Source organism: Musca autumnalis, unplaced genomic scaffold, assembly GCF_047663935.1.
Source record: "Musca autumnalis isolate F117 unplaced genomic scaffold, ASM4766393v1 scaffold_3, whole genome shotgun sequence".
NCBI classification, from domain to species: domain Eukaryota; kingdom Metazoa; phylum Arthropoda; class Insecta; order Diptera; family Muscidae; genus Musca; species Musca autumnalis.
The window spans coordinates 48,012,390-48,256,182 of NW_027411866.1; the positions used below are offsets into that span (position 1 = coordinate 48,012,390).

The 243,793-nt window shown below is 36.8% G+C and overlaps 2 protein-coding genes and 1 long non-coding RNA gene across 6 annotated transcripts; all 3 read right to left on the minus strand.

The window, feature by feature from the left end:
* Window positions 1–56,188: 56,188 nt before the first annotated feature.
* LOC141398165 (uncharacterized) lies at window positions 56,189–63,686 on the minus strand. Its single transcript, XM_073975398.1, has 3 exons — window positions 63,594–63,686; window positions 60,612–60,945; window positions 56,189–56,200 (listed from the first exon to the last, which is right to left on the minus strand). The coding sequence occupies exons 1-3, from the start codon at window positions 63,684–63,686 to the stop codon at window positions 56,196–56,198; spliced, it is 432 nt and encodes a 143-aa protein (XP_073831499.1). The 3' UTR covers window positions 56,189–56,195.
* A 48,408-nt stretch (window positions 63,687–112,094) lies between these two features.
* On the minus strand, window positions 112,095–243,377 carry LOC141397934 (uncharacterized). Of its 4 annotated transcripts, none has more exons than XM_073974916.1 (8): window positions 242,796–243,377; window positions 153,477–153,839; window positions 152,626–152,745; window positions 121,586–121,718; window positions 121,368–121,462; window positions 120,827–121,296; window positions 119,681–119,877; window positions 112,095–113,169 (listed from the first exon to the last, which is right to left on the minus strand). In XM_073974916.1, the coding sequence occupies exons 1-8, from the start codon at window positions 242,832–242,834 to the stop codon at window positions 112,766–112,768; spliced, it is 1,821 nt and encodes a 606-aa protein (XP_073831017.1). In that variant the 5' UTR covers window positions 242,835–243,377; the 3' UTR covers window positions 112,095–112,765. The 4 variants fall into 4 exon arrangements, with proteins under 4 accessions (XP_073831017.1, XP_073831016.1, XP_073831019.1 ...); XM_073974915.1 differs by having other exon boundaries at window positions 112,252–113,169; window positions 152,626–152,748; window positions 242,796–243,366; XM_073974918.1 differs by having other exon boundaries at window positions 112,252–113,169; window positions 152,326–152,748; window positions 242,796–243,340.
* LOC141396619 (uncharacterized) lies at window positions 134,190–137,149 on the minus strand. The gene is made up of 3 exons (XR_012411204.1): window positions 136,000–137,149; window positions 135,812–135,919; window positions 134,190–135,670 (listed from the first exon to the last, which is right to left on the minus strand). It is a non-coding gene; the product is annotated as an uncharacterized lncRNA (long non-coding RNA).
* Window positions 243,378–243,793: the final 416 nt, after the last annotated feature.

Below are 243,793 nucleotides of genomic sequence, written 5' to 3' on the forward strand. Positions count from 1 at the left end.
TTGTGGTTATTTTAAGCGTGCGCTTTACTCCCCTAGCCGAGACAGAAAGCAAAATGAATGAAAGAACCACAAAAAAAAACAAAACCGGTGGCTCTGAACAAACGCTTGTGACTTAAAAGGGCGTGTGATTGACTTAATTGACGTTGAAAATGAGAAATTACCCAAAGTCTGGAAGCACACAATGAAAATTGCTGATTTTTGTTTCTTGTATAAAACCGCGAACAATGTTAAGTACAACAACAACGAGAAAACAGAAAAATGCAACTGCCAGGACAACAGTCAACAACATTAAACAAATAATAAACACCTCAATTTTGGTAAGAAAAAAAAACAACAACTAAAATACAAAGGATATTACAGGAGAGCGTGGATGATACAGTCAACCAAAAAAGTCTACATACATCCTATAAATCTCGAGTTTTAAGGGTAAGGAAACATTTTTATGAAAATCCAAGTACATAGTAATATTTCATATCCCTAATAAACAAAATTAAATAGAACAAAAATATATTCCATAATTCGAATAACGGTAAATTCTATAAAAATTAAAAAATTGATAGGGAAAAAGTGTACATACACCCAATGAGATATTGAGATTACCGTAAAATTTATGGAATAAGCAATACACATTTTACATTTTAGTACTTTATCGAACGTCTTTGGTTGTCCATGATAACTTTTTGACAAAATGGGAACATTTTGTGGGTTAATTACCGTTATTTCAGGTCAGATTTCGCGTATTGCTCGTTAAAGTAGACCTTTGCAGATTTCTTTGAGTTTTTGAGTTTGTTACTTTATAAAACCCCAGAAAATACAGTGGGACTAATAATTTTGAGATCCTAGAGCGCTTTGAAGTGTTCTTGTGGACATTATATGCTCCTGAACTTCGCGAAATGTACGAATTCCTGGGTTTTCTCATAAAGTTTTTAGGTTTCACAGCATTCCAAGGCTCAAATTTCATGCAGAAGGCTTGGAATTACCTTGTAATAAGGTCTGATACAATGTTTGGACATTAACTCAATCAGAAATGTACAACATTATTCCACAAACCCGCTGCTAAAGTTTCCAAAGCATCAAAATAAAAGCACCACCAAAGAATGCATGAAATTTGTATGAAATTTATACTGTTAACTACTATGCTCTCGTATTATGATCGTTAGGGTCACTTAAAGCGCTAAAAATGTCGGATAATTTTACATTGTTGATTCAAGGGATGCTCGAGGATTGTACCAGACCTTATTACAAGGTAATTCCAAGGCTTCTGCATGTAATTTTCCCTTTGGAATGCTGTGAAAACTATAAAATTTAGGAAAATAACTCAGGAATTCGTCTATATAGCGAAGCTCAGGAGCATACATTATCCATAAGAACAATTTCAAAGCGCTCTAGGAGCTCAAAATTATTAGCCCCACTGTATTTTCTGGGGTTTCATAAACTACCTGACTGAAAAACTCAAAGAAAACTGCAAGGGTCTACTTTAACGAGCAATACGCGAAATATGTTCTGAAATAACGGTAATTACCCCACAAATATGTTGCTATTTTGGCAAAAATTTATCATGGACAACCAAAGACGTTCGATAAAGCAATAAAATGTAAAATTGGTATTGCTTATTCCATAAATTTTACGGTAATCTCAATATCTCATTGGGTGTATGTACACTTTTTCCCTATCAATTTTTTAATTTTTATACAATTTACCGTTATTCGAATTATGGAATATATTTTTGTTCTATTTAATTTTGTTTATTAGGGATATGAAATATTACTATGTACTTGGATTTTCATAAAAATATTTCCTTACCCCTAAAACTCGAGATTTATGGGGTGTATGTAGACTTTTTTGGTTGACTGTATGTGTGGGGCACTTCTTTACATTGTTTCATTCTTCCCTTTTTTGCCAACAATGAAAATGCCAAACAACACGGGAATCCTTCGTCTCCCACTCAATCTATTTTTGTATTAAAACAACAAGGGTAGATAGAGAACAGCCAAAAAGGCAACTTGACACAATGTCTGCTGTGTTCATACAGGCGAACGACGAATGTACATCCAGAGAGTAGGAAGTGTGCCGTTTGGTCGACGGACTATTGCCGCCGCTGCTGCCACATTTAATGAAAATGTAAAACAACAATTTTAAAGCCCATTAATGTTGTGTTGCTCATTTAATTTGATTTGCTTCCCACTCCCCTCACCCACATTACAAAATTCTTGTTGCTCCGCATTATCCTTTGGGTAATGGCCTAAATATGTGTATGTTTGTGCGTGTGAATATTTTTAGCCTGTAAATTGCCTATGTTGTTTGTAATTCCTGCGGGTTTCATAACACTGCTTTTAAAATTGATTGCGGCTAAACGCAAACTAATTAACTTGAAAGTTGGGTGAAATGAGCCAAAATAAGGCCAGCGAAATCTGTGTTAAATACATTTTTATACTATGGGGTAAATGGTCAGCGGGGAAGCAGTGTTACGTACATGGGGAGATTTGGGAAAATGTTTGCAAATTGTCATTGAATTTAGCTAAAATGCAAGTCTGACAAAACAGAATAAGTAGACGTCATAGTGTAGACACCGACTTCAAAAATGGTATTTTGAGAAAAGCCCGTTTAGATTAGAAACGCAAAACTTAGGCCGTTGTGTTATATCGAAATTTTTACCAAATATTCTCTGCAACTTACATTTCAAAATAAGCAAAAAAAAAATCGAAGTAGATAAGTGCAGGCAACCCCTTAAATTAATGTAAGTCAAACCTATAATAATGGTGAATAATGTATTTATTTTCTCATATAACTGTTTCATTTAAAGCCCTGAATTTGCAACTCCACAGTAAGACTTCACATAAGGGACGTGGAACACAATTGATAAAAAGTGGTTTTGTTTAAATGTGACAAAACGTGCTCCATGTGACATAAACTGCCAAAAACATGAAAAAAGATCCTAGGGAACAATTCAGCAACTTTTTGCTATTATTAAAATTGGCCTAGAGGTTATGGCTACATCAGATATATGATTAAAATTAACTCCTGCAGGCCTATTCTGTAACTTTTAACAACTATCGATATTGTTTAAATGTCTTTTGTTTTTGTAACAACTCCAAAACAAACAAAGGAAATTGTTGTAAAATAAACAATAAGTAAAGTTGTTAAAAATTACTGAATAGGGGGGAGCTGATATATTCATTGTGTTTAGTTACGTATATTTGTGCTTTAAAAGTATTGGATTTTTGAATCACTTTTAGCTTACATGGGCTCAAACATTAAATTGACTTTTTCTTGAATTAGGCACATGGAGTACACAGAAAAAAGTTTAGCCATTTGATAAAAAAATTCAAAGATTCAATCAAAAATTTATCGATTTTCCGGCGATAAAAAAATGGTCATATTGACAAAATTGGATAAAATTATTTGATCACAAAGTAAAAATACAACTGATAAAGTATTTCACATATTGACAAAAATATTTATCAAAATATTCCACATATTCCATTTTATCAGTTCAATATAAAAAATCGATAAATATTTTAGTCAATATGTGAAATATTTTATCTGTTGTATTTTTACTTTGTGATTAAATAATTTAATCGAATTTCGTCAATATGATAATTTTTTTTATCGCCGGATTTTTTTCTTTGTATGGAACACTTAAGCATGACAGCGACGATTTGACTTACTGCGAATGTTAAATATGAATATTAAATACATTATTACTTTAAAGATAAAGTTGTAAAATATCTCCATTAAATCTAAGCGCTTATTTTGCTAAAGGTTTTTTGTTTTGTCATAGACTCTTACTGAATTCCATTAAGAATCTCGTGAGTTACAACAAAATATTTGAAAATATATTTTGTAACATTTTTATTTTAGAACACAATGTTGATTAATTTTTGGAACGAAATAACCACTGTTTGTAGGAATCTACAAACTGGATTCAATCAGGATACTGTTAAAATGAAACGAACAGAGTGTCATTTTCACGGCTTCGTTTGTAATGCATCAAAATTAACTTTATCCATTAGGCTAAATAAATATTGATTCGATATCTATTAAGCAACAATATGCGTTTAGTCAAAAATCATTTAACGTCTTTTTTTTTTTTGGCTGGAAATAGGAAGTTCTTTCACGAAAGCGATTCTTCAATGGAGTTCGGCAGCTTATGTAGTATGACACTTTTAACTATGTCTTTGGCGGTGTATACACTCTAAACTTTTTCCGTTGAATTTCATGACATAAATACGTTATTTTCAACAGGTATGTTGTTGTAAGATTTTGCACAAAATGTGTTTGAAAACAAAGCTTATATCATTTATGTAATTAAAAATACTAATAAAAGTATATATTTAATTAAATATAAAATCTGGTTGCAGACTTCTTAACTTTAATTAAAATTATTTATGACATTAAAAATATTTTGCACTTTATTGCACAACTTTTTTGGCTTTAAGCACTTTGTTGGAATGTTTTAATTGACTTTTTATTTACTTCTGATTTTAATTGTGATTTATTAAAACCAATATCTTCGCTATCATTCGCCTGCTTCGAACAAAAAACCGCGAGCAACTAACACGAGTTTTTGAGTTTTGTTGTTCTTCTGCTTGAATAATAAGTTAGGTTTTCTCGAGTTGATTTTATTAAAAAAGTTGTATTCTTTTTTATTGGTGAGAACTCCGTCTTTATTAATCAACTTCAAAAATAGAACTGATCTTAAAAATTATTACAATTTTATAAGTGCTTAAAAACTATGCACTTGCCAATGATCTCCTCATCTAATTCCGGGAATCCGTTGGAGCTAACTTGTGATGTTTTATGGGAACGGAAGTTCCACACGCTTAATACGGCAGACATATCGTCAGCATTAAATTTCTTTTATTTTCGATTCTGTTTTACATTGTTGTTTTGCAACACCTTTGGCAACTAAATAGTGTCCGGTGTTAACTAATACACATTTTTTGTTGTGCGAAAATGAATTTGCTACTGTTGGTGTTGTTAATTTCAAGCGCTTTCTGTTGAAATTACAAGTTTTGCAAAACTGTATGTTTGAAATTAAGCAGTTTATGTTTAATTTAAAGCATATTCTGTTGAAACTATAGTTTTTGCAATAATTTGTGCTTGAAATTACGCATTTTTATAAACTGCAATATAATTTGTTAATTATTACGCACCTCCTAAAAAAATCAACAAAAAAAACACAGCTATTTTCATTGCAATTTTCAACAAATAATTTAGAGTGTAGCTCGAACACTTCGCGCTAATATGAGTTGAAAAGTTTCCTGTCTGCGCAAATTAATTCATTTGCACTGGCCCGGAGATTGTCAATCCAGCGACATCAGTATCAACCGGGAGTTTTTTTATTTTTCTCAGGTGAACAAAAACCCCGGCATTGAACAAAATACCGCTCTTAGTATCTGAATTTGTTCAGTGTTTAATATACTTATTGCGGCGAGTTCCGTCTCAGTTTTATGCAATGTTAGCAATAACTCGTGTGACCTGAGGAGGTGCTCAGGTCACACATAACATTTCATATACATCTGCCAGCTGCCTACAAGATCAAGCACATATCTCCTGCACCTCAGAGCAGTTCTATCCGCTTGTGGCAAACTACTCAACCCGTCCAACAGTTCTGTTCATTTCAAATATAACATCCTTTCAGTGCAATGGCTGCAAAAATTGATGTCAGGTCCCAGGTTCCGCATGCTGCTCCAACACCCGTGCTGCAGTTACTAGACTTCTTCCAGCACTGCGACTTTTACTACTGAAAGAAATCTAGTCCTTGTAAATTAAATGAGAACTGAAAATATCAGTTAATGAACGTCATTCCGAAGTAATGCGAGAGCGGTCCCGGGATGGAGGTTCCTGTGTAGGACCTCTATTGATAGTGCGATATCATTACGTCCATAAAAGAGTAACTCTACTAGTGTCCAGACAGCAGCAAAACAATGACAATTCCATCCAGCAGTCTCAACATACACACCGGCAACAGAAATTCGTGCAGTTTGGTGATCCGAGCAATTCCTTCCAAATGACACAATTCTGTCGCACAATCCTTGCAGTATAAGTGCAGCTCGACTGGAATACATATTCATGGGTCAAATGTCTGGGATCTTTCAATTATCCAATTGGGAATTCGGTACACTTGGAAGGAGGCTCATATAAAACGACCATCTGGAAGGTAAAAACTTAAAATGCCGTGGAGTATGAAATCAACAATCCCTCATTGACATGTGTTGAGAATTTTTTTCTGTGCCCCATTCTAGGGAGGTTCACCATCATTTCCGCTTGATCAAAGGAATTAATCGAACAGTATTTAGCTAAGTTTAGCGATGATAATGTCGTCATCCTGAACGTAATAAACGATTTGGTCAAAAATATTCGCAAATGGGGTAATTTCTCAGATGGTTTTACAATATGTACTACAAGCAGTCATTTTGGTCACACTTCCTGAGAACACTACCTATATTTTTTTATAACCCAACACAAAATTTATTATAAACTTACTATGAAATGAGCTAATTCGTTAACTTCCTTAAAAATGTTGGCTTGTAAGCAGTTTGAGTCTGTCCGTGCATCGTTTTGAAATTTTTACAGCAAGTAGTCAAGCAGCTTGTAACCATCAACATACCTTCTGTAACACACACAGACGGTAGAGCTGGCAAAAAATTGATGGCACCATCGATAGTATCAATTATTTTCTAAAAATTCAATATCAGTAGATAGTTTTGTCTATCGATATTATCGGATTAAAAACTCAAAGTCTATTGAAAGTTTTTCGGTTTTGTAGATGTGAGAATGTAAGTTCGTAGTCACACACTTTTTTCGGAAAAGTAAATTGTATTTTTGTGTCTTTATACCCTACACCACTATGTGGGGAGGGTATTATAAGTTGGTTTTGGTCAAAAAGTTTGTAACGCATCGAAATAATGGTCCTAGACCCATACTTATGTATATCAAAATGAATGTCTCGACGAGCTGAGTCGATCGGGTTATGTGTGTCCGTCCGTCAGTCCGTCCGTCTGTCCATCTAAACCTAGTAATCACGCTACAGGTCGCAATTTTGATCGGATCGTCACGAAATTTTGGATATTGATGGGGTTCCCGGAGGGGAAGAAGCCTATTGATTTTGGTGATGTTCGGATAATGTTTAGGGGTTGAAAAGGCAAAAAACTTAGGTGGATAAAAAGTCAACGTTTTTTTCCAAAGCGAATATCTCAGCTTCTATATGGGGTATACCAAAATCACGCTACAGGTCCCAATTTTGATCGAATTTTGAGGGTTAATGGGGGTCTCACAGAGGAAGCCTATTGATTTTGGTGATGATCGGATAATATTTAGGGGACGGAATGGGCAAAAAACTTATTTGGAGAAAAGTCAACATTTTATTTCAAAGCCAATAGCTCTGTTTCTTTAAGAGGTATATCAAAAGCAAATCTAGCTAATGAAAGTAGAAAATATCACCTTTACAACGATGTACAGTAGGCTGTCGTGGGTGGTCAAACAACAGAGATATCACAATAGTCGGTAAAGCATCCCATTTTACGATTTCCTTGTAATCACGCTACAGGTCACAATTTTGATCGGATCGTCACGAATTTTTTGGGAGTTGATGCGAGTCCCGCAGAGGAAGAAGCCTATTCAGTTTGTTGATGGTCGGATAATATTCAGGAGTCGGAATAAGCAAAAAGCTTATGTGGAGAAAAGTCAAAGTTTTTTTCTTATGCGAATATCTCCGCTTCGGGTAGGAGCATTCCAAAAAGAAAACCCAATGGTAGAAGAAAAGGTCTCCTTTATATTGATGCAAAGTATGCTGGCGTAAGTGAGCAAACAACCGAGATATTGCAAAAGTCAGTAATATATCCTTTTTTTAATTTTTTGTAATCACGCTACCGGTTGGAATTTTGATCGGATAGTCACTAGATTTTGGGGGTAGATGCGGGCCCCACAGAGGAAGAAGCCTATTGATTGTAGTGATAGTCGGATAATATTTAGGGGTCGGAATGGGGAAAAACTCATGTGACGACAAATTCAAAGTTTTATTCTTTGTGAATATATCGGCTTCTAGTAGGGGTTTCCAACGGCAAAGCCTGTCAATTGAAGAAGACAATATTACCTTTAAATTGGTGTAAAGTAGGTTGGCGAAGGTGGCCAAACACGGGAGATACCACAATGCATCCAATTTTTCCATTTTTTGCAATCACGCAATTTGATCGGATGGTCACGAAATTTTGGTTGCTTATGGGGGTCCCGAGAGAAAGAGGCATATTATGTTTGATGGTATTCGGATTATATTCCCTAAAAGAAATATTTACCAGTGAAAAGCTTATGCACAGGGGTAGTGGTGCAGGGTAACACATGGTTGGCCCCGTCCCGACTATAGCCTTTGCTTACTTGTTTTTTTTTTTTTTTTTTTTTTTTTGATTGTTCTCATCTATGAACATTGTGGTTTCAAAATCCGCAAAAACTTCCCATTTGTAAGCACCTTTCATTTAAAGTTAGTTTATTTGTTCCATAAGGGAATTTTGATTTGTGGAACGCTAATTCCCAGGGGTAGTGGTGTAGGGTATCACATGGTCGGCCCCGTCCGACTATAGCCATGGATTACTTGTTTGACCTAACTTTTTGTTTTTTTCGTAGTTTCAATATAATTACTATAGTTTCCGAGAAACAACAATTTGTAAAAATTAGGCATTTTCCAAAATTGGAGAAAATTGTCGCCTTTCGGAGCACGCCACGCCCACACTTTTCTATATTTCAATATAGTTACTATCGAGGCCCATATAAAAATTAACAAGCGGTGACGACAAAAAATTGGGGTTTTGGCCAGGAAAATCGATTTTTGAGCCATTGTGCGCCATTCGGACTCAGTGATATACATTGAGCTAATATGAATCAGGGTGCACTCATTTATATGAGGGAAGTCTTCATGTCCCTTCTGGGATATTTGCCTACTCAGAGAAAAATTGCAAAACATATGCAAATTTCGTTGATTTCTTCTTCTATAGAAGTTTTGTCTTTACATCTCAAGAGCATTTGGTCTATACAAGAATTTTGGAATCTCGTTCCTATACATCGCAGAAAGTTCCATCATAAGTTGTTCATTTGGAAACAGCTCTTTCCATTTTTCTTCTGAAGTGCACATTCCACATATGTAAGTTGTTAAATAAATTGAAATTAATAAGATTATCACGGTGTACCACGGGTGCCACCGTGGTGCAATGGTATGCACACCCGCCTTACACGCTGAAGGTTGTGGGTTCGATTTCCCGGCCAGCAACATCAAAAAATGTTCAACGGTGGAAAAATACCCCTCAGTAATGTTGGCGACACTTCCTGAGTATTTCAGTCATGTAAATCTTCTCTGCAAGTGGTGTCTTAGGACACGCCGTTCGGACTCGGCGATAAACTGTAGGTCCCATATCATTGAGCTAATATTAATCAGGGTGCACTCATTGATATGAGAAAAGTCTTCCTTGTCCCTTCCGGGATGTTTGTGGAACAATTAACCAACCAGCCTCAACCAACTTTAAATGAAAGGAGCTTACACCTGGGAAGTTTTTGTGGAGTCTGAAACTACATTGTTCATAGATGAGAAAAATAAAAAAAAAACTAAACTCGGCGGAGGCCTTTTCATATAAATCAGGATCAATGTTCACATTTTTCAGGTTTTTAGGTTTTTACGATTTTGCTTAGAAAGCGCAAGACCTTAGGTTTTACCGTTTCTGAGATATGGAAGTTGAAATTGGGACAATGCACAGAATGTATCTCCTCCTTATAAAACAATGTCATGACTGCAATTTCCCAATTTAAACTTATATATCTCAAAAATGGTACAACCTAGGAAAAAATTACAAAAACCAATCTTGTAGAAAATTTTCAGAGCTATAAGATTTTCTTTAGCCGCATTTCGATGGATCCTGTGGTTTTCAAGAAAAATGGGGAAACCTAACAAAAAAAACTAAAAGTGTGACCTGAACTTCTATGTCTCAAAAATGGTAAAACTCACTGTTGTAAGCGGTTTCCATTTAAAGTTAAGGCGCGCCGTACATGACATTTTTTTTATAAAGAGGCGATACAGTCAGTAAATTGTCCAAATTTGAAATTCTACTTCTCAAAAACGGTAAAGCCCACGAAAATATCATAAAGGCCAATCTTATAGATTATTTTCACTGCTACAACATTTTCTTTAACACCATTTCCATAGAACTTGCGATTTCCAAGCAAAATCGTGACAACCAAAAAAAAAAACACCTACAAATGTGAACTTTGACCGCGACTTTTTTAGTTTTTATACCCTCAGCCTTTAGGCTAAGGAGGGTATATACACTTTGATACGATGAAAATGTGCCTCATCGAAATAATGGTTTTAGACCCCAAGTATGTTTGGACGAAATGTGTTTCAGACAATTTGGAGTCGATCTAGCCATGTCCGTCCGTCTGTCTGTCTGTCTGTCCTGCTGGCTGGAGCGCACGATAACTCTCGAACGGATGAATCGATTCGGTTCAAATTTTGGCTTTCGTAATATTTTGCCCAAACTTAGTTTAAGTTCGAAGATGAGCTACATCGGTCCACTCCTTCCGGTACCTCCCCCACAAAAGTTCGAAAATGTTCGGAAAGTTTGTGCGCACGATAACTCTTGAAGGGAGTGAGAGATTTGGTCCATACTTTGTATAGCGTAAACTTTCTACCAGAGTAATATGAGGTTCCAATATGGTCTCAATAGGTCCACTCCTTCGGGTATCTGCCACACAAAATTTCGGAAAAGTTCAGTTTAGGGTCATCTCTCGAATCGCTTTGATTTTTGTTTTAGCAACTTATATTCACTGCCCTCCATACGACGGTACAAGTTTCATCAGGGGCAAGTCCACACTTCCTCAGAAAATAGCCAGAAAGTTGCAAAAAACCCCTATGACACCGTGTGGAGCGCAAGATAACTCTGGAACGGATCTGCCGATTCGGTCCAAAATTTGGCCTTAGTAATATTTTGTTCAAACATAGTTTAAGTTTGAAGATAAGCCATATCGGTCCACTCCTTCAGGTACCTCCCCCACAAAAGTTCAAAAATGTTCGGAAAAATTTTTCGTACGGTAACTCTTGAAGGGAGTGGCCGAATTGGTCTATACTTTACACATCGTAATATATCTACCAGATATAGATCAGGTTCAAATATGGAGTATATTAGTCCACTCCATCCGGTACATCCCACACAAAATTTCGGATAAGTTCACTTTAAGACCTATAATGAAATCACTTTGGTTTTTTGAAGCAGCTTGCATTCGCTGCCTCAATTACGATGGTAAAATTTTTTTCAGGGGCAAGTCCATACTTTTTAAGCGAACAGCCATATGTAGTGGCTGGAGATCCACTTCCATAATGGTCAATGTCGATCCATTCCTTTAAGTATCTCCTTCGCAAAACTTTTGATATTTAATCCTAATCAACATTTTTGTCGGTTCATACATACAAAATTTTTAAAACCCTCATACGTTTTTGGTAAAAATTTTTTTCAATATAAACAGGCTGAGGGTATATCTCTGTCAGCAAAGCAAAAACGCAAAAACTTCTCAGATGTTAGCACCTTTCATTTAAATTTAGTTCAGGCGCACCGCGTTGTGTTTTTGTAAGACCTCCTCTGTACATTAATAATTTTGTCGTTAACTTGGAGGGCACAAAAAAGATACCACATATTCTAGTTTTGATCTACTACAACAGGTTCCTAAAAAGAGTTTAACAACGAAAACGCACAATGTTTATGCATCTTAGAGCCAACAACGAGGATTTAATAGCAAAATAAATGTCCGTCCATCTTACTTCCAACAATTTCACATTGGTGGATCCCTAACATTTTGGCATAATTTGTTACATAAACTCTCATTGAATATTTCATTCTTTCCGCTCTTAGTTAAAAGTTTGTCTTTTTTAAATAAAAATATTATACTAAGAATCCTTCAAGGCACCCTTCTATAAAAAAAACATTAATTAAAACATCCTAAAATATACCCTAAATGTCCTTCCCTAATACGACTCTCATTAAAGAAACAATGTTAAACGCAAACAAAGTACATAAAACACGAAATTTTTTAATAACCATCCTAACTGTCACTTTTAATATTTTTCAACGTGATGAATCGTGATGACTTAATTATCATAATTTCACTAAATCAACCACCACCAAATGATGTAAAGATTTTTCCTTTTCAACACTAAACCACACATCAATCAAAAAGCATTTTTTAAATTGAAAAGAAGAAAAGGAATTTGTAATTAAAACCCCGAGTAGAGAGATTTTTGCAAAAAAAAGGGAATCATGCCACAAAGCCACTTATTTTATGCCTCAACATAATCCCCGACGAAGCAGATCAGTTAAGCACTGTTTTTTATTAAAAAGGTATTTCACTTGGAGATGGATGGCTTTCATGTCGGTGGTCACAACTGATGGAAAAAGGATAGCTCATTAAATCTGTGTGTTGAACACTTGTTTTTAGTGTAAAGTCATGAAAGATATTAAAATGACCTGTCACGGCTTTGTCGACTTGATGGACTAGCAACAGACAATGGAAATTAGCTACTTAAAATCACATTCATTTTCAGCCAGAAACAGAGCTTCTATTAAAGTGTTAATCTGCAAAACACTTAATTATTGTTTCTATTAATTTTATCTACTTCTTTGTATCCCTTTCGAAACTATGCTACACTTAATTGAAGAGACTGGAAGTATACTTTGTATTTTTTTCGAAACAAAAAACTGCTTAGTCATTGGGTCATTTTCATGCTGTAGCATTGGAAAAACTATTAATATTTCCACATTTCATGGTGATATTTTGTGCTGACCTCAGCATTGCAAAAGGAGTATGACCAGTGGTCAATTTCTTTGCCGGTCATAAATCTCAACGAGACAAACGAATAGTGGAAATAGGGATAAGCTGATTAGAAACGACATTTTGATGACCTACAATACTATAAGTAACAATGGATATTGGTATGGTATAACGGAACTACTAAATAACCCATGCAACACATTGCGGAATTTGACAAGTCCTTGCAGAGATTTTCTTAGGGTTCCACGGAATTATTATTTTTGCTCCTAAGTTCGGCTGAAGCAAAAGCACTGCTTTTAAGCATAGACTTTTTCCTACTGTTCCACGTATGTATGTATGTTTCGGTCTACCTCTTCACAAAACTTAAATCCGCAAAATAAAACACATTCAAAATACAAAAACATCCGATCATTTTTGTGAATGAACAAACATGCATAACCCTGTGTGTAGTGCTTAGAAATTAGCTACCACAGGATAGCTAAGTTTATTATCTATAGTTCACACACGAATAGAATCGTTCGACTGTAACAAAAACTAAAAGAAATGGTCCAAAGTAGCCAATAGAAATTTTCACTACTCCTCTTCCCTTTCAAAACAACAATCTCTTAATACAAATCCACACACACAGAATGTATCGACAACAACTACAAAAGACAACCATAGACTAAAATCAATAGACCAACACTGTATGACGCGTGCCACATGCTTTTGATATCGACCATCATCATCACCGTCATCAGCATTGCTTGGACGAGACAAGAGACAACAATAGCATTTTTGTGGATAAATCATAAACAAAAATATTAATCGCTACCAGGCAATCAACACCCACCCCACTCACATCAACGAAGTATAGGAAACACTTTGTGACACCCAAAAATAGAAACAAAGTTTATGAATTATAAGTGTTAAAGGTCGCCAGCCATATCTAGTTGCCATCGTGCTAAGGATCATTACAACATTGCCATTCTATTCTTGTCGATATGAATGAATATTAGTTTAGATAATCGAACTATTGATTTGTGTAAATGTGAGCGTGTGGGTTTCCCCACCGTCCACACATGCATTTACAAATTAATGGCCATATGAAAATAATTTGATGTTATCCACCTAACAATAGACACTACTTTTCGTTTAAGCCTAATAGTATGCTAAGTTTCAAAGAGTAGTAAATGAATGACAATATATATTTAGTTTTTTTTCTGGAAAGATGTAAAGAGCTTTTATCCCCTCCACCACTAAGATTGTCATTCAGTTAGTTACTTCTCATAATAATCAAAATTCACATTAGTGGACGACATAACTCTTATCTGTATCCACGTCCCTGTCGAAAATATTTATAATAAATATACTTAGTCCGTCATGATGAGGCATCGACAAGAACATGTTAATTATCAACAACAGCTTTCAAAACATCGAAATCTATAGGGCTGTATTATTGTCACCTGATCACTTGATTCACATATTCGCCGTACGAACGATTCAGGCGAAAGATAGTTTATTTCAATTACAACTTTTCCAAACGAGCATCAATTGAATAAGGGCCCGTTTTACTACCTACTTACTTACTTAGTTGGCCATACGACGTCGATATTCACCGTCAACGCAAATCGGCCCGTAGATCTTTCGAAGAATTTTCCTCTCAACCACACCAAGCACTGCCTTATCTGCTTGCGCAAGTACCCATGCTTCGGAGCCATACATTAGCACGAATAGTATCAGCGTTTTGTATAGTGTTATTTTTGTTTGACGAGATGTGGCTTTGTTTTTAAATTGCTTACTTAAACCATAGTAGCATCTGTTGGCCAATACAATTCTTCTTCTTATTTCACAACTGAAGTTGTTTGTTGTGTTTATGGCAGTGCCGAGGTAGACGAAGTTTAAGTTTAAGTTTATATTTATTGAGTCTTTTTTTAAACATTGTAAATATATGAATTAGATACATAATATGAGGAACTTATGACTATAATGTAATATCGTAATGCCATGTCAGAAATTGCAGCACCTAGCTTTTACATGAAAGGGGACATAAAATGTGGGTATACATCATTTAAAGTTACATACGTCTTTGCTCCCGAGACTAATACAATAAGAAGGGATAATTTATCCAGGGTTTATGAACTTAAAACTAATGATACAAAACAAAAAGGAAACAAAACAAAACAATGAACAGACAAAAAAGTAGGTAAATCAATAACTACCGACGATTTGTACCGGCCAGTGCCTTCTCATAAAACTCGGTAATACCCGCTTCAGACTCGTATTTATACCCTATGGGAGATAGATAATTTGTGTTATACCAACCAATGTTCGCTTGACTATTACGTGCTTCATTCATATGCACATTTTCATGAAACTCTAATCTTGTATTAAACTTATCTAGGATCGTACAGATATAGATACCCATGCGTTGCAATTTTGAATTTGCATAAATAAAATTATTCGAATACCTCTTATTGATGCACATAAAATTTTTTCCGATGCAAAGTCTCAAAATTTTTCTCTCAAAAACCTCTAGCTCTTTCACAACAGTAGGTGATATGCTAAACCAGATAGGAAAGGCGTACAAAATAACAGGCCTTATACATGTCTTGTACAACATTAATTTTGTACTTGCTGGCAAAGCTTTGTTGTTTAGAATTTTCAAAAACAAAATAAAAACTCCACGGGCCTTATTTAATGCCTTTCTAGCATGTGAATTAAATTTAAAAAGTTTGTTGAACTCTACACCCAGGTACGTAATTTTGTCTTTAAAGGGAATTTCAATGCCATTTAAAACTAGTTTTAAATCCTTACTCTCAGGAACTACAGAACGCTTACATTTTCCAGATGCATTTCTAATGCAAATTGCTTCGCTCTTGGAAGTGTTAATTTTTATTCCCCACTCATCGTAAAATTGTTTAACGTTATGTAGGTATTGTGAGATATTGTCAGTAGCACACATTGGTGACTCGTGGTGCGAGTACAAAAGGGAGTCGTCAGCGTACAAAATACCCGAAGCGTTTTCCTGGTTATGAGGGAAATCGTACATTAAGATGTTGTATAAGTGCGGCGCTAACACAGATCCCTGCGGGACGCCAGAGCTTATATTTGACAGCTCGGACACCTGGTTTTTATATAGAACGCAAAATTTTCTGTTTGTTAAAAAGCTCTTAAATAGTTTAATAACCTCAGGGCTGAATCCAATCCTTATCATTTTGGTCAATATTCCATAGTGGGAGGCATGATCAAAGGCCTTTTCTACATCTAGGGAAACTGCAACGGTACATTTCTTTTCTCTTAGGTTCAGAACGATATCATTAGTGAATTTTGTCATTGCATCAACTGTGGAATGTCCTTTTTGAAACCTTTTTGAAATCCGACATCCATTTTAATACGTACAATCATTTCAAAAAGTTTACCAACATTAGATAACAAGGATATAGGTCTCAAATTAGATATGTCATCATTATTGGTTTTTTTCTTTATTGGAACAATTTTAGAGACTTTCCAAGATTCTGGGAAATAACCGTTTGAAATACAGTTATTAAAGATAATGGTTAGAAATTCAAAGGCCTTTGTTGGAAGTTTAAGAATTATGAAATTAGAAAGTGTGTCAAGCCCGGATGATTTCTTATTTTTAATAGTGGTAGCAACGGCTAGAATTTCATTTAAATTTGTTAGATTTGCACACCCTCTTTGATTTCTAGCATCTGAATCAGTGGAAAATACGTGGCAGTTTTGTGGAACGTTTGCAAAAAATCCCTTTTACAAAATCTTCACTTACGGAAGGAAGGCTAGCAGCGTCATTATAAATATTATAAAAAAATGATTTTAAACGCGTGAGGCATTCAGAATCATTACTTATTACAGTACCATCAACGGCAAGTTTATCTATCGGACGGGTTCTCCGATGACCAATAATATTAAAAACTTCCTTATGTGCCTTTGGTCCTGGCTTAATTTTCTTAAGTTTATCTTGGAAAGTCGAAATTTGCTCAAGTTCTACCTGTCTTTTTATCATTATACTTAATAATTGGATCTGTTTCGATAATCTCAGATATTCCGGACTGCGCCTGTTATTAGAGATACGGTAAATCCGTTTAAGCTCCTTTTGCCAATTATATTTAATTTTGAATAGCTGTTTTATTCTGTCTGATACTGTAAATTGTCTTTTTCGCAAGTCAATTTTTTCAGAATGAAATTCAGAGACCGAATTAACCACGGAAGTGAAGTCATCTACATATTGATCGATTTCATCGTTAGTCAAATTTCTATCAGTAATCGGATAATGGTCCAAAATACCTTGGGTTACATCATATTTGAAATCATTCCAATTCGTATTTTCGTAACTTATGAAACTAGGTAGGGGCTTTAAAATAATTTCGATACTTGGAAGAATGACGCTAAGCTTGAGAGGATAGTGGTCTGAAAAACTTGGTAAGCACGAAGTAGAATAAATTGGATTGGGCAAGTCTGTGGCATTAGAACTGATAAGAAAATGATCCAAATATGATGAACCATTAGGAAAAGTAGGACAAGATGAAGATATTCTGGTAAAGAAATGTGGATGTTGTTGGAGGTGATCATAAAAACAATTCCCATTTATGTTATTCATGAAATCCCCCCATGAAACATGTCTGGCATTAAAGTCGCCACCAACAAAGGTAAAATCAAAATCCCTGGAATAGTGACCTAAACAAATCAGAGAACGTGAAATCTGCGACTGATCAGAATTTCCCGGGTAAATCGAGCCAAGCAAAACTTTTCTACGAGCGCCATTAATATAAACTTCAATCGAGATAAATAAACTAGGGAAACTAAACCCCGAAATAACCTCTTTTTTGAACTTGTAATTTTTCCTTAGCAGAATAGCTACCCCTTGTGAGCTATTGTCTCTGAGAAATTGACAGCCCTCAAAATTAATATTTGCACCAGATCGCAAGTGCGTTTCTTGAATGAATGCAACGTCAATATCATGGGTGTTGACTAACTTGTACAATTCGTATTTACGGCCATATTCAATTAATGACCTAACATTAAATGTGATGAGATTTAACATATTACGGACCATAAGTTTGATTAACTTCGCGCAAGAGACTAACACATTGTTGTATCGCCTCATCCTTTGACATTGATTTATAATCTCTTAAGAAATTTGAAATTTTATCTTCTAATGAAATTGTCTTAGGGGGACAAATTTCTTTAGCTCGTCTCGGCCTCGGAGAAGAGGCTGGAGTTAGGATAGTGGTACACTTACGGGATGCATCTGAATAAGAGATATTCGGCTGTATAACAGAGGATAAAGCATTAAAAACATTGTTATTCACTTTCGACTTTCTTTCCAAAGCAACTGTTTTAGCTCTTTTCTTCAGTTCAACATACTTTTTATATTCAGGACAACCCCTAAAACTTGCGGGATGACCACGATTCCCACAGTTGATACAGTAGGGTAGGTTCCCATCACCCTGTACGATTTTACATTCGCCTTTGGCATGGTTTTCACCACATTTGACACAAACAGGCTCCCTATTGCAATTTTGCGACATATGGCCCCATTTCTGGCATCTCCAGCATTGGACATTTCCCATGTTTCCTCTCGGCAATTCCCAATAGACTCTTTGCTTCAATACATACCTCAGTGACTTCAATTCTGATACCGATTTGCCCGACTGTAGAGTTACAAGATAAAGCCCTGTATCAATATCGTTTTTTCTAGAGTAAGAAGTGGTGAATTTAGAGACGTCTTGCACCGTATCCGGAACTAACATATCTAGATCTGACTTAATATCTTCAATTTGAGTTTCATGTAGAAGTCCGCGCAGAACTATGGTTTGTCGTTTCAACTCTTTTGGAGTATAAGAATACGAGTCCAACTTTTTTTCTCGTAGAAGGCTCATTAATTCGGTGTGTACATTTGGATCTTGTAGATAAAGTTTACTTTTGTGTCTGCTTTTATTAATAATTCTAAATTCGATGTTCCTGGCCTTTAAATCATTTAACAAACTATGCAAGTCTACGCCACAAAGAAAAATAGGGGGACAGAAAGATTTTCTATTCCTATCAGGTTTATCTACTACTTCTTTCAAAGGAGCAGGCCTATTATACGCTTTGTCAGATTTAATATCCAAATCACCTAATATCGCAAATCTGTTGCTTGACGGCACCCACTGATCGGATGCATTTTTTGGAACATGACGTCCAAAATTGGACATATCTACCTTAGCTTTTCTGGAACTAGTTGCAATTTTTCTTTTCTTTTGCACAAGTTGGAAATCTTGGTCTTCAGTCGGGAGATATTCCTCTTGATCCATATTGCTCACCGCTTCTGCTGATGTAGGTATTGCATGGATTTGCTCCGAATTAGCATTCATTAGATTGGTGACATCAATGGAAGGCAATTCTTCAATATTGGTTACAAGGGTAGTGGGTTTTGCATCGTTGCTTTTTGAAGCCATAGGTGATGAGTCTGGCCGAACAATGTCTTCGACGCGATATCCCGGAATCCGATCATCCGATTCATTATCATTAAAACAAGCATCGTGCAAGAGCTTGCCAATAGTTGACTTCGATTTCGCCTTTTGGCTAGCTTTATCGGGAGGAATATTCTCTGCAAGAACGCGAGCGTCCTTGCCCAAAGGGTAAATATTCATTTCCCAATGCCAATGAAAATTTGCTCAGAACAAAAATTCAATGAAAAAAATTTAATTTTTATATTTTATTTTTTGACAAAAAACACGTCCTTCTCGTTCAAAAGTTTGAAACCTTTTCGAGGTAGACGAAGTCTTTAACTACCTCAAAATTGTAAGTACCAACTTCCACAGTTGGTCCGACTCTATGGACGCTTTGCGCGTCGACACCATTAATTTGGTCTTTTCGCCGTTTACCGCCAGACCCACCTCCGCAGATTCTGCTTCGACCTTCATAAAGGTATCAGTTACTTCCTTTACTGATCGTCCCATGATGTCTATGTCATCAGCATAAGCAAGTAACATGTGGCTATTGCTGTAAATTGTGTCATTTTTTTGACATTTGCAACTCGTATTACCTTTTCCAGCAAAATGTTGAATAGGTCACACTCCTTGTCTGAAACCTCTTTTGGTACAAAATTCTTCGGAGAGGTTCTTTCCAATATTCCAATATTAACTGAGGACCTAGTATCAGTTAAAGTCATCTTTCAAAGCCGGATGAGCTTTGCGGGATACCAAATTCAGACATTGCATGGAATACCTTTGATCGGAGGGGACTGTCGAATGCTGCTTTATAATCGACAATAAGGTGATATGTGTCGATCTGAATCTCTTGGGTCTTCTCTAGGATTTGCCGCAGGGTAAATATGTGGTCAATGGTGGACTTGCCAGGTCTAAAGCCACATTGGTATGGTCCAATTATTTCGTTGACCATTGGCTTTAGTCGTTCGCACAATATCCCTGACACTATCTTATAGGCAATAGGGAGAAGACTTATGCCCCTATTGTTGGAGCATACAGTCTTATCTCCTTTCTTGTGGACGGGACATAGGATGCTCAGTTTCCAATCGTCGGGTACGCGTTCTTCCTGCCAGATGGTGCTAACTAGCTGATGCATACACCTTATCAGCGCGTCGCCTCCGGTTTTAAACAGCTCGGCTGGTAAGCCATCGGCTCCTGCTGCTTTATTATTCTTCAGCCGGTTGATTGCTGTTTTTACCTCATCTTGGCCGGGCGGTATACATTCTATACCATCTTCTGGGATTGGATCTGTGGTATCATCGACTTCGCTACTATTGGATACCAGCAGATTGGAGAAATATTTCTTCCATATCCTGAGCACGCTATCTATATCAGTTACCAGATTACCTTGCTGGTCTCTACAGGAGGATGTGCCTGTACCAAAGTCATCTGTTTGATGTTTCACTCTTTGGTAGAATTTTCGGACTTCATTCTGGCTCCTGTACATCTCGATTTTTTCACACTCCCGCTTTTCCATTTCTCTCTTTTTCTTGCGGAAAAAACGTTTCTCTTCTCTCCTTTTCTCCCGATATCTCCCTCGTGCGCTACGTGTTGCTACTGATTGTAAAGTAGCTCTATATGCCGCATTTTTTTCTCTTCGGTAGCAGCACGACACTCCTGGCCATACCATGTATTCCTTTGTGGAGGTCTCTGGAATCCAAGTATGGATTTTGCGGCTGTTTGCATGGAGTGGGCAATATTTTGCCATTGTGTTGTTATGTTATCGGGACAAGGAGTGCTCGCGTTAAGCAATTGGGATAGTTGAGTCGAATATGCTCTGGCTATCTGTTGTGTTTGCAGCCTATCGATGTCCAACTTCCGCGTTGTGTCTGTTCGTGCTTTATATGCAACGTTTAGACGGGTACATACCTTTGCTGCAACAAGGTAGTGGTCCGAATCAATGTTTGCGCCTCGGAACGATCGTACATCCAACACGCTGGATGAATGTCTTCCATCTATCACAACATGATCAATTTGATTACTTGTTCTTTGATCTGGAGACAGCCAGGTGCCCATATGAATATCGAGATGATTAAATCTGGTACTGCTAACTACCATGTTTTTTGCAGCTGCAAAGTCTATCAGCCTCATACCATTGTCAGATGTTTCACTGTGGAGACTGAATTTCCCGACTGTTGGGCCAAAGATATTCTCCTTTCCAATTTTGGCATTAAAATCGCCTAGAATGATTTTAATGTCATGGGCAGGGCAACGGTCATATGTTTGTTCTAAGCGCTCGTAAAATATATCTTTGGTCTGTTCGTCCTTTTCTTCAGTTGGAGCATGAGCGCAAATAAAGCTGATGTTGAAGAATTTGGCTTTTATTCGAATTGCAGCAAGTCTTTCATTCACTGGGGTGAAGCTGGATACCAGATGTTTTAGTCTCCGACTAACTACGAATCCGCAACCAAACTCATGCTTTACGTCATGGCAGCTATAATACAGTGCGTCACATTTAGGTGTTGTTGTGACGCCTTTCCCAATCCATCGTATTTCCTGTATGGCAGTAATATCGGCCTTGTACTTTTCACGTACGTCTGCCAATGCGAAGACTGCACCTTCTCTATAAAGAGTGCGAACATTCCAGGTACAGATTCACAGATCATGTTCCTTAAAACGTTTGCGGGGTTCGTCAACTTTAGAGGGGTTTGTTTTTCCTTTCTTTCGTTTTTTCATAGTAGGCTGTTTTTTCTAGGGGAGGGTTACTAGCCCGACGCCCTAACCCAAGTTTTTAACACCACGGGGAGGTCAGTGTCCACTTGAGAGGAAAGAGGGACCAAGATAAATCCTGGGCTTTGCCATGTTAAAACCGGTCGGGACCGTTCCTTGGTATCTTCCATCCCCTACGTCACCCTAAACTACCTAAACTTTGGTTTTCATGGCAATATTGACTTTGTGTTTGCTTTAAAACAACTCCAAAATTTATAAGTCATACACGAGTTTAGTTGCTTTTCTTTCGTTTTCGTTCGACATAGTGAAACAGACTGTACGTTTTTTGAACCAAATTCTTTTCGATCAGTAGATACTGATGTAAATTGGCTGCCAAAAATGAACTGGGTTTCCAGCAATAGAAAGTGCAAATCACACGGCAGCTGGATCCACTAACGGATTGGCTCGAAGACTTCTTCAACCAAAGATCGCCACCTCAATAATTACATGTCTGTTCTCGAGAATTTTGGGAGCTCCAGTATATCCCGGAATGCCTTCACTTTTGATCAGTGCCAAGAAAAGAAGAATCACAGGCTATGGATCTATTCGGTGTGCCAGATCTGCGTCAATCACATGCCAACATCTGTGAGATGTAATAGATGTAGAGAGCGGGTGCACTTTCGAGGTTGTTTGGGCCTTAGCCACCTCCAGCACTACTGTGCTAGGAATTATGTTGTTGCCCACAACTCTAGAAGATGTCCCAACATGTATCCAACTTTGTTGTCGGAAAAAGGAGCACCACCGCAGTCTCCTAAACAGCAACAAGCGCAGCATCTCATACCCAAGTTAAATGTCAACAGTCTCATGGTAGCGGCAGTTCAACAACAACTTCATCTTACAGTGCTGTGATGGTTACAACGTACTACTGTGGAAGGATCGCACCAGAAGAGTCCATACAGACCTATCGAGCCTGGCTCTAATGACCCGTACATGGAATGTTTGGAGATAGCAGTCAGGTGTGGAACTGCCGACGTAGAGTTGCGTAACGTATACATCCTAACATTAGCCCGCTTTTAGAAGATCATAACCGTCTGTCTGGTCTTAGGAGACTTTAATCATCATCAAGAGTTGTGACATTCTGTCCTCGGCAATGACCAGATGGGTTTATTGCTGGGTAAGCAGATTGATAGCTCTACGCGTTGAATGGTCATGAGGAGGCCCCACAGTGTTGCCGCTTCCATACAAAAGTGGACAAAAATAGAAGGAGTTGACCTAGGTTGATGAATTTTTGCACAAATACTTGTAAGGGCATAGGAATGAAAAATTTCAAATTTGGTCCATATCGGTTCAGATTTGGATATAGCCCCCATATATATCTTTCCCCGATTTTGCTATAACTCGGTCAATTTTGATGGAATAGCCTTCAAATTTAATATGTAATATTTTCTTAGGCCCCTGAGTAGCTCTACCGATTTCCATATATAATTTCGCCCGATGTTACTCAATTACGTATAATTACGTCATATTTTCCTAATTTAATCAATATTTCACATACATTGCGTGTTTAGTGCATCGAATACATAAAATCGGGCGAAAATATATATGAGAGCTATATCCAAATCTAACCCGATTTTTGTCAAAATCGGTGAAACTTAAAAAGGGCTTAAGAAAACATCCCATGTTAAATTTAAAGTCTACATATGGAGGCTATATCCAAATCTGTACCAATTTTGCGAAATCAAATCAAAATCTGTAAAACTGAACAGGAGCCTGAGGAACCTCCCATGTTAAATTTGAAGGATATTCATCAAAAATTGAGCGAATTGTAGCAAAATCGGGGAAAGATATACATGGGGGCTATACCCAAATCTAAACCGATTTTTGTGAAAATCGGTAGAGCTACTCAGGGCCTTAAGAAAATATTACATATTAAATCTGAAGGCTATTCTATCAAAATTGACCGAGTTATAGCAAAATCGGGGAAAGATATATATGAGGGCTATATCCAAATCTGAACCGATTTGTGTGAAAATCGGTGTAGCTGTTAAGGGACCTAAGAAAATAACACATATTAAATTTCAAGTCTATTCGATCAAAATTGAACAAGGTGTAGCAAAATCGGGAAAAGATATATATGGGGGATATATAAAATCTGAACCGATATATCTCAGAAGGTTGTAGGGATGGGCAGAATGTTTTTACACATTTCGCTTCGGAAGAGATGTCCAATTAACGGAAATCAAGACCCAAGGTGGCAATAGGTGGCAATCAAAAGATATACTCTACGCAATACTTAAAATTTATACTTTTATTTTATCAAATTAAAATTTTTAGTTCTTGGTAACGGTACTTTGCCCATGTGCAGTTGATGTCAACTTTTGTACTAAAATTTTTAATTTATAGCCCACCCATTAAATCCCCATCCAAAACTTTTACTTTTCAGAAAATGTTATTTTAAATGTCATCTAATTTTCATATGATTATCGCTTTAGATTATCTGGGAAATATTTGTCATATTTAAAGAGCTATAACTTCATTATGGATGAACATATCGACAAAATTCTTTCAGATTCGTTGTATCGGATGTGTTTACTGTAAAAAAAAAAACATAAACATATGTAAAAGTTAACATCACATTTTTTTGATTTTTGTCCACGCGGCAACACTGTGCGCCCCTACCATAATTAGGGAAGAGTGGCATAGTTCGCCAGACATAACCATCGTGTCACCTGGTCTAAAAAATGGCGTCACCTGGCAACCGTTCGTTTCTCTTGGGTCAGACCGTCTCCCCATAATTGTCTCCATCAACAGATCGAACGATTTCATTAGTGAATTGTAAGCAACGATTAAGTCATTCTCGAACCCTGGGAACAAGGATGAAGGACCTCAGTGACGTTTGGAGACGTTACGCTGACTGATCCGAAGAGGTGCGCAAGTTATTTCAATCGGCAGTTTGTCGACCACCCCGGGAGTAACAGGGCGAAGAGTACTACGTCGCATCGGATCTCTTCCTGCCTTTATAATGGACGATATTGTGAATGTCATCAGGAACGCTAAATCGTCCAAAGCCTTGAGCCCTGATGGAAGCTCTGTAGTAATGCTGAAACAGATGGATGAGCCAGGAGTCGAATATCTCATTAAAGTTCTCAAGCTGTCGCTATTCGCCATTCACATCGTTCCCAAAGTGTGGAAAATGGGCAGCGTGGTCCTAATACTGAAGCCAGGCAAGAATGCCAGCAAAGGCAAAGGTGAATCGTACATGCACTAGCAAAGACTATTGACGCTTTAAGGTAGAATTTGACGTGACATAGCCATAACGCCATAACCCCAATTGGTTTCTTATGGTTATGGCGATGGCATTATGTTATGTTCATACTAATCGAATTCATTGATTTCAATTCCACCCCCTTCTGCATTCCGCCCCCTTTCAGACAGCACTGAGTTGAAACTATTTGCGGATGATTGTACGATATCAGCGTCAGGTACCTTTCCTGATGTCATTTGTAAAAAGCTGAACATCTATTTGACGTGTTTCCACTCGAAGAATATGGAAATATCCGCCACTAAATCTACGGCCACTATGTTCACCACATGGACTGCAGAGGTGGGCACTGAATTGAATGCCATGGTCGATATTAGCAGAATTCCGACCACCAAGATCCTAGGCATCACATTCGGCAGCATATTAATGTCGTCCTCGCATGCCACAGCTATCTGCGACAAGCTGAAATGTAGGAACAAGGTCCTCAACTCAATATCCGGCAGCACTTGGGATGCAGAAAAAGAAACCTTGATCAGCGAATATGAAAGTGAAACGAGATGAAAAAAAATTCAAACCTGTCAGAATGCCGCCCTGAGAATGCAACAGGGTGCCTCCTTATGTCTTCAGTGGACCATAATATATCACAATATACATTTCTGTTCAGACTATTACATGGCCTCGCCGAACTTTACGCTTTTTATACCCTCAGCATGTATCCTCTTTCATACGGGCAAAATGTGCCTCATCAAAATAATGGTTTTAGTCCCCAAGTATGTTTGGACGAAATGTGTTTCAGACTATTTGGAGTCGATTTAGCAATGTCCGTCCGTCTGTCTGTCTGGCTGGTGCGCACGATAACTCTCGAACAGATGAACCGATTTGTTCCAAAATTTGGTTTTCGTAATATTTGGTCCAAACTTAGTTTAAGTTAGAAGATGGTTTATATCGGTTCATTCCTTCCGGTACCTCCCCCACAAAAGTTCGGAAATGTTCGGAAAATTTGTGCGCACTATAGCTCTTGAAGGGAGTTGCCGATTTGGTCCATACTTAGATGAGGTTCTAGTATGGACTCAATTCAATGGTTACCTCCTACACAAAATTTCGGAAAAGTTCAGTTTAGGACCTGTTTTCGAATCTCTTTGATTTTGTTGTCCACTCCACTCCTTCAGGTACCTCCCCCACAAATGTTCGGAAAATTTGTGCGCACTATAGCTCTTGAAGGGAGAAACCAATTTGGTCCATACTTTACACATCCTAATATATCTACCAGACATAGATCAGGTTCGAATATGGACTATGTTTGTCCACTCCTTCGAGTACCTATCACATAAAATTACGGAAAAGTTCACTTTAAGACTTGCTCTCAAATCACTTTGATTTTTTTTGAAGAGACTTGCATTCGCTAGCTCAATTACGACGGTAAAAGTTTTTTTAGGGGCAAGTCCATACTTCTTGAGAAAACAGCCCGAAAGGTGTAAAAAACCCTATGGCACCATATGTAGTGGCTGGAGAGCACGATAACTCTCGAACTAACCGCTTTGGTCCAAAATTTGGCCTTCCTCATATTTTGTCATACTTTCAGTTCGAAGAGAGGTAATACCGGTCCACAACTTCAGGAACTTCCCCCAAATATTTAAAAAATGATATGCACGATATCTCTTGAACAAATTTGGTCCAAACTTTGGATCTTCTAATATTTTGTCCAAATTTAGTTTAACTTCTAAAATGGAGGTCCCTTTAGGTTACCTCCTCCACAAAAGTTCAACATTTGTGTCTAAGTGCAGTTTAAGGTCTGTTCGAATATCCTTTGGAAATGTATACCGATGCTGTTCGTTGTTGTCCTGCTTACAGCGGTATTATGTTTTCTGTGGACAAGTTCATGCTTCCTGGCATACTGGTCAATAAGTTATACGATGACCCACTGGGCGCGATATCTATTGTTTTTTATACCCCTTATGTACATATTGCGTTCTAAGTGGTCGTGAAGAATTTCCTTATGCTGCACCGAGACACCAACTCATGTATTTGTGTAAGTCACGGTACACTTAATCGGGTTATGTGGCTGCAGGGAAATCCCAGTGTCTTAACCTCCCCCAGAGGTATGTATGTACAAAGTTATTTGTATACCAACATTCGCTGGTTGGACGATCAAATCGTTGAGTTTTAAATATCTTAAATTCTATAAAATTCCGCGAAATTTGTGCAAGAGCATATTCACTACTTAGTAAGTCAAATATATCTTGTATCGAAATTATTCGGGGCATACGTACATATTGTTATTCTGTCCAAAATTACCTCGAAGAACGGAAGGAAAAACGATGCTGTTTTAATTATATTGGGTTTTGATCCTATTTATATTGCGGGCAGTATTTGCTGTTTATTTATGGAATGCGGCAACGAGAAATTTGTTTTTCAGTGTTAGTAAGTAGAGTTCCCTCTTTTAATTTGATGGGGTGGACATATGGAAAGCAACATGTCCTCTGGAATTATATAATACTATCAAATTATTTATTTATTATTTATAATTTATTATTATTTTCAGTGTCTACAAATGCAGTACGTTTAGTGGCAGGTGATCGTTTCAATTAGCATTGAATAACTTTTAACTGATGAATCATTCTCAAATTCTTTGTATATCCAAATTTAACTTTGCCTTAAACTTTAATATTTCACAAATACAAAAATTACCAATCTATTAATTTAACCAAAGTATACTGAAAGTCTTTCTACACTAAACCATTACGTTGAAATTTTAGTCTGTGCTCAGGCATGCAAGCAATTTTCATACAACAAATTGTGTGGAGAGAACAAAGCAGCACAAAAAGGATTCAGACCATTAAATACCGGATGCTAGACAAGAGCAACAATAACGGGTAGAAACTAACATTTCCAAAACAAACAAACGAAGGCGAAGCGAAAACTAACTAAACGTAACGAAAACCTGAAAATTTGCATGCAAACTTTAAGAGTATTTGTTGGCCAGGACCATAAGCAACAACAAAGTAGAAGATGAATATTTTTTAGCACGAAAAGAGCTCAACGCATAAACAAAATTATAATTTATATATTTTTTCAACTCCACACAAAGATGGGGTATAAATAACAGAAAAATTAAACAACCCTTCCGGTTCAAATAAATCATCAAAGGGAATATCTGCGGATAAAATGGTTATGATAGTTAAATGGCCATAACATAAAACATTATTTGGGACACATGAACATGAAAAACAAACCACCACCCTCCCACTCACTTAGCTTAACCCTTCTTCTCTTCTTTTTATCCATTTAAGGAAATTGTAAAATTGTCACAAACATATCTCTGCGTTGTTATCACTCTCCTCACACTTCATTACAAAACCACAAAGATGTTTTTTAAAAATAAATTTAAAATCTAATCTTTAAAATGATTTTAACACACTCACACACGCTCACTCACTCGCCACTTTGCCAGAAGTATTGTCCTTTTATGTCCTTATCACATAGACAAAATACAAAAAAAAAACTGTTACACATTACAAACTTGTTATGGCTACGGCGGCGGCAGTACTTCGTCGTACTGCTACTTCTTCTACAGTAGCTATTCGTACATTTCCGTTTCCTGTTCTCATTTGTATTGTTTGGCCAAAAACCAACAAAAAAACAACAACTATTGAAAAAATAACAATCTAGCAAAGGAACAATGTTTCGTTACGTTCCGTTCCGTTGAAAAGTTGAAACTTTTTTCTAACATCCTTGTTCAGAACTTCTTTAGAATCGCTGCCGCTGTTGATGATGCCCGATGATGGCGTTATTTGTTTACAAACCATTTAGCAAATAATTTTGTAGGATTTTCAGAGCATAAAAAAGAGCGACACAGATTGAATTGCTTTGAAATGCAAGCAAAAGCGGATTTAAAAGTACACTGAGAAAATGTGTTCACTTCGGGCCAAAATCAATTGTTCAATCAACCAAAGCGACTTTTCTAATTTCGATATCAATGTCTAGACAGAGTAGGTATTTTGTGTGCTCTAGATTATTTTACTATTTAAGGTCATTAAGAGTAGTTGGCCTCGAGTTAGTTCTAAGCCAGTTAATATAATCTGTACTAGCACGGACTTTCTCATGAAGGATCGTATTATTTTCCGACAGTCGGAGAGAGATTTTTATTCCAGTTCGTCAATAAAAGATCCCAGTCTCCCTAGCATCGATCCATTTGTATAACAACAGTTTCTAGAAGATATTTATGCTAGCGTACCATTGATCCACATGTCTCTGTCTGGTATCAGTTCTTCGCATAAGATAACTACTTCCGATGTCCAGTCTGACACAATATTATATATCGTATCAGTTCTTCGCATAAGATAACTACTTCCGATGTCCAGTCTGACACAATATTATATATCGTACCTCCCCCGCTTGTGTGGGAGTCGGTTGAGCCTCCGGACTTGGAGCGTAATGAAGTTGCGGAAAGTATCTGCCGGATTAGGAGTAGAAAATCGCCAGGTATCGATGGCATTACCGGAAGGATGTATAAAGCCATCTGGAAGATCATGCCTGAGGGGTACGAGGGGTACTTCCCGCGTGCGTGGAAGGAAGCTCGCGTCGTGGTGCTCCTCAAGTCGCCTGATCGGGTAAGGAGTAATCCTCGCTCGTAACGGGGCATAAGCCTTCTCCCAGTGCTTGGACAAATGCTGGAGAGGATTATGATGGCAAGGCTTGGGGAGTGCCGCGGCGTGAGGCCTTTACCTCATCAGTTCGGCTTTGTCTAGGGTAGAGGTACAGTGGACTCGTGGATGCATGTGCAGAACAGTCTGAGCGGGTCAAATGCCAAATATGTCCTAGGCATATTTGTTGACTTCAAGGGTGCATTTGACTTCCTTTCGTGGGATAGCGTGCTCGCTAAGCTGTCTGAGATCAGGTGCCGGGAGTTTGTTCTCTGGTCGAGTTATTTCAGTGGACGAAAGGCTTGTGTCGTGGGAGCCAATGAGACGGTCTGGACAGATGTGGAGCGAGGCTGCCCTCAGGGGTCTATCTGTGGTCCATTTATTTGGAACCTCATGATGGATTCTCTGCTGCGGGAGTTAGCTACCACTTTCAAGATTTGTGCGTATGCTGATGATCTTCTCAGCATGATTGAAGGTGAGACTCGTGTCGAACTGGAATGTCGTGCTGAGGAGGCCATGGGAATAGTACATATCTGGAGTAACCGAGTAACCAATGCTGCTGAAAGACAGATTACCGCACAGTCGACCTCCCCACGTTCGATTTGGTGACCACGGCATACGGTATGTCAAGCAGGTCAAGTACCTTGAAATAACGATGGCCGAGAGAATGAATTTTCTGCCGCATTTTGATCGCTTGAAGGACAAGTTGACTGTTGTAGCTGGTATGGTAAGAAGGGTCTTGCGGACCGACTGGGGTTTGAGCAGACGTTCCGTGCGCACCATATATGGCGGACTCTCTGTTGCCTGTGCAACATATGGTGCGCCTGTATGGTGTGCCGCAGCAGCATCTGCTGTCGGGCGTAGAAAGCTCCTGTCGTGTCAACGAGTGGTCATGTTAGCATGTCTGCCAGTGTGTCGCACTGTGTCTACGGACGCAATGCAGGTGCTACTTGGCGCCCTGCCCTTTGACCTGGAAGCGAGATGTAGGACGGTTCAGTACAAGCTGAAGCGTGGTTTGCAGCTGTCTGAGGATGACTGGCTCGGGCCTTCTGATCTGGTGGATGGGGATGTTAGGCGGCGCAGTGCAATCCTTCGGGAGCGTTGTGCTGTTAGGTGACGGACTAGGTGGACGGACAGTGACAAAGGGTGGGTGACGTACGAATTTATTCGTGACGCAACGTTCGTACTGGACCGCCCAGACTTCTGCTTTAGCATGAGTCTAGGATTCTTACTGACGGGGCATGGCTCTCTAAATGCATTTTTATATTCAAGAGGCCTGTCCGGGACAGATTTATGTGGGTGTGGGATGACTGAAGACTGGCGGCATATACTGACGGAATGCCGGTACTATGATGACATTGGAGATTTAGTCAATATGGGTATCACGTAAGGAGGGGCGGGTGGGATTTCAGTAGGGCACTTGAAGACAGGCGGACCTTTAGTTGTTTAAGTAGGTTTGCACGTGAAGTGTTTGTTAGGAGAAGGACTAGACTTAGTGGAGGTGATCCCTCCACATAGTCGTCTCTACACTTGGGTGTTGTTGGAAGAGGAGAGTTGGTGGCGGTGCGGCGTCGTGTTTCCCTGGTGTGGATGTCGTGCCGGTCATCCGTGAGGGTGACTTCGTCTACTGTTTGTGTTGTGTTGTCCGTTGCCGCGGTCCCTGTGGGCCCATTGTGCAGTCCGTGAGGGCAGCATGTTAATTGTTTTGTGGTCTGTCTTGTATGTTTGTTCCGCTGGTTATATGGAGGAGGTTACCAGTCCGGGGCTGTTTGGAGTCCAACTGGTAGTGGTCATTGGCCACGAAGCCTGACCGGAGGCTATATTCTGATACCGCGGGTGCCAGGTGCCCCCAGATCCTCGGATCTGGCCTGGCAGTTGGTGTTGGCCCCCTTGGGGGAGCATCACGTTGGCTGTGGTTTGGACCCAAATCGCGGGTAGAGCTTCGGCTCGAATGTGGAGTTGCATATCAACCGGGTGCCTGACCCATAGAAAGGCAGGAGTTTAGATAGGCTCCGCTCCTAACCAAGATGGCGATCACGTCAAAATACGTGTGAGCGAATTGGTACTCGCACATTGTGCGGAGGCGTTGGTAGACGCATTGTATTCACCCGGTGTTAAGAGCACTGTGAGGTAGACCACAAGGTAGGTACTCACATAAAGCACCACGACGTATATCGTACCGGTATGATATATGACATGTTTGTAGGTTCGTTTTCCTGCTTAATCTTACTCTTGTTCTATCTCCAGTTCAAGGAATGTGGCTGTTTCGATAGGTTGTAGCCACAAAGCTACTGGAGTTAGTTTAGTATGTTTGGCAGGGCAGTTGATGGGCAGATGTTCTTCAAGGAGTCATCGATCCTTGCGTTATAGGAATTTAAACGACTGCAACATCCCGAGCGTAGTTTAACCGAAACTACTCTGACTGCATTCCGAGGACCGCATTCACACCATAATTGTTTATGGCATCTGCGACTGCATTTGCGTAAATGCTACTCAAACCTGCTTAATAGGCTTGCTGATCTAAGGGTTCTCTCCGGTAACATTGGACCTCCCTTTCTAGATCATGAAGATTCCTCCTGACTTGTCTTTTCCACCATACGGAGATTAGCATATCTCTCATGGCAACACTCGAGCAAGTACTGCATCGAAAGCATGTCACTGTGATGCTGTACTGGAAGAATCGTTGTCTCCACATGTAGGTGGTGCACTGAAGACATGAAGAGGCACCCTATTGCAATTCTTAGAACGGCATTCTAACAGTTTGGAATATTTTCCATCGCGTTGCATTCGCGGACCACTCTGGTGCCACATAGCTTGCCACACACCGACATATGTGGTAAACAAGATTTCTTTATCAGCACCCCAAGTGCTGCCGGCTAGGGACTTGTCGCAGATAGCTATAGCATGCACAGACGACGTAAACATTCTGACGAATGTGACCCTTAGAATCTTGGAGTAGTTAGTGGTACAAATTCTGCTAACATCGATCATAACATTCAGCTCAGTGCTCGTCCCGCAGTCTATGTGGTGAACAGAGTGACCGTAGATTTAGTTGCGGATATTTGCATATTCTTGGTGCGGAAAAATGTGGTATGATTAATCAACTAGGAGTTAAGGCTTTCACAAATGCCTTCAGGGAAGTTCCTGACGTAAAGACCGTACAATCAACCGCATTCGTTACGAACTCAACGCAGTCTGGAAGGGGTGAAATATAAGAGAGGAGAGGTAGAGTTTAAACACCTCCGGAGATTACACTCCACTTTGGGGAACCAGATATATGGCCAGGATTGCTTTAAAAAGTCAATATTTAACGATGTTTAGAGGGGGCATAAAATCCAAGCTGGATCCAACGCAACAAAACCCAACTAGGGTTTTCGTCGCTTGGGTTTGTACTTTCAAAAAATCCTCAGCTCAAATTGTTTGCACAAGATTACCTTAAAAATGTTGCACAGTGTTATTTAACGTTCCTAACTTGCCGCAGGGTAGTCTACTCAATGACCTCAAACAGCGTAGAGTGCTTAAGAGTATCAAAGGCTTTTGATACAGTCCAATTGCACGGCTTGTTCTGGTTGAGTCCTCGACTAATATGTGAGGAGATGGGTTCCAGCGCTGTTGTCGTGTTGTGCTGCTTAGGGAATCCATGCTGAAGATCGCAACTGGATAACTATTTCAGAGTATCTCATCAAAGTTCTGTAGAAATTGGGCAGGGTGGTCCAACTATTGAAGCCACACAAGGATGCCAGCAAAGGTGAATCGTCCAGACCGATTACGCTTCTGTCGCCCGCTGCAAAGACTCTTTAGGTTTTACTCTTCCACAGCCGCAGAAATAGCTTTACAGTTGCGATCTTCAGTATGGGTTCCCTAGCAGAACAACACGACAACAGCACTGGACGCCATCTCAGCTGCTACAACACTACCATGGAGATTTCATCAGGACATAACGATTTGGATGATTTAACGTTCCCAATTTCATTTACAACATCATCCACAGCCTTGTCTATTTTCCAAACTTCGGTTACGTTGTGGGTGTCTAGCGACACGTTGAGAATTTTAGTGAGATACTCAACTTCCAGCTCATCCAGCTATTTCAGCATTAACACGGAGATTCAGGGTCCAACGCTTTGAATAATTTAGCGCGCCTAATGGCATTCATCATCCATTCAAAATTGTGGTAGTTCCTCCTCGGCAGGAACAGATCTAATGCTTCCCTTCGCCCTGTCACTCCCAGGACAAACTACCGATTAATATAACTAGCGAACAGCTTCAGATTAGTCAGCGTAACGTTACCAAACGTGATTGAGGTCCTTTTCACTTCCGCCCCCAATGTTGCAACTCTTCAGGTAATTTAGTCACTTGTACAGCTTATGCTCACCGACCTATCTGTTAGCTTCCAGTGTCAGCTCCCTGACCCTGGGGTCACTGAGGTTGGCTTAACGAAGCACATCATGAACATTTGCAAATACCGCCACCTCTACTAGGAAATTTGGCTTCACTTCGTGTATTCGACCAGCAGGTACATATGTATATAGCGAGTGGCTGCAGCAGCCATGATGTCTCGGAACGTCCGTTCTATTACCCTGTTGGGTTGGGCTGATCTCTGAAGCAGTGATTAGTAAACTCTCAGAAACTAGGCCAATTAGCTTTCTCATGATTGATAATGAAATCAGGTGGTCTGCTGATGGAGACAACAATGGGGAGATTGTCTGACCAAAAAAACAACAGGTTGTCAGGTGACGTCATTTGTCAAACCAGGTGACACGATGGTTATCTGGCGAACTCCGCTAATTCTGGTAGAGGCATCTTCATTGACTGTGTAAAATGTAGAGCTATCACTCAGATCCGCCAGCGCTATACCCTTCTGTTCATTACCGAGTACCAAATGCCACAACATTAAATTCCCGTAAGGCCAGTCGATTATGACCTTCCAAAAGCGGGCTATAACCTATAACCTGGGCCTATAACCTGGAGAACAGCTATTTTTCGGTGGGATGTATATCTTAAGCATCTCTACCTCGGCAATTCCACACCTGACTGCTACTACCATACATTCTATGTACGGGTTATTAGAGCAAGGCTCAAGTGAGATAGGTCTGTAGTGAACATACTGGTGCAATAGGAAAGCTAATAACCCACCTCCATTTCTGGTGCGATCCTTCCTCAGTATGTTGTAACCATCACAACGCTGTAAGTTGCAGTTGTTGTTGACCTTGGTTTCCTGCACCGCCGCTACCATGATATTCTTCCGACTCATAAAATCCACAGTGTTCCATTTCTGACAGAACATCTCCGATTAGAACCAAAAATATTTTGCTTCTCTTTTAAAACTACGTCTCATTTTTCTGATTTCAAAACTGGAATGACATTTCTCTCGGTGCATCAAACCTTTCATCTTCGCAATCGTTTCACAAGCATTGAAATTTGTTTTTGCCAATTTAATCTGTGTTCCATTTGCAACCAATATTTTGGCTATTGGATTTGCAAATCACTTTTTATGGCTCTCCACAGCCAAGATGCTTGCTACTATCCATTACCATTACAACGGACAAAATCAACAAGGATGAAGGAGGGTTAAACGAACTAGGCTAAATAACAAAGAGGGTGGCAATTTTGGGTGGCGTACAAAATCACTTGCCAAACAGCATACATATGTGTGATGTTTGTGTCCTTCCTATTCTGTATCGAAACGAGGGGTTGGGTTCACTTTTTTATCGAGTTTGTTTTTCCGCTTAAAGTATTTCCTTTTTATTGGATTTTCCTTTTCGGCTTCTCGGGTACAACTTGACAACTTCATTGTGATTTTTTATGGCCTTTTAACAATATTAAGTGCCATTGTTGCGTCTCTAGTTTTCAGCATTTCGTCCGTTGTTTGGTCGTTTGTTCGTTCTGCTCCATAGGCCACGACAAAGAAGGAGAAGCTTTGACATTCTTGTCGATGTCGTTGTCGACAATATCAACATCATCATTATTGCTAATCTAAACAAATTTTTTATCATTGAACCGAAAGTCAAGCAGTGAGACAGATAAAAGAACAAACGAAAAAAGTGTGCAGGAAAACTGGACAGGGACATTAGCTAACCATAAAGGAAGAATTACAACAAACATACACCCCCAACCACCAAAACGTAAGTAAATCTTGGTATTTTTTGTGACAATTTTCCTTTTTTGTTGTTGTCATTATTATTGGCAAGTATCTCTTTTTCGCCTGCTATGAAGGGTCAGGAAAACAAGACAAGTGGGTTTGGGTTAAGTAAAATATTGTCAATCAATTCAATTAGAACAAGTTCAAGGGGAAGGGGGTGGTTGTATGTCTTTAACTTTTATGGGTCCATGAATAACCAAGACATCTACAATGTCCAGAATACAACCTTGGTTATTTATGGCTTGTTTCCCCCTAAGAACTTGAAATAAATTATTCATGATTGTCCTTGTTGAAATGAGTTTTTTTATTTCGCCCTTAAATTGGCCATTATCTCAGAGGGAGTGATTTCATCGATGTTTTTCGATGGAAATTTAATTAATTTATTGGCGAACAAGTCATTGACCATTCAAACTAATTGAGAGGTTAATGAGAGATTATCATTTGGGAGAGACTATTTTGAAAAACAACTTATCTTGTTGTATTGCCTTATATTATTCCAAATTATATGCATACCAAATACCGCACCACATAATTTTCAAATATTCAAATATAGGCCACAACAGAACTTGTGTTCTACAAGGTGTCAGATTATGCTTTAAGGATTTCTCTTTTTAGTGATGTGGATTGCAAGCAAAGGGAAGTGAAGGATATTGTGGAAGACTACTCCAACGATCTCTCGATTTTGAACGTTGGTTATATACAGGCCTTCGACCACAATGTTGACCTCTAAATTGACTTCTCTCGAAAGAAAATTGTGATGGTAAATAACACTGTGAATACAAATTTTGGGGCAGAGATAATTCCTTTTGGAGATGAAAGCCCTTGGTGAGTATATTAAGAACCCCGAAGGACTTATCCCCCGTGAGTCGAACTTCCGCGTTATGGCGTGATGAAGTTTTTGCTAGAGACCCTGTAAGGCATCAGGAATTAGCATTATATCTTTGTTCACTGTTGTTTTAGCTTATTTTTGACATGACATATCTGCAGTCAAATCGAATGAGGATTATTTTCGTAGAGCACTTCGACCTTCTAACTCGCTTCCTTTCATGTCCTTTTCGTCCTTTATTTTAGGAGCCGCTATAAAAGTACCACAAGATGACGTTTTTCAGCTTTGAAATGTTCTGTGGCGTTTTCTTAGTCATTTTTGACATAATATGGATGTACTCAGTTTGTAACATCCGCATCCACCCCACTCAAACTTCGCGGAGATGCATTAAATGCGGGGAGTGGGTGCATTTCAGGGCTTGTTCTGTATTCGCCCATGTGAGGGACTACGACAGGAACTATGTTGCTGCATACTGCGTGTACACAGCCCCCAGTAAGTCGTGGTCATCATAATATGTGACAGCAGCCGCACTCGCAGATAGAGGATATAGAGGAAATATTGTCGGAAGAAATCAAGCTAAACAATAAGTGCAGCTTACAGCGTTGTGATGGTTAGAACGTACTGAGGAAGGATAGCGCCAGATTAGCTTTCCTCTTGCACCAGTCTGTTTAATACAGACCTATTTCGCTTCAACCTGGCTCTAATGACCCGTACATGAAATGTAGCAGCCAGGTGTGAAACTGCCGAGGTATAGTAGCTTAACGTATACATCCCGCCGATATATAGTTGTACTCCAGATTATAGGTTCAATATTAACCCGCTTTTGGAAGGTCATAACCGTCAGGTCTTGGTGGGACTTTAATGAGTTCTGGCATTCGACCCTAGATAATGAACATAGGGGTATAGTGCTGGCTGAGCATGTTGATTGCTTTGAGGATGCCCCCACGCAGTGTCAACTAGTCTGAAAAATGACGTCACCTGCCAACACTTCGTTTCTCTTGGATCAGACCATCTCCCCATAATTGTCTCCATCAGCGGACCGCCCGATTTCATTACCTCTGAACGCCGCACTTTCATAAATCATGGAAAAACTAATTGGACTAGTTTTAGTGAGTTCACTAATAACAGCTCCAGAGATCCAAACATAACAGCAGAGGCAAAGGGATTAGCAAATGACCGTGAAGAGCATGACCCCAGAGTAAGCTGACACTGGAAGTTAGCAGGTAGTTCGATGAGCATAAGTGGATCAATCATCTGAAGAGTTGTAACATTGGAGCCGGAATAAGTGCATTATCTATAATGGTTATTTCAACCTCGAACCATGGAACTTGGCATGATTGAATGGCATCTTTGGCATCGAACATTTTGCTGGGTTATTAATTTTTTATTTATTTATTTATTTATTTATTTATTTATTTATTTATTTATTTATTTATTTATTTATTTTTTATTTATTTATTCATTTATTTATTTATTTATTTATTTATTTATTTATTTATTTATTTATTTATTTATTTATTTATTTATTTATTTATTTATTTATTTATTTATTTATTTATTTATTTATTTATTTATTTATTTATTTATTTATTTATTTATTTATTTATTTATTTATTTATTTATTTATTTATTTATTTATTTATTTATTTATTTATTTATTTATTTATTTATTTATTTATTTATTTATTTATTTATTTATTTATTTATTTATTTATTTATTTATTTATTTATTTATTTATTTATTTATTTATTTATTTATTTATTTATTTATTTATTTATTTATTTATTTATTTATTTATTTATTTATTTATTTATTTATTTAAAGTATTTATTTATTTATATATTACATTTTTTTTACTTATAACTAAATTATTAGCATAAGAAGTGAAGCCATGACTACTGAGGTCCAGAGAGGTCTTAAACTGTATTTCCATCTTCGAAGTTTATCAAAATTTGGACAAACATCACAAAGGCCAAATTGGACCAATTGGACCGAATCGATTGACGGACGGACATAGCTAAGTCGACTCCAAGTTTTCTTTTCCATGAGGCACATTTTGGCTAAAGGCTGAGACTATAAAAAATTTAGATAGAGAAAAATTGTGTTTATAGATTTTTGCTGAAAGAATGTACATATATATATATATATATATATATATATATATATATATATATATATATATATACATATATATATATATATACCACATTTTCACCTATTTGTAAATCACAAAAAAAACATGTTCCAAAAACGCAGATAGTATATTATCTGTTCATCTTTTAAATTCTACTCCTACTTACATACATACATATTTAGACATATTCACTTACTCAGCAGAAGCATTTTTCCCACCAACACAAGCTCTACTCGAGCAAATATTAAGAAACTGCCACAAGATAAATGAACGAAACGAAAAGAACATTCCCATTATGCCCGTCTGGACGATGAAACGGAGTGTAATATTAATTTTACGAAAAATCTCAGCATTTGAGGGGTAATTTATGACATACCTATCCCCCTTGGAATGCCACTAATAAACGTCATCAATGCCACCCACTGTGTGTAACAATATCATTAACCAGATTTCAATTTGTGCTACAAAGTGTTTATGGCTCTTTTCCTTTGGCACCCTCACCCTAGCTTAGCCACGGTTATTAAACTGCGCATTCAAGCGATTTGTGTGCGAGGAAGGAGTTGGAGGTTGGGGGGAAAAGTTATCATTGTTTCTCTCTTTTTTGTTTTGTATTACAAATAAAAACAGACGTTTATTGTTTCACTGATTACACCATGTATAATGGTTGTTTGTTTTAACCCTGCAGAACTCCACCCCCAGTGGAGAAATAAAATAGTAAAAATTGTGTTTGCTCTCACAGCCATCATGGTACGTCCCCATTTATTTCTCTCTATACGGGGAAAATAGAAAGGTGTGAGAAAAAATATCCCAGATTTTTGTTGTTCATGAGAACAAATATCCCTTCTCCCACACCACCCTCCCAATTGGAATGACAATCTCTACACAAATCGGAGAGTATTTGATATGACATTTATAGTCAATTTGGTTGTTGATTCCACCTAGGGAGGTCATTTGTTAAGAGGATAGCTAAAGAAAATATATTTTTAATGAAAGTCTGGATAAACAAAAGAAAACATCTGTAATCAGAGTATGTAGTACTCCTCTGCGATGTGTCCACAATGAAATAACCAAGCAAACACAAGTGATTGATAGCTTTGGAATGGCTGCTAATGAGACAATGATGTCATCATTAAATTGCCAATTGTGTCAATGAGAATTTTTATGTAGTTTAAGTGAAATTTAATCCAAAGGTAAAAGTGTTTTGGCAAAAAGGAGACAGTGAATTAGAATGTGAATTGTAATATATTGACGAAGATGAATGCAAACACCTTGAGGAAGGGAAAATCTGTAATTGTCAATGGTACCAGACATTTGATTAACTTCATGCTTACAATACGGAAATATGGGGCCTATAGAGTGGGCCAATTTACATAATTTTTTACAAGATTGGAAAATACCTACCAAGAAACCAAAGTTTGAAATTGCAACAAAAGTCGTTCTTAAAATATCTCAATACGGATGGTACTGATATATGAATACTAGGGTTATGACTTCTTTACAACATCATATCCCTGTATCATAGCGTGATGAGTTTCTACATAAGAGATTCGGTGAATACAACAACCCACGCCAAAATGATCTTAAAATTTGAATTTATCAGAATTATGGGCAATTTTTTGAAAATAAACTTTAGAGGCATATGAGAACCAAAATGACACAAAATTTGTTTCTTACTAATTTTCTTTAATTCTGAGAATCATAAAACGCTTTTTTCAAAGATATAATTTTTTAATAACAAAAATATCAACATATTTTCAAAGTGGGTTGCGCCTTCTTCAATATTTGAATGGAATAAACATTACTTTAGTTATTAGTAGGCATAAGTTTATTCATTCGTGTAACAAGATATAATTTTTGAGATTTTTTTTTCATATCATACATTTTTTCAAAAAAATATTTTGTTTTAAATCGATTTGAACTTGTCATAGCCCCTAATGAGGACTATTCCTCCCCCAATGTTAAAATTTGGGATTTAATGTTGAAAATTCTCCAAATCGAGGGCATGGTTATATTGGGGATATACCTAAAGGTGGGCCAATCTCCATAAATTTTGTTAAAATTTTTTAAATCACCTTTATATTAACCTTTGCTCAAAACATCTGGATAATCGGTTTCAAATAGAAATAGTTTTGTATTGCCTTCCCATAAAAACACACTGGGACCACAAAAATCGAAAAATCGATATCAACAAATTTCAATGACAATTCAGCAAATTGTCTCTAAACATATCATATTTTAATACTCGAGAACTATTTTTGTAATTTATAACGGTACTTAACAAAGCAAAACAGAAGAAGTTGACATTTAAGTTTGTTATCTTGAAGATTTAAAAAACGTCAGTAAGGTACTGACTTCTTACACGACAAATAACAGAAAATTTAAACGATAAAATAATATTTTTTGAAATCGAAGTTTTATTTAAAGGTATTCTAATTATTATACCCTATACCACAATGTGGAAAAGGGTATTATAAGTTTGTTTTGGTAAAAATTCATGTAACACCGCGAAATATTCGTCGGAGACCCCCAATGTGGTATACCAATCTTCATATCTCGACGAGATAAAGCGATTTTGAGATGTGTGTCCGTCCGTCAGTCCGTCCGTCCATTATAAATTGTAAACACGCTCCAGGCCGCAATTATGGACCGATCGTCACGAAATTTTGTATGGAGGTCGGGTTCAGATCAGAATAGATCCCTATTCTTATTAGTGATGATCGTCAAATATTTAGCGGGTGAAATGGACCAAAAACATAATATTTATCCAATTTTCTAGCGGCTCTGTAGGTCTGAATAATAGTCCGATCAACCCGTAATTTTAAATAAGGTAAGAGTATATCACAAAGGAGAAAATTTTTAATATACAGCTTATATCGTAATTCCGCTTGACCTTTCAATTGATGCCAATTATGTTGGTGTGCATGATCAGATAACAGAGTTACAGCCTAATATATTCCGTTATTTGTTTGTAGTGTAATAATAAACTCGCTAGAAGTCGCCATTATACATCAATAGTCACGAAATTTTGCACCGGGTAAGAGTATAGGTCGAAAAAGATGCCTACAATTTTGAATGATGATCTGATATTCTTTAGCGGGTGAAATGGACCATTACTTTTGTATGAAAAATATAAAAATTTTATTTTTGGTCGATATTTTAATTCCTTGAGGACATATACATATATTTCGCAAAGTAGCCTACATGAAAAAAAAAACTACTGACCTTTCCTCTGATGTGAATTGCAATAAAGTGTTTGCTAGATAACGGGCCTACTACCTAATATATAATGGGTTCTGTGTAGAGAACCACATTTTTATCCCATGCTACATATTGTCCTCCAAAAGTTTATGTAACACCACGAAATATTCGTCCAGACCCCTTATTTGGTATGCCAAAATTCATATCTCGACGAGATAAAGCGATTGAGCGATGTGTGTCCGTCCATTAAAAATTGTAAACAATTATGGACCGATTGTAACGAATTTTTTAAGGAGGTTGGGTTCGGGCCAGAATATAAATGATTAGTTTTTGCTGATGATCGTGAAATGTTCAGGGAATGAAATGGACCAAAAACAAAATTTTAACCAATTTTGTAGCGGCTCTGTAGGTCAAAATAATAACCCGCAAAATTTTAAACAAAGTTTGAGTTTATGATGAAGAATAAGCGTACAAACTAACGTGAAGATCAGATAATACTTAGCGGGATAAATGGACTGAAACTTTTGTGTGAAATTGGTAAAAATTTCAATAACGTAGCGGTTAAACAACGGAAGTAGTAGTACTACGTAAATGGGTTTCATTACATTTTAGTTTGTGTGAACTAGATTTTCCTTTCCTGCTACAAAAATGTCTTTGTCATGCTAGATAACTTTTTGGGTTTGGTATTATACATCTCTGATATTTGATAATTAAATTTTCACAATCATTGAAAAGAAGTTCCGTGGAGAGCGATTGTCCAGGCTATAGGATTTTCTTACTTGTTTTTACATAAAAATGTGTACACATTATTTGCATACAATGTGCTGGAAATTACATTTTGTTCAAAACTTTTTTGTGGTTTTTTTTTGCAAGTCCTCAAAATTGAAATTAAGTTTTGCTGTATTCCCAGCAAACCAAATGTCTGATGTCCGACACGTCTGAACAATTTCGGACAAGTTAGTATTAAAAGAAAAATAAATCCATGGATGACAGATGCATTAGAAAGTTTAATTGAATATAAAAAGAAGCTTTTACGACAGAGAAAGAAAAATAGGGGAAATAAGATCATTTGTGATACACTTAAAATGTTAGGTAATATGATAAAGAAGTGCAGCACGGATTTAATGAATAACTACTACAAAAATAGCCTAGAAAAGTGAAATGGTGATGTTAAAAAAACATGGAGATTTCTAAATAAACAATTCGGGAAACAGAAATCAAGTCTTCCAATAATTTTGGCAGAAAATGGCATTCCTCTGACTTCTTGTCAAGAAAAAGCTAACTATTTCATCAAACACTTTTCTGATTCAGTAGTAAATTTACGTGCCAAAATACCTTCATTTCCTACAGACAATGTAAATAAGCTAAGGACACTGGTCACAACAAGTAAGATTTTTCGATTTGAGCCGATTACTTCGGATGAAATAGAGGATATATTGGGAACAATGAATAACTATAAAGCCCCAGGATTCGATAAAATTACGTCTAAATTGCTTTTAACGCGAAAAGAAGCTATGTGTCAAATTTTTACATTGATTTTAAATTTTATTATAAATGAATCAGTCTTTCCTGATATTTTAAAGATACAAAAATAACGCCTATACCAAAATATCCGAATACACATTTAATACAGAACTTCAGACCTATTGCTACACTCTCTACGGTCAGCAAGGTAATTGAGAAAGTTATGTTTTTACAACTTTCGGATTATTTGGAGAGCAATAAATTCATGTTTGAGCGTCAATATGGGTTCACAAAAGGTTCTGGGACAAGTGAATGCGTAGTGAGTCTTATTGATTGTATATGTGGTGGTTTAGATAGAGGTCACAAGGGTGTAGCGGGTGTGTTTTTCGATCTTACTAAAGCATTTGACTTAGTGGATTACGACATACTCCTACAAAAACTTAAATTCATTGGGCTATGCTCTAAATCCATTTTGCTGCTTAAATGTTACTTGAGCAATAGGAGGCAATATGTGCAAGTAGAAGATAGTATGAGCGACGTGCTACCGGTAACATGCGGAGTACCGCAGGGAAGTGTACTCGGACCCTTACTGTTCAAGATATATGTTAATGACTTAAAAAATATTAATTTTTTTGGCAAGCTATTTATGTTTGCTGATGATATCTGTCTTCTTTATGACTACAACTATGGAAGGGTATTGCAAACTCAAATCGAATACGATGCTTCAATTTTGTGTGAGTATTTAAGGCTTAATAAACTCTCACTGAATCCAAGTAAAACGAAGTTTGTAAAATTTAGACCTTATGCTTCGAAGAATGATGAAGTAGTTAGCGTACATATAGATGGTCATGTAATTACAGAATCGAAAGGTGTGAAATACCTTGGTGTGTACATGAATCGCAACTTGTTGTGGGAGGATCACATCTGTAAATTAAAGTCAAAAATTGCATCTGGCATAGGTATTTTACAAAAATTCAAGAACAATCTTAGTACTGATTTGAAAATGGTTCTTTATAAATCGCTGATTCATTCACACTTGACATATTTACCCATGGTATACGCATCAAGGAACACAACATATCTAAAGTCACTGCAGTCAGCTCAAAACAGAGCATTAAGAATTGTTTTCAATCTACCGCAAAGACACTCTACTTTGGAGCTTTTTCAAAATTTCGCTTCTACCGTTCTACCAATCAAAGGTTTATACAAACAACAAATAATTACGTATGTATTTAAATGTATTAAAGGAGTAGGATCGCATACTATAAATTTTGACTCAAACATCTCGATTACACACAGGAGAACACGACAAGCGAGGAATTTATGTATTGCCCGTTGTCGTTTAGAATTAACTAAACAACGAGTTGCTTATAGTGGTCCCACCGAATATAATTGCCTTCCTATATGTTTAAGGGAAATCAATGAAATTTCCCGTTTCAAGCAAGAACTTAAGAAACACTTAATTGGAAATATTGAAATACTTCTGTCATTTTAGGACATTGTCTTAAAATTTTAATCCTTTTATTATTTTATTTTTCATTTACATTCCTTAAATATTGTATGGAATAATTTAAACGATTGTATATTTGCCAGCTAGCCTCTAAAAAGCCATTTGGCGCAGAGGCATTATTATAATGTAAATATTTTTAATAGCTAATAAAGAAAAAAAAAAAGTCGTTCAGATTTCGTTCCGATTTCTAAATGATTTTTCGGATAGGAAATAGTTCAGATTTTGTACCGATTTCGTTCCGATTTCGGAACGAATGTCGGAAAGAAATTTCCTTTCCGAATTTCCCAAGGATTATGCTCCATATAAAATGACAAACAAGTAAAAATGTTAAGTTTGGCCTTTAATATACCCCCACCATGAAATATTCTGACCTAATATGGAATAATTAGTTTCCTTTCCTGTCCACATTAACAAGTAAAGACGTTTTATCACCACTGAAACCCCCATAACCAAATTACAGCGGATTTAGCTGCCATGACGTAAAGCATGAGTTTGGTTGCGGATTCGTAGTTAGTCGGAGACTAAAACATCTGGTATTTAGCTTCACCCCAGTGAATGAAAGACTTGCTGCAATTCGAATAAAAGCTAAATTCTTCAACATCAGCTTTATTTGCGCTCATGCTCCCACTGAAGAAAAGGACGAACAGACCAAAGATATATTTTACGAGCGCTTAGAAGAAACATATGACCGTTGCCCTGCCCATGACATTAAAATCATTCTAGGCGATTTTAATGCCAAAATTGGAAAGGAGAATATCTTTGGCCCAACTGTCGGGAAATTCAGTCTCCACAGTGAAACATCTGACAATGGTATGAGGCTGATAGACTTTGCAGCTGCAAAAAACATGGTAGTTAGCAGTACCAGATTTAATCATCTCGATATTCATAAGGGCACTTGGCTGTCTCCAGATCAAAGAACAAGTAATCAAATTGATCATGTTGTGATAGATGGAAGACATTCATCCAGCGTGTTGGATGTACGATCGTTCCGAGGCGCAAACATTGATTCGGACCACTACCTCGTTGCAGCAAAGGTACATACCCGTCTAAACGTTGCAAATAAAGCACGAACAGACACATCGCGGAAGTTGGACATCGATAGGTTGCAAACACAACAGATAGCCACAGCATATTCCACTCAACTAGCCCAATTGCTTAACGCGAGCACTCCTTGTCCCGATAACATAACAACACAATGGCAACATATTGCCCACTCCATGCAAATAGCCGCAAAATCCATACATGGATTCCAGAGACCTCCACAAAGGAATTCATGGTATGACCAGGAGTGTCGTGCTGCTACCGAAGAGAAAAATGCTGCATATAGAGCTACTTTACAATCAGTAGCAACGCGTAGCGCACGAGAGAGATATCGGGAGAAAAGGAGAGAAGAGAAACGTCTTTTCCGCATGAAAAAGAGAGAAATGGAAGAACGGGAGTGTGAAAAAATCGAGATGTACAGGAGCCAGAATGAAGTCCGAAAATTCTACCAAAGAGTGAAACATCAAACATATGGCTTTGGTACAGGCATATCCTCCTGTAGAGACCAGCAAGGTAATCTGGTAACAGATACATATAGCGTGCTCAGGATATGGAAGGAACATTTCTCCAATCTGCTAGTATCCAATAGTAGCGAAGACGATGATACCACAGATCCAATCCCAGAAGATGGTATAGATGTATACCGCCCGGCCAAGATGAGGTAAAAACAGCAATCAACTGGCTGAAGAATAATAAAGCAGCAGGAGCCGATGGCTTACCAGCCGAGCTGTTTAAAACCGGAGGCGACGAGCTGATAAGGTGTATGCATCAGCTAGTTAGCACCATCTGGCAGGAAGATCGCGTACCCGACGATTGGAACCTGAGCATCCTGTATGCTCCAACTATAGGGGCATAAGTCTTCTCCCGATTGCCTACAAGATAGTGTCAGGGATATTGTGTGAACGACTAAAGCCAATGGTCAACGAAATAATTGGACCATACCAATGTGGCTTTAGACCTGGCAAGTCCACCATTGACCAGATATTTACCCTGCGGCAAATCCTAGAGAAGACCCAAGAGATGCAGATCGACACATTTCACTTTTTTGTCGATTATAAAGCAGCATTCGACAGTCCCCTCCGATCAAAGGTATTCCACGCAATGTCTGAATTTGGTATCCCCGCAAAGCTCATCCGGCTTTGTAAGATGACTTTAACTGATACTAGGTCCTCAGTTAAAATTGGAAAGAACCTCTCCGAAGAATTTTGTACCAAAAGAGGTTTCAGACAAGGAGACAGCCTTTCGTGTGACCTATTCAACATTTTGCTGGAAAAGGTAATACGAGATGCAAATGTCAAAAACATGGCACAATTTACACCAATAGCCACATGTTACTTGCCTATGCTGATGACATAGACATCATGGGACGATCAGTAAAGGAAGTAACTGATACCTTTAGGAAGGTCGAAGCAGAATCTGCGAAAGTGGGTCTGGCGGTAAACGGCGAAAAGACCAAATTGATGGTGTCGACGCGCAAAGCTTCCATAGAGCTCGGACCAACTGTGGAAGTTGGTACCTACAATTTTGAGGTAGTTAAAGACATCGTCTACCTCGGCACTGCCATAAACACAAAAAACAACATCAGTTGTGAAATAAGAAGAAGAATTGTATTGGCCAACAGATGCTACTACGGTCTAAGTAAGCAATTTAAAAACAAAGCCACTTCTCGTCAAACAAAAATAACACTATACAAAACGCTGATACTACCCGTGCTAATGTATGGCTCCGAAGCATGGGTACTTGCGCAAGCAGATAAAGCAGTGCTTGGTGTGTTTGAGAGGAAAATTCTTCGAAAGATCTACGGGCCGATTTGCGTTGACGGTGAATATCGACGTCGTATGAACCACGAGCTATATAAGCTATACAAAGACATGCATATAGTTAAACGTATCGAGATGCAACGATTGCGTTGGCTAGGCCATATCATGAGAATGAGCGATGATGAACCCGCTAAAAAGGCGTATGAATACATGCCACATGGTGGTGCACGCAGAATCGGCAGGCCTAAGCTTCGATGGAGCATACAAGTGGATGAAGAAATGAAAAGGCGCGGTATTCCAAAAAATCAAGCGAAAAACAGAGAGGAATGGAGATCTTTTCTTAGTTCGGTCTATGGAACAAATGTTCTGTAATGGGCCAACTAAGTAAGTTAGGTCGAAAAAGTAGAAAAAACTTCAAAGAACCTTAAATCAGACGGAACCGTTATATATGGGGCTCTACCAAAGACTGGACCTATGCCCACAATTTTTGGTGCATCTGGTTACAGATAACCCCAAATATCAAATTACAGGCAACTCGGGACGAAAATGTAGATAAAAACTTCATAATATCTTAAATCGGGTGGTACTGCTATAAGGAGGATATACGAAAAACTAGACACATATTGATGATTTGTTGGATAAAGCAGTTTTTACTTATTTTAAGCATTTCCCGAAAAAATCAGATCAATCCGTCAATTAGAAAAATTTTTGAAAATTTTGCTGAATGTTTTTTTTTTCAGTCATTGTATGGCTTTTATGACAAAAGCTTAGCGTAGTCTTTGAAAGTTATGAAAAACACAAGGAAAAAGTGTTGTCAAGGCGTGTTAGTGTTCAGAACCAAACTCATAACTTTCAAAGACTACGCTAAGCGTTTGTCATGAAAGCCATACAATGACTGAAAAAACATTCAGCACTGCATTTGAAAGAGTAAAAGTTAGATGATAGCGAAGCCGTCCCACTTACGATATGTCTGAGGAGCCTTCTTTACCAAAGGCGAAACATGTCATGTCACATAGTGGTGGGTGTGTGGATTCCAGACGTCGGCTTTTCTTTTTCAGATGCCTTATTGATCTTTAAGCTCGATTTACAACGAAAAATTAATTAAACATTTTAGTCGAACCTTCCCATACAAGTTGGACCACTGTGCAGTAGTCCCGCGCACTCGTAATATTGTCTCAGAATATGTTTGAAACGTTATAATACTTCTGAGGGTTGAGAATCCAAACAAGCTTTGCAAAAGGGCAGAAAAATATATCTAAAAATAGCTTATAACTGGGCCAGACCAAGAGGTCTAAATGTATATTCATTAGTAAAACTAAAGTGAGACCCTTCGAAGAACCAACTCAACTCAAATGGAAAGAACATATCCAAGAAAAGGCTAGTAAAGCTCACAGATTTTGGTCAACTTGTAGCAGAGCTACAAGGTCAAAATGGGGACTTAATTCTGGAAAGACACACTGGCTATGCAATATCATAATTAGACCGATCCTAACGCACGCAGAGGCAGTATGGTGGACAGATATAGAGATATAGACCGATTCCACTGCGGTAGTTTCTTCGATGCCGAATGACCCGGAACCACACTATATCAGGGTTCCGGCTGCCACCTCAGTGTTCACATGTTTGTATTGTTATCGTTTTTCTGTGTTAGGAGCAGCATATCTCGAAATGCCTGCTCCGGATTCTTTGGTCCGCCCCTGAGCGGAGTAAAACCCAGGACCAATATGGATGTGCTCAGTTTGTCACATCCGCATTCACCACACTCAAACTTCGGCGAGATGCAATAGATGCCGGATGTTGGTGCATCTCATAGGTTGCTCGGGATTCGTTCATGGGAGGGACTACGACATGTACTATGTTGCTGCATGAGCACCACCCTAGTGAATCGTCATCAGAATACGCGACTCCCCCGCAGCCCTCCAACAGCTGCTGCCGTCGCACTTAACACCAGCGGTTGCTGTTCCAATTCCTGAGGATGCATTCTATTTGCAATTGAATTCAAATGGACTGCCGAGGTAGAGTTGGTTAATGTATACATCCCGACGATAAATAGCTGTTCTCCAGGTTATAGGCCCAACATTACCCCGCATTTGGAAGGTCCTGCCGAGAAGGAACCACCACAATATGCAATGTATGATGTAACGAGTGTTATCAGGAATGCTAAATCTTCCAAAGTGTTGGGCCCTGATGGAATGTCCATGGTAATGCTGAAACGGACGAGCCGGGAGTCGACTATTTCACTAAAGTTCTCAACCTGTCGCTAGCCACCCACATCGTTGGAAAATGGGGAGGGTGGTCTCGCTACTGAAGGCATGTAAGGATGTCAGTAAAGGTGAATAGTACAGACCGATTTCGCTTTTGTCATTCGTAGCAAAGACTTTCGAGGGATTATACCTCTCCAGTGTAAAAATAGCTATCCAGTTGTCGATCATCAGCATAGGTTCCGTAAGCAGCACAACACGACAACAGCTCTGCATGCCTCGACATGCACATATTAGTCGAGGACTCAACTAGACCAAGCCGTTCACAGTTTGAAACTTTGGATAATCAATTATATGTGTGGGCGCCAGTCTTTTGTGGAAATCAGGAACAAGAAGTGCAAGCCTCGTACAGTGAAACAGGGAGGTCCCTGAAGTGAGCTGATATCTCGGAACTGTTTAACCTCTACCTCTCCTGTATTCCACCCCCTCCACTCGACATTGAGATCATAACATATGTGGATGATAGTACGATCTTGGCGTCAGATACCTTTATTGATGTCATTTGTGAAAGGCTAAACTCCTATTTGACTGATCTTGCCACATTTTTGAGCAAGATTAATATGCTAATATCTGTTCACCACATGGTGAGCAAAGGTGAGCACTGAATAGAATGTCATGGTCAGAGTAACATACGACAGCATATATGTAGGTGCAACACGATGGAGGAATATTCAGAAACGCAATGGCATGCTTTCATTGCAGTACTTGCTCAGGTGTTACCGTGAGCGTGATAGGAGTGGATAGGACAATGACGACAACACTACCTATGACTTTAGAGATAATTTTCTTTGTCCTCCCCATAGAAATTAAGGTAAGGAATGAAGCAGCCATCGCAGCTACAAGACTTAAGGCGATGGGCGAGTAGACGAAAATGTCCACCAAACATGCCACTAAAAATTCTACAGGTCACAAACCAATCCCACGACGGTCGGTTCTATGACTCGGAGGATCTTCGAACAGGGGCCGTAACGTCGACAAGGATGTGTTTGTGTTCGTACGTGCCGGGATAGAGAAGAACCCCAGGCATCGGATCTAATCCGTTTGCCTGATCCGCATCCACCTCATGTAATGTATGTAGGAAATATGTGTGCCTTCGAGGCTGTTCTAATATTAGCCGCCTCCAGGACTATGGCGATATGAGTCATGTATCTGCTTGCTGCGCCAGAACATCTCCCAGTGTGTTTCCAACTTCGCCGAAGGAATACGAAACAAGCCCACAGTATTCCGAATAACAACAAACGCAGCACCTTACACCACCCGGCATAGTTAATGCAATTCAATCGCAACGGTCTCCCCAGCAAAGTCAGCGAAATTGTAGACTTTATGAGTTTGAGAAAAATCATGATCGCCGCGATCCAGGAAACAAAGATCACCGGCACCTGTAGCTTGCAACGTTGCGATGGTGACAAAGGAAGGAGGAGGTCTTGCCTTCCTAATACACCAGTATGCCCAGCACTGTAGCAGTAAAATGTGTGACTGCCGAGGTAGATTGGCTTAATGTGTACATTAGGGTTATAACCACAAAAAATACTACACGAGTACCATGTGGGGAATATTGTCTTGACAACGAAAACGCGTTTTAAAGCCGATTCGGTGCAAAAAGTTACCACACCGAAAGCGATTTCTAAAGGCTTCTTGAGAACTTTTTCTTTATAATTTTTTATGTTCGACAGATAACGCTTTCAGCTTTCCGATGCATCAAAAAGGACCAAATTCGGTCTTGTAGTTGTAGAGGAATTCAAAGGAGGTCAACGTAAAAAATTTTGAATTTTTGTATATTTTGCATCAAAATATGATTGTTTTTGAGTTATTCAAATGTTCCAATCTTTTATAGAAGGTCAAACAGCAATAAACAAACCGTGGATACAAAAGTATGTATATATGAGTACTCCCAGGCTGTTCCCTAAAAGTTCTAGTCCACCAAAGTTGGAATTTCTTGTAAACTTTACCGTAATTTATAAAATGAACAGAATATCTGTTATAGCTTCCGAGATATAACTATTTCCAGAAATTTGAAAAAATAACGTATTTTCCAAAATTGGGAAAAATTGTGGCCACCTTCCAATATTTTGACCTAATTTGTTTGGTTTCCTTAGTTTCAATATGTTTACCATCAAATTTCATTGGCTGCCGTAGAGAATTTACCAATCAGCGCCTATTCCCTCAGATCCTTGGGAAGCTGAGAGAATTTTCCGGACAACATCACAGCGGCAGCAACTCACTACCTACCAGCTGTTCGAATATTAAATTAGAATCAGACCAAATAGACGACCATAAGCGGATAGATCACCTGAAGCTATGCAACATTGGTACAGGAATCACTCTCGAATCCAGGAAGAAGGAAGGAGGAAAGCATCTCAGTGGTAATGCTTCTGCAACTGGATGCACCCGAAGTTGAGTATTTCACAAATGTTCTCAATTTATCGATAGCCACCCATATTGTATCAGATGCCTGGAAAGTTAGCAGGGTGGTGCCGCTTCTGAAACCAGACAAGGATACCAGTAGAGAAGAATCGTACATCGCATCGATTTACCACCTGTCGCCAGTAGAGAAGGTTATAGAGGCACAACTCCTCCCCATGATTAGAAGCTATTCCCAATTGCTCAACATCAGTATGAATTCCTGCAAATACACAGTACCACAACAGCATTGCACGCCATATCCACTCATACCAGTCGAGGACAGAAACAGAACAGGGCTTGCGCCCGAACAGTCATGGTGGCTCTTGACTTCGACACCATCGACCATGCCAAGCTGTTCGAGTATGCAGAGTAGGCGACTTCCTACCAGCAGTGTTGGATAATCAACTATATTTATGTGTGGACGACGTTTGTGAAATTGAAAAATATGAAGTCTAAGACCCGTAGGGTAAAACAGGTAGTTCCCCAAGACGAGGTGATATATCCGCAACTGTTTAACCTCAATCTTTCTGAAATTCAACAACCTCCAGACGGATGACGGATAACTCTACGACCTTGGCGTCGGATCCCATTGTCGATGACATATGTGATAGGTTCAAAGCCTACGTGGGTTACTTCGTTCAGCTCTTCCATCGGAGGAACATGAAAATATCCACCGCTAAATCCACTGCCTAACTGTTCACACCTGGATGAGATAAATGAGGCTCCTCCTGAACATATTCGTCAATGGTGTCCTGATTTTGACCACTAAATACCCCAAAATATTGGGTATCACATTCGATATCATGTTTAAATCGTCCGTCACTGGCCGACAGCACTTGGCGATGCTGTCAAAGAAACCTTTTGCTATCATGAAACCATTTTGAGCATAGGCCGGTCTGTGGTAAGCTATGCGGCGGCAGTGTGGTATACAAATGTTAGTGCTACGCAGTGGAAGAATATTCAAACCTGAAAAAATGCCGCCCTGAGGATCGCAACAGGGTGCCTCCTCATGACACCAATGGACCATATTGATGAGAAGACGAAAATTTTTCCGGTGCAACAGCACAACAATATGTTGTCGATGCATATATTTTCTGCAAAACAATCTACCATTTTTAACCCAAGGACTAATATCCTACTAATATCATCATCACTACCTCATCTCCTACTTCATCTTTGACTCATCAAGCAATAACTATTAAAAACCTGTAATTATCTTTACCCCATCATCAACTTTAACCTACCCAGGGTGAACACCATAGGCAAATGGTCTCCGAGTGAAGCAGTCACCTATACTATTAGATACCTGTGCATCTTTAAACCTAACCACCAAATTTAGTTACATAGCTTATCTGTTGCTGTAGGTAGTGGCTTCTCTTGGCAATGCTTCGAATCTTGTACTTATACTGAAGTTATTGTAATATTGTAACTGCGAATATTGTAACGAGGTTTTTCCCGTTTCTATCTGAATGACCTCCAAGAGTTTTGTGTTGTCATTGCTAAATAGTATTCATTGATCAGCTTTCGGAATTATCGGTAAACCTGACTTATATTGTGGAATGCAGAAGCAAACCAACACCATCAATTTGGTCTTTTCGCCGTTTACCGCCAGACGCACGTTCGCAGATTCTCCTTCGTCCTTCCTAAAGGTATTAGTTACTTCCTTTACTGATCGTCCTATGATGTCTAAGTCATCAGCATAAGCAAGTAACATGTGACTATTGGTGTAAATTGTGCCATTTCTTTTGACATTTGCATCTCGAATTACCATTTCCAGCAAAATGTTGAATAGGACACACGAAAGGCTGTCCCCTTGTCTGAAACCTCTTTTGGTACTGAACTGTTCGGAGAGGTTCTTTCCAATTTTAACTGATGACCTAGTGTCAGTTAAAGTCATCTTACAAAACCGGATGAGCTTTACGGGGATACCAAATTCAGACATTGCATGGGATACCTTTTATCGGAGGGGACTGTCGAAAGCTGCTTTATAATCGACAAAAAGGTGATATGTGTCGATCTGCATCTCTTGGGTCTTCTCAAGGATTTTCCGCAGGGTAAATATCTGGTCAATGGTGGACTTGCCAGGTCTAAAGCGACATTGGTATGGTCCAATTATTTCGTTGACCATTGGCTTTAGTCGTTCGAACAATATCCCCGACACTATCTTATAGGCAATAGGGAGAAGACTTATGCCCCTATAGTTGGAGCATACAGTCTTAACTCCTTTCTTGTGGACGGGACATAGGATGCTCAGGTTCCAATCGTCGGGTACGCGTTCTTCCTGCCAGATGGTGCTAATTAGCTAATGCATACACCTTATCAGCGCGTCGCCTCCGGTTTTAAACAGCTCGGCTGGTAAGACATCGGCTACTGCTGCTTTATTATACTTCAGCCGGTTGATTGCTGTTTTTACCTCATCTTGGCCGGGTGGCATACATTCTATACCATCTTCTGGGATTGGATCTGTGGTATCATCGTATTCGCTACTATTGGATACCAGCAAATTGGAAAAATGTTCCTTCCATATCCTGAGCACGCTATCTGTATCTGTTACCAGATAACCTTGCTGGTCTCTACAGGAGGATGTGCCTGTACCAAAGCCATCTGTTTGATGTTTCACTCTTTGGTAGAATTTTCGGACTTCATTCTGGCTCCTGTACATCTCGATTTTTTCACACTCCCGCTTTTCCATTTCTCTTTTTTTCTTGCAGAAAATACGTTTCTCTTCTCTCCTTTTCTCCCGATATCTCTCTCGTGCGCTACGCGTTGCTACTAATTGTAAAGTAGCTCTATGTGCCACATTTTTCTTTTCGGTAGCAGCACGACACTCCTGGTCATACCATGAATTCCTTTGTGGAGGTCTCTGGAATCCAAGTATGGATTTTGCGGCTGTTTGCATGGAGTGGGCAATATTTTGCCATTGTGTTGTTATGTTATCGGGACAAGGAGTGCTCTCATTAAGCAATTGGGCTAGTTGAGTGGAATATGCTGTGGCTATCTGTTGTGTTTGCAGCCTTTCGATGTCCAACTTCCGCGTTGTACCTTTGCTGCAACAAGGTAGTGGTCCGAATCAATGTTTGCGCCTTGGAACGATCGTACATCCAACACGCTCGATGAATGCCTTCCATCTATCACAACATGATCAATTTGATTACTTGTTCTTTGATCTGGAGACAGCCAGGTGCCCTTATGAATATCGAGATGATGAAATCTGGTACTGCTAACTACCATGTTTTTTGCAGCTGCAAAGTATATCAGCCTCATACCATTGTCAGATGCTTCACTGTGGAGACTGAATTTCCCGAATGTTGGGCCAAAGATATTCTCCTTTCCAATTTTGGCATTAAAGTCGCCTAGTATAATTTTAATGTCATGGGCAGGGCAACGGTCACACGTTTTTCTAAGCGCTCGTAAAATATATCTTTGGTCTGTTCGTCCTTGTCATCAGTGAGGGCATGAGCGCAAATAAAGCTGATGTTGAAGAATTTTGCTTTTAATCGTTATGGTCCTTAAAACGTTTGCGGGGTTCGTCAACTTTAGAGGGGTTAGGTTAGTTTAGGTTAGGTTAAAGGACACGCAGCTGTCGTGTTGGACAGCCACTCCACTCGGAGACCTTATGGTCCATTGTGTTCATCCTATAGTAAGGGTAGGAGAAAAGAAAAGATATAATAGCATATCGAGTTTAGAAATAGGAAAAAGGAATAATTAAGTAAGTTAGAGGATAGTTGAGAATGATTAAGTAAATGCTACGGATTGAGAGATTATTTGTAAGGAGAGAGAGAGAGAGCGAGTAAGGAGGTTAGCCGTATTAAGATGCTGTAGTTTGTTCGTGTTGAAGCCACTTCAGACCCTTGGCGAGAAGAAGCAGTGTTGTCGGCTCGGCTTGGCAGAATGTTGTCAGAGATGATAACGTATGTTCACTAGGGCTATAACCAAAAAAATACCACCACATAGCCGTGTAGAGCATGGAAAACTATTATGAAATACGGCGTCAATTTTTCTCTATCGCGAAAAAAGTTTCCGCACCAAATGCATTGAAGTTCAGTAATGCATTTTTTAATTTTTGCTGTTATGACAACATATTTGCTTTTAATTAAAATTTTTATTTTTTTGTAATCTAATTTAAAATCATTATCAAAGCGTTCTGGACCAATTTGTTCTCAAATCGCGCCATTTCGGAGCATTTTAGGAATTTTTGACACTATTGCAATTTTTGCTTTTTCTTTATAAACTCGTGAATTTTATGTTTATATTTTTTGTACCTACCGGACAAAAGAATATGGGGTCATTTGCAACGAAGTCGCGAAAGTTACAGGCTGTTTTTGTTGACTTTGCCTGTGAGAATCGTATATGTTTTTTACAAAAATACAACACCAGTACCACGTGGGGAATTTTGTCCTAATAATGAAAACGCGTTTCTAAGATCGATTCGGTGAAAAAAGTTTCCGCGCCGACTGTAATTACTAAAACTCTTTTGGTATTTTTTCTACTTATAATTTTAAATTTGCTTTGTTTGAATAAATATTTATAGACAAAAATACATTTCTCACAGGCAAAGTCATTAAAAACTGTCTGTAACTTTCGCGAATTTGTTGCAAATGACACCATATTCTCTTGTCCAATAGGTACAATAAATATAAACTTAAAATTCGCGAGTTTATAAAGAAAAAACAAAATTTGCAATAGTGTCAAAAATTCCTAAAATGCTCCGAAACCGCGCGATTTGAGAACAAATTGGTCCAGAACGCTTTGGTAATGATTTTAAATTAGATTACAAAAAAATAAAAATTTTAATTAAAAGCAAATATGTTGTCATAACAGCAAAAATTAAAAAATGCATTATTGAACTTCAATGCATTTGGTGCGGAAACTTTTTTCGCGATAGAGAAAAATTGACGCCGTATTTCATAATAGTTTTCCATGTTCTACACGGCTATGTGGTGGTATTTTTGATATTTGCAAAAAAGTGCAAAAAGTTATATCCCTAATGTTCACCCATTGTTTGAACTCTCCTGGTCCTGAGCATTGGACAACGGCATAATAAGTGCTCAATCGTCTCTGTTTCTTCTTCGTCTTCGCATAATCTGCAGTAGTCCGTGGGGTCATCTCTATCCCATTTGCAGGTCATTGATCTTATCCTGCAGTGTCCCGTGATAACTCCAATCATTAGTTTTAGATCGGGTTTTCTCATAGAGAGTAGGGAAGTGGTCTTCCTTTTGGAGAGGTTGGGCCAGATTGCCTTTGATACCTTGCAGCCAGGTTCGTTATTCCAGATCTGACCAGCCTTCTCCCTGTATGTTTGTTCTAGGAGCCGCATGAAGTGACACAGGGGTGGCCTGATTGAGTTATCGATTTCGATGTCGTTTGACTCAGATCCGCGACGTGCCAGTTCATCCGCCTTTTCATTTCCCTCGATGTCGCAATGCCCCGGGACCCAGCACAAGGTAACGATTGATCGTAGGGCCTCCAAAGCTTTCCTGCAGTGCAAGACCGCAGCAGATTTGATTGAATGGGATCTAAGTGATTTTAGGGCCGCTTGGCTATCCACATAGATAGTCACCGGTCCGGCTATATCCCCTTCCATGTTTTTAATCAATTCTGCTGCTTTCGTGACCGCAAAGATTTCGGCTTGGAAGACGCTACAATTTTCGCTTAGCTTGTACGAGATCCGTAAGTTGAGGGTATCGCTGTAGACGCCCGCTCCTGTTCCCTTTTCCATCTTGGATCCGTCGGTATAAATCTCTATACCGGGTAGAGGTAGGGAGTTGTGGGTCCAGGCTTCTCTGTCAGGTATCCGAACTTCAATGTCGTCGAAGTGTAATTGTGGTGATATATAGTCACTGATTACCTCCAAACCCACCGATAGTCCAGATTGTCGTAAGATAGCAGCATGGCCGTAGTCGAAGTTACGCCATGAATTTAACTCCTTGAGTCGGAGAGCACTCTTTGCTGCCAACTCCTGTACCACGAGATTCATCGGATGAAGATCCAGTAATACATTGAGAGCAGCCTGTGGAGTGCTTTTCATGGCACCGGTAATTAGGAGAGATGCCGCTCTTTGAACGACATTAATCTTACGGAGAAGGGATGTCTTACTCAAAGCATTCCACCATACCAATGAACCATAAGTTAGAATGGGGCGAACTATGGCCGTAAAAATCCAGTGTATGACCTGTGGTTTCAAACCCCAACTCTTACCAATAGAGTTCTTACAAGAATAAAGGGCTATAAGTCCTCTCTTGGCACGTTCCTCGACATTCCTTTTCCACGTTAGTTGGTGGTCCAGGATAATGCCAAGGTACGTGGCCTCTAGGGAGAGCTTTAGGGCCACTCCATCCAGCGTTGGTAGGGTGAATGGTTTGACTTTTCTCTTGTTCGTAAATAGAACCAGCTCTGTCTTAGATGGGTTCACCCCAAGTCCATTGTTGTGTGCCCATCTTGATAATTTGTCCAGAGCTCCTTGCATGAGTTCCGATAGCGTTTGTGGGAACTTCCCGGTGATCATTATGACCACGTCATCAGCATAAGCTACAGTCTTTATACGTAGTTGGTCAAATTCCTTAAGTATTTCGTTAATCACCAGGAGCCACAGCAGTGGTGATAATACACCTCCTTGTGGTGTGCCCCTGGTGACAGACTTCCGAATGGAGGTCTCACCGATATTTGAATTGATTATCCTGCCGCTAAGCATTCCATCGATCCAATTGATCAGTGTAGTGGAAACACCTAAGTTCAAGAGTGAATTGTGGATGGATTCGAGTTTGACGTTATTAAAGGCGCCTTCTATATCTAGAAACGCTGCTAACGTATAGTTTGAGCCCATCATATTCCTCTCGATTAAACCAACGACTTCATTAAGTGCAGTCTCCACCGATCTGCCTTTGATGTAGGCGTGTTGGGCAGGACTAATAACACTGTTTCCAAGTTTGGACCTTATTCCTAGGTCAAGCAATCTTTCTAACGTTTTCAATAGAAAGGAAGATAGGCTGATTGGTCTGTAGTCTTTGGGAAGCGTGTGACTTGACTTCCCCGCTTTGGGGATGTATGTCACCGTGACCTCCCTCCACAGAACCGGTGTGAACGATAGACGTAGACAGGCCCTATAAATATGATCCAGGTGTGGTATCAACACCTCCAATGCATTTTGTAGCATAGCAGGGAAGATACTATCTGGACCAGGTGATTTAAAGGGCTTAAAAGTGTTTATCGCCCAAGCTATCTTTGTGTGACTTATGATCTCCTCGATGACACTCACTTCCCCTGTGGCTTGGTTACACATTGGTGGATCGGCTGAGCGATCTGGTGCATCCATGCAGTTGGGAAAGTGGGTTTTGGTCAGGAGATCCAGAGTTTCTAGACCGGAGTTAGTCCATGTGCCATCATCCCGCTTGATACTGCCGATGGATTTAGGGTCCTTCGACAGTACTCTACGAAACCTGGCTACATCCTTTACTCCCTCTATAGACTCGCTAAAGCAGACCCAAGATCTGCGTTTAGCCTTCTTTATTTCGCTGTTGTACTTATTGAAAGATACCTTGTAGTTCTCCCAATCTGTGGACAACTTCGTTTTGTTGGCTTTATTGTAGAGCCTTCTGCTAATCTTCCTGAGATTAGCCAGATCTTTCGACTACCAGACCGGTTGACATCTTCTGCCTGGGTAAGTGAGTGGGCAGGCGGTCTCATAGCTGTCCACCAAAACCTCTGTCACGTGATTCACTGCACTATTAACCTCTGTGGCTGTTTGGGGGTATCGTGACACTCCCAACTTGGAGCTTACTAGTTCATTGAATTTGTTCCAGTCGGTTTTCCGTGGATTTCTAAATGGTGGCTGTCGAATGCCATTAACAGAGACTTGGAAGAATATCTTCCGATGATCCGAAAAGGAGCATTCTTCCGATACCCTCCAGTCACTGATAATAGATTCGTCTTTATTAGTGAGGGTTATGTCTATAACCTCCCCCCTGATTCTATTTTGAAAAGTGTATTCATTTCCCCTGTTGCATATTCTGAGATTATATTTTAAGATAAAATCGAATACGGACTCACCTCTGGCATTTGTGTCTCTGCTGCCCCAGTGGAAATGGTGAGCATTGGCATCACATCCTAGGATGATGAGGCAAGTGCTACCCATCTCCTTGACAAGCTTCTCCACGTCATTACCCGGTGGGTCAGGGCTCTCGAATGGCATGTAAATGGACGAGAATATGGTGGCTCCATGGGAGCTGCATTCCATCCTTACAGCCGTAATATCACCTCCGCTGAAATTAGAGAGGAATATTAGTTTAAGACTCTTCTTAGCAACTACACAGGTTCTTACCTTGTCCCCGTTGGATGTGGCGAAGGTGGTGTAGTTGCTATCGTTTAACCCAGCAACCTTATTCTTGTATAAATAAGGCTCCTGGATTAAGACGATGTCAACTTCAGACTTCTTGAGGGCTAGAAGAAGTTCAGCGGCAGCCGCTTTGCAGTGATGCAGATTAATCTGCATTATGCGAAGCGGCTGCTGCCTCCGTTCCTCCACTACTTTCGTCCTAGGCGGAATCTGATCCATCCTAGACCAAAGTGTAGTTTGCCCTCACGAGTCCTTAAGTACTCTTGCCCCTGAGTGTCTATTGACACCCTGATGGCAACACCTCCATTTTCCGGATTGTGGCTGACCAGATTCCATGTGCTGGTCCGGAGATTGGGGTTTTGTCTGCCGAGTATGGTCAGTATGCGCGCGGGATCCACAGGTGGAGGTGGCACCCAAGCTGACAACACTCTTCTGAAAGGGACCTCGTTGACCCCAACGACTGCCAATTGACATCCCTCCCAGAGTTCGCCAAGACCCTCTATCGTGGAAGTGAGGAAATCCAGAGATTCCCTATTTTCACAACAGATGACCCTAACGCCTCTGTATGGAGCGGCACTGCCAAATTGGGTGTGTTTAGGAGGTTCCCCTTCTCCTGCGAACACGATGTCACGCAGACGAGTTTCGATAAGTAGCCATCGATCCTCTCTGATTATCCAATCAGGGTCAGATTTATCGTTAGAGGGGTTTGTTTTTTTAATAGTAGGCTGTTTTTTCTAGGGGAGGGTTACTAATCCGACGCCCAAACCCAAGTTTTTAACACACATCTTAGCTCACTACTTTTAACGGGTGTTAAAGGCAGATCCCCAGGTGACATCACTTGGAGGCCACTTGAGATGAAAGAGGAACCAAGATAAATCCTGGGCTTTGCCAGTTAAAACCGGTCAGGACCGTTCCTTGGTATCTTCCATCCCCTACGTCAATTTTATCTATCACCGTTGGATTATTAAACATTGGAACTATGTGGAGAAGGCTTGTATTAATAGGAAAAATAAGTTAACCCCTCCATTTCCTTTCTTTAAAACATTAAAAAGACTTCTGAAACCCACAAACAATCCCACAATAAACATTGGCCTCCGACCCTCCTAAACCATTTATCATAACTTCTTTTTCGACATTGTATTTTGCCAACCATGTCATAAAGTCCTGGGAATTTCCTTTGTATGTGGTAACACTTAGTCATAACACACGTAAGATTTGTGTTAAAATCTGACCTATTGTTCTCCATAGTATTCTTTCAAATGTTATTTGTCTGCCCACGAAATCAACAACAACAGCAAATGGAATCACAACCCTTTCCCTATTCTTTCCGTTATTGGTGGGGTATTGTGTCAAGGAAAGGCTTTTTACGGCCAGCCCACACAATCATTTGATGGCAATTAACGAACGTTAAAATTCTGACAACAATTACGCCACCAACTGAACAACCACCATCGAGCGACAACAATTGTCACACAACAATTATCATTGAAAGTTCTAAGTGGGGAGGGGGGCGAAATATATTTCTCTTAAAACCGCCAACCAACCAACCAAGTTACAACAAATTGAAACGGAAAAACAATTAGCAACGGAAATGCACTGCAAAATAAAGGGAAGGGTTAGATAGCAATGCCAAATAGTTTGACGGCGTTGGGTGGCCGTCGAATGACAAAAAATGAATATGAGGATTTACCCGTAGGTGTTGTTCGATATAAGCCTTCTTGAAACATAATGTACTTTTGGGGGAAATATTACGAAATATTACAATGTGGAAAGTTAAGACCAATGTCAGTCACTTCTTCCGATTATCGTGGCTACCAGCCATTTATGTTGGTAACCGTAGGATTTTTTATAGCTTTTGGACCATTATGTCTGGAAGCATGGACTTGGACACGATATTAGGGATACACAGTGAAATGCTATAATCAGTTTTTCGATCATTCGGTTTTTGTGAAAAAAACTAAAACTTGATTTTCGGTCAGTCGATTGTTCGAGAATGTTGAAAAAGTCGACTTTTGCTTAATCGTTAACCCGCGAAAACCGATTATAATCGAATATAATCGACCATTTTCGTTGATGCGATCCATGGTGGTTATATGTATAAAAAATGTTCCGTTGATTACGCGGTTTTAGCACACCCAATAGTCAACCACGACTAATAGTCGAATTCATTTAATAGTAGACTACGAATAATACGACTGATGGTTGACTACGAATAATAGTTGACTCCGTCTTCCGAAAGTCGACTTAGAATAATCGATTATCCGGTTATCGCAAATTCAATAGCCGACTACGACTTTTAGAAATTTTACGGCTAATAACCGATTAACCGAAAACGATTTTAAGTATCCCTACACGATATATACTATATCGCTGTAAACAGGACAACAAGGAATACCTTCGGTAAACATTTCAAAACTATCCTCAAACATGGAGGAACTTGGGGTACGTTTGGAAGAAATTTTATGATGTGCTGTTCAGTTGTCGTTGTTGTATGATCGCTTTCCAGCATAATCCGGCTATGGCTCTATCTCCAGTTCAATGAATGTGACTGCTTGGATGGGTTGTAGCCACAAAGCTACTGCAGTTAGTTGACTAGGTTTGACAGAGCAGTTGAAGAGATGCAGTCGGTCGGGCGGGCCTGTGTGCATGCTGGGCAGATGTTTTGCACGGAGTCATCGATCGAGGACTGCACTCACATGATAGTTGTTTATGGCATCTACGACAATACCTGTGTGAACCAGCTTGATAATCTTGTAGTTCAAGGAATTCTCTCTTATAACGTTGTACATCTCTTTCTAGATCAGCGTCGCCCAAGAGATTTTCATCAAACTAAGAGAATTCCATCACGTATACTGTGAATGAGAGAGAAAGGCAAATGCAAAACAACTCAGTGGGCGCCCGCAATATACAGATGGATGACCCTGTTCTAGATGATGAAGATCCATCCTGACATGCCTGGGTGGGGGTCCTATCCACCATATGGTGATCAGGATGGCTCTCACTGTAACGCCCGAACAAGTACTGCAATGAAAGCATGTCATAGTGTTGCTGTGCTGGAAGAATCTTGTCCACTGAAGACATGAGGAGGCTCCCCGTTGCAGTTCTCAGGACTGCATTCTGACAGGTTTGAATATTTTGCCATCGCGTTGCATTTATATTCGCGGACCACACTGGTACCGTATAGTTTACCACAGACCGACCTATTGCGTTATGCATATGTGGTCAACAAGGTTTCTTTATCTGCAGTGCAAGTGCAGCCGCCTAGGAACTTTAGGGCCAAGTTCCCAAAACTGACATGAACGACATAAACATACTGTCAAATGTGACCCCTAAAATCTTGGCATAGTTAGTGGTTGAAATTCTGCTACCATCAACCATGACATTCAACTCAGCTCTTACCTCTGCCGTCCATGTGGTGAAGAGAGAGGGCGTAGATTTGATGTTCCTCGTGCAGAAAAATGTGGTACGATCGAACAAGTATCAGTTCAGCCTTTCACATATGACATAATGGAAGGTACCTGAGAACCGTACAATCAACCGCATACGTAGCGAGCTCAATGCTGTCTGGAGTGGGTGTGGAATACAGTTCCGGAGATATCACCCCACCTTGGAAAACTTCTTGTTTCACTCTGCGGGGCTTGGACTTACTGTTCCATGAACGACAGGCGTCCATAGATATAATTATCCAATGGGGTCGTAGAGTGCTTGACAGTATCGAAGGATTTTGATAAGGCAAGCGCCATCAATACTGTCCTATCGCACGGCTTGTTCTGGTTAAGTTCTCGACATGTAACACTGTTGAAGTGCTGTACTGCTTACAAAACCACGCTGATGATCGAAAATTGGATAGCTATTCCTGACGCTGAGGAGGAGTAAGGCCTTAAGAGTCTGCGATACGGGCCAGAACAGCGAAATTGGTCTTTACGATTCACCTTTGTCGACATCCTTGCCTAGCTTCAGTAGCGGGACCATCCTGTCCATTTTGCAGACATCGATGACGATGTGGGTGGTTAGCGACATGTTGATAACTTTAGTGAGATACTCGACTCCAGGCTCATCCAGCTGTTTCAGCATTACTATGGAGATTCCATTAGCGTCCAACGCTTTGGGTGATTTAGCGTTCTAAGTGCATTTGCAACACCATCCATTAAAAATTTCGAAGGTTCCTTTTCCGCAGGAAAGAATCTAATGCGACGTAGTAATCTTCTCTTCGCCCTGTCACGCCCTGCATGCTCTACACTGTCGATTAAAATAACTTGCGCACCTCTTCGAGTCAGTCAACGTAACATCTCCAAACGTGACTGAGGTCCTATCTTCCTCTTCGAGAGTGACTTAACCGTTGCCCACAATTCACCCAAAACGGGCACCAATGTTGCAACTCTTCAGATGATTTAACCACTTGTTCCGCTTATGATCTCCGACCTGCCTGTTAAATTCCAATGTCAGCTCCCTGACTGTGGGGTCACTGGGATTGGCTCGATGAAGTTCAACACGCACATTTGCCACCTCTGCTGGGAAATGTGGTTTCGCTTTGGATATGCGACCAGTAGGTATATAGTAGCGGCTGCAGCAACTATGATGTCTCGGAACGTTCTTTCTGCCACCCGAACATCAGTTTGGGTAGCTTTCCCATGATTGATGAATGTGAGGCGTTTAGAAGTCATGATATCGGGTGGTCTGCTGATGGTGACAATTATGAGGAGATAGTCTGACCCAAGAGAAACTACGGGTTGTCAGGACGTCATTTGTCAGACAAGCTGACACGATAGATATATCTGGCGAACTGTGAACTCTCCGCTAATTCTGGCAAGGGCGCCCTCGTTGACCGTGCAAAACGTAGAGCTTTCAATCTGCTCAGGCAATAGCAGAGGACCGAATGCCCCAACACACGATGAGCATGAAAGTTTCCCAAGACCAGAGGGTTATGATCTTCCAAAATTGGGCTAATGTTGGTCCTATAACATGAGTCCCCGATTTGGCAATTATTCTTCAAAACTAAGTCTCAAACAAAAAACCACCACTTTTCGAAAGCACAAGAGGAGAGGAACGATACAAAATATTTCAAATTTGGCTTGGTCGTTCTTTATTGTTTTATATGAAACTAGCAAAATACCCGCTACTTCGTATGCGGAAAGGATATAAAAAACAAATAAACAAAATATAATATGGAAATGACAAACACTGAAAATTTTGTTGCACTAATACCAATTTTAATCAATATTTATTTTTATTATCAGCCGTATCTCACTCTTACACATTAGAAGCGAGATTAACGTTGCACACCAATACTCACCCTAACTCCAAAAAATACAGATTCCAACACTGTCCCTATACCCAAAAACAAAGTGAGTAGCATTAAGTACTTTTCGTATACTTATGGTACGTATTTCGACGACATATTTCAACTATACACTGACATTAATACAAAATAATTACAGTAATCGTAATTTCAAATCTCAGGATTCCAGCTGTATCATTTCGTACTCTTCGTACCCATAAGTAATATTTTCCAAAACTACCTTAATCCTTCACTTTAACAGCAATTTTAATTAAAAATTTCAGGATTCCAGCTCTATCTAACGGATAGAACTAACTCCAAATTGTATCAAATTTAGAACAATTTAGAACTTTCGTACCCGTAAATACGAATTTTGAAAACTTCCTTAATGCAACAGGGCTATAATAATCATAATTTCATATTGCAGGATTCCACCGCAATCCGTTCACCTAGATCCAAATTGTATTAAATTTAGTATCATTTAGTACTTTTCGTACCTATAAGTATGATTTTTCAAAACTACCGGAATCCTACTCTTCGACAGGATTCCAGCTCCAGCAATTCATCCAAATCCAAATTGCACAAAATTTAGTACCATTCAGTACTTTTCGTACCCATAGGTACGAATTTCCGATACTACCTGAATCCTACACTTATACAGTAATATTAATTCCAAATTTCAGGATTCCAGCTCTATCCGTTCACCCAAATCCATATTGTACCATATTTAGGAACATTTAGAACTTCTCGTATCCATACGTACGACTTTTCCTCAATCCTTCACTACAACAGTAATCTTAATTCCTAATTCCAACTCTACCCGTTTACTAAAATCCAAATTGTACCAAATTTAGCGCTTTCCGTACCCATAAGCACGAATTTCCAAATCTACCTCAATTCTACAGTAGTAGTACTGCTCGTACTCAAAAATACGAACTTCCAAAACCATTTCCTTATTTCAACGCCACTTCCCAACCTTGATTCCCATCAGAGATCAGATTGAGATGATTCGTCTTTTGTATGCATTCATTCTTTCGTTGCTATTGACATGCATTCATTCGCAAATATCAACTGATGTTATTGCTTAACGTGCATTCATTATTTTTGATGATTGCCTTCTTTCGACACTATTTTTCTAGTGCCGTTACATGTCAAGCAACAAAATTGCAGTACATATAACAAATCATTCACCGTATTCGCTATACTTTCGTTGCCTTTTTATTGCACTATAATGCAATGTGCGTATCTACACTAAGACCTCGCTTTGCGTCGCAGATACGTTCCAAAAAAACACGACTCAAAGTGAAACGACGCAAAGCGAATTAAGATTTTCTATGGAAAGCCATGTAAAGTTCAGAGATAGGTTCCAGAGTAAAAAAAACACAATTTTTTCGTATGCACACAATTTTAGGTGGATAAATACATGAACAAATAGGAACTCTAAATGCTAAATTACAGCATTTTTGGTCTAATTCGGCCAGAAAATGTAGGTAAATTCTGGCGGTACCGTTATATGAGGGCTATAACAAAACGTTTACCTATGTTCTTCATTTTTGGTGGAGAAGTTTCTATACCGCTGGGAACACTAAATACCAATTCGGTCTGAAAATGTAGTCAAAAAGGTCAAAATACCTGGAATCGGGCGGTACCGTTACATGAGGACTGTACTGAAACGTGTACTGATGCAGCCCATCTTCGAACTTGATCTAAGCACAGACCAAATTTACATGTTACAAAATGTCAGCCCTCTATTTCAAATCATTCGGAAGATAGCATGATTACAACAAAGCGACGGGCGGGAAGACGGACATGGCTAAATCAGCTTATAGGGTCGCAAATTCGTTTCAAACGAAAAAAAAGCAAGCTTAATACACCCTTCATACTATGGTGGAGTGTATAAAAAATTAGATACTCAAACTTAAAACAACGCAACATCGAAAATCGAACGACTCATAGTGAAAATAGGTATTAACTAAGCAACGACGCAACTTCGAAAACAACGCAAAATGAAACGACGCAAAGCGGGGTCTTGGTGTAATTAATAGACTGGTCAACACAAATTGTCTTTCATGTGATTTTATAGTGTTTCTAACACATATTGGCGAGTAATTTTATACCCTCCTCTATACTATATACTCCTCGAAATAATCATTTTGGTTCCAACAAAGTATATATATTTTTGATCAGCGAACAATTCTACGTCCGCCCATCTGTGTTAATCACTTTAGATGGATACAATTTTTATTGAAATCTATTGTAGGTATGTCTGCAGAACTTTTTGTAATGAAACAGGGCTATAAAGATCAACGTTTTCGTATAGCTCCCTTACAAAGACACGCGTCGACGCTTTAATGAAATTTGAAGGTATTAGCCCCATATGCCCCGAAATTTATTTGAAATTTGGTATTTTGTGTTTATTAAGAGCTAAGAAAACATTCTCATAAAAAATCGGTGTATATAGGTCCACGTTTGTGTATAGCCCCCATATAACAGTACCAGCAGATTTCATTTATTTTAAAGTTTTTGTTTACATTTTCGATCTAAATTGGCTGTAATAAGGTTATGGGGTTCCGTTGAAGTTGAAAAGGGCAAGTTGATAGGAGGAAGTTCGGAAGAGGATGTTAGGAAATTCGGAAATTGTTTTTCGGAGGTTCGGTGGATGTTGTTCGGAAATTTGATGGAGGATGTTCTGAAGTTCGGGGTAGGTTGTTCGGAAGTTCGGAGGGGTTGTTCAAATGTTCGGAGAAGGTTGTTCGAAATAGCAAGATCTATTTACTAACTGAGGCTATTGGAATTTAAATTCGTTCGAATTACTACCAAATTTCTGGTTTTTGAAAAATATATGAATCATTTCATCAAAAGGAAAAAATTGAAATATCCTTGCTCACAACTGTATTTAAGAGAAATCTATATTTTCGTCTTTCATGAGTTTACGTTAGATATTTTATATTTTTTGTTTGTAAATAATAGTAATTCTAAAAATTTTCTAAGATAAATGAATTCAAAGATTACAACAAACTTCGGTGTGTAGCTGTATTAACAACACTTAAAATAATCTTGCATTTACGGCAGCGTAAAGACGCGAGCAACAATGTCTTAGATAAACTGGTCATTAAATCGTAAATTTTTGTCTTATACTATATCTAAAAAAAGCTATACCCTAGTTACTTCAGTTATTTTTTTTGTAACATGTTAAGTAAATACTTTCTATTAAACAGAATATCGTTCATTTACTCAAAAAGTGACACATCTCAAAAATGGAGTTTCGAAAAAAACGCATTTTAAGTTACCGATTGAAATTTGGCTTCCCAATTTAGGAAGACTATTACACAAAAAATAAAAAAACTACTTGCACCATATTTTGCAAGCATCTAGCCAGATATCATATCTAAACTTCAGTGCAAGATCGACCATGATTTGAAGTCTTTTAGTGCTTCATAAACTCAAAACAATGTTTGTTGAATTATGCCAAACTCGTAGTAAATGAGCTGTATCTCGTTGAGTTTTAGAGATATAGGCATGGAAATTTGTAAAGTAAAGTCTTACAAAAAATAGAAATTGTTAACTCAGAAACCGCATTTTTTAGTTATGTCACTTTTTGAGTAAATGAGCGATATGGTTTAACGTTTTTATTATATGCATTAATACTATTTTTTCTTAAATAATCTTGAATTACATATCAGTCCCTATATTATGCAATACAAGAAAAACCTGTAATAAAATAATCGATAAGAAAGTCTCCTATGTTTCTTTCAATCAACAATGTTGACCATTCACACCATTCGCTGCCTTTTAGGTGTGTTAGGTGTGATTGAGAGAAGGCAAGCAATGCAGTGCATTGTTTTCGTCTTACACTCTTGTGATGAATGGTGTAGTGTGCTGTTGTTTTAAAGTGATGTGAACTGTCGACAATAGGCAATGGTTTCTGTGAATGCATTCAAAGGCAATGAAATCGCCATTCAAACCGTACTCTGGTACGTATTTCGACAACTACATATATCAAACCTACACTGACATTAATACCAAATAATAACAGTAATATCAATTTCCGTTCGTCCAATAAAAAAATTTACCAAACTTAGTACCATTAGGTATTCTTCGTACCCTTCACTTCAACAGTAACCGTAATTCCAAATAACAGGAATCCAGCGCTGTCCGTGCACTCAAATCCAAATTGTACCATTACCATTTGGTACATATCGTACCCATAAGTACGAATTTCAAAAACTACCTCATCTCCAAATTGTACCAAAGGTAGTACCACTTAGTACTTTTCGTACACATAACTACGAATTTCCAAAACTAATTCAGTCCTACACTCCAACAGTAATCCTAATTTCAAATTTCAGGACTCAAGCGCTATCCGTCGCCCAAATCCAATATGTATCACATTTAGTATCATTTAGTACTTTTCATATCCATAAGTATGAAATTCCAAAACTATCTTAGTCTTACACTCCAATAGTAATATCAATTTCCAATTTCAGGATTCCAGCTCTATCCGTCCACCCAAATCCAAATTGTACTAAATTTAGTATAATTTAGTACTTTCGTACTATGATTTTCCAAAACCCCTTTGTTATATTTTTCTTACTCTTCATCCGTGACCCTCAGTCCAAATTTGAGGAATCAAGCTCTGTCCGTTCACCCAAATCCAAACTGTACTAAATTTAGTACTATTTAGTACTTTTGGTACCCATAAGTATGAATTTCCACAACTTCCACAATCCTAAACTCCACCAGTAATTTCAATTCCACATTTCGAGATTCCAGCTCTATCCGTTCACCCAAATCCCCATTGTACAAAATTTAGTACTTTTCATACACATAAGTACGAAATTCCAAAACTTTCCCAATCCTATACTCCAACAGTAATCTCAATTCCAAATTTCAGGATTCCAGCTCTGTCCGTTCACCGAAATCCCTTTTGTACCAAATTTAGTACCATTTAGTACTTTTCGTACAAATAAGTACGAATTTCCAAAACCTCCCCCATATCTCAATCCTACATTTCAACAGTAATCTTAATTCCAAATTTCAGGTTTCCAGCTCTGTACGTTTACCCAAATTCAAACTGTACTAAATTTAGTAGCATTTAGTACTTTTCGTACCCATAAGTATGAACTTTCAAAACTACCTCAATCCTACACTCCACCAGTAATCTTAATTCTAAATTTCGAGATTCCAGCTCTATACGTTCACCCAAATCCCTATCGTACCAAATTTAGTACTTTTCGTACAAATAAGTACGAATTTCCAAAACCTCCCCCATATCTCAATCCTACATTTAAACAGTAATCTTAATTCCAAATTACAGGTTTCCAGGTCTGTACGTTCACCCAAATCCAAATTGTACTAAATTTAGTACCATTTTGTACTTTTCTTACACATGATTACGAATTTTCCAAACCATTTCCTTTTAGAAGCACCACTTCCCAACCTTGATTTCCATACCAAATTCCATGATTCTAGCTATATCCGTTCAAAATATATAATTGGTACTAAATTTTGTAAATTTTAGTACTTTTCGTACACTTAGAGCTCGAATTTCCAAAAACCCTTTAGTACATCTTTCTAACTCTCCATCAGTTACCCTCATTCCAGATTTCAGAGTTCTAGCTCTTCCCGTTTGCCTAATACAAAGGGTACCATATTTAGTACCTTTTAGTACTTTTCGTACCCTTCTAGGTCGAATTTCCAAAAACCCAGCCTTATCTCACCCCTACACACCAACAGCAACCTACAGTAAAAATTTCAACTTTCTAGCTTCAGCCGTTTCGTCTGGGCGATGATATGTCAGTCACTCACTCACTCACTCACTCACTCACTCACTCACTCACTCACTCACTCATCACTAAGCTCTTTTATATATATAGATGACTGAAGCAGGAATGTCATGTGTCCTATGTACCGAGGCATTTAGGCGTCATTTCTGGTAAAAGAATAAAAGACGAAAAACAACGAAATTCAAATTACTCAAACATTTAAACCGAAAACACAATAAACGTTTAAATAAAGTTTTGCATAATTTCTGGTAGAAGAATAAAAGACCGAGGGCAAAAAAGATTGAATTTTTCTTTATTCCTTTTACGGGAATAACGCAAAACATTACACAAACATTGTGTTTTCGGCTTTATTGTGTCTTCGACTTAACCCTGAAAATCGAAGAGTTTTCAATACCACGAACTTGTTTATCTTTCTAGAGGGAAACCTATAACAACGCCGTTGCCAAACTTTCTGAGACTAAGAACTGTTCGAGTGCGAAACGGAAGTCATTAGTGAGAGAGTGACGAATAGGAAACTGTGCAACAAAGGGTTGAAGATTTGTTCTTTCGCTCACTTCAAAACCGTTTGCCATGCCTAATTTCTCTCGACGATTTCCACCTACTCCTTTAAAAAAAAAAAAAAACTCACACGACACTTGGTCAACATCTTTGGAAAAAAGGGGTTTGACAACAAATTTCTTGGTGGAAATGTGATATGCGAGGAAATAATTTGTTTACAATTTTTATTTGTGTGTTGGTGTTGATGTTGTTGTTTTACACCTACTCATGTAAGGTTTTCCTGGGTTGCTGTTGTTGTTTGTTCGATACGGTGGGAACTTATTGTGGCCTAGCGAACACAAAACAGGATACAAGCTGACCTTATTGGCATGCGAGCGTGTGACTGAGGTGCGCTGCTATATTTAAAGCTAATGGATTTTGACTTTAATTTACATATTCATTCCCCTTAAGCAGAGCGAGTGTCGTCGAGCTGGGGGCGGGTAAATATATAGTTGTAATCATTAGAACTAAAAGCCTGTCGACGACGAAAGCCTCGTGATTTTTTAACATCAAAATGTATATTTAAATTGTTCATAAACAAATTATATGCATATAACCACTTATATAATAAATACGACAATAGTGAGGGGTGAGTGAGGAAGGAGGGTTTCCATTGTTTGATATGGAAATGAACCCAAAAAACCAACGAGTCAACCAAACAAATGGCAAACAAAGACCCACTCATTGTTATTCATATTTCATTTCGTTTTTTTTTTTTCATTTATTAATAAAAGCATATCCTTCCAGCTAATGGATGTCGATTTGGATAGCTGATCTGAAAGTGTGTCGCAGTAAAGTTATTACACATGTTTGTTGTAGTGATTTCAGGGGATTTGAGAGTCAACGTTGAATGAAGATAGTTGGTTGTCTGGTTGGCTAATGATGACATGACAATAAATATAGTCAGCTGGGGTGACTATTCACAAGGATGTTTTTCAATGATTTGTTATCACATTTGTTCATCAGTAGCGTGGGAAGTGTTGTAATTACACAAACACTAATGCAGACATGCACCAAAACGATATCGATGTCAATTTTTGGTGTCACACATCCTTTCTGCCACTTTATTTGTTTTTTTTTTTTGTTCAGCCATCAAGGAAATCAGGTCATGTGAACAATTGCTACTTTAAATTGAAATTATGAATGGAGCTGAAATTTCGTTTAACATGCAAACGTTGATGGCGATTTTAAATTAAACATGAAATGGAATTAAATTGATGCAATTAAAAGAAGTAAGAACAGAGGGTCTCTTACCATTCCTTGCTTCATAATAAATATTTTGTCCACAAAACTGAATTATTGTCAGTGCCTAGCTCTGAAAATGAATATAATGTAGGAGTGTGAGCATTGTATTGTGACGTAGGGGATGAATGATACCAAGCAACGGTCTTGACCAGCTTTAACATGGCAAAGCCCAGGATTTATCTTGGTCCCTCTTTCATCTCAAGTGGACACTGACCTCCCCGTGGTGTCACCTGGGGAACTGCCTTTAACACCCGTTAAAGGTAGTGAGCTAACATGTGCTGCGCGTTCACCCATAAGAACGTTAAAAACTTGGGTTTGGGCGTCGAGTTAGTAACCCTCCCCTAGAAAAAACATCCTACTATGAAAAATGAAAGAAAAGAAAAACAAACCCCTCTATAGTTGACGAACCCCGCAAACGTTTTAAGGACCATGATCTGCGAATCTGCACCTGGAATGTTCGCACTCTTTATAGAGAATGTGCAGTCTTTGCTTTGGCAGACGTACTTGAAAAGTACAAGGCCGATATTACTGCCATACAGGAAATACGATGGATTGGGAAAGGCGTCACAACAACACCTAAAGGTGACGCACTGTATTATAGCTGCCATGACGTAAAGCATGAGTTTGGTTGCGGATTCGTAGTTAGTCGGAGGCTAAAACATCTGGTATCCAGCTTCACCCCAGTGAATGAAAAACTTGCTGCAATTCGAATAAAAGCTAAATTCTTCAACATCAGCTTTATTTGTGCTCATGCTCCCACTGAAGAAAAGGACGAACAGACCAAAGATATATTTTACGAGCGTTTAGAAGAAACATATGACCGTTGCCCTGCCCATGACATTAAAATCATTCTAGGCGATTTTAATGCCAAAATTGGAAAGGAGAATATCTTTGGCCCAACAGTCGGGAAATTAAGTCTCCACAGTGAAACATCTGACAATGGTATGAGGCTGATAGACTTTGCAGCTGCAAAAAACATGGTAGTTAGCAGTACCAGATTTAATCATCTCGATATTCATAAGGGCACCTGGCTGTCTCCAGATCAAAGAACAAGTAATCAAATTGATCATGTTGTAATAGATAGAAGACATTCATCCAGCGTGTTGGATGTACGATCGTTCCGAGGCGCAAACATTGATTCGGACCACTACCTTGTTGCAGCAAAGGTACGTACCCGTCTAAACGTTGCAAATAAAGCACGAACAGACTCAACGCGGAAGTTGGACATCGATAGGCTGCAAACACAACAGATAGCCACAGCAAATTCCACTCAACTAGCCCAATTGCTTAAAGCGAGCACTCCTTGTCCCGATAACATAACAACACAATGGCAACATATTGCCCACTCCATGCAAACAGCCGCAAAATCCATACTTGGATTCCAGAGACCTCCACAAAGGAGTTCATGGTATGACCAGGAGTGTCGTGCTGCTACCGAAGAGAAAAATGCGGCATATAGGGCTACTTTACAATCAGTAGCAACGCGTAGCGCACGAGAGAGATATCGGGAGAAAAGGAGAGAAGAGAAACGGCTTTTCCGCAAGAAAAAGAGAGAAATGGAAAAGCGGGAGTGTGAAAAAATCGAGATGTACAGGAGACAGAATGAAGTTCGAAAATTCCACCAAAGAGTGAAACATCAAACAGATGGCTTTGGTACAGGCACATCCTCCTGTAGAGACCAGCAAGGTAATCTGGTAACAGATACAGATAGCGTGCTCAGGATATGGAAGGAACATTTCTCCAATCTGCTGGTATCCAATAGTAGCGAAGACGATGATACCACAGATCCAATCCCAGAAGATGGTATAGAATGTATACCGCCCGGCCAAGATGAGGTAAAAACAGCAATCAACCGGCTGAAGAATAATAAAGCAGCAGGAGCCGATGGCTTACCAGCCGAGCTGTTTAAAACCGGAGGCGACGCGCTGATAAGGTGTATGCATCAGCTAGTTAGCACCATCTGGCAGGAAGAACGCGTACCCGACGATTGGAACCTGAGCATCCTATGTCCCGTCCACAAGAAAGGAGATAAGACTGTATGCTCAAACTATAGGGGCATAAGTCTTCTCCCTATTGCCTATAAGATAGTGTCAGGGATATTGTGCGAACGACTAAAGCCAATGGTCAACGAAATAATTGGACCATACCAATGTGGCTTTAGACCTGGCAAGTCCACCATTGACCAGATATTTACCCTGCGGCAAATCCTAGAGAAGACCCAAGAGATGCAGATCGACATATTTCACCTTTTTGTCGATTATAAAGCAGCATTCGACAGTCCCCTCCGATCAAAGGTATTCCACGCAATGTCTGAATTTGGTATCCCCGCAAAGCTCATCCGGCTTTGTAAGATGACTTTAACTGATACTAGGTCCTCAGTTAAAATTGGAAAGAACCTCTCCGAAGAATTTTGTACCAAAAAAGAGTTTCAGACAAGGAGACAGCCTTTCGTGTGACCTATTCAACATTTTGCTGGAAATGGTAATACGAGATGCAAATGTCAAAAGAAATGGCACAATTTACACCAATAGCCACATGTTACTTGCCTATGCTGATGACATAGACATCATGGGACGATCAGTTAAGGAAGTAACTGATACCTTTAGGAAGGTCGAAGCAGAATCTGCGAAAGTGGGTCTGGCGGTAAACGACGAAAAGACCAAATTGATGGTGTCGACGCGCAAAGCGTCCATAGAGCTCGGACCAACTGTAGAAGTTGGTACCTACAATTTTGAGGTAGTTAAAGACTTCGTCTACCTCGGCACTGCCATAAACACTACGAACAACATCAGTTGTGAAATAAGAAGAAGAATTGTATTGGCCAACAGATGCTACTATGGTCTAAGTAAGCAATTTAAAAACAAAGCCACATCTCGTCAAACAAAAATAACACTATACAAAACACTGATACTACCCGTGCTAATGTATGGCTCCAAAGCATGGGTACTTGCGCAAACAGATAAGGCAGTGCTTGGTGTGTTTGAGAGGAAAGTTCTTCGAAAGATCTACGGGCCGATTTGCGTTGACGGTGAATATCGACGTCGTATGAACCACGAGCTATATCAGCTATACAAAGACATGAATATAGTTAAACTTATCGAGAAGCAACGATTGCGTTGGCTAGGCCATATCATAAGAATGAGCGGTGATGAACCCGCTAAAAAGGCGTATGAATACATGCCACATGGCGGTGCACGCAGAATCGTCAGGCCTAAGCTTCGATGGAGCAAACAAGTGGATGAAGAAATGGAAAGGCGCGGTATTCCAAAAAGTCAAGCGAAAAACAGAGAGGAATGGAGATCTTTTCTTAGTTCGGTCTATGGAACAAATGTCCTGTAATGGGCCAACTAAGTAAGTAAGTGAGCATTGTATAAGGAAGATCTCCAAAAAAAAACAACAACAGTCCAAGTACATGACATCTTTTATTAAAAATAAATTGAAATAACAAATAAGATGATACGTAATTTTGGGCACATAAAAACAGTTTTTAGTTGGTACAACCAGGGTTTCGGAGTCGGAGTCGAGCAATTTTGCTGGTGTCTGAGTCGAAAAAAATAACTCCGGGCAATTTTTGTACATTATAGAAATATAACATTAAATTCTGGACACCAATTTTTTGTTAAATCATTATTTATTTTAAAATAAAACACTGTAAAAAAGTATCAGTCGACTTTGCTGACAGAGATATACCCTCAGCCTATGTGAATTTAAGCTTTCATCTACGGACAGATAGAATGTATTTAGGGTCTTTTCAGAATTTCGTGGTCCTTTTTGGACATTTGAACTTGCGACAAAAATGTTGATTAGGATTCAAGTTCAAAAGTGTTGCGGAGGAGGCACCTAACGGAATAGACCGACTTGGTCCATTATGAAAGTGGATCTTATTTTGGGAGTCATATATTTTCGATATATCGAGCCCACTAGTTATTTCAGTGGGACAAGTATGCCATGAATAATGGACTTGTCCACGGAAAACATAATATCGTTGTAAACAGGACCACAAAGAACAGCATCGGTATACACTTCCAAAGGATCTTCGAACAGACCCTAAACTGCACTTAGACACAAATGTTGAACTGTTGTGGGGGGAGGAACCCTTAGGAGAGGATCGATATGGGCCATTTTAGACGTTAAATTAATTTGGACAAAATATTAGGAGATGCAAATTTGGACCAAATTGGTTGCCCCGGTCAAGACCATTTTAGTGACATTTTTTAAATATTCCGGGGAAGTACCGGAAGTTGTGGACCGGTATTGCTAAAAATTGACTCAGAAACACAGTTTGGACAAAATAAGAGGAAGGCCAAATTTTGGACCAAATCGGTTGATCAGTTCAAGAGTTATCGTGCTCTCCAGCAACTTCCATAGGGGTTTTTACATCTTTTAAGGTGTTTTCTCCAGAAGTATGGACATGCCACTGAAAAAACTTTTACCGTCGTAATTGTGGCAGCAACTTGCAATCGCTTCAAAAAATTAAAGTGATTCGAGAGCAGGCCTTAAAGTGAACTTATCCGAAAATCTGTGTGGGAGGTACACGAAGGAGCGGACAAATATAGTCCATAACCTGATCTATATCCGGTAGATATATTGGAATATGTAAAGTATGGACCAAATCGGTCACTCCCATCAAGAGTTATCGTGTGCACAATTTTTCCGAACATTTTCGATCTTTTGTGAGGGAGGTGCCGGAAAGAGTGGACCGATATAACCCATCTTCGAACTTAAACTAAGTTTGGACAAAATATTACGAAGGCAAAATTTTAACCCCAATCGGCAGATCCGTTCGAGAGTTATCTTGCCCTCCAACCACTACACGGTGTCATAGGGGTTTTTTTTTTGCAAATTACAGGCTATTTTCTCAGGAAGTATGGTATAGGGGACAGTAAATACAAGTTGTTGCAATAAAAATCAAAGCGATTCGAGAGCAGGTCCTAAACTGAAATTTTCAGAAATTTTGTGTGGGAGGTACCCGAAGGTGCGGACCGATATGGTCCATCTTAATCCATCTTAATTTTGCGCAAAATCATACGACTGCCAAGTTTTGGACCGAAACGGTTTATCCGTTCAAGAGTTATCGTGCGCTCCATTCACCACACATGGTGTAATAGCCGGTTTTTACAGCTTTCGAAGCATTTTCTTAGGAAGTATGGGCTTGCCTATAAAAAACTTTTTAACTTGTATTTTGTTCCTCGGAGTCGAGCCAAATATACCTCGACTCCGAAACTCTGTAACCAGGGTAAATTGTCAGAGTCTCGAAAAAACAGCCCTATATCGCAATGAGTGTACCACATACCTCCCTCCCTACTCATGAACAATTAAAATATGGCAAATTGGTTTTGATTGGTGGGCTTATGTGATTTGCTCCTCTGGTTATCAGTTCTGATTTTATTCAAACCAATGACTGAATAAAGTTACGCCCACTGGGAGGTCTTTCAAACAAAATTGCAGACATTAGAAATTAATTGATAAGAAAACAAAAAATGATAAGAAATTAGTCCAGTAATAGTAATGGGGTTATCATTTCACAAGTAGTAGCTAAATACTGATAACAGAACTTTTTGGAATATAAAGTTAATAAACAAACACATAGATACTCGGTTGTAACTGTGAGACTACACAAGCCGAGACAAGGGGGACATCAATTAGTTTTAGCACTCCACCCCTTTGCGAGTTTCTTTTTAGATGACTATAAGATAACGTCCGTTCCCAGCAAAACATCTCATTATCAGTTTCTAGAGTTAATAGTGAGACTACAATTCACACTTTACAAACCAACCTAGGCGTACATCTCTCATATCAATGAGTCCATCCCGATTTATAGTGGCTCATTGATTCTTTTGGTCCGTGTCCCAGGGCCAATTCGGATGTGATTGGTTTGTCACATCTGCATCCACCACATTCAAACTTCGGTTAGATGCAATAGATTAACTGCATCTTAGGGGTTGGTCTGGATTCGTCTAAGTAAGGGACTACGTTGCTGCATCTTACGCGAACACAGACGCAGTGAGTCGTCGTCACCAAAATACGAGACGCCATCACAGTTCCCCTACAGCAACCACGCACGCAGTACTTAACTACAGGTGTTGCTGTTCGAATCCCTGAAAATGCATCCCTTTTTCAATTTAATTGCAATGGACTCCGAGTAAAGATCTAGGAAATAGTGGATTTAATGACATGTTGGGGAAAGGGGATCGTGCTTACTGTGCAGCACGTGACGCAAGCTGTTAACTCGTGTGAATTCAATCGGGACCTAACACATCATCCTACAGCGGATGCGGGCATCGACGTTTCCTACCCAGATCAACCAGAACCATCCTGACGCAATTGGAATCTGGTTGGTCTATAATACCCAATGCGTACCAAGCCAGAATTAATCCAGGCGGTAACGATATCTGCCGCAGTGCAGCAGGGACCACATGATACGGCGCACATTTTCTCCTATCCAGAACAACCCACAGACTTACGCCCAATTGATCTGTGGCTATCTTTCTGCAGTTCCACACCCAAAATTCACAATCCCACAAAATACCTACCACAACCCAACCACATCCACATCTGATTCTCTAATTAATTTATTTCTCCACATTTCATCTTTTGGAACCCGGGATATCACGGACGAATCAACCGAACAGTTCCAGCAGCAGGAAGTATCGCACCAAAAATGAAGGTTGGTGATTAGTTTTCCTATTGCACCAGTCTTTTAAATACAGAACTAATGGCTCTAATGACCCGTACATGTAATGTATGGGGTGTGGAACTCCCTAGGTGGAGTTGTTTATCGTTTATATCCCTCTCAAGAATATCTGTACTTCACGTTATAGGCCTAACATTAATCCGCTCTTAGAAGGTCATACCAGAATTAGAGTTAAGTTTCACGGTTCATAAGATATAATCATTGGGACACCTGGTCCGACAAATTGGCCTAAATTCAGAGAGTTCGCTAATCATCGCTTCAGTGATCTGCCCAACCCTTCCATAGTTCGGGTAGCAGAGAGGTTCCGACACATCATAGCTGCTACAGCTGCTACATACCTGCTGGTCGAATACACGAAGAAAGACCAAATTTCCCAGCAGAGGCATCGGAATTAGCAAATGAGCGCGATGAGGTTCGACGTGCCAACCACAGTGACCAGAGAGTAAGGGGACTGACACTGGAAGTTAACAGGATGGTCGATAAGCATAAGCGAGACAACATAGTGGATTGTGGGCAACTGTTAAGTCGCTCTCGAACCCTGGAAAGAATGAAGGACCTCAGTCACGTTTGGCGAGGTTACGCTGACCGAAGTGGTGCTCAAGTTATTTCAGTCGACAGTTTTCGAGCACCACTGGCATTAGATCTTTTCCCGCCAAGGGGAACAACCACAATTTTCAAAGGATGAAGTTGCAACTATGATATAAACTATTTTGTGAACGCGGTCTTCGGAGTACATCCCTGATCTATCGCAGATGAGGAATAACAGGTGTCATGATAAACCAGAGTAGTTTTGTACATGGTGTAATATGTTTTTGCTGACCATCTCCTTTATCATGTTGTCCAGATACTCTAAAGTGGACACTGACCTCCCTGTGGTGTCACCTGGGGAGCTGCCGCGCATGTGCCGCGCGTTTACCCGTAAGAACGATAAATGCTTGGGTTTGGGGGTGGGGTTAGTGACCTACCCCAGAAAAACAAAGAAAAAGAAGAAAAACAAACCCCTCTAAAGTTGACGACCCCCGCAAACGTTTTAAGCACCATGATCTGCGAATCTGCACCTGGAATGTCAGGACTCTTTACAGAGTAGGTACAGTTTGCGCACTGGCGGATGTACCTGGTAACTATAAAGCTCATACTACCGTCTTACAGGAAGTGCGATGGAATCGGACAGACGTAAAGACCACAAATGAGTACGCAATATATTATAGTTGTCATGAAAAGAAGTATGAGCTAGGTTTCGGATTTATGGTAAATCGCAGGCTTAAAAATCTCGTCTCCAGTTTCACTCCGGTTGATGAGAAAATTGCCACAATCCGTATAAAAGCAAAGTTTTTTAACATCAGTCTCATCTGCGCCCAGGCCCCGACCGAAGAGAAAGATTAACAGACCAAGGATATATTCTACGAGCGCCTAGAGAGAGCATATGACCTCTACCTTGGTCATGACATTGGATTGTTCTACACGCAGAAAAATATATGTTAGAAATATAGAAATATATTTGTTTGGGACTGATTGCAAACAAATATACGTTTGGATCCAAACATAATTTGTTTGTGTCCAAACAAATATGTATATGTTTGCAACATTTTGTAACATATCTCAATTTAATATGTTTGGGTACCAACATATTGTTTATGTTAGAACATATTTTTTATGGGTGGAGAGGACTTTGGTCAAAGAGAGTAACAACAGGGCTCTCGCATCTGCGGAATGCTGGTTTATAATAATGAGCTGTGTGCATGTGCATTGTTCCGATTTCGTTACTATTGGTTTGCTGGGCTGTTATTCCCTACATTTTCATCGTCTCACCATCACGTTGACAATGTATCAACAAACCACAGGCTTTATCAACAAACTACCGCTGTCGCAACAATTGTTGTTAGTTAACTGACAAACCAAACAACTACAGTGCGTTTAGTGTCGAAAAAACAATGTTCGTATAGTCAAATACTTCGCAACTACAAATTTGTAATTTCTTTAATATAAAGGCAACATCTAATATCTCAACCTAGCGCTGATAGACTCAACATGTATGTACATATGATTCATATTGTTCTGCTATGCTTACAACACGATAACAACTACAGTGAAAATCTTTAGAAGAAACGGTACGTTACAATATTACAAAACAAAAGAATTAATAAATAAAAAGCAGCAAAATTTGTCTCTGCTTTGTTTGGTGGTGTGTGGTGGTTGTTAGTCAATAAAAACAAAAAGTCGCCAAAATTTTTTTTTAATTTAATTTTTTTTTTAATTTCTCAGAAAAACCTTTATAAAAGGCGTTGTTATGTTTGGGACTGCTTGCAAACAAATATATGTTTGCTGCAAAATATGTTTGGGACATATGTTAGAGAGGCCATTTTTTTCTAAAAGAAAGTATCTTGAAGAACAAAAGACTTATTTTTATACTTACACTCCTCAAGAACAAAAACCAAATACTTTGTAATAATAAATTAATAGAGGATAGAAATTTTAAATCGCAAAAACCTAAAGTAATTAAATTACAGGGTGATAGATGGCTAATTCAGCTAAATGATGAGTCAGATGTAAAAGCCATTTCCAAATTAAAACTTCTTATTAACAATGAAGTTAAAATAGGGAAATATAAACCACAAGGGGTAGTTCAATGTAGAAATTGCCAAAGATTTGGACATATTTCCACAAATTGCCGTCTTGAATATAGATGTGTAAAATGTGGTGGATCTCATGGTCCAAAAAATAACCATAAAAAGATACTCCGCATTGTTGTCAGTAATATTGCCAAAGACACTTTATATCTAAAATTCAAGATTTCCGAAGAATCTGATGTCGAATATTTCAAAACCTGTAGAAAAGGGCGAAACTTCCCGCGCCTATTTAGGTTACTTCCCGACGTAAACTTTCAAAACGCCGATACACGTGTCTTCCTTTTTTCGGCCCACTTTCATAATCTGTGCGGGGATTCTTGCAATTTTAAAAAAGTTCAATTTTGTTGTACAGTGTAATTTTCAAAAATATTCAAAAATCAGATGTCTAATGATAAGAAATTATAAGGATCGACTTAATTTTTCCGAACTTCCACCCTCCGAACTACCACATTCCGAACTTCCACCCTCCAAACTTCCACCCTTCGAACTTCGACCCTGCGAGCTACCCCAAAACTAATTCGATTATACAGGATGACCTGCAAAACTAATTCGATTATACAGGATGACATTGGCTGACACAAGATCAGCCGTTAAAATAGGAAAAAACATCCCCGAGCCTTTTAATACAGAACGAGGTTTGAGACAAAGTGACAGTCTATGGTGTGACCTATTTAACATCTTACTGGAAAAGGTGTTTGAGAGAAAAATTCTTCGACAGATTTATGGACCAATATGCGTTAACGGTGAATACCAACGTCGTATGAACTACGAGTTATACCAGCCGACCGACATCGATATAGTAAAACGTATCGAACGACAACGATTGCGTTGGCTTGGCCATGTCAGCAGGATGGATAAAGATGCCCCGCCAGAAAGGCATTTGAATACGAGCCACTCGACGGTATACACCCCAAGGGAAGGCCAAAACTCCGATGGAAAGACCAAGTTGAAGAAGATATCACGAAACATGGCATCCAAAATTGGAGAAGTAAAGCAAAAGATCGGTGCGTTTGGAAATCTATTCTTAGTTCGGCTTATGGAACAATACGTTCTGTTTAGTATAAAAGCCATCTAAGGCCGTCATCAGACCATCTGCTTTTTCACATGTATGACATCAGCTGTTCTGTATATTAGTATACCCAAAGTGACAACATACATGTGAAAAAGCAGATGGTCTGATGGCAGCTTATGTAAGTAAGTAAGTGCAGAAAATACGTGAAATCGGCCGAAGATATTTATAGGAGCTATATTCAAATCTGAACCTATTTCCATATAATTTGGAACTTTTCTTTCTAGTCAGAATTCAGTCACATATACCAAATTTCATCGAAATCGGACAAATGCATCGTGTTTGGTGCAGCAAATAAGTGAAATCGGCAGAATATATACATATATGGGAGCCATATCCAAATCTGAACCGATTTTCACCAAAAACAATAGCGTTCTTCCTATGGCTAAAAAATGGTATTCCCCAATTTTCAGCTGAATCGGACAATAATTGCAACCTGTGGGCTGCGAACGGACGGACGGACATGCATAAATCAACTCAGAAAGTGATTCTATGTATAGCATCAAAAACAACTATGGGTCTATCTCGATTCCTTGTACATGTTACATACAAATGCACAAAGACACGGGACGGGTACAAAAGTATATATGGGCTGAAAGAAGAAAAAATACTGTCTGGAGCGTACTAACGTTGTGGATTGTTGTAAAGTTGGAGAGTGGATTCCTCCGGCACATCATCTCACAGAATATTTTGCGTTACCAGCGGTGAGTGTTCCATTAAGTTAATATTTATTTTGCATAACTTATTAAAAAAAGCAAAATAAAAAAAATTTCACTCGAAAGAGGCAAACATCACTTGAACTTGCTGAATAAATTGTTTACAAAACAAAAACCATCAGCTGGTCTGTTCTCTCAAAAAATAGTGGTTAAGGGTTGTATTTCTCAACATCATCTAACACAGTGCTGCTCTTGTTGGTCAAATACGGGTTTTGTGTAGGGTTGGCAATGCCGTGCGTAAATGGTAAAGTAAAGTGTGCACTCTGTGATGGCAACCATCCAGCTATAGTTAGTTTGTAAATAGTACAGCCCTTAAGGCCTGCGTACATAAGCTGCTTTGCCTGATTGCCTTGCTTACCTGCTTCATTTCTGACGTAATAAAAATAATAGAATAAAGACGAAATTTCGAACTGGGTTGCCATCAGTTGGAAATTGGGTCGGCCTTCTTTGTTCTTTTATTTTTTATTGAAGCAGCAAAGCAAGGCAATCAGGCAAAGCAGCTTACTCTTATGTTACACGCTAAAACTTTCATACGAAACTTTCCCATTATTTTGGCGTTCATAGATCGAGTTCCATACAAAAGTAATTTTATGAAATTACTGTAATGGGGAACTCGACCTAAGAACGCCAAAATAATGGGAAAGTTTCGTATGAAAGTTTCAGCGTGTAACATAAGAGTTATGTACGCAGGCCTTAAGGGCTGTACTATTTACAAACAAATATACACCAAAACTTTTCCTTTCAATAACAGGCCTAGAGAAAATCCCCCGTCGCAATCACAACCTACTTTAAACTCTGCACATCACAGAGACAATGTAACATATTCAAACGTAACAAAAACCATAACCCAAAATAGTCAACAATTAAATGAAATTCAGTCTCAAAACCAACAAAACAAGCCATCAAACAAGACACCAGAGGTGAACGAAATGCTAAATAGTCTCAACATATTAATGCAACAGATGACAAATCTTCTCATGAATATTACTCAAAAACTGACTCAATTATAAACATGGATTTTTTAAAAATTGTATTTTGGAATGCAAATGGTCTATCACAACATAACTTAGAAGTGAAAACATTCCTCCAAACCAAATGCATTGACATTCTCCTTATATCAGAGACTCACTTTACTGATAAACATCACTTTACAATTCCCAAATATAAGTTCTACCATGTTATGCATCCGAGTGGGAAGGCACGAGGTGGACCAGGAATTCTAGTAAAAGATTCCATAAAACAGCATCAAGGCACTCACTACTGTACTGATGAAATACAAGCCACGAACATTATTGTACAAAGCATTCATGGTCCAATAACAGTGTCATCAGTGTATAGTCCACCAATGCATAACATAAAAAAGGACCAATACATAGGTTTCTTCAAAACTTTAGGGAACAAATCCATAGCATGTTGTGATTTCAACGCTAAGCATATCCAATGGGGATCTCGTCTCAATACACCAAAGGGTAAACAACTTTATATAGCTATAAAAAGAGCTAAACTTGCGCACAATATCGCCGTATTCACCAACGTTCTGGCCCACTGACTTAAATAAGGCACCCGACCTTATTGATTTCTGTGTCTGCAGAGGCATCCCTGCTGCTTCTGAAACTTGTTTTACCAGCCATGATTTATCTTCAGATCACTCGCCAGTTTTCCTAACTTTGCACGCCCAATATATTAAAGAAGACCAGCGATGTAAATTGCATAACAAGAAAACTAATTGGCACTACTTTAGATATCAAGTATCCAGCACGATAAATTTGAACCAATCACTTAAGACAGAAGATGAAATCACTGAAAGCATTGAACACCTGGTTCGTACTATTCAAACTGCAGCTTGGAATTCTACCACAAGAAGAGATTTTAAAAGTCCGCAATTAACTTCCAATACAATTCTGAAAAAAATTTCAGAGAAAAGAAAAACAAGTAAGCGATGGCAGCAAACTAAATTGCCTGAAGATAAGCGTAAGCTTAAGAAAATTACATCCGACCTACAAAAACTCCTCAAAAATATAAATAACAGACAAATTGAGCAACAAATTCAAAATCTGGGTAACACTAAGTCTTCGGACTACTCTCTGTGGAAAATAACTAAGAAAGTTAAACACCAATCTAAAACTAACTATCCTATTCGAAAGAGTGACAATAGTTGGACTAGAAGTAATACGGAAAAAGCCCTTACATTTGCAGATTACTTACATGATGTTTTTACTCCCAACAGTAGTGAAACAACGCCACATTACATTGAGACCAATCTAGGTCAAACTTACCAGCTTGACTTACCAATAATGAAATTTACAAAGGCAGAAGTTCTTCAAGCGATTAAGTGTCTAAAACCTGCTAAAGCTCCTGGTTATGACTTAATTACACCGAAAATTTTAAAAGAGTTGCCAAAAGAAGGCGTTCATCTTATAACATGTATCTTTAACGCTTGTTTAACATTTAATTTTGTTCCACCTCAATGGAAAGTCGCCCAAATTTCCATGATTCAAAAGCCTGGAAAACCTGCTGATCAAGTTAAATCGTACCGACCAATAAGTCTCCTACCTGTTCTTTCTAAAGTTCTTGAATCATTATTCCTAAAAAGACTAATGCCTGTCATAGAGGAAAGGAATTTAATACCGCACCACCAATTTGGTTTCAGAAAAAAACAAGGAACTGTGGAGCAGATCCATCGGCTAGTAGAATCAATTAATTCTGCATTCGAATCAAAACAATATTGCACTTCTGCTTTTCTGGATATTTCCCAAGCTTTTGCTAAAGTATGGCATGAAGGCCTACTTTATAAAGTTAGAAAACTTCTGCCTATAAATTACTATTTGTTCATCAGATCGTACATACGAAATAGATATTTCTACTTCCATGAGACAAATGAAATCAGCGCTCTAAAAGAAATAAGAGCTGAAGTTCCTCAGGGCAGTGTTATGGGTCCAATATTGTACTTATTATACACATCTGATCTTCCACAAACTGAATCTACGGTTGTTGGAACATTCGCTGACGACACTGCAATTCTGGTCGCTGACAAAAATCCGATAATGGCTAGTAACCTACTTCAAAATTACCTTAATACCCTTTGTAAATGGTTAAAGACTTGGCGTATAAAAGCCAACGAAACCAAGTCTTCTCATGTTACATTCACACTCAACCATGGAAGTTGTCCTCCAGTTAAAATGAACCAAATTGAGCTTCCAACTAGTACTGAAGTCAAATACCTTGGCATGCATCTGGATGCAAAACTTAATTGGAACACTCACATTAAAACCAAAAGAAAAGGATTGGATATTCAAGCCCACAAAATGAAATTTCTAATTGGACAATCCTCTAAACTGTCTCTAGAAAACAAACTACTTGTTTACAAATGCATTATAAAACCAATATGGACATATGGCATCCAGCTATGGGGAACCGCCTCCAACACAACAATAAAAACGTTAGAACAATTCCAATCAAAAATATTAAGAAAAATTACTGGCGCACCCTACTATATAACTAACCGAAGATTTCACGAAGAGCTAAACATGAGAAGTGTCAAGGATGAAATAACATATCAATTGCAAAACTACTAAATCAGAATAGAATCACATCCAAACCCCCTGGCAGCGAACTTGATGTCCTACCGAGAAACTTTCAATAGATTGAGGAGAAGAGCCCCACAAGATCTTTTGTAAAAAATTTAAGTAAATCAAGTCACTCGAAATACAAATTATATACTCAGATTTATGTATAAGTAAACCACTGGGAAAGCTTATATAATCAATGTAAAATTCGAACTATAATAAGAATAATGTAAATATCAAAGTAAAGAGATTGATAGAAGACATTAATAAAAATGAATTAAAAAAAAATAGTTTCAATATGTTTGCTATCGAATCCCATATAGAAATTAAATAACGTTGGCATTTTGAACAAGAAAATAAATTTGTGAACTATTGTGCGGCGGCGGGTTCTTCGATACCGGATTGAATCGGAACCACATAACACCCGTGTTCCAGGCAGCGGCTGCCACCTCAGTTTACATATGTTTGTATTCGTATAGTTTTTCTGAGTTGGCAGCAGCATATCCCGGAATGCCTGTTCCGGATTCTTTTGGTTCGGGATGGAGGAAAACCCAGGACCAATATGTTTGTGTTCGGATTGTCACATTTACATTGACCCGGAACCTCACTACATTAGAGTCGGCTGTCACATCATGTACACATGTTTGTATTTGTATCGGTTTTCTGTGTTGGAAGCAGCATATCCTGGAATGCCTGCTCCGTATTCTTTTACCAATTTGTATGTGTTTGGTTTGTCACATTCGCATCCACCACACTCAAACATCGGTGAGATGTAATAGATGTCGGGAATATGTCACACACGCAGCACTTGCTGTTCCAATCCATGGAAATGCATGATTTTTGCCATTTAACTGCAATTGATTCCGAGGTAAAATCGAGGAAATAGTGGAAATAATCGACAGGAAAGCAAGCTAAAGAATAACTGCAGCTATCCAAGGTTTTGGAGTCTCTACTGCGACATCTGGGTGTCGAGGACCACTGGAGTGACGGGACGAAGAGAAGAGTACAACGTCGCATTAGATCTTTTCCCGCCGAGATAACCACCACCATTTTCAAAGGATGAAGTTGCAACTTCACCTTTGATACTGTCAAGAACCGATCTATCGCAGATGAGGAATGTCAGGTGTCATGATAAACCAGAGTAGTTTTGGCTCAACTACGCTCCTGTTGGTGCAACCGTCTAAATTCCTAACTTGTTGGTTACAGTCCATCGAAGCAACACATTCCTAGAACTGGACATAAACCAGATTATGCAGAAAAATGAATATACAAACATCCATACCTGATTGGATCAGCAATACCAAAGAGGTCATCTAAGAAATATTGTTGCAGGGGAAGCTATCATACTTTTTTCGCTATCCTCTTCAATCACTATCGTAAAATTTGCTACTTTCCAAGCAAGATAGGTTGCACTGGTGCTTTCAATCCCGAAACATAGGTCAAATACTAGTCGAGGTGGAAGTTATCCCAGCAAATAACTCCCATTGCCATATATTTCCACGATACTTGTATTTGTGTTGCGGTTAATATCGGATTCGGATTCTAAGTCGCTACCTTTTTCTAAAGGCTTGATCGAACATAAACATCCCCTGAGATACCCACTTCTGTGGTAGAATTTTCGTCTCGAACGCTGGATGACGACGTGATATGACTCACAGGCAGATCAATAACACCCATCCGTTATGCGTTATTTAGGGTTTGCAGGTTTTTTACCAATACAAGATTCCCTATTCAAGATCACCTTTTTCTGATGCAATCAGGTAGTCATAAGTGACTAAGTGACATAAGTGACTTGTTCAGTATTAAGACATCAGGAGCTAAGGGTGTTACAGATAAAACTTTACAAGAAAGCATCTGTTTGATGCTTTACTCTTTAAATTTTGTTCAGATTGCCGTACATTTCTTTCTTTTTCCTATAAAAAAAACGGAGAGAACAGGGTAATATTTTGGCTTTTCCATTTTTTATAAAACTTGTAACTTACAATATTTGAATTTTTTATATATTTTTTATTAATATTCTAAACATTACCTCTGACATAATCGCATCATTAACACAAGATTAGGTGGGACTTATGACAGCATTTACAATATTTTTTCTAACCCCCTTTTCAATGGCACCTCCCTTCACTCCAAAACAACATTTGCTGATGAGTATCATTTCAATTGATATGTGAAATGCTATCAAATAAAACCCCCACAAAATATAGCATTACAACTTCCGCTCGACTGGAGGTTGAAAGAAACCGGATGAAATCTCAAATTCGTAAAAAAAGAAAACTCAAATACAATACACAAATTGAAGAACAAAAAAAAAAGAAACTAGAAAGAAAACTGTAAATAAAGTAAAAAAAGAAATAATTTCCTTGGCCCGTAACACCCCTAGAAATGACCAAACAAATTGAAGAAGTCTATCTAAGAGACAAGAGTCGTTTTTTTACTCATTCATAAAAAAGGAACTGCATACATACATACATCAAAAAGAAAAAATCTCAAACAACTAAACAAACTACAAGAAATGAAAACACAAAAGATTGACTCTTCCGGTCAATACAAATCAATATAGAGGACAATAAGTTGACAGTAAGTCAGATGATGACAGACAAAATGTATAACCAGACAATTGTTAAGTGTTATAAGAAGATTTATTTTTCAATGTGAGTTATATTTGTAAAGGAAAGAAAGAAATGCAATAACAGCAAAATCATCATAAATTATGGAAAAGCCTTGAGAATTTATTGTGGAAGATAGGTATATATTATTTTAACCAAATTCAATGTTGAGCTATTTCCACTATGATGAGGTCCTTATTAAGATATTCACAATGAACAAAATTTCAACTCTTATTAAATATGTATGCAAATTTACTCATATGGGTACCACCCGTAGCTCCTGATTTCTAAATACCTAAGAAGGGATGCCACTTATGACGACCTGTAGAGGAATTCTAGAACTCTTTTTAATCCCCTTAGCATTTATGCTAACTTTTTCGAAATGAGGTTTTTGATTTCCTTATTTTTTTTTTTTGATGTGGTGATGGATGCTGCTCATCAGCAAAACATTTCAGTATATTTTCAAATTTTTTTGACTAATACTATGTTTACATTTACGAAATCCACTCGATTTCATCTGTTAATTCCATTGTGTATACGTCAAATGAAAACTCATCTAAAATCGATTGGATTTCATTTGACGTTTGAGCAATAGAATTGACAGTTGAAATCAAGTGGATTTCGTAAATATAAACATAGTATAACGGTTCCAAATATATCACACCTTGAAAAAGTCGAATACTGTAAAAACAATATGCAAAGAAATATTCATAGCTTCTTTAATATTGGTCCAATTTGAAAAAAAATAGTTTTGTTGTTGTTGTTTTATTAGCTATTTAATAAAAAATAATAAAAAAATGCACAGTGGGCTTGGATGCAACTTTAGCGATTTAATATTTAAAATCAATTTTTAACAGTGATAGTACTCTTCGATAACTACGATCAATTACAAAATTTGTAAGTCCTGTTTGGTAGTGGGATTCGAATGATTACCAATAATTTAAAATTTGTCAATACAATTTTTCTTTTATAGCAGCGTGAAACATTCCCAGCAAAATTTAAAGGAAGGGGTTCCATGCGATGACGTGATTTTATGGCATCTTTTGCATTGGTTCAAACGAAGTCGTGAAAGATCCGATCTTTTCATCAGCATTTGAACCCATGCAAAGGAAGTAGTAAGAGATCCGATCTTTTCATCAGCATTTGAACCCATGCGAAGGAAGTCGTAAAAGATCCGATCTTTTCATCAGCATCCATTGATCCAATAGAGATGAATTTTGTGTTTTTATTTATACACATTTTTCTAAATATATAAGATTAATTATTTACAATAGGCTAGATGTTGTCGGAGACTCAAAATCACGACCAACGTTGTTAAAACTCTCGTAATGATAATGTCATTGCAAAGGGTTGGTGAAAATGACATGCCAAAGCATTGGTGGAAATGACATGCCAAAGCATTGGTGTAAATGACAATTTTTGGATCCAAAAATGAATAGCATCTTTTGGGGCCCACGCTCATATATAATTCATGGATGAAGATGTAAAAAGATGACATGCCAGATCACCTGCACCCATGATTGAATGGCATCTTTGGCATCTAACATTTTGCTGGGTTTGTTATTGCAAAAAAAATAATTTTTTTTAATATTTGTTTTGTTGTTTTATTTAGGAATTTATCTTAAACATCTTAAAAACTTCTTCATTTTGCGATTTTAGGAATGGTTTAGCAATTGGTGCATATTTCATTAGAAAATGTCCCGAAAGCTGTAAAACTCCGCTATGACACCACGTGTAGTGGATGGAGCGTACAATATTTCTCGAACGAAATTTGACAGTCGTAATATTTTGCGCAAACTTAAATCAAGTTCTAAGATGGACCATATTGATGCACTTGTTTGGGTACCTCCTCCACAAAAGTTCAAAACTTTTCGATTTTTATCGATGCTTCGCACATCGCAATATTTCTAACAGACAAAGATCAAGTTCGAATATGGACTTTAACGGTCAACTCCTTTGGAAACCTCCCACACAAAATGTTGAAAAAGTGCAGTTTAAGATCTTCACTCGAATCGTTTTAATTTTTCTTGCAATAGATTGCACTCTACGTTCACCCATAAGAACGTTAAAAACTTGGGTTTGGGCGTCGGGCTAGTAACCCTCCCCTAGAAAAAACAGCTACTATGAAAAAACGAAAGGAAAGAAAAACAAACCCCTCTAAAGTTGACGAACCCCGCAAACGTTTTAAGGACCATGATCTGCGAATCTGCACCTGGAATGTTCGCACTCTTTATAGAGAAGGTGCAGTCTTCGCATTGGCAGACGTACTTGAAAAGTACAAGGCCGATATTACTGCCATACAGGAAATACGATGGATTGGTAAAGGCGTCACAACAACACCTAAAGGTGACGCACTGTATTATAGCTGCATAACGTAAAGCATGAGTTTGGTTGCGGATTCGTAGTAAGTCGGAGACTAAAACATCTGTTATCCAGCTTCACCCCAGTGAATGAAAGACTTGCTGCAATTCGAATAAAAGCTAAATTCTTCAACATCAGCATTATTTGCGCTCATGCTCCCACTGAAGAAAAGGACGAACAGACCAAAGATATATTTTACGAGCGCTTAGAAGAAACATATGACTGTTGCCGTACCCATGACATTGAGAACGAACGAACGAAATAAGAAATGTTTGAAGAACGAAGCGACTTTAAGCCTACAAGGACTTCTTCTTCAGACAATACAATATGAGGTAGATGATTCAGCTTGACAATACTACAGTTATATTGTTCATTTAGAATTTTAGAAGAGTAGGAAGTCTGAAAGATGTCAGAAACATATTAGAGATTTCGGATTCATCCGAAGATTCTCTGCTACCAAAATTTCATACAGCTTGGGAAATTATTAGCCTTTCTTTTAGAATTAACAAATTTAAAGAAGCTTTTCGGGTTATTTTTGAAATTCCTACTCATTTTATCAAGATAATGCCGATAAAAATAAGAATTGGCAGAATTATATTTATTTCGGGATACAATATAGCTAAAGTAATTCACTGTGAAGTTAATTTTTTTAAATTTTTTGAAGCATCTACTTTTTATGTTACGCAACCTCCTTAACGTCGATGTGAACCAAGGAGGGCCATGATCAGAAACTTTTGTTATTTATGGAGTTGTTTTAGCGAAAGCAGAGTTAAGGTGATTATAGAAATTAGAAACGCTTAAATCTATCGTATCATTAATAACAAATCTTGTACTTAATAAAATTGATTTTAGCCGATTAATATCTGTTTTTCCAAAATTAAATTTAGGATTAATATATTTCTTAGACCTAGGGATTGGTCTAGAAATTTGTAGTTGAAGGTTAACTGAAAGTGTAGGATGGTAAACATCTTCTGGCATTACAATAGGTAGGCATCTATTCAATGCAACATTGAGTGTAGATGAAAAGACTAGATCTTAAGCCCGATCCTTTATGTTAAAAACATTGTTAACTTGGTAAATACATTGACTAAAAATTAAATCCCAAAAATCGTCAATTCCAGTGCTAGTTGCAGGTATAAAATCTATTCCCCAGGGACCAATGAGATATGAGGAAGATTAAAATCACACATACAAATTAATTCGGAGGTAGACATTAAAGAAGAAACACTTTGAATTAAATTGGCATGTCTTAGATAATGTCATTGCCCGAGTTTGGTGCAATATAAGAAACAGTTACAAAGATTATATTCCCAAGGTAATTCAGTTTTACACAAAGAAACTCATCAAAAGTTGTTTTTGCTGCTGCAAAAAACATGGTAGTTAGCAGTACCAGATTTTATCATCTCGATATTCATAAGGGCACCTGGCTGTCTCCAGATCAAAGAACAAGTAATCAAATTGATCATGTTGTGATAGATGGAAGGCATTCATCCAGCGTGTTGGATGTACGATCGTTCCGAGGCGAAAACATTGATTCGGACCACTACCTTATTGCACACGGTGTGCCTTAACCAAATTTAAATGAAAGGTGCTTACACCTGGGAAGTTTTTGCAGATTCTGAAACTACAATGCTCATAGATGAGAAATATCAAGAAACTAAAAAAATCGCCGGAGGGATTTTCAAATGAATCGCGATTTAAATTCACATTTTAGGGGTTCTTTAGGTTTTCACGATTTTGCTTGGAAATCGCGAGTCCTATGTAAATGGGTCTAAAGAAAATGTTGTAGCTGTGAAAATCCTCCACAAGATTTACCTTCCTGATATTTTCGTAGGTTTTACCGTTTTTGAGATATGGAAGTTCAAATTGAAAAAAATGCACTGACTGTATCGCCCCTTTATAAAACAATATCATGAAGGGTGCGCCTTATCTAACTTTTAATGAAAAACGCTTACACAGGGGACGTTTTTGTGAATTCTGAAACAGCAATGTTCATAGATGAGAAAAATCCCAAAACTAGAAAAAATTGCTTTAGGGATTTTTAAATAAATCGCGGTCAAAATTCACATTTTTAGGTGTTTTTTATGGTTTTACGATTTTGCTTGGAAACCGCAAGTCCTATCGGAATGGGACTAAAGAAAATGTTGTAGCTGTGAAAATTCTCTACAAGATTGGCCTTCAGGTTTTTTTCGTAGGTTTTTTCATTTTTGAGATATAGAGCTTCAGTTCAAATTTTTAGGTTTTTATCTTAAGTCTTCAAGATTTTGCTTGAAAACCGCAAGTCATAATAAAATGGGACTAAAGGAAATTTTGTAGCTGTGAAGATTCTCTACAAGATTGGCTGATTTATTTTTTCTTAGGCTGTACCATATTTTTGAGATATATACGTTTGAGTTGGGAAATTGCAGTCATAACATTGTTTTATAAGGAGACTTGTCCCAATTTGAATTGTCTCAATTTGAAGTTCTATATCTCAAAAACGGTAAAACCTACGAAAATATCATAAAGCTCAATCTTGTGGAGAATTTTCGCAGCTACAATATTTTCGTTGGCCCAATTTACATAGGACTCGCGGTTTCCAAGCAAAATCGTGAAAACCTAAAGAACCCCTAAAAATGTGAACTTAAACCGCGATTTATTTGAAAATCCCTCCGGCGATATTATTGTTTCTTGGTATTTCCGATCTATGAGCATTGTAGTTTCAGAATCTGCAAAAACTTCCCAGGTGTAAGCACCTTCCATTTAAAATTAGTTAAGGCGCACCGTGTGCAGCAAAGGTACGTACCCGTCTAAACGTTGCAAATAAAGCACGAACAGACACAACGAGGAACTAGCCCAATTGCTTACCGCGAGCACTCCTTGTCTCGATAACATAACAACACAACTACTACTTTACAATCAGTAGCAACGCGTAGTGCACGAGAGAGATATCGGGAGAAAAAGAGAGAAGAGAAACGTCTTTTCCGCAAGAAAAAGAGAGAAATGGAAAAGCGGGAGTGTGAAAAAATCGAGATGTACAGGAGCCAGAATGAAGTCCGAAAATTCTACCAAAGAGTAAAACATCAAACAGATGGCTTTGGTACAGGCACATCCTCCTGTAGAGACCAGCAAGGTAATCTGGTAACAGATACAGATAGCGTGCTCAGGATATGGAAGGAACATTTCTCTAATCTGCTGGTATCCAATATTAGCGAAGACGATGATATCACAGATCCAATCCCAGAAGATGGTATAGAATGTATACCGCCCGGCCAAGATGAGGTAAAAACAGCAATCAACCGGCTGAAGAATAATAAAGCAGCAGGAGCCGATGGCTTACCAGCCGAGCTGTTTAAAACCGGAGGCGACGCGCTGATAAGGTGTATGCATCAGCTAGTTAGCACCATCTGACAGACGCGTACCCGACGATCTGAACCTGAGCATCCTATATCCCGTCCACAAGAAAGGAGATAAGACTGTATGCTCCAACTATAGGAACATAAGTATTCTCCCTATTGCCTATAAGATAGTGTCAGGGATATTGTGCGAACGACTAAAGCCAATGGTCAACGAAATAATTGGACCATACCAATGTGGCTTTAGACCTGGCAAGATATTTACCCTGCGGCAAATCCTAGAGAAGACCCAAGAGATGCAGATCAATACATATCACCTTTTTGTCGATTATAAAGCAGCATTCGACAGTCCCCTCCGATCAATGGTATTCCATGCAATGTCTGAATTTGGTATCCCCGCAAAGCTCATCCGGCTTTGTAAGATGACTTTAACTGATAATAGGCCCTCAGTTAAAATTGGAAAGAACCTCTCCGAAGAACCAAAAGAGGTTTCAGACAAGGAGGAGGTCGTGTGACCTATTCAACATTTTGCTGGAAAAGGTAATACGAGATGCAAATGTCAAAAGAAATGGCACAATTGACACCAATAGCCACATGTTACTTGCTTATGCTGATGACATAGACATCATGGGACGATCAGTAAAGGAAGTAACTGATACCTTTAGGAAGGTCGAAGCAGAATCTGCGAAAGTGGGTCTGGTGGTAAACGGCGAAAAGACCAAATTGATGGTGTCGACGCGCAAAGCGTCCATAGAGCTCGGACCAACTGTGGAAGTTGGTACCTACAATTTTGAGGTAGTTAAAGACTTCGTCTATTTCGGCACTGCCATAAACACAACAAACAACATCAGTTGTGAAATAAGAAGAAGAATTGTACTGGCCAACAGATGCTACTATGGTTTAAGTAAGCAATTTAAAAACAAAGCCAACAAAAATAACACTATACAAAACGCTGATACTACCCGTGCTAATGTATGGCTCCGAAGCATGGGTACTTGCGCAAGCAGATAAGGCAGTGCATGGTGTGTTTGAGAGGAAAATTCTTCGAAAGATCTACGGGCCGATTTGCGTTGACGGTGAATATCGACGTCGTATGAACCACGAGCTATATCAGCTATACAATGACATGAATATAGTTAAACGTATCGAGATGCAACGATTGCGTTGGCTAGGCCATATCATAAGAATGAGCGATGATGAACCCTCTAAAAAGGCGTATGAATACATGCCACATGGCGGTGCACGCAGAATCGGCAGGCCTAAGCTTCGATGGAGCATACAAGTGGATGAAGAAATGAAAAGGCGCGGTATTCCAAAAAGTCAAGCGGAAAACAGAGAGGAATGGAGATCTTTTCTTAGTTCGGTCTATGGAACAAATGTTCTGTAATGGGCCAACTAAGTAAGTAAGTAAGATTGCACTCTAGGCCCTTATTATGATGCTAAAAGTTTTTTCAGTAGCAAGTCCATACTTCTTGAGAAAATTACCCGAAAGCTGCAAAAAAAACCCCAACTTCTGGTGGCTGGTGTACATGACTACTTGCGAACCGAATACTGTGTTGGTCCACACTTTGCATATCGTATTATTTCTCTGAATATTAGATGAAAGTCGAAGTTGGTGCTTATAGGTCCACTCCTTTTATGACTCACTCGAGGGTTAATTTTTTTAAGAAAAATGTTCCTCGCATTCTTGTTGTCAACGACACCATATACCTAAAGTACAAGGATTCCAAGTACTCTTAACTCAAATATTAAAAAACTGCAGAAGTGGTAGAAGCTTGCACCCCTATTTAAGTTTCTTAATTTTTTGTCCAAATTGATATCGATATTTCCCTGGTATGTAATGCAAATAGGGATTTCATTTCTTTGGTGACTAACAGTGAAATTTAGCGGAGAATATTTTTGTTTTTGATGCTATTCTTCTAAAATGATCTTTTGTATGACAATTTTGCCAAAATTCACATGAGGTGCGACTTTAACCCTAAAATGTGTTTTTAATTTGCATATTTCTGGAGTTTAGGTTAGATATAGAGTTTTGGCTTATTCTAGGACCTAAAGAAAAAATTTATGGTGAACAAATTTTAGAATATTTTGATATGATACGATCACATTTTATAGGAGAAGGGACCAAAAAGACCCCTTTAATAACCACCTGAGTGTTAAATAATATGAAAAATGAAACCAGCGCCCCGAAAACCCTAAGAACCCAAGGTTAGGTCAAAATCCATCCATTTTTAGAGTAATGGGAAAACGCAATTTGGTTTCAGGGAAGGTATGGGAACTCGCGAGGCCCTACTTAGTTTGAATGTACTCATACAAAACAAAAGGATGTCTACGTATGCTTTGTCGACTACGAGAAGTCATTTGACACGGTCAACCATGACAAATTGATGGAAATTTTGATTTCGATTGGACTAGAGGAAGGCGACATAAAACGCATCAGGAACCTGTACTGGCAACAGATAGCCAACATTCAAATAGATGGCGCGCTTACCGACGTTATTCCAATTTCAAGAGGCGTACGACAGGGTTGTACACTATCCCCCTTTCTATTTAATGTGTATTTCCAAACAAATATTTGAGGAGTCAATATGTTTGCAACATATTGGAATAAGAAGAAGACATCGGAATAAGAATAAATAATACAATCATAAACAATATACGTTATGCCGATGACACCACACTACTTGCAAGCAGCCTCGCAGGACTACAAAAGCTGGTAGATGCTCTTGAACTTGCTAGTACATATCGACGCCTCCAAACAATAGTATGCTAAGTCGACTTAGCATGTTTTCAAGTTCTTTACATTTTTATATTTAACGTCCTTTAACTTAAATTCTGTCAAATTTTGGTAATAATCGGACAATCCGAACAGAAGTTATAAACAAATATTTACTTAGCATAGTACTGAAGGTCAAAGAAATTTCCAAACTTTTAGAGCTTGTCCTGCAAAACTCACTGTTCAGAATAAGCAAACTATTATTTGGAGGTGTCGAACGTCCTTTAACTTAAATTCTGTCAAATTTTGGTAATGATCGGTCAATCCGAACAGAAGTTGTAAACAAATATTGACTTTGCATAGTACTGAAGTTTTCCACACTTTGAGAGCTTCTTCTGCAAAACTCACTTTTTAGACTTAGCATACTATTATTTGGAGGTGTCGATAGATGCCTTAAAAATTAATATAAACAAGTAAAAAAGTATAAGTCGGCTTTGCCGATAAAGATATACTCTCAGCCAATGTGAATTAAAACTTTCATCTTCGGACAGATCGAATGTATTTAGAATCTTTTCAGCAGTTTGTGGTCCTTTTTGGACATTTGCACTTGCCGACAAAAATGTGGATTAGGATTTTAGTTCAAAAGTGTTGAGGAGGAGGTACTTGAAGGAATGGACCGACATAGTACATTATGGAAATCGATCTTATTTTGGGAGTCAAATTTTGAACAAAATCGGTTGATCAGTTCGAAAGTTATCGTGCTCTCCATCCACAACATATGGTGCCATACAGGTTTTTTATACATTTCGGGCTGTTTTCTCAAGAAATATGTACTTGCGCCTGAAAAAACTTTTACAGTCGTAATGGATGCAGGGAATGCAAGTTGATTCAACAAAAATCAAAGTGATTCGAAAGCAGGTCTTAAAGTGAACGTATCCGAAATTTTGTGTGGGAGGTACCCGAAGATGTGGACAAATGTAGTACACATTCGAACCTGATCTATATCTGTAGTCCAATTCTCTAACACATTTTTTGAGTTACTGACAAAAATCGGTAAAATTATAAAATTATAAATTATAAATTCGGCAATTAAGGATATTTTTCGGTAAGTTAGCGACCAAAGGAAAGTAGTCGTTAAGTTCTACCGATTGTAAGAGTGTCGTCAACTTTTATTTTAACTTTTCATTCATAATTTTGCGTTTACATTTTACCGACATTTGTCGGCAACTCAAAAAATGAGTTAGAGAATCGCCGTACTGGTGAATATATTAAGATGTGTAAAGTATAGACCGAATCGGTCGCTATCTTCAAGAGATATCGGGCGCACAATTTTTCCGAACATTTTTTAACTTTTGTGGGGGAGGTACCTGAAAGATTGGACCGATATGGCTTATCTTCGAACTTAAACTAAGTTTGGACAAAATATTGCGAAGACAGAATTTTGGACCGAATCGGCAGATCCGTTCGACAGTTATCTTGCGCTCCAACCACTACATACGGTGTCATAGGGTTTTTTTTGCAACTTTCAGGCTGTTTTCTCAGGAAGTATGGACTTGCCCCTGATGAAATTTGTACTATCGTATGGGGGGGCAGTGAATACAAAATATTACAACAAAAATCAAAGCGATTCGAGAGGAGGTCCTAAACTGAACTTTTCCAAAATTTTGTGTGGGAGGTACCCGAAGGAGTGGACCGACTGAGTCCATATTGGAACCTCGTCTAAGGCTGGTAGAAATTTCAAGAGTCATCGTGCGCACAAATTTTCCGAACATTTTCGAACTCTTGTGGGGAGGTACCGGAAGGAGTGGACCGATATGGCCCATCTTCGAACTTAAACTAAGTTTGGGTAAAATATTACGAAAGCCAATATTTGAACCGAATCGGTTAATCCGTTCGAGAGATATCGTGCGCTCCAGCCAGCCAGACATACAGACGGACGGACATTGCTCAATCGACTCCAAATTGTCTGAAACACATTTCGTCCAAACATACTTGGGGTCTAAAACCATTATTTCGATGAGGAAGATTTTAGCCAAGGCGAATTTAACAAGGTGATATAATAGTTGACGTTAGGTTGTAGTCTTCATTTGCTGTCAAATTTTTTTTGCGCGAAATATCCACAAAAGTTAGAAGAAAGCGTTAAAATATTATTCGCGAAGCTTAAACAAAGATGTTGTACATCGTTTATAAAGTCGAATCATATACTACGTTTACATTTACGAAATCCACTCGATTTCAACTGTCAATTCCTTTGCGCATACGTCAAATGAAAACTCATCTGAAATCCATTGGATTTCATTTGACGTTTAACCAAGTCGAAGGTCACACTAGAGTGGTTTCATTGAAACTTTTAGGGATTCTTAAATCGAGTTCCTCACTACAGCAACTTCATGATTTTACTGTAGTATGGAAATCGACCTAGGAACCCTGGATTTCATGAAATTGTTTCAATGAAACCATCTAGTGTGACCAAGGACCAATGGAATTGACAGTTGAAATCGAGAGGATTTCGTAAATGTAAACCTAGCAATACGAAAAAAAAAAATTTCGCTCAAACTCAAACAACAAAAATACCAAACTTATGCACAACATGTTCGAAGATGGCGGTTTTAAGTCAATTAAGCTTGAATTTTTGCCACCCAATGTCACATCTGTTTTACAACCCATGAACCTCATTGCCGGATCGGCAAATATCCACTATCCTGGCTAGAATAAAAAAGGATAAAAGTACGAAATTAAATGTGTTGGATGCCGTATTATTGTTAGATGAATCATGGGAAAATGTAACGTCTTCTGTCATTGGTAATTGTTTTCATCATGCAGGATTGTTAATGGTCCTTTGAACAATTCTGATTTATCTTCATTACAATTTCTCCTAACACTTGGAAGATATTGATTAATTAGTTGCCATCGATGACAACGTTTTTACTTCTGTCATATATAATGACTACGATATAATGTTGGAAGTTCTAGATGGAGGCAATTCTAACGAAGAAATCGCGGATACTACAGAAACACAATTTTAAATGCCGTCAGTATCAGAGGCGTTTCTAGCTGTAGAAACTCTTGAAAAATTTATTTACTCAACATATGTTACAAACAAAAATGTGTTTTGGAAACCCTTTCAAACTCAGATCTGAGATATTTAAGCACCACAAAGGTCACAATTTGCATCCGATCGCTTTGATAAATCCTGTTCGATTAAGAATCACGTCCGGAAAATTGGGTTCTGATCGGTTTAAGTATATGTATCTACATTAGGGTGGGGCGATTTGTGTGGAAGGAAAAAAACCTTAATGAGCCCTTCGCGTTTCTGATTCCTGGGATTGAACTGAGCAAAAAAGTCCACTGGACCATATATCTACCGTGAAAATCGAGCCTCCCGATTTTGACTTTAAGTTTTTTATTGACGTTTTTTGGATATTTTGGCATATAACAGGCAAACCATTGAGATTTTCGATCCAACACAAAGACAAACATTGTAGCCAAGACAGTAATTGAAAACTCTCTAATACATCGCAAAAGCATTGGAACGCTCCTTCAGACAGTTTTGGCCTTAAGAATGTGCAAACTTTTTGTAAAATGTCGATAAATGACATTGTGCTACAAAATTTGACCCGAAAAATATTCAAGTGTTCTGATGCAAAATTATATCGTGTTGGGATCCATGGACAACGACAATGCCTTTATTTCGTTTGGGTCACTTCGTTTTATTTTTTTATAACGGTAAAAGTAGTGAAAATCTGGGTTTCTCACATTTTCAAATTTAAACGGGAATATCTTATTTTTTCCACAACGGATTTCTTTTGATCCTTCTTCCTTTTAAAGGGGTGAATAATGTCTTTTTAATAAGTTATAGTGGTTTATGTCACGAATATTGTCAATTATTTCATATTCCATTTCAGAAAAAAAAGATAATTTTTTTTGCGCTACATTAACGATTTTTGATATGTAGGTTAAGAAAAAAATTCCCAGTACGAATCTGCTCGCGAGCCAATTTTTGGTTGTTGCGGACAAAACTTATGGCGCGTTTATTTCGCTTTTTAAGAAAAAAAATATTATAAAAACGCTAATTGTTTTTATGAGCACCATTGTTACAAAAAAGTTCTCATGAAGTGACTTCAGCGAGTAAATTGCATAATAACTGTAAAATATTACACAGATTTCGCGGAATGTACATAAAATTGAAAAATTATTGAATATAAGTTAACTTTTTTCAAAATTGAGGCCCATTTAGTGGTCATAAAATTAACTAAAAATTTGTTGTGGATCAAAACTTCACGGCGAATCAAATGAGACTACCATCGTACAGATTGGTGTTATAGTTTTGATGTTACAGCCAAAATAAGCACATATTTTGGTAAAAAAAAGAAATTTTTATTTGATAAAATATTTTTTCACATGCATTATGTATTAGAAAATATTGGAAAAATCTATAGGAATACTTCCTTCATTTTGCTTAAATCTCCCAATAAAATAGACGGATTTTGCTTTATTGACATTCATATTAAAGCTTTCCCATTAGGGAATGTAATTGGGTTGATGAGGATATATCTCAAAGCTTCTGAAATGGAAACAGAGGTCAAATAACCCATTTTAATTTATATGAATTTTAAAGTACGTATAAATCGCGTAATTATCAAAATCATTTTGTCCGCATGTGATTTTCATGTACAGCAAGGCTATATCTTTTAATTTATATATATTTTTCGAAATTTACACTGGAGGCTAAGATGTAGCATCGGCTGCATCCTAGCATTAACCCTCTCATCCCCAAAATTTTTTCCTTGTGCCAATAAGTATTCTGAAAACATATGATAAAAGTATATGTCAAAACAAAGTTATAACATAAATTTCGGAGCGTTGCTCCCCCTGTTTCGGAAGATACAGTACATTATTCCTGAAATTTATTTGGTCATTATTTTGTGGACTTGTGTAAATAAAAATGTTTTAATCGTTCAGGAGGGTTCTTTTGGTCTTACTTTTTAAGTATCAAAACTAAAATTTAACATAAAGTTCATATATTTTGATTTAGAAAAGATTAGAATAATTTGGACTGTACACAACGATTTTTAATTTTCACTGAAGTTCTAGACTTCACACTGAATAATGCACCGTAGCTATGTTGATCGAGACACATCCGATATTTTTTTGTTGTAACAAGATTAAACAGCCTCCTGATTATACTTTTGAGAAGAATTCAGAGCAGAATATGTAAAATAGCGGTACTTCGACGCTCATAAAGACAGTGTTGCATATATGCAACACCGGGGATGAGAGGGTTAAAAAACCTATAAAATATCGCTAATTTGCGCAAAGTGCATACAATTTTTGTCCGCATCCGATTTCAGTGTTCACCATGAACATCTATATCGATATATTGCTTAAAATCGCTAAAGTTCCTTTCAAATTGAAACTATTTTTTTATTAATTAGCCTTTAAAGTATTTCTTTAGTATTTTTTATAATTTTTAGCTAAAAGTAATCGATAAAAATCAATGTTTATAACCCCATGCCGACTTCAGGCAAATTTTATATTTTTTTGTCCCTAAAGTCGGCATCAGCAAAAATTGCACAATTATAAATATTTTGTAAAAATTTCTTTTTCTGAAGTGTTCTATTAACTGTTCTCTACCTATATAACAAAAATGTTGTGGAAAATTTCTTCATTTTAAAATAATTACAGAGCTTATAAGGTTAACATCTCCACAATTTTTTTCTTAAGAAACATGCATTTTCGGTTGTGGTGAAAAACACTCACTGACAAAAACTTAAATTTCGATATAATAATTGGTCCTAGCTCAATGAAATTTTATATAAAGTTAGCTGACAATATTGTTGAAGAATTTTTAAGATTATTTTTCTATTTTGTTTTCTTAATTTTTAGTTATTTGAGTTCAAATTCAAAAGGTGCCGACTACTGGTACATGCCGACATTAGGTGCACTTACCCTATATCTATTTCAAGGCGACCAATCAAGAACCGTGGATGTAGCATCACACACTATTTTTTTGAAATAAAATGAATGTAGCTCCCTTATCAGTGAAGTTTTCAAATCTCTGTTTCCGCTAAAACGAAGATGCTGTACTAGTTTTTTCATTGCAGTGGAAACGAACCGTAGAAAACGTGATAAACTACGCGATATTTCCAAAAACAATTTTAGATGATTTTTCTGCTTTGGAATTTCTTGTAACTCGCGTTTTAGTAGATGGATTTTCACGGGGAATGATTTATTGGATCAGGAACGTAAAAAACTAAAATGTGCAATCAAGTACGAAGAAATCGAATGACAATTGTTAAAATTAAGCCCGAAAAATTCGATTTTTAGAAAAATGTTCGCACAAAATTTTCGAATTTAGATGCAGATTTCTATGAATCTGTGCAGACTACATTTACAATATTTATATCAAATAACTCAGAAACGCAAGTACTACAATCCTATATATGGTTTTTTGAAAAACCTGTTTGTGGAATGAAATTAGAAGAAAATTTCAAAAAAACACTGTAAATTTGGCTTCAAAATGTCAGCATCATTTAATGGTAGAAGCAGACGACAATTTGAAAAGTACTACACTAGTAAGATTATCCTTATTTAGTTTGCTTCTGATTTTACTTTGACAGAAAACTCGAGAGAAGTGTGCTTTACTCACAAATCGAGAGAAAACAAAAAAAGACATGGTGGCTTCAACCCATTTTCACCAATTTTTTAACATAAATATAGCCGCAGCTTCCACGCAAATTATCTTTTAAGGCCAATATTTTTTGCCACGTTCAAAAACATTTCATTTTATCCAAAAGTATTTAATTTATATAATATACAATTCAGCTATGTTAAATTTTCAAAAATATTGGTGATATATAGAAAATTATTCAGGTCTGCCATTATGTTCGAAATATAAATCCTCTGAAATGACTGGACCGAATTTGATAAAACTTTGACTGTAGATTCTTTAGGTCGTAGAATAGATCGTAAGGTAGTTTTTATACCGAAAAATGGAGGGGGCGGGGGACCTCAGAGATTATTAGACGTATTGGTATACAATACGATAGTAATTGTAACCTCCATCATTAATTGATGATTTGGAAGTAGAATGCCGCGATCTCGTCCATTTTTTCAATACTTTATGAATACGGATTAACATTTTTAAATTTAGTACGTGTTTGTAGTCCCAGTTACTAAATTATGAGATCTTGAACATAAAAGATTTCAATGCTTGGTATAACTCGATTAAGATAACTATCAAATTTAGCGACTTGTTTTTTTTTTTTATTTGAATTTTTATTACAACTGAGTATTAACTCATCAAGCAATATTACAATAATTAATTTGTACAAAATTTAACAATGAGAGATTGTGGTGAGTAAATAATTCTTTAATTACACTCTAAATATGCGGCTTTCCAGTCTTATGCGGCCACGTCCATTAGAGATGTCCGTCTAAGTCTCCTGCCGTTTCTGTTAATGTGTTCACAATAGATGAATTTCATATCTGCGTTGCTGTGGTGACGTATTTTATTAGTATACGACTGGGCTTGTTGTTTTATTTCGTCTTCGACTAATTTTATACGTAGATCTCTATGCAGATCTGAGTTTCGTATATACCAAGGTGCTTTTACTATACCACGAAGTATTCTGTTTTGAAGTTTCTGGATTTTGTTGATATCTCGACGATTTGCGCAACCCCACAGTGGACAACCATATGTCCAGATTGGTTTTATGACTTGATTGTATATGAGTAATTTGTTGGCTACATTTACATTTGATTTTGCAGTAAAAATAAACAACTCATATCCCTTCGGATTAGTAAGTCTGGATCCCCATAGTTTGTTCTTTGCATTGAAGTCTCCTCCTAATACAAAGAAGTCTCCTAGAGCTGTTAGCATTTCTAAGTATTCGTTTTCCTTTATTGTATGCCTTGGAGGAGAGTAAATTGCTCCTATTTTGAATGATTTGTTATTGTTCAATGTCACGTTAACTGATGAAACCTGAAAGAAGTCAGTTTCTATCTTTATGTCTTCGTTATGATATAAGGTTTCTTTAATTATTACTGATGCACCTCCTCGAGCTCTCTGTGAGGGATGAACAGCATTATAAACTTTATATCCTTTAATGTTTATGAACGACGAGTTTGTGAAATGACTCTCAGAGACTAGCAGGATATCATTTTTTTCCGTATGTAGGAAGTATTCTATTTCATTTACATGACTTATTAGGCCATTACAGTTCCATGACGATAATCGAAAAAAGGCATATTTATTGTAAATTGTTTAATTTTTTTATAATTTTTTGGTTGAACTCGGTTTGATTATCGAGTCGTTTGTTAATTTTTTCAATGCTTTTAAGAAGTTCAGATAATATATCAGTCTGCTGGGCTTTTGCAGCAGAGGAATAACTTTCACGTTGAACGTGTACTTGATTTGTATTTGAGCTCGGGTTTGATTGTATAATAGTCTGTTTGCGTGGTTCATTAATATTTTGGATTATTGGGGGTTTAGTTACATTATTTGTAGATGTTCTAGATTTTTCCCTTAGTTTTTGAAGTTCTTTGGCGACTTCACAGCCTCGATAATTCGCCGGATGATTTCCTTGACAATTTACACATTTTGGTTGGTCTACTATCTTTATTTCGCAGTCACTCGTTAAGTGTTTACCTGCACATTTAACGCATCTAGGTTTAGCGACTTGTGTCATATTGAAAAGTCCCACTCCCTGCCCAGCCCAATAAATTTTTCTACACATATAGTACTCACTATTACCTTCTACCATACATATATATATATATATATATATATATATATATATATATATATATATATATATATGGTTGCGCGGTTACGTCGCGATACCGAGAGTTCTACTCCAAAGAACATATAAACTACAATAAAAACTCCACAAAAAAACTCATCACATGTCTACGCCAACAGTTCTTTATCGCGTCTAACTTTTTTTAATTCTTCATCGCAATCATACTAAGCATACCTTTCCACGTATTTCCCATTTTAAAAAAACAGCGTAAATTATGTTAACGGTGTTTAATTGTCGAGCGAAACAATTTTGTTCTTCTTTTGATTGAATATTACAATGTTAGATGTAATATCTTCGACAGTCCGGTATCATAAAGTGTTGTCAGTTTGAAACGTTTTTCTTATTAAATGTTCCAGAGTGTCAAGAATCTAATCCCGTTACTACTTTATTCAAATATATGACTTGAAAAATAGACTTTTTGCCTCAGAAACCTGCCATTAGACCTACAGTTCAACCCTGCAAATAACAATCACAAACCAATAGAAAGACACACCAAAACATCTCGCTACCAACGACAGTTTTGATAAACAAAGCAGGGTATTAATCTAATCGAGGAGAGCCTCCTCCAAAGTCTCAGAGAAAATAGCATCCCGGACAATTCTACGCCAGGATACCTTAACCCAGACCGCAAGAAAGATTACTGAACTGACCATTCCTGTTGGACCGGACTTTTTGTCGTAGAATAAATCCAAGAATCCATTTCTTCTTATGATAGGGGGATTTGGGGACTTAAGGTGGACATGTAAACTTCTTGTACGTAATTGATAATCAGCTTGAGCTTAGCTACAGGTTGACTCACCTTCAGTATTTTATGTAAAGATGGATCCAAGTAAGGTACTGGACCCAGTATCTACTTCGATAAAATATACTCCTGTAAGCTTAAAGGGTCGATTATGGATAGCAACTCAACTGTAGTTGCGTTGCCAGATGAGAAAATCATACAATTAAAATAACTGAAATGACAGAAATTTTTGTCAAATACATTCAATATCAGTGTTTTGAACCTTCAGATATTAATTTAATTGTTAAAAAGTATGAATTTCAATGCGGAAATGGAAATTTCTATTATTAAATTTGCAACGCAAACTGGAGTTGGGTTGCTATCCATAATCGACCCCTAAAAATAGCTGTAGTATATTCCAAGCAGAGATTCTAGCTAATAGGAATATGTCGATCAAAGAATATGTCGTTTATGAGGCGGTCTTGAAGCTTCTCAAGTCATAGAGGATAATCACGCAGATTATGCTTGATTGCAGATATACATAATATAAAACTTTGCTAGGTCATAACAATATAATGGGAAACGAGTAAGCACATGAACTAGCTCGAGTTTGCTCTAAGTCAATAAATGAATCTGTTATGCCATATGGTACTACAGCGGCAAACTTCGTGAGCTCTACATTGAGAAGGCACGCCTCAGATGACTTATGGAACCTTCATGAAGGATATGCAAAGCAATCTGGCATATGATCTCTCATAATAGATAGGCTTACCTTCTATCATTCGATAAGCTAGGGATGAGAACCACTGTGGGACTTATTACGGTACATTGTAGGTTTAGATCTGCAACTTCAAGACGGGATGACAGTTTGGTTGTTGTTGTAGCAGCATAGAAACCAACGTGGAAGCATAGGTTTGATGCTGGATTGCCAGACGTAGTCCGAAATCACTATGTTTTCGGATCAATCCGGTGCGATAGATGCTATTGCCGTGGTATTGTCTGACTGTTTGGTCGCAGTTTTTGGTGGCTGCGCTTCCTTAATAATAAATAGCATAAGCCAAAGAAGCAAAAAATCCGCATCCACCACATATCAACATCGGTCGGGAAATGGGGGCACTTCCGAGGCTGCACTGACCTTAGCCACCTGCAGAACTACAGCGATAGGAGTTATGTTGCTGATCGAGAATATCTCCCAGCGTGTCTGCAGCTTCGTCGTCGGATTCATCGTCGTCTTCGTCGGAATATGAGACACCCCGCACTCTCCCAAATACAGCAAATGTAGTATCTAACACCACATGTTGTTGTTCAGCGTCTCGGAAAATAATCTTTCCAGCAATTCAAATGCAACAGTCTCCGCAACTAAGTCAATGAAATCGTACTTTATGAGTCAGAGGAACATCATGGTCGGCGCGATCCAGGAAACAAAGCTTACGTCACCTGTCGCTTCCAACGTTGCGATGGTTACAACGATTTGCGGAATGAGATACAAGAAGCGGAGGGAGATAACTTGTCTCCCGTATACACCAGTCTGTCCATACAGACATATCTCGCTTGAGCTTGACTCTAGTGACCCATACATGGATTGTATGGGCTGTAGCAGTAAAGTGTGGGGCTCCCAGGCTAGAGCTGTGTACAATGTACAATGATCATCATGAACTGTGACATTCTGCCTTTGGCAATGGCCAAATTTATAGCTCCACATTTTGCCCGATGAACGAAAACGCTCCTACGAGGATAAGAGGAGATTGCCACAGCTCGCCGAACATCACCATTGTGCACCCTTGGCCGATTGTCTCCGTAAACAGACCACCCGACTTCATAACCTCTGAAAGCCGTCCTTTTCTGAACTATGGAAAAGCTGATTGGCAAGGATTCAGAGAATTTACCAATCACCGCTTCACCGAGAGCTGCCCATTACATTCCTCAGATCCTCTGGTAGCTGTGAGAATTTTCCGGGACATCATAACTGCTGCAGCCGCTCGTTTCATACCTGCTGATCGAATACCCGAATCTCGTACGAACCCTGAAGACCCAAGAGTTATAGAACTTACTCTTGAAGTTAACATGCTTGTAGGCGAACATAAGCGGAAAAGTGGCTAGACTACCTGAAGCAATGCGACATTGGCCAACGGTTGAATCACTCTAGGGAAATAAGGATGACAGAACTTTCAATGGCGTCACAGTGACAGATCCGAAGAGGAGCTTGTGTTATTTTTAGCTACAATTTATAGAGCATTCCGAGAGTGATCGATCAAAGAGAACTGTGCTACGCTGTATAAGAAACGAGGAGGTACCATCACAAATTACAATGTTCGATTTTGCAGATGCCATCCGAAACCCGAAATCAACAAAGGCGTTGATAATGGATCAACCAATGCAACTATATGAACTCGGGGTTGAGTATGGCTGACTTCCGAAACGCCATTATGAGAATCAGTTTTCCATACACAGTACGTTGGTCATCGTAAAAAAAGAACAGGGCGTGCGAATGAACAGTCATGGTGGCTCTTAACCAATAGTCAACCACATCAACCTGTCGAGAACATAGAGATGACTTGCCTCCAGCCGTAAAGATCGTAATGTATGCGGATTACTCTACGATCTTGTCGTCGGGTCCTTTCGTCGAAGACATGCGCGATATGTTAAACATCTACATAGCTGACTTAGTGCTGACTTGTCGATGCAGTACCTGTTCAGTTGTTATCGCCGTGAACTTCCCTGCCACAATCATAATCTAGAAAAAGAAGTCCGGGTCTAGACGATACATCCGTCTCAATTTGTATTGGGTCCGAATTGATAGCACGATTGGGATCGCACGACCCGATGCATTTATTTAAATTCCAAGCTGAATCCACTTAATTTTCTTCTTGTTAAAACATGGTGCTCTGAGAAGAAACGTAGATGATTGGAGGTTGGGAAATCCATTCTATGTAGGGCTAACATTTCGACAAAGTTGGAAAAAACTCAATAAATACTTAGCTACAATGCATAAGATCGCAAAAGCTTTCAGTACGAAGAAACTCTTAAAACATAGTGCCTTGGATTCCGATATTAGTTAATGGCATAACAACCATTAGTTATTATTACCACCCACACCCTTCCGTTTTCCTCCCATTGTTATAACACTTTCATATTTGTTTTTTCAATACATATTGCATTTTCATTATTATTTTTTCTCATTAGTTATAAATTTATTTAAAAAAATTTCGAAGATATGTTATACATCTAAAAATTTTTGTTTATATTATAAACTATTTAAACTTACAATTATTAATTTATTAATTTTATACTTTTGTTTGTCACTAAGTTGTTCACATTATTATTTATTTGTAGATTCTTAATTTAATTATTATAATTATTATTTTACTTATATCTGCATTATATTTGTTTAAAATCAACAAAACCATGACAATTATTTAAATTAAAAACAATTTTTTGTTGCTTTGTTTACAAATATCAAATTATATTGTATGTAATAGGGAAGAAGATTAGGATGACGATTCCTTATTGCATTTTCATTTACATGTTTATAACTTATCTTAAAAAACAAACTGAAGAAAAAGGAAGAACAAACAGAATTCTAAACAAATTTCAAATACTATGTATAAAAATTGTTTTACATTTATATATTTATAGAATTATTATTATTTGTATTTTTAATATAAAACAATATTCTTTGTTAAAAAGAATCTCTTATAAGAGCTGAGAGATATTTGTTAAAAACATTTTGTGTTTAACTGTTGCTGTTGTTGTTGTGAAGAAGACATCGTCAAAGAAATTCGCCATGGAGCAAGTGGAGGAATTTTATTTGATTTGTGTGTTGGGTATGTAGCGGACTTTCACCTGGTTGCCCAGCAGCAGCTGTTGCTGGTCCAATTGCTGTTGTTCCAATTGTTGCTGTTGTTGTTGAGCATGTTGTTGGGCCTGTTGCTGCTGTTGTTGGGCGGCTGCCGCTGCTGCTTGCTGGGCAGCTTGTTGGGCTGCCTGCTGGGCTTGCTGCTGTACCTGTTGCAGTAATTGTTGCTGGGCCTGCTGTTGGGCTTGTTGTTGCTGTTGCAGGTGTTGATTGATCTGTTGGGGTATTGACAAACCACTGACATTGCTCAAAACACTTTGATTATAAGGCAGAACATCATTTATATCGACTTTGATCAACGATGGTATATTCAATGCATTAACCTTGGATTTATTTTTGGGAGGGCGACCACCTATGAGACGAAAAAACGGGTACAATTGACCAGAACGGGGGAGAGAGAGAAAGATACAGAGAGATGCAAGTCAGTGTGTAGAACGGGACCAAGGATAAAGAATTTGATTTTTTTTTTGTGGTAATGTTTTGTATTTGGAAATATTGGAATTGTGATCAACACAATTAAAGTGAAGAATCCACGGAAGGGACTTGGGTAAGGGGAACAGCATTTGATTTTTAGAATAGTTGGAGGGGGGTATAGGGACACAGAAGGAATGGAACAGAACAGAAAAAAATCAAAAATATTAATAAATTATGAATTCAGCGTAGCAAAATAAAAATAAATCATGAAAAGAAAACAAAAACTGTAAGTTATTGCTTTTTGAAAAATACTTTAATTAGTATTAAAAAATATTAGTTCATAAAATTAGTTCTTTTAACATAATATTAATGTATTTATTAATATAAATTGTAAGAAAAAACATTTCGTATACATTGCAAATATTCATCACTTTGAATATCTTAAAAAATAATTTATAAAGCCATAGTGTAAGTTTGAAAAACTGAGAACAAATTTGTTAGTATTTAGAAACCATATTGAATATCTTATAAGAAATTTCAAATTTCAAAACTAAAAAGGCCACATGACAACTTATAGCATTAAAAAGAAATATATTATTTAAAAAAAAACTTAGATTAATGAAATGAGGTATTTTTGTAGGTATAGAAAATTGGAAAATTGTTACCTAAAGATGATTCTGCTGCATCATAGAGATTTTTGAAATAGTTGCTTAATTAGCTTTAAATTGTGATGTGAAGAAATAAGTCCTACAACAAAGGCGTTTTTGCTAATCTTTCTTAGGAATTCTTGATGTTATTTTTTTTTTAACTAGAAATCTGAAACTGATCCTGTGTTGAGGAAGGAACAACTGAAATCCAAGTGCGTGGAGTTACATAGATAAGTTTAAATGGGGGTCTCGTCGGTCAATAACGATTCCTTCTCTGCAATATGCCACTAATATTACTCTAATTATCCAACTATCAAACTACTTATCTGACACTCTTTAGAGAGCTTGAATCGTTTTTTGATTGTAGAGCCGAAGAAAAATGATGCAATGAACCAGGGTCCAGTACATCAGAAAATCATTTGGTCGATTATATCAACAAAACGAAGAAAATCCAATATATGAAATTTTTCATAGACATTGTGCAATAAACGCTTGGAATTGTTTTTGAAGTTGTGAAACCGAGTTCTTTTCGTCGACTTAAATCATTATTTAGGTTATATGTTTCGATGCAATGAAGACAGTAGAATTGGCACCTTAGAAATTTTCTCAGAATTTTTAAACAAATTTTATCAGTTCGACCTTTGTCTAGCCACTAACATCTGATATGCCTGACGAGCTGAACAAACACCAGCAAAACGATCGCAGCTTATTGTTTGGATGTGTGGGAGTTCACTAAATATCATTTTTCAATACAACAATTCAAAATTTTTTGTCGTTCGAACGTTTCCCCGCCCCACTTTCCCACCCGTGACGACCACTCTTGACGGGGAATCACGTGCCACAATAAATCTAAATGAACTGAAATTATATACGTTGAGGATACAAAATTAGATCAATATTAAATTTGATAACTATTTTTCGCCGACCATCAAAAAACTAGAGGAATTTTGATGGAATTACAAAATATCGATGCATTTATTCGGTGAGGAGATGAATGCAATGACATATATGACCTCTGGATAGTCTTATATTTTCTACAAACAGATCACAAATAGAATAGGGTAACGGGCACACTTCCCTGTGAATACTCAGAAAAGTTGAACACCAACTTTAACTTATTCCAAAGTGAAATTTACGGAATAAAGAATGCGGAAGATTTTATAAAGGAATCATATAATGAATGACACAGCAATAAAACTGAAAATTACAAATCCAAAGAATTGACTAAAATGGATTTGTGGAACCACCAACTCCTTTTTTAACTGGTTGTATAAAATAGCTAAACAACAAAGTCGTCGTTAAACACGAATAAATCAGCTCAACAAGTTATGATTGAAGTCATTTACCGGCCAATATAACATCACTGCAAGGAATTACAAATGTTATTCACAACGCCGCCCATCGGATCTACGTCAAGAAACGACCCGTGCATTATTCAGCCAAAGATTGCCAATTCAGCGCAAACATTACTACCCGAAAGTTTTTTTAGGCAACCTTTAGGTTCAGGAGTGTGTCAAGCTACCACTTTGCTTTTTCCTCTCCAAAATCGGTAAGCTCTACTCAGAGGAAACCATAAAGAACGAAGTCAATCTCAGGGCGTAGAACTGCGTCAGTTGTCTTAGATTGTAATTCGGAGATCAGTATCACTGTAGAGCCAGGTCAGGCAATGTGCGCTTACTGAGAGCAAGTAAGCGAAAACTTCAATGTAAAATGCACAGAAATATACCCTCAGCCTCGAAGCTAAGGAAAAGAAGCAAACCCAATAGTCTGACGTCTACAGGGGATTTTTGAGTTTTTGGGACAATTTCTCAGGAAGTATGGATTGGCACGAAAAAAAATTGTACCGTTTTAACTAGGTTCGCATAAAAAAACACGTCGCTAAAAATTAAAAAAAAGCAATCCCAGACGAGCTCTTAAACTTTACTTTTTCCAAATTTTGCGTGGGAGGTACCCAAAAGACTACACCTTTTTCACATGTAATTCGAAACATTCCAGTTGTAATTCGTAACATTTCATTTGTAATTCGATTATTCTATTTGTAATTCGTAACATTTTATTTGTAATTCGAGAATTCCATTTGTAATTCGAATTATTCCATTTGTAATTCGAATTATTCTATTTGTAATTCGAATTATTCCATTTGTATTTCGAATTATTCCATTTGAAATTCGAATTATTTCATTTGTAATTCGAATTATTCCATTTGAAATTCGAATTATTCTATTTGTAATTCGAATTATTCCATTTGTAATTCGAATTATTTCAATTGAAATTACAAAGAGAATAATTCGAATTACAACTGGAATAATTCGAATTTCAAATGGAATAATTCGAATTACAAATGGAATAATTCGAATTTCAAATGGAATAATTCGAATTACAAATGGAATAATTCGAATTACAATTGAAATGTTTCGAATTACAAATGGAATAATTCGAATTACAACTAGAATCATTTGAATTACAAATGGAATAATTCGAATTACAATTGAAATGTTTCGAATTACAAATGGAATTCTCGAATTACAAATAAAATGTTTCGAATTACAAATGGAATTCTCGAATTACAACTAAAATTATTCGAATTACATCTGAAAAAGGTGTAGACCGATATAGTCCATATTCCAACCTGTTGAAATAATACGATGTACAAAGTTTGGACCAATCAAAAACTCACTGCGAGATTTATCTTGCAGATTTGACATTTTTGTTGTTGCCGTAAATGTTTCTTGACGCTTTTAGGTCATTACCACAGGAAATATGGACTTGAAGCCGAAAAAATTGTACCGTCGTAAAGAGGGCCGCACGGACAACCGGCTGAAAAAAAATTCAAGACGATTCGAGAGGAGCTCTTAAACTTCACTTCTTCCGAATTTTGTGTGAGAGGTACAAGAAGGAGTGGACCGATATAATCCATATCCGATCTGTGCTTGGAAGTAATATCACCAAAGGTATGACCAATTCGGTTACTCTCTTCAAGCGTTATAGTGCGCCGCACCATTTTAGTGAAATTTTTTTTAACTTTTGTGGCGGGAGTTACCGGTAGGAGTGGACCGATATGGCTCATCTTTGAACTTAGTTTGGAAATAATATTACGAATGCCGATCGATTGCTTCGTTCGAGAGTTATCGTGCAAACCAGCCAGCCAGACCGACAGACGGAAGGACAGACATTGCTCAGTCAGCTCCAAATTAAATTGTCTGCAACACATTTGCCCAAATATACTTGAGCTGAGAGTATAAAGACACACGCAGTTTGGTGTCCAGGAGACTGTATCTCTCTAACTTTTCCTCTATAGTTCCCGCATTCATGTTAACTTATTTCAAGAGCTTTACGTGGCTATGGGGCGGATCATCCTAGACTCAACAAATTCAGTTAACCCCACCTCACTGTTCTATCTACTCTCATCCTACCTATTTCCTGTTCTCCTCCCTTTCTTTCCCCTTCTTACACTTTTTGTCTCTTTTCAGAATGAACAGAATGGACCAATCCCACAACATATCCCAACTTTGGATCAATGCTAGTCACTCCTTTCGACAATTATCGAGCACAACAGCCATTGCAATTTGTCACCATTTGATTTTTAGAGATTTTGGGCCATTGTGTTAGAAAGCAAGGACTTGCACACTACAAAAATATTATCCTTGCAATCAGGATCGCGTGGACTACCTTCGGTACAGATTTTAGAACAGCAAAGGGCAACGACACACATCCGTACACCCTGTCCTATGCTCATGAGCATGGGGAAGACAAACAGACGCACACGTACAGTGTAGGCAACATCGTGTGCCTTCGTTTGGTTGAGGCATTTGTTGTTGTTTAACGTAATACAAGCACACTGTTCAGTCTTAACTTGCGAGAGTGCCCGATACCGTTTTATAACTATTCTCGAGCAGCCCTAAAACTTCACATAGTTGAAAATTTCGACCTTTTGTGGGGGAGGTACCACAAGGAGTGGACCTATGTATACCATCTTCGAACTTGACCAACGTTTGGGAGAAATATTACGATATGCTAAGTTCGGTCCAATGTTAGTTACCTTCTGCAAGGAACAAGAGGGAATTGTTCGATAAAGTCCATCTCCGAACTTGATTGAAGTTTGAGACAAATATTACCATGGGAAAAGTTTGTTCCAGTATCAACCACCGTAGGTTTTGTTTAGAGTTTTCGAGCCATATATCTGGAATTAAGGACTGACCACGAAAATTACTACTACTAATACTACCTTCGGTAAAAAATATCAGAACAATAGTCGAACAGTCCTTAAACTGCACTTAGGGAAAGGACTAATATCGACCGTTTTGGAACTTGATGTAAATTTCGTGCAAGTTTGGACCCCATTTGAAGGATATCGTTCGAATATAGCTACATCGATTTCAAGTTGTATGAAACGGATTTGGTCTTGGCATATATATTAAACTGGTTTTAACTCAAAGGGAAAAATCGATTTCGGGGTTTTATGCGGTTTAGTTCTGTTAGATTTTAAGAATGGGCACAATCGGAATATGTTAACACTTGCCACTTGGGACTCAAAATTTCAATAGTAATTTGTATGGAGCCAAAGGCGATTTTTCACGAAATCCTTCTACAGACCACATTTATTGTCCAATCGCTGAAACAATTTTACCAGTTCATTTCTGTGGCTAAACAAGTAATCCTACAAAAAAATTGGAAAATCGGATCTTAAAATCTAACAAAACTAAACACGGGTTGTCGCATAAAAAAATCCAACATTGATTTTTTAAAACCATCCAAATATATATCATAGTAATAAGGCTGAGAGTATAAAAATAAAAGCATAAAAAACAGATTATTCTTGCATATAAATGGGTAAGGCTTTTAAGGGGATACATTTATGGAGATATTTAGTAAACACGGTCGTACAAGTTTTGTGCTATTAATCAGGAAATTCACATATCCACTTTCATTATATGCGAGAAATAGTTGTTTAAATTAAAAAAAATCTCTTTCAATCGACTTTATCCGGATGGCGTTCTTTTCCAAGAGCACATATTACATGATTCATTTTTACGACCCTGATCAACAGGTTTTGAGGATTTTGTATACAATGTTGGGATAGCGGACAATATCAATTAAACATCAATAAGTGGGCCATTATCAATTGCACCGAAAACACTCGATAGAGCGAACTTCTCATCTAAAGAATAAGATTCAGTTTTCCCTACTTCTCCGTACATTATTATCAATTCTATATCAATACATATTTAAATGTAATTAGAAAATTATTTTCAAATTTATTCTATAAATTTCTTATACAAGTTATTTGTATAAATTATATATACTTTATACACTTAAGTTTAATTAATTAATTTCATTTCAATCATCCACTAAAAATATATAAAAAATATAAATCATAGGAAAATGAAAAGGAAAATCTGAGATAATGCACAAAGTAGCCATGTGTGATGGAAATGGGATGTGGGTGGGTCACAATTTTCCATTTGCTTAAGAAAGGACTTTTCAAAGATCTCTATCCCAGAGTATGATTAGATTTGTGTATGGATGGATGGTTGGTTGTTTTTTGTTAAATTATTGTTAATACAGAAAAAAATATATAATTCATTAATGAAAGAAAAGAAGAGCAAGGTTGGGTGGGACATTATTTCTTAATTTTTTTTTACAAATGGCAATAATATTTAAAAATGGGAATCGTGGATAGTTTAGTCTTTCTTAAAGGATAGAGGTGTTTTTTGTTTTGTTTGTAGTACATTGTTTGTCTGTTTTATGTGTACAAATATTCTTTTTAAGAATCATCATCATCTTCGTCTTTTATAAACATACGTTGGGGAGCGTGCTGCAGCGACAAGGGTTGGCCGACCATGGCCAATGGTTGTTGAGGCGGTTGTAGTGTAATACATTTCTTGGATCGTTTTGGAGGCGGTAATTCTGTATGTGAATGACTATTTAACAAATGTTTCGAGAGATGTTGGCGAACAGCAAAGGCCTCATTACAACTGGCCACAGGGCAAGTGAGGTACCTAAAGGAGTGGAGGAAAAGCGTATAGTTAGTTGAAATTCTTCTTTTGTGTAATTTATATAAATTTATAGAATGTACATATGTATAAAGCTTACGATTATTAGATTAAGCATATTGAATGTTTAGAAATCGAAACAAAATTTGGTTTGATTTTGCTGTTGCTAGCTTTAGCCACTATAGAAAGTTTAAAATAAGAAGAAATCTTTCGGAAGTTATTCTAAGTCTATATAAGTTATGGAACTTGATATTGCTTTGCTTTTATTTCTAATGGTATTGTGAAATGTCCCTTAAACGTTTATCTAATTCCAGAAGAAAAAATTAAAGGACTTTCGGTTAAAGCAACAACTTCTAATACAGTCGAGCCTCGATCATCGGGAATCGATTATTCTTAAACCTCCAAGAAAAACACAGAATACACATTTTGTGATAAAAAATATATGAGAAAAAATGTTACTCCATTATCCGTGAAATCGACTGTAGTTGTGAGTCAAAGGTGGTGTTAAACACAGGAAATATCAATTTCTTCGAAATATATGGGAACCAAGGAGACTCAAAGCCGTTGTTTTTAAAACTGTTAAGTCAATGGAGAAATCGTGGCAACAATCTGGTCTTTGCTCAGAGTGTCGTCATACTCTCATAGTTCACAGTCGCCGCATAGAGGAAAAACTGAATCCCTGTAAGAAGGAGAATGGATGATCATGATAGCTTCTTCTGATTCTGGGAAGGAATAACACTTCAAGGGGTTTTGTACTATCCTTCAAAAGCTCGAATATAGATGATCTTTCTAAAATTGCATAATCTACCGTATAGCCCACAGCAAAATCAAATTCATTTTCCTTTTATACACTTAGAAATACAAAACCATAATGTTGTGTTTGTTTTGAGTCGAAATCTCATTCTAATCATTTGTTCAAAAAACTACATGGATTTTTTGGTTCTTTAGCCAGCACCTGCCCTCTAAATGACGTTGTTCATGCTTCTTTAGCAGTGATTCCTGATTAAATGAACTCGGACATATATTGCACTTGTATTTGAATTCTTCGTGCATCTTAAGGTGGGTCTCCAAATGTGTCTGCTGTAAGAATTTCTCATCACATTTCGTACATTCGAATGGATATTGCAGGCCGTGGGTTTTCATGTGCGTATGCAGTTGCGATTGCTGTTTAAACGTTTTCTCCGGACATCGAGGACAATAGTAACCGGTGATGCCTGCATGCGCTTGCAAATGTTGATTTAGTGAGGTGACCTGGGTGAATTTCTTCGGACATTGATTGCAACAATATTGCTGGACTTTATGGTGGGTTTTCATGTGATTGTTGAGATTAGTGACCTGGGCAAAGGAGCGTCCACACTCCGGTTCAATACATACAAAAGGTCTTTCGCCCGTGTGTAAACGCCGGTGATTGTTGAGGTTGGTAATCTTGGATAGAAAAAAGGAAGGAAAAAATTATGTTATAAAATTGAAAATTGCTGGGATTTACAATTACTCACCTGTGTAAAGGTTTTGCCACAATCCACACACACATAGGGTCGATCATTGGTATGGATCCGCTCATGATTCCGTAAATTGGCCGCTTGAGTAAAACCTAGATTTGGAATTCAACCAAGTATCATAAAGATGGGATTATCAGGAGGAAAAATTATTGTTTAGAATTTTTTTAAGACATATAAAAAACTAAAAAAATAGTGGTTCTTTTACCACGATTTACCTTTATTACAATAATTACAAACAAATTTTCTTTCGGCCGCATGATTTCGAATGTGTGTTATCAGCGAAGATTTCCTTGAAAACGTCTTATTACACAAAGGACATGAGCCTTCTTCGTTAAATATTAGGTCCACCTAAAGGAATACAATTTTGGCGTAAGATTTAGGATAGAAGGAAGAGAGATAGTTGTTGCAGTGTGATATGTATGTGGGTGTATGTGAAATGTAGGTGTGTGTATATGTGTGTAAGGTTGTATTTCATTTAGATTATTTTTTGTTCTAGAGATGTATGGATGTGTAAATAAATGTGAGTGGTATAACAGTCAAAAGGATATTTGAGGGTATTTTGTGTTGGAAAAAATTTTGTTGTAATTTTAGTTGTTTTTTCTTTTTTTCGTGAGTTGTGCGATTGCGAATTTCTTAAATGTTTGTACATATGCATCAAAATATTTTGTTCATTATTTTTTTGGTAAAATTACATTTGATTTTAAAAACTATTATAGAAACAAAATATTGCCAAACAAATTTCTAATGTAAGCTTAGAGCTTTTACAAAAATGTTTTTTTTCTTAAATTGTACTTTTTTAACTCTAGTTTTTTTAATTTAGAATATTTTAAAATGTCTACATTACTCATATTAAAATTCGACAAATTATTTAAATTTGATTTTAATAATACAACAGGCACTCAAAATGTTTGAACTATGAAATTAGAGTAGTAAGGCTGGAATAAAGCGGGGGCAGGTTTATTGCCCAGATTTGGTCCTTCTGTTTTTGGCAATGCAGGGGCCTAATTAAGACATTCGATTCGATCGAGTATTCGCTCGTGAATGAAAAAATCGAACTATGAAAACCTATGTGTTTTTAAAAGAAAATTAAGAAGGTAGATGGTAAAAAATTTTGTTTATTTTAAAGCAAAAACTAGAAAAAAAAATTAATAATGAGAAAATGTAAATATTTGTTGAATTCGATGAACAATATTTTGGGTAATAATTTCGGAATGAAGTTATGCCAGAAAAATGTACGAAATGATTTATTTTTGTAAAACATGTTGGCATTGTTGTAACAGATTGCTAATGCATCTACCTTAGTAAATGTACAGTTGGTGGCGCGAATAGGTTTTCATAGTTCGATTTTTTCATTCACGAGTAAATACTCGATCGAATCGAATGTCGTAATTAGCCTCAGGACGCCTCTATTGGAATGCAATATATTTAAGAAGATGGTGTCAGAAATTATGTTGCTTCGTTCTTTATCAAAACCGGTACCCATATTCTAATCCAGTATATCTTTTCTTGTCACAATTTCTTATTATCAATTTCTTCATATCAGTTTTTTTTTAAGATTCATATGCTTTTATGTGGAATCATTTCAATACTGAATCAATAAATTATGTTCCCTTGAATTACATGTCAATCTTGAGTTATAGCCCTGCAATGTTAATCCAAATTTCAGGATAAAAACTTCTGATGATTTTTCTTATTATATCTTAGGTAGGTAATAGTATATGAATTAAAATTAAAATTTAGCTATAGTAAAAATAATCTTAAACATTGTTTTAACCTTTACAATATTTTTTTCTTATAAATTATAATAACAATTTCAAAATTTTTTTGCTCTTTTTCACCATGTAACTCTGTTGTTGAAAGTAGTAACAGCCTGTTTCACTATGTCGAACGAAAATGAAAACGAAAGAAAAACTACTAAACTCCCGTAAGATTTTCAAATTTTGTAGTTGTTTCGAAGCAAAAACAAAGTCAATATAACCATGATAAGCAAAGTTTAGGTGTTTTTCGTTCGCATTCATTTTCTTTCGACATAGTGAAACAGACCCTAACACTTTTAATTTCGCGGACTTTACTTAATTTTCGACACCAATTGTGATGAGGAGAGAACACCGGACATTAATCAAATGCTCTAGACTCTGGCCGCAATTTAAAAACTGAAAATAAAAAATGTCCGGTAAAATTGCTCTTGGAACATATCGTCACCACAAATGCCCGAAGACGTTACCCATATGAAAATCAAAATTCGTTTTTTGATGGAATCCGATACATAAAGCTAAAATACATCATCTGGCAAAATTTCAAGCTTCTACGTTCAAAAAGAAATGGAATTTCGGAAAATGGGATAACATTGCAGATGTTGTAATGGAGGATCCAAAAACCAAGCGCTTCAGCGGTTTTGGTTTCACTACTTATTCCCATTCGTACAGGATTGATAATACTCCAAATATTCGCCCTTATAAGATTGATATTCTATAAAAAACGTTTTCATTTTATAAGGTTTTTTGCTTATCCTGTAAAGTTTTGGATTTGTGGGTTACGTCTTCGGGCATTTATGGTGACGATATGTCATTCTTGAAATGCTAGAAAACTACATGGTCGTTAATGCAGACTTTTATAGAATCAAAAATGTAGTTTTGGCCTCGGACTCAGCAACATCTCCTTGAAGCCAGGGTCATCTGACGAACTGACCTACAGAGGCAGGATGCTGTCGAGGATGGAAATACGACGAAAACTTTACCCTACCACCTCACAAGTCAATTGGTCAATGAAAAGAGAGAGTACCGCCGGGATCACTCATCCTCAAGTGATGAACAAGGTCGAAAGAGCTTAGCAACAGCATAATCAACTCTAACATTGATGAGAGTTCCATTCGGAAGTCTGTCACCACGGGAATACCACAAAGCTGTCTTCGAAGAGAAGTCTAATAGACCAATATTCATGCAAGAATCCCAGCTGGGGACTGAGACCACATGTCATCCATTGGATTTTCACGCCCAACTTACGCCAAATTCCTACTTAAGGGTAGTTTACACTATATGTAAATGTCATATTACATGAAATTTTCCATCATTATATAGTCGCTAATATGTGCAATATAGGGGATTTTCCTTACGCCATTTACTTTGTGCGTCCACACCAGCAAACATTTAATAAAATTACGTCTCCACATTGCCTGCGTGGGTAGATATGGAATGTTTTTATTTCGTGTCATATGACATTGATAGAATGTGTAAACTACCTCTTACATCGTATTTTCATATGCTAGACATCGTCCATAGATCGGTATCAATGCTATTCACCGGTGGCATGAAGAAAACTCCACAAGCCGCCCTCAACGTAATACTTGACCTACTTCCACTGAATCTTGTAGAGCAGAAACTATGAGCTCAGAATGAACTTCGACTCAAGGAGATAAATTCATGGCGCAGCTCCGAATATGGTCACGCATCGGGTTCTTTGTACCGGATTGACCCAAAGACAAAAGCGTTTCGGCCAGCAACCCCTCAAACCTATGTTGCTACAACAACAACTAGCGTGTGAATGGGGTCCCCGGAAAACATCTCCCGTCTATAAAATCTGAGAAGCGTCAACTGTCGCGACAAATAAAGTATATGTCAAGGACTCAACCAGAGACGGCCGTGCGATAGAACAGTGATGGTGGCGCTTGACTTATCAAAAGCCTTTGATACAGTCAGGCACTCAACGCTGTTTCAGGACATTGAGCAGACAACCCTCCGGCCAAGCCTGAAACGTTGGATAGTCAACTATATGTGTGGACGCCAGTCTTACGTGGAATTCAGGAACTAGAAGTACAAACCCCGTAGAGTGAAACAGGGAGTTCCCCAAGGTGGGGTGATATCTCCGGAACTGTTTAACCTCTACCTCTCCTGTATTCCGCCCCCTCCAGACGGCATCGAGATCGTAACGTATGCGGATGATTGCACGATCCTGGCGTCGGGTACCTATCCTGATGACATCTGTGAGAGACTGAACAACTATTTAACCGATCTCACCACCTTTTTCCATTCGAGGAATATGCAGATTTCCGCCACAAAATCAACAGCCACTCTGTTCACCACATGGACAGCGCAGTTTGGAAGAGAATTGAATGTCGTTGTCGACGGCAGCAGAATTCCGACCACAAACTGCCCCAAAATTTTAGGGGTCACATTCGACACTACTTTCACGTCGTGCGAGCACGCCACAGCTATCTGCGACAAACTGAAGAGTAGGAACAAGGTCCTCAAGTTCCTAGCCGGCAGCACTTGGGGTGCAGATAAAGAAACCTTGTTGACCACATATAACGCGATAGGTCGGTCTGTGGTAAGTTATGCGGCGGCAGTCTGGTCCCCGAGATTATGTGATACGAATTGGAGAAAGATTCAAACTTGCCAGAATGCCGCCCTGAGAACAGGAACAGGGTGCCTCCTCAAATCTTCAGTGGACTTACTACATGAGGAGGCAAAGATTCTTCCTGTAAAGCAACACAATGAGATGCTTTCGTTGCAGTACCTGCTTGGGTGTTACCGTGTTAGCCATCCCAATCATCATCTTGTGGTTAGGCCCGGCACATACAGGCAGATCAGGAAGGATATCCATGCTCTAGAGGGAGAGGTCCAACGATACAGGAGAGAACCCCTAGATCAACAAGCGTATCAAGCAGGTTTAAATAGCAACACGGATGCAGTTGCCAAGGCCTTAAGCAGTTATAGTGTGAATAAAGTCCTCGAAATACATCCCCCATCTATTGCAGCTGAGGAGCGTCAGCTGTCACGACAAACTAGAGTAGTTTTGGCTCATCTACGCTCGGGATATTGCAGTCGCCTAAATTCTTATTGGGCGGAAATCGACCGCGCCGTGCAAGACATCTGCCCAGTATGTGGCATGGGCCCGCACGACACAAAACACCTTTTCAACTACCCAGCCAACCATACTCATCTAACTCTAGTGGATCGGTGGTTAGATCCCATCGAAGCAGCCACTTTCCTGGAACTGGAGATAGACCCAGAGCCAGATTGAACAAAAGAACGAACATACAAACATAATAACAAACACTGTTACAACAACAACAAACAAAGTAGTTTTGGCTCAACTACGTTCGGGATGGTGCAGCCGTCTAAATTCCTATAGGGCAAGCATTCATGACACCGTACAAAACATCTGCCCAGGATATGGCACAGGCTCGTACGACACATTGTACATTTTCAAACCTGCCCAACTAACTCCAGAAGTTTCGTGGCTACAAACCATTGAAGCCGCCACATTCCTAGAACTGGAGTCAAAGCCAGAAAAGAGCCAGCAGAAAAATTAACATGCAAACATACTACTGGGCTTTACAAGATGGAAACGGGAACATGCGTCTACAGCGATACCCTCAACTTACGACTCTCATACAAGTTCAACGAAATTTGCAGTGTCTTCAAGCTGAGATTTTTGCAATCAAAAAAGCCGCAGAACTGAATATCAAGAACTGAATAAAAATCACTCCTCAAGCTGCTTTAAACGTCATCCTGGATCTCCAACCTCTGGACATCCTAATCCAGTTTCAGGCGGCGAGAACTGCTTTTAGACTCCGGGAGTCAGGGTGTTGGCGTGGTTCATACTTTGTACACTCGACTGTGGACGGTCTGGCAATTTACACAGACGGGTCCAAGATGGAAGAAGGTACTGGCGCTGGCGTCTACTGCGAGAATCCACTAATAAAAAACTCATATAAGCTTGACGATAATTGTAGTGTTTTTCAGGCGGAGATTCTTGCTAACAAGAATGTAGCTGAATTGGTGAAATGGCTTGAAGGCAGTCTTACACGACATCGTAAAGCTATGTTGGGTTCCGCGTCATAGCAACATCATGGGAAACGAGATAGCAGAGGAACTGGCTCGAGGTGATTCTAGGTCTATCGACTTATCAGTTGATGAAACCGTTCGGCCACCGATGTGCCACTACATCGCCAAATTTCGGGAGATCTTCAATGAGAAAGAACATCAAAGATGGCTATTGGAACCTGGTTGTAGGGTATCCAAGGCAATCTGGCCTGTGGTTTCTCGTCGAAGAACGGCTTCCCTCCTCTCACTTGATAAGTTAGGAATGAAAATCGCGGTGGGACTTATAACAGGCCACTGCAGAGTGAGGTCCCTAACTTCAAAATGGGACGACAGTGGCATTGTCTACTGCAGACTATGTGAAGATGCGGAGGAGATAGAGACTGTAAAACATCTGCTTTGTTGTTGTTGTTGTAGCATATAATGCTGGGTTGGCAGCCGCTGGCCAAAACACTTTTGGTTTCGGGTCAATCCGGTACGTAAGAACCCGCTGCCGTGGGATCTGCTTTGTAGGTGTCCCATGTTGCAAACAAGGAGATACCGTACACTAGGCAGATATGAGATAGACACTCTAACCTTCCTGTCTAACATAGATCCCATCGCCCTACTCAACTTTACCAGACATCAAGCATGGCTTGGCAAAGTTCCTTAACAACCCTTAATAATCAGACTCTTTTCACTTTCCAGGTAATTCCTTGGCGTCAACCTCTACATCTCCCACACTCACCATCATCTCATCATCTCTATCCTATCATCCTCATCTCATCAAGCTGCATCAACACTCTATCATCTCCTTCGCCTTAAATCATCTCAACAACACACCTCCATCATCTTTAAATAGCCTACACAGGATGAACACAATGGACCAACGGTCTCCGAGTGAAGCAGTCACCTATTCTAATAGAGGGCTGAGCATCTAAGCTAACCTAACCTATAGTGATATGATAGTTAAGTAACCCTCTTAAATCACTCAAGTCCCACACTATCAAGTCTGCGGCGATTCGGCAGTCGTTACTTTGTGTTGGGTCAGGGGTGTTGCAATGACGAAGGAATCGAAGGAACTAAGGAAATGAAATAGCAGATGAATTGACACATTGCGGATCGAAGTCAGACGACATGGAAGTCGACAACGCAATTAAGCCAACTCTGCACCACTTCATGCGGCAGCTAGAACAAAGATGTGGGGATAAGGCTAGCCAGATCTGCCACAATGAACCTAGTTGTAAGGTATCCAAGGTAATCTGGCCAATCCTCTGCAAGCATAGAATTACGTCGCGACTTTCCATGAAGAAATCCGACTTGAATTTCTACGGGCAACTGCATAATAAGACCAATATCATGCAAAGGGGAAAGAGACAATATTGCTGATTATGCGAAGATAGAGGAAGAAACAGAGACAATAGAGCACTTTTTATGTCGCTGTCAAACGTTCACGACCCTTTTCTGTCTCTGACAACCTTCTGCTAAACCGTGCCAATAAGCGTGCTTCTTCGAAGGGAATACCAGATGACGATTATTATTAGACGTTTCAGGGTGTTGAAACGGATGTGTTAAATCATTCATATTAAAATGATGCATGTCACACAAATCATCCAATAAAGCATCCTATCAACGGAAGCAAAGTAAAGAGTGTCAGATCTCTATTTCTGGAAAACTGAAATGATACTAAAACAATGCAACACTGATGTCGCAAGGACTTATAAGGTACAGATATTTATGTATACAAAGATGGTTCGGGAATTTATCGGTCTTCGCATCTGAACAGTTCTTGAGCTGATAAATCCCCGAAATATTATTCCAAAATCTTTTATAATCTCGCAAAATCTTTTATAATCTTATAATATGCAACAGGGGAAACGAATACACGTTTCAAAATAGAATCAGGGGGAGGTTATAGACATAACCCTCATTACTAAAGACGAATCTCTTATCAGTGACTGGAGTACAAGTATCTTTCAATAAGTACAACAGTGAAATAAAGAAGGCTAAACGCAGATCATGGGTCTGCTTTAGCGAGTCTAAAGAGGGAGTAAAGGATGTAGCCAGGTTTCGTAGAGTACTGTCGAAGGACCCCAAATCCATCGGCAGTATCAAACGGGATGATGGCACATGGACTAACTCCGGTCTAGAAACTCTGGATCTCCTAGCCAAAACCCACTTTCCCAACTGCATGGATGCACCAGATCGCTCAGCCGATCCACCTATGTGCAACCAAGCCACAGGGGAAGTGAGTGTCATCGAGGAGATTATAAGTCACACAAAGATAGCATGGGCAATAAACACTTTTAAGCCTTTTAAATTACCTGGTCCAGATGGTATCTTCCCTGCAATGATACAAAATGCACTGGAGGTGTTGATCCCACACCTGGATCACATTTATAGGGCCTGTGTACGTCTATCGCTCACTCCGGTTCTGTGGAGGGAGGTCACGGTGACATATATCCCCAAAGCGGGGAAGTCAAGTCACACGCTTCCCAAAGACTATAGACCAATCAGCCTATCTTTCTTTAGAAAGATTGCTTGATCTAGGAAAAAGGTCCAAGCTTGAAAACAGTATTATAAGTCCTGCCCAACACGCCTACATCAAAGGCAGATCGGTGGAGACTGCACTAAATGAAGTCGTTGGTTTAATCGAGAGGAATATGATGGGCTCAAATTATACGTTAGCAACGTTTATTTATGTAGAAGGCGCCTTTAATAACGCCAAACTCGAATCCATCCACAATTCACTCATGAACTTAGGTGTTTCCACTACACTGATCAATTGGATCGATGGAATGCTTAGCGGCAGGATAATCAATTGAAATATCGGTGAGACCTCCATTCGGAAGTCTGTCACCAGGGGCACACCACAAGGTGGCGTACTGTCTCCACTGCCGTGGCTCATGGTGATTAACGAAATACTTAAGTAATTTGACCAACAACGTATAAAAACAGTAGCTTATGCTGATGACGTGGTCATAATGATCACCGGGAAGTTCCCACAAACGCTATCGGAACTCATGCAAGGAGCTCTAGCCAATTTATCAAGATGGGCACACAACAATGGACTTGGGGTGAACCCATCTAAGACAGAGCTGGTTCTATTTACGAACAAGAGAAAAGTCAAACCATTCACCCTACCAACGCTGGATGGAGTGGCCCTAAAGCTCTCTCTAGAGGTCAAGTACCTTGGCATTATACTGGACCACCAACTAACGTGGAAAAGGAATGTCGAAGAACGTGCCAAGAGAGGCCTTATAGTCCTTTATTCATGCAAGAACTCTATTGGTAAGAGTTGGGGTTTGAAACCCCAGGTCATCCGCTGGATTTTTACGGCCATAGTTCGCCCTATTCTGACTTATGGTTCATTGGTATGGTGGAATGCACTAAGTAAGACATCCCTTCTCCACAAGATTAATACCGTTCAAAGAGCGGCATCTCTCTTAATTACCGGTGCCACTCCACAGGCTGCCCTCAATGTATTACTGGATCTTCATCCGATGAATCTCGTGGTGCAAGAGTTGGCAGCAAAGAGTGCTGTCCGACTCAAGGAGATAAGCTCATGGCGCAACTTCGACTATGGCCACGCTGTTATTTTACGACGATCTGGACTATCAGTGGGATTGGAGGTAATCAGTGACTATATATCACCACAATTACACTTCGACGAATTTGAAGTTCGGATACCTGATAGAGAAGCCTGGACCCACAACTCCCCACCTCTACCCGGTATAGAGTTTTATACCGACGGATCAAAGATGGAAGGGGGAACAGGAGCGGGCGTCTACAGCGATACCCTCAACTTACGGATCTCGTACAAGCTAAGCGAAAATTGTAGCGTCTTCCAAGCCGAAATCTTTGCGAAAGCAGCAGAGTTGATACAAAACATGGAAGGGGACATAGCTGGACCGGTACAGAATAAGATCAATGACCTGCAAATGGGATAGAGATGACTCCACGGACTACTGCAGATTATGCGAAGATGAAGAAGAAACAGAGACGATTGAGCACTTATTATGCCGTTGTCCAATGCTCAGGACCAGAAGAATCCAAACAATGGGTGAACATACAATATCATCTTTGACAAAATTCTGCCAAGCCTAGCCGACAACACTGCTTCTTCTCGCCAAGGGTCTGAAGTGGCTTCAACATGAACGAACTACAGCATCTTAATATGGCAAAACCTCCTTACTCGCTCTCCTTTCATAAATAATTTCTCAATTGTCTTTCAATCCATAGCACTTACTTAATTATTCTTATTTCTTACTTCTTAACTCGATACCTTCTATGCAAATTAAACACCTGCATGGATACAACTGAATATATCAGTTCCGACATTTTTCAACATTGAGTGAGTATGGATATGTAGAATGTAGTTTCAGTTACAAGTTGATACTGATACTTTTTCAAACAGGTATGATATGAGTTGGTATAGACAGAAAAAAAGGAACATATTTGTTTATATCTGGTTTGTACAAACTGATATAAATGGATATTCGTGTGATACAATAAGTATTTATTGTATGTAGACCAAACAAAATAGGAATTGAAATAGAAAAATTCCCACAGAGCTGAATTTTCGTGGAAATGTAGGATTTGTCATTACAAATAAGGTCCTAAATACTCTGTTGATCCCATGCGTGCAAAGAAACTTATTCATGGTCATAGGTCATATTTTTGGGTTTTTATATATCTCAAAAACTGTGAGCCTTACCAAAAAGTGACTAAAGCAAAAGACAACGACCGTAAAATTCTCTATAAGATATCGCGTTCCAAAAAGTCACATAATAATGATATGCACATATAAAGCACCTATAACTTATTTGACCCGAAAGTCAGGTTACAAAATCTGGTTAGACATGGTGCTACTTCAGAATCATTCCATGGACCAATAACAAATTCTGCATTATGAAAACCATTAGGAATAACAAAATCGTTTAATTTGTTATGGAGGGTATATTATGTTTGTCATTCTGTTTGTAACTCCTCGAAATAATAATTTAAGATCATATAAAGTGTATATGTTCTTTATCAGCCTGCTTCTACACCGATATAGCCCCATGACTGTACTTCTGTGGAAATGACTTTAATGTCCGAAGTATGTCGGTGGATAATACTTCGGTAAATGTATTGTAGGTCCATTCAGCTTGGAACAACCCCTACCTTACAAAGTGACGCGTCGTTTTAAGGGCTTTTGAAGGTATTATTCTCTTAAGGTCAATCCCCGACCAGAACAACAACATTTTCGGCGGTGGTGGCCTGAGTATTTCAGCCATGAAAACTTATTTACAAGTTGTGTCGTAAGATACTCCGTTCGGGCTCGGACTTGATATGGAAGAAGTATCCCTTTTCCTTCCATGAAAACTTATTTACAAGTTGTGTCGTAAGATACTCCGTTCGGACTCGGCGATAAAAGTAGGTCCCATATCATTGTGCCAATATGAATCGCCGTGCACTCATTGATATGGAAGAAGTATGCCTTCTCCCTTTCGGGATGTTGTAGGCACATATAATATGTAAGTATTTGTTTAAACTAATGTGAATGCTATAGCATTCATTTTCATGGTGACGTAGGATGACGTGAATGCTATAGCATTCATTTCCAAAGTCAATTTTTAGTCATTTACTTGTATACAATCGAATGTTTTTGTGATTAATGTACATAATACGACTAATTTCATAAATATCCATAGTACAATAAATAAAAAATTATAATAATATTAATAGTTAATTAATAAATACAAATAAAAACTAATTCTGAAAGAAATTGGGTGTCATTTTTTGCACCTCTCTGAGTTTTTTTGCGTCCGCGAACGTGTTAAAAATGTAACAAGCTACCACTTCCCTTCTGGAAATAAATTGGTTTAAAGGTATTTTAAACCTAGTTTTAAATTAACCACAAAAAACGCTTCAATATAACAAAACTATTTGCAATAAATATTTGGAATATAATAAAACTATTTTTGATAAATATTCGCGTTTTCATTATTAGGTCGGAAACTTTTCTAGTAGCCCTCGTACATTCCACTCACTGAACCCAGAAAAACATTCGAATTGATGCGTTCAGTTATAACAGTTCATGTCTTTAATATTTATTTATCCCCTAAATAATAAAAATGTTTAAACATTTTATTTTTTATGAAATTTTCCTTAGAAGTTATTCACACAAGCCTGTTACACCTATAGTATCTGTTGGTATCTGTAGTATTTGAAAAATATCTGTTGTACAACAGATACTTGAGAACGAAAAAACAAATAAAGTTCTCACTCGTTCATATACAACACAGAACTGTTTCTAACAGTAATGTTATTGTGAGTATACACAACCCAAACAATAACATAACTGTTACACTCATTCCCACATTTATATCATATTATATCTGTTATGTATATGATATATCTGTTTCGTTGATATAAACAGTTATACCATTGCACGTGTTTAATGCAAATATTTCTTTTCTTGTCTCCTACCCACACTATAGGATGAACACAATGGACCATAAGGTCTCCGAGTGGAGTGGCTGTCCAACACGACAGCTGCGCGTCCTTTAACCTAACCTAACCTAAGACCTATCGCATTTCATGTTCCGTTATAAGAGAATAGTCAGGGTCATTGAAACGTTTGTTGTTACACCTTGAAAAAGAGCAGACCTTAAAGTTAATTATTGGTCTGTTCCAGAAATGCCAAAATCTACTATTTTTCGATATTATTGTTATCGAAGTAAAAATGTAGATTCTTGCATGTTCTGGAACATACAATATTGACCATTATTATATGTTTCCTTTTACTATTGGATGGATTTGAAAACACAAAATAAACCAATTTGGGGCAGTAAAGCTATAATTTTTACATAAAAAGTTAACGGCAAGAAGGTCCTCCTTGAAATTTAATAATCACTTTTAATTTTATGTTAAAAGGTGCGCAATAAATCTGATCGAAAATCCAAACTGTAACAAAAGAAAACTCATAATAATGGGGGTATATGTTACAAGACTGAGAACTTAATTTTTATAATACTTTTTTTTTTTTTTTTTTGTAAATTAAGTTTTGGAATAAAAATCATATTACTATTTTTGAGATATTTCATTAGAGAATCTAATTACTGTCAACCACTGCGAAGCCTGTTTTCTTACCAGTTATATTCTGGTATGTGATGGATGCCGGGTCGAATTGAAATTGTATGTATTTCAATTGTCTTTGATGATAAATTTATATTTCTTTAGGCAATGTTTTTAAAATTAAACAAAAATGAAACAATAAGCCACATTTGAGATATCGCACTTGTTCAACAAAAGGGTAGTAACTCAATATTATATATTTTTCATACAAAAAACTGTTGTTGAGTGGTAACTCTGAAGACTTGAAGAGTGGCATAACGGTATTTTTTGACAAAAGAGTAAAGGGAGATTTTTAAAGTGGGTGGAGATGATATCGCTTTTTAATAAAAAGTGAAAAAGTCAAAATTTTAAGTTACTACCAGTCAAGTCCAAATGTTTTCCATCACATACCATTTTAGAAGTGGTAATACATTTAAAATATGAATCAACAATTCGTGGCAGCCATATTGCTGCTATAGAATTTGGCATGACAAGGCGGCAATCGTTGACCGAGTGCGACTCGTGTCCTATGCACAATGTCTTAAAAAAGTCAGGACTCACTTTTAAAAGGAAAAAGTAATTGGATAGTAATCGGATTCCATAAAACAGTCTTGAGTATAAAATAATTCTTATATAAAAATATAGCTACAATTAATTGATAAATACTAATCAGAACTTATACAAAGTTATATAATCTAGTATCGACACATTAAAGTAGAGTTTGGAATATAGTTGTATATATATGTATATATCAAATAATAATAACAATAACATTTGTTAAGATAAAGAATCTTTTCTTTTTCTTTAATATTTAACACAACAGTTTACATAAACTTTTGTAGATGTTATAAAACTTGTTCACATGTTTTGACATATAAAAGATTCAATAATATTTTAGAATGTTAAATTACCAGTACGTAATCATGTTTTTATCAGTTCAATATCAACATTTTGTATATAAAAAAATTGTTTGTTTTCTCCTCCAAAAAGTTAATAATTGTTATTTGTTAATAGACTTAATAAAATGTTAATTTTTGTTTTAGTTGGTGTTACTATGTTTGTGTTATGTGTTAAAATATTTGATAATAAATAGATAATTATTTAAAATGTAAAAAATGTAGATATGAAATTGTTAGATATTTTTTTTAATTGGAGCCAACACTCCAATAATTTACCAGAACCCTTGTTTTCAATACTCTTCATTAAGGCAATAGACAACAAATAAATAAAAACTAGTTTATACAGTACTTTTTCATTAGAGATCTCTAAATAGATGGGAGAACAAGTTTTAAGGGGGTTTTGTAACATTGTCCGGTCACACAAAGAGCCTGGGGACCACATGTCCTTTAGAGTAAGTACCAAGTCTTTTAAGCATTAAAGCTGCAGCTGGTCTTTAAACTATATAAAATGAGATATTTTGGAAAAGAGGGAGAGAGAGAGAAAAAAAAAGAGAAAATATACATAGATATAATATTTTCATCGTTGAAGGGGTTTAAGAAAATAAAAATTTAAGAAAAAGAAAAATAAAAATTTAATTACATTCAATATACCCCATTTTAGTTAGGAGCAAAGTAATTAACATGGTGGGTTTGGGTTTGCTGCGATTATTTTCTGGAGGCTGAAATGTAAATTTAAAATTCTCTATAGCTGAAAGTAAAGAAGAGCAAACAAAATAGTAATTACTGGATAAAAATTCCCCAACCCAATGGAATTACAACGCTACGTACCTGGTGCTCCACATAACCTTCATCCTGCCATATTTTCTTGTTTGATTGGGGGGTATATAAATCAGCATTGTAGTGTCCAGCCAGCAGCTTAGTATTCCGATGATCCATAAACGTTGATATTTATATGTTTTTCTTGGGAACTCCATCTTCATTTTGATCTTTAATTCCACACATCCATTCAGAAATCTCATAAAATAACGCGAACCTAACTCTCTTACACTCAACCCTCACATTTTGGCTTTAGTAATAATATATGAAAAAAATAACTAAAACTAAACTACAACAAAACTAAATATAATGAAATTTTGATCTCGCTCTTCAGCAGGCGAAGAGGAAATTATCTTCCGAAAATAATAATAAAAATTAAAAATTCTAATAAAGCATTATAAATGTTTTACATACTTTACACAAAGTGTAATATGGTTACAGATTGTTATGAAATAACCATTTACATTCTATAAAATGTTATGTTTAAAATAAAATCTTATTTGAAGTGTTATTTTGTTATAAAAATATTGTACATTGTTTTACATTGATTACAAAATTAAAAATTGAAACAAAAGTGTAATTTGTGTGCTTAACACTGCTGTACAAATAACATACGCTAGTAAAAATAAAAATTAACAACAATATACATAAATTTATTGTACCAATCCAGGCGCCTTTTTGAAGAATTTCTCCTTCACTTCAAATTAATTTTATGGCCAGTACCAACATACTGGCTGCGTCTATTGCAATTTTCAAAGGAGTATTTCATTATTGTTATGTAAAATACATATTATTGTTAAGTAAATATAATTATATTTAAAATTTTGACAAATATTCGTATTTACATCCAAAGAATATAACAATAATATATTAGAAGCTATTGCCCTGATGGACGCGTAAAGACTGCATGTTAAAATATAAAATATTTTGTATTTTCTTATAAGATATTAGCATGCAAATAATGAAATAATGGATGAATGAATTGTACACCTGAACTGCATTAAATTTTAATAAATATTCATTTTACTTTCAACTGAAATTATTTAAAATTCAAAAAAAGGCTAGATGTTAGCTACTATGATCCTTTTCAATATCAAAATCAATTAGAATTGCGAAAAAGGATTTAATAAATAATGATTCAGCGGTAAGATTCAATAAATTACACTATGCAACACTGAAAATGCAAACAACTTCTAGTATGCATTTTTGGAAAGTACATATTGAGACTTAAAAAAAACCCTAGTAGGGTTTTGTCCTGTCAGATCCAGTTCGGATTTGATGGCCTCATCTAAACCGGGCTAAATACACTCTTTTTTGCAATTTATCGGGCCTTTATCTCAGAAACGATTAGGAATTCGGTCTTGCTGTCTTTGGCAATATTGTAGCCCTAAACTAGTAGAACTTATATTTTGAACAGACTACATGAGAAAAACTCCATCTAGGACATCAAAATCGATAAAATAAGTTATTGGCCATGTTGGCTTTTTTATATTACAATTGATGAATAAATGAAATGAAATGAAATATAGAAAATGTTACATAATTGCTGAAATCCTGGTCAGTATCAGCTAAACTATTGGGAGTTGAACCAAGTAACCTCTTGGAAAATATTCCAAATAAAGTTCTCGGCAATTCTTCAGAAAATTCTGAAACTCTACAATGCTTTCTTCATGTTGTTTCGGCGGTATTTTGCATCATATCTTTTACAATACTCATTTCAAACACAGTTCACACCAAAAGTTGATTCTCGCATTTCGGATTTCATCACATTATTGACATATTTATTAAATGGTCGTTGAAAAATATACTGAAAACGACGTGATAGAGGCATTTTACAACAATATGTTTTGAAGAGTTTTGTATTACATTCCAGCGAATATTTTTCCAAAAGATAACATTAAGAAAAAATTAACGGTTTTGGAGATATGGTGCGAAATGTATACAAATTATGTAAATTTTCGATATTTTATAAAATTTGAAAAAAATTTAAAAATTAAAAAAAATACCCCTCAGTAATGTTGGCGACATTTCCTGAGTATTTCAGCCCTGAAAAACTTCTCCACAAGTGGTGGCTTAAGACACGCCGTTCGGACTCGGCGATAAACAGTAGGTCCCATATCATTGAGCTTAATATGAATCGGGGTGCACTCATTGATATGAGAGAAGTCTCCCTTGTCCCGTATGGGATGTTGTGGAACAATGTTTTTTTTTTTTTATAAAATTTGAGGCAATAATAGTAGTTTTTTGAATTCATCATTTCTCCAAATATTTTATTCTTGCCCTTATCTACAAATTTGCTTCAAATGTCAGATGAAGATTCACATAGGTTTCAGAGATATAGCCCAGAATTTCTTTAAAAAGACAAAATTTAACCTTGTTTAGATGGGGCCATAAAATCGATGATAGATCTGACACATCAAAACCCAGTACTTTCAAAAAATCGTCAGCTCAAATTGTTTGCACAAGATTACCTTAAAAAATGTTGCACAGTTTTATTTGAAACTTTTAATTTCCCGACATAGGAGGAAAAAGTTTTTAGTTGTTCATACACAAATACATTTGTTCACTGAAAAGATGTTTCCTTTTGTTTTTTTTTTCTTTTCTTTCTAAATTTGAGGATACGGAATTCGTTCTTGTAAGAAATAGGCAGAGCGATGCAATTTTTTGATGGGAAGCCTGATCTATCAACTATGTCGTGATTGCTCACATATAGGAATGGCTCAGCATTTTTCTTAACCCTGGGATTTTTCGGCAGGACATGTATAAAAAGGGTTGGGAAATTCGGTGATTACTGACGAGAATCCAGTGGGACATAGTGAGAAATTCCTTGACATATCCTCTAGACGAAGAGCTGGATACCAAATTAGTTCCGGCAAAAATTGTTGGGTAATGTGTAGTACAAGGAATTGGATTTCATAGTTTAATTGACTGAACCAGCTATACAAGCAAATTTGTTATGTAACACTGTTTTGATCTCCGAACATTTTTTTTAATACAGACCTGGGGCCTAATTACGTGATTCGATTCGACCGAGTATTTGCTCGTGAAAAATTTTTCGACACGATAAAAATGCGGCATGACGAGATTCGTTCGAAATCGTTGATCAAATGTTTCGAGAGTAACCGGCAATCGAACTATGAAAACCTATGTGTTCTTCATGGAATATTATGAAGGTAGATGTCAAAAAATGTGTAATGTAAATATTTGTTGAACAATACACTAAATAATCATTTCGGAATGAAGTTGTGCTAAGAAAATAAGAAAATTATTAATGCTTGCAAAAACTTGTTGACATTGTTGTAACATCATATCGTCGGTGTCATGCTTAAGTGTTCCATACGCCATTTGCCTGTTTTGAGATAATCGCATTTTAATGTATTCCGTCACAACTGTGTGGAGCTGGCTAAAGCAAATATTTATATTTTTTACTTGAAATGTTAATAATAGTATATAGAACATATTTGCAAAAATTTAGAAGAACATGTTTTGGAAAGTCATGCCCGGTGAACTTTTGTATTGGGAAAGTCATGCCCGGTGAACTTTTGTATTGGGAAAGTCATCTCTGGTGAACTTTTGTATTGGGAAAGTCATCTCCGGTGAACTTTTGTATGGGAAAAGTCATCTCCGGTGAACTTTTGTATTGGGAAAGTCATGCCCGGTGAACTTTTGTATTGGGAAAGTCATGCCCGGTGAACTTTTGTATTGGGAAAGTCATCTCTGGTGAACTTTTGTATTGGGAAAGTCATCTCCGGTGAACTTTTGTATTAGAAAAATCATGCCCGGTGAACTTTTGTATTGGGAAAGTCATGCCCGGTGAACTTTTGTATTGGGAAAGTCATGCCCGGTGAACTTTTGTATTGGGAAAGTCATCTCTGGTGAACTTTTGTATTGGGAAAGTCATCTCCGGTGAACTTTTGTATGGGAAAAGTCATCTCCGGTGAACTTTTGTATTGGGAAAGTCATCTCCGGTGAACTTTTGTATTGGGAAAGTTATCTCCGGTGAAGTTTTGTATTGGGAAAGTCATCTCCGGTGAACTTCTGTATTGGGAAAGTCATGCCCGGTGGGAAAGTCATATCTGGTGAACTTTTGTATGGGAAAAGTCATCTCCGGTGAACTTTTGTATTGGGAAAGTCATCTCCGGTGAACTTTTGTGTTGGGAAAGTCATCTCCGGTGAACTTTTGTATTGGGAAAGTCATGCCCGGTGAACTTTTGTATTGGAAAAGTCATCTCCGGTGAACTTTTGTATTGGGAAAGTCATGCCCGGTGAACTTTTGTATTGGGAAAGTCATCTCCGGTGAACTTTTGTATTGGGAAAGTCATCTCCGGTGAACTTTTGTATTGGGAAAGTCATCTCCGGTGAACTTTTGTATGGGAAAAGTCATTCCCGGTGAACTTTTGTATTGGGAAAGTCATGCCCGGTGACAAAAAATTTTTCCATCTTTGCCTCAATAAATTAAATACTTCTAAATCGAAAATTAAAATTCTGATTTTTGAAATGTGTTTTTAAACTTGTAAATTTTTTAAATATTAATTTCATAATTAAAAAAAGTTTATGCTTTCCCATCGAGGCGTGGATATCTCGGAATCTAGAGCAGATAGGAGAAAGCCGACTAGAAATTCAGAAGGAGCATACCGGAAAACCATAGAAACCACCTGTATCTCAAAAAGTCAAAAATGGCGTATGGAACACTTAAGCATGACACCGACGATATAGCTAATACATCCACCTTAATAATTCTCTCTCAAAATAAATAAGAGAGAATTTGGTGTTTTTTGTACTAGTCTCTCTGAGGGAGTATTTCCTTTGGTAAACAAAGGCGGATGAAATTTTTAAAATGTATTTTCTATAAAATAAAGGAAATTAATATTAAATGTTATTTTTGCAGAAATGCTTATTTTTCAACATACTTTTTAACGACTGCAAACACTAATTTTTGGTTAATAAGTGCATGCATATGTACGTACATATATTTATTTTAATCCTAATTTTATCAGAATTTCTCAAAACGACTGCGAAGGACTTTTCCCAATTTCTCTTGTTATTTTGTATAAAAATGCAGACATTTATTTACTAATTTCTTTTTTCATCTATAAACTGTCAACAGACAACAATTTTTACATTGTAAACAAAAAGACAGTAACAAATCTTTCATTTTGTTTGTTTACGATATGCAATTTGGCTACGAGAAATTACTCGCAAATTTATGTTCAATAACTCGATAATTTTACTTGAGTACTCGGGACGGAACAACTAAATATCGAATCACATAATTAGGCCCCTGAATTTGCAAGAAAATTTATACAAATGATAAAACTTAAATAAATTCGTGAGGAATATTAATAAACACTTAACCGTGAACTCCATGTGGAGAAAATTTTATTTTTGGAAATTTAACCGCTCAAGCCAAAGTTTCCTAAGAAGAAGCGGCATCACTAACGAAAAATTTAAAAAAAAACAACTGACATTAAAAAAATGATCGGAAAGCATGGCCCAAAAACCTATGCGGAAAAAAGGTGAACAACAAATGACTACCTATACGGTTCGATCAGAAACCAGATAAGAACTCGAAGACAATCCCACGGCGCACAGTGGTTCAGAATCGTTTTTTCCTGTTCAAAACTCTGTAACTTTTGATAATCAGTTTTCCTTCCGATGCATAAAAACACATTGGAATTCGGACAAAGTTAAACATTTGAGTTTTTCATATTTTGCATCACAATATCAGTGTTATTGAGTTTATTATATGTTCTAACTATTTAAAAAAGGACAACCACCAATAAACACACGATACAAACACAAAAATTTAAAAAAAATTGTAAAAAATTTTTTTAATTTTTTTTTTCAATAAATTTATTTTTTTCCAAAATTAAAAAAATACTCCTTGGATTTTCATAAAACTCATATAACTCTTATAAAACTCATATATTAAAAAATGTTCATTTCTGTAAAAAGTTATAATTTATATGGCAAACGATATGGGAAAAAAACAAATTTTCAAAAAAAATTAAAAATGTCAAACGGACGGAACGGGACTGGTACAAATGTGCATATGCATATGAAAAAGGACACTCTCGGGCATCATTCTGAGGAAACAAAACTTTATTCCAAGCTGTTCCCTAAAAGTTATAGTCCACTAAATTTAGAAATTCGCTATAATTTTGTACCTGAGGAAAAATAAAATAGCTCACTTCGTGTAAACGTTGCTGTAATTATTGAAACAGTTCTTAAAGACAACAATCCTACCTACCTAACAAGAAAACAACGAACACATCTGTTAAAGTTTCCGAGAAATAGCTATTTCTTTCTCCAGAAATTTGCAAAAATGGTCCTTAGTCCTTAGTATCAATATGTTTACTATCGAATCCCATATAAAAATTAACAATCGGTGACCACAAAAAAATTGAGGCTTTGGCCAGGAAAATCGATTACTGGAACCACTGTGCGCCGGCGATTTCTTCGATACCGGATTGATCAGGAACCACACCACACCCCTGTTCCGGCCAGCGGCTACCACCTCAGTGTACACATGTTTGTATTTGTATCGTTTTTCTGTGTTGGGAGCAGTATATCCCGGAATACCTGCTACGGATTCTTTTAGTCCGCGCCGGGACAGAGGAAAAAAATTTGTACAATTTGTACGTCTACTGGTCGAACACCCGAAGTTAGACCAAATTTTCCAGCAGAGGTGACAAAAACCTGATGAGCTTCGTCGAGGCGACCCTAGTTACCCCAGAGTCATTGAGCTGTCACTGGAAGTTGGTCGGTCAACTGGTTGGTCGGTGAGCATAAACGGAACAAGTGGCTGAATCATCTGTGAGTTTCAACATTGAAGCTGGAATAAATGGATTGTGGGCAATGACTAAGTCACTGTCGAACCCTGGAAAGAAGTCACGTTTGGCGACATTACGCTGACTAACCCGTAGAGGTGCGCAAGTTATTTCAATCGACAGTTTGTCGAGCTCCCTTGTGGTGACAGTGCGAAGATAAGAGTACTACTTCGCATTAGATCTCTTCATGTCGAGGATGAAACCCAAAATTTACAATGGTTGATGTTGCGAATGTCATCAGCAACGCTAAATTATCCAAAGCTTTGGGCCCTGATGGAATCTCCTTGGTAATGCTGAAACACCTGGTTGTGCGGGGAGTCAAGTATCTCACGAAAGTTCTCAACATGTCGCTAGCTAGTAGCTACCCACTTCGTTCGCGAATTCTGGAAAATGGACAGAGTGATCCCGCTACTGAAGCAAGGGCAAGGTTGCCAGCAAAGGTGAATCGTACCGACCGATTTCTCTTTTGTCGCCCGTAGCAAAGACCCTTGAGACTTTAGTGCTCCCCAGCGTCATAAATAGCTTTCCAGTTACCAATCATCAGCATGGGTTCCGTATGCAGCACAGAAAGACAACAGCTCTGCACATCATCTCCACACATCGAGGACTCAACAAGAAGAAGTTGTGCGATAGGACAGCGTTGGTGATCAAAATACTTTGATTCTGTCTGAGGAAATTGAGTAGACTACCCTTCGGCCAATGAATTATATGTGTGGACGCCAGTGGTACGTGGAATTCAGAAACAAGAAGTCCAAGCCCTGTAGAGTGAAACAGGGAGTCCCCCAATATTTCCGGAATTATTTAACCGTTTAATTGTTCTACCGCTCCTGTATTCCACACCCTCCAGACGGCATTAAGGTTGTAACATAGCAGATGATTATACGATCTTGACGCCAGGTACCTTCCATGATTTCATTTGTAAAAGCTGAACGCATATTTGACTGATCTTAGCACCTTTTTTACGCGATTATATATCTGCCACTAAATCTACGACCATTCTGTTCACCACATGGACTGCAGAGGTGTGCAGTGAGTTGAATGTCATGGTCGATGGTATCAGAATTTCGACCACATTCGACAGAATGTTTACGTGGCCAACCTATCGGTCTGTGGTAAGCTATGCGCCAGTATGGTCCGCGAATATAAGTGCAACGCAACTTCAGTTGACCATCTACATGAGAAGACAAATATTCTTCCAATACAACAACACAATGGCATGCTTTTGTTGCAGTACTAACCAGGTTTTAGAGCCCAGGCATGTCAGGAGAGATTTTCCTGATCTAGAAAGGGTGTTCCAATGTTACAAGAGAGAATCCCTAGATCAGCAAGCCTATCAAGCAGGATTGAATATCATTCACTCAGATTCGTGCGAATGCTGTCCTCGGAGTACATCACCCATCTATCGCAGCTGTGGGATGATGCATGAGCTGCAAACCAGAGTTGTTTTGGTTCTACTAAGCTCGGGATGGTGCAGCCGTCTAAATTCCTATAGCCAATTGATGATAAAACATCTACCCAGCATGCGGCACAGTACAACACACTGCACCTTTTCAACTGCCACACTGCACCTACTCAACTAACTCCAGTAGCTTTGTGGTTGGTTTCAACCAAACGAAGAAGCCACATTTCTAGAACTGGAGATAGACCCAAAGCCAGATTAAGCAGAAAAACGAACATACAAACATAGCTTATGCTGTTACTCCAACAACGAATTCGAAGGGTAATCGAAGAAGGCTGTCATCAGCTTCTGAAAAATAAAAATCATAAATAAAAAAGCAACAAAATATTATTGGGAATAGCGAAATAATCCCAATCAGTCCCAAAAAGCATGATTTCGCAGACTGTCAGACTATCCTCGTCCTTTGTAGCGGTTCTTAGTGGCTGAAATCGTTAGCTACATATGAAGAAGATTATGCCTACGGCAATAGCCTGAGACTACTACAGTTTGCGAATATTAATAGTATTGAACTGATATCTAAAATCAATGGTCACTGACAATGTCTTGCTTTGAGAACATACATCGCTTCTGTTCCGGGGTATCTATCCAACCGGAATGATAAAACAATTGATTCTAATAAATTTACGGAAATATATTTAATATTTACAGATAGCCGATCTTTGGCACATATTACAATTGGTTGCATTTTCTAAGAACATTTTGTTTTGTGTTACGTGGTTACGTACAACTTCATAACAATTTTTTCTGTCTTATTAAGAAATAAAACTTCGAAACTTCCGGTCACCAAAGTTATTTTAAAGTAGATTTATAATTTTATAAAAATTTTTATAATAATTTTACCTTGTTTACCACAAATTTGTGTGTTATCAAAAGCCGTCGGCAAGATGAAAATATTTTTCCGTCGGCAACAATAAAATATATGGAATTTTTCAGTTTAGTTAAAGATAAATTATTTAATGCAATTCAAGTTCTTAAAGACCCAGAGTTGGGATATAATAACTTTTATACCGGGTTCAGATAAACTTGGAAGTAATCAATATTTTTAATTTTGAATATTTGTCTCAATATTTCCTTCCAACAAAAGAAATTTGAAGCAAAATTCTCTTCCGACCAAATATTTGAAGAAGCCAATACTTCATTTTTTCCATCAATCATTCATTCATTCATTATTTTAATTTAAAAATTTTACTAAATACCAAATTAACACTCCACACATCTCTTCATATACGATATAATAATAATCCAAAAACCAAACACAAAGTCTGGCCTTGTGGTCCATATAAAAATTTCAAAATCTTTGATTTCGTTGTTTTTTTTCTGTTGTCTTAAATCTTAAATTAGTTTAGATTAGTAAGTACATAAATGTATCTAATTATGTGTATTTTGGTGGTGTGTTGTTTTTTGTTGTTTGTTTTTTGAATTTCTTTTTGAGGTTAGTAAAATATTATACAATTATTTATATAAATATTAATAAAGTAGCACATATTACTGTAAATATTAGCACTTCAGCTGCATGATTACGTATATGTGAGATCAAGGATGAGTTCCCTGAAAATGTTTTATTACATAAAGGACAAGATACTAAGTCCACCTATGGAAAGAATTTTGTGCAAAAAATTTTCAAAATTAAAGAAAAAGAAAAGAAACATTCGATAGATATATTTTTTGGGGGGTATTCTTATTTCAAATGGATTTTGTAAATAGTGTTTTTATTCGATATCTTTTAATTTATTACATTTATTTCAAATTTTTATTTTAGTAATTTAAAAATTTAATTTAAATATTTAATTCTTTTCAACACTATTTAAAATCAACATTTGAAAATAGACTTTTTATATAAAAATTTTTATTTTTTTTTATTATTTTTTAATAAAATTCGAAAATGCAAGCTTAAGTCGTTGATTCTTATCGTTTTATAATTACTTATAAATCTCCAATGAGATTTAGTCGAGACCCAACAGTCTCACGTTATATGTTTTCCCTATAAAATTATAAAGGAAATGAAAAATAAATAAAAATTGCACCATTTTTATGCCTTAGATATTTACCATATTTACCTAATTGCCTGTTTCACGTTCGAATTACTACCAAACTTGTGTTTTTGTTTTCAAATATATTCGATTCATTTTTATTTTTAAACATACAAATATTTGGAATTCGAGTAGTTTTAGAAAAAAACTATATAACTATACACTATACACACGAAAAAGAACAAAAAACAAAAGAAACTGGTAAGTAAAACAGGAGAGTAAAGGACTTTAACACGGGTTGGTGATGAAATCACCTTCATTCAAAATATATTAAATCACTCACAAGAGCCTTTTTCATCACATATACCTCGAACAACGATAAAGATAAAAATTATTTCTACAAGCTCTTTGAGAAACAGTATTAGCGCTACTCAAACCACGACATCAGGATTGACGAAGGGGTTTAAATATGCAAATTGAAAGGGAGAATTTATTTGGCTCTATAGGCCAACTAATTGGAGAATCCAGTTGCTCTTCTAAAATAAAAATAAATAAATGAATACGCGTTAGTAGTTATATTATGGATATTTATGAAATTAGTCGTATTATGTACATTAATCACAAAAACTTACGATTGTATACAAGTAAATGACTAAAAATTTACTTTGCATATGAATGCTATAGCATTCACGTCATCTAAGGTCACCATGAAAATGATATTCACGTCCGCGAACGTGTTAAATACCTGGGTTTTATTTCTAGCAAGACAGCATACTCCACGAAAAGTTCCCATTACCAAATAACGGGTTTTTATTGAAATTTTTGTAATCGTAACTACTTGCAAATCTACCTACTAATCCATTATTTGAACATCTCGCACCAAGAAAGTACCCGGCAAACCAAATGTTTGATGTCGGACACGTCTGAACAATTTCGGAAGCAAAGTCGTTCAGATTTCGTTCCGATTTCTAAACGATTTTTCAGAGAGCAAATAGTTCCGATTTCGTTCCGATTTCGGAACGAATGTCGGAAAGAAATTTCCCTTTCGAATTTCCCAGGGATTTTTCTTCAGATTTCGTTACGAAATCGGACGGAAATCGATCCGATGTCGCTCAGACATTTCGTTCCGAAATTATGTCAACCACTTCATACAACTTTCGTTAAGATATCGTTACGATTTCGGATCAGATATCGGACGTATCGTCGGAATTTTGTTCTGATTTCGTTACGATGTCGGTACGAGTGGTTTGCTGGGTAGTTATTATATGCTCTTTCAACACACTTCTCTACTAAACACACTACACCAGAGTTAGGCAATGTGTCTCACTCACGTGAGCATAAATTTACTCTCGCTCACCACCAGTTAAGAGTCTGCACAAGTTGTGAGCGACAGTAAATTTACGCTCACTGTGCTACGCTTACGATCATTAAGGTCTGTTTAAACAAGCAGAGATGCACACGAAGAGCATGCTATTGTTGGCAATTGTATGGGAAAGAGAGTTATGTTTAACGTTTTCGTAAAGGCGCGTGCATGGCTGAAACAAGGGATTCTCAGAATAGTTGGTGTATTAGTAGTGTTAAGCAATGGCAAATCAGAAATAAAGAGAGAATACGTGTGGTTTGTTTTTACGCTACCGTAAGGAAGCGAGCACCAATGGTTTGAACCAGCCAAGATCACCATATACGTTAAAGTGACTGCAACAACACCATATGTTCTCTTTATTCTCATCTGTCGTGGTTTAGCAAAGGAAAGACTCGCTCAGAGAGACTAATGCACAAATTTTTTATTTTGAGCACCACCGGTTTAAACGCTCACATGCACATAAACAAGTTTTCGTACTTTTGTTTTGAAAATTACATTTACCGACGGTAAGCGTTGAACAAATCTCGATTTTGTAGACGAAGGACACACATGCTTTGTGACATCGTACTGATTACTTAGTAAGGAGTTAAATGGGTAGTTTTGTCTTGTAAAGATGTAACACAGTATTTTTCAGCCTACTGGTAATGCAGTAGGTAGCTTGAATACATTACTTTGTAGTTTTGTAATGGGACATTTTCAACTGTGGAAAAAATATTCCTCAGCGTAATGTAGGCGACATTTCATAAGTATTTCAGCAATGTAAAACTTCTCTACAGTCGGTGTTTTAGAACAGACAAGCCATTCGGACTCGGAGAAAAAATTGGTCCCATATCAATGAGCTTATATGAATCGGGGTTCACTTATTGACATTTGTACTCAAAGATGTGCCGAAGTCAGAATAAAGTCCGAAAATTATACTAGAGTAATATAACAAATGTCTGGTTTCGGTATAAGTACATGCTCCTCCATAGACGGCAGAGGAGAACTTGTAGACGACAGAGGATAACTTGTAACTGATGAATTCAGCCCTATTCTATTTTTAGCGTGTCGATAACTTTGTAACACCACTTGTAGGGAAGTTTTACATCACTGAAATACTGAGAGGCCAAAATTTAAAGTATTAGCGAGAGTCTGTGTGAACGACTAAAATACTTGAAAGGGATGAAACCCTCAAAGACTAGCTGGATCTGTTTTCAAACAAGAAAGAAAGTCCACCCATTAATCCTACCATTGCGTAATGGAGTCACCCGGCATCATTCTGGACTATCAATTCTTACGCATGGTTCAATTCTTGCGCATGGCATCGTATTTTCGTAAGTTAAATAACGTCCAAAGAGCGGGGCATCAATACTAATCACTGGTGCCATTAAGGGTACTCCTCTGGCGGTCCTCAATGTGCTGCTTGATTTTCATCCACTAGATCTTGTAGTGCAGAAACAAGAAACTAATTTCATGGCGCAGCCCCGAATATGGACATGCTGCGATTCAACCGCGATCAGAACTGTCACTGGGTTCAGGGGAAATTATTGATTACATATAACGACAGATGAACTTCGAGCCACCTCTCTAGACGGTATAGAGATTTATAGCGATGATTAAATGGGAATAGGGGCAGACGTGTCTATAGCGATACACTCAACTCATATAATAAATCGTTATAATATAAATTGTTATAATCAAAAAAACTTGAGTACTGATAGGCACTATGAAAGGAGACATAGTTGGGCCGGTGACTATATACGTGGATAGTCAAGTGGCCCTTAAATCAAATCTGGTCGCATACTATCAAGTCTGCGGCGTTTTTGGACCGCGAAAACGCTTTATATACAATAAAATCAATAGCTACTTTGTCATGGATCTCGGGTCATTGCAACATCAATAGCTGATCGGAGCCGGATATCGACAACTCAATCACCCTGTGCCACTTCATGCGGAAGCTAGAACAAAGAAATCGGCATAAGGGTAGCCAAGCTGGGCACAATTAACCTAGCTGTAAGGTATCCAAGGCAAACGAAGAACCACATATATAATTTTCATATAATTTTCAAATCAGACCTGAAACTAACGGTTGGAATAAGATCAATGCCTTGCAAATGGGAAAGAGATGAAATTTCTGACTACTGCAGGTTATGCAAAGATGTGAAAAAACAGAGACAATCTAGCACTTATTATGCCGGAGGTTGCGTATCATGGATTAAAACAAGATACAATCTCTGGCAACCTTGTGACAAACCGACGTAACAAGTCAGCTTGTCCTTGCCAAGAGTCTGAGATGGTGCAGCGAGAACCACAAAACATAGCAAATACATGGGTCTTCTTCTATATAATATCTTCTCTCTGTCCACAATGCACATACATATATTTTCTATAACTTCTTTTTTAGCACTCTATTAGGACGAACACAATGGACCACAAGGTCTCCGAGTGAAGTAGCTTTTTACTACGACAAAAAACGCGCCCTAAACTAAAGTACATGAAATATGTGGGCGTTCCAAATGTGGTTTTAACCTAACAAAATCCTGTAAGGGCGGAATGTGTTACACCTATGGGTAGATTCGAATTATTTCCTCTCATAAGAGAATTGCTATATCACCTGCATAGCAGTGTGAAATCTTCCATTGGTTAGATCCTCACAGACTGTTAATTACAGTAATCTTCAGGAGTGGTGTTGAGATTCTACCTTATGACGATTCTTAACCAACTCTTCCCATTATTATTACGGCACGTACGACTTATCCAGTTCTTGAAAGTATCAAAAAAAATTGTGGAATGTTTCGATGCTGATGTCAATGCAAACTGTTATTGAAGGTGGTCTCGTGTAAAACGTTTTCTACTTATTTTTCAAATATTGATATTCTAATTTGTTCAACACATACATATTATTATTTTGTTAAAGTTTATCAACCGTTACACATGATAGTACCCATTTTTAATTCTGTAGGTACCATACTTGTGATATGATGAAATGGAGCTAAACCGTTGCTCAATCGAGTTTTCTTATAACATTTGGGTTCTACTTAAATTTTGGAACTGTTCATCGGATTAATGTTCTTCGTTTTCTTTGTTGAATATACATTATATGTGGGTCCATCTTTTACTTTTTTTAAACTGTTATACAAACTGTTATAGTCATTATAATTATTTATATTCATCTGAAAAAGTGTATTTTTTGTGTTAAACTCTCTTCAAGAAAGTTTGATTCCTGTATAAGAATGTAAGAACTTAACAAATGTTCTCAAAATTATATTTAAGGCATTAAAAATGGTGCAATTAGAAATCATAAAATCATTTGACAATGTAAACAAAATCGATTTGAAACCTACACTTAATATAACAAAACAAAAATTAAATTTCTAAATTAAAATTAAATTTTTTAAATTATAATTAAAAAAATAAAATTTTTAAATTCAAATTAGAAAATTAAATTTCTAAATTAAAATTAAAAATTATAATTCAATATTAAATTTCTAAATTAGAACTAAAAATAAAATTTCTAAATTATAATTCGAAAAATAAATAGAAATATGTACAACAAAAAACTCTAACACTAATTTTTATTTAAATTTAAATTATATTCATTATCTAAAATAAACACATATCACAAATGCTTAATCTTAAAAAACTAACACAATCTCTTAATATAAAAAACTTAAAAACTAACATCACAAAAAGAAACTAAAAATAATCTCCTGAACATTTTTCGTCATAATTTTGAATAAAAACCAATGTTTCTATTCAAATTTCGCGCATTTTTTTTAATATTTAAAACTGTTATACCTATCTTATTATTTTTATCAATTTAAACCAGCCAACACTGGTATATGTTTAATTAGATTATAAGTAACCAGCCAACACTGGAAACTGTTATATTAGTAAATAACATTTTATGCCAAAGCCAACACTTTGGGTTTACACTTCAAACCAGCCAACACCGGTCGAATGAATACTAACGCCTTAGTAAAATAGTTATGGATAACTGTTATAATCGCCAAGCCAACGCTTTCGAAATGCCATAAAAACCAGCCAACACTGGTTTAATTAAATATAAAAATATTAAAAATTTATCATATTTGTTATGTTTCTTTGGTTAGTAAAAATAGTTATTGTTATTAAAAACCCAACACCATTTGTTAGAAAGTATATTTTGTTTTTGGAGGGAAAACTTGTTTCACTTATTTTCGCTGAAAATATTATAATAACAAAAATAGTTGCAGCAAATATATATCATTATTAATTATATATTGGCAGACTAGAAATTATTTAAATTATTTCCTTGTTTACATTCATTTTTAAATGTAAATAAAATTATCATAGAAATTTTCAAAACACTCCAATGGGGACACTTATTATTCGATGAAATATTCACGAATTCGAAACATGTGAACACAATTTCCGAAATTTGTAACTGTTATACAAACTGTTATACACCTTTAAAGTGGCTATAATCACTTAATAAAAGCTAATTCAAGTGGTAATTCGAAAAAATTCACTAATTGTGAAAATCTGTAACTGTTATACAAACTGTTATACACTGAAAACTGTGTTTCATTTCAAAGGAAATGACAATATTAGCACAAATAAGTTATTTTAAAATTGCTTAAATGCATATTGTGGAATTTTATACATTATGAAATATTGAATTTCGTTGGTTTTTCAATGGAAATTTAATGAATTTGTTGCAGTACAAAATATAGGTAATTACATTAAATTATGCACCTGATTTTTGTTTTTCTGTTGGCGAAATTGCGAGAAGTGAAAAAGACACCCAAGCGTTACTGGCCGATTTGAATGTGTAGAGTATTAAACCGTTTATATTAGCAAAAATTATTTTACGCACAATTCAAAACCCGTTTTTTAGCGTTTAACCGTCTATTGTTATTACTCGTTTTAAGAACCGTTTGTTTAATGCGCTCTCTTTTTTGGGGGACAAAAGCTTAAGCTTACATTTTTTGTTGTGATTTGAAAAGCAATATAATGTTTCTACAATAGTTTTATACAAAAACAAATAATAGGTACATCTAAATGTTGTATGGTCTTCTCCAATTCATAGGAGGACATGGTGATTTGTTGTAATTTATTTTTAACACCGTTTTGACGTGGACGGCGCGTTGGTTGCTGTTGCTGTTGCTGAACTGTCTGCTACGACAGCAGCAGATTTAGAAATGCGAAATGAATGAAGAAGCGCGAGAGAGCCGGGTTTTTTAGTGAGAGATAAAAAGAGAATACCGAATAGTTTTTTTTCGTTAGTTCGTCGTTGACGATTTGAGAGGATGCACAAAATTCGTTGTCGTGTTTTTGACGGAGAAGGGTTTTTTTTTATTGTTTTCGTTGTTGTTTTTGTTTGCAATGATTAGAACAAAATAGTTTGTTTGTGTGGGACAGGAGCAATTAAAAGAGTGTTTTAGGGGGGGCGGGGGTAGGTGGATGTCCAAAGGATATAATAGAAATATCCGTTAGAAAATGAAGCAGCATGTGTAGTATAAATAAGAAAAGCAAAATAAAAACAAAACAGAAAATCGTTTCAAAGGAGATAAAAAACGGGAAGAAAAGAGAGAAGACAAAAAGAAATTCACTCGTTAAGATAAAAATATTACAACATTATAACACAATCATCATCATCATCTTCTTCTTCTTCTTCTTCGTCGTCGTCTTGCTATTCACAATTTAGACGGGAAAGAAACACACACTTGTTGTTGGATATGGAGGATAGGATAAATGGATGGAAGAGGAGGGAGGGGTGAGGATATGGGGAGAGAATGTGGGATTTGAAGGTGTTGGTGGTTAAGGTTTTGCGGCAAGTTCCAATTTCATTTTTTAGTCCGTGCCCTGCACTGACAAAAAGTGGGTGAAGAACATCAAACACTTACATCTTCTGAATCGTCCTGCGACTGTAGACTATTTGTTGAATTTGTGGAATTTTGCAGTTGCTGGTGTTGTTGCTGTTGTTGTTGTTGCTGCTGTTGTGATTGTTGTTGCGATTGCTGTTGATTTTGTTGCTGTTGTTGTTGTTGTAATTGCTGAGGCATTTGCTGTTGATTCAATGCGTTGGAGGAGTTTGTTGTACTGTTTACCACAGCGGCGACGGCGGCGGCAGCAGCTGTTGCAGACAAGGCCGGTTGTCCGGATGCAGCGGAGGCAGCTACAGATTGATAAAACCCATTACCACTATTTGTCAAATGTTCCGAACACTTCACACAGGTGGGTATATTATAGCCGGGAACTTGAAACAACTGTAAATAAACAAAACAAAAGAAACGAGGTATTTAATTATTAAACATTTCAAATAGTTTAATAAAAAGTGTTAATTACTAAAAAAAATTGTCTCTATATTAAAAACTAAAATCGTTTGCTTTTTTTTTTTGTTAAGCTCCTCAGAAATATGTACTACTTTAGCCCTATGCGGCTTTAAGGCTACTAAGGGAACCAAAGGCAACCAAGAAAAAATACATACCCAAGTAAATGAGAAAAAAGCGCAAAAATGAAAAAGGAAAAAATAATAAAAATAAAAAATAAACACACACATCAAGAGACGACCCAACCAACCAACATACTACATGGTCAACTGCTGGAGCGCTTGGCTATGGCTAGAATAGCTACAACAACCACAACGCCAGCCAGCACCAGCACCGCCACCACTGACACAAGAAAAATGAGAAACAGAGGAACACAGAAAAAAAAAAACAAAATAATAATATAAAAAATCTACAACAACCAAGGCGCATAACGACGAACTCTTGTTGTAGTAAGTTTTGTTTGGTTATCTTTACATCTCCGTGTCCCTCCATGCCATGGAGAAACCCCACCATAAAACCCATAGTATTCACTTTTGTCCACACTATTTTGCCCCTCATCATACACCTGCCTCACTCCACCATGGCTCTTTTAGAAGACACAATATGGGCAAAAAAAAAATCGACAAAAGCACAACAAATACAAAAAAAATCATATAAAAAATAAATTAAAAAAACACAACTTATGTCAAAGCTGCAAGTAAATGGGTATCTTCAACACACCAAGGCGATATACCACCGCCAGTTAAAATCATTCACTTGGAATGTAAACCTTAAGTTAAAAGTATATCCTTAAGAATAAAAATTAAATTATGGAAAGAAACACTTAATTTAAAATCTGAACTATTTAAAGTTGTTTAACCTTTACTTTATACTTTTATTGCTAAAATACTTAATATATTTTAAGCCATATTAAGGGCCATGTTAATGGTTCGATTACGAAAAGCAATTATGGTCTCTAGCTGTTTTTAACGGATAGAGATATTTTCATTATATAAAATTGTAAGCTTTGGTTTAAATCCCATTTTACTTATTTTATGAATGGAATGGTATAAACAACATCGTAACCATCAGTGTAGGACTTTTTCCATCAGCACAAGATGTAAGCCAGTCGTTATCTATGACTATAATGGCTCTGTACATCCCATGTCATGAAATCTCTTGTAATATAAATGAAAGGTCAGGCTTGGTCTGTTAATTACAATATTCGCAGTTACAAAATAAAAAAAAATTTGGTATAAGTATAAGATTATAAGACCATTCAGCTTAACCCCAACGAAAAATTAATGAAATCATTGATGTTTTCTAGGATACATTCAGAGGTGACTTTTTCCTTATTTCACCTACATACTGTAAACTTTAGACCCCAAGTATGCTTCGACGAATTCATTTTCAGACAATTCGGAGTCGATTTAGGTATGTTCTTCTATCCGGCTGAACCGATCAACCGATTTGGTACAAACGTTACACCTCATATTTTGTCCAAACATAGATTAAGATCAAACATGGACTGACTTATCGATCCACTTCATTGGTCCACTCTGAATTTTGGCGAAAGTTTAGGTTTTGCCATTAGAAGCAACGTCCTAAAAGTCCCCATCTATCCCATTTGTGTCAAAAAGTCGTTCGGAGTCAAAGGTCAAATTTTGGGACTTTTTTTGTTTTTTTTTTATACCCTCAGCCTTTAGGCTAAGGAGGGTATATCAGGAAAAATGTCTAAAATTGTCTTTTCCATTTCAAAAAAATTAAAAAAATTTTTTGATACTACATCAATGATTTTTGGTACATAGATTAAGAAAAAATCAGCATTCCGAATCTGTTCTCGTTACTAACTTTGCTCGTTGCGCGCAAAAGATATGACCGTTTTAATTATGATAATTAGAAAAAATTCTAAAAAAATCGCGGCTTAATATAGTTAGCTGTTATATCCTATTATCGTTAACTGAATTCGTAACCTTTGCGATGATGCAAAAAATAATCGCGAAGTCTCAATGGATTCGCGAAAAATCAAATTTGTTAAATAATTTCACGTATTTACAAACATATTTTTGAAACAATAGCGCTCATACTTACGAAAAATATATAAAAAAAATATAACAGCATCCAGACATTTTGAGGAATAAAATGAAACCTAAGTTGTGAAGGTTGGAGCTATAGTATTCATGTTATTTGCAAAAATACGAAGAAAATATTACGAAAAAATTAAAATCATATTATTCTAATTTTATTTTTTTATGGTTTTATAGGAAAAGTTGGAGAAAAAATGTTTGAGTTCTTCGGCATTTTCGTCAAAATTTCACGCAATAATAATGATATTCCGTTGTAACAAATTTTTCGCTTAAAGTTTTCCTATTGGATAATATTATTAGAACCTTATATTAAATCACAAGGAATTATAATTGTGGCATAACGTTAAAATAATGTTATATTGAATATTACAACATTTGAGACGCATATAAACCGCGTAATTATGAAAATGACATGATGCGCATCCGATTTTCCAACACAGCGAATCAATCCCTTTTATTTGATGTACAGTTTGTCAAATTCTATTTGGCGGCCACGATGTAGCATCTGCTGCATATTAGGGTGCAAAACACAGTAAAATGGTCATAATTTCCGCGAAGTTCATTTACATTTTATGCGCATCCGATTTCAATAATCACCATTAAAAAATACATCATTCTATGCCGTTTCAATGCGATCCATCAAGAACCGTGGATGTAGCATCGCACTCAATTTTTAGAAAAAATCTATTATATCTCTGGATTTACGAGAGTTTTTAAATATCTGTTTTCGCGCAGTTTAAACACGCGTATCGATCTATTTATTTGAGTAGAACTGACACATCCAAAACGCGTTTTAATATGCGATATTTTCAAAATAATTTTTTGCAAATTTTCAAAATTTGAGGGGTATCATATCCGCCGATCTAGTGGGTGGATTTTTACGCGTCGTGGCTTGTTAGATTCAGAACTCAAAAAAACTAAATTTACGCGGGTTTCCACGGAAATCGATTGACGTTTGTAATTTTTAAACCAAAAAAATAGGTTTTTGAGAAAAATTTACGCACAAAAATTTCGTGTTTGGGCGCAGATTACTGTGATCCTGTGAGGGCTACACCCTCATGTTATACATTAAAAAAATGCGAAAACGCGAGTACTACAATCCAATAATAAGCTTTTAGGGAAATCCAGCTGCGCGTCCCGATTAGAGCAAAAATTCAAAAACCCCATTTTTGAGGTTTCAAAATGTCAGCATCCGTTTGAGGTAGATACAGTGGATATATTAGAAAATCATAAATTAGAAACTTCAACTCTGAAGTGTGCTCTTTAACTTCTCCTTTGAGAGTTAAGCTCTAAATTGTGTTGTAAAACCACTAATTGGAAAATAACATAATGAAACTCGTTTATTTCAAAGATTTTTTCCGATTTTTTTACATTAGTACGACCACAGCTTCCGCTCAAATTATTATTTTAAGAAACCCCTCGGTGAATCGGGCTAAAACAGTTAATTTTGCCGAAATGTGGTCAAAAGTTATGGTATAGTTAAACTGATCGCGAGTTACAATACCCCATACCTCAGTTTCAACATAAGTTAATTTTCTACAAAAAGCTTGATATACACGTTGATACGATGAAAATGTGCCTCATCGAAATAATGGTTTTAGACCCCAAGTATGTTTGGACGAAATGTGTTTCAGACAATTTGGAGTCTAGACATGTCCGTCTGTCCTGCTGGCTGTAGCGCACGATAACTATCGAACGGATGAACCGATTCGGTTCAAATTTTGGCTTTCGTAATATTTTGCCCAAACTTACTTTAAGTTCGAAGATGAGCTACATCGGTCCACTCCTTCCGGTACCTACTCCACAAAAGTTCGAAAATGTTCGGAAAGTTTGTGCGCACGATAACTCTTGTAGGGAGTGACCGATTTGTAAAGCGTAAACTTTCTACCAGAGTAATATGAGTTTGCAATATCCACACAAAATTACGGAAAAATACAGTTTATGGCCATCTCTCGAATCGCGTTGATTTTTCTTTTAGCAACTTGTATTCACTGCCGTCCATACGACGGTACAAGTTTCATCAGGGGCAAGTCCATACTTGCTGAGGTACAAAAAAGCCCTGTGACACCGTATGTAGTGGTTGGAGCGCAAGATAGCTCTCGAATGGATCTGCCGATTCGGTCCACAATTTGGCCTTCGTAATATTTTGTGCAAACTTAGTTTAAGTTCGAAGATCGGTCCATTCCTTCAGGTACCTCCCCCACAAAAGTTCACAAATGTTCGGAAAAATTGGTCCATACTTTACACATCCTAAAATATCTACAAGATATAGATCAGGTTAGAATATGGACTATATTTGTCCACTCCTTCGGGTACCTTCCATACAAAATTTTGGATAAATTCACTTTAAGACCCGCTCTCGAATCACTTTGATTTTTGTTGAAGCAACTTGCATTCGCTGCCTCAATTGCGGCAGTAAAAGTTGTTTCAGGGGCAAGTTCATACTTCTTGAGAAAACAGCCCGAAAGTTGTAAAAACCCCTATGGTACCATATGTCGTGGCTAGAGGGCTCGAACCGAATACTGCGTTTGGAAATATTGAAATATTTCTTCAAATATTAGATGAAATCCGAAGGTGGTGCTTACAGGTCCACTCTTTCCGGTACCTCCCCCACAAAAATGCGAAAATATTCGCTGAAATGGTACGCGCGATTTCTCATAGACGTAGCAAGCGATTTGGTTCAAACTTTTTTAACGATTCCCCACAAAATTTCGTTGAAAATTAATTTGAGTTTGAAAATGAAAAAGGTCCACACGGATCTATTCACTAATCGAAGGATTAAAATTCATCATACCATTAAGTTCCCAAAAACTAAAATAAAAACATAAAAAATATAGTCTTTATGTTTATCCTACTATAAATATACAGCTGTGATCAAAATAATAGGAGTCACACCAAGGCACAGTGGTGTCACTTACATACGAAAGGTGTGACAAAAATACTTCTAGATAACACTGTACAACACAAAAAAATTACAAGGTAATTCGACCAGATTATGAAAGAGGACCGAAAAAAAGAAGACACGTGTATCGGCGTTTTGAAAGTTTACGTCGGGAAGTAACCTAAATAGGCGTGGCAAGTTCCGCCCATTTCTACAGGTTTTGAAATATTCAACATCAGATTCCTTGGAATCCTTGCATTTTAGGTATAAAGTGTCTTTGGCAATATTGGTGACAAAAATGCGGGGTATCTTTATTTGAAAAAAATTAACCCTCATGCGAGTCACTAAAGGGGTCTTGTTGGTCCTTTTTTTAAAAAAACGTTTAAAAACTCCTTTAAAATGTGATCGTATCAGATCAAAATATTCTACAAAATTATTTGTCATAAAATTTTACTATAGGTCCCTGAATACACCAAAACTATAAATCGTACCTAAACGCCAGGATTCTGCCAAAAGTAAAATCACGTTTTAGGGTTAATGTTGTACTTTATCTGAGTTTATTAAGTTTTGTCCCACAAAACTTCATTCTAGATAGAAGACGACAAAGACAAAAATAATCTCCATCAAATTTCAATCTAAGTCGCCGAATAAATGAAATATATATTTGCAATATATATCAAGAAAATATATACATCAAGTTTGCCAACAAAACACCCAAATATTTTTTGAATAAATTTGTTTTGTTCTTTTTTCGAGTTTATGCATGAAAGAGTAACATGAAATTTAGTTTCAGACGAAAGGTGTTAAAAGAAGAAATATTCTACACAAAATTTCATTGTAAGTCCTAGAACAAACTAGATATCTGAGTAAAATACTTTGTTAAGAAAATGCCGTTACAAAATTAGATAGATATATAGATATAATTATTTGTTAAACTTTTAGACTCTTAATTAAAATTAGTTCAATACTGAGTCAAAATCTCCTAAAATATCTCACTTTTTGGGGGTTGTGTCAAAAGAAGAAATGTTCCAAATCAAATTGCATTATGAGTCTCTGAACAAAAGAAATTTGTAGCTATAATATTTAACATCTCCAGAAGCTTTCGCTTTTTATATATGATTTAGGACCATATTCTACCGTTTCTATTCACCATCATTAGAGTATTTAGGACCATGCCAAAACCATGGATGTTAGGACTCGTATGTCAGATATACATATATTCACTAAACAATAGCCGTAGACTATCCCCGCATTTTCACATACTATATCAGAAACCTATGACTTATCGTGATGACGTTATTTTAGTTTATAGTACTAAAATACGTAATTTTTCAAAGTCCGATCTGGATTATCAATATTTTCCCTATATATATTCACCATAGATATTTCAAAAACATTTTTGATTGAGCATAATCTTTGCGGGGTTTCTTGTAATTTTAAAAAAATTCGATTTTGTTGTACAGTGTAATATATCGAACTGAAATTTTTATCAATGGGTCCTAGTGCCCAATATATCGAACTGAAATTTGTATCAATGGACCCTAGTGGCCATTAACACTCTAACAAAAATATTGTAGTCCTAGGTCCAAGTTTTCGCGTGGTTTCCATGTAACGAATCATACTGATTTGAAGTATTTTACTGTTACCAACACGTTCTTCAATCGGATTTGCTGTAATCCGGTACCAGGAGTTCTTATTGCATAGTAAACCTTACCGCGAAGAATTGTCAGTATTGGTCCATGATTTGGTGTACTCCCATATGATATATATATCTCCATTTATTTCGGCAGAAGTTAACCCAATGGGTTTAATTTGGACTCAGAGTTCAGAAAACCAGCTTATAAAGAAATGCGATATCGATCCACTTTTGACCACAGCCTCCATATAGGGTTACCATCCATTCTTCGGTACTTTATAAGATTTAATCACCTTTTTCTGCAGAATTATCTGTAATAAGGCATTTTTGGTTCTCAGTGCGGGGAAATTTTTCACATTTTGGCGTGGTGCAACATTAGGGAGTCCCAAACAAGAAAACATATTTATTAAAGTGTTACCCCCAAACCTTTTATTTTTCTTTCACGAGTTTTTAGTGCGGCTCCATGTAACCATAACAAAAGACATCACCGATAGCACAAAACACATTATATTGAACATAAATGTAAGAAAGGATAATAAAATTACTTAAAAATATTCCAAAAAATATAAATTCAGCACATAAAAACCTGGCTAAAGTTTTGGCCATAACTGCTAAAACCGTAAGTGTCCGCAAAAAGTCTAAACAGTTTTGAAATCTACAGACCCTTGGCTTTATTTTGGTACTACACCATTTTCAACCGTAGTTCAGAAAATACCAGTTGCAATTTAGAAAACATCATTTGAATTTCAGATTTTTGTCGTTGAGCGCATACAACGACATCGATTGATATACCGAAATTCCATTTGAAATTCAGAATTTCTATTTGAAATTCAGATATTCCATTGCAAGGGAATGGTCAAATAAACATGGTTAAACTTCTCCATTTTGGCCTATTTTATATTTGTTTAACATAGACATGTGGCAATGTGTTTTAAATTATATACTGTTTACACCAACAATATAAATCGTATTCATTTTTTTTTTTTTTTTTTGTTAAAAAATAGGAATGTGGAAGAAGATGGACAATAAAAGCTCTGTTCCTTTACGTGCAAGAATCTTCAAGTTTTACCACTTTTTACTCGAAAAGCGTTCCTTTACTTCAGGCACCATACAATTCATATGGCATCAATTTACAACTTTTACTACCATTGCCGGTTTTACCATTTTTAAAAGTAAAGGAACAGACCAAAAAATATTTGTAGTTGAGTTTAGGACTAACACTGTAAATATGTTAGTTGATAGTATTTCAGTTGATAGCCCTTTATGTAAGGATCGACCAAAAAAAGCGTATCTTTAAGGCATTAATTCCTCAACCAAACTATTTTTTGAGGCCCTCAGCATCTTAAATGCACGTGGAACAATTATTTTGTTCATATTCAAAAAATTGGATGATTGCAGATATGAGACATTTTTCTACACGCTTTCTTAAAAGGCAAACTTTAAAGATATACTTTTGATGTTGCCCTACGTAGTTTTCTAATAAAACTAATGTAAATAAAGTATTTATACTCTACACCACACTGTGGTAAGGGGTATTATGTGTTAGTGCATTTGTATGTAACATGCATAAGGAAAAGAGATAGTCCCATAGTTCCTTCTAGGGATATGCATAGAACACTTTCTGAGTCGATTTATGCATGTCCGTCCGTCCGTTCGCAACGTACAGGTCGCATTTGTTGTCCGATTTGGCTGAAAATTGGGCAAGATAATATTTTTAGCCGTCGGAAGAACGCTATTGCTTTAGGTGAAAATCGGTTCAGATTTGGATATAGCTCCCATATATATTTTCGTCCGATTTGATGTATTTGATGCACCAAACACGCCATATCTGTCCAATTTTGATGAAATTTGGTATTTATGACGGAATTAGGTCTATAAATAAATGTACCAAATAATATCGAAATCGGTTCAGATTTGGATATACAGTGGCGGCCATACAATTAAGAACGACATCGTATTAAAAAGTATTTGACTTGCTACGTTCCAAATATTTGAATATCTATATGGAACAAAATTTGTAAATAAAGTACACGGTAAGCACTTTCAAATAAAGACAAAACGTGTTTTAATTCTCCCTCGTTCATACGAAAGAAACCACGATTTATTAAAATAGTCATAAATCGACCTGGCCACATAAATAAGAACGATATAAGTATAGGTTACTTTAAGGTAATTTTCATACACAATATGTGAATATATCGTTATGTATATTAGAAATCGGTTACTTTGATTCATTTTTAGTTTCAAATGTCCTTCAATGGTACATCTTATTGAGTCTAAGTTTGATAATTAGGACATACATAAGGCTTTCCAAAATTTGCCCATAATTTGACGAATTTATTTTATTTTTGGGATCTAAAGTCACAGTTTTGGCTTCCTCTCATTCCCTCAACGACGCTCTGAACGATACCCTGTGATTCTCGTTCCATAATCGGCGCATATTTACCCTTAAATTGGCTTTTATCGATATTTTCGAACTGAATAGACGTATATTTCTGTGTCTTGAAAAATAGAGAAAAAAAAATTAAAAAAAAAAACAATTTTTATATTGGATCTAAAAACATTTAATTAATATCAATATGGCTGATCCATTGCCTGCAGATGAATGGATATCATCTGAAAACGTGCCTCCTGACAAATCTGGAGATATCAGAAAGTCAAAAAGAATCAACACGAAGATAAATGCAGATATTTCTCAAGATGAATTAATGAATAATTCTGAAGTTTCCATCAATAATTTAAAGGCTAAAAATGCTATTATTAGATCAAGGACCAAACACAAAGATATTGACGAAAGAAGATTCCATGAAGATGATTCTCAAACTGAAATTTCGGCGACTTGTCCGATTGCAAAGGTTAGTAATAAAGATTCTATTTCGAACGATTTTGGCCAATCTCACACTAAACGGCCAAGGATCAATGAAGCCTCAGAAGTTCCACTAAATTTAAATCAAAACTCTCAAAATCGTTTTTCTCTGCTTGGAGACATTGATATTCTTTTTGATCCCTTAGTTCCAAGGGCCCAACCTTCTCAAACACCAACTGAAAATGTGACAAATGAACAAAACAAGACACCACTTAGAAGTGAGTCCACGCCTAAATCAATCATTAACCTTAAGGGATTTTGTCCGCCAATTTTTCTTTTTAATATTAACGTAACAGATCTCATACATACACTGAAACAAAAAAATGTAGTTTTCAAAATTGTCAATAGAAGTCAAAGGAAGTGTAAACTTTACATAAAAGATCCTTCTGTTCATGCAGAAATGTTTGAACTTCTTAAACATAAAGAAATCCCTGCATACACATATACTCCCAAGCAACTAAAACGTACCAGATTAGTCCTAAGGGGACTTCATTATAAGACAGATTTAATTTACATTAAAGAAGATATTGATTCTATGGTTCCCAATACGGTGGACACCGTTACAAAATTTACCACCGAATTTTCACGGAAAAATAATACTGACACTGGTTTGTTTCTAATTACACTATTACCCGGAAAATCCGCCAATGAGCTCAAGGGTATAAGATATGTTTGTGAACAAAAAAGTACTTGGGAAACCCCTAAATCAAATTTAAAGGTTGTCCAGTGTTATCGCTGCCAGCAATGGGATCATATTTCTAAAAATTATAGCAGAGTGAATGTTTGTATAAAATGTGATCAAAAGCATGGACAAGGTGAATGCAAATTTGTGTCTAGCGAAGAAAATAAGCCTTATTGTGCTAATTGCAAAACGACTGGACATCCTTCTAATTACAGGGGTTGTCCTGCATATAAAGAGTATGTAAGGAAAAAGGAAGAAATTAAGTCACATGCGAGGGAAAAACTTTTTCTAGCTAAAAATAATGTTATGAATAATCTTGGGTCTATAGAACCTAGACGAAAATTTGCAGATTGTTTTACTGATTCGACTAAAATCAGACGCAAGCCTCCCTTAATTGAAGAATTTTTGAAAATAGCAAACTCTATTTGTCAACCTGATACTCCGACATTAGAAGACAAGATAGAAACATTCCTTAGAAATTTTAGAACTTTAAAAAAAGAAGAGGCAAAAAGTCAATGTCTAGAAATTCTAGAAGAAATTAAACATAAATATGGGTCGTAATTCACTAAATTTTCTCACATTTAACGTTAGGTCACTTAGAGAAGTGAGCCGGAGAATTGAATTGACAAACATACTAAATGCAAACAAAATTGATTTTGGTTTTATACAAGAAACGCATTTAAGAGATAATCATAGAGTTACACTAGAAAATTACACATTCATTAGAGACAACAGCTCACAAGGGGTTGCTATAACTTTAAAAAAGTCTTATAAATTTCGTAGGTTTCAGGTATTAGGCTTTAATTTCCCAAGCTTGTTTTTAAGTATTAACATTGTTTTAGATGGTATTGAACGGAATATATTAATTGGATCAATTTATATATCTTGCAATGCAGATCGGGCGCAATATTTAGATAGTTTAACAGCTCTGTATAATGCTTCCCAAAATTTTTACGGATTAGTAATAGGTGGAGATTTTAACTCTAGGCATTCCTTTTGGGGTGACACATTAAACAATGTAAATGGTAATATCTTACATACATGGCTTCAACAATCGGTAGATTTTGTAAGAATCTCAGATACAATTCCATCTTTTCCTAATGGAGATTCATTTTTAGATCACTTCTTAGTAAGTACAAATTTGGTTGATCCAGTGTCACGAAATTTTCATATAAATACACTACCTACGTTTTCAGATCATTTTCCCCTCAAATTACATTTAAAGTTATCTTCCCTATCAATACTCCTAAATCCACCAAGATATTATACGTCATATAAAAATACTAATTGGAACACCTTCCGAGATGATGTAAGGGATGAGTTACTGATAAATTTTCCCAATCCAAACATAAATCTTTCTAACTCTGAAATTGATAATTATATCGAAAATTTATCTGATGTTATAAGTTGCAACCAGACCCGACATGCTGAATGCATTAATGTAAACAAAAGGGTCGTAGTTTCAGATTCCATAAAAGCTCTTTTTAAATTAAAATATTCCTGGCAGAAGGAATTGAAAAGATTATTTAACAGGAATTCCAATAGATTGGATGCAACTTATCGTTTGTTATCAAAACAAGTCCAATTATTAAATATTATCATCAAACGGCAAGTCGAAATTGAACAGTCTAGATTATTTTCCGAAAAGCTTAAGAAAATAAAACCGGGACCTAGGGCACATAAAGCAGTATATAATATCATCGGTTACAAAAGAAAAGCAAATATTAATAGATTATCCGAGAATGGAATTATTATAGAAGATAATTCAGTAGCATGCGAATGTTTAAAACAATACTTTGGTAATGTGTATAATCATTTGCCTACAAGTGAAACCATTAGCGAAATGGAGAATGTTGTCAGTAGTTATGTTGCCAATGAGTCCAACATATTTACTTTTAATGTTACTGAAACATCGCTTAATAATATGGGAAACCCTAGATTAACAACAATGGATGAAATTGCCGGCATTTGCAAGGACATAAATAATAAGAAATCCTATGGGCTAGACAATGTATCCAATTTTATAATTAAAAAGCTCCCTGCTAAAGCTGTAGAATATATAACTATTATATTTAATAATTGTCTGAACAACTCATATTTTCCAGATAAATGGAAAATTTCTAAAATAGTCCCTGTGGTGAAAAAGCCAAACAATTTTGACATTAACAATTTAAGACCCATTTCTCTACTGTCCAATTTAGGAAAGTTACTCGAGCGAATTGTTCGTATTAAGATGGATCATGGGATTAGTACATCATATATCCCAGAACCTCAATTCGGTTTTAAAGCAGGTCATTCTACGACGGACGCTCTTCTGAAATTTCAAAACGATATTGTTTGTAAACTGCGAGAACGGAAATGTACTGTAGCTCTCTCACTGGATGTCGAAAAGGCTTTTGATCAAACATCACACATAGGAATATTGTATAAGATGGTTCAAATTCGCTTTGACCCATTTGTTATTAAATTATTTTACAGTTTTTTCTCAAATAGAAAGTTTTGCGTGCAATTTCATCAAGTAACATCTGGGTTAGGGGACGTTAAATGTGGCGTTCCTCAGGGATCTATCTTGGCGCCACACTTATATAGTATATTTATGTATGATTTCCCTCATATAGATACAGATTCTTGTGGGATTCTATATGCTGATGATTCCCTTCTATATGCTCACGATGAGTCACCCCACACAGCATTGTGCAAAGTGAAACATCACTTAGAAAAAGTTTCAAGGTTTTACCATGATTGGGGCATCAAAATTAATCCTTCTAAAACCGAGGCCATATGCATAAGGAACGCTTCCGGGAAATGCAAAAGAACTGTGGTTCCCGAAAGTAAATCTTTAAAATTATCTCTAAATGGGGTTGATATTAATGTAGGAAAAACTATGAAATATTTAGGCATTACATTTAATAATTTATTGAAATTTAATAAACATGCCAGGCAGGTTTTAGGAAGGGCATATAATATACTTGGGTCTTTTTCTAAAATATTGGCAAATAAAGATCTTCCAACTAAGACCAAATTACTGTTGTATAAAACAAGTATAAGACCAGTTTTTATGTATGCTTTTCCGATATGGTTTAACATATCCCCTGTAGTTATCGGTGAAATTGAAATTTTGGAACGAAAAGTTCTTAGACACTGTATTGGGAAATATTTTGAATCAAACAATAAACGCTATTCTAATAGGGTAATTTATGGGGAATCCAAAATTACACCTGTTGGTTTATATATTTGTGACATTATTTCAAAATTTATTCAGCGAATTCGCGATCATGAAAACAGCTACATATCACTCATCTATGACACACAAAAACACTATAGCTGGTCTAATACAAATTATTTGTCTCCAATTGGATATATAAATGAAATGCCTCCGAACTTTGACATTAATCTCAATATTCGGTATGCATTTTACGAAAAAGCTTTATCTGGTACACACAGGGGGTAACATGCAGGCTGTTTATTTTGATATATATTTCCTTTGATTTTTTTTTTTTTTTTTTGTTTAGTTTTTTTATTTTAGTTTGTAAGTTTAATTAAGTTTTAACACTTAAAACATTGTATTCCCGGGAGCAAGGAATTTTAAATTACGTCATGATTCACTTATGTACTTTTTACTTATTCAGTAAAAGCACGGTGCTGTATACACAATATATTGTAAATTTTGATCATACATTATAATCTTAAGTTTTACATATTTTTATAACAACTCTATCTTATTATAACGTTTGTAAAAAAAGGCTCAATAAATTTAATCTTAATCTTAATCTTGGCTTTTATCCCACTTGTTTGAGTCCTTTACGAGGGAATTGTCTGGGAAATAGTTTCGTAAGAGCCATTTCCACCTTATAAAGTGTAGGATTTGTAATTCGAGAGTTTTTTTCGAAAAAAAAATATAAATCCAATGTAATATTTTTTTTTTGTATTTTTTGTTTCGCATTTCAAATTAATTAATACGAATTACAAATCGAATAATTCGAATTATAAATGGACGAATACGAATTACAATTAAAATGTTTCTAAATAGAAAAATATAGTACGGTCTATACCAACCATAGTGTAATCATAGCCGGCCTATCACAAAATAGTGTAAAACTACATTTCAACCAATCACGCTTTAACATTTTTGGAATAGAAGCGAAATTGATTGGGTACACAAAATCAACATTCTGAGGAACACAAAGTATTATTTGGCGGAAGAACAAATGTTTTATAGATACGCTAATGGAAAGTTAAACTTGGTTCCAGGATCAAAATACACAAATTTATGGGATACCAATCATTATAGCTTTGTTCCCGTACTTTTTAAACGATTTGTGAGTTCTGGTTTGCGGACATAACACCCAAAATTTTTGGGTGCTATGTCCGAACACTTCCAGTGGACATAACCCAAATGCGAGCTTTTTAATGTAAGTGATTTTTTAAATACAAGTTTTATTCCAAATGTATAAGAAAATTAAAAATAACTTTTATTTCATATACATTTTTCATTTAATAATACAATTTATAATTGATTTAATACATTACAAATCGAACCATATTTTCAACTTTTGCCTTCTAAACTATTTTAAATGAAAAATTCTGCCGGCAGTAGCCATTAAGATGAATGGAATTAGAAATACCTTTAAAAATAAAGCACTGTCAGCTTATGACGCTAATTGGTGACGTGTCGGGAAGTCGAAAAGTGTCGCTGACAAAAATGTGTTTATACGCAATTTGTTACAAAAATATTTTCTCATAAGAAAATACAAAGTAATTTTAAAAATATATATGTAATTACCAATTCTAAAAATCGAGCACTTGTTTACAAAAACATTTTCACTTTTTAAGAAAATAAAAAGTTTTTGTTAAAATATGCAAATACTTTCTGAAAGAAAAAAATTGCGCTATTTTCACAAAAATATTTTCACTATTCAAGAAAAGTTTTTGTAAGGATATGCAATGACTTTAAAAATAATCAAAAATTTAAATAATTAATATGTATAATATATTAGAATGCCACCGTGGTGCGATGGTATGCACACCCACCTTGCACGCTAAAGGTAGTGGGTTCGATTCCCACGCCAGGCAACATCATATTTTCAACTGTGGCAAAATACACCTCAGTGATGTTGGCGACATTTCCTGAGTATTTCAGCCATGTAAAACTTCTCTACAAGTGATGTCTTAGGACACGCCGCTCGGACTAGGATGTAAACAGTATGTCCCATATCATTGATCTTAATATGAATCGGGGTGCACTCATTGATATGAGAAGTCTCCCTTGTCCTATCTGGGATGTTTGTGGAACAATTACAATATGTATACGAAATGCCTTCGTTAAATAATGTAGTCTTGTAAAAAAACTGCTACTGGCAAATTCAGACATAATTAAATTCCAACTTATTCTCTAAAATTTCTAAGGGTTCATATTCAGATCAATAGAAAATAATTACATATAAATTTCAAAATTAAGCAAAAAAATTATTTTGAAATTAAGAAATAAAATTCGTTGGGAGTTATGTCCGCAAGGTAAAGCATAAGCTTTTCACGAATTAATATATCATCATCAATAGGAATGAACTAAACGTATGCTTTCCTTCAAAATGCGAATAAGATATTTTCATAAATGTACATCGATTTCCGACCGAATTAACCTTGGTTAATTAAAAGAGGAAAATTCTCTGAAATCTAGGACGAAATAATGTAAAGTTATATGTTTAAATTCTAAATATTTGATACTATTTTTTCGTTGAATGCATCAAATGTAAAGCAGTTATATTCCCAGTAGTGATTGCATAGTTTTTTTTACTCTAGCATGGTATATACTATCAACAATTCTTTTCGCCAATTTTATTTAATTTTTCAGAGTTAATTTCAAAAAATGACAGGGCCTTTTATTGAACGGTTTCTGTTCATTTTTTTTTTTTCAAGCATTCGATGCAGATTCGTGAAAAATGTACTCCGTTTATTACATTTCAGAAGTAGTTGCGTAGAGATCCTTACAAAAAAACCAGTTTGTCGATCCCTACTTTGTTTCTTCCAACGGCAAAAAGAATGGCTGACTTCCGTATCGTCACTTGCTTTACAAATGACTGAAAATCTGCGAAGTATTATGTTTCTTAATGCCGTTGTATTTAACAACTGCGAAGCTACGTCAAAACGTCAAAAATACACATTTCTAACGCAGATTAAAAGCAAACATGTATCATTTTTTTATTTCTGATACATTTAGTTGAATTTTCGAGGAACAATGTATGAATGTGCAATAGAAATATTTTGACGAAGTTTAAACAACACAAAGCAATTGACGATGCGGAAGTCACCCATTGTCAATATTTTTAACATTTTGTCATAAATTAAAAAAAAAATACAAACAGTTAAGTTAATTAAAGGTTGCGAACCTTTTTGTGCTAATCCACGAGACGAAAATGATTAATGGAGTGCCAAAGGCTAAACCGGTGTTGAAATGACAATAATAATGTTAATTGTTCCACAAACATCCTAGAAGGGAGACTTCTCTCATATCAATGCGGGCACCCCGATTCATATTAGCTCTATGATATGGGGCCTGCTGTTTATCGCCAAGTCCGAACGGCGCACAGTGTCACGACCGTGGCCAAAAATGGTAAAAACTAAATACTTCGTTGAACGAATTTATTGATGGGGAGTGATAGAAAACATATTAATTAAGAAGAATCTGAATTTTGGTACTGATACGTGAAGTAGTTTTTGCTATATGAGGATTTAAATCCGACAATTTTAGTGAATACGTATTTGTGTGTGTGTGTGTGTGTGTGTGTGTTTTTTTCTAAAATTAATAAATTATATTATGCGTTAATATTTAAAATTTAAAAGTAACGGTCGCTTCACTTTTGTTTGCATGTAAATATTAATCATATGGTGTTTACATTTACCCAAACATGTATTACTAAGTTTATTAATTTTCTGAAGCAAATTTTAAATTGAGTGGAGCGGGAAAAAATGGTATAAAAGTGTATATCGATATTTTTTGCTGTATGAGTAGTAAAAAGTGAGTACTTCAAATATATAAAGGTCCCAGCTGCAAAGGTTTGCAGACGAATGTGTCATTTCTCTTTTTCAGCGACCACCTCACTGAGAGGATACCCCCTTTTGTAACAAATCGTTTTGCGGTGTGGGCTATAGCGCGAAAACGAATGAACCTATCATCATATATTTTTGTGGGCTTATTAAGTACCTAATAATCTTGCTTTAAAACGAGAGAATTTTAAAAATATAAATTTTTAAAAAAAATGTGAACAGCGAAATTCAAACTTCGATTTTTTACAAAAAATTTACCGGTTTTGACCACTACTCGGTCAAAAAAAAATTAAATGAAATTTCTCATATATAAAGACAAGAGTTTGATATATTCAATATGCTCACAAACAATATGAAGACTAAACGCCAAATTTCAGTCACATTGAGGCCACAACACTCGAAATACCGAAAATGAGGAGGCACGGTTCTATGGGGGCTATAGGAAGACGAAGACCTATACCGACATATTTCTGGTGGAAGGTTATAAGTCCCCCAACGGAGACTTAATACCAATTTTCAGCCATTTCGATGTGATAATCGGGCTAAAACCTCCAAAACACCGAAAATCGGGAGGTACCGTCCTATGGGGGCTATATGTAGGCGAGGACCTATGCAGACAAATTTCTAGGTGAAGGTACGAAGACTAAATACCAAATTTCAGCAATTTCGGTGTAATAATGAGGCTAAAATCTTCAAAATACCTATAATCGGGAGGTACCGTCCACAATTCTCTGTTGGAATGTTTGATACTTCTGCCGAAGACTAACCACAAAATTTGAATACTTTCGGTTGGTCATTGTGTCTAAAACATTCAAAATACCGAAAATCGGGAGGTATGGTTCTATGGGGGATATATCAAAACGTGGACCGACCAACCCAATTTCTTGTCCTGAAGATTGCAAGTCAATAATCGGTACGTGTACCAAAAGTGATGCTCCTACGACAACTCCTTCTATTTTTGGCCACCGTTAATATGAACTCGCGACATTGTGCGGCGTGTCTTAAGACACCACTTGTGGAGAAGTTTTACAAGGCTGAAATACTCAGGAAATGTCGCCATTATTACTGCGCGTATTTTGCACCGTTGAATATTCGATATCGCTTGGCCTGGGAATCAAGCCGCAGACCCACTGAGTGCAAGGCAGGTGTGCACACCATTGCACCACGGTGGCACCCCAATATAAAAAACATTTTGGATGAGCGGAACATGATGACGGAGAGCAGAGGAAGTAAACACAAATGCTATTGAATTTTATTGATACTTTTTATAATTTGTGTTAATATAATAAAGTTCTTAATACTCTCTTTACACAAATAATAAATGTATTTTATTTATTCCGGGATATTGTTAATGGCTTGCAATTTTTTTGGATATTTAAACTGATTAAAAACAGATTCCGAAGAATATATCTTAATTCAATCCAAAGTACTAAATCAAAAGACGTGCCGTGGACAGAAAATGGAGTACATCATCCAAGTCTTTAAAAGTAACATCAGACAAGGAAGCCATAGAAGTAAATGGATTCCCCGGCCAGGGGTGCACTCATTGATATGAGAGAACTCTCCCTTGTCCCGTATGGGATGTTTGTGGAACAGTTATTATTACAATTAAATATGGATAAAATGGGAATGGATAAATTACTACCGCCAATATTGATATCCCCGTTGTTGGGCCATCTACGCCAACCTATGTAAGGGTGAGATATTGTACTTTCATTGACAGGCTTTTCTTTTAGAATTCAGAGAAGCGGAAATATTCGTCTCTTATTCCCGATCATCACCATCTCCACAAAAATCTTCGTTACGATTTGAAACTAAATTATAATATTATCCCCATATGGTGGTGTAGGTTAGAACACTTTCGGCAGAATTTGCCAAGACAAAGAAGACACAAAGACAATCGAACATTTACTCCGTCACTTTCCCATGCAATCAAGCAAAAGTCTAGAGCTTTTAGGCTACCAATGTATACCACTATTTTTCAATTTCTCTCCCAATAGTGTGCATTTAAACTCTTTTTGTATCACGGAGGAAAAAAAGATTTGGAACAACATATTCTAAGATGAATCACTAATTCTTGTTACTCTAGCATGGTATATGCTATCAATAGACAGCGGAATTTTATGCAACCCCTATTTTTGGTCCGATTCATGTCAAATTTTGGGACTGGGCATATTTTTGGCTTCTGATTAAATTGCAATCGAAACATATGACATATTCAAAATTATGCAACAAATATTTCGATAATAGGTATATGTTTGTATGTACAATTTTTCTGTTTAAAATTCTTTTCAGACAAGTCTATTTTATTGAAATGTATAACCACAGCCTCAACCTTCAAAATACCGAAAGTCGAATATGAAGGCCTGAACCTAAACCGACAAATTTAAGGTGGAAAGTTTTTGTTACCCCCAAGGAAGACTTAATACCAAATTTCAGCCATTTTGGCGGGATATTGATGCCACAATCTTCAAAATACCGGAAATCGGGAGGTACCCTACTATAGGGACTATATGAAGACGTGGACCAATACCGACAAATTTCAGGTGGAAACTTTTATACCCCCAACGAAGACTAAATACCAAATTTTAATCATTTCGGTGGGATTTTGAGGCTACAACTTTCAAAATACCGACAATCGGGAGGTACCGTTCTATGGGGGCTATATGAAGACGTGGACCTATACTGACAAATTTCAGGTGCAAAGTTTTTTACTCCCAACGAAGACTTTAAACAAAATGTCAGCCATTTAAGTGCGATGTTGAGGCCACAACCTTCAAAATATCGGAAATCGGGAGGTACCGTTCTATGGGGGCTATATGAAGACGTGGACCCATGTCGACAAATTTCAGGAGTAGAGTTTCATACCCCTAACGAAGACTTAATACCACATTTCAGCCATTTCGGTGGGATTTTTAGACCACAAATCCTTGTATATATTTTTTCATATGCAAAATATGCAAAAATTTCTGTGCCTAATTCGTTTTATTTTGTGATAAAACGTGTTTCTGTCTAATCCGATTTTCTCTACGACCATCCTAACCATATATGCATTTGCATAGGATTCCGCTGTCTAGCTATCAACAATTCTTTTCGCCAATTCCTTGGGTAAGACATTTTTCTGAGTCACTTCAAAAAATGACAGAGCTTTTTATTGAACGATTTTAATTTTGTCATGGGTGCTTGAATATTGACAACCAATTTTTTTCAAAACAAGTGTGAAATGACGATGACTCCGTACTTTATCTCTGCAGTAATCAATATGTATTCAATTAGAGTCACTTCATTTCGAATTTGTTATTAATGAAACCAATTTGAAAAAGTTAGGCTTTTCCAAGCTATTGAATTATCGTAATTTCCTTTACTCGCCATAATTCAAGTTTATCTTATAGTAAAATAAGGAAGCTGTACATGGTGTAGAAAAATAAATTTCTTGATCTCTACCGCTGATTATTTGCCATTAATTGAGAGGAATTCGAAACCACAAACCAACCATGGCGTAGGGAGCAATAAACCGCATAATTAAATTTAAAAATATTACCTTTTCACATTAAACTTAGACCTCACTCACAGCCAACAACTTTCACAACAACCATTCCACAAATATTGAAAACAATGATCGTCGATTCACTATTAAGATCAGTTCAATACACTTCTTCAGACAACAACAACCAATTTAAATTTAATTTTTTTTTCGTAATTATTTTTAATTAAAAAATTGCACTTAAAAACCACGCACTTTGTAACTTCAAAAGTTAAAAAAAGAATGACAGTTGAATTTTTGATTTGTACATCACACACCGCATACGTGAAGAAAAAGGATGATGGCGCTGCGGCGGATGGCCACAGCGGGCATGTGTGTGTCTAAGCCACATCGGAATGAATCTACGGCATGGAAGGGGTGAGAAGTTAAAGTGAAACGGCACGCGGCCATCCCATAAGTGAATAAATCCGCGTCATATGAGGGAAAAAATCCAGAAAAACTTGTTCTGTTTCGTCAGGCATTTGTATGTTTTTCAAAACAGAGCGGAAAAAATCAAATAACATTTGAAAAAAACAAAAAGCTTTTTTGGCAAAGGTGATGGCAAGGATTAGAAAAAATGTGTTCAGAAATTATTCCCAAACCGGATACCTCAGACAGAAAAATTAGTTAACCCTTATTTTGGCGCTAAGACGAAAAAAGGAGTAAAACTAGTTTTCTTCTTTTTGGGCTTTGTTGCTGCTGCTGCCGCTTGCTGTTGTTTTTTGGCAAAGAAAACTACCCAAAAACCCCAAAAAATGATTATAAAATTTCAACCACCTTGAATTGAAAACCAAAAAATATACACATCAAGCCACCATATGTGAAAGGATACAATAGAAAAAAGGATTTGGTATGGAGATTCGTGCGTGATTTCTTAGGAAAAAAGAATGGTTGCTAAGCCAAACAAGCCACCAACCAACCCACAGAAAAAAATTAGAAAAAATAATAAAAATGAAACAAAGAAGAAATTTTATGAGAAGTTGAGGCGTTTGTTGGGTTGTCGATTTTATTTGGTCCGTCCGTCCGTCCATCCGTCCTGCTTGAAAAAGAATCAGTTGTCATTTTGGTATGGGTTAAAAAGAGGATCATCATCCCCGTATGGGACATTTGCATATGTAGATTTGAAAAACTTTCGAGATGCCAGTTGCAAGCAAGAATAAATGAAATGATGACTGGCGGGATGGCAAACAAATAAAAATCTTCAATTGCTGGCTGGCAGGGCAAGGCAAGGAGGAAAAAAGGATTACAAACAGCCAAAATTCACCCGCCATGTACGCATAATTATTATACAAAAAATAGTTTTTATTCATCTGCCTTAAGCACCAAGGAGGAGGTGGAGGAGGAAGAGGAGTGAGATGGAATAGTGAAAAGTGGGGGCAAGCCAAGGCAAATTTCTAAACTACTTGAAAAACTAAACAACGACCAAAGCGGCAAGCGCACACACTTTTTCAACCACTTTTGCGGACTTTGTGGAGTTTTTCAAAAGCATGGATGTGTATATATCCCAAAACTTCTTCCTCACCTCTGTTGCCCCCCCAACCCACACCACACCAAAGTCTTCTTTGAAAATGTTACAAAATTTTTGAAAAGGAAGTGATGAGTTTTAGAAATCAGCCAAGTTTAAGAAGACTGCCTGCCATTTAGGCAAAGAAGAATAAATTTTGAGCCAGCCACAATGAAAGCCTTTCAAGTAAAGGTCCCCATAATTTGCTGGTTCGTAGAGGTGGGAGCGGGTGGCAAAAGAGAAAATTTAGAAAACACACTCGCTCACACACACACGCAATTGTCATCCCTGATTGGAAATGTATGTAGTAATCAAGCATTCAAGCCAAAGTGTATTCAGTTTCTTTTTTTCATTCGTCTTCTGTTTTCTAAGTTTTTCCTAAGGCTGCCTGACTGCCACCAGAGCTGGGACTTTGCCACCGCCGTCGCTGTTTAGTTTTTGCACTCAATTGAAAACGAAAAAAAAAAAATTAAGAGCTTTTCATCGTTGCCGTCTTTCTAATTTGGAAATGAACTACCTTAGGACACGCCTTAATTTGAATGCGAATATAAATGTATAGTGGATTGTTTAGATAGCGGGTGGGTGGAAGGAGGAGGAGGCTGTGGAGAAAGGTTGGTGGAGCGCCAACGCTTGTTTAGTTAGACGTGGAGGGGAGGGGGGTTTGAGATGGAGCATATTGAGTAGGAATATGGCTTCATAGTTTGTAGACGACGTCGTTATGCCACAAACAACATTATTTTTCAAAAATTATACGTGGGCCGTTTGGAAAAGTTTCAAAGACGCTAATGCGGTTAATAAATAATCGTCGTCTATCACAGACACAACCGACGACCGACTCAACCAAGCAGTCAGGCAGCTGGGAAGGCACTCAACCAATAACACAATACTCAATACAAATACACAACAGCAGCCGAAGTGGTTCCCTACAACAGCAACAACAATAAGAACAGCTTAAGAATAGTACTGCCTTCCTTAGTCACCCAAAAACACCCAACATCTTAAGAATGCCCAGCATAGTCTTCATTGTAGTCTGCACCCACCACCCACAAGTCACACATACACGCACACTCTCATCACAAGTCCTTTGCAGACCAAAGAGCCAGCCAGCCAAACAGCCACACTTTAAAGTGACCAACTATTGATTTTTATCACTCACTCAGTGAGTTTGTGTGTGTGTGCCTTGTTCTGGCCAGCTTCTTTTCCAAAAGGATAACTTATCTTCACGATGTGGCAATGGCGTTGACGAGGCCAACAACATAGTGGCGAAAGACTATGACAACGAAGACGACGACGATGACTTGGCGATGTTTCTCGTGGGGGTTTCTTGTCGTCGTCGACAACATCATCATCATCGTTGTCGTCATTTTCATCGTGTAACTCCTTTTCGCCGAAATCGTAACAAAAGCTGGGAAAAAGGCGGAGTGTAAGATGCAGTTCGTGGCTGGTTTAGCTGGTGCACCTCGGCGGTTCGTCGTTGCTACACGGCGTTTTTTTTTCTTTCTTGGTTTCATTGGATAGAAATTCAAAGTCGTATGTGGTTAAAACAACAACAACAATAGCAACTAAAGAAGAAGAAACTATTACTGTAGCAACAACAACAACAAAAGTATGTGGATGTAAACAAAAACAAATTTTTGAACCACCTAACGACAACGACTGGCAGATGTAAAAGAACAACTACAACAACAATATTGGAAAACTATTGACAACAACAATAACTTTGATGTAATTTTTGCAACAACAAACATCTAATATTTTGAATTGAAATCTAAGCTGAAGACAGTGGTTTCAAAATCGAAAAAGATTTTGTGGATGGTGTACAGCATACCTCTCGAAAAATGGCTTAAGAAAAGTTGATCGCCTTCCTGCAGAAATCTTCCAAGACTGAAGACTGAAGGTCTTGGTCTAGAAGACCAAAAGGTATTCCTATCGAAGATAACAAGGTCTTCAGAAAATTCGAAGATTTTCCGATTGCAGACCATTGGATCTTTCGATAGGGGACCATATAGTCATCCAGTAGAAGGCCGAACGGTTTTTTTATAAAGGTCTTACTTTGAAAAATTTCTGGCATAGAATACCAGAAGGTCTTCCTACAATAGATTGGGAGGTTTTCCGATAGAAGACAAGAAGGTCTTCCTATAGGACATATCTCCTGGAGGATATCAATTAGTCTCTTATAGGAGTCCAGTAAGCCTGATTCAACAGGTGGGAAGACCAGAAGGCTCCTCTTAGAGGACCCTCAGATGTTCTATTAAAGGAGCATTAAATGGAAGACTAGATAGTCTTTCTATACGAAAAAAAAGTTGTTTGTTAGCAACTTTTTCCATAGCAAAGTTGTTCGTTAACAACTTTCCATATAAAAGTTGTTCATTATCAAACTCCTCCCTAGAAAAGTTGTTCTTTGAAAACTTTCCCTTTCGAAAAGTTAACAATTTTTGCTATAGAAAGCTTGTTTGTAAAGAACTTTTCGTAAAGAAAAGTTGTTCGTCAAAAACTTTTGGTATAGAAAAGTTGTTCGTCAAAAACTTTTGGTATAGAAAAGTTGTTCGTCAAAAACTTTTGGTATAGAAAAGTTGTTCGTCAAAAACTTTTGGTATAGAAAAGTTGTTCGTTAACAACTTTTCGTATAGAAAAGTTGTTCGTTAACAACTTTTCGTATAGAAAAGTTGTTCGTTAACAAATTTTCGTTAACAACTTTTCGTATAGAAAAGTTGTTCGTTAACAAATTTTCGTTAACAACTTTTCGTATAGAAAAGTTGTTCGTTAACAACTTTTCGTATAGAAAAGTTGTTCGTTAACAACTTTTCGTATAGAAAAGTTGTTCGTTAACAACTTTTTGTATAGAAAAGTTCTTCGTTAACAACTTTTCGTATAGAAAAGTTGTTCGTTAACAACTTTTTGTATAGAAAAGTTCATCGTTAACAACTTTTCCTATAGAAAAGTTGTTCGTTAACAACTTTTCGTAAAGAAAGGTTGTTCGTTAACAACTTTTCGTATAGAAAAGTTGTTCGTTAACAACTTTTCGTATAGAAAAGTTGTTCGTTAACAACTTTTCGTATAGAAAAGTTGTTCGTTAACAACTTTTCGTATAGAAAAGTTGTTCGTTAACAACTTTTCGTATAGAAAAGTTGTTCGTTAACAACTTTTCGTATAGAAAAGTTGTTCGTTAACAACTTTTCGTATAGAAAAGTTGTTCGTTAACAACTTTTCGTATAGAAAAGTTGTTCGTTAACAACTTTTCGTATAGAAAAGTTGTTCGTTAACAACTTTTCGTATAGAAAAGTTGTTCGTTAACAACTTTTCGTATAGAAAAGTTGTTCGTTAACAACTTTTCGTATAGAAAAGTTGTTCGTTAACAACTTTTCGCATAGAAAAGTTGTTCGTTAACAACTTTTCGTAGAGAAAAGTTGTTCGTTAACAACTTTTCGTATAGAAAAGTTGTTCGTTAACAACTTTTCGTATAGAAAAGTTGTTCGTTAACAACTTTTCGTATAGAAAAGTTGTTCGTTAACAACTTTTCGTATAGAAAAGTTGTTCGTTAACAACTTTTCGTATAGAAAAGTTGTTCGTTAACAACTTTTCGTATAGAAAAGTTGTTCGTTAACAACTTTTTTGTATAGAAAAGTTGTTAGTTAACAAATTTTTCGTATAGAAAAGTTGTTCGTCAACAACTTTTCGTATAGAAAAGTTGTTCGTTAACAACTTTTCCTATAGAAAAGATGTTCGTTAACAACTTTTCGTATAGAAAAGATGTTCCTTAAGAAATTTTCGTATAGAAAATTTATTCATTAACAACTTTTCCCATAGAAGAGTTTTTTGTTAACAACTTTTTTCCATAGAAAATTTGTTCTTTAGAAAAGAAGTTCGTTAAAAACTTTTCAAATAGAAAAGTTGTTTGTTAAGAACGTCCCTATAGAATCTCGTTCGTAAGCAACTTTATCTATAAGAAACATTGTTCGTTAAATCATTTTCTATATAAAAGTTTTTCCTATAGTGAAGCCCTTGTCCAACAACTCATCCTTCTTAAAACCAACAACCTTGACTTTACAATAGCCAATCTGAAATATATAATTTAAATACCACACAAACTTATGCCATAAAATAATTCGCTCATCAATAAGTCTCTACTTTTTAACCACTTGTCCTAGAATTCCAATTTACAACAACCACACTGCAGCAACATTCATTTTTTAGGCAGACAAGAAACTTTTTAGGAAATCCCCCATTAGAAAACGAGAAATGAAGGCCAACAACAACAAACAGCCAACATTAGAACATCGACACATATTCTTTGAGGCAATTGCCACCATGCTCCTTTCTGTGCTACTTCGTCTATGTTCCCAACCACCCATGTTAGAACTGAAAGTTCTTTGTGCCATGGCACGCATAAGGTATTCTTCGGTGCGTGCTGCTTGCTAGACATTGCTTCCTCAATGTGCAAGTGCGTGCGTGTGTTAAGTTTTGGCAATATGTACAGAGAGATCACAAAGATGAAACTGCAACTGAATAGTTCCAAATCCAGATGCAAAAGTACCAACAGGCAGCAATAGCATCATCATCATAATAATCATCGTCAGGCAGACAACACCACTGCAAGCAAGACTAACAAAATCATCATCATCTGTACTACCACCACATCCACACATTGGCAACACAAACTGGTGGTCAAAATGAAGTTAACACTCGAAAGTTATAACAAGGCAAGTGTTTAACCTTGTCAAAGGTCATCTTGAGATCGACACAAAAAATATGTCATTGCGTTGTCTATAGCGCTCCAACCCAAATGCAAATGCTAGAGTGGGACAACCGAACCAGGCAAATGTTGTCCTGTGATGAACGTTACGCTTGATTGCACTTCCGTTTATCAAAATTTTGTTCTAATTAAAGCCGAATTGGGAAAATAACGAAACGAAGATGGAGCAAAGAATGGATATTTGATGAGAGACCTTGTAAAAGAAGTCATTTCAAGTGTTTGGTGACGATTGGCAGCAATGGAGGAATGGATAAAGATAATAAGATGATAAAGAAAACTCAAATGAGTGATGGCAAAGGAAGAAGTTAATTTTGGCGTATTCAGTTGTTGAATTGGTGGATAAGTGTCAATTTACGGAATTTGTTTTAAATAATTTTATCTATTCTTTGATTTTACGAGAACACATTATTTTTGAAAGTAGATAATGATAATATTTGTTAATTGCAACAGAGGAATTACTGACATAAATTGTTCGCAAAACCGCTAAAAATATTAAAGCATATTAAGAGACTATTTACACGACCATGCCTCATTTTAAACCTCTAGTCATTTTTCAACCGATTTCATTGCTTTTCCCCATTTTGTAAAGCTAACTAAATTTCCTCCTTGATAAAAGTAAATAATTACGCCGTTTGGTGTCTTGTACGCAGCCTAGAGCACGAGGAAAAGCATTTTCCTGTTTTTAATGCGTTTTTGTCACACTTTAATCACTATAACATAACCATTTGTTACCCGATTTTTAAAAATTATGGCTTGTTCGAAAGACATGATTCTCACCTTTTATATAAAAAATAAGCTGTAAATGTCCGTTGTGGAAAAATAAGTTATGTCCGTTTTAAAATCCAAGAAACCCCGTTTTTCACCACATTTACCGTTATAAAATCAAAAAACGAAGTGACCCAAAGAAACCAAAGGTATTTTCGTCTTCCATGGACTCCCACAATACCGAATTCATGCATCAGAACCCCTGCACAAAAATTTTGTTCACTTTTGTATCACAGTTTTATTAAAAATGTTCATAATTATTTTGATGCTGTACGAGACAGATGTTTTTATTATTTTTTGTCGAATCGAATGTCAGACAAATTTTGTTATTGTTTTTTATTGATTCTTTTACTGTGTCCTTTCCCAAGAGCTGAAAATGACAGATAAGTTGTTCTAACGTTTTGTCGTCGTCTCCGCATGCTCTGCATTCAATATTTGCTGCTACTTCCGGGGGTATATTTGGTTAGGGTTCCATCGTTCCACATTTCTCTTTCCGTTATTAAAGTTTCAAACAAGATTACTACACTTCTTTCGGTATACGATTTTTTTTTTTATTTTGGTGGTATGTTTGGAGGTCTCTTTCGAACCAGTCTCTCATCGCCTTGAGCCTAATGGCTACGATAGCCACTTCATAACTAACCTGAATTTCTATGGGATGAACAAACAAAATTGTTTCCATTGAACTGATTGGTGTAGTCCTATTTGCCCCCATAAAAGCTTAAGAAACCCGTTTTTTACCTTTTGTAGTTTTTCCAATCGAGCTACAACCTCGAAATTTTAAACATAGGTTTATAACGAGTAGGGTTTTGGGTTTCCCTGGTTTTTATCATTACCTGGAAACGGGAATCATAAAATCGCCATTTCCGGGAATCCGGGATTTCCCGGGAAATTTAAAAATAATAGATTGGATCACTACAACAATACTTCTGACGTTTCTAGGTGCTTTTTGAGTTTTTGAGCAAATTTCTTAGGAAGTATGGATTCGCCCCGAAAAATTTGTACCGTTTTAACTAGGGTCGCACACATAACATGTTACCAAACATTTAAAAGAGAGAGTGTGGGATATTTCTCCCTTCGACGATTATCTTACGTACTACCTACCCTATGTAGTTGGTACCCGCAGGCTTTTTCTGAGATTTTGGGCCTTTACCTCAGGAAGAGTGGATTTGCCCTCCCAAAAACAGTTGTGCCGTCGTAACTCGGCCTTCAAGTAGAACTTTTTGGAAAGAATTTCAAAACGTTTTGAGATGAGCTGTTAAACTGCACTTTTCCAAAAATTTTGTGTTGGAGCTACTCGAAGGGCTGGGCCGATATAGTCCATATTCCAACCTGATACATGACTAGATGAAATAATACAATGTGCAAAATTTGGACCAATTAGAAACTTCCTGCGGGAGTTACACTATGCAACACTGAAAATGCAAACAACTTCTAGTGTGCATTCTTTGATAGTACATATTTAGACTACAAAAACCCTAGTAGGGTTTTGTTCTGTCAGATCCAGTTCGTATTTTATGGCCGCATCTAAACCGGGCTAAAATTACACTTTTTTGCATTTATCGGGCCTTTATCTCAGAAACGATTAGGAATTTGGCCTTGCTGTCGTTGGCAATATTGTAGCCCTGAACTAGTAGAACTTATCCTTTGAACAGACCATATAGGAAAAACTCCATTTTACAACAATGACATGTTCTGAAGAGTTGTGTATTACATCCCAGAGAATATTTTTGAAAAAGAAAATATTCAGAAAAAATTAACGGTTTTGGAGATACGGTGTGAAATGTATAAAAATTGTGGAATTTTTACATATATTTTGAAATTTGAGGCAATAAATGTAGTTTTTCGAGTTCATTATTTCTCCAAATATTTTATTCTTGTTCTTATCTACAAATTTGCTTCAGAGGTCAGAAGAAGATTCGCATTGGTTTCAGAGATATAGCCCTGAGTTTCTTTAAAAGCTCAATATTTAACCAGGTTTATATGGGGCCATAAAATCCGAGCAGGATCTGACACAACAAAACCCAACTAGGGTTTCTTGTTGTTTGGGTCTTTACTTTCAAAAATCCCCAGTTCGAATTGTTTGCACAAGATCACCTTAAAAATGTTGCACAGTGTTATCTTTCCAATTTTCCATTTTAGGTGTTGCCGTCAAGGTTTCTTGGAGCTTTTCAGACATTATCTCGGGAAGTGCGGACTTTCCCCCTACAAAATTTGTACTGTCGTAAAAGGGGCCGTAAAGACAAACTGCTAAAAAAAATTTTAAATCGTTCCGAGAAGAGCTCTTAAACTTCATCTTTTCGAAATTTGGTATGGAACCCGTTCTATGCCTGGCACTAATATTACCATTCGCAAAATTATGACCGATTCGGTTACTCCCTTCGAGAGTTGCGTACGAAACGCACCATTTTAGTGATAATTGTTGAACTTTTGTGGGGAAGGTACCGGAAGTAGTGGACCACTGATATGGTCCATCTTTGAACTTAAACTAAGTATGAAAAAAAATCTCTAATGCCAAATTTATGACCTGATCGGTGCCTTTGTTCGAGAGTTATCGAGCGCACCAGCCAGCCAGCCGGACCCTCTTTAGCCCAATGACTGAGGGACTTCAAAATAGAAAATATTCTTTCGCACTTAAATGGAACAGAATAAAAATCCGTCGTTATAATCCATGTTTTTGGTGCGGCTCTTATAACTTTTTCCCTGAAAACACTTTTGTAGATTAAAGTTATTTCCAAATCTTTTGTAATTTATTGATTCTGTAAAATCTAATCGAATTCTGATTCTATGGTATAAAAGTGACGAGCATAGTTTAGTCATTCATTCGATATTAGTTGCGATAAATGTAAAAAGATATTTCCCGAGAAATATGATTTTGTTTCCTGGAGTTTCTTTTATCGTAAACTAGAGACTTTCCCCTGTATTTAAAACAAATATGGAGTCTCCCATAAGTTTATAGTACTGATTTTAAAAATTTCAAAAAAAAATCATTTACAAAGAATTTATTTTTAAGGAAGTTAGAAAGCTATTTATGAATATGTTTTTTCGTAAAAACATTGCCAATGCCATCAACTATAGGTTTCATTCTTGATATTTGATATTTGATATTTTTTATTTGATATTCCTGCACAACAAGATATAAATCTTATAAATTAAAGTACAGGAATTATTGTAGTAGATACATATCCTTCTTAAAAAATAATTTACGGGATAACAGTTATATAATAAAAAACAATACAAGATTAATAATATTAATACTAAATAATGGGTTTTAACACAAAAGCTAAACAAGAAAAATGTCAAAAAATAAAAATAAACATAAACAATGATATAGGATTAGGTGTTAGTTTCATTGTTTCGAAAATAGTTTTGAAATTGTACATTTATCTCTTCATTTTTTATAATTTCCCAGCAAACCAAATGTCTGATGTCCGACACGTCTGAACAATTTCGGAAACAAAGTCGTTCAGATTTCTTTCCGATTTCTAAACGCTTTTTCGGATAGGAAATAGTTCAGATTTTGTACCGATTTCGTTCCGATTTGGGAACGAATGTAGGAAAAAACTTTCCTATCCGAATTTCCCAAGGATTTTCTTCAGATTTCGTTACGAAATCGGACCGAAATCGATCCGATGTCGCTAAGACATTTCGTTCCGAAATTATGTCATCCACTTCATACAACTTTCGTTAAGATATCGTTACGATTTCGGAACAGATATCGGACATATCGTGCGAATTTTGTTCCGATTTCGTTACGATGTCGGTACGATTGGTTTGCTGGGTTGACACATTACCGCTGTAAATTGGCAAAAATTGATGTGCTTACAGAATATTTATTTCAATCGCAATCAAATTTGTTGCTATACATTTTTCGATTTTTGTCCACAGTGCCTTGGTGTGTATGGACACTCCTATTATTTTGAACGCAACTGTATAATGAAATCGGTTCAGGATAAAAATTTGGAAAATGTAATACAATTTGGTCTAGAAAACAATTCGCAGTGGTATAACGAAATCGTGGTGGTGTAGGATATCATTCATATAGCACCGCCCGATTAAGACCCTTTCCTTACTGGTTTTATTTTATATTGCATTTGTTGTCCATAGCTGTACACCACACTACAGCTGTGTATATTAACACGTTCGCGGACGCGGAATGCTATAGCATTCATTTTCATGGTGACGTAGGATGACGTGAATGCTATAGCATTCATATGCAAAGTCAATTTTTAGTCATTTACTTGTATGCAATCTTTAGTTTTTGTGATTAATGTGCATAATACGACTAATTTCATATATATTTATAATATAATAAATTAAAGATTATAATAATATTAATAAATAATTAACAAAAAAGAGTGAAGTTGCTCGAGTTTAGGTAGCGCCAAAGAAATTCTCGATCAGAGTGTTTCTTTGCTCACGTATCTATTTGAGCGAGCAATTGACACTTGGGTATAAAAAGTTTCTTGTTAAAAAACAAGAAACAAGGGAACTGATGAAGATCCGTGGCGAGATCTGAAACTATAGACTTCCCTGCCTTACCCCTTGGTAAACATCGCCAATGTTTTTCCACTAATAAATTAAAGTTGTTTTAATAAAATATTAAAACAACGACTATGGGATTAAGCCTGACTATTTTGAAAAACAAATTAGAAGTCGTCATCCCACATAAAAAACGACAACCCTCCTAATTAATAAATAATGCTAATTTCGAAAAAAAAAATTGAGTCATTGAGTTTTTTTTTTGCGTCCCCGAACGTGGGAATATTGGTTTAATTACTTTTTTGAATAGTTAGTCTGCCGTCCCAGGATGCAACTTAGATTTAGATCCTATAGCCCCATGGTACATGTTCCATAGCCCCATGTGAAGGAAATCACATACAAAAGGTAAACAATAGTAATCGAAATTTTTGTTCTGAACATTCTGGAAAACCTTCATATTCAGCCATGACATAGCCCTTCTACAGGTTGACCAACATCTGTGAGCTTTATTTGCTCTTTCCTGGATATGATCTCGGGGTTTTAAAGACTTTTGGTCAATATAAAAATTCAACCTAGTTCAATGAAAATTGTGTGACGTGTCGTCTGATGACCTAAAACTTGAATGAGAGTTTCTCACTTGGATGAGAGGGTCTCACTTGGATGACCTTGACTAACAAGTTTCTTGTCTTCCTAAATACTGTTCAAATCCAAAAAAAAATACAGAAATTATGAACCTCAAATATTGACATGGCAGCCAAAAATTTGTTTCTACGTTACTTCCAACAATAATATCTTTCTCCTTTGTACAAAAATTCCCGCTTTTATTCTAATGAGACCGGGTTGCCACATAATGATCTAATGGAAGGTGGTGATGCGATGGCAACCCAAGTTAGAATTAGAAAACACTTCTAAACTTTTTGTTGTTGTTTGTTACAAAAGCAAAACTAAAAGAAAGTGGGTGGCAAAATAGTGGAGATGGGGGGGCGACAATGTTGCCATTAGTTGGGCTGGCCTATTGTGTGAGCAGCTGCTAATGTTAAAGGCTTCTGCTATAGAGCTTCTAATGCTGGTTGGTCTAGTTGTTGGTAGGTGTTGGTTGTATTAGAAGACATTTCTCCTTTTTGGAGAAGACGACCACCACAGCAGCCTTCCATACCACCCACCACACTCAGCAGCAACGTCGTCGTTGCCAACAGAGAACAGTCAACGTCACAACATTTTCCTTTTCTTTTGCCAAAGAAAACAGCAAGAAAATCTATAATTTCTTAGAATAACATCTTAGAAAACTATAAAGTAATTTTCATTTATCTCAGGCAAGACGTAACAACAATAACAACAACAACAGAAACGGGGACATGCGTACCAAAAATTAATAGTTTTTGTTGTTGTTGTTGCTAATGTTGGAGTTGTTAGTAGCTAGTCTAGAGATGCCTAGAGTTGATGTTAGTGTAGTAGTAGTGGTGTTTTGTTTGAGATGAATTGAGTTGAGTATAAAGTTTTTTTTTTGTGGAGAATTGCTTTGTTAGATGTTGTTGTTATTTTTTATTGTTATTGTTGTGTTTTAGAAAAACACTAAAAACGTGAAACAATTATTTCGCAACCCTAATTTATAATTAGAAAACCCCCCACAAAAAGTTATACGACGAAATGAGCCTGGCTGGCTTTGACTTGACTGTTTCTCTCAGAGTTACGACAATGTCTTTGCCAGGCAACAACAACAACAATATCATCATCATTAAGAATTAGACATTAAAATAACGCCAACATCGCAGTCACCGAGTCCGATAATGATGCAAAGCAACAAGAAGATGAAGCAAAGGTAGTAAAGGACGAAGAAATGGCAAAACCAAAAAGATTGACTCTTAAGTAGTTGCAAACCTTTGGCTGGCAATAACTCACACACTTACACTAACACACACAGTCACACAGCCACCCATAAATACCCCCAAAATTATATACAAATACAACAACAAGAAAAATAATTACATTCTTATAATTATTAACTAATACAACTACAACTAAACAGGCAGCATCATTATCAGCTGTAGCAGCATTCAAAACTTCGCTGCCACAACATCTTCGTCTGCTGCCTTCGTATGTCCTGTTCAGTGTCCAACGAACATCATTAGATGAGAGTCCATCCATCGTTTACTTTATTGTCGCCGGTCGCATTGGACTTCGTTTGTGCGGCGACTTGATGATGACTATGTTTTCAACGTTCGTTGTGTGTCTCTTCTTTGCCATGTCTGTTTCTTCTCCTTATTTTGTGTTCTTAGGTTATTGTTGGCTGGCTGCGCTACATCATCTTCGGACATGGTCCTTGTGTGCGTCTGTAAGGATTGCTTGTGTAGTTTTTAAGAGAGTAATTAACAACCCTTTTAACACCTCAATAAGGGACGAGTGGTTGCGGCCGGGGCAAGCGAACAAGTACTCTAAAATAAGTACATAATATAAAGGTTGACGTCGACGTTAACGTCCTTGCTGGCCACCACTACCACCAAGACACAGAGTTGTGTGCTGCCCACCCCTTCTCCTCCTCCTCCTCCTCGGATTTTTACACTGTCTTGAAGTTGTGTGTCTTTGCCTGTTGTCTTTGCTCCTTGTTGTTGGTATTTTTTGCGTTTATGGGGAGTTGGGGGGAAATAATTCAAATAAGGATGGCTAGATATACTGACTGGCGGGTTGGCGGGATGGCTGGCTATATGGTTGGCGGGATGGCTGGCTATATGGTTGGTGGCATGCTTGTCTGTGTAAGTTGGAGTTTGCTTTTGAGAGGTGGACTATGAGTATTAATGTTGTTGGTTTGCTGTACATGGCAAATCTCGGTAGATATGTTTTTGTATGGGTGTGTGTGCGTTTGTGTTTGTGCTCCGTGTTGGCCAGTGTCTGTAAGCCTTGTTGGTGTGTTGGTTGCTTGGTTTTCTGGTTTCTTTTGTATATCTTTCACTTCGTCTTCTTGTACTTTTGCCCACAATGGCCAACGCCATCAATTTCTCAAATACAACCCCCCACCCCAACCACCTAAAATTGGCACCCTTCCGCCACCACGTGCCCCCACTCCCCCCGTTTGCTACTTACTTAATTCCCATCTACTTATAGAAAATAATGCCGTTTTACTTTTTTATAATTTTTTTTAAGAACAGCTCTTTTGGTCCTGTGCTTTGGCGATAATGATGATGATTTGTTTTTATGTTTCGTTTCGTGTTTTTTTTTTCTCATTGCCAGGACTTTTTTATTTGATTTGTGTGTGTGCGCTTTTTTCCCATTGCCTTGTTTCCATTGCTGTTGTGTGAGTGTATTTTTAGTAGTTTTTTATTGTCCTGTTTCGCCTTTGCTGTTGTTGCTGCTGTTACTGTTTCTTGCAATTAAAAAAATAAATACTGAAACAAATGAAACTTTTTTTTTGATATAGGGGTGGTCGGACACTCAGTCGCTTGGCCGGTCTATGTACTTATTCATTGTTAGAAGCAAAGCAATGAAAAAAATGAATTTGAAACAACATTACGACGACCATTAAGAAGAACAAGACGATGTTGAAATCGACGAGAAAAAATTTTAAATTAAACGGCCAAGAGGAAATCATGGCAGAGGAAGGAAGCCAGAGTAAGAAATAAAAAAAGAATTAAAGTCGTATTTTTTGTTTGCTGTGGGGGAATGGAGGAACGTACATCCTTTAAAGATTTCTTTTCTTGGAAAATTATTGCAGAAAATTGTTTAGCCAGAAGCTTGACAAGAAACACACAATGTCCTTTATGGAGGAAATAAAGTCCAACTAAAATTTGAGTTTTCTAATTAATAATTACGGAATTAAAAGAAGAAAAAACACAATACTAGGAACAATTAAATCCAATTTAAAGAAGAACAATGTCAATTTTGTTTTTCAGTGTGCATAAAATAAGATCCCTTTCTAGGAAATTACACCTAGACATATAAGTCACTTAAATTGAATCTTATATTTCACAACTTAAAAATTTCGTTTCTGACCAGAAAAAAGTTATAAATTTGTGGAAAGGGGTTCAATGAATACAGTTAATAGCTCTGGAATTAATGCACAGAACCCACTAACCTAGAAATGGGTTTATACAGATTTTTGGTAGCCAAAGCTACTTACAAAGCAAGCTACTAACATATTTTTTTACACAAGAAAATGGCGCTCGAAACAAGTCGTTTTTAAATGGCCTTAAGAACATTTGAGGTGAATTTGTATTAAATTTCACCACACTTCACATTCGTAATACCCTCAGCCTTCAGGCTAACGAGGGTGTATACACTTTAATACGCTCAAAAATGTATCTTGTCGAAACAATGGTTTGACCCCATGTATGTTTGGACGATTTCAATCGACAATTTTTAGTCGGCGGGGTTAAGTCTATGTGGCTGTCTGGGGCGCACGAGAACGGAATAACCAATTTGGTTCAAACTCTGCACTTGGAACAATTTCGAAGATGGGTCAAAAGTTCAGATTTCTTTCTCTAAAATGATGTGTAATATTTATTCAGACATAGATCTATATTCGAAACATAAACTATATCGGTTCCCTCTTGGAAGTACTTCCAACATTAAAATTTCAATTTCTTAAAAGTATCATCGTTTTGATTTTTTGTGGCAGGTTGTGTTATAAGCACGATAACTTACGTCTATTCGATTTGACCAAAACTTTGCACATCGAAAAATTTCTTCCAAACGAAAATTCAGTACCAAGAATAACACCTTCGGATAGCTTCCTCGCAAAATTTCAAAATTTTCAATTAAGTGCAGTTTAAGGGCTATTTAAGGAAATGTTAACCGAATACAGTGTTTTCATGGTCTAGTCCATGTTTCCATAACGATATAAAAGCTATAAAAATGACGAACTAAAATGGCTAGTTGGAGTGATTAGCATTTTAAATTATCATCGAAGTACATGTTTCCTGACAACAACCTCTTAGGTCATAACTAGACAGCGGAATCCTATGCAAATGCATATTTGGTTAGGATGGTCGTAGAGAAAATCTGATTAGATAGGAACTCGTTTTATCACAAAATAAAGCGAATTAGGCCCAGGATTTTTCGCATATCCTGCATATTTTGACATATGTATTTGCATAAAATGAGCATATGCAAAACCATATGCAGGTTTTGTGGCCTGAATATCCCACCGAAATGGCTGAATATTGGTATTAAGTCCTCATTGGGGGTAAACAACATTCCACCTGTAACTTGTCGGTAAGGTACACGTCTTTATATAGCCCCACAGAACGGTACCTCCCTATTTTCTGTATTTTGAAGGTTGTGACCCCAATATTCCACCGAAATGGCTGAAATTTTGTATTAGGTCGTCGTTGGGGTATAAAACTTTCCACCTGAAATTTGTTGGCAAAGGTCCACGTCTTCATATAGCCCCCATAGAACGGTACCTCCCGATTTTTGGTATTTTGAAGGTTGTAGCCTCAATCTCCCACTGAAATGGCTGAAATTTTGTATTAAGTCTTCGTTGGGGGTACAAAACTTCCCACCTGAAATTTGTCGCTATAATTCCACGTCTTCATATAGCCCCCATAGAACAGTACCTCCCGATTTCCGGTATTTTGAAGGTTGTGGCCTCAATATCCCACTGAAATGGCTGAAATTTGGTATTAAGTCTTCGTTGGGTGTATAAAGCTTTCCACATGAAATTTGTCGCCATAGGTATAGCCCCCATAGAACGGTGCCTCCCAATTTCTGATATTTTGAAGGTTGTGGTCTCAATATCCCACTGAAATGGCTGAAATTTTGTATTAAGTCTTCGTTGGGGGTTCAAAACTTTCCACCTGAAATTTGTCGCTATAAGTCCACGTCTTCATATAGTCCCCATAGAACGGTATCTCCCGATTTCTGGTATTTTGAAGGTTGTGGTCTCAATATCCCACTGAAATGGCTGAAATTTTGTATTAAGTCTTAGTTGGGTGTATAAAGCTTTCCACATGAAATTTGTCGCTATAATTCCACGTCTTCATAAAGCCCCCATAGAACGGTATCTTCCGATTTCTGGTATTTTGAAGGTTGTGTCCTCATTGTCCAACCGATATGACTGAAATTTGGTATTTAACCTTCGTTGGAGTTATAAAACTTTCGACCTGAAATGTTGTTTGTTTATTTGTTGCATACGAAAATATATAAAATGCATAAATTTTGCATATGCAAAAAATAAAATCTGCATATGCAAAATTTATGCATCGATTATGGATAGCAACCCAACTCCACAGCAAATTTTATATTAAAAATTTCCATTTTCGCATTAAAATTTATACTATCCAAAGATAGATGGCCTTTGAGCCCATCTATCCAAAGATAGATGGCCTTTGAGCCCATCTATCCAAAGATAGGCCAACGATCCAACGGTAGATGGCCTTTGAGCCCATCTATCCAACGATAGATGGCCTTTGAGCCCATCTATCCAACGATAGATGGCCTTTGAGCCCATCTATCCAACGATAGATGGCCTTTGAGCCCATCTATCCAACGATAGATGGCCTTTGAGCCCATCTATCCAACGATAGATGGCCTTTGAGCCCATCTATCCAACGATAGATGGCCTTTGAGCCCATCTATCCAACGATAGATGGCCTTTGAGCCCATCTATCCAACGATAGATGGCCTTTGAGCCCATCTATCCAACGATAGATGGACTTTGAGCCCATCTATCCAACGATAGATGGCCTTTGAGCCCATCTATCCAACGATAGATGGCCTTTGAGCCCATCTATCCAACGATAGATGGCCTTTGAGCCCATCTATCCAACGATAGATGGCCTTTGAGCCCATCTATCCAACGATAGATGGCCTTTGAGCCCATCTATCCAACGATAGATGGCCTTTGAGCCCATCTATCCAACGATAGATGGCCTTTGAGCCCATCTATCCAACGATAGATGGCCTTTGAGCCCATCTATCCAACGATAGATGGCCTTTGAGCCCATCTATCCAACGATAGATGGCCTTTGAGCCCATCTATCCAACGATAGATGGCCTTTGAGCCCATCTATCCAACGATAGATGGCCTTTGAGCCCATCTATCCAACGATAGATGGCCTTTGAGCCCATCTATCCAACGATAGATGGCCTTTGAGCCCATCTATCCAACGATAGATGGCCTTTGAGCCCATCTATCCAACGATAGATGGCCTTTGAGCCCATCTATCCAACGATAGATGGCCTTTGAGCCCATCTATCCAACGATAGATGGCCTTTGAGCCCATCTATCCAACGATAGATGGCCTTTGAGCCCATCTATCCAACGATAGATGGCCTTTGAGCCCATCTATCCAACGATAGATGGCCTTTGAGCCCATCTATCCAACGATAGATGGCCTTTGAGCCCATCTATCCAACGATAGATGGCCTTTGAGCCCATCTATCCAACGATAGATGGCCTTTGAGCCCATCTATCCAACGATAGATGGCCTTTGAGCCCATCTATCCAACGATAGATGGCCTTTGAGCCCATCTATCCAACGATAGATGGCCTTTGAGCCCATCTATCCAACGATAGATGGCCTTTGAGCCCATCTATCCAACGATAGATGGCCTTTGAGCCCATCTATCCAACGATAGATGGCCTTTGAGCCCATCTATCCAACGATAGATGGCCTTTGAGCCCATCTATCCAACGATAGATGGCCTTTGAGCCCATCTATCCAACGATAGATGGCCTTTGAGCCCATCTATCCAACGATAGATGGCCTTTGAGCCCATCTATCCAACGATAGATGGCCTTTGAGCCCATCTATCCAACGATAGATGGCCTTTGAGCCCATCTATCCAACGATAGATGGCCTTTGAGCCCATCTATCCAACGATAGATGGCCTTTGAGCCCATCTATCCAACGATAGATGGCCTTTGAGCCCATCTATCCAACGATAGATGGCCTTTGAGCCCATCTATCCAACGATAGATGGCCTTTGAGCCCATCTATCCAACGATAGATGGCCTTTGAGCCCATCTATCCAACGATAGATGGCCTTTGAGCCCATCTATCCAACGATAGATGGCCTTTGAGCCCATCTATCCAACGATAGATGGCCTTTGAGCCCATCTATCCAACGATAGATGGCCTTTGAGCCCATCTATCCAACGATAGATGGCCTTTGAGCCCATCTATCCAACGATAGATGGCCTTTGAACCCATCTATCCAACGATAGATGGCCTTTGAGCCCATCTATCCAACGATAGATGGCCTTTGAGCCCATCTATCCAACGATAGATGGCCTTTGAGCCCATCTATCCAACGATAGATGGCCTTTGAGCCCATCTATCCAACGATAGATGGCCTTTGAGCCCATCTATCCAACGATAGATGGCCTTTGAGCCCATCTATCCAACGATAGATGGCCTTTGAGCCCATCTATCCAACGATAGATGGCCTTTGAGTCCATCTATCCAACGATAGATGGCCTTTGAGCCCATCTATCCAACGATAGATGGCCTTTGAGCCCATCTATCCAACGATAGATGGCCTTTGAGTCCATCTATCCAACGATAGATGGCCTGTGAGCCCATCTATCCAACGATAGATGGCCTTTGAGCCCATCTATCCAACGATAGATGGCCTTTGAGCCTTTGCATTATTTTCTCTTCCGGCAAAGCGCAACTACAGCAAATACATAATCAACCCCTTTATTAAATAAAATCACTATAAACGGCCTTCGCTTTAATAAGGCAAAATAAAACTATTTTGATTGGCGCAAAATTAATCTCAAAATTAGATCCAGTTCAACACATTTACTGTCTACTTCAGTGTAAGGCCGGCCTGTGGAAAGGGGTGAAAATCTCTTACATCCCTAAAGCAGGGAAAGCTAAGTCAATCTGCGCCGAAAGACTATAGTTCCATTAGCATATCCTCCTTTCTTCTTAAGACACTCGAAAGACTGATCGACCTGGAGATTAGAAGCCATGTGGACACACGGCCTCTTTAAGCAACTCGCAACATGCCTACATTAAATGCAAATCTGTAGAAATAGCCCTTCATGAGGTGATGAGTTATATTGAGAGAAACATGAAGAATTCAAACTTTAAGCTGGCCGCTTTTCTTTGTATATGAGGAATTTTCAATAATGTAAAACTTGAATCGATTCACGTCTAATTTGGAAATGTCAATACGTCCTAAACCCTGACGAGCTGGAATAATAAAATGCTAGAAAATAGAATTATTATTTCAAGTATTGGGGAAACGAAAATAGTAATTAGAGATATTCCTCTGGGTAAATCTAACGAAGAGAGAACTAGTACTGTTCACTAGATAACGTAAGTTCGGCGATCTTGTGCTACCAGTACTGTGGTGGCTCTTGCTCTATCGAAGGCCTTCGATACCGTCAACCATGCCAAGCTGTTCGAGAATATAGACGAGATTACTCTCCAGCCGTGTTTGAAACGTTGGGTTATCAATTATATATGCGGACGCCAGTCGTTTGTGGAATTCAGAAACAAGAAGAACAAAACCCGTAGAGTGAAACCTCTACCTCTCTGAAATTCCACACCCAACACACGATCTTTTCGTCGGATCTTATCGTCGATGATATATATGATAGGTTAAATGTCTACATAGCTTATCTAGTGCAGTTCTTCCATCTGAGGAATATGAAAATATCCGCTGCTAAATCCACTGTCACACTGTTTACCACTTGGACGGCTAAAATGAGGCTCCCACTGAACATATTGGCCGATGGTGTACTGATTCGCATCACTAACTACCCCAAAATATTGGGTGTAACATTCGATAGCATGTTCTAGTCGTCCGCTCAAGCCACAGCTATTTGCGATAAGATCAAAACAAGATCCTCAAGTCGCTGGCCGGCAGCATTTTGTGTGTTGACAAAGAAACCTTGTTGACCTCTTACAAAGCAATGGCTGTTCAGAATGCCGTCCTGAGGACTGCAACAGGGTGCCTCCTTATGACACCAGAGGACCATCTTCATGGGGAGGCAAAGGTTTTACCGATGCATCAGCACAACAGGATGTTGTTGATGCAGTAACTGCTTTGGGTGTTATCGCCATGAGTATCCTTGTCACGATTTAATGGACAGGATTCCCCACTCAGGCACGTCAGGAGAGATCTTCATGATCTAGAGAGATAGGTCCAAAGGTATAAAAGAGAACCTCTAGACCAACGATCAGGCATTTGCACACGCAGCACAGAGATACTTGCGTATTTGGGGATCACCCAACATCCATCGCAGCAAAAGAACCTCAGCTACCAAGGGAAAGACGAGTGGTTTTAGCCCAGTTAATATCCGGACGATGCAGCAGCCTCAATTCGTATTGGGCCCGTATTGATGCCACGATACCCATCACATGCCCGGCATGTGAATTGGGACCGCAATACACACTGCATTTGTTTAGCTGCCCAGCTAAACCCACTCACCCGTCTCCTGATTCTTTATGGACGCAACTAGTCCAGGTTGCAGTCTAGATACAGAGGAACCAGAACCTGATAACTTAAATAATACAGGAATGAACATATATGCGTTGCTACAACAACCTAACAAAAAACAATGAACACAATATCTGTTATAGTTTCCGAAAAATTTCTTCCTTCAGAAATTTTCAAAAATGACGTATTTCTAAAATTGTAAAATTTTGTCATCTTTAGGAGCACACCACGCCCACAATTTCCAATATACTATGGAAATATAGTATATTGGTCGCAATGTCGAAATTTTTGCGCAAAAGTATTTTTTTTTAGTTTTTTATTAAAAAATACCTCAAATCAACTGAAAACAAGTGAGAAAGGGCTATAGTCGGTACGGGGCCGACTATGTGATACCCTACACCACTACCTCTGTGCATAATCTTTTCACTCGAAAACATTTCTTTTAGGGAGATACGAAAGTTGGTGAACTATCTGGCTTTTATACTTAAAGCGAACTGAACCAAAATAATTAATATTTAATTTCATATTTGACTACTATCGACATCACCAACATCAATATGCTTCTATCTCTGTAAGAAAATTTGTCGATGATCTGATCAAAATTCCGACCTGAAGTGTGATTGCAGAAAAAGTGGAAAAAATGGATGCATTACCGACTATTGCGATATCTCCGTTAGTTGGTCACCTACGCCGACCTAGTTTGCATCATTATAAAGATGTGATCTTCTACTTTCACAGTCAGGCTTTGCTTTTGGAAAGTGCCTAACCAAAGCTGTGATATTCGTCACTATAATTAAAATCGCAAAAATTAAAAGTTGGGTTTTATTTGCTAGTATTGTGATATTTTCGTTGTTTGATCACCTACAAGAATCTACTTTACATCATTAGAAAGGTGATATTTTCTACTTTCATTGTCAGGTTTTGCTTTTGGTATACCCCATATAGATGCTGAGATATTCGCTTTGGAAAAAAAACGTTGTCTTTTTATCCACATAAGTTTTTTGCCCATTCCGACCCCTAAATATTATCCGATTATCACCAAAATCAATAGGCTTCTTCCCCTCCGGGACACCCATCAACGTCCAAAATTGCGACCTGTAGCGTGATTACAAGGTTTAGATGGACAGACGGACGGGCGGACACACATAGCCAGATCGACTCAGCTCGACATTCATTTTGGTATATATAAGTATGAGTCTACGACCATTATTTCGATGCGTTACAAACTTTTTGGCCAAAACCACATAGTGGTGTAGGGTATAATAACACTGTACAACACAAAAAAATAATTAAAAGATAATTCGACCAGATTATGAAAAAGGACCGAAAAAAGAAGACACGTGTATCGGCGTTTTGAAAGTTTACCTCGGGAAGTATCCTAAATAGGCGCGGCAAGTTCCGCCCATTTCTACAGGTTTTGAAATATTCGACATCAGATTCCTTGGAATCCTTGCATTTTAGGTATAAAGTGTCTTTGACAATATTACTGACAACAAAGTGGGGTAACTTTTTATAAAAAAATTAACCCACATGCGAGTCACTAAAGGGGTCGTTTTGGTCCCTTTTTTCAAAAACGTTTAAAAACTCCTTTAAAATGTGATCGTATCAGATCAAAATATTCTAAAAAATTATTTGTCATAAAATTTTACTATGGGTCCCCGAATACACCAAAACTCTAAATCGTACCTAAACGCCAGGAATCTGCCAAAGTAAAATCACGTTTTAGGGTTAATGTTGTACTTTGAGTTTATTAAGTTTTGTCCCACAAAACTTCATTCTAGATAGAAGACGTCAAAGACAAAAATAATCTTCATCACTATAAGTCGCCGAATAAATGAAATATGTATTTGCAATATATATGAAGGAAATATATACATCAAGTTTGCCAACAAAACACCCAAATATTTTTTGAATAAATTTGTTTTGTTCTTTGTTTGTTTGTGTATTCGGGGACCTATAGTAAAGTTTTATGACAAATAATTTTGTAGAATATTTTGATCCGATACGATCACATTTTAAAGGAGTTTTTAAAGGTTTTTGAAAAAAAGGACCATGAGGGTTAATTTTTTCATAAAGATACCCCGCATTGTTGTCAGTAATATTGCCAAATACACTTTATACCTAAAATGCAAGGATTCCAAGGAATCTGATGTCGAATATTTCAAAACCTGTAGAAATGGGCGGAACTTGCCACGCCTATTTAGGTTACTTCCCGACATAAACTTTCAAAACACAGATACACGTGTCTTCTTTTTTTTAAAAAATTCGATTTTGTTGTACAGTGTAATTAGTTTTTGCAAATACCGTTAGTTGGTGCAGTACCAAAGTTGACAGTTTTTGTATAAAAATAAATAAGATTTTGTGCTGTAAAAGATATACTTTTTGTTGTACTGTGTAATTGTGTATATATACAGAAGTGAGACCAAAGTTATTATGAATCGGGAAGCTGATGGTGAGTACTTTCATAATATTTAAACAAAGAACGAAGAAATTTGTAAAATTTGGGTAGTAAAATCAATGTTTGTATGTATGTATATTTAAAATTATTTTTTCCTATTATTTTCTAAATATATTTAAACTTTAGAAAAAATGTCCAAATAAGTCCGTCGAAATTTGAAAATAACTGGAGGTCTGTACTAATTAATATATTCAGTAGTAAAATTTTGCGGAAACTTGCGGCCCTGAAAAAGATATATTTTCCTATTTTAAAATGAGTGAAATTTTGAGAGTGTAGAAAACAAGTCTGTATCAATTTTTCAAAAATAAGTTCACATGGTATTCAGAAAAATCGACTTTTTTGTAATTTCCGACTTTTAATAAAAATTTTAAATATGCGATAAAAATTTAATCATAAATTTTACATTCCTATAAAGTCAGTGATTTGTTAGGAATATAGTAAGAGTATTTTTCTCAATCAACAACCAAGGGATTGGCATGTAAGAATACACCTATATTACCCTTCAAAGTTTTCGGCACTTTTAAAAGAGAGCCCGATTGGAGGAAAACTGGAAGTTTTAGATAAAAAAATTATTTTTTAAAAAATGCTTAAAAGGTCTCCAAAAGTAATTTTCATACAAAATCATAAGTTTTCTCTCAAAAAAAAAAAAAAAAATCTCGGCGGAAAGTGGGTTAATGAACGAGCCGAAGGATGGCATAATAAATCTAGGTGCAACGTGTCAAGAGCCATTTGAACAACTCTATCATATTCTCCGACAAGTCTAACCTTCTACACAGCGATAAAGCCTGCTGTCATCAACAACATCATCAAAAATTTTAAATGGCTGGCCCAAACCCCCGCCCAATTGGTATTCTTGCAATAAAAGAAGAATTATATTTTTGTTGATGTAGACCGTGTTTATTGGGTCCCTCTGTGAAATAATTAGGTCCACTGTTTATGATACCTACCGCGCAAATGACTAAAAATTTACTATGGAAACTCCCAAAACTTTGTTTGTTAACTACGAAAATGCAATTTATTTTTAAAATTAGGGATCTGTTCACAACTCCTGTTTTATTAAAGCCATAGGCTGAGGGTATTTAGCTGTCGGCAAAGCCAACTGAATTTTCTACATATTATTTTATCTGTTGTTGGGATTGGACTTACTGTCAGTTAGCTCTATGTCGTCTGGTATAAAAGCCTGAGCTTATGCACAGGGGTAGTGGTGTAGGGTGTCACATTGTTGGCCCGTCCCGACTATAGCCTTTGATCCCTTATTTTATTTATACTGTCATTTCGTTTTCTTTCGTAGAAACAATTCGCACCAAAATTTATCTACACGCAGAAAAAATATATGTTTGAATCCAAACAAATAATTGTTTGGGATTGGTTGCAAACAAATATATGTTTGGATCCAAACATAATTTGTTTGTGTCCAAACAAATATATGTCTGCAACATTTTGTAACATATCTCAATTTTATTTGTTTGGATACCAACATATTTTTTATGGAGAGGATTTTTGTCAAAGAGAGTAACAACAGGGCTCTCGCGGCTGCGGAATGCTGTTTTATAATAAAGAGCTGTGTGTATGATGTAATAGAAGACGCAGAAGCGAAGAAGGGAGAGAAGTGCGGCCAAACACGTGTTTTTCGTGCTTTGTTGTTGTTAACCAGCGTAACAAGCGAAGAGGAAACGAAAAAAAAATAGTATGAATTATGTTGTTCTTTTTTCTTCAGTTTTCTAAATACAATCGTTGAGTAAAGACTGTAAAGTGAGTGAATAAATCAGTTTTTGTGTTTTCTTAAAGAAATGGTGCTTTTTAGTAAATTAAATGTCCAATACATTTTATAATTGGACATTTTGTAATTGAATTAAAAAGGTGAATGGAAATATTTTATTGGACAAGGAAGAAATCGCATTTAATATTGGTAATTACATACATATGTATGTACATTGAAATATGGTACATCCATATTTATTTATTACATTACAGCTCTGTTCCTTTACGTTCAAGAAACTTCAAGTTTTAAAACGTTTTACTCGAAAAGCATTCCTTTACTTCTGAGACCATACAATTCATATGGGAGCAGTTCACAACTTTTACTACTTTTGCCGGTTTTACTATTTTCAAAAGTAAAGGAACAGACCATATATAATCATTTGATTCCCGATGCCGATTTCCCGGTGATGATTTCAAGTTTGAGGAAGATGTATTTTATTTCACAACTAAGGAGAAGTGTTCAACGATGTTTCTATATAATTTATTCTTTTTAAATGTGTGACTTTTTATAATTTATTTCATTCAGTTTTTCTTTTATTAAAGTCTGTTATGTATTTCATTAGAATTTTTAATGCACCTATGTGTCTGTTGTTGCTTTTGCCTTTCAATAAACCATTGGTGCTCGCTTCCTTACGGTAGCGTAAAAACAAACCACACGTATTCTCTCTTTATTTCTAACATTTCCTTGACAGATTATGAAAAAGTTCGTTTAATTTGAAAAGAGGAAAATTATATAACGAATTGACACAATTTTCATTAAACTCTGCCAATTCCAGTCATTCTCAATGTTTTTAAAGGTCTGAAGTGCTGAGCAATTTAGGTTCTAGGCATGAATAAATATATCTTGTCTTTACTTCAAAGTCTCGTGATTTTTCTTCTAATAAATACTTCTAGACTATGTTGTTAAACAACACGTACGTTCTATTAAAGTTAATATCAACCAAGTCTTACTTTATTTCTTGGAGCAAAGTAGGAACAAAACATAATTTTTAGCTATTTTGTTTTTTCAAAATAGTCTGGCTTAATCCCATTGTTGTTGTTTTAATATTTTAAAACAACTATTTTATTAGTGGAAAAGATTTGTCGAAATTCGACGACACATACAAGTGGAAGAGGTTTGAATTGTTTTCGCAGACACTTTCGTCGGAGTTGTATGAGGTTGCCAAGGAAAAACTTCTCATTGAACTTTTTTCTTTGCTTACCTTTATACTTCGAGCTGACGATTGATGTTTGGGTATAAAAAGTTTCTTGTTGAAGAAGTTATTGAAAAATAACTTCGGTGGAGAATATCCACAAACAAGAAACAAGGGAACTGATGAGATCCAGTGGCGTGGATCGAAACTATAGTATTCCCTGCCTTACCCCTTGGCGAACAATGCCAAATCTTTTCCACTAATAAAATAGTTGTTTTAAAATATTAAAACAACAATGGGATTAAGCCAGACTATTTTGAAACAAGTAAAAAAGTATCAGTCGGCTTTGCCGACAGAGATATACCCTCAGCCTGTGTATATTGAAACAATTTTTTTCCAAAAAACGCATGTATTTAGGGAGTTTTAAAAATTTTGGGCGTTTGAACTGACAAAAATGTTGATTAGGATTTAATATCAAAAGTTTTGCGGAGGAGATACTAAAAAGAATGGATCTCCAGCCACTACATATGGTACCATAGGGGTTTTTTAGAACTTCAGGGATGTTTGCTCAAGAAGTATGAACTTGCCCCTGAAACAACTTTTACCATCGCAATTGAGGCAGCAATGCAAGTTGCTTCAACAAACAAAGTGATTCGAAAGCAGGTCTTAAAGTGAACATGTATCCGAAATTTTGAGTGGGAGGTACCTGATGGAATGGACAAATATAGTCCATATTTGAACCTGATCTATATCTGGTAGATATATTAGGATGTGTAAAGTATGGACCAATTCGGCCACTCTCTTCAAGAGTTATCGTACGCACAATTTTTCCGAACATTTTTGAACTTTTGTGGGGGAGGTACCTGAAGGAGTGGACCGATATGGCTTATCTTCGAACTTATACTATGTTTCGACAAAATATTACTAAGGCCAAACTTTGGACCGAATCGGCAGACCTGTTCGGGAGTTATTTTGCCCTCCAAACTCCTCACACGGTGTCATAGGGGTTTTTTTGCAACTTTCAGGCTATTTTCTCAGGAAGTATGGACTTGCCCCTGATGAAACTTATACCGTCGTATGGAGGGCAGTGAATACAAGTTGCTAAAGCAAAAATCAAAGCGATTCGAGAGATGTTCCTAAACTGAACTTTTCCAAAATTTTGTGTGGGAGGTACCCGACGGAGTGGACCGATTGAGTCCATATTAAAACCTGATCTAAGTCTGGTACACGCTCCACGATGGGCAAAGTATGGACCAAATCGGTTACACCCTTCAAGAGTTATCGTGCGTACAAATTTTCCGAACATTTTCGAACTTTTGTGGGGGAGGTACCGGAAGGAGTGGACCGATATAGCTCATCTTCGAACTTAAACTAAGTTTGGACAAAATATTACGAAAGCCAAAATTTGAACCGAATCGGTTCATCCCTTCGAGAGTTATCGTGCGCTCCAGCCAGACAGACAGACAGACGGACGGACATTGCTCAATCGACTCCAAATTGTCTGAAACACATTTCGTCCAAACATACTTGGGGTCTAAAACCATTATTTCGATGAGGCACATTTTGCCCGTATGAAAGTGTATATACCCTTCATAGCCTAAAGGCTGAGGGTATAAAAACAAAATTGCAAACGCTATCCCAAAAAAAAAACGCCACAATGCTTCATAATTTTTAGCTCTGAAATCTTCAAAGCCTTCGATCAGTTTTTGGTGTTTTCTTATTTTTGTTAGTAGATTAGCCGATTCCATTCACAATTACAAATATTGTTACGATATTTACGGTATAGTCTGGTCCTTATTTCTGGATTTTCAGCCCCTTCCGTGGTCTAAATTGTAATAAGCGGTGCGGAAGTAATGTTAGGAAGGATAACTAACTTTCCTTCTAAGATGCTAATTGTCAAATTACAATATTCTTAAGAAATATTCTTATTAACTTAGGTTGGCTGTATTATTTTTCATACCTCCTTATAGGCCTAATTATGTCATTCCACTATGGTCTAAAATCCCATTTTCTGGCCAAAACTATTTCTATGTAATTTTTGTATTAAAATTTATTATTATTCATAATAATTGTCCAATATACTGATTCAGAATTATTTTCAGCCACAATTTCAAAACACCATCAAAATACATTGAACAGGGTGATCCCATTGTATGTGGTCTAAACTAAAATTTTGAGCTATGTTGATAATTTTTAGTACGAAGGGTTTCTATCAAAATGTAAAATTTCAGTAGAATCGGCTTAAACATGTGGCAAAAACCTTAAAAATACATTTAATTTGGGGTAACCTTGTACAGGGGCTATATCCAAACGTGGACCTATGTCGACTGTGTTTGGTAGAGAAGTTCTCTGGTTACTCAAAGTAAAAATTGCAAATTATCAGGAAAATCGGTTCAAAATTGTACCACCCAAACATCAAATGGTTCTGAATTTTATATTCTTATGTACCTTGACAACAAAGTTATGCTTCATTTATCGCAACAAATCGCAACTTGAAACCAGTTTTTTATTAAAGAGCACAAATCAAACTAATTTTGATTTTTTTTAAACGCCGCTCACTCTCACTCAAAATTATTTCGGCCTAAACAATTTTTGAAATTAAAGAAAAAATTAATAATTTAAGGGGTTTCCAGAAATATGTTTATAACTTCGTTCTTATACCAAATTTTTCTTCCGAACTTTTTAGAAAATGAAACTACTTACTTTTATCTATCTTTTCCATATTTGAATTTTATTCTTTTTAATTTTCTTATTGTGATGTTATTACTACAGAAATTATCACAAAATAATGCACGTACAGCTCTTTTAAAAACACAGTAAATAAATCCCAATTTTGACAACTTCTCGTTTAACAGTAAATGCAAATTTAGTACGAACAAACTTTGTTTTTGTTGTTTTGGAATGTTTACTATCTAATTATGAAGAAAAAGATGTCAATAAATTGACTTTTGGCCAAAGAATTCGCATTTAAAACCAAAATGCATTGCCCTGCCCAATACAACATCGAACCCCAAATTAGAAAAATATTGATACTACAAGGTGGCGCAAAAGTAACCCTCCTATCAGAAAATGCTATAAATTTTGCGATTGGCTCCTAATGTCAGTTCTGTTTTGACATTTGAGTAGAAAACACATGCGAAATACACGTTAATAAACAATGTTACGCTACACTGCTCCAGAACGCGGAATATTGGTGACTATTTATTTGACCAATAATCGGTCGGTGACTTTGGCACACGTTTTGGCGATTTGCACTGGCCAGCAAGATCGCAGGATTTGACCGCTCCAGACTTCTTTTTGTGGGGCTTTTTCAAGACCCGCGACTATGTCAACAAGCCTCAGTCTCTTTCAGCTCTTAAAGACAATATCCGTCAAGAATGTGAGGACCTATCGCCGGAAGTTTTGGCCAAAGTGATGGAAAATGCCACAAAAAGGGCTCAATAAACTGTGGCGGCGGCCATTTATCTGACATCATATTCTCGACATGATGTAAAAAAAAAAATTAAAAGACCAAATAAAAATACTCCACAAGAAGAATCAAAGTTTTTCATTTTTTTTAAATTACAGCCAAAAAAACGTCGGAAGTTTACTTTTGCGCCACCTTGTATATTATTATAAAAAACAAAATCCGCCATAACACACTTTGCTGAAGTGTTTAAAAACGTTTAATGCATTGTGACGACTGTGGCTCTATTATCTGGCACACCAGTGTATATTTTGCATTTGACCAATTTTGGTAACATCAATGGGACGAATTTAATGCTCAGAAGATCTGTTTTTACATTGGTCACTTTGTTTGCGACATCAACGTTGTTTGACCACCTACGCCATAGAGAGGATTTCGTTGTTAAATACCCTAATGGAAGCGGAGATATTCACTTAAGAATAAGTAGTTGACTATTTCCTCACTGAAGTTCTCACTGGGACCCCCATCTACATAAAAAACTTGATGATCTGATCAAAATTGCGATCTCACGCATCTAAACTAGGTTTAGATGGACGGACGGACAATTAGATTAAGGCGAGACATTACTGTTGGTATACCCGTACATTGGTGTAGGGTAAAAAAGGACACCTCAACTCGACTACAGAAAATTGTTCATATATTGTAAGAAATCCTAGATATTCACCCAAGGAATTTAAAAATTGTTGTTGACACAAATAACTTTTGAATAACAATTGACAAAGGCATTTTCTCTATTCTTTTAAAACAATTCTAAAACGCCCAAACGTCCTTTTTTGTAAAATAAATAATAATAATTAAATTAAAAAATATTATAAAATTGTTTTGCTACCTACGTTTTGTTGTAAATAGTACTCCACTTTTTACTCCTCTTTTGGACAACGCATCTATCTCTGAAAAAAATTTGCTACGTTTTTTAGCACCTGTTTTTTATCACACACACACACGGCGACACACTTTTTGTCTTTCGTTTTGTTGCCGTTTTTTGTTTTGCACTTAATTTTCCCGGTCTTTTTGACACGTTTTGTTATGATTTTGTCGTCCTACTCTGGTTCTCTTCTCTTTTTTTTTGTGTGCTTATTTTTGAATGCAATTTTGATTCTTGCACTTTTTGGTAGGACGCATTCTTTTGTTGTTGTTGTCGTTGTTAGACTTTTGGGAAAACTTTTTCACTTTGCAAAAAACGAAAAACTTTTTGAATTTTTTAAGTTCACTTTTTATGACGTCGTTGTGTGTTGTTGTCGTTATCGTCGTCGTTGTCGTTGTACCTATACTACTAGTTTAGCAGTAGTTGTTGTTGTTGATGTTATTAAATGCTTTTCGTTGTTGCAAGCCTCTCCTGGTTGCAACAGCAGCAACACAACACAATCAACAGCAGCTGCTCCTTTATTATCCACAAGTAGTCCAAGAAGGGATTCTCCAGTTGTATTGGCATCCATCAACATCATCATCATTGGCAGTCGTCACTGGCCATCCTAGATAGGGTCATCTTTATAGAGGGTTTACAAATAGTCCTATTCTTAGTTGGTTAGTTAATCCAATGGACGGACGTTAGTAACCTCACAATTTCAGAAGATCCAGTGCAGGTCCAGACATATAATGGATAAACCCCAATATGATAGGACAGACACTTTTCTCGTCCAGCACACAGCCCAATCAGCCAACGTTAAGACGGTGAACGGTGTTTTGATTTTAGTTAGCGTTTTATTCGCGGCGTTATTTCAACTTTGATTAATTTCTCAAACAGAAACTTTTACAAGCTATTCGCAATCGCACATTGAACTACGCGCGGATGAAGAAATTTTCACGCAGAGCACAACGCACCACACACGCGGAATACAGCACAAGGAATACAACAAACAAGCCAAAACACAAATCGCATTCGTTGTCGTCGTCAAAGTCGTAGTCGTCGTAATCGTTGTCCTCGCCGCCGCGCGCTCTGTGTGTGCGTTTTTAAAATATATACAACAATACCGAACCGACCGAAAACCTCTATAACTCAAAAATATGAATCTTTTTTGAAATTTTGTCATGAGCAGACACAAATTTTTAAATCTATCTAATTCTCCCAATACACTCATTAGAAACTATACAAATGCTGCTATGCCAGCCATCCAGCCAGCCATTCCATTTCATGCTTATGTTATGCTACAACAACAGGCAGGCACACAGCTAGCTAGCTGCGGCGAAAGGACACAGACACACACAGAACACAATGCTGCTTGCTGCAGCATTTATTCTGCCTGCTTGCCACACTACACAACTGCCCCTTTGTCTCGCGCCTCAGCTGCCAACAACAACCCTTTGGGCCCAGCAATTCACCTCCTTGTGTATTTCCTTTGCATTGCCCCATCGTCGTCTTTTATTGTCGCTATTGCGTTCTCCCCCCACGAACATAATGACGATGCCATCCATGATGATGATGATGACGACTACAACGATAACGTCTCCTTTGGTGCGCGCCCTCGCCATGGTCACACTGCCCACCTCTATAATAATGCTACAACAAAACTACCTTGACGATGACGGTGGCTTGGAAAACATCCTGGCAAAATCCCCCCCAACCGCCCACCGCCAACATCCACCACGCTGCATCAAACATTACTAATACAACTTTAAAATATATTTGAATACAAATATTTGAATTTTAAAAACAAAAAAAGAAGAAGAAGAATATGCCACACACTAATGCAAATGTACATTGCTCACAAATACAATAGAAGCGCAGAACATTTTGCGAACAAACCAACCGCCTTTTCTTTCGCGCAATGCAAAAGATGGATGGACTGACTGGCGGACGGACGGACGGACATACACAAAAGGAGTTGAGAATTGTCGAATGACGACGAGGATGTGGACGACGACGACAACAAGCAAGAAGAAGAATACGGAATAGAAATACACGTATTTTTCAATTAATCACAAAAGAACATTTTTAAGAAAAACTTTTTTTCCAAAAATTCACCACCAACAAAGTTTTAATTTCTTCTTCCGTGGGTCTTCAAACAAAACAAAAAAAATAACAGAAACTGCAAATTTTTAATTATGACCACTAACAATGAAAAATTTTAAACAATTCTCGGAATCTTTTTATTTAATAATTGGAACTAACATAACTGTAAAGAAACCAAAGGGAAACATGTAAACATAATTTTCATAATATATATATAATTGTTCCACAAACATCCCAGATGGGACAAGGGAGACTTCTCTCATATCAATGAGTGCACGCCGATTCATATTGGCTCAATGATATGGGACCTACTTTTTATTGCCGAGTCCGAACGGCGTGTCTTACGACACCACTTGTAGAGAAGTTTTTCATGGCTTAAATACTCAGGAAATGTCGCCAGCATTACTGAGGGGGAATTTGGGAGAAATCTTCTACACAGGTGTACATTCTTTCTGGTCGCTTTTAGCTTAAAGGAACCCCGTTTCCATATTCGAAGGTTCATCAATTCTATTTGCATGGAGTACTTCACGAATTAAAAATTGTAAAAGGTCTCCTAGACCCAAATCAGTTGTCTCGGCGAGGTAATAAATGGACGAACTTTTTAAAGCTTTAAATTCACTTTGCCTAAACGCAGGGCAGGGTGGTGTTCAATAGAGTTGTACAATCTAGTTCATTTGAAAGATCTAGTTCAGTAGCTCAGCTCTTTTAACTGAACTAGTTCAGTAATCTAGTTCATAGTTCACTATCCAGTTCAATCATTCGGATCAGAATCATTCACGGGCTCTTATCATTCGAAATTATGTGTGTGTGTTTCACGAAATCGATTATTTCTATAATTTCTGGACTTTTGCACATTATTTCAACTATATTCGACTAAATATTCAAAAATAAGCAAAATTTCCTTTCATTTCTGCTGTTTTTATAATAAAATATAACCAGTTTTCGCTTTTCTGGGATAGTGTTTTTCATTAGCGCTAAATTTTAATAATTTGCTATCAAATTCAATATTTTTGCACACAGGAACAACGATTCTGTTCGCAATTATCAAAATGTGTACTAATATTGCAGAAAAAGTTCGATAATGACCTGTTTTTTGGCAAAATATTTAACAAAAGTTACAAAAACCGAATATTTTTGACGCATAGAAAACAGGGTTAACAACGTTTTCTTTGTTATTCTCGCTTATAGGGTTGCCATGGATTCATGTTACATACACATTTTAATTGCCACAGGACCAACATTTTTTAAGTATTTTGTTTTTTGGATATTGGACATGGGCTTCAAAAATACTGAGGTGTTATTATTGGTGAAATTGAAAACCGAATATTTTTGACACTCACTGTATATCAATAAATTAAGTAAACATATCTATTCCTACCATAATTATGGAAATACATACAATAAAACATCGACTGCATGCAAAATCTTGCACACTTGGCACCGCAAACTGCTGTAGTAAAAACAGTGTTTTATATGCGGGCTTTTGTCAGAAAACTATGCAATATTTTTCATCAAAAATTTTTCGAAAGTAGCTCGAGGTGTGACTTTTCAGATAGAATAAAAATCTTTTAAAAACGTTTTGTAGATTTCTTGTAAAAAATTAATGAAAAATTGCTTTTTTTGGTTCTCAATAAGTGGCTTAAAAAGTATTAGTGAGTACTTGTAAGGAACTTTCGTTTATTTCACTTAATAGATACTTATGATAATTTAACATATAATTCGCATGTATTCTTAACATGAATAGAGAACATTGAAAGGCAGTACCTTCTCCAAAATATCACACAGAAGAAGTATGTACAGATTTATTTGTACAGCAAGTACAATGATGTACTTAAAGATGTCACCTCTATAAGGCTGGCGCCTTCTGGATTTTGTTAGAAGAGAACCCTGCTCAGGTTAGTTCATCCGTCGGAGATCCAAGTTAAAAGTACTCTAGCTAGACCTGGCCTAACTACGCAAGTTCTTCGTTACATACACTCTTTTACAAGCTTTGATGTGACAATATTTAATTTTAGAGCTAGTAGCGCAGCTGTTAAAAAAATCACTTTAGAATTTGATGTATGATGATGTACAGTGTGTCAAAATTCAATATTTTGTGACATAAATGGTAACGTTTTTTTTTTTCAAAAATTGCCAAAAATTTTAATTGAAGCGATAGGAAACAAACATCTAACTCAGAAAAAGCATTTTTTGAGTTATGCCACTCTTTGAGTAAATGAATGATTTGTCTTATACTATGAGGCGAAAATAACTCCCACATTCCAAAAAAAAAATAATAATAATAAATTAAACTGTTTTCTACTGATACAAAATCCGGATGTGCGTGAAGATAAAATCGATTTTAACTAGCGGAGACACAAACCATAAATACCACCACCACATTTAGCCAAGACACATTCTCTCACGTATAACAGATTTACAAAATCGATTTTGACAAAATCGTTTTTGAAGAATATGTGTTTTAGACCTTTTTCAGGATCTTAAAAGATATGAGCACACGGAAAATTGACAAAATTAAAAAAAACGGAAAGTTAAAAAAAAATTCTGTAGGACTTTTTATTGAAAACCTTCATACATGTGGGTGGACCTATAAAGGGCCCCCCTAGGCAAAATTTATGCCGCGTACCTACAGACTGCGAGTGCAGCTAATTAGGCCATTGGGTCGACTGTAAGAAAATACAAATTTGATTACAGGTTGATTGTATAAATTTTGAAATATCGACATTTTATGAAAAACCTTCATGCATGTGGGTGGACCTATTGAGGGCCCTCCTAGGCGAAATTTATGCCGCGTACCTACAGACTGCGAGTGCAGCTAATTAGGCCATTGGGTCGAATATAAGAAAATACAAATTTGATTACAGGTTGATTGTATAAATTTTGAAATATCGACATTTTATGAAAAACCTTCATACATGTGGGTGGACCTATTGAGGGCCCTCCTAGGCGAAATTTATGCCGCGTACCTACAGACTGCGAGTGCAGCTAATTAGGCCATTGGGTCGACTATAAGAAAATACAAATTTGATTACAGGTTGATTGTATAAATTTTGAAATATCGACATTTTATGAAAAAACCTTCATATATTTGGGTGGACCTACTATAAAGGGCCCTCCTAGGCGAAATTTATGCCGCGTACCTACAGACTGCGAGTGCAGCTAATTAGGCCATTGGGTCGACTATAAGAAAATACAAATTTGATTACAGGTTGATTGTATAAATTTTGAAATATCGACATTTTATGAAAAAACCTTCATATATTTGGGTGGACCTACTATAAAGGGCCCCCCCTAGGCGAAATTTATGCCGCGTACCTACAGACTGCGAGTGCAGCTAATTAGGCCATTGGGTCGACTATAAGAAAATACAAATTTGATTACAGGTTGATTGTATAAATTTTGAAATATCGACATTTTATGAAAAACCTTCATACATGTGGGTGGACCTATTGAGGGCCCTCCTAGGCGAAATTTATGCCGCGTACCTACAGACTGCGAGTGCAGCTAATTAGGCCATTGGGTCGACTATAAGAAAATACAAATTTGATTACAGGTTGATTGTATAAATTTTGAAATATCGACATTTTATGAAAAAACCTTCATATATTTGGGTGGACCTACTATAAAGGGCCCCCCTAGGCTATGCCGCGTACCTACAGACTGCGAGTGCAGCTAATTAGGCCATTGGGTCGACTATAAGAAAATACAAATTTGATTACAGGTTGATTGTATAAATTTTGAAATATCGACATTTTATGAAAAAACCTTCATATATTTGGGTGGACCTACTATAAAGGGCCCCCCCTAGGCGAAATTTATGCCGCGTACCTACAGACTGCGAGTGCAGCTAATTAGGCCATTGGGTCGACTATAAGAAAATACAAATTTGATTACAGGTTGATTGTATTAATTTTGAAATATCGACATTTTATGAAAAACCTTCATACATGTGGGTGGACCTATTGAGGGCCCTCCTAGGCGAAATTTATGCCGCGTACCTACAGACTGCGAGTGCAGCTAATTAGGCCATTGGGTCGACTATAAGAAAATACAAATTTGATTACAGGTTGATTGTATAAATTTTGAAATATCGACATTTTATGAAAAACCTTCATACATGTGGGTGGACCTATTGAGGGCCCTCCTAGGCGAAATTTATGCCGCGTACCTACAGACTGCGAGTGCAGCTAATTAGGCCATTGGGTCGACTATAAGAAAATACAAATTTGATTACAGGTTGATTGTATAAATTTTGAAATATCGACATTTTATGAAAAACCTTCATACATGTGGGTGGACCTATTGAGGGCCCTCCTAGGCGAAATTTATGCCGCGTACCTACAGACTGCGAGTGCAGCTAATTAGGCCATTGGGTCGACTATAAGAAAATACAAATTTGATTACAGGTTGATTGTATAAATTTTGAAATATCGACATTTTATGAAAAACCTTCATACATGTGGGTGGACCTATTGAGGGCCCTCCTAGGCGAAATTTATGCCGCGTACCTACAGACTGCGAGTGCAGCTAATTAGGCCATTGGGTCGACTATAAGAAAATACAAATTTGATTACAGGTTGATTGTATAAATTTTGAAATATCGACATTTTATGAAAAACCTTCATACATGTGGGTGGACCTATTGAGGGCCCTCCTAGGCGAAATTTATGCCGCGTACCTACAGACTGCGAGTGGGTCGACTATAAGAAAATACAAATTTGATTACAGGTTGATTGTATAAATTTTGAAATATCGACATTTTTTCATAAAATGTCGATATTTCAAAATTTATACAATCAACCTGTAATCAAATTTGTATTTTCTTATAGTCGACCCAATGGCCTAATTAGCTGCACTCGCAGTCTGTAGGTACGCGGCATAAATTTCGCCTAGGAGGGCCCTCAATAGGTCCACCCACATGTATGAAGGTTTTTCATAAAATGTCGATATTTCAAAATTTATACAATCAACCTGTAATCAAATTTGTATTTTCTTATAGTCGACCCAATGGCCTAATTAGCTGCACTCGCAGTCTGTAGGTACGCGGCATAAATTTCGCCTAGGAGGGCCCTCAATAGGTCCACCCAAATATATGAAGGTTTTTCATAAAATGTCGATATTTCAAAATTTATACAATCAACCTGTAATCAAATTTGTATTTTCTTATAGTCGACCCAATGGCCTAATTAGCTGCACTCGCAGTCTGTAGGTACGCGGCATAAATTTCGCCTAGGGGGGCCCTTTATAGTAGGTCCACCCAAATATATGAAGGTTTTTTCATAAAATGTCGATATTTCAAAATTTATACAATCAACCTGTAATCAAATTTGTATTTTCTTATAGTCGACCCAATGGCCTAATTAGCTGCACTCGCAGTCTGTAGGTACGCGGCATAAATTTCGCCTAGGGGGCCCTTTATATGTCCACCCAAATATATGAAGGTTTTTCATAAAATGTCGATATTTCAAAATTTATACAATCAACCTGTAATCAAATTTGTATTTTCTTATAGTCGACCCAATGGCCTAATTAGCTGCACTCGCAGTCTGTAGGTACGCGGCATAAATTTCGCCTAGGGGGGCCCTTTATAGGTCCACCCAAATATATGAAGGTTTTTCATAAAATGTCGATATTTCAAAATTTATACAATCAACCTGTAATCAAATTTGTATTTTCTTACAGTCGACCCAATGGCCTAATTAGCTGCACTCGCAGTCTGTAGGTACGCGGCATAAATTTCGCCTAGGGGGGCCCTTTATAGGTCCACCCACATGTATGAAGGTTTTCAATAAAAAGTCCTACAGAATCTTTTTTTAACTTTCCGTTTTTTTTTTTAATTTTGTCAATTTTCCGTGTGCTCATATCTTTTAAGATCCTGAAAAAGGTCTAAAACACATATTCTTCAAAAACGATTTTGTCAAAATCGATTTTATATTTTGTCAAAATCGTTTTTAGAACTGTTATACAACTGTTCTAAATCTGTTATACGTAAGAGAATGTGTCTTGGCTAAATATGGTGGTGTAGTTATGGTTTTTGTCTCCGCTAGTTAAAATCGATTTTATCTTCACGCCCATAAAATCCGGCAACGTTTACAAAATTCTTTTTGTTTATAAAGTCCCAATTTACATTAGGCGAGTTTACTTGCGGCAATTGTCAGTTTGTAGGTGAGAGAGGGTGCTGAGAGGCAAAGGGTTACCATATGCCTCACCTCTCTCTCCTACAAAATGACAATTGCCGCAAGTAAACTCCCCCAATGTAAATTGGGACTAAATGTTCAAAAATTAAATTGCTTTTATAATTTAGTTTGTGTCCGTGATTTTTTCTAATGTCAAATCTAACCATGCAATTGTGAAACAACAATCCTACAATCTAAGTTGATCATCCTTTATCCGTTGTGCATGAAATAAGTGCAATAGGTTTCAAATACAATTAACCTACATACAGTAATAACGTCAACGTATACGTTATATTTTTTGGTATATTGTGGTAAATATCGATCAAGGCCTATAGAAGGTTGGCCATTCAGAGTTCTGTTAACAACAAACATAATAGATTTTATATTTTTGTGATTTGAGAGTCTTTGTTTTTTAAATCACAATATTGGTTTTGACAACAAACATAACAATCAGGTGGGCTTAGTGTCCAACTGTATAAACTGTGATATCAATCATACGTCCCATAGACCAAAGAAATTAATATTAGTCATGCGTCACACATTACTGAAAATCTTGCATTCGAATATCGGCAGTGAAAACAAAATTGCTACTGCAAAGTCTTTGGCTATAGCAAAGGTTTACAGTCTGATACCCTAAACCACTACTCCTGTGCATAAGCTTTTCACGAATCAGCATTTTTTCGTGCTTAAAATATTTTTATAACTGTTCCTATAGAAAAAATAAAAAAAGGAACATTGGGATAGATTGACATCTTTTGCTATATTCTTTATATTGGACCACAATCGACAACCTACTTGGTACTGGCATAAAACCCTGCGAATTCATCCATTCGGCTCTAGAACTACTTATGGTCCCTCTATTCTAACTATTTGGATTGATAGAATGTTGGAAAGAAGATTAATCAACTCAAACATTGGAGAGAGTTCTGTAAGGAAGTAAGTCACCAGAGGCACCTCCACAGGGAGAATTGTTATTACCTCTACTGTGGCTTCTGGCGGCGAACGGGATATTCAAGGAATATGACAGACTACACTGATGACATAGTCTTCTAATCTCTGGTAAATTTCTGTCTAGCATGTCTGAACTAATGCAAGATGCACTAGTAAAACTCTCTTGCTGGGCGTATCATAACGGCCTTAATTTTAATCCAGACAAAACAGAACTGGTACTATTTATTCAGCAGTAACTTAAAGTGCAATTACACTGTGCGACACGAAAAATTTTTTAACCACATTCTGACACCACAGAGTGATAGAAGACGAAAAATAAGAAGACACGTGTCTCGGCGTTTTTCCCTGTTACTTCAAATTTCACGGTTATTGGCCCCCAAAGACCTGAGGCCTTGATATCAAAAAGGACCATTTTGTCAGGCTCATATCTTCTAAACCGCTAAGAATTTTGGTTTACTCATGGAGGCAAAGTTGTTGCTCTCATATTAAAGAATAATAATTGTGAAGACATAAAATCCATTCAACCTTATCTTCAAGGTCAAAATCGTTAAGGTCAAGTTTCCGTTATAATTTTTTCTCAGATTTTGGCCTACAGATATCAAACCGATCAAACAACCAACTACAAAAATGTACCTTAGATCTCAATAAACAACTTTCTAGAACATACGAACCCTGTAAAAATGGTTCTTAAAGGTCAAAATAGCAAAAACAAATGCAATTTTTATTTTCTTTTTTCGGTTTCTGCTCCATAGAAATTAAACCATTCAAAATTCAAGAAAACATTCAACCACAATAATGTAGCGAATATATCAGTATACAACTTTGTGGAACATCAGAGCCCACTACGAACTGTTCTTAAAGGTCAAAATTGCAAAAAACTTTAGAAAATATTCGATTTTTATACTTTTTTCTCCAATTCTGGTCCATAGATACCGAACCGTTCAAAATTCAAGAATAAAATTAACTACAAAAATGTACCTAAGATCTCAGTTAACAACTTTCTAGAACATATGAACATTCTAGGAGCGGCCCTTTAAGCTCAAAATTCCATTGGTTTTACTCATTCTTTCCTGGTCAGGTCCGTAAATAACAAACCTTTCAAATTTTCTAGAGTGTTGAACAGTTTGTTATTTCCAGACCTGAGCATTAACCATAATATAATTGTTAGTGAATTTTGAACATGAAGGCCCGTTCCTAGAATGTTCATATGTTCTAGGAAGTTGTTAACTGAGATCTTAGGTACATTTTTGTAGTTGCTTGTATTCATGAATTTTGAACGGTTCGGTATCTATGGACCAGAATCGGAGAAAAAATTATAAAAATCGATTATTTTCTAAAGTTTTTTGCTATTTTGACCTTATGACAGTTCGCAGTGGGCTCTGATGTTCCACAAAGTTGTATACTGATATATTCGCTATATTATTGTGGTTGAATGTTTTCTTGAATTTTGAATGGTTTAATTTCTATGGAGCAGAAACCGAAAAAAGAAAATAAAAATTGCATTTGTTTTGCTATTTTGACCTTTAAGAACCATTTCTACAGGGTTCGTATGTTCTAGAAAGTTGTTTATTGAGATCTAAGGTACATTTTGGTAGTTGGTTGTTTGATTCAATTTTGATCGGTTTGATATCTGTAAGCCAAAATCTGAGAAAAAATTATTACGGAAAGTTGACCTTTACGATTTTGACCTTGAAGATAAGGTTGAATAGATTTTATGTCTTCACAACTATTATTCTTTAAGATGAGAGCTACAACTTTGCCTCCACGAGTAAACCAAAATTCTTAGCGGTTTAGAAGATATGAGCCTGACAAAATGGTCCTTTTTGACATCAAGGCCTCAGGTTTTTGGAGCCCCATAACCGCGAAATTCGAAGTAACAGGGAAAAACGCCGAGACACGTGTCTTCTTATTTTTCGTCTTCCATTACGCTGCGGTGTCAGAATATGGTTAATTTTCAATGACACAAAAAATTACACACAGTGTTAAATCTCGAAGAGAGGCTCAATTGCGCTTTATTCCTGCAAGAACACCATAACTGTATAGGACGGTGATCTGTCCTATCTTCATCCATGGTTGCCTGACAAGCCCTAAGTAAAACTTCGAATATTTTATAATCAGGTTATGTTATGGAATTCGATTCCGAGCGCAAAACGAGCCAAAAACGACTGTAAATGTGATGCATGTACATTTTCCGATTTCGAATTGTTTTCGATATCGGTTTCATTTTCCATTTTGTTCTATGGTAAAACTGATTAAAAAACGTGTGATGCAATCCGATAATCGTTTATTTTTCTCGTTTTGTAAACGGTCATATTTTTGTTGTCGATTTAAAAACGATGTAATGAATTTTGAGATTTTTTAGGAGAAAGAGTTTGTAATGTAAGATACATTAACATTTATTTGTTAATAAAATATTATTTTGTTAATAAAATATTTGATATTTGTGTTTTCTCCAAATTGGTAAGACATCTGCTTAATATGTTATGTACTTTTCTAGTTCTCATCATGTAATAGAACAAGAATTTCATCACTAAGCTCTCATATAGGCCAATTTAAATAAGACAACACATTTAGTTTCCATTAAATTTTATATCGGCTTTTGCTTTCGCCACCACAAAAAAAATCGTTTATGCCGCTTTCAGCTAAAGATTAGGCATCAGTAGTTCGTTTTTTAATGAAATTGAAACAACGTGGAATTGAAATTCGATGCTGTTCCCATCAAATCTAAATACAATTCACTCGTTTTGGATACATCGTTTCCATTCCAAATCAATTCGAAATTCATCACATACCTGAATATCAAACATCCATAGGTGCTTTGGAGGCTCAGGATGCTTAATGTGTGGCGTTGTTCACGGCTTAGACATTGAATCATTCTGCAGCAGACTAAGTGACAGGCACACAGGCGCGCAAGACACACTGCACCTTTTCAACTGCCCTGCCATACCTACTCAACTAACTGCAGCAGATTTTTGGTTATATCCCATCGTAATAGCCAAATTCCTAGAACTGGAGATAGACCCAGAGCCAGATAAAGCAGAAAAACGTACATACAAACATATCAACAAATATTGTTACAACAACAACTACATTTCGTCTCCGGACTTTTACACAGCTGACATAATAATCGTTGATAAAAATGATTGGGCGCAGAGCAGGTCACTTTCTGATAGTCTTTCCATCTTCGCGGACGGGTCGAAAACGGAAGAAGGCAAGGAAGCTGGTGGACAACTGCATTGTTTTTGGGACAGAAGTTTTTGCAGTGTTGGAAGACTTAGAGCTACTAGTGGGATTGTCGGTATATGTGGATACTAGGCCGGGGCGATTTGAAAACCTTAATGGGCCCTTCGCGTTTCTGATTCCTGGGGTTGAACTGAGCAAAAAAGTCTACTGGACCATATATCTACCGTGAAAATCGAGCCTCCCGATTTTGACTTTAAGTTTTTTATTGACGTTTTTTGGATATTTTGGCATATAACAGCCAAACCATTGAGATTTTCGATCCAACACAAAGACAAACATTGTAGCCAAGACAGTAATTGAAAACTCTCTAATACATCGCAAAAGCATTGGAACGCTCCTTCAGACAGTTTTGGCCTTAAGAATGTGCAAACTTTTCGGAAAATGTCGATAAATGACATTGTGCTACAAAATTTGACCCGAAAAATATTCAAGTGTTCTGATGCAAAATTATATCGTGTTGGGATCCATGGACAACGACAATGCCTTTATTTCGTTTGGGTCACTTCGTTTTATTTTTTTATAACGGTAAAAGTAGTGAACATCTGAGTTTCTTACATTTTCAAATTTAAACGGGCATATCTTATTTTTTCCACAACGGATTTCTTTTGATCCTTCTTCCTTTTAAAGGGGTGAATAATGTCTTTTGAATAAGCTATTATTGTTTTAAATCGGTTAACAAATGGCTAAGTTATAGTGGTTTATGTCTGAAAAACCCCACAAAAAACCTATAAAGGAATTTCTCATAATTTTCAAAAATATAATGTTTTTTTGTTTTGTTCAATATTTATTTTGAAAATTATGAGAAATTCCTTTATAGGTTTTTTGTGGGGTTTTTCAGACATAAACCACTATAACTTAGCCATTTGTTGACCGATTTGAAACAATAATAGCTTATTCAAAAGATATTATTCACCCCTTTAAAAGGAAGAAGGATCAAAAGAAATCCGTTGTGGAAAAAATAAGATATGCCCGTGTAAATTTGAAAATGTAAGAAACTCAGATTTTCACTACTTTTACCGTTATAAAAAAATAAAACGAAGTGACCCAAACGAAATAAAGGCATTGTCGTTGTCCATGGATCCCAACACGATATAATTTTGCATCAGAACACTTGAATATTTTTCGGGTCAAATTTTGTAGCACAATGTCATTTATCGACATTTTCCGAAAAGTTTGCACATTCTTAAGGCCAAAACTGTCTGAAGGAGCGTTCCAATGCTTTTGCGATGTATTAGAGAGTTTTCAATTACTGTCTTGGCTACAATGTTTGTCTTTGTGTTGGATCGAAAATCTCAATGGTTTGGCTGTTATATGCCAAAATATCCAAAAAACGTCAATAAAAAACTTAAAGTCAAAATCGGGAGGCTCGATTTTCGCGGTAGATATATGGTCCAGTAGACTTTTTTGCTCAGTTCAATCCCAGGAATCAGAAACGCGAAGGGCTCATTAAGGTTTTTTTCCTTCCACACAAATCGCCCCACCCTAGTGGATACTCAGGCTGCTGACTGTTTAAAATAGTAGGTCTATCTTAAAAACTTGTGGTATGATCGTTAAATTTTGCATTGGGCATTGATTGCAATGTTGAGGGAATGAGATATGTAGTTGATGAAGCAGAGCTCTGACCTTCAGGTGGAAGACTATGTCAAGCCACCGCTTTGTTTTTGTCATGGTCTAGGGACCGTGGGCTAATCTGGAAAACGTTCTCCAGATCTTTATAGAACCAAATTTTTGCCTTTCTTCTATATTATAACCTGGGTGTGGTTTTATCCTGAGTTTTAACTCAAACATGTGGCAATTTATCTTTTACTGGGGTTAAGTCATACTTTCCAGAATTTCAACTCAAACAAGTTAATTTATTTACAATTAATTGGGCCTATGCCTTTTTGGCTCCATCTCGAGTAATTCATAAAATAAGGTAACATGGGCCGGCTTCGCCACTGGGGCGCCTTGGCCAGCGCCGTTTTTTTTGGAAAACTACAAGTGCTTGAAAAAATCCGTTAAAGGGAAAATTGTGAGTTTAAGGAAGATCTATCATCTCCTTGGTGTTTGTGTCATAGATATAATTGCGGATGCACCCGGTTTTGTGTGTTTCAGGGCATTGCGAAAAGAATTCATGACAGGTACATTTTGTGATATATTCTTTACCTTTTCTAATATCAAAATTTTATTTTATACCGTTATTAGACAACTACTGAAGAATAAAAACCCCAACAATTTGCATGAAAAAAGTATTTGCAAATGTCAATATATTCATATTATAAATTATGTAGATGATGAGGCGCCTACGCCATGATAAACAAAAATGTATTTTGACAGAAAGACATCAGCTGGGCTTACAGGGTCACCTTGTTATTGCATCATCACGATGTGCGTTAAAACTACAAAAAAATCCCAAAAATATATAATGGAAAAACATTTTTTAATTTATTTTTTAAATTTAATAACTATCTTTTAACAAAAAGTTGGACTTTCACCAGATAAACTTCGTATCGAATCGTCGGGATTCTAACGTTGTTTGCAGAATTCGTATTCAAAGACCTCTGAAGAACTTTCCAAAATAATTTTCTTGTAGCATGTTTTTAATGCTGTAGTACGTACGTTTCTGAGTGAACAATTTTTGATTTGTCATTGTTTAGGGATCACAGTCTTTGTTGACAACTTATCTACCGTAGTTGAGTAGCTCAAAAAACATGTTTCCATTTCTTGGCCATAGATCGGTCAACAAAATCAAGATTTAAAAAGGCCAATACAAATATATCGTCACCAGAAATGCCCAAGGACGTAACCCTCAACGTAACCCTTTGAGGGTTACGTCTTTGGGCATTTCAGGTGACGATATGGAGATCTGTTCTTTCGATTTAGAGTCTTCAAAAATGTAATTTTAACCACACCACACGATTTAACGTTTTTTCCCAATTTAAGGACATGTTTCAGAATTTACACTTTTATGGAGTCAGTTTGGTTGAAAGAAAATGTGAAAATCCCGAAAATATATAATGGAAAAACATTTTTTAATTTATTTTTTATAAAATTTCTATAAAAAAGTTCATCGCCAATAAACTAACATTTAACAAAAATTAAAGATAAAAAAATTAAAAAAAAACTACATTAGGTATATTGCAAAATTAAGAAAACAACTCAAAAGTTGGACTTTCACCAGACAACCTTCGTCGGGTTTCTAACATTGTTTGCAGAATTCGTATTCAAGGACCTCTGAAAAACTTTCCAAAATAATTTTCTGGTAGCATGTTTTAATGCTGTAGTACGTTTTTTAGTGAACAATTTTTAATTTGTCATTGTTTAGGGATCACAGTCTTTGTTGACAACTTATCTTCCGTAGTTGTGTAATGGTAATATGGGTCTTTTATAGTGTACTAACACCTTCAGAAGAGTCACTTCTGTCCTCTCGGATGCAAATTTTGACCTGATTCTGCTTCTGTGATCAATGTTTTCCACCACTTTATACATTTTCTTTAGAATTAAATTCGAGATGAATTATTTGGTAGAACTCCGAATAAATCTAGCAAATTGTCTTTATCTTTTATATGGATAGAAAAAATAAAAAGAAAAAAATCTTTCCTGGTATTGCATTTTTTTGAATTTCTTAAAGAATGTACCTATTTCAAAAAAACTTTAAAATATTCAAATTGTTTCCTAGAAAAATGTACTTGTTTTTGCTTTTCCTGGGGGCAATTTATCATATTTCCTTAACAGAATTTATAATTGTAATTTCTTTCATTTTAATTTCAATTATTATGTATTTCTTTTTTTTTCTACTTCCTCCCTTATGACAATTCAAATGCTAAGTGCAAAATCATTATGTGTCCATTTTTCCATTTGTCTTTTAGATGTTGTGTTTTTTTTTCTCTTCTTCTTGGGGATACACAGAACTTTTTTCCGTTTGCAAATCCCCTAGCATTCATTTGATAAATAGCCAACTCCACCGCCATAACCACCACCGCCAGCCATCACCACCACCCTTTCAAATCATATACATTTAAATTTTTTTCCGAGTTCCTTCTCCATTTCTCTTAATTAATCACGTTCTTGGTTTCATCTTTTTCTTCTTCTGTGGCGCTGCTGCGAACTCTCTATAATTCTTATGTACAAAATGAAATTTCCATAAATACACTTTCGTTTTTTATTTCATTTACCATCTGACCAGACCAAGCAGACCAAACCGTCCGACAGACAGACAGACATCATGTATCCATTCAAGTAAAGTTGGATTGCTGGATGGCTGGCTGCCGGCCATGAAGCCAGCCAACAACATCTATCTAACCAAACGAACCTAACGAAAACTCTGCTAGTATCCCATCTATAGATATGGTAGACATGGTAGCCATAGCCATGGCATATTATCCAGTCAGCCAGGCAACCAACCAAACTAACTGGCCAGTCATCGAGCCAGCCAGCCAGTCATTCAGTCAGTTCATTCAGTCGTTCATTCATTCATTCATGCATTTTTGGCCGGGCAGCATTTGTTTGACTTACTTTTTCGATAACATCAAACAAAGTTTTTCATCTTTCACACACTTTTTGGTGTTATTGTTGTTTTTGTTGGTTATAGTACAAGTGATGAAGTTGTTGTTGCTGTTTGTGTTTTGATTCATTTTTTAGGCAAATTCCTTTTTAATCTTATTGCTGTTGTTCTTTCTATTCCATACTTTTACTACGACAAGGATGTTACTACGCTTTCCATCTGCTATCTCCTACTATGTTGGGGAGAGAGATACTAGTGACGTTTCACAAGTAGCTTTTTTACCACATGCACCCTTCAACCCAGCCAGCCAGTCATTCAGTCAACACGCACAGCACATGGATGCATGTGTTTTTTATTTTTTTTATTATTATTTTTATTATTGTTGTTGTCATTTTCTTGTCCCCCCATGCGTATGATGTTTATACTACATGTTGTTGTCATCGGTCTTTAACGATTACTGGCTTTTGCCAAACAACAACAGCCAAACAGCAGTCAGCCGTTTTTTAACTAACATCGTTCGTTTTTTGCTCGTCTCTTTCGGTTTTTGTTTTGATTATCATGTTTTACCCACACTCGCCTGTTTTACTCGATTTTTTACCCAAAAATTAAGTTGATTTATTTGCAAACACAAAACACTTGTTCGCTATTGCATTGCATTGAATGGAAAGCATAAAAGACGTAGACAAAAACAACGACGACGATGATGATGATGAGGATAGAGCAGCGACGACCGACGTCGTCAACACAACTCTTTGTAAAAATACTCTACTCTCGTCTATTAAAAAACAGACAGGAAGCAAGAAACAGACAGTGTTGTTGGCGCTCTTTTTCTCTATGCCATGCCATGCTGTTTGGGGCATTTATGTTTTTGTGTCCTTGTATTTGTGTGCGAGAGATGTGAAAGAACGAACATCATGTAAAAAACCAAATGGGCAACAGCGTTGCCAGTATTTTTTAGACTCTTTTCCCCAACTTTTCTAAAACTTTTCCCCAAATTTCCCCAGATTTTATTGAATTTCCTCAAAAAAATCCCCACAAATTTTTTAACAAATAATTACAAAAAATCGAAATTAGTTTTATTTTACTATTGAAATTCATATCATTAAACTTGTAAAGTATTCTATACACTTATAAATGCATTAAACTAACGATATTGAAAACTTCACTTTTAAGTGATTCAGAATCATTAGTCTCATTGGATTTATGAAAATTTTTATAATGAAAGGGTTGTGACATTTCTTTATGTGGGTCAAAATTTCTACAACAAATGGAGTTGTTAGAAAATTGATTATTTATTCAAGTAACTGCAGTAACTGCTGCATTTTATTTCTGAATATGGTTCAAAATAGAAGACTCTTTCTACTTAAGAATTACTTGTTGGAACGGAAAACATATTTAATACCATCTCCAATTTACGAATCATAACTTTCTGCATTACGATTCGTAAACATCCGTGGAGATTTTTGTGTTGACAAGTGGTTCTAAAAAGGTTCGCATAGAGCTAAAATTGTATTGACCCAGTGAATTGCTGCAAATATTGGGTTAAAATTGCTTTGAATTTAAATTGCATATTTGTAGGCATCGGTTTCAGCATTTGTATTAACAGAGTTAAAGATATTCGGCACTGGTCTTTTTAACTTTAATAATTGTTTACTCAAAAAAAGTACAAGTCAAAATTAAAGTCTAGATCCATGGCTCCTCATGGTAAACATGCCGAGTCGTTTCCGATCGATTCCACTATTTTTTCAATATCTTTTTAATATTTTTATTAATGGTTTCAATATTCGAGTGCACAGGAAAAAATGCATATAAGCAATGTGCATCGGTTTAAAAATTTAGATTAAGGCCCGTTCTTACATCTTTTTTTTAAAATCCCTTTTTGTTATACCTTACTTTAAGAAAAAATCCACTTCAAGCAATACAGTATGTGTACGTCAAATTTACTCAAATCGGATTGGTTGATTTGAATTTGATCTCAATTTTAAAAGGAACACAAAGTTTGTTTTATTTATCTGACACTTATTATTAAGGCAAACTCGTAGGAATAAAAAACGGTTTATCTGTCCGATATCGGCCAACATTTAACTACAAAAAGGATATAATAACGGGCCTAAGCATATTTATCTCTTTTTAATTGGAGCGATGCATGTTAAATAAAGTTTAATTTCATCATTGCCCATCAATCCAGAAATCATTTCTACAGTTAAGTCCCCTTCAGCAGTATAAATGATGGAAAATGTTATTTCAATTCAAGCCACTGTTCTAGTGCGCTGTCAGTCGTCGAACCGCATGATAACACTTCAAATCTGTCATAAATTATTACAGCTGCTACCCCGCGTGCTCTATTACTACGAGTATTCACGTACAGAAATTCCCCAAAAATCCCCAAATATTTTTCAGATTTCCTCAACATTTTCCCAATTCCCCATGTCGAAATTTTTTTCCCCATTTCAAATAAAAATTCCCCAAATTGGGGAAAAATCCCCAATACTGACAACGCTGATGGGCAACAAGCAAGCACATGCCACAGCCAGACGACAGACAGACAAGTCAAGTAAAAACTTAACAGACCAACAAGCAGCTGTGTAGTAATACAAATAACAGCAACAACTTCATTATCATCATCAGGATTCTCTTGAACAATTCAAAAGTTACCCCTAAAAAACAGAGTCCTTAAAAAGGACAACTTTGTTTGCAACAACATACAGACAAATGAAGCTAAACAGGAGTGGAGTAGCAACAACATCACTGTACTCAACACTGCTGCATTATGTTGGCCCACTACCAACATTCTAAACAACACAACCACCCACACCCAGAGAAAAAATATTTTTCGCTTTTGTTGGAACAAAAATATATGTTTTGGTTCCAAAAATGTATTTGTTTTGTTCAAACATTGTAATCCAAATCCAAAAATACCATCTTTTGTTCCAAACATAGAAAACAAAAACAACTTTCGAATTTCCGCAATATTGTTAAAATCGTTAACAATACCGATTGTAGGAACTATCATAATCTAATTTTGTTTACAAAAAGTATTGTCAATACAGAAAACCAGCCCAGAAATTTTTGATTTGAGTGCATATACTTCTCATATACACTTTTCGCATAACTTGAATATAAATGTCGCGTATAATATTGCAATCATTGATGAACACAATACATGGTTTGCTGCATTGGCTGACAACAAAGACAAACAAAAAGCCACAAGAACCCACCACAACATAAGGAATAATTAAACACCATAACAAACATGAAAAGGAAAGAAGAATGAAACAAAACAGAAACAAATAAAAACAAGAGTCTCACAAGTACATACACACAAAAACAAAGGTAAAGGCAGCATGTCATACAAGCACACCACAACTCACCAAATTTGTTTTTTCAACACGGCATCGAATAGCGAGAGAAGAGAAACAAATTTTCGAAGAAAAGAGAGAAATATTGTTCAGTTGACACAAACTATTTTTGGATTTACAATACTACATGAGGAATCCAACAATATGTTAACAATACATATTTTGCTCTTGGAATATTGTTGGATCAAACATATTTTTTTCTCTGCGTGCATCCTCATCATCATCAGTAAAAATATAATGGTAATCCCTGCAGAGTGCATGTGTTTTTTAGCTAGAACCAGAGAGTCAACAAACGGCGAGAGAGAACCAACCAACCATTCGTCCATTGCAAATGGTCAAGTTTACACTATGACCCATAAAAAGTACTCATTGTTAGGACCAAACTGAAGAGAAAAAAGAAACACCAAATGAAAAATTGTTTCTCCGAGAATAAAACACAAAATACCCTACAAAAAAGGGGTAACTCATTGATTGTTTCAAATATTAGGTGTGTTTTGCAAAGATTTTAGAATATTAGGGATTTGTATGAATTTTTTTACTTTAGACAAACTTGAATTTATAGTTTTTTTGTTTCTCCGAGAATAAAACACAAAATATCCTACAAAAAGGGGTAACTCATTGTTTCAAATATTAGGTGTATTTTTGAAAGATTTTAGAATATTAGGGATTTGTATGAATTTTTTACTTTAGACAAACATGAATTTATACAGTTTTTTTCAGGATGGAGTAAGTAGTCCTACTTTATGTCAAGGAGACGTTGGCCCTCAGTCTGTGCCACTTGGAACTAATTTTAGCATGTACTGAGCTAACTTGTGCCACCAAAACTTTTTACCATTAGAACAATAAAAAACATAGGCCCGACTTCCGATAGAAAAAATTGCAATAGGAAAGCAAATAAGCCAAGGCTATAGACGGGACGGTGCCGACCTTATAACACCCTAGACCGCTACCCCTGTGCAGAAGCCTTTCACGTATCAAAATTCCTTTTAGGAACAAATAAAACGGTGTTAAGTTCGGCCGGGCGGAACTTGTTATATCCTCAACCACGAGTTGTATTGAAGTAAAATGAAACAATTAGTTTCCTTTAGATTATGAAGAAGACTAAATCCCAAATTTCAGCAATTTCGGCAAAACAATGTAATGTGTGTGGTTAACCTTTAAAATACCGAAATTCGGGAGGTACCGTTCTATAAGGGCTATATCAAAACGTCGATCTATACCTACAAATTTCTGGCTTAAAGTTTTTAGACTCAAAGAAGACTAATACCAAATTTCCGATATTTCGGTAAGATATGGGATATAGGAAGACGTGGACCTATACTGATGATTCTCTTCTGGAATATTTTATTTAAAAGATTAAATAATAAAAATTCAGTCTTTCGGTGGGATATTGACTGGCGGTTAACCGGTTCTGAGTTACAAAACCGAAACTGGTTTTTGCAAAAGTCGTCATTTTCGGTTAACCGAAAAAACCGATTATTTGTGTCGGTTAAACGGTTTTTAAAAAATAGTCATATTTTTAATATTTAATAAAAAATGTATTCGTGAAAGTTAACTAAACGAACACAAGGTACGGGCAAAGTTATAAGTGTCAGATACCTTAAAATTTTAAAAATATTTTGTGTAAAATGTATAGTTGTGCCAATCTAGTTCAATTGAACGATCTATGAAAAAATGTGTATACGTAATATCACACGGTAGTTTGTATGACGTTACTCATACGTTTCTGAACTAGTACAGTAAACTAAGAACTTGTCGAATACACTGTGCAACACTGAAAATGCAAACAACTTCTAGTATGAATTTTTTGAAAGTACATATTTGGACTACAAAAACCCTAGTAGGGTTTTGTCCTGTCAGATCCAGTTCGGATTTTATGGCCTCATCTAAACCGGGCTAAATCTACACTTTTTTGCATTTATCAGGCCTTTATCTCAGAAACGAATAGGAATTTGGCTTTGCTGTCTTTAGCAATATTGTAGCCCTAAACTAGTAGAAGTTATCTTTTGAAAAAACCACAAATGAAAAACTCCATCTAGGGCATTAAAATCTATAAAATATAGAAAATTTTACATAATTGCTGAAATTCTGGTCAATATCGGCTAAACTATTGAGAGTTGAACCAAGTAACCTTTTGCAAAAATCTTCCAAATAAAGTTCTCAACAATCCTTTAGAACATTCTGAAACTCTAAAATGCTTACTTCATGTTGTTTCGGCGGTATTTTGCATCATATCTTTTACAACACGTATTTCAAACACAGTTCACACCAACAGTTTATTCTCGCATTTCGGATTTCACTACATTATTGACATTTTTATTAAATCGTCGTTGAAAAATGTACTAAAAATAACGGTATAGAGTCATTTTACAACAATGATATGTTTTGAAGGGCTGTGTATTACATTCCAGGGAATATTTTTCCAAAAGAAAATATTCAGAAAAAATTAACGGTTTTGGAGATACGGTGCGAAATGTATAAAAATTGTGCATATATTTTGAAATTTGATGCAATAAATGTAGTTTTTCGAGTTCATTATTTCTCCAAATATTTTATTCTTGTCCTTACCTACAAATTTGCTTCAGAGGTCAGAAGAAGATTTGCATTGGTTTCAGAGATATAGCCCCGAATTTCTTTAAAAACTCAATATTTAACCATGTTCAGATGGTGCCATAAAATTCGAGCTGGATCTGACACAACCGAACCCAACTAGGGTTTCTTGTCGTTTGGGTCTGTACTTTCAAAAAATCCTCAGTTCGAATTGTTTGCACAAGATCACCTTAAAATGTTGCACAGTGATATCAGGTTATAAAAGGTATGTATGTTTGATTGCGGCAATTCACGATAATTCGAGGTTGGCAAAAAAGACGAAGAATTCAGATTTAATAAAATTTAAACTTATTACTTTTGGTACACAATTTTAAATTTGTAAGGGTTTTTACTATTCTTAAGGCACAATTTTTTAACAAGGATATTATGAGATAATTATATAATAACGAAGTCGTTATATTTCATTTACCCCTAGTCGCACATTTTTAATCAAATATTTATCAATTATGAGCAATTTTTATTTATGCCTTTCCGCACAAACCCATGCAACGCTATGTTCTGTTGTATGAAACAGCATGGCAATGCTTGACAACCAATGAAATTTTCATTGCCTAGCCATGTCGGTTCGTATCACACACAACGACAGCTCATGAACTGAACAATCAAAGCGAATGTTGAACGGTGTGTCAACAAATATGTTATACCTAACAATATTACAAAAGAAACTCAAAAAATTTTACATTATTTATTTAATTGCAGGAAGATTATATAAGTTAATTTTAAAATAATAAAAAATTGTAAAATAAAAATATGTTCATAGAAATTTAATTTCACTTGAAGAATATGTATATATAATTCTTAAATTAAAAGTTATAAAAACTTGTTAAAAAAACAACAAACGAAATATTAATAGAAAATTCAATGTACTAAAACATGATAATTAAATTAAATACATAAAATAGTTATGAACTCAAACGAAAAAATAAGAAATCAATGTTTAAATAGTTATAAGGAACACTTTTTATAACCTCCACCATAGTATGGAGGGTATATTAAGTTTGTCATTCCGTTTGTAACACATCGAACTAATCATTTGCGACCCTATAAAGTATATATATTCTTGATCAGGATAAAATTCTAAGACGATCCATGTCCGCCTGTCCGTCTGTTGTAATCACTCTAGCGTCCGCAATAATTGAGATAGAGTGCTGAAATTTTGCACCCGAGGGTCTTTTTTTCCATAGGCAGGTCAAGTTCGAAGATGGGCTATATCGGTCCACTCTTTGGTATAGCCCCCATATAACGGAACCTCCGGATTTGAGGTATTTTGACGTTCTTCGCCACATTTGCAGACCGAATTAGCTATAATTTGGCACTTAGGGTTCCTAGTGATCAACAAACTTATATCCCAAAGGATATGGGCATAGGTCCATGTTTTGGTATAGCCCCCATATATCGGTACCTCCCGATTTTCGGTATTTTGAGAATTTTAACCACAATTTTTAACAGAACTATCTGTAATTTGCCATTTGAGGTTCTCAGTGGTCATGAAACATCTCCACCAAACTTCGTCAACATAGGTCCATGTTTTGGTATGGCCCCCTTATAACCGTACCTCCCGATTTTCGGTATTTTGAGAATTTTAGCCACAATTTTTAACCGAACTATCTGCAATTTGACATTTGAGGTTCTCAGTGGCCATGAAACATCTCCACGAAACATCGTCAACATAGGTCTATGTTTTGGTATCGCCCCCATATAACGGTACCTCCCGATTTTCGGTATTTGAGAATTTTAGCCACAATTTTTAACCGAACTATCTGCAATTTGACATTTGAGGTTCTCAGTGGCCATGAAACATCTCCACGAAACATCGTCAACATAGGTCCATGTTTTGGTATAGCCCCCATATATCGGTACCTCCCGATTTTCGGTATTTTGAGAATTTTAACCACAATTTTTAACCGAACTATCTGCAATTTGACATTTGAGGTTCTCAGTGGCCATGAAACATCTCCACGAAACATCGTCAACATAGGTCCATGTTTTGGTATAGCCCCCATATATCGGTACCTCCCGATTTTCGGTATTTTGAGAATTTTAGCTACAATTTTTAACCGAACTAGCTGTAATTTGCCATTTGAGGTTCTCAGTGGTCATGAAACATCTCCACCAAACATCGTCAACATAGGTCCATGTTTTGGTATAGCCCCCATATAACGGTACCACTCGATTTTTTGTATTTTGAGAATTTTAGCTAAAGTTTTTAACCGAAATAGCTGTAATTTGATATTTGAAGTTCTCAGTGGTCATAAAACATCTCCAACGAAACATCGTAAACATAGGTCCATGTTTTGGTATAGCCCCCATATATCGGTATCTCCCGATTTTCGGTATTTTGAGAATTTTAGCTGCAATTTTTAACCGAACTAGCTGTAATGATCGGTATTTTGAGAATTTTAGCTACAATTTTGTCTATTCAAAAAGAATTGTCAATATAGGTCCAAGTTTTGGTATATCACCCCATATAACTGTACCTCCAGATTTTCGGGAATTTTCAGTGGTCACGAAATTTCTTCACTAAAATTCGTCAACATGGGTCCATTTTTGGGGGTCTACATTGTTTTGATGAAACTACCCTCAATTTGACTCTTGATGTTCCCTGCAGCTAGATTAGACAACACTGTGCAACAAAATGAAGGTGAAAGTCTGGGGCACGGAAAATTCCTCTTAGGGAAGAAAGGCCTTGGTGAGTATATTATGAACCCCGAAGGACAGATACGCCGTGAGTCAAACTTCCGCGTTATGGCGTGATGAAAATTGTTAGAGACCTTGTGGCACATCAGGAATCAGCGTTATATCATTGTTCACTGTTGCTTAAGTGCTCTACAAAAACAATAAACAAAGATATAATAGGTCTGTACGATAACCCAAAAGTTTGTGCAAATTTGCACAAACTTTTACAAAATACTGTTCGATAACAAACTTGCAAAGTAAAAGAGAGAGAATTTGGAGACAATTGTGAGAGAGTTTTGGAGACTTTTGTTTACAAGTTTTTGCAAGGAAAATTTTTCTTGTAAGAATTTGCAAGTTTGATCAGCTGATTTAAATTCGAATGTTTTGTGGGGGACTTCTTGGCAAAAACATAAACAAACGTTTGGCAATTAAAATAAATAGATATAAAAAATGCAACAAATTATTAAATAAATTATGGAAAACGATAATGTAAGTAAAATAACTTGTTTTGTAGTTTGTGGTGACTATTTTATTTTAAAGGTATCAAATCCAAGCAAACAGCGGTGCATCCATGGAATAGGAGAAACGCAATGTAGGCGGCTAGGTATTCCCAACGATATCAATAAATATGTATGCCAAACATCGCACTGCGTTCCAGTATGTTTTATATTTGTGCATTGGAAAGGGAATTATAGTTGTAGCAACACTAAGGGCCTCGTCACATAAGAGGCAGAAGTAATTTCAGCCAGAAAGCCATGCTTGTTATGTACCGAGGCCTTACTTAACACGATAGCCGGGTGGAACGCAGTTCGGGAACATTGGCGCAGTATCAGCATATGTGAATTGGAACTTTCATCTACGGACAGATCGAATGTATTTAGGGTCTTTTCAGAATTTTGTGCCAGTTTTTGGACATTTGAGGAGGAGGGTATGGACCGGCATAGTGCATTACGGAAGTGGATATTATTTTGAGAGTCATACCTTTGCGATAGATATCGCGCCCACTAGTCATTTCAGTGGGTTATCGTACACCTGTTGGACCAGTATGCCAGGAAGCATGGACTTGTCCACGGAAAACATAATATGGCTGTACATCATCGGTATAAATTTCCAAAGGATCTCCGAACAGACCCTAAACTGCACTTGGACACAAATGTTGAACTTTTGTGGGGGAGGTATTCTAAGGAGAGGACCGATATGGGCCAGTTTAGAAGTCAAACTAAGTTTGGACAAAGACCAAATTTTGGACCAAATCGGTCTATCAGTTCGAGAGTTATTGTGCACTTCAGCTATTATATATGGTGCCATAGGGGTTTTTACAACTTTCGGGCTGTTTTTCCAAGATGTATGGACTTGCCACTGACAAAATTTTTATCGTTGTAATTTAGACAGCGATTGCAAGTTGCGTCATCAGAAATCAAAGTTAGTCAAGGGCAGGTCTTAAAGTGAACTTATCCGAAATTTTGTGTGGGAGGTACCCCATAGAATGGGCAAATGTAGTCCATATTCAAACCTGATCTATATCTGGTAGATATATTAGGATGCGTAAAGTATAAACCAAATCGGTCGGTCCCTTCAAGAGTTATCGTGAGCACAATTTTTCCGAATATTTTTGAACTTTTGTGGGGGAGATACCTGAAGGAATGAACCCATATGGCTTATCTTCGAACTTAAACTAAGTTTGGACAAAATATTATGAAGGCCAAATTTTCAATCGAATCGGTAGGTCCGTTCGAGAGTTATCTTGCGCTCCAACCACTACACACGGTGTCATAGGGTTTTTTTTAACTTTCAGACTATTTTCTCAGAAAGTAGGGTTTAGCCCCTGATGAAACTTGTACCGCCGTATGGGGGGCCGTGAATACAAGATGCTACAACAAAAAAACGATTCAAAAGCAGGTCCTAAACTGAACTTTTCCGAAATTTTGTGTGGGAGGTACCCGAAGGCGTGGTCCGATTGAGTCCATATTGGAACCTCATATAAGTTTGGTAGAAATTTCAAGATGTGCAAACTTTGGACCAAATCGGTTGCTCCCTTCAAGAGTTATCGTGCGCACAAATTTTCCGAACATTTTCGAACTTTTGTGGGGGAGGTACCGGATGAAGTGGACCGATATAACCCGTCTTCGAACTTAAACTAAGTTTGGACAAAATATTGCGAAAGCCAAATTTTGGACCGAATCGGTTCATCCGTTCAAGAGTTATCGTGCGCACCAGCCAGACAGACGGACGGACATTGCTAAATCGACTCCAAATTGTCTGAAACACATTTCGTCCAAACATACTTGGAGTCTAAAACCATTATTTCGAAGAGGCACATTTTGCCCGTATGAAAGTGTATATACATACCCTCGTTAGCATAAATGCTGAGGGTATAAGAAATGGTACCCACCTTCAATTGTTAAGTTTAATCTTTTCCGCCAACTTCTTCTTGTTTATAAAATCAGCTGACTTCTTGCAAGTTTTTACAAATTGCTGTTCGATAACAATCTGCAAATTTTTTGCTTCGAGAGAGCAAAATTGGTGGAGAGAGGTTACTGAGAACTTGCTGAGTGCTTGCAAGTACTTTTCACTTGCGAAGTTATCGTACACACCTAATGCTAATTCATGATGGCTTACAGGGTCTCTTGCAAAAACGTCATCACGCCATAACGCGGAAGTTCGACTCACGGCGCATCTGTACTTCGGGGTATTTAATATACACACATTAAGGGCTTTCATCTCCAAAAAGAATTATCTCTGCCCCAACATTTGTGTTCACAGTGTAATTTAAGCAATAGTGGGAGGCAGTAGGAGTCTATCCATTGTCGAAAAGTCGTTACACCTAAAATTGTGAAAGGACCCTAATTATTCCATTTTAATTAAGACTTTTTATGGTGGAGGGTATAAAAAGTTCGGCCCGGCCGAACTTAACGAATTTTTACTTGTTTAAATTCATGTTTTCATTCACAAAATAAATCACGGGCTTTAGAAAATATTCTTTCAGATGGCGCCGAACTAGCAGGTATTGCGAATATTGACGCACTCAGCTTATGCAGGTATGTAAAATCGTTCTTATGGGACTCCCACCATACCAATATATCGAAATTTATATGATACACAACTGTCTAGGCGTTGAACCTTGATATTTCAATTGGTAATTCTTTTCCTGATATTTTCATCAATGAGCCCTGGATGAAAGCATTGAAGACATCTTCTTCCATATCAGTTCCCTCCATTGCGTCGAAGTGGATATCGTGTGAAAAAAATTTCGTACAACTCTGCCATTAGTTTGAATTTTTCGTGAGTTGTGTTTAGCTCACTGCGATCGAATTTTTAGAGCTTATTGGTAGAAGGAAACGGAAATAGAGCCTCTTTATGTACGTCAAAAATGATCACAAGCTGGATGTAGTGTATAAATTTCATTTTAACTATGGGTAATGTCCGAGTACTTGTGTCCACATATTTTTTAATTTGTTTATCTGAGGAATCAAGCACTATGCCTCAAATAGTTATAGTTTTTTACATCTCTTTTCATTATCGTATATTCTCTGCATACTTTATACATATTTTATATCACTGAAATTTCCATACTGATTTTTAATTGAAACACGTATACTCTAATAAATATTTTCTCAAATTGGAAAAAGACAGGCTAAAAGGTTTTACCGGATTCATGAAGAAAAATTAGTGAATAACACCTTTGAAGTGGGATTTCCTGTGGTGTTTTCTACTATTTTCATTCAAGTTTTCAAAGGGGTCCAGAATTCATACAAAAATGAAACATGCAAACAAATTTACCTCTTTTATGACAAAAAATTAGCGAAGAATGCCAAGATTTTCCCAACGCTTTCTCAGTCTGTTACATTAGTGTTTCCTATTCTGAGAAACATTTTAATGTAACAGGCTGAAAATGTATACCTGTTTTAATGTAAACGAGCCAGTGAAAGATTCCATTTATCGGCAAATTTTTACAATGGTTGATTTTTTTTTTTTTTCAAATATTCTCGGTTTCATAAATGTATTTATTACTACACACCTGCATATAATATTTCTAACCCATAAGCACATTGCAGTAACATAGATTCACAAACACACTGTTTCTCAATTTCAGCATACGCGCACACAAACGACAGCTACCTGTGTTGGATGGCATGGTTTCATGCTATCGTAGACATATTGCCTTTGTGGAGAACACCCATGCAAATCTTTATGCCTTGCCATGTCACGGCCAAACGATAAGCAATGGCACACACACGAACTGAAATGGGTATTGTTGTCGTATGTCAATGTTTATCAAATAATCAGCACATGATTGGCATCACAAAGTCAGTATGTTAAAAAGGCACCATTTAGTCCATGCAACATTTGCTACCCTATAGTACCTATTTAACAAAATCGTTTTAAACTGGTTAACCGGTTTTGGAAATGTTCGAAAACCGAAAACTTTGAAAAATTGAAAATTTTGGTTAACCGAAAACCGTTTTTATTTATTTTTGGTCTGTTCCTTTACTTTTGAAAGTGGTAAAACCGGCAAAAGTAGCAAAAGTTGTAATCTGCTTCCATATGAATTGTATGGTGTCTGAAGTAAAGGAACGCTTTTCGAGTAAAAAGTTGTAAAACTTGAAGATTCTTGCACGTAAAGGAACAGAGCTATAATTATTTTTTTTTTTTTTTTTGGAAAACCCGGTACTGTATCTTGGACTCCTAATGTAGATGTTGCACTTATATTGGCGGAACACACTGACACCGCTCCGCATACCACAGACCGACTTATCGCGTTATATGTAGCCAAGAAGGTTTCTTTGTCTACACTCCAAGTACTCCCGGCTTGAGGGACTCGAAGACCTTGTTCCTGGATCTCAGCTTGTCGCAGATACCTGTGGCATTCTCGGACGAAATGTGACCCTAGAATCTTGGCAACGTTAGTGTTCGGAATTTTGCTACCATCGACCATGACATTCAGTTCAGTGCTTACTTCCGCAGTCCATGTGGTGAATAGAATGGCCGCACACTTCTCTTCGCCCACTTCTTTCGCCACTTGTTCTTATTATGCTCACTAACCAACTTGTAAACTTCCAGTGTCAGCTCTCTGACTAAGAGGTCACTGGGGTTTGCTCGCTTCGGTGTGGACTGTGTTGATTGGGTGGAATAATAAGGCCCACCAATACCTACCTACCAAAACTTCTTTTGTCACATAAGAAAATGTTATTCATTTTTATACCCTCAGCATTTATGGCCTAATCGATGAAAATTTTTTACTAGTTTATTGTTGTGGTTAAAAAACGAATCCTACAAAAAATTGTGAAAATCGGATAAGATTTCGATATAGCTACATATATTAGGCCAAAAATACCTAAAATCGGCCTATCGGCGCTGTATCAAAATCCGACTCGATTTTCATAATTTTTGTAATTTTCGTAAAAATGTTCCTTTGGCCCCATACAAATTACTGTGTAAACAAAGATCCCTCTGGTGGCACGGGTTTACGTTAACCGATCGACATAAAATTTGATATATAAGGTTTTTGGATCAAATGGGTGAAGCAGTTAGTTCCCCAAGGAGGCGTGATATCTCCGGAACTGTTGAACCTCTACCTTTCTGCAATTCCACGACCTCCCGACGGCATTGAGTTAATTACGTACACGGATGATTGTACACTCATGGCGTCAGGTCATAACATTGGTAACATTTGTGACAGGCTAAACGCCTATCTCATTGATCATGTCGAGTTTTTCCACGCAAGGAATATAAAAATATCCACCACTAAGTTAACAGCCACACTGTTCACTACATGGACGGCGCAAATGAAGCTCCCACTGAATGTGCAGGTAGACGGTTCAAAAGATAAAGAAACCTTGTTAACCACATAAATTAGTTCGTACCAATAGTCGGCATCTATTACCCAGTTGTCGGCACCCCACAACGTACGTACTTTAAATCATGGCTAATATTGCTTAAAATCGCTAAAGTTCATTTCAAATTGAAACAATTTTTTATTAATTAGCCTTTAAAGTATTTGTTTATTATTTTTTATAATTTTTAGCTAAAAGTAATCGATAAAAATCAATGTTTATAACGCCATGCCGACTTTAGGCAAATTTTATATTTTTTTGTCCCTAAATTCGGCATCAGCAAAAATTGCACAATTATAAATATTTTTTAAAAATTTATTTTTCTAAAGTGTTCTTTTAACTGTCCTCTACCTATATAACAAAAATGTTGTGGAAAATTTCTTGATTTTAATATAATTACAGAGCTTATAAGGTTAACATCTCCGCAATTTTTTTCTTAAGAGACATGCATTTTCGGTTGTGCTGAAAACCCTTCACTGACAAAAACTTAAATTTCGATATAAAAATTGGTCCTAGCTCAATGAAATTTTATATAAATTTAGCTGACAATATTGTTAAAGCACTTTTAAGATTATTTTCCTATTTTGTTTTCTTAATTTTCAGTTATTTGAGTTCAAATTCAAAAGGTGCCGACTACTGGTACATGCCGACATTAGGTGCACTTACCCTAGTTAACATGGGTCATCAAACACCATTGTGCCACTATCCTCCTAATATACAGAGGCAAATATGCACTAAGGCTGCATAAATTCCGAAGCTGGAACTTCAGACGACGTAATATCATTGATATGATCAACTTGAAAGCCAATCTACTGTCAATAACAACACCCAGGCACGTTAAGTGGTCAACAAACTCAACATCAATCGAATTAACAAAAGTTTTAGACCAATTTATTACAACTTCATTTGATGAAATCCACTGGGACAGCGAGTTCAAAACCTAAACATGTCATTTCCACTAATCGTCTAGCAATTTTCACCAACAGCGATTAAAAACGCCAATTTAGTAGAAATCCTCTACAATGAGCAACACTTGTTTGTAAGTTTAGCGCCAACCCTTTTGTAAATTTGCACACTCTCACCACCCACTCACCTCCCCCCACTCCAACACAAAAACGGCTTCAAAGAAAACAAATTATTTGACATTCAGTTGAAATTAGAAGCAACAGCAGCAGCAACAACAAAATTAATGCACAATATGAAAAATAGCAGCAGTCGCCGAACTGAAGTTTCCCAGCTAACATTTTTTTCCGAATTCTTTGCGAATTCGGTCAGAATCTCTGCACAAGTTGCCGATTCTGATGCCGAATTCTTTCCGAATTCGGTACAAAAGTTGTATGGACGTGTCCACCGAAATCGGAAAGAATTTTCTAAGAAAATTCTAACAAAATATTAGAGTTTCGCAACGAATTCGGTCCGAATTCGGAAAAAAATTCTGGAAAATTCGGTGGAAAATTTAGATTTTTTGAAGAAAATCGGTCCGAATTCGGAAAGAAATTCTGGAAAAATTCGAAGAAAAGATTAGATTTTCTGGAAAAAATCTGATGAAATTCTTGGCCGCTGACGTTTTTGATATTGACACACAACACAGAACAAATCCCCAAACTCAGAAACAATTCTCTTTTAATTCCCTATTTATGGATGATTCTAATTTCAAACTTCCTAATGATTTTCCCTCTTGTTATCATTTTGTGATTAATAGTAGAAGAATGTGCACGAGTATGTGAAAGCTATCAACACTAGCTTGAATTATTATATGTTGCATTTATATTAAAACAATTCAAAAACTGTATATGCGAATTTTATAAAAAATCACTTTGTTTTTCGACAACAATCGAACAAAAAGATCCGTTAGAAAATCGGTTAGACATCGGAACGAATTCGGAACGAGGTTCTTAAGGTTCTTCAGAAAATGTGCAGAGATTCTTAAAAAAAAGTTTTAGAAAATCGGTACAATTTCTAGAAAAACATTAGAGAAATCGACAAATATCTAAAATATATTCAGAAAATTTCGGAAAAAAATCGGAAATCAGAGCCCTCGGAAAAAATTGTTAGCTGGGTTATTACAAACAATTGGCGGCGTCTCATTCTGCCCCTTTTATTATTCTCTCAACAAATTCTCTCTTTTTTCTCTTCAAAACAATATATTGTTTATATATTGTGGGTTGTTGACAGTAAATTTGTTGTGGCGTCGACGTCAACGGCAGCAGCTATGCATTTCTCCACCATGTCCATGCAGAGAACAACAACAACGGTGCGTGTGGCGATGTGCATTGGAATTGGAGTATGAGTATAATTTAGAAAACTACTACTCTACGCGCGGAAAATGGACAATTGCTTGTGTAAAATTTTAAGCCTTTTTCCCAAACAACAAAAGTAACAACAAGCTCAATTCTGTTGTTGTGACGCTGGCGTTTTTTGCTACTTGCTTGGTGAGCCATTCTTCTTATTATTGCTATTATTATAGTTTCGTTTGTAACATCCCCGCCTTCTTTTTGGGGTGTTTGATGCTGGCTGCAGGGATGCCAGATTTGCCGATTTATCGGCATTTTGCCGATTTTTAGTCCAAAAAAATAGAAATGCCGATTTGCCGATTTTTACCCCTAAAATGCCGATTTTTAGTTAAGGCAACTTGTTCGCATAAAATTTCCGTTTTGTATGAAAATTGTGGTTGGTAGAACTAATTTGGTACAATAACAAAGACAACTATATCATCAAGATTAATTTGATTAATAATAATAAAATTTTTTAACATATTATAAAAACAGTTTGAATTTTCTTGATTACCAAAACGTGTACTTCAGTATATACGCCACGGAAATTGTTCAAAAAACGAAATTGTCGAAAATTGGGTTAGTGGAAATAATTAAAAACTGCACAAACTTTTACATTCAACTTTGTTGTCAGATTTTGAAGCGGTTTAATTTAGAAAATAAACTTAAGTGCCTAGCTTCAGTAAATCAAAGTTTTATAATAAATGGCACAGAAGATTAATTTATCGACATTATAAAGGAATACGAATGCTTTATAAACATAAACGAAAAGCAAGTATCACGCGAACTTTCACGTTTAAATTTCAGAAATTTGTTTAAAGATAAAAACATAGAATTGCTAGACTTTTGGAAAACAGTGTGTGAATTAATATGTGCAAATTCTGAACCATTATTTTCTATTTTGTCCAAATTTATTAAACATATTTAAGTCTTGCCACATTCTTCAGCAAATGTGGAAAGAGTTTCTAGCCAAGTAAATTTAAATAAAAACAAGTGCCTAAATCGATTAGTTAGGGACTCGATGGAAGGAATTCTCTTTACTAAAGACTACTTAAAATTAAATAAGTCCAACTGTTATAATGTTGTAATTAAAAATGATTTGTTACAAATATTTATTTCAGAAATTGAATTTAATTGTAAACCAAAATTTCAAAATTCCAATACAACTAGTAAGAAAGTGTCAGTCGGCTTTGCTGACAGAGGTATACCCTCAGCCTATGAGAATTGAAACTTTCTTCCTCTGACAGATTGAATGTTTTTAAGGTCTTTTCAGAATTTTGTGGCCATTTTTAGACATTTGAACTTGCCGAAAATGTGGATTAAAATTTAAATTCAAAAGTGTTGTGGAGGTGGTACTTAAAGGAATGGACCGACATAAGAGTTATATCTTTTCGATATATATCGCGCCCACTAGTCCTTTCAGTGGGTCATCGTATAACTTTTGGAGTCGGTTGATCAGTTCGAGAATTATCGTGCTCTACAGCCACTACATTTGGTGCCATAGGGGTTTTTACACCTCTCGGGCTATATTCTCATGAAGTATGGACATGCCCCTGAAAAAGCTTTTACCGTCATAATGGAGGAAGTGTATACAAATTGTTGCAACAAAAACCAAAGCGATTCGAGAGCAGGCCCTAAACTTAACATATCCGAAATTTTGTGTGGAAGGTTCCCGAAGGAGTGGACCGATTGAGTGCGTATTGGAACCTCATCTAAGTCTGGTAGACATTTCACGATGTGCAAAGTATGGACCAAATAGGTTACTCCCTTCAAGGGTTATCGTACGCACAATTTTTTCATTTTCGAACTTTTGTGGGAGAGGTACTTGAAGGAGTTGACCGATAATGCCCATCTTCGAACTTAAACTAAGTTTGGACAAAATATTACGAAAGCCAAACTTTGGAAAAAAATCGGCTCATCCGTTCGAGAGTTATAGTGCGCACCAGTCAGCCAGACAGACAGACGGGCGACACCAAATTGTCTGAAACACATTTCGTCCAAACATATTTGGGGTCTAAAACCATTATTTCGATGAGACACATTTTGCCCGTATGAAAGTGTATATACCCTCGTTAGCATAAATGCTGAGGGTATAAAAACAATCACCTTATTAATTATCCTCTTAAGACAATATTTGTATACGTTTTGTTTAGCTTGACTGAATTGAAAATATATTGATCTCATATATATAAATATATACAACATATGCATATGGTAAAACCATTTATTTTCATACATATTTTGAATTGTTGCCTTGGTTTATTAATTCTTAATCGTTTTGTTGTACTTAAAATGTTATTTTTAAACTTATGCTTATTAAATAAAGCGATAATTTGAACTGAATAAATGTTTTTTAATTTGCCGATTTTTTGCCGATTTTGAAAAATTTTTGCCGATTTTGCCGATTTTGGCACCCGAAAAGTGCCGATTTTCGACCAAACTTATCTGGCATCCCTGGCTGGCTGGTTGCTGCTGCGGAATTTTGTTGGTGGGGCATTTCGAGGCGTCTATATACCAAGCGACAGAAACTACTACAATTGAGAAATATCCAAGTTTTACTTCTAATAAAGCATAAACACGACATACCTACATACATTCACAAGCTAAAGCAAGTAGCCAACCAACCTACCTAGCCACTCGTAATCCCCAAACAATACCAACTTCTTTGATATTCTTTTTCTGGTTGTTTGTGTGGCATCCAAAACACATCTTAGCTTGGGTGGGGAGTAGAAAAAAAAAACAAGCGAACAGCGAAATCAATAAAAACAACAAAATACACATTTTTGCAAAGACTATAAAAAGGCGCGCGCAAATTGTTATTTTAACCCAACTCACAACTCAGGTTGGTCCCAGGCAAGGAAAAAAACTTGTATATGGAATAAAAATTTGATGGCTAAATTTCAGCGTATAGATAAAAGAAAACATTACTTACCGCAGCCGGTTGGAAACACAATCTACAAATGCTTTCCATGGCGAACTAGAAAACGCCAAAATTTCAATTTCTCACAGAAAAAAAGATCAAGCCAATGGAATTTATTGAAACTTTATTTCATAGAGTTTGTCTGTCTGTCCACCAAAATTTGGAAATACTTTGCACAAATAACCGCGCAAATCACTTTATTTGCTTAACCGTTTTGTCTTCTTTGTTTTCGTTAATTACTTTCTTAGTTTCGATCACTTTTTTGCTTGTTTTTCACATTTTTTCATCTTTTTTTACTTCTGGCGCAGAGCTTATTTTTTAGTCTTTTGGGTCTTTTGTTGTGTGTGTTTGGTTTTTTCACAATGTCCAATTGAATTTATTCCAATTCATAAGTTTAGTTTCTTCGCACTTATGACGTTGTTAAATTTGGTTTGCACTTGTTTTCCATTTTTCCATTGGTTGCGTTTGTTTATCTTTTTTGTATTTGTTGAGCATTTTTTTATGGACCGAAATCAAAATAATTCTTTTTTTCTGCTGAAATGATTCTTTTTTTTCCTGCTGAAATCAGAGATGGAAGCGAGTCGATTTTCTGACGGCGGTGCGCCGCCGCCTCTTACTTATTTAAGGGTTTAGCCACCGCCGATGTAAAAATATATAAAGCTGCTTTTACATCGTGGTACAATTACTTAGAGGTAGTTTACACTATCTATCAATGTCATATGAAACGATATAAAAACATTCCATATCTACCCACGCAGGCAATGTGGAGAAGTAATTTTATTACATTTTTGCTGGTGTGGACGCGCAAAGTAAATGGCGTAAGGAAAATCGCCAATATTTCACATATTAGCGACTATATAATGATGGAAAATTTCATGTCATATGACATTTACATATTGCGTAAACTACCCCTTAGGTAGAAACATCCCAGCAAAAGTTTGCATCCGCGGATGCAGTTGAATCACTACAAGTGTACAGTACATTTGCCGTTGGAGTTCATCTTTTCCTAC

Bases quoted from the DNA above. Each gene is read 5' to 3' on its own strand.
- LOC141397934 (XM_073974915.1), bottom strand. From the start codon at position 242,834: ATGGAAAGCATTTGTAGATTGTGTTTCCAACCGGCTGCG. The intron at 121,463-121,585 runs GTAAATCGTGGT...TTCCAAATCTAG, and splicing joins TTGTAATTATTGTAATAAAG to GTTTTACTCAAGCGGCCAAT. The intron at 119,878-120,826 runs GTGCTGGCTAAA...CCACTCCTTTAG, and splicing joins CAACGTCATTTAGAGGGCAG to GTACCTCACTTGCCCTGTGG.
- LOC141398165 (XM_073975398.1), bottom strand. From the start codon at position 63,686: ATGTACAACGTTATAAGAGAGAATTCCTTGAACTACAAGATTATCAAG. The intron at 60,946-63,593 runs GTGAGTGCAGTC...TATTTATACAAG, and splicing joins ATGCCATAAACAACTATCAT to AATAAGGTTGCTGGGTTAAA.